Here is a 287,215-nt window from a genome sequence, read left to right on the forward strand (position 1 = left end):
TAAATAGCCCCAAACAAGTGATAATAGAAAAGCCTTTTATATTTAGCTTTAGGATATTGTAAGTGATTTTTGGCAGCATATTTCTCTTCCTAAATAGAGTTGGATTGGGCTAATTAAAATTAACTTTATGAGATGCAGAATAGGAGAGTGGTTAAGAGCCTTTATAGACCAGCGGTATGGGCGCTCAGCCACACAGTCTGGTTTTCAGTCCAGTCACCACCATTTGCTAGCTGTTTATCTCCCTGAGTTTCTTCATCTGCAAAACACAGGTATAGCCAGAATACCTTTCTCATTGGGTATTTGTGAGGATTGCATGAAGACTAATACATGTAACACAGCCTGATGTCTGGCCCCTGGAAGCATTCAATAAAGGGTGGCAGTCATAGTTATCATGACATTATTTCCCTAGCAGACCCACTGGGCTTTGGATAAAGGAAGTCTAAAGGTAGCCTGGGGGAGGGGTATATGAGGGAAAATCAGGCCAGGATTAAAAACTGTCAGCATAGGCCCGGCATGGTAGCTCTCATCTGTAATCGTACCACTTTGGGAGGCGGAGGCAGGTGGATCACTTGAGGTCAGGAGTTTGAGACTAGCCTGGCCAACATGGCAAAACCGTCTCTACTAAAAAATACACAAATTAGCCGAATGTCCTGGCAGGTGCCTGTAGTCCCAGTTACTTGGGAGGCTGAGGCAGAAGAACTGTTTGAACCTGGGAGGCAAAGGTTGCCATGAGCCAAGATCGTGCCTGGGTGACAGAATGAGACTGTCTAGCAATAAATAAATAAATACATAATAATAAAAAATTGTCAGCCTATAATCCAGAAAAAAACAATCCACCTGTGGATAATTGAGTTATCCACTTGTTATTCTTTTTTTGAAACAGGGTCTCACTGTTGCCCAGGCTAGAGTGCAGTGGTGTGATCAGAGCTCACTGCAGTCTCAAACTCCTGGCCTCAAGTGATCCTTCTGCCTCAGTTTCCCAAAGTGTTGGGATTCCAGGAATGAGCCACCACTCAACGGCCAGAACATGATTTCTTGACCCTTTTTCTCAGGATTTTGCTAGCTCCTCAGCAGGTTTAGGCTAGAGTGAGCAGGTGGCATTGCCCCAAGACCAGTTGGATGCAGAGTCTGTCAGGAATCACTTATCTATGCAAGGGAGTAGGTCTGGCTAGGCACAGGTATGTGCTTGCGAGGTAAATAGTTGTTACTGACACAGTCACCTTTGTCTATGAGGGGAGGAGGAGGCCAATGCCTATGGAAGGACAAAACTCCTTCTGCCTTAGGCAGGTCTTACCTGCCTCTGCATTCTTGTCAGGTTATATATTGCTTTTGTGATGTGTTTGGAAAAAGACAAGAAACCACACCTTTTTTTCTTTTTTTTTTTCTTCTAGCCATCACCTCTGGCTAGAGGTAGAGGGACTTCTTAGAAGTCACTATCATGGCTGAAGCCTCAATTCTGTCCTAAGCCAGGAAGCCAAATTGGTAAATTCAGTCTTTTTTTTTTTTTTTTTTTTTTGACAGGGTGTTACTCCTTTCTCCCAGGCTGGAGTGCAGTGGCACAATCTCAGCTCACTGCAGCCTCAATAGCCCAGGCTCAAGTGATCCTCCCACCTCAGCCCCTCAAGTAGCTGGAATTACAGGCATGAGCTACCACGGCCAGCTAATTTTTGTATTTTTAGTAGAGACAGGGTTTCTCCATGTTGGCCAGGCTGGTCTCGAACTCCTGACCTCAGGCGATCTGCCAGCCTCGGCCTCCAAAGTGCTGGGATTACAGGCGTGAGCCATCATGCCTGGACTAGTAAATTCAGTCTTTATGTCATGGTTCCTCCATTGTTGTCAATAACTCTAGCACTGTAAACGTGCTTTTGTGAGCTGATGCTATTTACTTCTCTATTTACACATTTATGTATTTGTGTCTCCCTAATATCACATTTATCTTTTGAATGGGTAATATATTGGTAATATATCCTCAGATACCAAATTGACAAGGTATAAAGCGTTTACAGTAACAAGTTAGTTTCCCTCCCAACCCTGTTCCCTCGACACCCACAGGTAATCTCCATGACTACATTCTGGTGTTCCCTTCCAGAGATAAGCTATGCCTATCCAGGCATCTATTATTTTAGGTGGTAGCATTCTTACTCATATTTGTATCCCAGTGCCTAGAGGAGTGCCAAACAAAAGTGTGCTGTCAAAAAAAGCTTGTTGGTTGCATGTTTGTTGCTCCAGATTTGTTGCCCTCATCCCAGCCATGGGTGCCTGAACTCTCTAGTTGAAATTTCCACGAGCTTATCAAAATTTTACCTGGGGCCAAGCACGGTGGCTCACGCCTCTAATCCCAGCACTTTGGGAGGCCGAGGCAGGTGGATCACGAGGTCAGGAGTTCGAGACCAGCCTGGCCAACATGGTGAAACCTCGTCTCTACTAAAATTACAAAAAAAATTAGCTGGGTGTCGTGGCGGGTGCCTGTAATCCCAGCTACTTGAGAGGCTGAGGCAAGGAGAATCGCTTGAACCTGGGAGGCAGAGGTTGCAGTGAGCTGAGATTGCGCCATTGCACTCCAGCCCAGGCAAGAGTGTGAGACTCCATCTCAAAAAAAAAAAAAAATTTTTTTTTTTTTTTTTTTTTTTTTTTTTTTTTTTTTACCTGTTTGGACTTGCAGCTCTGGCTTTATTTTCTCCAGACTGAAATTTACAAAGAGGCTACTGGGGCCCTGCTTAATAAAAACAAGTTATTCTCTTTCACAATAGAATTCTAAAGAGCACCCTGATGCATGAATTTTCTTCCCTGCTCTGCTCAGTGTAAAACAGAAGCTTAGCCCCAGCTCCACTTTGTTAGGTGACTGTTCCCTGAGGCAAGGGTTAAAGAGACTTTGCTGCTGCTCATCTTAGGGGAGTCTCTAAGCATACTCATCTCAGAATTCTGGCTGAGGAAATAAAATGCAGGAGTTTCCACTGCAGTATTCCTCAGTCCTTGACAGAGCTGGGTTTTCCAGAAGCATCCAGACAGCAGTGCCACCTTCATATTCTCTCATATTCTCTCTCTCTCTCTCTCTCTTTCTCTCCCTCTCTCTCTCTCACACACACACACACACACACACACATTTTTTTTCTCCCTGATGTGGCTAGGGGACAGGCTGGACTCCTGCACTTGATCCATATAAAAGAATCTAAGGAAGAAAGAAAAAGGGAGGAGTAAGAGGGCCACTCCCTGTCCTGTTCTATGATCACGAGGCTTGTAAACTCAAGAAGGCAGCAGGGCAGAGTGCCGAAGCAAACAGAGGCTGCCTGAGCTGGAATCCTGGCTCTGCCATTTATCACCTGTGTGACTTTGAAACCACCTTTGCAAAATTGTAACTGAGGAAGTTACGATAGTGAAAGAAATCAGACCTAACCGATACCATCTTGCTTTTAACCTTTAAGCTGTCCTTGTTCATTCCTGGGCATAGACCGAACTCTCCATTGCAATTCCCTTGTCTTGATAAATCGTCTCTGTCTAGGCAGTGAGCAAGGTGAACCCACTGGGCGGTTACAACTTTGGACAAGTTATTTAACCTCTCTCTGCTTCCATTTCTTCCACCGTAAAATGGGGATGATAATTTTACCTACTTTAAAAGACTTATTCTAAGGATTCAGTTAGTTAGGCCGGGCGCAGTGGCTCACGCCTATAATCCCAGAACTTTGGGAGGCCGAGGCGGGCGGATCACAAGGTCAGGAGATCGAGACCATCCTGGCTAACACGGTGAAACCCCGTCTCTACTAAAAATACAAAAAATTAGCCAGGCGTGGTGGCGGGCGCCTGTAGTCCCCCGGCTATTCGGGAGGCTGAGGCAGGAGAATGGCGTGAACCCAGGAGGCGGAGTTTGCAGTGAGCCGAGGTGACAGTGTGAGACTCCGTCTCAAAAAATAAATAAATAAATAAATAAATAAATAAAAGGATTCAGTGAGTTAACAGATTGCAATGCATTTAGAACGGTGCCTGGGCATGTGGTAAGTGCAATATACATGCTATTTATTTATTTATTATTTTATTTTATTTTATTTTATTTTTGAGACAGAGTCTCACTCTGTCACCCAGGGTGGAGTGCAATGGCGCGATCTCGGCTCACTGCAACCTCCACCTCCTGGGTTCAAGCAATTCTCCTGCCTCGGCGTCCCAAGTAGCTGGGGCTACAGGTGCCCACCACCATGCCCGGCTAATTTTTGCATTTTTAGCAGGGACAGGGTTTCACCATGTTGGCCACGCTGACCTCAAACTCCTGACCTTAGGTGATCTACCTGCCTCGGCCTCCTAAAGTGCTGGGATTACAGGTGTGAGCCACTGCACCCAGCCTATACATGCTTTTTAAACAAAAAGAAAAATGTCCATGTCAGTGGTTCCTGTGTTCGACGCATGTCCCTCTATTCCCTGGCTATAAGTTTCAAGGTTTTCACTTACTGATCTTGGGCCCTTTGGTGTCTTTTTTTTCCTATTGGGAAAAAGCTAAATGTTGTGTTGTATGGTGCGTTTCTTACACAGAAAGGAAAAACTAAAAAATAGCCTGTATCTAGGCTAAAATTCCTATATAAAGGCAAGATTGTGTCATCTGAAGTTCTTACTACACTGACTTTTTCCTGGTGCTGTTCTTGGGGCCCCCACTCTGCCTCTAGAGGGCTGGTAAGAGTCCACAGGAGAACTTCCCAAGCCAGTGGCTTCTAGGAAGAGTTGCTGTGGCTACTGAGCTGATCAAAGATCTCAGCCTCTGCAAAGAAGCATGTGCTGCAGTGGCAATGGGCCTGAGGGTACGGGGGCCCCAGGGTTGCAGAGCAAGACAACAATCCGGAATCCAGCTATTGTCTCGGGCATCATCTGAGGTCATCCTGCCAGATTGGCAGGCTGTGCCCTAGACCACAGAGGTGGCCTCTGCTCTTCAAAGGGCTGGATTGTCAGCCCAGCCCCTCCTAGGCCTTCTCTTCAGGCTTCTTCTTTCTACATTATCCCAACACAAACAGCTTGACTTCCAAGTGACATTGCACTAGAAAGACTTCCAAAGTCAGCTCACCTAGCCTAGGGATCTAGCTCGGCCAGGGGCTCCTATGAGGGATTCCATAGGAGGAGTCAGAGACTGTCATCTAGGAAGGCTTCAGAGCTTCAGGATAGGTCCTGGGCAACCATTGATCGCCCTCAGAGACTCACTCAGGTTTTGGCGTCCCTCAGTTACGGAAACCCTCATGACCCTAATCACATTGCAACTGCGTTTCCTTCCTGTGCCTCGGGCTCAGTCAGGGTTGGGCCCAGGTGTGCCAGAACGGCAGGTGTTCAAAGAGCACATCGCCTGCTTCTCAGATCTTGCTCACAAACAGTTTAGTGCAGTTCTATGGAAAGGAAAAAAAAAAAGTGTACCCTTAACAACCAATATACACATACAGACCCATTCAGTAAACATTTGTTGAGTGCCTGTTATGAACAAGGTCCTGTACCAAGTACCAAGGGGAGGGGAAGAGGATGCAAAGTTGACTTAAGCATAGTCCTTTCCCTTAAGGACTTTGTCCTCTGCCAGAGAAGCCAGTCACACATATATAAATGGAATTAGTTTATTAGTTTAATAAAATGGAATTAAAACGAGCTGTAATATAAGACCAAACTATTTATTGACTTGACATTTGTGGAACAGATATTGTGGGCCAGGCACTGTACTAGGAGCAAGGGATACACAGCAGAGAAGAAGAGAGAAAAAATCCTACCCTTATGGAGCTTATATCCCAGTGAAGGAGGCAGAGAAGTAAGAATTACAATATAGTGTGACAAGGGGTCAGCAGACTGAGATTTGGGAGCAAAGAAGGAAGAATGTTTAACTAACTGACATTTGGGGAATCTGGAAACACTTCTGAGAGGAAGCTCCATCTCGGCCGGGTGCGGTGGCTCACACCTGTAATCCCAGCACTTTGGGAAGCTGAAGTGGGCAGATCACTTGAGGCCAGGAGTTTGAGACCAGCCTGGGCAACATGGCAAAACCCTGTCTTTACTAAAAATACAGAAATTAGCTGGGTGTGGTGGCACACACCTGTAATCCCAGCTACTCGGGAGGCTGAGGCAGAAGAATTCCTTGAACCTGGGAAGCGGGGGTGGCAGTGAGTCAAGATCTCACTACTGCACTCCAGCCTGGTTGACAGAGCAAGATTGTGTCTCAAGAAAAAAAGGAAGTGCCATCTCAACCACAGCTGCCACGTGGCATGGCTACAATGTGAATGTTGTGCATTACCAATTGTAACAGCCCAGGCTGAAGGATAAATAGGAGTTAGCCAATAGTACTTAGCAGGTGTGGAGAACCAAAAGTGGTTCAAAATGGCTAGAGTGCAAGGGCCAACTGGCAAATGTGGATGGAGGGAGCATGAGAGTTGGAAACACATCATTTTGCAAATATCATTATAAAGATTGGATGGGCCAGATGTGGTGGCTCACGCCTGTAATCCCAACACTTTAGGAAGCTTAGGTGGGAGGATCACTTGAGGCCAGGGGTTCAAGACCAGCCTGGGCAACACAGTGAGACCCTGTCTCTACAAAAAATTAAAAAGATAAGCTGGGCATGGTGGTGCAAGCCTATAGTGTTAGCTACTCAGGAGGCTGAGGTGGGAAGATTACTTGAGACCAGGAGTTTGAAGCTCCAGTGAGCTATGATCGTGCCACTGCACTCCATCCTGGGGGACAGAATGAGACCCTGTCTCAAAAAGAAAAAAATATCTGATGAAACACAACATGCCAAAATCTGTGGGATACAGTAAGAGCAGTACTAAGAGGAAAGTTTATACCAATAAGCAACTATATCAAGAAAGTATAATGATTTCAAATAAACAACCTAACAATGCACCTCAAAAAACTAGAAAAGTGGCTGGGCGTGGTGGCTCACATCTGTAATCCCAGCACTTTGGGAGGCTGAGACGGGCGGATCAGAAGGTCAGGAGATTAAGACCATCCTGGCTAACACGGTGAAACCCCGTCTCTACTAAAAAAAATGAAAAAATTAGCCGGACGTGGTGGTGGGCGCCTGTAGTCCCAGCTACTAGGGAGGCTGAGGCAGGAGAATGGCGTGAACCCAGGAGGTGGAGCTTGCAGTGAGCGGAGATCGCGCCACTGCACTCCAGCCTCGGCGACAGAGCGAGACTCTGTCTCAAAAAACAAAACAAAACAAAACAAAACAAAAACTAGAAAAGCAAGAACAAACCAAACCCAAAATTAGTAGAAGGAAAGAAATAATAAAGGCCAGAGCAGAAATAAATACAATTGAGACTTAAAAAAATATACAAGATCAATGAAATGAAAAGTCAGTTTTTCACTAAAGAACTTATCCATGTAACCAAAAAACAACCTGTACCCCAGAAAACTACTGAAGTTTTTTTTAAGTTGGTTTTTGAAAAGATTTAAAGAAACAACAGGCCGGGGCATGGTGGCTCATGCTTGTAATCCAAGCACTGTGGGAGGCCGAGGTGGGCAGATCACCTGAGGTCAGGAGTTCGAGACCAGTCTGACCTACATGGTGAAACCCCATCTCTACTAAAAAAAAAAAAAAAAATTAGCCGGGCGGTAGTGGTGCACGCCTGTAATCCCAGCTCCACTCGGGAGGCTGAGGCAGGAGAATTGCTTGAGCCCAGGAGGTGGAGGTTGCAGTGAGCCAAGATCATGCCATCTGAAAAAAATGCTGTGGGAATGTTCTTTAGAACATTTTTTTCCTCTCAAGTACAGGAGCTACTCTAGGGTCAGGTATTGCATTTAGCTTTTTTTAAAATCTGGAACAGGATATCTCTATTCTTAGGAAATATACACTGAAGTGTAGTGGTAAAGGACCATGATACATACAACTTATTCTCAAATGGTTCAGAAAGTGTGTGTGTTTATAGTATGCATATAAAATGTATATACATAATGTGTATATATTATGTGTGTATGTGTGTATGTGTATATATAGTGTGTATATAAAAAAATGTATATACATAATGTGTGTGTGTATCTGTATGGAGAGAGAAAGAGCAAGAAAGAGAGAGAGAACACAAATGATAAAGGAAATGAGATAAAATGTTAAAAGCAGATGAATCTGGGTAAAGATTATACAAGTGTTCCTCGTGCTCTTTTTATTTTTGCACATTTTGTAAATTTGAATTTTTTTATTTTTATTTTTTTGACGGAGTTTCACTCTGTTGCCCAGGCTGGAGTGCAGAAGTGCAATCTTAGCTCACTGCAACCTCCACCACTCAGGTTCAAGTGATCCTCCTGCCGCTCCTTTTTTTTTTTTTTTTTTTTTTTGGCATTTTTGGTAGAGATGGGGTTTTGCCATGTCGGCCAGGCTGGCCTTGAACTACTGAGCTCAGGCAATCCACCCACCTCGGCCTCCCAAAGTACTGGGATTACAGACGTGAACCACCACGCCCAGCCTGAAATTACTTCCAAATAAAGTTTTTTAAGTATGGGACAGGAGCGGTGGCTCATGCCTGTAGTCCCAGCACTTTGGGAGGGATCATAAGGGTGATCACAGGTCAGGGGCAGGGGGATCACAAGGTCAAGAGATCGAGACCATCCTGGCCAACATGGTGAAACCCCGTCTCTACTAAAAATGCAAAAATTAGCTGGGCATGGTGGCGCACACCTGTAGTCTCAGCTACTCGGGAGGCTGAGGCAGGAGAATCACATGAACCTGGGAGGCAGAGGTTGAAGTGAACCGAGATCGTGCCACTGCACTCCAGTCTGGCGATAGGGTGAGACTCTGTCCCAAAATAAATAAAAATAAATAAATAAAATAAAGTATGGCAAGACACAGAGTACCAAGGATTGGGGAGGGAGTGGTGAGAAATGAAAGCAGCAGCTAGTTCTTGAAGAGACCTGCTCACCATGGTCAGAATCTGGACTTCAGGGCAGTAAAAGGTATATTCTCAAAGGAGTGAAAGGAGCCAGGCATGGGGGCTCATGCCTGTAATCCCAGCATTTTGGGAGGCCGAGGTAGGAAGATCTCTTGAGGCCAGAAGTTCAAGACCAGCCTGGGCAACATAGAGAGACCCCGTCTCTACAAAAAAATACAAAAATTAGCCAGGTGTGGTGGCACACACCTGTAGTCCCAGCTACCCTGGAGGCTGAGGTGAGAGGATCAGTTGAGCCCAGGAGGTCAAGTTTCAGTGAGCCATGATCACGCCACTGCACTCCAGCCTGGGCAACAGAGCAAGACCCTGTCTCCAAAAAGCAAACACAAGACAAAAAATAAAAAGGGTGTAGGGGAAGGAGTTGACCTTGGAGGAAGTACCAGGATGGAGAAAAGATGGGCAAAATTTGCAGGCTGAGTAGAAGGATGCATGGTGGTCATCTTCTTAGCTCTGGTTATGTTTGAGCGACACATCATAGTACAGACACAAAGATGAATGAGGCACGGTGGGCTCTTCCCAAGAAGTCTGGTGGTGTCACATCCTGGAGGACTGATTGCGGCAGTGTCCTGGAGATGTCAGAGGTGGCCACAGAAGGGCATGGGCTTCAATGTCACCTTGCAGGACTGGAGAGGGGTTGGTGCAAGCTATATCTTATAGGGGGCTGTCTCTCTAGCTGGCCTAGAGGATGGGGGTTAAGAAGAGACTTGAGTTTTATAAGAGAAAAAGCCTCCCTCAGACTCTGAAGAGGATCAGGATCTGCCCACCCAGAGGAAGAAATGTGTGGCTCTGTCAACTTTTCAGGTCATAGGTCTTGAGTGGGAGAATGGGAGCCCTTCTTCAACCCCACCCCCAAATTTCCTCTTGCCAGTTTCTTTCTCCCTCCTGGAAGGAAGCCTGGACACCACATTCTGGGAGATCATAACTCTCCCCCTGAGAGCTATTTGCTGGCTCTCCCCACAGAAAGACCTTGGGAGGGAAGCACAGTCACCTGTCGTGGCAGGAGCTGGCAAGCTGAGACCTCTCCCTTCCACTGGCCTTGCCTTCTTCCGGGCTGGGCTTCCTCATGGGCTGTCCCTTCAGAACCCAGCCCACACCTTTTCAGGAAGCCACTCCCCACAAATCCCCTCTGGTCCTATGGACATGCGCATTACTCTTCTCTGGGCCTTCCCCTGACTTCCTCATTGGTGTCAAAACTTTTTTTTTCTTTTGAGACGGAGTCTTTTTTTTTTTTTTTTTTTGAGACAGAGTGTTGCTCTTGTTGCCCAGCCTGGAGTGCAGTGGTGCAATCTCGGCTCACTGCAACCTTCACCTCCCGGATTCAAGCAATTCTCCTGCCTCAGCCTCCTGAGTAGCTGGGATTACAGGCATGTGCCACAATGCCCGGCTAATTTTGTATTTTTAGTAGAGACGGGGTTTCACCATGTTGGTCAGGCTGGTCTCAAACTCCTGACCTCAGGTATTCCGCCCACTTTGGCCTCCCAAAGTGCTGGGATTACAGGCATGAGCCACTGCGCCCAGCCTCAAAACTTTCTTCTCAGTTTACATTCCTTCCTTTCTGCCAATGCCGGTAGGGTAAATCAGATAACCTAGAGTGGTAAGCTAGCTAATATGGCAGTGCTGTCCCCAGAAACTACTGGAATAAGGGGGAACATCAGGCACCTACAACCTGGAGAAAAAGACTTTTCGGGCAGGTCTGCTTCCTGCTGCCTTGGGCACTTCCTTCGGGACTGGTTTGTTGAGAGGGTTGAGAATGGATTGGAGGGTGGGGTGGGGATAGTGGGGGAACTAGAGGCAGGAAAGCTCATCAGGAGGCGTTGCTGCACTTCCACATAGATGGGGGCCTAACCTGAAGTAGTGACCGTGCATGGAGAGTGAGGTTGTTGAAGTGAAAACGTGAAGGCTAGAACAGGCCTGACTTGATGACTAGGCCTATGGGAGTGTGAGACGAGGGTGTGCCCAGATTTCCTGCTAGGCCAGGTAGGTGAGTGGCAGTGCCACTTATTGAGAAAGGGATCATCAGGCAGGACAAACTGTGAGTTTGAGGGGGAAGGAAAGGATGACAAGTTGTGCTGGGTAGATTCAATTTGAGTTGCCTATAGGACATGTAAGTGGGGCTGTCCAGGAGGCACCTGGATGGGAGTGTGTGTGTTTCGAGCACAGAAGCAAAGTCTGGTCTGGAAACAAGAGTATTAATTTTCTCTCTCTCTCACTATCTCTCTCTCCTTCAGACACACACACACACATGCACACACACACACATGCACACACACACACACACACACACGCATGCACACACACACACACACACATGCAAACACCAGAACTTTCAAAGCTGGGTGCACTCACAGGGTCATTAAGCCCAGGACATTTGACAAGGGTGTGGAGGTGTCATCCTCGGGGACATGCAGGGAGTGTTCTTGGACAGTGGTTTTTACATCACTTCCTTAATTGTCCATAGCCATAACCATGATCCATAGCCATAAGGACAATAGGAATTGTGGTCCCCCAGAGATTTTTTTCCTACTGAAACTCCATAGTCACACCTCTTTGCAGACTTTATGGCAGGCCTTCCCTTTTTTCCAACCCCCTGTGAATAGCGTCAGACAGCATCTGCGGGAGGACGTGTGTGAATGCTGGGATGCAGGGGGCATGGCAGGGAGTGGAGCACTTGTAATTCTGTTGAGGTTGGAGTCCTCCCCTTTCAGGGTGCATTGAGTCCTTAGTATGTGCACCCTCACCCCGATCAATTCCCAATCCCTGTGTTGCAGGGAGGGCAGCACCACCCTCTCAGCCTCACAGGATGTTCTCAGGCTGATGCCAAGAGCAAATCGCTCCCAGCCAGCACACTTCTGCCAGCCTTGGTAGGCACAGCGTGTAGCAGTGCGCATGTGGGTGGGGACAAAGGTGACTTTTCTCATAGATTGGGAGAAAAAAAATGGCATCTGAACTTCCTGGTTACAGAACATCCGGCTAGTAGAAACCTTTGTGTGTTTGTACGTGTCGGGCAGTGGGGGATTAGTGAGGTTCCCCACCCCTCAAGTGTTAGCAATAATGAAGGACACTCTTTGTACAAGACGTCAAGATGAGAGCTTCCACACAGGACTCCACACTGTGCTTCTGTTTCACCAGGAAGAAATCTTGAATGTCAGCCAGGCTTGTACTCATCAATTCATTCAGCCAGTCTCTGTGGGCTGGTCCTTCTACTGAGTGCTGGCTAGGGTGGGGCTGAGGACTGTGCCCCTGGAGGGCTGCCAGCCTAGGTGCAAACACAGAACCTTCATTCATGCAACGACATCAGAGCAGCCCATCACAACACTGCCCCAACTGCATCAGAGCAGTTGCACCTGATCAGTTTCCCAAGGGTTACCTGAGGAGCAAAGCCAAGTGGGTGTGGCCCGAAGGAGACAGCATATAGGGCCTGCACGCTGAGGACCGCCCCAAATGCTGGCCCAGCTTTCTCCACCAGGGAGGGTCAGATTCCAAAGCCGACTAAGCCAGTCAGCATGAGGCCCAGACCCAAATCCCACTGCCAGCCACTTCTGCTGCTGAAAAGGAAATAGGGCCGAAAATGTAGACTTCAAGGGCAAACACTGGATCACCCTTGGGAGTAGCTTCCAGAGCTCTGGGTAACATCCTGGAGGCAGAAGAGAAAGGTTTGCCCTGCTCCCCAGTCCACAGTCTCCAGCATCACCAGCCTTTCTGGAAAGCCTTCCGAAATCAATTTCAGCCCAGCCAGGAGCAGGGCCAAGTTGACAGAGGGCTGAGCCAGAGCTCCCCTGCACTCACACCTCGATCTTTCTCTTCCTCTTAGACTTGTGTGCTTGCCAGGTGTGCATTCCAGAGTCCATGCAAGTGTCCCTGGCTCTCTTCCACCCCTTCCCAGGCAAAAAGAGGCCACCCACCCATGGAAAAGCCACTGTTGTCAATCTGTCCCTAGAACTCTCACTCAAGGTGGCAGTGAGGCTTTGGTGCCAGCTAGGGTTTGCTTTGGAATCCAGGAGCTCCTATCAAAGGCGGTGGGCTATGGGGTCCTGAATGAATGGCAAAGGGGCATGGGAGTAGGGATGAGGGTCATTCAGGACTTGGAAATATAGTTGGCCCCGGGTATGTGCTGGAGCTGGCTCCCTCTGGCCCATGAGAGCCAGATGTTATATTTTCAGAAGTTTTGTGGGTCAGTCATTAAGCATAGCACTTATTTTAAAATATATAAAATTACAATTAAATAAATTATATTAAAAACTAAGGTAATCAATGTCCCAAAACTCATCATATCCTAATCATTTATTTTTTTTTTTTTTTTTGAGATGGAGTTTTGCTCTTGTTGCCAGGCTGGAGTGCAATGGCACGATCTCAGCTCACCGCAACCTCTGCCTCCTGGGTTCAAGCGATTCTCCTGCCTCAGCTTCCCAAGTAGCTGGGATTACAGGAATGTGCCACCACGCCCAGCTAATTTTTTGTATTTTTAGTAGAGACGGGGTTTCTCCATGTTGGTCTGGCTGATCTCGAACTCCCAACCTCAGGTGATCCGCCTGCCTCAGACTCCCAAAGTGCTGAGATTACAGGCGTGAGCCACCATGCCCGGCCTTCATTTTACTATTACCTGTGCTCTTCAGATGATTTATGTCTACAGTATCTGTAGAGTTGAAATACTGTATAATAGTGTGCAATTGCGTCTCTTCCCAACATCACATTGAAGTTAACTGCTTGAAATCAGCCATAGTGGGAACACTTACAACTCAGAAATCAGCAAATGCTATAAATCAGGCTTGATCTATTCTTTTGTTGTCTATCTAGAGGAAAGAAAGCAATAGAAACAATGTTAATAATGCAGATAAAACTCAAAGGTGTGCCATATCTATAGCTGTTAGATTGTGAATAATACCAAAAAATGAGAAAATAGTCTTCCAGAGTTTGAAAACCACTAACCTATTCAGCAAGGAAATCAGCCAGGCACGGTGGCTCACACCTGTAATCCCAGCACTTTGGGAGGCCGAGGCTGGCGGATCACTTGAGGCCAGGAGTTCAAGACCAGTCTGGCCAACATGGCCAAACCCTGTCTCTACTAAAAATACAAAAATTAGCCAGGCATGGTGCCATGCATCTGTAATCCCAGCTACTCAGGACGCTGAGGCACGAGAATCACCTGAACCCGGGAGGCGGAGGTTGCAGTGAGCCAAGATCACACTGCTGCACTCCAGCCTGGGCAAAGAGAGTGAGACTCCATTTAAAAAAAAAAAATAGAAATCACTCACATTGTGGACAGATGAATGCAGTTCTGACATCATTGTTTCTCACTTAAATGAATATATCAACCAACATTCATGTCAGAACTACATTTGTTCGGCTGGGCGCAGTGGCTCATGCTTGTAATCCCAGCACTTTGGGAGGCCGAGGCGGGTGGATCATTTGAGGTCAGGAGTCGAGACTGGGCTGGCCAACATGGTGAAACTTTGTCTCTACTAAACATACAAAAAATTAGCCGGGCATGGTGGCGCACCCCTGTAATCCCAGCTACTCGGGAGGCTGAGGCACGAGAATTGCTTGAACCTGGAAGGCAGAGGTTGCAGTGAGCTGAGATCATGCTACTGCACTCCAGCCTGGGCGACAGAGTGAGACTCTGTCTCAAAATAATAATAATAATAATAGTAAAGTTCTGGGTAACAGTAGATTAAATGTTTATTTAATCCATTCAACCAACTAATATTTATTGAGCATCTACTATGTTTACTGAGTGTTGATTAGGTGCCAACCTGTAATATCAGCTACTCGGGAGGCTGAGGCAGGAGAATTACTTGAATCCAGGAGGCGGAGGTTGCAGTGAGCCAAGATCATGCCACTGCATTCCAGTCTGGGCAACAAGAGTAAAACTCTGTCTCAGAAAAAAAAAAAGAACTACATTTGTTCATCAAGTGCAACCACAGATACAAGAGTTGGGCAACAATCGATGAAAGCATTCTGTGAGAATCACTTGGCTGTATTGAATTTACAATAAATAATATTGTATATTTTATTGTTATGGATAATCCATGTACTATATATCCTTTACATCAGTAAAATTTATAATTAATTAGCTTATGTACATAAACACACACAAATATACACATACCTTACCCCACCCTGAGAGCTGGTTGTTAAACATTTACAAACACACCACTGGTTAAGCCCAAGGTTCACAACTACTTTGACACCAGAAATACAAGGTTCAAAGGTCCCAGAGGTACTCCAACCCTGACCAGAACATGATGGAGGACAGACAACATGGCTAGAAAACATCTATGTGTTAAAAAAGCAAAGGAAACAAAAACTTTTTTTTTTTGCTCTCACTAGGCCATAAACTCCATGAAGGTAGGAACTTCATTTCTGTCATTCATAGTGGTATCCTTGGCACCTAGTCAGCTCAATCAGTTGGTTTTTTTTTTTTTTTGGTGTGTTTTGTTTTGTTTTGTTTGAGATGGAGTCTCCCTCTGTTGCCCAGGCTGGAGTACAGTGGCCTCATCTCAGCTCACCACAACCTCTGCCTCCCGGGTTGAAGCGATTCTCCTGCCTCAGCCTCCCGAGTAGCTGGGGTTACAGGCATGCGCCACCATGCCCAGCTAACTTTTGTATTTTTTAGTAGAGACAGGGGTTTCACTATGTTGGCCAGGCTGGTCTCGAACTCCTGACCTCGTGATCCACCTTCCTCGGCCTCCCAAAGTGCTGGGATTACAGGTGTGAGGCACTGCACCCAGCCAAAAGCCCATTACTGTTTTGTTTTTTTTTTTTTGAAACAGTCTCACTCTGTTGCCCAGGCTGGAGTGCAGTGACGCCATCTTGGCTCACTGCAACCTCTGTCTCCCAGGTTCAATCGATTCTCCGGCCTCAGCCTCCTGAGTAACTGGGATTACAGGCATGCACCACCACACCAAGCTAATTATTTTGTATTTTTGATAGAGATGGGGTTTCGCCATGTTGGCCAGGCTGGTCTCCAACTCCTGGGCTCATGTGATCCGCCCACCTCAGCCTCCCAAAGTGCTGGTATTACAAGCGTGAGCCACCGTGGCAGGACAGATTTTGTTTTTGTTGTTGAGTCAGACTCCCACTCTGTCACCCAGGCTGGAGTGCAGTGGTGCGATCTCAGCTCACTGCAACCTCTGCCTCCCAGGCTCCAACAATCCTCCTGCCTCAGCCTCTTGAGTAGCTGGGACTACAGGTGCTCACCACCACACCCGGCTAATTTTTGTATTTTTGGTAGAGACGGGGTTTCACCATGTTGGCCAGGCTAGTCTCAAACTCCTGACTGCAAGTGATCCACCCGCCTCAGCCTCCTGAAGTGCTGGGATTACAGGCGTGAGCCACCGCACTCGGCCTCAATCAGTTTTTCTTGAAAAAAATGAATGGCTCTTCTATGTCAGCTAACTTTGGTCTGACTTCTAACATCACCCGGGGATGGCCTTGAGTGGAGAGCCAGGCCTGCACTCCTCAGTCTAGCAACGGCCCTCTCAACGGGTTCCTTGCTTCCCTCTCAGTCCAGCTCGGCAAGGACTCCTCTAGTTCCAGCATGCCTCCTTGATGCCTGCCAGGAAGAGCCACTGCTTTACTTCCTGAACAGTGGCATTGAATTAAAACCTAGCTGGTTCCCCAGAAGGTGGCCCAGGCTAGCTAGATGCCTCTGCCCCTTGTTCCTGGATCTGACAAACCAAACCACTTTGGTCTAGCTGCCAACTGTGGCTGTGTGGACAGAATTAAAAGAGGTCATGGGAGGATGTAAGGAGAGTTAAAGCAACGAGGGAAGTCTAGAAAAATAAATCCAAAATGGGAAGTCATTTGGTTTGGGGAGAAAAGCATAGACCTGTCTCCCTGACTAGAAACCTAGGAGGCTTTCCAGTTCTATCAACCACTTAGTAGCTGTAGATCTCGGACGAGTCACTTTAACTTTCTGATCCTCAATCTGCTTACGTAGAAAAAGACATAAAAAAGGCTATTCCAGAAAATCTGAGTTCCCTCACCCTCCAGTTTTGCTGGTCTTGAGGGCAACTGCTAACAGACTCCTGGAAGGAATCCTTTTTTTTTTTTTTTCTGAGTCACAGTCTCACTATGTTCCCCAGGCCGGAGTGCAGTGGCAAGATCTCAGCTCACTGCAACCTCCACCTCCCAGGTTCAAGCGATTCTCATGCCTCAGCCTCCAGAGTAGCTGCGACTACAGGCGTGTGCCATCACACCCGGCTAATTCTTGTATTTTTTTTAGTAGAGACGGAGTTTCACCATGTTGGCCAGGCTGGTCTCCAACTCCTGGGCTCACGTGATCCGCCCACCTCAGCCTCCCAGAGTGTTGAGATTTACAGGCGTGAGCCACCACGCCTGGCCAGGAATTCTTATATACCAGAAGAAGCGCATCACTTCTTCTGGTATATATACTTTCTTTGGGAAAGGTGTGTTTTGTGGCAAGTGGGGAAGGGGTTGTTTGTTGATTGGTTTATTTTTTAGAGATGGGGTCTCGCTATGTCACCCAGGTTGACCTCGAACTTCTGGGCTCAAATAATCCTCTGCCCTCAGCCTTCTGAGTATCTACGACTATAGGCATGCACCACCACACCTAGCTTGGACAGGTGTGTTTTTATTTTCATTTTTTTCCACTTTTTTATTGTTTTAATTTTTTTATTTCAATGGCTTTTGGCGTACAAGTGGTTTTTGGTTACATGGATGGATTATATAGTGGTGAATTCTGAGATTTTAGTGCACCCATCACCCAAGTAGTGTACATTGTATCCATTTTACAGTTTTTTTATCCTTCACCCACTCCCACCCTCCCCTTTCTGAGTCTCTAGTGTCCATCATACCACTCCATATGCCTTTGTGTACTGATAGCTTAGCTCTCACTTCTGAGTGAGAACATACAGTATTTGGTTTTCCATTCCTGAGTTACTTCACTTAGAATAACAGCCTCCAGCTCCATCCAAGTTGCTGCAAAAGACATTATTTCATTCTTTTTCTTTTTTTTTTTCTTTTTTTGTTTGGAGATGGAGTTTTGCTCTTGTCGCCCAGGTTGGAGTGCAATGGCTCGATCTCAGCTCACTGCAACCTCCGCCTCCCAGGTTCAAGTGATTCTCCTGCCTCAGCCTCCCAAGTAGCTGGGATTACAGGTGCTTGCCACCACGCCTGGCTAATTTTTGTATTATTAGTAGAGACAGGGTTTCACCACGTTGGCCAGGCTGGTCTTGTACTCCTGACCTCAGGTGATCCGCACACCTCAGCCTCAGGAGAATCGCTTGAACCCGGGAGGCAGAGGTTGCAGTGAGCCGAGATCATGCCACTGCACTCCAGCCTGGAGGGCAAGAGCAAAACTCTGTCTCAATAATAATAATAATAATAATAATAATAATGGCCATTCTGGCTGTGGTAAGGTGGTATCTCATTATGGTTTTAATTTGCATTTCCCTGATGATTAGTGATGTTGAGCATTGTTTATGTGTGTGTTGGCCATTTGTATATCTTCTTTTGAGAAATGTCTCTTCATGTCATTTGCCCCCTTTCTAATGGGATTATTTGTTTGTTTCTTGCTGATTTGTTTGAGTTCCTTGTAGATTCTGGATATTACTCCTTTGTTGGATGCATAGTTTGCAAATATTTTCTTCCATTCTGTGGGTTCTGTTTACTCTGATGATTTTTTCTTTTGCTGTACAAGACGCTTTTTAGTTTAATTAGGTCCCATTTATTTTTGTTTTTGTGGCATTTGCTTTTGGGGTCTTAGTCATAAATTCTTTGCCTGCCTAGGCAAAGAATGTCCAGAAGAGTTTTTCCTAGGTTTTCTTCTAGAATTTTTATGATTTCAGGTCTTAGATTTAAGACTTTGATCCATCTCAAGTTGATTTTTGCATAAGCTGAGAGATAGGGATACAGTTTCATTCTTCTACATGGGGCTAGCCAGTTTGCCCAGCACCATTTATTGAATAGGGTATCCTTTCCCCAACTTATGTTTTTGTATGCTTTGTCAAATATCAGTTGGTTATAAGTATTTGGCTTTATTTCTGGGTTCTCTATTCTGTTCCATTGGTCTAATATAACTACTTTTATTTTATTTTATTTTATTTTTATTATTTGAGACAGAGTCTCTCCCTGTCGCCCAGGCTGGAGTGCAGTGGCGTGATCTTGACCTACCACAATCTCCACCTCCCAGGCTCAAGTGATTCTCCTGCCTCAGCCTCCTGAGTAGCTGGGATTACAGGCACGCACCACCACGCCTGGCTAATTTTTATATTTTCAGTAGAGATGAGGTTTCACCATGTTGGCCAGCCTAGTCTTGAACTCCTGACCTCAGGTGATCCACAAACCTCGGCCTCCCAAAGTGCTGGGATTACAGATGTGAGCCACCGTGACCGGTTAATGTAACTACTTTATATCAGTACTATTTTGTTTTGGTAACTATAGTCTTGTAGTATAATTTGAAGTCCAGTAATGTGATACCTCCAGATTTGTTCTTTTTGCTTAGGATTGCTTTGGCTATTCTGGCTCTTTTTTAGTTCCATATGAATTTCAGGATTTTTTCTGATTCTGTGAAAAATGATGTTGGTATTTTGATACAAATTGCATTGAATCTGTAGATTGCTTTGGGCAGTATGGTCATTTTCACAATATTGATTCTACCTATCCATGAGCATAGAATGTGTTTCCATTTGTTTGTGTCATCTATGATTTCTTTCAGCAGCGTTTTGTAGTTCTCCTTGTAGAGCTCTTCCAGAGAGGTATGTTTTTAATAAAATAACTTATCTTTAAATGGAAGCAAAAACGTGTGGAAAACATCCCAATTGGTGAGGCAGGCTGAAAAGAAATACTGCAATTTCTGAAAGCTTTGGATAAACTCACACCTGATAGTTTACCAAAGGACTCAAAGATGACATTTGGGTCTTCATGTTCCATGATGACCTTGTCTGAGTCAGAGGAATCCATGGCTCAGCCACAGGGTGGCATTTTATGTTCTTGTGTTCTCACATCCTTCAAACATCCTCACTGCTGCATATGCACGCCCACACCTTCTTCCCACATCCTGAAACCACTGCCTGAAGACAGGCCAGGTGATGGGCAAAATGAAGCCCCTCAGCTTCCAGTGAGCAGACAGAAGGCTTCTTCTCAGCCCTTCCTTCCCCTTGCTACTTCCCAGGGGAGAGGCAGACTATGGCCCTATGATTTTAGGAGCAGTCCCTGTCCCCAGTTGCAATATGGGTTCAACTCCCGACGATTTATTAGTCTTAGGCCTCTTGCTCTGCCTCTATTTTATGATGTTCAGAACAATTCTATGAAAATGATAAGGCTGGCATTTTTCAATCCTGCCTCTACACTGCAGGTAGGGGTGAAGCCTCTTCAATAGTGTTTTCCTGCTGGGCATGGTGACTCACGCCTGTAATCCCAGCACTTTGGAAGGCTGAGGCAGGAGCACTGCTTGAACCCAAGAGGTAGAAGCTGCAATGAGCCATGATTGTGCTATTGCACTCAGCCTGGGCAACAGTGAGACCCTGCCTGAAAAAGAAAAAAAAAAGTAGTGTTTTTTTCTTACTACTTCTCTTTTCAGAATGCTTTCAACTGCCTGCTGTTTTGAGTCCAAATTCGTGGCATGACCTTCAAAAATAAGTTATCATTAATTCAGCACTTACTACGTGCCAGACGTTGAATCTCTTTTATCCCCTGAACCTAGTAACAACTGTAGGACAGGCATGCCGCTATCTTTCAAATGAGTGAATAAATCCTCAGAACAGCCAGAAAAGCAGGTATTATTATTCCCCATTCTATTAATGAGGAGACTGAGGCCTAGAGAAGTTAAGCCACTTGCCTGAGGTCACAGTTAATAAGAAGAAAAATCAAGATTCAAACCCAGGTCTGTCTGATTCTAAATCTTGGGGATGCTATATATATATATATATATATGTATGTATCTTTTTATTTTATTTTATTTTGAGATGAAGTCTTGCTCTGTCACCCAGGCTGAAGTGCAGTGGCACGATCTCTGCTCACTGCAACCTCTGCCTCCCGGGTTCAAGTGATTTTTGTGCCTCAGCCTCCCCAGTAGCTGGAACTACAGGCGTGCATCACCACACACAGCTAATTTTTGTCTTTTTTGGTAGAGACAGGGTTCCACCATGTTGCCTAGGCTGGTCTCAAACTCCTGGCCTCAAGTGATCCACCCACTTCGGCCTCCCAAAGTGCTGGGATTACAGGCGTGAGCCACAGTGCCCGGCCATATATGGCTTTTTAAGTCTCCCCCACCCTCAGCCTCCAGAGAGCAGACAGACAGGAACGTTCTGGCCTAGCAGACACAGCCCTGTGATATTTTTGGTTCCAGTTATTACTGTGGAGATGGTTGCAGCTTTCCAGGCAGACGGAAGCACGCCAGCTGCCCCATCTACAGACACCGCCCTCCACAAATAGCTTCTCATACCCTGAGGATTGCAATATAATAAAACGGCTGCCCCTGGGAACTCCCACAGCCTTCCCAGGATACACACCGTTGGCCAGCCCCAACCGCCGGTCCACCCCTGGAAGAAGGACTTCTCGGAGAGCCTGGTGGTAGAAGGATTTCCTTCTAGGTAGCTGCTGTGCAGCCAGTAACCAGGGCTGCTCTCAGGGAGGATGGCTCCACCTTTCATTGTGCGGGCCGTAGCCAGCTCTGCTCCTGTGGAACCTACTGACCTCTTGTGGGCAGAGTGTAAATGTACTGCAGCTGGACAGCCTCAGAGGGTGCGGGCTTCAGCCAGCTCCTCAGTTTGATTTGTCTCTGACAGTGCTGGAGTGTGCTGGTCTCTTGACCTCGCTGCGCCTTGGTTTCCTCACCTGTACAATGGGGAATAAACAAAGATCCCTGTCCTACTTGAAAACATGAGAAAATACCTTTTTTTTTTTGAGACAGAGTCTCGCTCTGTCATCCAGGCTGGAGTGCAGTGGCACGATCTTGGCTCACCGCAACCTCCGCCTCCCAGGTTCAAGCGATTCTCCTGCCTCAGCCTCCTGAGTAGCTGGGATTACAGGCACATGCCACTACGCCTGGCTAATTTTTGTATTTTTAGTGGAGACGGGGATTCACCATGTTGGTCAGGCTGGTTTCAAACTCCTGACTTCGTGATCCACCCGCCTCGGCCTCCCAAAGTGCTGGGATTACAGGTGTGAGCCACCGTGCCCGGCCGAGAAAAGGCTTTAATTGCGGGGAAATATATGGGTAAATTCAAGATGCCAAGGTCCCAGGTGGGCACTCACAAAATTGCAGTACCTGACCAGAATGATTAGATATTATCCAACAGTGCTCATTAACCTTTTTAAGTCTGCAGCACACACAGAAAATGGTATTTGTCTTGCACAAAGAACGAGGCCTCTTGTGGCTAGAGCTGCCCCAGGCCCAGCCCAGCTACCCCAAAGGCTGAGAGCAGCAACATCTCAGGATTCCTGGAATCTTTTTGCAGCACGTGGGGTTGACAGATGTGACTGTATTATACAAGCAGTTGCAGAAGCAGTGAGCATTGTCAGGATTCTCATTGTCAGGATTCTCCTGTTTCCATATAAGTCAGTTAGCAAAACGTTTGGGTGGGTGGCCCTGCCTCTTAGACACCCACAGAGTCCATAGACACAGGTAGGAACCGTCATTGCACAGTTGGGCAAGGGTCTTATATGCCTGGCCCAGGCACAAGGCAGGGTTCCATAGGCTCTGGATCCTTTGTGCTTCTTTCGTAATGCAGAGAAATTAAGAAATCACAGCAGATTGCATTTTGGGATAATCTGGGTCTGTCAGATACCAAGGAGCCTCCTGTCTCCCCTCAAACCTTGTTTCCTTTTCTCCTGCTGTCTACTTGCACTTCATTGACTCATTCGTCCAACAAGCACTTAATGAGCGGCAACCAAGCGCCAAACCCCATGCCAGGTCGTGGGATTACAGGATGAAACTGTTGCCTTCAAGGAACTCAGTCTCATAGAAAGAAAGACACAGAAAGAGAGGCACTGGATAGGCTGCAAGAGGTCCAGTGGATGTCTGTAAACAGGAGAGGAAGTGCGAGGGCCTAAGTCAACCTCAGAGAGTCGGGGACACTTGTAAAGACACTGGAAGATTAAATAAGGGGTGGGGGAGGGAAGAGTAACCAGGGAGGAACAAGGCAGCTTTGCAGAGAGAAGAACATGTGCAAAGGAGGCCCCAAGACATGACAGAATGAAGCATGTTCAAAGCACTTCAAGTAGCCCAGTTGTGCTAGAATATAAAGTGCTAGATGGGGCAGGGACGATGGAACCAGACAGGCAAGGGCCACATGAGAGGGGTTTTTATTCAATACTTCATCATTTATTAAATCGTTCAGCCACAGGCACGGTGGCTTACGCCTGTAAGCCCAGCACTTTGGGAGGCTGAGGTGAGTGGATCGTCTGAGGCCAGGAGTTTGAGAGCAGCCTGGCCAACACGGCGAAACGCCTCTCTACAAAAATTAGCCAGGCGTGGTGGTAGGCTCCTGTCGTCCCAGCTCCTCAGGTGGCTGAGGCATGTGAATCGCTTGAACCCAGGAGACAGAGGTTGCAGTGAGCCGAGATCGCACCACTGCACTCCAGCCTGGGCAACACAGTGAGACTCTGTCTCAAAAATAATAAATAGATAGATAAATAAATAAAGGCAATAGGGGGCCACTGGGGCATCTTAAACAGACGAGTGCCATGATCCAAATTACATTTTTTTTTTGAAATGGAATCTTGCTATGTTGCTCAGGTCAGCCTTGGCCTCCTGGGCTCAAGAGATCCTCCTGCCTCAGCCTCCTGAGTAGCTGGAACTACAGGCACGTGCCACCAAATTACTTTGGTTGTTGGGAAGTAAGTAATAAGGGAGAGAGATTGTGCTGAGAGAAATCTGTTTTCTCGCTTGAGTAACCAGATACATAGTAGCATTCACTGAATCCGGGAACACAGGGAGGACCCAGTGTGAAGCAGGGAGTGGACACAACAGCCATTGTGAATACACTGGGTTTGAGATACCTGTAAGACATGAACGTAGGGGTGTCTAATAGTCACTTGGATATAAAAGTGTTTCATGGGTAGGCACAGTGGCTCACACCTGTAATCCCAGTGCATTGGGAGGCAGAGCGGGGAGGATTGCTTGAAGCCAGCAATTTGAGGCTGTAGTGGGCAATGATCACACCATTACACTCCAGCCTCTGCGCTCCAACCTGGGAGACAGAGCAAGACCCTGTCTCAAATAAATAAATAAATAAATAAATAAATAAATAAATAAATAAAGTAAAATAAAAAAATAAAGTGGGAGAGGGCCAGATGCAGTGGCTCACGCCTGTAATCCCAGCACTTGGGGAGGCCCAGGCGGGTGGATCACCTGAGGTCAGGAGTTCGAGACCAGCCTGGCCAACATGGTGAAACCCCATCTCTACCAAAAAATACAAAAATTAGCCAGGTGTGGTGATGGACACCTGTAGTCCCAGCTACTCAGGGGGCTGAGGCAGGAGAAGCACTTGAACCCTGGAGGCGGAAGCTGCAATGAGCCAAGATCGCGCCACTGCACTCCAGCCAGGACAATAGAGTGAGAGGAAAGGAAAGGAAGAAAGAAAGAAGGAAAGAAGAAAGAAGAAAGAAAGAAAGAAAGAAAGAAAGAAAGAAAGAAAGAAAGAAAGAAAGAAAGAGGAAAGAGAGGGAGGGAGGGAGGAAGGGAGGAAGGCAGGAAGGAAGGAAGGAAGGAAGGAAGGAAGGAAGGAAGGAAGGGAGGAAGGAAGGAAAGAAGGAAGGAAGGAAGGAAGGAAGGAAGGAAGGAAGGAAAAGAAAGAAAAGAAAGTGAGAGAGGGCCAAGTGTCCTAGAAATGAAGGGAAGAGCGGATGGCCATTGGAGCCACACTCACATAGAAGTCAAATAAGACAGGGCTGAAAAAGGAGAACCATTTCAGCAGTGATGGAAACCGAAGCAAGACCACAGTGGGCTTCTTCAAGAAGCTTAGACTGTGAAGGGGAGGAAAGAATGAAAGCTAGAAGTAGGCTCTGTGTCAAAGGAGGTTTTTGTTGAAGGCATTAGTTCAAATTTGCATGCTGAGGAGGAGAGATGGAGAAAGAGGGAAAGGTTGACGCTGCAGGAAAGAGAGAAGGTAAGTAATAGAGCAAAGTCCAAGGGGAAGTGAGGAGGACTGAAATGAACACATGGGGGAGGTGGGTGTCAGCCTGGGGCAGGAGGAGGGAGTTAGGGGAGGGGGGAGGGTGGTGCAGGTTGGATTTGCTGAGCAGACTCTGAGATGGAGATTAGCATGCAGGAGGTTTCTTAGGGAGTGCTCTTGGGAGCACCACGCGTGGAAAGGAAGGAATGGAAGCAGGATTGGAGAAAGGAGACATTGGGCTGCAGTGCAGATTCAACAAAGGCCTCAGCCAGACCTATGGGAAGCTCTGAAGCTAAGAGTGGAGACAAGGGGGCCAGGCCTTTATATCCCCACATCAGTCATTCATTGGACACAGGCTGCCCTGGGAAGGAGGCATGCCCTTGGGCAAAGTGGGTCTCTTCAGCTGAGGCTGTCCCCAAAGGGGTCCACCAGCTGAGGGCTGTCTACTGTTATGCACCGAGTCTTTCTGTTGTGAAGATCAGGGAAGCACATTGCAGTGTCTCCTATAGAGAGGAAGGGGGCGCTATTGCATTTGAGTTGAATCTGCGGCCCAGTTGGTATGAGGCTGAAGTTCACGCTGTTGGCTTGAATTTTGCTCGGTGAAAATGGAAACCAATCTTTCTGATGAAAAGGGGGCTAGCTGGGGCTGGGGGCTACAGGAGAGTGAAATGATGATGAAATGGCTGCTTCAGGACACTGAAGATGCGCTGACCAGGGACATACAATAGGATTGCCAAGCGATGTTAGGCTCTTAGTTGAAACTAAAAAAATCATTTTAGCAGGCCCAAACAGTGCCGCGATTTCAAGGCTCCGTCATTCTTGGTCACTTGGATATCTGTCCCTCCTCTTATGGATTTTGTTAGCTTTTATGAGGAAATGTCTATATTATTTAGAGAGGAATATTTTGTGAGACCGTGTTCCTAAATTCTGCAACTTTTTACCTAAACTACTTCTTGAACCAGGCCTAAATTCAAGGCCTTCAGTATATAATTATAATTTTCGCTACAACAATCGTTGCTGATGCTAATGATGACAGTCTTGCTAGTGGCAAACAAAACTGTGTGGATATTAAAATATTATAGAAAACGACTTCAGGCCTGACAATAAAGAAGATAAACACTTGTCTACAAGTAGATGAATAAAAATCAGGATTAAATCTAATTAGCAGGCAAATACAAAATGTAGAAAATCACAAAGGAAAACGAAATTTGAAGCTTCAAGGAAAAAAAACACGAAATACAGAACAGGTGGTTCATCAGGTACTGGAGTGACAACAGACAAGTACACCGTCCAATTAAACAGTCGGCTTTTAAAATCCATACAGGAATTATGTGGATGATCATTCAAAAACAATGTCTCACTGTTCTGTGAAGAAAGGGTCCCCCACATGAGGGGGAGCAGTTATAATGACAATTCACTAGACCTAAAGTGTAGGCTAGGTAACCAACTGTGCCTTGCTCACGAAACCAGCTTGTTATTCCAGAGTAACTATGAGCAAGCAACAACCATGTTCATAGTAGCAGTAGCAATATGGTTCTTTCGTTTTGTTTTTTTGAGACGGAGTTTCACTCTTGCCACCCAGGCTAGAGTGCAATGGTGCGATCTCGGCTCACTGCAACCTCCACCTCCTGGGTTCAAGTGATTCTTGTGCCTCAGCCTTCCGAGAAGCCGGGATTACAGGCGCCTGCCACCACACCCAGCTACTTTTTGTATTTTTAGTAGAGACGGGGTTTCACCATGTTGGCCGGGCTGGTCACGAACTCCTCAGGTGATCTGCCTGCCTCAGCCTCCCAAAGTGCTGGGATTACAGGCATAAGCCACCATGCCCGGCCAGCAATACAGTTCTTAGGGAAAAAAAAATGCAATGTCCAGTTCAAGAATAAAATCGACATTCATGATGGGGCCTCACTCGGCCTCCCTGCACAGATTTGTCACCGAACTTACATTTCAACAAAGGCTTTGGTGCCCAAGAGACTCCAATTGTAGAAATTTTAGGACATAAAGGATGGAAGACCTATAGGGAAACTCTTTAGGAGAAATTAACCAGATGTACCTTAAAATCACTCTAGGGCCGGGTGCGGTGGCTCACGCCTTAATTCCAGCACTTTGGGAGGCCGACATGGGTGGATCACTTGAGGCCAGGAGTTCGAGACCAGCCTGGACAACATGGCGAAACTCCATCTCTACTAAAAATACAAAAATTAGCCAGGCGTGGTGGTGCACCCCTGTAATCCCAGCTACTCGGGAGGCTGAGGCGGGAGAATCGCTTGAACCCAGGAGGCAGAGGTTGCAGTGAGTCAAAATCATGCTACTCATTAGGAGATATACCTAATGTAAATGACGAGTTAATGGGTGCAGCACACCAACATGGCACATGTATACATATGTAACAAACCTGCATGCTGTGCACATGTACCCTAGAACTTAAAGTATAATAATAAAAAAAAATCATGCTACTGCACTCCAGCCTGGACTACAGAGTGAGACTCTGTCTCAAAAAAAAAAAAAAATCACTGTAGATATGAGGGGAGTCAGTACTCTTTCCGGCCCAACTTTAGAAAAGAGCTGGAGATACCCACAGCCTCCAAGGGTGGAACACTCCCAGCAAGTATAATCTTACAGCTCTTTTCTACCAGCCTGCCTGACCACTAGGCACTAATCCCAGGAGCTCCAACTACTGTTCCCCAATCCTATACCCCCTAATCTCAGAAAGACACACACGCACTGTCAACTTAAATAACAGAAAGAGACTCTCTAATAGAAAATGACATTTATTTGGGAATAAGGCATTGCAATGGGAATAATAATGCCATAGTAAACTATGTGCATATTCAGGGAGGTAAAAGAAGACAAAGGCTTTTAAATGAAAAATGGGCTAGGCATGATGGCTCACGCCTGTAATCCCAACACTTTGGGAGGCCGAGGTGGGCAGATCACGTGAGGTCAGGAGTTCGAGACCAGCCTGACCAACATGGAGAAACCCTGTCTCTACTAAAAATACAAAATTAGCCGGGCATGGTGGTGCACGCCTGTAATCTCAGCTACTCGAGCGGCTGAGGCAGGAGAATCGCTTGAACCTGGGAGGCAGAGGTTGCAGTGAGCTGAGGTCACGCCATTGCACTCCAGCCTGGGCAACAAGAGCGAAACTCCATCTCAAAAAAAAAAAAAAAAAAAAAAAGGAAAAATGAGGATTATATAATTGTTTTTGAAATGATTATCCTTGGCTACAAAGATCAATAACAAGGGTGATGCCAGTCTGAGGCTGGACAGGCAGTTGCTGGGCAGATGTCCTTGCAGAAGTTTTTTTTTTTTTTTTTGCTATTTTGTGTGTGCGTGTCTGTGTGTGGTTTTTTTGTTTTTTTGAGATGGAGTTTTGCTCTTGTTGCCCAGGCTGGAGTGCAATGGCATGATCTCGGCTCGCTGCAACCTCCACCTCCCGGTTCAAGTGACTCTCCTGCCTCGGCCTCCCGAGTAGCTGGGATTACAGCCGCCCACCACCACGCCTGGCTAATTTTGTATTTTTAGTAGAGACGGGGTTTCTCCATGTTGGTCAGGCTGGTCTTGAACTCCCGACCTCAGATGATCCACCTGCCTAGCCCTCCCAAAATGCTGGAATTACAGGCGTGAGCCACTGAGCCCGGCCAGAAGTATTTTTTGTGTAAGGTTGCAATGGCCATTGTGCAAGGTTGTGGTTTTTGTGGAGTTTTTGTGATAGTCTTGTTATCATACAAGTGTGAGAATCCTCTCTTCATAGCCTTGCCTAGCTCTGTGTGTCAGGGCTTTTTAAAAAATATAAAAGTGACTCCATTTTGATTCTGACAACTTTCACAGTACACATGCACAGAAAAAGTACTGATGATCTTGGTGATCTTCTGAATCTCCAAGGATACCTACCTTACCATGTTCCAGATAATCTACTAAGGGCTTTGTGCTCATATTACCCCTTTCTTCCTCTCAAGAACTCTATAAAGCAGGTACTTCTATTATCCCCATTTTATAGATGAGGACATGGATGCACAAAGAGGTAACATGACTTACTTAAGATCACAGCCAGTAAGTGACAGAGCCAGGACACAAACCTAGGCAATCCGATAGTAAGGCTGTACATTTCCCATAATGCTATGATGCCTCCCACATTTTGAGGACTAGACCAGTGATTTCTAACCATTCTTTTTTCATTGGTCCCTCTGAAAATTGGGTGAAATCAATGAATCCTCTCCCCAGAAAAATGCCCATCTGTTCACAAGCACAGAGAACATATTTAATTCCAAGGAGCTTGGGGACTCCCTGAAGCTCACCCCTGAAGCCCATGGAGCCCAGGTTAAGAGCTTCTATTGTGTAGGCTAGTCCGCTCCCGGGAAGCAACTTGGCCTAGACCCCACCCAACTCATCATACCCCTTGCTTCCCCTGGGAGAGCTCACCCCCTGTGCTTTAGGCTACTCTCATAGCTGAAGTTCAGAATGCTTTAGGGCTTTGTAACCTGGCTCTGTAACCTGACACTTGTGACCTCACATTTGCCCCAACATACTATGTCCATGCCATCTCCTGCTGCACCAGGATGAGGTCTCTACTGGGCTAGCCCGGCCCTGGTCCAGAGAAGATAAGCTCAAAGATTGTTCACAAAGAGAGGAGGGCATAGTGCTTCAACTCCAGAAACAGACAGGGAGGGAAATCAAGTTCCCTGGCAGAGCAAATAAAAACTGGTGATGCCCAATAGCCAAGATTTGGAAGCAACCTAAGTGTCTATCAACAGGCAAATGGATAAAGAAAATGTGGTACATATACACAATGGAGTACTATTTAGCCATGAAAGAGTGAGATCCTGTCATTTCAATAACATGACGGAACTGGAGGGCATTATGTTAAGTGACATAAGCCAGGCACAGAAAGACAAACTTCACATGTTCTCACTTATTTGTGGGAGCTAAAAATGAATTCGTAGAGAGAGAAAGAGCAGCAGGATAGTTACCAGAGGCTGGGAATGGTAGTGGGGAGTTGTGGGGGGGAAGTGTGGATGGTTAATGGGTACAAAAAAATAGAATAAGATCTAGTATTTGATAGCACAACAGTGTGACCATAGCCAATCATTTAATTTTTAATTCTTTTATTTTTATTTATTAATTTTAAATTAGTTATTTTGAAATAACTAAGAGTGTCATTAGATTGTTTGTAATACAAAGGATAAACGTTTGAGGTGATGGATACCCCATTTACCCTGATGTGACTTTTACACATTGTATACCTATATCAAAATATGCCATATGCCCCATAAATATATACACCTACTATATACCCACAAAAATAAAAAGAAAACTGGTGATGCCAAGGGCTCCCCAAACAATGGCCAGCACTGGAAGTACAGTCAGGAAAGGATACAAGTGGACACAGGTGGAAACCTGCTCTGGGGGCATCTAGGGTGGGTGCTGTGGTTTGGCCTCCCCAACCAGACATTCAGATTTGAGCTGCTCCAGAGCGCTCAGCAGGAAAGACATGTGAGATTCACATTTGAACTCAGAACAGGTCGGGGGCAACCACATTTGCGGTTCATTCATTCTGTCAACAGATGGTATTTAGCATTTGTTTTTTGTTGCTATTTTTTTTGTTTTGTTTTTTTGAGACGGAGTCTTGCTCTGTTGCACAGGCTGGAGTGGAGTGGCATGATCTCGGCTTACCACAACCTCCACCTCCCAGATTCAAGCGATTCTCCTGCCTCAGCCTCCCGAGTAGCTGGGACTACAGACGTGCGCCACCATGCCTGGCTAATTTTTGTATTTTTAGTAGAGATGAGGTTTCACTATGTTGGCCAGGCTGGTCTGGAACTCCTGACCTCGTGATCCGCCTGCCTCGGCCTCCCAAAGTGCTGGGATTACAGCCGTGAGCCACCGCGCCCGGCCTGTTTTTTGTTGTTGTTGTTTTTGAGACCAAGTCTCATTCTGTTGCCCAGGCTGGAGTGCAGAGGTATGATCTTGTCTCACTGCAACCTCTGCCTCCCGGGTTCAAGAGATTCTCGTGCCTCAGCCTCCCGAGTAGCTGGGATTACAGGCACCCGCCACCACACCCGGCTAATTTTTGTATTTTTAGTAGAGACGGGGTTTCACCATGTTGACCAGGCTAGTCTCCAACTCCTGACCTGAGGTGATCCACCCACCTTGGCCTCCCAAAGTGCTGGGATTACAGGCGTGAGCCACCACACCCGGACGGTATTTAGCATTTGTTTCCTTACCAAGCAGTTATCTGCCAGGCACTGTACTAAGTTAGCACTTTACAAATATCAACTCACTTAATTTTCATAAAACCACAATGAGATGAGTACTACTATTGTCCCCATTTTAGACACAGGGAACCTGAAGCACAAGAGAGATTAAGCGACTTGGCCAGAGTTACACAGCTAGTAAGTGACAGAGCCAGGACACAAATCTAGGCGATCTGATAGTAAGGATGTACATTTCCCATAATGCTATGATGCCTGCCACATTTTCAGGACCAGATCTGTGATTCCTAACCATTCTTTTTTCATCGGCAGAGCTGGGACTCAAACTCAGGCAGTCAGGCCTGCAGCACCCATGCTCTGAACCACCGTCCTCCGCAGCTAGTGTGATCCAGAGACTTGGCTAGTTACCGGCAATAGAGCAGTGAACAGGCCACACATGGTCTCTGCCTTCAAGGTGTTTACATTCTAGAGTGGCCCCTGAGTAGTCAACAGGCAGTTCCATCAAGTTATGACGAGTTCCATGATGGGGGTCCGGGAGGCTGTGAGTGGGCTCCATATTGGGCTGGGTTCTGGGCTCCAGAGCAGAAGCCAACAGGGACACCTTTCTTGGGTTCAGGATCAAAGAGGCCAAACAGGCGTAGGGGAGCCATTTCTGATTGTGGGGCCTGCCTTTCAGCTCCCATTCTGAAGCTGGGAAACCAAACAGCTGTGAGTGAGTCTCACATCAGGAACAGAAGCAGCACAGGAACCAAACAAGCGTGGTCACTCCCGCCAGGGGTATCAGAACAGCAGATCCTACAGACCTGTTTCCTCATCAATCTCTCCTTGCAGAGACTACAAGCTCCCTGAGGGTAAGACCTAGGCCTGCCTTTCTCCATCATTCTCTCAGTGCCCAGCAAAAGGTTGGCACCTAATCAACACTCAGTAAACACAGTAGACGCTCAGTAAATATTAGTTGGATGAATGGATTAAATAAACATTTAATCTACTGTTACCCAGAACTTTACTATTATTATTTTTATTTATTTATTTATTTATTTATTTATTTTGTTTTTTGTTTTTTTTTTATTATAATTTAGGTTTTAGGGTACATGTGCACAATGTGCAGGTTTGTTACATATGTATCCATGTGCCATGTTGATTTCCTGTACCCATCAACTTGTCATTTAGCATTAGGTATATCTCCTAATGCTATCCCTCCCCCCTCCCCCCACCCCACAACAGTCACCGGAGTGTGATGTTCCCCTTCCTGTGTCCATGAGTTCTCATTGTTCAATTCCCACCTATGAGTGAGAACATACGGTGTTTGGTTTTTTGTCCTTGCGATAGTTTACTGAGAATGATTGTTTCCAGTTTCATCCATGTCCCTACAAAGGACAAGAACTCATCATTTTTTTATGGCTGCATAGTATTCCATGGTGTATATGTGCCACATTTTCTTAATCCAGTCTATCATTGTTGGACATTTGGGTTGGTTCCAACTCTTTGCTATTGTGAATAGTGCCGCAATAAACATACGTGTGCATGTGTCTTTATAGCAGCATGATTTATAGTCCTTTGGGTATATGCCCAGGAATGGGATGGCTGGGTCAAATGGTATTTCTAGTTCTAGATCCCTGAGGAATCGCCACACTGACTTCCACAATGGTTGAACTAGTTTACAGTCCCACCAACAGTGTAAAAGTGTTCCTATTTCTCCACATCCTCTCCAGCACCTGTTGTTTCCTGCTTTTTTAATGATGGCCATTCTAACTGGTGTGAGATGGTATCTCACTGTGGTTTTGATTTGCATTTCTCTGATGGCCAGTGATGGTGAGCATTTCTTCATGTGTTTTTTGGCTGCATAAATGTCTTCTTTTGAGAAATGTCTGTTCAGAAATGATGCCGCATATCTACAACTATCTAATCTTTGACAAACCTGACAAAAACAAGAAATGGGGAAAGGATTCCCTATTTAATAAATGGTGCTGGGGAAACTGGCTAGCCATATGTAGAAAGCTGAAACTGGATCCCTTCCTTACACCTTATACAAAAATTAATTCAAGATGGATTAAAGACTTAAATGTTAGACCTAAAACCATTAAAATCATACAAGAAAACCTAGGCAATACCATTCAGGACATAGGCGTGGGCAAGGACTTCATGTCTAAAACACCAAAAGCAATGGCAACAAAAGCCAAAATTGACAAATGGGATCTCATTAAACTAAAGAGCTTCTGCACAGCAAAAGAAACTACCATCAGAGTGAACAGGCAACCTACAGAATGGGAGAAAATTTTTGCAACCTACTCATCTGACAAAGGGCTAATATCCAGAATCTACAATGAACTCAAACAAATTTACAAGAAAAAAACAAACAAGCCCATCAAAAAGTGGGCAAAGGACATATTTATTTATTTTTTGAGACAGAATCTCGTTCTGTCGCCCAGGCTGGAGTGCAGTAGCATCATCTTGGCTCACTGCAACCTCTGCCTCCCAGGTTCAAGTGATTATCGTGCCTCAGCCTCCTGAGTAGCTGGGACTACATGCATGTACCACCACACCTGGCTAATTTTTTGTATGTTTAGTAGAGATGGGGTTTCACCATGTTGGCCAGGCTGGTCTCGAACTGCTGACCTCAAGTGATCCACCCGCCTCGGCCTCCCAAAGTGCTGGGATTACAAGCGTGAGCCACAACGCCCAGCCCAGAACTCTGCTACACTCTGGGGTATAGCAGTGAACAACAACAGAAAAAATCCCTGTCCCCACTAAACTTTTAGTTTATAGTGGGAGCACCAGACAATGAGCAAAATGAGCAAATATTTATATAGGGTTTTAGTGGAAAACTATAGAAGGAGAGGGGGATAGGAAGTATGAGGAGGTGATGAAATTTTAGATACAACGGTCAGCAAAATGCTCTGAGAAAATGACAAAATCAAGACCTGAAGGATGTGAAAGGGCGGGCCGTTTGCAGATACCTGAGGAAAAAATGTCAAGGCAGGAATGTGCCTGGCATGTCTGAGGGCCAGGGAGGAGACCGCTGTGGCTGGAGCAGAGTGAGCTGATAGGGACTGGAGTAGGAGTTGAGGTCAGAATGAATGAACAAGTGGAGATTGGGAATGGTACCAAGAAGCAGGGGAACCAAACCAGTTCCACAGCCAGAAGCCCTCCAAGTCCTGACTGGTCCCACCGGGAAAGGGAGAGGGGAGCCCCCACAAGAGTGCCTATTAACACACTCCTCCAGCTCCATTCCAAAGGCATGACTTGAGCCCCTACCCGATGCCCAGCCCTGAAACTCCTGGAAAAAAGGCAGGGTATTCCTGGAAACCTCCTTTTTCTCCTCAATTGGGAATAAGGGCTGAGCTGGCAGGAACAAGCTGAGATTGAGAATTGACTTGTAGAGCTAACACAGTCCACCCTTCCTCCAGAATATTCCATTTGTCCTTGGAGACAGGATGACGGAGGCCATGATGGGCTCTGGCCATCTGTTCCCTCTGGTCCTTCTGAAAGAAAACACTTTCAGATCAGGCACCGTGGCTCATGCCTGTAATCCTAGCACTTTGGGAGGCTGAGGAGGGAGAATCATTTGAGGCCTGGACTTTAAGACCAGCATGGGCAACATGGAGAAACGCTGTCACTACAAAAAAAAAAAAAAAAAAATATATATATATATATATATATATAATCTATACAGAGAATATATAGTATATATATATATATAATCTATATAGAGAATATATAGTATATATATACACATATATATAATCTATATAGAGAATATAGTGTATATATATATACTATATATATATATACAATCTATATAGAGAATATATAGTAAGGTTGGTGCAAAAGTAATTGCGGTTTTTGTAACGTGATGGCAAAAGCCACAATTACTTTTGCACCAACTTAATATAAATATAGTTATATATATAATGTTTATACTTAAATATATAAAAGCCAGACGTGGTGGCATATGCCTGTTGTCCCAGCTACTTGGGAGGCTGAAGTTGGAAGGATCACAAGCCCAGGAGGTGGAAGCTGCCATAAGCCAGCATCACGCCACCGTACCCTAGCGTGGGCAACAGAGTGAGACCTTGTCTCAAAAACAAAAAACACTTCCAATTAGAGTCTTTAGACAGCACATTTCTTTGAAAGTTCCACTTTTCCACCTTCCTCCCTCACTCTGGCCCCACCACCAGAGGCAAAAAGAGTCACTGGCACTGCCCTCCTTTTGGGATCCCTGTGGCCAAGGACGTGGGCCTGCACTGTCCCCAAAGAGTTCCAAGGTCAAACCCTCCATTATCTAAAAGATGGTTTGGGCCGAGCACAGTGGCTCATGCCTGTAATCCCAGCACTTTGGGAGGCCGAGGTGGGCAGATTGCCTGAGGTCAGGAATTCAAGACCAGCCTGGCCAACATGGTAAAATTCCGTCTCTACTAAAAATACATCATTAGCCAGGCATGGTGGTGGGCATCTGTAGTCCCAGCTACTCGGGAGGCTGAGGCAGGAGAATCGCTTGAATCCGGGCGGCAGAGGCTGCAGTGAGCTGAGATCACGCCACTGCACTCCAGCCTGGGCGACAGAGCGAGACTCCATCTCAATTTAAAAAAGAAAAAAAAGAATGGTTAGAAGGAACTCTTTAGACACTTTGGACACAAGCCCTTCACGATTTTTGTCTTACAAGTATCTTCATCTTCTCTGTAGCTTTTCTACCCTCGATAGCATCTTTTGATGAGCAGGTGCTTTTTTTTTTTTTTTTTTTTTTTTTGAGAGGCAGTCTCGCTCTGTAGCCCAGGCTGGAGTGCAGTGGCACGATCTTGGCTCACTGCAATCTCCACCTCCTGGGTTCAAGCGATTCTCTGCCTCAGCCTCTCGAGTAGCTGGGACTACAGGCGCCCGCCACCACGCCCGGCTAATTTTTGTTTTTGTTTTTTTTAGTACAGATGGTGTTTCACCATCTTGGCCAGGCTGGTCTTGAACTCCTGACCTCATGATCCACCCGCCTCAGCCTCCCAAAGTGCAGGGATTACAGACGTGAGCCACCGTGCCTAGCCTGAGCAGGTGCTCTTACATTGAATGCGGTATCAATCTTTTCTTTCATGGTTAGTGGTTTTGTCTTAAGAGGTCTTTCATTTCCCAGAGATAATGAAAATATTTTTATTATTTTCTAGAAGTTTTACCACTTTGCTTTTTACATTTAGATCTCATTTACCTGGAATTGACTTTTGTGGATGATGTGAGGTAGGGGGTCAAGTTTTCTTTTTGCCATGGGAATAGACAATTGTCTTAGCAAAATTTATTACAAAAAAATTCTTTCCAGCCAGGCGTGGTGGCTCACACCTATAATCCCAGCACTTTGAAGGCTGAAGCGGGTGTATCACCTGAGGTCAGGAGTTCGAGACCAGCCTGACCAACATGGTGAAACCCTGTCTCTACTAAAAATACAAAAATTAGCCAGGTGTGGTAGTGCGCGCCTGTAATCCCAGCTACTCAGGAGACTGAGGCACGAGAATCGCTTGAACCCGGGAGGCAGAGATTGCAGTGAGCCAAGACCACGCCATTGCACTCCAGCCTGAGTGACAAGAGCAAAACTCCATCTCAAAAAAAAAAAAAGAAAAAAGAAAAGAAAAAAATTATTTCCTCACTGAATAGCAGGGGCGCCTTTGCTGTACATCTGGTGACTGCACATGTGGGCCTGTTTCTGGACTCTCTATTGTTTCATAGATCTATTGTCCATCACTGGGCCAATACCATACTGTTTAAATTACTTTCAATATATAATAAAATAATATCTAGTAGAACAAGTCCTATCACCTTGTTCTTCAAGAGTGATATTGGACCTTTTCATTCTGTATAAATTTTATTCCTATTCTTGGACCTTCTCCTTGCTTTATAAATTTAAATTAGCTTGTCAAGTCTCCCCTGCCCCCTGCCCAGCACCACGTGGACACATGCACATGTGGACACACACACACAATTGTTGAGATTTTGATTGTAGTCTCACTGAATCTATAAATCAGTTTGTGGAGAACTCACACTTTAAAGCTATTGAGTCTTCCACATGAACACAGTGTATCATTCCATTTACTCAGGTTTTAATTTTTCTCAATGATATTTTATAGTCTTCTATGTAAAGGCCTGCATAATACTTTCTTAGATTTATCCTTAGGTATTTTTATGCTATTTTAATGATTTAATATGTCTAATTTTAAATGTTAAGTTTCCAACTGCTGGTTACTTAGATACAGAATACAATTGGTTTTCTATATTAACTGCATGTCCAGCAACTTCTTTTTTTTTTTGAGATGGAGTCTTGCTCTGTCACCCAGGCTGGAGTGCAGTGGTACAATCTCGGCTCACTGCAACCTCCGCCTCCTGGGTTCAAGCGATTCTCCTGCCTCAGCCTTCCGAGTAGCTGGGACTACAGACGCGCACTACCACGCCCGGCTAATTCTTGTATTTTTAGTAGAGACGGGGTTTAGTAGTGGCCAGGCTGGTCTCGAACTCCTGACCTCGTGATCCACCCACCTCGGCTTCCCAACTGCTGGGATTATAGGCGTGAGCCACCGCAACTGGCCAACTTTTCTAAATTCATTTATCAATTCAAATATTTATTCTTCAGTTATTTTGGATATTCTATATACACAATCATGTTTTCTACAAATAATGATGTTGTTATTTCTTCCAAGTCTTTAAACGTTTTGTTTCCTTTTCTTCTCATTGCACTGGCTAGGATTCCCAGTACCATGGTAATAAAGGGAATCTTTGTCTCATTTCCAACTTCAGGAGGCAAGCTTTTAAGTATGCTTGCTGTAGGATTTTTTAATAGATGTCATTAATCGTAATTTAAAAGTTTTCTTCTATTCCTAGTTCATTTCCATGTATATCCTTACAATTAATCCCTCTCATTTTCTAACATTCAAAAGAGCCTAATTACAACAATGATAAATGTGTCACTTTCTTTTAAATATTAATACCTCATATATTTTTCTTAAAAAAAAAAACTTTTTAAAAATAGAGACAGGGTCTCACCATGTTGCCTAGGCTGGTCTCAAACTCCTGGACTCTAGTGATCCTCCTGCCTTGGCCTCCCAAAGTGCTAGGATTACAGGTATGAACCACCCTGCCTGGCTCCCACATTTTTCTTAATTTTTAATTGACACATAATAACTGTACATATTATGGGATACAAAGTGATGTTCCGATACATGTATACAATGTGAAATGATCAAATCAGGGTAATTAACATATCCATCACCTTAAATATTTATCATTTGTATGTGATAACACTCAAAATCCTTTCTTCTAGCTATTTTGAAATATACATTATTGTTAACAATAATCATCCCACTGTGTAATAGAACATCAGAACTTATTCCTCCTAATTGTAACTTTGTACCTATTGACCGATCTCTGCCATCCCTCCTTCCCCCTCCCCAGGCTATAGTAACCACTGTTCTATCCTCTACTTCTATAAAATCAACTTTTTTTACATTCAACATATGAGTGAGATTATGGGGTATTTCCCTTCCTGCATCTGGCTAATTTCACTTAACATAATGTCCTCTATGTTCATCCACGTTGTTACAAATGATGGGATTTCATTTCTTTTTATGGCTGAATAATATTTCATTGTGTATATCTATGTGCGTGTGTGTGTATGTATGTGTATATATACACACACATATATATATATGAACTGGGATTGCTGTATCATATGGCAGTTCTATTTTTAATTTTCTGAGGAACAGCCCATACTGTGTTCCATAATGGCTGTAGTAATTTACATTTCCACCAGCAGTGTGTAAGGGTTCCCTTTTCTCCACATCCTCGCCAACCCTTACCTTTTGTCTTTTTGATAATAGCCATTCTAACTAAAGTGAGGTGATATCTCCCTCACATCACCTCACTTTGATTTGCATTTTCCTGATTAGTGATGTTCAGCATTTTTTCATATACCTGTTGGCCATTCTGTATGCCTTCTTTTCAGAAATGTCTATAAAGGTATTTTGCCCGTTTAAAAATCAGATTGAGGCCAGGTGCGGTGGCTCACACCTATAATCCCAGCATTTTGGGAGGCTGAGGTGGATGGATCGTTTGAGGTCAGGAGTTCAAGACCATCCTGGCCAACATACCCCATCTCTACTAAAAATACAAAAATTAGCCGGGCAGTGGTGGTACGCACCTGTAATCCCAGCTACTTGGGAGGCTGAGGCCTGAGAATCACTTGAGCCTGGGTGGTGCAGGTTGTGGTGAGCTGAGATCACACCACTGCACTCCAGTCTGGGTGACAGAGTGAGACCCTGTCTCAAAAAAAAAAAAAAAAAAAAAAATCAGATTAAGGCCGGGCACCGTGGTTCACGCCTGTAATCCCAGCACTTTAGAAGGCCAAGGCAGGTGGATCACCTGAGCTCAGGAGTTCAAGACCAGCCTGGCCAACATGGTGAAACTCCGTCTCTACTAAAAATACAAAAATTAGCTAGGCGTGGTGGCGGGCGCCTGTAATCCCAGCTACTCGGGAGGCTGAGGCAGGAGAATCGCTTGAACCTGGGAGGGTGAGGTTGCAGTGAGCCAAGACCATGCCATTGCACTCCAGCCTGGGCAACAAGTGTAAAACTCCATCTCAAAAAAAAAAAAAATCAGATTGAGTTTTTGCTATTGAGTTTGAATTCCTTATGCAGTCTGGATATTAACCCCTTGTCAGTTGTAGAATTTGCAAATATTTTCTCCCATTATGTAGGTTATATCTTCACTCTGTGGACTGTTTCCTTTGGTGGACAGCTTTTTAGTTTGATGTAATCCTACTTGTCTATTTTTGCTTTCGTTGCCTGTGCTTTTGAGTTCATATGAAAAAAAACAAAAAAACAAAAAACCTTGCCCAGCCCAATGTCATAAAGCATTTCCCTTTTCTTCTAGTTGTTTCAGTTTCAGATCCTACATTTAAGCCTTTAATCCATTGGGTTTTTGTATACGGTGAGAGAGAGGGGTCTGGTTTTATTCTTCTGCATATAGATATGCAGTTTTCCCAGCATCATTCATTGAAGAGACTGTCCTTTCCCTAATGTGTGTTATTTGCATTTTTATTGAAAATCTGTTGGCTATAGATGCATGGATTTATTTCTGGGCTCACTATTGTTTCATTGATCGATGCATCCCAGCTACTCGGGAGGCTGAAACATGAGAGTTTCTTCAGCCTGGGAGGCAGAGGTTACAGTGAGCTGAGATCACGCCAATGCACTCCAGCGTGGGAGACAGAGTGAAACTGTCTCAAAAAAAAAAGCACCAATTCCATCTGGTTGTTTTCAAAAGGAAAAATTAATTGTATTTCTCCGAAAATGAAAATGACTGTTTGGGGAAACTCTAAGTTTACCATCCCTGGAGACTTTAAAGCAAAGGCTGGACCAATATGTGTCTAGGAGGCTACACAGGAAATGCCTGCACACAGGAGGAGGTTAGAGGGTATGACATTTAAGGTCTTTTCTAAACTTCAGTGATGAAGATCCTGTGACTCTGAGTTTCTATAAATCCTATCATTGGGCCGAGCGAAGTGGCTCATGCCTGTAATCCCAGAACTTTAGGAGGCCGAGGCAGGCAAATCACCCGAGGTCAGGAGTTTGAGACCAGCTAGGCCAACATGGTGAAACCCCATCTCTACTAAAAATACAAAAATTAGCCTGGGGTGGTGGCACACACCTGTAATCCCAGTTACTCGGGAGGGTGAGGTAGGAAAATCACTTGTACTCAGGAGGCGGAAGTTGCGGTGAGCCGAGATCACGCCACCGCACTCCAGCCTGGGTGACAGAGTGAGACTCCGTCTCAAAAATAAATAAATAAATAATAAATAAATAAATAAACCCTATTATTGTACTGCTTCTGCACCAGATCCCATTCCCTCCTGCCTACTCAAGAATATTGCTTCAGTTTTTTTTCTCTCTCCTGCATTATCAGTTTTTACTTCTCTCTTGGATTTTTCCTTATCAGCATTCAAATATGCTGTTATTTCTCCCATCTTGAAAATACTGTTAATCTTAATCTTACTTCCCCCTCCAAATACCACCCCCTTTCTCTTCTTCCCTTTCATAGTGAAACTCAAAAAAAAAAAAAAGTACCTATATTCACTACCTCCAATTCCTCTTCTTCGATTGTCTCTTGAATTGAGTCCTGCTAGGCTTTCGCTTATGCCACTCCATTCAAACAGCTTGTAAAAGTCACCAATGACCTCCCCATTGCTAAATGCAGTGGTCATTTCCAAGTCCTCATCTTGTCTGTGGCATTTGGCGGATGATCATTTCCTCCTCCTTTAAACACAGGCTGGTCATTTGTCTATTTGCTCTCAGACTCATTCTCCGCTTCTCAAACTCCTGACCTCAAGTGATCCACTTGCCTCGGCCTCCCAAAGTTGCTGGGATTACAGGCGTGAGCCACAGTGCCTGGCCCCATTCCACTCTTCCCCTGCTATGCTATGTGCAGCAGACAACATTTCCCAGGCTCCTTTCCCTCCTGACTTCTGGAGAGGTTTGGCCTATGGATGGGAATCTTTGGCAGAACATTGGAAAGCAAGAGAAGGGAAGAAGCCAGGGTATTTCCTCCCTTTCTCTCTGTTATGAGGTCATCTCCAGCACAGACTGTTATCTCTTCTGTGGCTCCCACTGGAGTCACTCCCTCCATGGACCAAGCTCCTGCTGGGCTGGCGTTCCTGCTTCTGCTGGGTGGTCCTCGATCCTGGACTTGGGTAATACCACCTTCTGCTTTTGTCCCTTCAGCCCTAGAGGTGGAGTAGCTTCCTGCTGTTGCTAAATCTCTGAATCAATTTATCATCCCTTCCTGGGATTCTAAGGTCTTCTATCCCCTGAGTACCAGTTCCTCATGTCAAATTCGGTTTACAATTCTGAATATGTTTTGTTTTCTTTTTTTCTTTTTTAAAACGGTTGTTCGCTCTTGTTGTCCAGGCTGGAATGCAATGGCATGATCTCAGCTCACCACAACCTCCGCCTCCCGGGTTCAAGCGATTCTCCTGCCTCATCCTCCCGAGCAGCTGGGATCACAGGCATGTGCCACCACGCCTGGCTAATTTTGTATTTTTAGTAGAGACAGGGTTTCTCCATGTTGGTTAGGCTGGTCTCGAACTCCCGACCTCAGGTGATCCACCAGCCTCGGCCTCCCAAAGTTGTTTTCTGTTTTCTTAACTGGACCTCGAGTCATGTAAAACACTTGCTTCTCTTCGCTGTCAGTTTTACTCCGTCTTCATCCAGCCTTAGTAGCTATTCCTTTGCAGTCTTTTTTGCTGATTTCTCCTCCTCTCTTGACCATTAAATGATGCCCCAGGACTCAATCCTTGGACTTATTCCCTTTGCTATCTGTATTTAGATCTTTGGCAATTTCATCCTGTCTCATGGCTTTAAGTAACATCTGTATACTGACAACTCCCCAATTTATATTTCTAGCTAGACCTTCCCAGTTGAGCTGACTACATATCCAACTGCCTACCTGACAACTCCACTTAGTCAATAGACATTTCAAACATAACATGTTCAAAATGGTGCTTAGCTTTCCCTTGAAAGCTGTTCTTCCCCATCTCAGTAAATGACACTTCAATTTGCCCAGTTATTCTAGCCACAATTGAGGAGTTATCCTTGATTCCTCTCTTCCCCTCACTTCCCACACCAAATCTATCACCCAGTCCTGACAAGAAAACCTCCAAAACACATCTCAAATCCATTCACTTTCTCCAATTCTTCTTTTACTACCCTGGTCCAACCATTCTCACCTCTCACCTGGACTACTACCATGGTCTCCTAATTGGTCTCTCTGCTTCCATTCTGCCTCCCAAAAAGCCACTCTCCAAGTAGCAGCTAGAATGGCTTTTTTTTTTTTTTTTGAGACAGAACCTTGCTCTGTTGCCCAGGCTGGAGTGCAGTGGCACAATGTCGGCTCACTGCAGCCTCTGCCTCCCGGGTTCAAGTGATTCTCATGCCTCAGCCCCAGAGTAGGTGGAACTACATACAGGTGTGTGCCACCACACCCGGCTAATTTTTGTATTTTTACCATGTTGCCCAGGCTGGTCTTGAACTCCTGACCTCAAGTGATCTGCCTGCCTCAACCTCCCAAAGTGCTGGGATTACAAGCGTGAGCCACCGCACCCAGCCTAGAATGACTTTAAAACAAATTGGCTGGGCACGGTGGCATATGTCTGTAATCCAGCACTTTGAGAGGGCAAGGCAGGAGGATCACTTGAGCCCAGGAGTTCAAGACCAGCCAGGGCAACCTAGTGAGAAAAAAAGGACAGGACAGGACAAGACACAACAGGAAAAAGGGAAGGACAGGAAAAAGAAAAAGGAAAGGAAAGGAGGAATTTCTTTCTACAAAAAATAGAAAAAATTAGCCAGGCGTGGAAGCACATGCCTGTACTCCCAGCTACCACTTGGGAGGCTGAGGTAGGAGGATTGCTTGAGCCCAGGAAGTTGGGGCTACAGTGAGCTATGATGGTGCCACTGCACTCCAGCCTGGGCAACAGAGACCTTATCTCAAAAAAAAAAAAAAGAAACCATAAATCATATCATGTTACTCCTCTGCTTAAAAGACTTCAATCAGTAACTTCTCATTGTATTTTTAAGAACCAAAATCCTTATTCAGGCCTGCAAGGCCCTACATGGCCTGGTTTCTGCTCACTCCTCTGACCTCGCCTCCTTCCACTTGCTTGCTTTCTCTTACTTACTACAACCTAGTCACACTGGCCTTATTTCTGTTCCTCCAACATGTAAACTTATTCCCTTTGTAGGGCCTTTGTCCTTTCTAATGCCATCATCACCTGGAATGCTTTCCCCTGATCCTTATATGGCTGGCTCATTCAGATCCTTCAGGTCTTATGTGGCTCATGTGTCCCCTCCTCAGAGCCTATCCTTGATTACTCATCACTTGCTATCATATCACACTATTTTCATGGATAATTTTCTTGTTCACTTGTTCATCTGTCACCCTGCCCTCAGAATGTGAGCTGCTTTGTTCTCTACTATGCCCCCAGCTCCTAGTGCAATATCTGGCATATAATAGATACTCAATGTATACTAGTTGAATGACTAAAAGGTAGTAGATTAGCCTTAAGTAGGAAGAGGGGGATCTCTTCCTCTGAGATTTGAAAGAGAAAAAGATGGAGGCAGACACAACTAAGTGTGCCCTTAAGTTGTTGGTGCTTTGGAGATCCCTCTCTGGTCATCTACCAAGAGAGAGAGGTTGCAGGGAGAGGCTTGAAGAAAGCAGCTGTAAACTGTTCCTTAGGAAAACAGGAGAGTTGCTGATCCAAAACATACAGAAGGATTGACTAGCTGTGGTGAGAACCCATCTGACATTGGAACCATAAATTCACAGTGCCAAATATCCACTCATTGACAAGACATGAACACTCAACTATTTGGGTAAGAGATCAGACAAAACATATTGTAGGACTGATTCTAAATTGAGAGTTTGTAGGACAGATGTTATAGTTTTAAAAGAAGGTAAGATTTACAACAGCACCAGAAAAATGAAGTACTTAGGTATAAATTTAAACAAAATATCTGCAGGACCTATACATGAAAAAAAAAAAAAACACTGATGAAAGAAATCAAAGATCTAAACAAATGGAAAGTGGAAAGATACACTTTGCTCATGGGTTGGAAGATGTAATATTATTAAGATGTCAATTCTCCCCAACGTGATTTTTAGATTTTACACAATCCCAATCAAAATCCCAGAAAGAATACTAGAGATACCAACAAGCCAATTCTAAAATTTATACTGGAGGCCAGGAGCAGTGGCTCACACCTGTAATCCCAGCACTTTGGGAGGCTGAGGTGGGTGGACCACTTGAGGTCAATTTGAGACCAGCCTGGCCAACATGGTGAAACTCCATCTCTACTAAAAATACAAAAATTAGCCAGGCGTGGTAGCATACACCTGTAGTCCCAGCTACTCAGGAGGCTGAGGCAGGAGAATCGCTTGAACCTGGCAGGTAGAGGTTGCAGTGAGCCGAGATCATACCACTGCACTCCAGCCTGGATGACAGAGCGAGACTCTGTCTCAAAAAAAAAAAAAAAAAAAATTAACCACCACACAAAAAATCAAATAATCCAATTTTAAAATGATCAAAAGAACTTGAATAGACATTTCTCTAAAGATGATATACAAATGGCCAACAAGCATATGAAAAAACGCTCAACAGCACTAATCATTAGAGAAATGAAAAAAAAAAGAACCTACAATGAGATACCACCTCACACCCACTAGGATGATTACTATTAAAAAAATAAAAATAAAAAAATAACAAGTGTTGGTGAGGATGTGGAGAAATTAGAGCCTTGGTGTATTGTTGATAACATTGTAAAATGTGGCCGGGTGCAGTGGCTCACGCCTGTAATCCCAGCATTCTGGGAGGCTGAGGCGGGCAGATCACTTGAGGTCAGGAGTTTGAGACCAGCCTGGCCGACATGGTGAAACTCCATCTCTACTAAAAATACAAAAATGAGCTGGGCATGGTGGCACACACCTGTAATCCCAGCTACTTGGGAGGCTGAGGTGAGAGAATCACCTGAGCCCAGGAGGCAGAGGTTGCAGTGAGCTGAGACTGCACCACTGCACTCCAGCTTGGGTGATAGAGTGAGACTCTGTCTCGAAAACAAACAAAAAAAGATTGTAAAATGGTACAAGTGCTGTGGAAAACAGTACGTATGGAGATGCCTCAAAAAATTAAAAATAGAACTACCAGCAATTTCACTTTTGGGTATGTATCAGAATTGAAAGCAGGGTCTCAGAGATATTTGCACACTCATGTTCATTGTGCTACTATTCCACAATAGCAAGGGGTGGAAGCAACCCAAATGTCCATTGACGGATGAATGGATAAACAAAATGTGGTATACACATACAAGGGAACATTATTCAGCCTTAGAAAGGAAGGCGTTCTTGTTACATACAACATGATTTAACATTGAGGACATTATGCTAAGTGAAATAAGCCAGTCACAAAAAGATAAATGTTACATGATTCCACTTACATGAGATATCTAAAGTAGTCAAATTCATAAAAACACAAAGTAGAATGGTGGTTACCAGGTGTTGTGGGGAGAGAGAGAAAGGGAGAGTTGTTCCTTAATAGGTATAGAGTTTCAGATTTACAACATGAAAAAGTTCTGGAAATCTGTATCACAACAATTCAAATATACTTAACACTACTGAACTGCACAATTAAAAATGGTTAAGATGGGCCGGGCACAGTGGCTCACGCCTGTAATCCCAGCACTTTGGGAGGCCGAGGTGGGCAGATCACAAGGTCAGGAGTTCGAGACCAGCCTGGCCAACATGGAGAAACCCCATCTCTACTAAAAATACAAAAACTAGCCAGGCATAGTGGCAGGAGCCTGTAATCCCAGCTACTTGGGAGGCTGAGGCAGGAGAATCACTTGAACCTGGGAGGCAGAGGTTGCAGTGAGCCGAGATCACACCATTGCACTCCAGCCTGGGCTACGAGACCAAAACTCCGTCTCAAAAAAAAAAAGGTTAAGATGGTAAACTTTATGTGTTTTTTTACCACAGTTTAAAAAAAAAAAAAAAGGAAAACAGTATGTTCAACACCATCTGCCATTAGGGAAATGCAAATTAAAATTACAAGATACCATGAAGAAACTGTTGCAAATTAGAGATCAAGGAGACATGGGCAGAGTGACACAGAACCTAAAATGGCCCAGGCAACCTAGTTTTTTAAAAAGCTTTTCAATTTACCTTAAAAAATAAAGTGACATTTCTAAATGTCACTAATTAATAGAGAACATTTTGCAACATTTTAATGTTTTGTCCTACTTGATAATTTGCAAAAACGAAAACAAAAATAGAATAAGACTCTCCAAAATGTCAACATGGCTCTTCATACCAACAGCAAAACGCTCTATTTCCTGTTAAAATACAAGTTAATAAAGAAAATAGAGAAACTAAATACTAACATGTTATTTTAATAACTATTTAAATATGAAAGAGTAAAACATAATGAAGAGCATATGCTTGCTTGGCGCTAATGACGTTTTACAGTCCTATAGATGAAGCAACATGCATTAATTTCAACCAAATGTTGAAATGGTTTAGGATTAGTATCTCAAGACAAGTATTTCAGAAAATATGTAGAAAGGTAACCACACACTTGCTACAGGGGGTCCTCTATACAACTGTCTTGACTTTGCACTTTATTTTTCAAAATGAAATTATAATCTGTTCTGAATAATGTATGTTTTAAATTCATAGAGTGAGTTCAGCATAGTTAAGAGCTCAGGTTTGCCGGGCGTGGTGGCTCACGCTTCTAATCCCAGCACTTTGGGAGGCCGAGGCGGGCGGATCACGAGGTCAGGAGATCGAGACCACGGTGAAATCCCGTCTCTACTAAAAATACAAAAAAAAAATTAGCCAGGCGTGGTGGCGGGCGCCTGTAGTCCCAGCTACTCGGAGAGGCTGAGGCAGGAGAATGGCGTGAACCTGGGAGGCGGAGCTTGCAGTGAGCCGAGATTGCGCCACTGCACTCCAGCCTGGGCGACAGAGCGAGACTCCATTTCAAAAAAAAAAAAGAGCTCAGGTTTTAGCATCAGATTTTTGGCTTTATTGCTTACTGGCTAGAGAAACTTAAACTCTCTGAGCCTCGGAGTACTCATTTCTAAAACAAGGATGGTAACAGTTAATCCTGTCCCGTAGGATGTCGTGTTGTTTAGATTAAGATAATACCTGTAAAGTGCTTTCCATGGCATCCAACACATAGTTAAGTGCTCAATAAAAGGTAGCTGGTATTATTGTTGCTATTCTTACTACTATTTTTTCATTATTACTGTTAATAAAATAATCACCCTTCAAATCTAAAAACAAAATAAAATAGGTTTAGAGGAAGTGAGCACCTGAGAGTAGCAAGGATAGGTTGTGGTCAGAGAGCAGAGTACTGGATTTCAGAGGCGGAGTGGATGACATCCAGGCTGTGGTATGGGAGTTTGTGGCTAAAGTGCAGGAAAGGTAAGGGTCACTGTCTGGAGTTGAGGTTAAGGAACTGTAAGGAGGTTATGGTTTGTCATCCACATGACGGTTAATTATCTCTCAGAATGTGGATGGGAAACAAGGTGGAGAGGAAGAATTGGTTGCAAAGACTTCATTGGATACAGGAAAATAACCGGGAAGATGGTAACATAGCCCCATCCTGGGCCTTCCTGGGACCCCCACCCCTCTTTTCCCCAGTTCTTGCTAGCTCACATCTAACCTACTTTGCCTTGCAAATAAGGAGATCAGAAAAAAAGCAAAACAAACAAACAAAAAAAAAACCTGCCCTACTATCCTACTATCATCTCCCGGTAGCACCTCATGAACCTGCCTTGGGCACCTACTAAGTGCAACTTTTTGTAGATAATACAAGAAGGTTAACACAACTCCTGTCCCAACACCTTTTAATACAGTTGAATGGATAAAAACATGGATACAAACACATGGATATAGGTATCACTGAAGCAGTGTGACATAAAATAACATCTATATTTACAACACTCCTCTGCAAATAGCAAATGTAAAGTAAAAGATATCCAACAGATCATTTTGTTTGTCTTGCTATTATTTCTTAATCTATAACGTCTCCCTCCCATGTATCCATGCAAGGAAGCAGTATTAGCTGCCCGACTAGAGGGTAGCTCTCTCCCTTGGGCGACTTTTTTTTTTTTTTTTTTGTAGAGACAGAGTCTCACTCTGTCGCCCAGGCTGGAGTGCTGGAGTACAGTGGTGCAATCTCAGCTCACTGCAACCTCCACCTCCCGAGTTCAAGCAATTCTCCTGCCTCAGCCTCCCAAGTAGCCGTGACTACAGGTGCACGCTGCCACACCTGGCTAATTTCTTTAGTATTTTAGTAGAGACAGGGTTTCACCATGTTGCCCTGGCTGGTCTTGAACTCCTGAGCTCAGGCAATCTGCCTGCCTCGGCCTCCCAAAGTGCTAGGATTGCAGGCGTGAGCCACCGCACCCAGCCACCCTTCGGTTACTTGAGACCCTACTTTCATTCGGATCTGAGCTGTCCTACCCGCTCACTGCAATCTGGCTTTTCCTTCTTTGAGTATAAAGTCGATACGGGATGGCTCGCCTACAGCTTCAGTGTTTGAAGTAAAGAAAGCTTTATGCAGATTCTGGCTTTTAATGGGTCTCCTCTGACAGTAGAAAGATTCAAACCACAGCCAATTCCAAGAATCCTTCTAAGAACAGAGACAGAGTCACTTCAAAGGATCTGACTTGCTATACCTAAATATAATTCATGGTGCTTTTTCTATGACACACCATAATATTTTGTCCAAAAATCTTGAAACATGTTATTAACTTTGAAGAAAGAGTAAAAGCAGCCACTTTAGAGACTGGAGACACTCAAGCACTGATCTATTCATAAAGTTTCTACACAGCTGAAGAAGTTTGCATCAAGTGGACAAAAAATAGTACAGAAAACCTAAATACAGAAAAATTCAAAAAACTCCATCTCCTAGAAAGCAGGGCAAGGCTGGGCATGGTGGCTCACTTCTGTAATCCCAGCACTTTGGGAGGCCAAGGTGGGTGGATCATTTGAGGTCAGGAGTTCGAGACCAGCCTGGCCAACATGGTGAAACCCGTCTCTACTAAAAATACAAAAATTAGCCAGGCGTGGTGGCACACGCCTGTAATCCCAGCTACTCAGGAGGCTGAGGCAGGAGAACTGCTTGAACCTGGGAGGCGGAGGTTGCAGTGAGCCGAGATCACGCCACTGCACTCCATCCTGGGCAAAAGAGCAAGACTCAGTCTCCAAGAAAAAAAAAAGAAAACAAGTTAAATGGACTCAGTTAAAGACCTCACTGAATGTAGGAGAATCAATGGGAAACAACGTAAAGCCTTCTGCTAAGACATAAATAGGAGTCCATCTATGTAATCAAGAAATTACTTTGCCTCCTGATCTAAATGCTTGCCTCTAGTCTAGGGCTCAGAAAAAGGCCTGGTTATTTGAACTGGTTGTCAATCAAGGTCCCCTTCATTTTTGCTTTCTTGGCTTCCAATTCAGCCTAGAAAGAAAAAAAAAGCATATGTCTTGATACATGACACGAAATTATTTTCCTTCCTTATTCTAACCAACCCAAACACTCTCCCTTAATGTTCATTTAGTGTACAAACTAGAATCATGGTTCCCAAATCATTATAAACCTCTAACATCTACTTTCCAACCTTTCTGATGTTATAGCACATACACAAAAAATGCTATTTGTAGGCAAAATGGGCAAAAAGACAAGGCTGTGGCCATAGGAAATCAGCACAGGGATCCCAGCAGCCCCAGCGTCCCCCACGGGCTGAGGGAACCAATACTGTGGCATACCAGGCATACTGGGCAGAACAGGAAGAACATCACCCTAGAACAGTGCTACTTAAAAGTTATATGGTCTATGAACTATTTGTTATTGGTCCACACAAAATAGGTACAAAAACTGATAGTAAGCATTTAGAAGCTTCTATAGCAATTTGACACAATAATAATTTTTAAAATCCGATAAAAATTGAGACAATTCATTTTTATTGTATTTTATAAATTACAAATATGTTCATGACAAATTGGAAATTTGAAAAAAGGAAAGCACTGGTCTTTCTACCTTTGAAAGGTTGAGAAGCACTGTTCTAAACGACTATGGCAAGGTAAAGCAGCTCCCAGGACCCACCACTTCTGTCACCAAAAACTCACTACAGACACGATGAGACACCAACGTAGTGATATCTGATTTTGATGATATATTTTAAGTAATTGTCAAAAAAATATATATATAGGCACCATCATACACAGATCCATATGCTCTAAAGATGAGCCCATGAATAGTGCAGAAAACCACCAGTGCTTTAAGAAGCAATGACCAGCCCCAACCCCGGTACTACCAAGGTAGCCCTATCATGTGCCATTACATCCTGGGACAACGTCCAGAAACCCTGACCTTTAACTCCTGACCTTAAACCACAAGAAGCAGATTAAAATATCATCCTGGCCTGGCGTGGTGGCTCACGCCTGAAATCCCAGCGCTTTGGAAGCCCGAGGCGGGTGGATCACCTGAGGTCAGGAGTTCGAGACCAGCCTGGCCAACATGGTGAAACCCCATCTCTACTAAAAATACAAAAATTAGCCAGGCGTGGTGGCACATGCCTGTAGTCCCCGCTACTTGGGACCTGAGGCAGGAGAATCCCTTGAACCCGGGAGGCGGAGGTTGCAGTGAACTGAGACCATGCCACGGCACTCCAGCCTGGGCGACAAAGTGAGATTCCAGCTCCAAAATAAATAAATAAATAAAATAAAAATAAAATACAGAAAATAACATATCATCCTAGTTAGGACTATAACAAGTATCATGATTTAGGGCCTAGATCCTGGGGTCACTACTACAGAGTAGGGTATACTGGCAGTCACAGACCAGGGTTATAAAACTGGCAGCCAACCACTCTAAAAACTCCCAACAGATTTCCTAAAAGATTTCCCTGCCTGCTGGAAGGTCTTTCACACCAAATGATAGGGCCCCAGCACCTTGCTACCCTACCCCTTGCTACTCACCAGCTCTTGCAGTCGCCTCTTGCTCATGCCTTTGCGCTCCAGCTGTTTTTCAATCACTTTGGCATTCTGTGCATATGAGTCAGCAACTTCCCTCTGAAGGAAAAAAGGAGCATCCTTAAACCGGAGGTCTCACCAAGGAATAACAACAAAGACATTAAGTCCTAATGTATACTACTCAAATCATGAAATCATGACTAAAATGGCAGGACTCTGTTCCTTTTCCACTCTCCATCTTTTCAGTAATCCAGGAGCATTTAGGGTATTTTTTTTTTTTTTTTTTGAGACAGAGACTGACTCTGTTGCCCAGGCTGGAGTGCAGTGGCGCAATCTCAGCTCACTGAAGCCTCCACCTCCCAGGTTCAAGCGATTCTCATGCCTCAGCCTCCCGAGTAGCTGGGATTACAGGCGCGCACCAACATGCTCGGCTAATTTTTTGTATTTTTAGTAGAAACGGGGTTTCACCACGTTGGCCAGGCTGGTCTTGATCTCCTGACCTTATGATCTGCCCATCTTAGTCTCCCAAACTGCTGGGATTACAGGCGTGAGCCACCACGCCCGGCCCATAGTTTCTTATCAGCAGAACAGGGTCTAAAAGTGAAGTCTCTAATATTTCCACTACTCCAAGGCTCCCGCTCTAGAGTCCCCTTTCCTCATACCCTTCTCCCCAAATTCCAGTTTCCTTAAGACCAGAGACACTTACAGCCTCAATCTCCTCTTCCTCTTCATCAATGGTAGACACAGTGACAGAACTGAACTTGCCCATGTCTTTGGTCCGTTTGGTCATCATCACCTGGAGTGGCAGGCAAGAAGAAGTCAGTCCGGTTCACCAAAACAGGATCCATGAGCCGTGAGTGTGTGCACACACGCCTGTGTGAGGGGCTGTGGGTATTGGGGGAAACACTACCTCTTTGGGACAGGCTGACCTATTTAAAAGTGCCAATGTTTTTATTTACATATTTTTCTAACATTTGCCATCAAAGGCTCTTATTTTTTTTTTATTTATTTTTTTGAAATAGGGTCTCACTCTGTTGCCCAGGCTGGAATACAGTGGCACAATCATAGCTCACTGCAACCTCAAACTCCTGGGCTCAAGTGATCTTCCTGCCTCAACCTCCCACGTAGCTAGGATTATAGGCATATGCCACCACGCCTGGCTAATTTTACATTTTTTGTAGAGACTGGGTCTCGCAAAAAAACAAACAAACAAACAAAAAAAAACAGAAGGACGGAAGGTATAAAAAAGCATCCTTAACGCTTAATGTCTCAGGTTTGTATCCAACTACTGGCCTCAGGCAATCCTCCTGCCTCGGCCTCCCCAAAGTGCTAGGATTACAGGCGAGAGACACTATGCATGGTCCATCATGGGTTCTTAAAATTTATTTTTAATTACTTTTTTTTTTTTGAGATGGAGTCTCACTCTTGTTGCCCAGCCTGAAGTGCAATGGTGCGATCTCGGCTCCGTAACCTCTGTTTCCTGGGTTCAAGCGTTTCTCCTGCCTCAGCCTCCTGAGTAGCTGGGATTACAGGCATGCACCACCACGCCCAGCTAATTTTGTATTTTTAGTAGAGACGGGGTTTCTCCATGTTGGTCAGGCCGGTCTCAAACTCCTGACCTCAGGTGATCCGCCCACCTCAGCCTCCCAGAGTGCTGAGATTACAGGCGTGAGCCACTGCACCCGGCCAATTAATTTTTTTTAAGAGACAGGGTCTTACTGTCACCCAGGCTGAAGTGCAGTGGCACAATCACAGCTGACTGTAACCTCAAACTCCTGGGCTAAAGATCCTCCCGCCTCAGTCTCCTGAGTAGCTAGAACTATAGGTGAATACCATCACACCCAGCCAATTTACTTTTTATTTTTTGTAGAGATAGGGTCTTGCCATGCTGCCCAGGCTGGTCTCAAACTCCTGGTCTCAAGTGATCCTCCCACTTCTGCCTCCCAAAGTGCTCGGATTACAGGCATGAGCCACCATGCCCAGCTTGGAATGTATTTTTTAATTAGCCCAATTAGTTGTTTTTAATTGTTCAAAAAAACCATTTGTAAAATATCACATGACATCTCTCCATAAAAAGAGGAAAATTTGAAGGAAATTAATGTGAGTAAAAACCATACAATTTCTAACCTTACTCATGAGGCAACTGTAGGAAAGAGAAAACACATAACAGGTGTTACAATTATGTAGCATCTGTTTATACACAAAAATGGCACCCGATTAATAAAGAATACATCCATATACATGCTCGAGGGGATGAATACCCCATTTTCCATAATGTGATTACACACTGCATACCTGTATAAAAATATCTCATGTACCCCATAAATATGCGCATCTATATGCCCCCCAAATTGTTTTTAACTTTTAAAAAATAAAAATAAAAGAATATATCCATAAAGAAAAAAGAAAAAGAAATAAAAATAAGAAAAAGACAAAAAAGAAAAAGAAATAAAAAGAATACATCCATAAAGAGCAGTTTCTCATCACTATAATCTTATTTCAAAACATGAGCTAAATCTAGAGCTATATTAAGCAGTCTCTCCTTCAGTGGTAATTACCTTCTTAGGAGGCTCTTGTTTCTGAGTATATATGTTCGTTTTCCCAAACCCCTGGCCAAACTTGACTACTGCTCCATCCACAATGAAGGTAACAGGAGCATTCTTCGGCTGGGATTGGTAGAAGAGCGGCAGTCCACACCTGCAATGACACAGTGAATTTCTGTGAGGTCTCATAATCCAAATTCCCAAAACAGCAATTTGCAAAGTGTGCTTAGACTCTGGGAATATTTCTGTTTGTGGCATAAACTAATGACTGGCTCTTCTCAGTGTTTCCCAAAACTACCTCTACCTGATAAGAATCACTTAGGCCGGGCATGGTGGCTCACGCCTGTAATCTCAGCACTTTGGGAGGCCGAGGTAGGTGGATCACCTGAGATCAGGAGTTCGAGACCAGCCTGGCCAACACGGCAAAACCCCATCTCTACTCAAAATACAAAAATTAGCCAGGCATGGTGGCAGGTGCCTGTAATCCCAGCTACTCGGGAGGCTGACACAGGAGAATTGCTTGAACCCGGGAGGTGGAGGTTGCAGTGAGTGGAGATCACACCACTGCACTCCAGCCTGGGCAACAAGAGCAAGACTCTGTCTCAAAAAAAAAAATTCATTTTTCTGGCCAGCTGGTCAAAGATACAACTTTGACTAGCCTCTTTGGGGAACATATTGGTATTTGTGCATAGTTGAAGTCTGAAGGCAGTTGAGATTATAAGGATAAAGACATAATGGGGGTCGGGCGAGGTGGCTCAGGCCTGTAATCCCAGAAGTTTTGGAGGCTGAGGTGGACAGATGAACTCAGGTCAGGAGTTCGAGACCAGCCTGACCAACATGTCGAAACCCTGTCTCTACTAAAAATACAAAAATTAGCCAGGCATGGTGGCATGTGCCTATAATCCCAGCTACTAGAGAGGCTGAGGCAGGAGAATCGCTTAAACCCAGGAGGCAGAGGTTGCGGTGACCTGAGATCGCACCACTGCACTCCAGTCTGGGCGACAGAGCAAGACTCTGTCTCAAAAAAAAAAAAAAAGACATAATGGAGAGTTGTATCCAAATAATTATTTTCCTAACACATTATGCCTCTACTTGCCTATGCTTAGAGAAACCCACATTGTTAATACTTACTTTGCACATTTCTTCCTGTACTGTCGTTCAATGCCTTCAGGTCTGCACAGAAAATGGAAGTTAAAAAATAAAAAGATATGAACAAATCTCATTATGTATCAACCTTACTATCCCATTTCTTCAAATGCTAAGAGGGCCTTTCAAAAGTTTTCATTTGGGGGCCAGGTGCGGTGGTTCATGCCTGTAATCCCAGCACTTTGGGAGGCTGAGGCGGGCGGATCACCTGAGGTCAGGAGTTTGAGACCAACCTCAACATGGGGAAACCCCGTCTCTACTAAAAATACAAAATTAGCCGGGCATAGTAGTGCATGCCTGTAATCTCAGCTACTCGGGAGGCTGAGGCAGGAGAACTGCTTGAACCTGAGAGGTGGAGGTTGCGGTGAGCCAAGATCGAGCCATTGCATTCCAGCCTGGGCAACAAGAGCGAAACTCCGTCTCAAAAACAAAAAAAAGTTTTCGTTTCATAGGTCAACTCATTGGTTCAACATTCCTCCCTTCCTGCAACAAACATTTATGGAGCTCCTGATACAGGTCAGGTATCTCCCTGACAAAGGAAGAGCAAGAGGAGGAGCAGTGTAGTCATAATCATAGGTAGCAATAGTAGTTGTAGTAATAACAACAACAATAATAGCGGCAACCACTTATAAACCCTTTACTACGTGCCAAGAGCTATTCTAAAGTATACTTGTATTAACTCGGCTGGGCACGGTGGCTCACTCCTGCAATCCTAGCACTTTGGGAGACCCAGGTGGGTGGATCATTTGAGGTAAGGAGTTCGAGACTATCCTGGCCAACATGGGGAAACCCTATCTCTACTAAAAATATAAAAATTAGTCGGGCGTGGTGGCGGGTGCCTGTAATCCCAGCTACTCAGGAGGCTGAGGCAGGACAATCACCTGAACCTGGAAGGCAGAGGCTGTAGTGAGCCGAGTTCACGCCACTGCACTCCAGCCTAGGTGATGGAACGAGACTCCATCTCAAAAAAAAAAAAAAAAAGTATACATGTATTAACTCATTTAATCCTTACAACAACTCTGTGAGGTGTGTCATATTATTATTCCCACTTTACAAATGAGGAACCTAGGCCCACAGAGTATTACATGGCTTGCCCAAAGTCATGGAGCTAGGAAGCAGAGGTTGAATTTAAGCCTAGGCAGTCAAGCTCAAGAGCCCACACAATACCACCTTAGACAACAAGTCATATACACAAGGACTCAGTTCCACCCACACGGCTGTTTAACAGAAACCTGGGACTCATCCTTGATTCTTCTCTTCCCCTCACCTCCCATACCTACTTCATCAGCAAATTCTATGGATTTTTATCTCCAAGAAAAGACCTTGAATCTGTCTGCTTGTCTCCACGTTCCTGCCACTATCTTAGCCTACACCACCATTATCAACTCCCTGGACAACTGTAACAGCTGGTCCTGACTGGTCTCCTCACTTCCCCTCCCCTTGTTTCAACTTTGTAATAGGCAATATATGCATATGGTATACATAAGAGTATAAAACAAAAAATATCTTCCCCACTCATCCTCCGCCCACCCAGTTCCCTTCCCCAGAGGCAAATACTGTTTCTGTTTTCTTCTGTTCATCCTAGAGATAGCTGATGCATATATAAGCAAAGAATTCTGACTGGTACATAAAGAAAATATTTTTTTCCTTTTTTTAGACAAATGTACGCTGTTCTCTACTTTTGTTCACTTAAAAATATAACTTGGGGCCGGGCGCGGTGGCTCACGCTTGTAATCCCAGCACTTTGGGAGGCCGAGGCGGGCGGATCAGGAGGTCAGGAGATCGAGACCACGGTGAAACCCCGTCTCTACTAAAAATACAAAAAAAATTAGCCGGGCGTGGTAGCGGGCGCCTGTAGTCCCAGCTACTCGGAGAGGCTGAGGCAGGAGAATGGCGTGAACCCAGGAGGCGGAGCTTGCAGTGAGCCGAGATCGCGCCACTGCACTCCAGCCTGGGCGACAGAGCGAGACTCCGTCTCAAAAAAAAAAAAAAAAAAAAAAAAAAAAAAATATAACTTGGTTAAATATATATATATATATATTCCATATCAATAGATAAAGAGTTACTTCATTCTTTACAAGGACTGCATTGTATTCCTTTGTATAGATGAACCAAAATGTCTTTTACGTGTTGGACAAACTCCTAGAAGTGTGTACATTTTAAATTCTGGTAGATGCTGCCAAATTTCTCTCTATAGAAGTTGAACCAATTTAGACTCACACTACCAATATACTGAGAGTTCCTGTTTCCCTACAGTCTCACCAACACTGGATGCCATTAAATTGCATCACTGCCATTCTCACATGTGAAAAATGGAATCTTTTAATTTGTATTTCTTTTTTTAGGAGTAAAGTTACACATCTTTTCATATATTTAATAGTCATTTGCATTTTCTTTGTTTTGAACTGTTAGTTCATGTCCTTTGTTTATTCAGTTACCTTTTAATTTTATATTAAGGAAACTTGCAATAATTAAGGGGCCTTGTTTATTCTCTAGTTTGTCATTTGTCTTTGACTTTTTCCACCATGTGGAAATTTTAGGTTTTTCTGTGGTCAAACCAATCTTCTTTTCTCACATAATAATTCATACAATTCAATAGCAAATAAATAAATAACCTGATTTTTTAAATGGGCAATGGACCTGAACAGACATTTCTCTAAGACATACAAATGGCCAACAGGTATATGAAAAGACTAATCATCAGGGAAATGCAAATCAATACCATAATGAGGACCAGACGTGGTGGCTCACACCTCTAATGCCAGCACTTTGGGAGGCCGAGGCGGGCAGATCACTTGAGGCCAGGAGTTCAAGACCAGCCTGGCCAACATGGTAAAACCCCATCTCTACTAAAAATACAAAAATTAGCTGGGTGTTGTGGCACACGCCTGTGATCCCAGCTACTAGGGAGGCTGACACAGGAGAATCACTTGAACCTGGGAGGCAGAGGTTGCAGTGAGCCAAGATTGCGTCACTGCACTCCAGCCTGGGCAACAGAGCAAGACCGTGTCTGAAACAAACAAACAAAAAAACCATAATGAGATATCCTCTCATTCTAGTTAGAATGGCTATTATCAAAAAGACAAGGCTGGGTGCAGTGGCTCACGCCTGTAATCCCAGCACTGTGGGAGGCCGAGGCAGGTGGATCACAAGTTCAGGAGATCAAGACCATCCTGGCCAACATGGTGAAACCCCGTCTCTACTAAGATACAAAAAATTAGCCAGGCATGGTGGCATGCACCTGTAGTCCCAGCTACTAGGGAGGATGAGGCAGGGGAATCACTTGAACCCCGGAGGTGGAGGTTGCAGTGAGCCGAGATTGCACCACTGCACTCCAGCCTGGTGACAGAGTCAGACTCTGTCTCAAAAAAAAAAAGACAAAAATTAAGTGTTAGGGAGGATGGAGAAAAGAGAACCCTTACACACTGCTAGTGAAAATGTAAATTAGTACAGCCATTATGGAACACAGTATGGGAGATTCCTCAGAAAATTATAGAACTACCCTATGATCCAGCAATCCCACTTCTTGGTATATATCCAAAGGAAATGAGTTCAGTATCTCAAAGAGATACGTGCACTCTCATGCTCATTGCAGCATTATTCACAACAGCCAAGATACGGAAGCCACCTAAATGTCTATCAATGGCTAAATGGATAAAGAAAAGGTGGCACGCATGCACGCATGCACACACAACAGAACATTATTCAGCCTTACAAAAAGAAGGAAGTCCTGCCATTTGTGATAATATGGATGGACTTGGAGGACATTATGCTAAGTGAAATAAGCCAAATATAGAAAGACAAATACTGCATGATCTCACTTGTTTGTGGAATCCAAAATAGTCAAACTCATAGAAGCAGAGAGTAGAATGGTGATTGCCAGGGGCTGGAGGTGGAGGAAATGGAAGGTTGTTGTCCAATGGGTATAAAGTTTCTGTTACGCAAGATGAGTAAGTTTTGGAGATCTAATGTACAGCATCATAACTATAGTTAACAATATTGTATTGTACATTCTAAATTTTTTAAGTATTCTCGCTACCTACACACACAAAGAAAATGGTAACTGTGAGGTGACAGATACATTAATGAGCTTAATTGTGGTGATCATTTCACAGTGTATATGTATATCAAAATATCAAGCTGTATCCCTTAAACTACACAATTTTTGTCAATTATACCTCAATAAAGCTAAAAAAATTAACACATCATATTGATAGAATGAAAGAGAAAAACATAATCATTTCAATAGACACATAGAAAAAGCACTTGACAAAATTCAAAACCCCTTCAATATACTAAGAATAGAAGGGAACTTCCTCTACCTAATAAAGGGCATCTCTGAAAAACCCCCATCTGTTTACCCACATCTTAGTGCATTTTCTGTTGCTGTAACATAATACCACAGACTGGATAATTTATAAATAAAAGAGATTGATTTCTCACAGTTCTGAAAGCTGGGAAGCATAAGAGCATGGCTCCGGCATTGGGCAAGGGCCTTCGTGCTGCATCATAACATGGCAGAAGGGCAAGTAAGTATGAGAAAGCTCGGTTTTAAAACAAAGCCGCTCCTGCAATAACAGACCTACTCACATGACAGCAACGTTAATCCATGCATAAGAGCAGAGCCTCATTAATCCATTCATAGGGCAGACAGATTAAGTTTCCAACACATGAACTTTTGGGGAACACATTCGAATCATAGCACCACATAAACTAACATCATACTTAATGGTGAAAGACTGAAAGCTTTCCCCCTAAAACCAGGAACAAGATAAAGATGCCACTCTCACTACTTCTATTCAACACCTAGAATAAATTTAACAAAAGAAGTGCAAGAAATGTACACTGAAAACTAAAAAGTATTACCAAAAGAAATTAAAGACCTAAATAAATGTAAACACATTTTGATGTTCACAGATTGGAAGACTTAATATTGTTAAGGTGGCAATACTCCTCGAATGAATTTCCAGATTCAACACAATCCCTTTCAAAATTCCAGCTGGCTTTTTCACAGAAATTTAAGCTGATCCTAAAATTAATATGCAATTGGAAGAAATCCAGTACAGCCAAAGCAATCTTGAAAAAACAAGAACAAAGTTGGAGAACTCACACTTCCCAATTTCACAACTGACTAAAAAGCTACAGTAATAAAGACAGGGTGGTACTGGCATAAGGACAGACATACGGGTCAATGGAATAGAACTGAGAGTCTAAAATAAACCCATACATATATGGTTAACTGATTTTCAACAAGGGTACCAAGACAATTAAGAGGGAAAAACCCAGTCTTTTTAACAAAAGGTCCTGGGAAAACTAGATAGCCACATGCAAAAGGATGAATTTAGCCCCCTACCTCATGCTATATAAAAAAACTAACTCAAAATGAATGAAAGATCTAAATGTAAGAAGTAAAATTATAAAACTCCTGGAAGAAAACATAGCTGCAAATCTTCATATGCTTGGATTAGGCAAACATTTTTTCTTTTATTTTTGAAACAGATTCGGGCTGTGTCACCCAGTCTGGAGTACAGTGGCACGATCTTGGCTGGCTCACTACAACCTCCATCTACTGGGTTCAAGCGATTCTCTCCTACCTCAGCCCCGAGCAGCTGAGACTACAGGTGTGCACCACTACATATGGTTAATTTTTGTATTTTTAGTAGACATGGGGTTTCACCATGTTGGCCAGGCTAGTGTCAAACTTCTGGCCTCAAATGATTCACCCACCTCGGCCTCCCAAAGTGCTGGGATTACAAGCATGAGCCACCACGCCTGGCCACTTCTTAGATGTGACGCCTAAAGCACAAGCAATGGAAGAAAAAAATCAGATAAATGGGATGATAAAAATTTAAAACTTGTGTGCTTCAAAGAATATCATCAAAAAAGTGAGAAAACAATTCACAGGGTGAAAGAAAATATTTGCAAATCATATATATGATAAGGGACTAGTATGCATAATATAGAATTCTTACAACTCAACAACAGAAAGACAAATACACCAATTTAAAAATGGGGGCCAGGTGCAGCGGCTCACACCTGTAATCCCAGCACTTTGGGAGGCCAAGGCGGGTGGATCACCTGAGGTCAGGGGCTGAAGACCAGCCTGACCAACATGGTAAAACCCCATCTCTACTAAATACAAAAAATTAGCCGGGCATGGTGGTACGTGCCTGTAATCCCAGCTACTTGGGAGGCTGAGGCAGGAGAATCGCTTGAACCCAGGAGGCAGAGATTGCAGTGAGCCAAGATTGCAACGCTGCATTCCAGCCTGGGCAACAAGAGCAAAACTCCGTCTCAAAAAAAAAAAAAAAAAAAAAAAGAATTTCTACTTCCTCTGTTTCCCCTGTCCTTCCTAAGGTTCCCCTCCAACTTGACTGGCCAGGGCAGAGATGAGGGAGGAACAAGGAAGCGGGCAGGCAGGCAGTACAACTGAGGCAGATGGTCTATTGGTGAATGCCAGCTGTTTAGGAAAAACTCTGCCAACCTGGGTTTTTCCTCTGATCACACCACAACAACAACCCTCAACACAGAAGAAGACTCCCATGACCAAATGTGTGTGGGGTTTTCCCCACACTCCAATAAATGGATGCCAGCTAGGTGTCCTCCAATTCAGTTCTGACACTGTCTACTCGGACACAGCGTCAGATACCACAGGTTGAGGGCTTGGTCCCCAAGACCGGCCACCAACCAGATACCAGTTGCAAGTCCAGGCTTCCAAAACTTTTTTTTTTTTTTTTTTTAAGACTGAGTCTCGCTGTGTGACCCAGGTTGGAGTGCAGTGGCACATCTCGGCTCATTGCAACCTCTGCCTCCCAGATTCAAGCAATTCTCCTGCCTCAGCCTCCTGAGTAGCTGGGACTACAGGTGAGTGCCACCACGCCCAGCTAATTTTTTTGTATTTTTAGTACAGATGGGGTTTCACCGTGTTAGGATGGTCTTGATCTCCAGACCTCATGATCCACTTGCCTCAGGCTCCCAAAGTGCTGGGATTACAGGCATAAGCCACCGCACCCGGCCACCTGGCTAATTTTTGTGAGTTTTTTGTAGAGACAGGGTTTCGCCATGTTGGTCAGGCTGGTCTCGAACCCCTGACCTCAAATGATCTGCCCGCTTCGGCCTCCCAAATTGCTAGGATTACAGGCGTGAGCCACCATGCCTAGCCAGGCCTCCAGAACTTCCAACCAACTAGCTTCAAGCTGAGGTTCCCACGACCCCCTCTTTGGGTTCGATTAATTTGCTAGTGCAGTTCACAGAACTCAGGGAAATAGTTAATGTTTACCAGTTAACTACAGAGGATATCACAAAGGATACAGAGAAGAGATGCACAGGGTGAAGTAAGGGGCAAGGGGCATGGAGCTTCCATGCCCTCCCTGGGCACGCCACCCTTCAGGAACCTCCACATATTCAGCCATCCAGAAGCTTCCCAAACCCTGTCCTCCTGGGTTTTTATGGAAGCTTTGTTACAGAGGCATGATTGACAACCATGTAGAAATGTGATTGGACAAAAAGCACGTGACCTAAACCCAGCAAGGCCTGTCTGTTCAGACTTTTCTTGGCCTCTGTGCAGCATTCCTTTCTCTAGGGCGGAGGTGTCCAATCTTTTGCACAATCTTGCAAACATACTAAAACCACTGAATCATACACTTTAAAATGGTGACTTTTATGGTATGTAGATTATAACTCAATTTAAAAGAAACTAAATATCGGCTGGGTATGGTGGCTCATGCCTGTAATCCCAGCACTTTGGGAGGCTGAGGTGGGCAGATCACCTGAGGTCAGGAGTTCAAGACCAGCCTGGCCAACATGGTGAAACCCTGTCTCTACAAAAATTACCCAGGTATGATGGTGGGTGCCTGTAATCCCAGATACTCAGGAGGCTGAGGTTGAAGAATTGCTTGAACCTGGGAGGCGGAGGTTGCAATGAACAGAGATCGTGCAATTGCACTCCAGCCTGTGTAACAGAGTGAGACTCTGTCTCAAAAAAATGGAAAACAGAAACGAAATCTCTGAGGGTAAAGCTGGGGCATTCAAATTAAAAAAAAAACAAAAACAAAAACAAAAAAAAACTCCTCCAGATGATTCCGGCACACAGCAAAGGTTGAGAATCACTTTGCTAAGGTGTACATGAAAAGTAGAATTTCTAAGGCATACATTATATGCATCTTTAGCTATACTGGATGTTGCCAAAGTGCTTTCCAAAGTCATTATAACTATTTATGTCTTTCTGGTACTGTAGGAGACTTCCAGTTGCTCTTTGACAACACATGGGTATTATTTTCCCAATTGAAGGATAAGGAAATTGGGGGCCTAAAAGATTACTCGCCCAAAGTCACAAAGTGGTACTGCTTGGGATATACAAGACTGTATAAACTATACAGACTGTGCTGACCATCATCTTTAACGTTCTGCCTCTCCATTTACAAGTATTACTTATGTCAAAGGTGCTCCAATTCATTGACATCACTGGACCAGGGCACTAATAATATTTTTGGTTCTATATACCCTCTCTGGTCCCACTGGGACTAAATTCAACCCCATATTGAAGAGAGAGATTCACTATACAGAGAATGAACTTCTCCTAGAATCCTGAAGTCGGCCAATCCCGTAAGTTCAAGCTTTCAAAACACATAGAAATATCAAATAAATGGGGCTGCATATTTCTCAATGAGTTAATCTTCAAGTACCAACGACAAACTGGATTTTGTCAAGTTTTTAAAAATGTATCTATTTCTAACTATGTGCCAAGAAGCAGGCAAGATGTCTGTCCTAAGGGTTTCAGAAAAATAAGGCAGGGTTCCTGCTCTCAAAAAGTCCATCTTATTGAAATAGTGAGACTTTAATGTAAATGAGGTAAGAATTTCAAGTGGTATGACTATAAAGAAATGATTAATATGAGATAGATGTTTGGGATAATTGACCTTGATTTTCTTTCCTATCCTGAATCTCAAGGAATATATGAGACAGGGAAGACTCTGTGACCAAAAACAAAACAAAACATTCTCGGCCGGTTGTGGTGGCTCATGCCTGTAATCCCAGCACTTTGGGAGGCCAAGGCGGGTGGATCATTTGAGGTCAGGAGTTCGAGACCAGCCTGGCCAACATGGTGAAACCCCATCTCTACTAAAAATACAAAAATTAGCCAGGCATGGTGGTGCATGCCTGTAATCCCAGCTCCTTGGGAAGCTGAGGCAGGAGAATCACTTGAACCCAGGAGGTGGAGGTTGCAGTGAGCCAAGATTGTGCCACTGCACTCCAGCCTGGGCAACAGAGTGAGACTTCGTCTCAAGAAAAAAAAAAAAAAATTCTCCATTCTGGCTGTGGTAGCTAGCCTCTAAGGTGGCCCCCAGTGATCCTTGTCCCTGGTACTAACACCCTTGTATAGTCACCTCCCACAATGAATAGCACTGACTTGTGACACCAAAAGGACATCACAGAAACAACTGTGTGTGCCTTCTGAGTCATAGCCATAAAACGCATTGCGGCTTTTGCCTTGCTCTCCTGAATTACTTACATTGTGGGAAGCCAGCTGCCATGTCATGAGGATACTCACACAGCCTTATGGAAAGATCCCTGTGGTGAGAAACTGAGGCTTCTTGTCAACAGTTAGCACTCAACTGCCTACCATATGAGACACCCTGGAAGAGGAATCTCCAGCCCTAATCAAGATTTCAGGCCAGGCATGGTGGCTCACACCCGTAATCCCAGCATTTTGGGAGGACAAGGCAGGGGGATTGCTTGAGCCTAGGAGTTCAAGAACAGCCTGGGCAACATAGGAAGACCCTGTCTTTACAAAAAAAATTAAAAATTAGCCAGGCATGGTGGCACATGCCTATGGTCCCAGCTACTTAGGAGGCTGAGGTGGGAGGATCTCACTTGAGCCCAGGAGATCGAGACTGCAGTGAGCTGTGATTGTGCCACTGCACTCTAGCCTGGGTGACAGAGTGAGACCTTGTCTCAAAAAAAAAAAAAAAGACTTCAGATGACTGTTTACATAGTCATCTTCTTAATCGCAGCTTCATGAGAGACCAGAACCACCTAGCTAAGCTTGCTCTTGAATTCCTGACCCACAGAAAATACATAAAATGATGTGTGTTCTTTAAAAAAAAAAATCAAGAGAGTACCAGAAGATGAAGATGGACAGATCATAGAGTGCATTCAGGCTTATATTTTTATCCAGCCAACTAGGAGTGTTTTCCTTGTACTCCACAATGATCCCTAAATGAAATCAGATGGGGAGTAGGGAGGAGTCCTTAATGGATTGGGCTAGACTCCTCCCCACTCAGAGCAGCTTTCTGCTTATCAGTCTTATTTATTTATACTTCTGGGTAAGAATTTAATTAAAGAAAGGATTTTTCATCTAAAAATGTTTGAAAGGCATTGCTATAAGTGATGAAGGGTCACTAACAGATTTGAAGCAGGTGACTGACATAATGTGTATTTCAGATAATTCAAGCAGTAGAGGATAGACTGGAGGAGAGCAAAACTAGAGACCAAAAGACCAGGTAAGAGGCCACTTCAGTAGTCTAAGTAAGTGATTTTGGGTACTGAAATAACGGCAGTGCAGCAGGGCTGAACAGGAGGCGGCAGCCACAAAAGAGATTAGAAGGCAGAATCGACAGTACATGGTGAGTGACTAGATGTATGCAGGGGAGGGTAGGATGGTGGGGACAGATGAGACAAAGAGAGACTGACTCCTAGATTTCTGGCTGGGGCCACTGCACGAATCCTGGTGTCATCATAGGAAGAAGGAAAAGAAGGACTAGCATTTGGCTAATAGTAATAGAGACCTGACTGCAATGGCTTCAACAAAAGAGCTTGTTCTCTCATGTAAAAGACATCAGGAGGAAGGCAGTTCTGAGCACTGGTTGAGACCCAAGGATAGCAAGGCAAAGGCTCTGCAATTCTTGTGGCCTCTCCTTCCCAGTTCCAGGCTGGCTGCTAGTGCTCCAATTATCATGTCCATTTCCCAAGAAGCAGGATGGAATAAGGATAAAGGATAAAAAAGGCTTGAAGTCACCCATCAGCTGACATCTACTTCCATCTCTTTTGCTTGGCCAAAGCTAAGTCATTTTCAGAATCTTAGTTGTTGGGGGGAAGGGGACTGGAATATGCACCCTAACTTTACAGACACTCGTGTATAGGAGGGTGTAGCAGAAGAGTGTCAGAGTACACCTGTAATCCCAGCACTTTGGGAGGCCGAAGCGGGCGGATCACGAGGTCAGGAGATTGAGACAGTACCGGCTAACACAGTGAAACCCCGTCTCTACTAAAAATACAAAAAATTAGCAGGGCGTGGTGGCGGGCGCCTGTAGTCCCAGCTACTTGGGAGGCTGAGGCAGGAGAATGGCCTGAACCTAGGAGGCGGAGCTTGCAGTGAGCTGAGATCGCGCCACTGCACTCCAGCCTGGGCGACAGAGCGAGACTCCGTCTCAAAAAAAAAAAAAAAAAAAAAAGAGTGTCAGAGTGGTGCTGAGTAAATCAATCTGTGGTATTGTCCACAGTAGAGAAATGATGAGTTTGGCCTTCATCATGTTGGATCTGAAAGGTAGGACATCAGGGACATCAGGTGAAGAGGCAGAGTAGGCAACTGGCTATACAGTTCTGGGACACAGGAAGGCACAGTAGGCAGATTTAGATTTTATCATCAGCATAAAAGTATAACTAATGCCATGTAAGGTGACAAGAATGCCCAAGGAAGGCATAAAGAGAGTGGAGACAAAAGCAAGGTCAGAACCGCATGGAATACCAATACTTGAGGGGCAGGCAGAAGAAAAAGAATCCAAAGGATTGAGAAAGCCAAAGAAGGAGAAGGAGGCTCACAAGAGCAGCTTCACGTGGTGAAACCCTGTCTCTACTAAAAATACAAAAATTAGCCAGGCGTAGTGGTGCACAACCGTAATCCCAGCTACATGGGAGGCTGAGGCAGATAGATCACTTGAACCCGGGTGGCAGAGGTTGCAGTGAGCTGAGATCGCATCACTGCACTCCAGCTTGGGCGACAGATCGAGACTCCATCTCAAAAAAAAAAAAAAAAAAAAAAGAAAGAAAGAAAACACGTAGCTAGATGTCAGCCTATAGCTTTTTCTGGTTCAACACTAAAGTTTCATAAGGGCAGGATTCTTTGCTGTTTACTGGTTATACTGGGTTAGATAGTGACCCTTAAAAATTCACATTCTGGCCAGGCACAGTGGCTCATGCCTGTGATCCCAGCACTTTGGGAGGCCGAGGTGGGAGGATCACTTGAGTCCAAGAGTTTGAGACCAGCCTGGCCAACATGGTGAAACCCTGTCTCTACTAAAAATACAAAAACTAGCCAGGCATGGTAGCACGCACCATCTCAAAAAAAAAAAAAAAAAAAAAGAAACAAAGAAAAAAGAGAAAAAAATCCACATCCATCCAGGAACCTCAGAATGTGACCTTATTTGGAAATAGTGATGTTGCAGATACAATTAGTTAAGTTGGAGGAGGATGGGCCCTTATCTAATATGATTGGTGCCCTTGTAAGAAAAGAACAGGCAAAGGGAGAATGCCATGTGACGATACAAGCACTGACTGGAGTGATGCATTTACAATACGAGCCAAGGAATGCCAAGGATTGCTGGTAAATGTCAAAAACCAGGAATGAGGCAAGGAAGGATTCTCCCCTACAATCTTGAGAGAGAGCATGGACTAACACCTTGATTTCAGACTTCTAGCCTCCACAACTATTAAACAATTTCTATTGTTTTAGGCCACCCAGTTTGTAGTACTTTTTTTTTTTTTTTTCTTATTTTTTGAGACAGAGTCTCACTCTGTTGCCCAGGCTGGAGTACAGTGGCACAATCTCAGCTCACTGTAACCTCTGCCTCCCCATACAAGCAATTCTCCTATCCCAGCCTCCCGAGTAGCTGGGATTACAGGCACACGCGCCACCATGCCCAACTAATTTTTGTATTTTTAGTAGAGATGGGGGTTTCACTACGTTGGCCAGCCTGGTCTTGAACTCCTGGTCTCAAGTGATCCACCCACCTCAGCCTCTCAAAGTGTTGGGATTACAGGCATAAGCCACCACACCCAGGCTGTAGTACTTTATTATGGCACCTCCAGAAAACTAACACACTGGCAGCAGGGCGCGGTGGCTCAGGCCTGTAATCCCAACACTTTGGGAGGCCAAGGCAGGCGGACCACAAGGTCAGGAGATCAAGACCATCCTGGCTAACACGGTGAAACCCTGTCTCTACTAAAAATACAAAAAAAAGTTAGCCGGGCATGGTGGCGGGCGCCTGTAGTCCCAGCTACTCAGGAGGCTGAGGCAGGAGAATGGCGTGAACCCGGGAGGCAGAGCTTGCAGTGAGCCAATATCGCACCACTGTACTCCAGCCTGGGCGACAGAGCGAGACTCTGTCTCAAAAAAAAAAAAAAAAAAAAAGAAAAAAGAAAACTAATACACTGGTATATATTCCAGACTTCTAGGATAGTATCTGGAACGTAGCAGGAGCTCGGTAAATGAAATATTTGTTGCATGAATGGATGGATTTTTTAATTCCCTAGGACTGACCTTTCCATGACTTCTAGCACCTGCTGCTGACCGTCCCCTAGCCACACCCCCACACACTTCTTGATACTCTCTCCTCTGTTTTCTGCATCACCAGGTTCTTCTGGTTCTGTTCCAATTCTTCTGTCTGCCTTTTAAATATTCAGTCCTATCTGCTTGCTCCACACTCTGTAATTTTATCCCTTCCCAGGTTTCAATTTCCCATATATCCCAAACTCCCAAATCTAAAACATAGCTAACCACATCACACCCCTGCTTAAAAAACAGAGATAGGCCGGGCGTAGTGGCTCACCCCTCTAATCCCAGCACTTTGGGAGGCAGAGGCAGGTGGTTCGCCTGAGGCCAGAAGTTCGAGACCAGCCTGGCCAACATAGTGAAACCCCATCTCTACTAAAAATACAAAAAATTAGCCAGGCGTGGTGGCAGGTGCCTGAAATCCCAGCTACTCAAGAGGCTGAGGCAGGAGAATCGCTTGAACCTGGGAGGCAGAGGTTGCAGTGAGCCAAGATCACACCATTGCACTCCAGCCTGGGCAACAAGAGCGAAACTCCATCCAAAAAAAAAAAAAAAAAACGGAGATGGCTCTTCATTGCCTACAGATTAAGGCCAAACTTGTCCACTTCAGCACTTTACTCTGTCCTCACCCTAGTATGCATGAACCCCTTCCTGTAAAGTAACCTGTGCTCCAGTCACAAAGGACAATTCAGGTTTCTAAAGCACACCATGTTTGATGTTTTTAATGCTTCCATATTCCTTCCACCTGGAATGCTCTTCATTCCCTTCATCTACTTGGTGAAATCTTAGTTCAGGCTAAACACAAATGCCATCATCTTTTGAAGCCTTTCCTGGCCACCATTGAGGACAAATGACCCACTCCCACCTGTTTTTCCTTTCGTTGAGAAGACCAGTATTTTTTCCTATCACAATAGGAGTCATTCCCTTAAAGTCATGAGCTCTTTAATGGTAAAAATTATACCTTATTCATCTTCACAGATCCAGTACCTAGCTCAGTGCCTGGCACATGGCATGCTCCACAAGATTACAGGTTGAATGAACTCATTCAAACCTGTAAATTGTAAACAAACTACAGCTATCAAATGGCAATGGAGGGGCCGGGCACAGTGGCTTATGCCTGTAATCCTAGCACTTTGGGAGGCCAAGGAGGGAGGATCACTTGAGGCCAGGAGCTCAAGACCAGCCTGGCCAACATGGTGAAACCTCGTCTCTACTAAAAATACATAAATTAGCTGGGCGTGGTGGTGCACGCCTGTCATCCCAGCTACTGGGGAGGCTGAGGCAAGAGAGTTGCTTGAATCTGGGAGGTGGAGGTTGCGGTAAGCCGAGGTCACACCACTGCACTTCAGCCTGAGCAACAGAGTGAGTGAGACTCCATCTCAATTAAAAAAAAAAAAGCAATGGAATCACATCTGAGCACCATTTCAACAAAGCACAATAAAGATATTACTACATTAACAGAAGTTAGAAAACCACCATAGGGCTGGACATGGTGGCTCACGCCTGTAGTCCCAGCACTCTGGGAGGCCGAGGCGGGTTGATCACTTGAGGCTAGGAGTTCGAGACCAGCCTGGCCAACATGGCGAAACATATGAAAAATACAACAAACCAACCAACCAACCCAGCAACAACAAAACAGGTCTACCCTGGAGTCATACTCTAATTTTTTCTATTTTCCTCCCTTTCTAATCCTTTATCCCACTTTCTTTTTCTTCCTCTTCCTTCTCCTTCTTCTTTGTCAAATAGAGGATTGAGTTATTATCATTGATCCATACAAAGTCCCTCTCTCATTTATTTTCTTTAATTCCCACCCCCCATTTCTATTCCCCGTCTTCCCATGTGCAACCTTCCTAATATGTTTGATATGCATCTTTTTGTTTGTATGTATTTTTAGAAAATGTTTATTGTTTTGTGTGCAAAAGAAAAAAATTAATAATAAAAAAACATAAAAAAATAAGAAAGAAAACCACCACAAGTGTCAAAGTATTGGGACCAACTGACCTGTTCAACAATAGATGTGATATTGCCGGGCGCGGTGGCTCACGCTTGTAATCCCAGCACTTTGGGAGGCCGAGGCGGGCGGATCACGAGGTCAGGAGATCGAGACCACGGTGAAACCCCGTCTCTACTAAAAAAATACAAAAAATTAGCCGGGCGTGGTGGCGGGCGCCTGTAGTCCCAGCTACTTGGAGAGGCTGAGGCAGGAGAATGGCGTGAACCCAGGAGGCGGAGCTTGCAGTGAGCCGAGATCGCGCCACTGCACTCCAGCCTGGGTGACAGAGCAAGACTCCGTCTCAAAAAAAAAAAAAACAATAGATGTGATATTTATATTATTCAGAAACAGACTCCAACACAATAGGGAAATCCTAAACAGGAAGCATCAACCTCTTACCTCCGCAGATACATAGTCTCCTCGTCTTCTGTGTTACAAAACTTATGGGCATGTTTGGCAGCATCAATCACACGGGACCGGTCCCGGGGCCTCATGGGCAATTTCTCTAACTGGCAGTCTGAAGGAATGGAGAGATCTGGTCACTAGAGTCACGGCAAAATATAGCAAATGAGTCACTGCAAAATATCCTGAGAAGTTTTGAGTGGGGTCCCTAGCACTAGAATTTTCTACTACAATTACTATGCTTATTGAAGCCTATTATTGAATGTTCCAACTAAAAATGACTTGCTGTCAGGAGACCTTGGCATTTGGTCCCAACTCTCTTACTACCCTGGTGATCTTTGGCAAATCACTTCCTCCTTTGGAGACTTTTGCCTCATTTGAAAGATGAGTTAGATGATATCTCAGAAGTCCTTCCCAGTACTGCAATTCAGGTTTCTATGAGTATTTCTGTGATCACAGTACACTTGGTTTGTGTTATAATGCATTAGAATCAGGAGACACAATCAAGCATACTGGAATGCCTACGAGGAAGCACTGGGAAAAGTGGGTATGTGCTAAGAAAAGGAGAGAGGCTGGGCGTGGTGGCATGCACCTATAGTCCCAGCTACTCAGAAGAATGAGGCAGGGCGATTGCTTGAGACCAGGAGTGCAATGCTGTAGTGTTCCATGTTTGTGCCTGTGAATAGCCACTGTACTCCTGCCTGGGCAACACAGCAAGACCCTGTCTCTGTTAAAAAAAAAAAAAAAAAAAAAAGAGGTGGCTCATGCCTGTAATCTAAGCACTTTGGGAGGCCAAGACGGGCAGATCACCTGAGGTCAGTAGTTCAAGACCAGCCTGGCCCAGCTACTTGGGAGACTGAGGCGAGAGAATCGCTTGAACCCAGGAGGTGCAGGTTGCAGCAAGCCGGTAACGCACCATTGCACTCCAGCCTGGGCAACAGAGCGAGACTCTGTCAAAAAAAAAAAAAAAGAAGAGAGAGGGTGATTATATAGTATACAAATGATCCATCCTAGTTGGAGGAATTTTAATCTGAAAACAATGAAAACACAGTAAACAAATTAGGTACAGTTGTAAAGCAGATTGAAAATTGATATAATGGGCCGGGTGTGGTGGCTCACGCTTGTAATCCAGCACTTTGGGAGGCTGAGGTGGCAGGTGGATCACCTGAGGTCAGAAGTTCGAGACCAGCCTGGCCAACATATAGCGAAACCATCTCTACTAAAACATACAAAAATTAGCAGGGCGTGGTGGCACACACCTGTAGTCCCAGCTAGTTGGGAAGCTGAGGCAGGAGAATCGCTTGAACCTGGCAGGCAGAGGGTTGCAGTGAGCTGGGATCACACCACTGCACTCCTGCCTGAGCAACAGGGCAAAACTCCGTTTCTCAAAAGAAAAGAAAAGAAAATTTATATAATGCAAATTAAGTACCTAAAGGATCACAGAGAAAGTCAAGTGGTCAGAGTAATTCAAGATGAATAGAGGAGGTGAAGAGAGGAGTTAGAGAACACTAGGCAGTTTACATGTCAGCTCATTTACTCTTCACAATGAATGGTTAAAGTAGAGATTTGTTGTTCCTGTTTTAAAGACGAAGGAACTGAGGTTAAAAAGGGTAAGAGATATACCATGCATCTAATAAGAAGCAGAACAAGAATTCAGACCCAACTCTAAGTGATTCGAAAGCACATGCTGCTTCCACCACACCTCCTTACCAAGAATTAATTTCTTCAATAAATACGTGAGGGCCCTCTAGGTAGCAGGCACTGTTCTAACACTGTGCTGAAGATTCAGCAAACAACAAAGCAGATAAAGTCTCCGCCCTGGCCGGGCATGGTGGCTCACGCCTGTAATCCCAGCACTTTGGGAAGCCAAGACAGGTGGATCACCTGAGGTCAGGAGTTTGAGACCAGCCTGGCCAACATGGTAAAACCCCGTCTCTACTAAAAATACAAAAATTAGCCGGGTGCGGTTGCTCACGTCTGTAATCCCAGCACTTTGGGAGGCCGAGGCCAGCGGATCACCTGAGGTCGGGAGTTCGAGACCGGCCTGACCAACATGGAGAAACCCTGTCTCTACTAAAAAAATACAAAATTAGCTGGGCATGGTGGTGCACGCCTCCCAGCTACTCGGGAGGCTGAGGCAGGAGAATCGCTTGAACCCGGGAGACGGAGGTTGCAGTGAGCCCAGATGGTGCCATTACACTCCGGCCTGGACAACAAGAGTGAAACTCCCTCTCCAAAAAAAAAAAAAAAAAACAAAATTAGCCGGGCATGGTGGCAGGCGCCTGTAATCCCAGCTACTCGGGAGGCTGACGCAGAAGAATCACTTGAACCTGGGAGGCAGAGGTTGCAGTGAGGTGAGATCGCACCATTGCACTCCAGCCTGGGCTACAAGAGCTAGACACTGTTTCAAAAAAAAAAAAGTCCCGGCCCTGATGAAGCTTACATTCTAGTGGAAGAGGCAACATATTTTAAAATAATTATAATATGATCTTGGGTAATGGTAAGTGCTAAACATTAAGCAGGGTAAGAGGACAAAGTGACAGGGATGCTGTTTTAGATAAGGTAATCAGGGAAAGGTTCTCTAAGGAAATGACATTTTAGCAGAGACCTGAATGAAGTAAGGAGGGACTGAGGGAAAAGTTTTTGGGGCAGAAGAAATACCAATTCCAAAGGCACTGGGGGGCAGGAACACTTTGGACATGATGGAGAAAAAGCAAAAAGGCCACTGTGGCTGAAGTGCAATGAGCAAGGGGAAGACTGTTAGGGGATGAAGCCTGAGAGGTAGCCACAGGCCTGTTCAAGGGTCTTGGGATGGATGGACTTTGGTTTTATTCTCAGTGTTATATGAAACCATTGGTTTTGAACAGGACTCTGGCTACTATGTGGAAAAGAGTGGAAGCAACGAGAGCAAGAGACTATTGTGCCAATCCAGGTGAAAGATGGTAGTAGCTTGGACTACAGTGTTAGAAGTGGAGGTGGTAGGCCGGCCGCGGTGGCTCATGCCAGTAATCCCAGCACTTTGGGAGGCCTAGGTGGGTGGATCACTTGAGGTCAGGAGTTCAAGACCAGCCTGGCCAACATGGTGAAACCCCGTCTCTACTACAAATACACAATTAGCCGGGTGTGGTGGCACATGCCTGTAATCCCAGCTACTAGGGAGGCTGAGGCAGGAGAATCGCTTGAACCTGGGAGGCGGAAGTTGCAGTGAGCCGAGATCACGCCACTGCATTCCAGCCTGGGCAAGAAGAGCGAAACTCCGTCTCAAAAAAAAAAGAAAAAAATTAGCCGGGCCTGGTGACGCACACTACTTGGGAGGCTGAGGCAGGAGAATCGCTTGAACCTAGGAGGCGGAGGTTGCAGTGAGCTGAGACCGTGCCACAGCACTCCAGTCTGGGTGACAGAGTGAGACTCCCCCTGTCTCAAAAAGAAAAAGAAATGGAGGTGGTAAGAAGCAGTCAGATCCTGCATACATTTTCACGAAAGCACCTGCAGGATTTCCTGATGGACTGGACAGATGTAAGGTATGTGACAGAGAGAAGTCAAGACTGATTCCAGGATTTGGTCTGAGATACTGGATGAATAGTTGCACTACTGACTGCAATAGGGATGACTATAAGAGGAGCAATTGGAGAGCGGGTGTAGAGGGTCATGAATTCAATTTTCAGCACGATATGTTTGAGAGGCCCATTAGACATTCAAGTGGAGATGTTGAATAGGTAATTGGAGTCTCAGGAGAGGTGCAGGTTAAAGATGAACATCTGGGAGTTACCAGCATGTCGGTTGTATTTAAAGCTTGGGAATGAATGAGATCACCTAGGGGGTGGGTACAGAGTGAGAATAGGTGAGAGTACTGAGCTATACATAAGGCGTTGGAATGCCTAAAAGTCTGAGAGAGAAAAGGGAGCCAGACAAGAAAGGGAAAAATCTAAGGCTGGGCGCGGTGGCTCACGCCTGTAATCCCAGCCCCTTGGGAGGCCGAGGCGGGTGGATCACGAGGTCACGAGTTCGAGACTAGCCTGGCCAAAGTAGTGAAACCCCCATCTCTACTAAAAACACAAAAATTAGCCGGGCGTGGTGGTGGGCGCCTGTAATCCCAGCTACTCGGGAGGCTGAGGCAGGAGAATCACTTGAATCCGGGAAGCAGAGCTTGCAGTGAGCCGAGATTGCACCACTGCACTCCAGCCTGGGCAGCAGAGTGAGACTCCATCTCAAAAAAAAAAGGGGGTGGAAATCTGAGGTAGGAGGAAAATCAGGTGAGTATGGAGTCTTGGAAGCAAATAAAAAACATGTTGCAAAAGGAATGAAATGATTACCTCTGTCAAATGCCACTGAGAGAAGAATTAAAATGAACATTGATAATTGACCACTAGAACTGTTAACATGGAGCCAAATACGGGATGATGAGGTGGGAAGGAGAGCCTACCTGAAGTGAGGTCAGGAGAGAATGAGAAGTCAGGATGCAGAGACAGCCAATATAGGCAACTCTTTTGAGAAGCTTTGCTATAAAAGAAGCAACGAAATGGGGTTATAGCTGGAGGGGAATACAGGATCAAGGGAGGGTTTTATTTTCGTTTGCTGTGAGGTAAGAGCAACTGCAGCATCTTGGTAACCAGCAGAAACGTTATAAAGCTTCTAGAGGCAGTAGTTTTTGAAGACAGTGGATTAAGAGGGAAATACAATATGTTTGTGTTTCTATTTTTGTTCTCCTGAAGGAGTTTAGTTTTGAGGAAGGTCTGGATACAGAGTCACAAGGCTAAACAAAAAGCAGGAAAAAAAATGCCCTGGAGTGCGGCGGGGATGCGTAGGGAGGATTTAGTCGGAGAGAGAAAACCCACCAATCTTCGTTGAGAAGTGGCTCCCAGATCACAGCCAGAGAAAATTCGCCTTCAAGAACCCGAAGTCTGGCTCCTTGCAGACGCCCCCGCAGTTCCCGGCTACTCACCCAGCACTAGGACCATCTGGCCGCACAAACAGTAGTAAACATGGAGGGGCTTCTCGCCGTCGTCATATTCCTCCCGGTCCCGAGTGTCAGAGCAGACTACTGACCGAGACACTACTTTCGGCATGGTTCCCAAGAGCAATCTGAAAACTCTACGCCAAGAAGAGGGTCGCGCCGAAATGACGTCACGAATGAGCCTTGCACCGTTTCCTTGTGGCTACGCTGGTCACGTGTTAGCAGAAGTCTTATAAACTTCCGGGCTGTCCTATCAGGCTAAGATGTACGGGGGTGCGCCTGGAGCCTCCCAGAACCTACTTTGTCTTGGCCAAGTTAGCTGGGACTCCTGTGATCTGAGAGTCACTTCTCAATGAAGATTGGTGGGCTTTCTCACAACACCCTTAATATTATATAAATTCTTTACATTTCTATAACGCATGCATTTATATGTATATATACACATATGTATGTATAAGACCAGCTAAATAAAGGACTATGCATTATATAGTTTATATTTTATATATATATATATGATACTGATTTGGGTGTGTTTCTGAATATGATTTTGATTTTAATGACTATTCCAGATGAGTACCTAATTTTTTAGGTATCTTATTTTTTAGTTGATATAAGTCACGTAACATAAAATTCACCCTTTTAAAATGTGTAATTGGGTGGTTTTTAGTGTATTCACAAAGTTGTGTAACCATCACCACTAATTCCAGAACATTTCCATCTTCTCAAAAAGAAATCTTATACCCATTAGTAGTCACCACCACCCACACACCCCTCACCTTCCCAGCCCACGGCAACCACTAATCTACTTTTTATCTCTGTGGATTTGCCTATTCTGGACATTTCATATAAATGGAATCCTACAATATGTGGCCATTTGTCTGGCTTCTTTCATTTACCATAATGTTTTCAAGGTTCATCCATGTTACAGTACTTCTTTCCTTTTTATGGCTGAATAATATTTCATCATATGGATATACCACATTTTGTTCATTCATCAATTGGCAGACAACGGGGATGTTTTCACTTTTTGGTTATCATATAGATAATGCTGCTATGAACATTCATGTACAAGAATACTTCCACCACAAATTTGTGTGGGAATATAAATCTGGATTTTTAACTTTTGACAGCACGAGAAGTGATTAAAGCACCTTGACATTGTTTGTGATTCAAACAATGTAGGATGTCATTGAATGACTTTACTGTGGTACAAGTTTCAGGTATAAACACTGTTTTGCCTTATAATTTTAGGTTAAATTCATTAAGGAACATTACTAAGTCTATGGCAAAAGCCATTTTTAAAAACTATTCGTGTTCAATAATAGTGGTCAAGGGTGGAGTTCTTCTCATTTAGAAAATTTTCTAAAATTTTGAATTCAAATTCAAATTTTCTAAAATCTTGAACTCCTGACCTCGTGATCCACCCATCTTGGTCTCCCAAAGTGCTGGGATTACAGGCGTGAGCCACCGCACTCAGCTGAACTTCACTGTTGACACTACTGTCAAGAATAACACAAGATAGATTCAAGTTTGTTTATTTGTTTGTTTTTTGCAAAGTACCTGCTGTTTAATAATACAATTAATAACTACAGGATTTTAAACAACTTACATTTTGACAAGTATTGTACATTTGTCTAAACCTTTTCTGCTCCATACATATTTGTAATACATCTTAGCAGATTCTGCTTTAGACTGAATTGAATTAGTGTTTTCTTGACTTCTTTGAAAATACTCTCATCTGCAGTTGTTCCACACAGACCATATACACAGGCCAATTTTTTTTTTTTTTTTGAGACAGAGTCTGGCTCTGTCACCCAGGCTGGAGTGCAGTGGCACAATCTTGGCTCACTGCAACCTCCACCTCCCAGGTTCAATCGACTCTCCTGCCTCAGCCTCCTGAGTAGCTGGGATTACAGGCACATGCCACCATGCCTGGCTAATTTTTTTTTTTTTTTTTTTGTATTTTTAGTAGAGGCAGGTTTTCACCATGTTGCCCACGCTGATCTCAAACTCCTGACCTCAAGTGATCTGCCCACGTCGGCCTCCCAAAGTGCTGAGATTACAGGCGTGAGCCACCGTGCCCAGTCCAATTCTTCAGTCACTTTAAACTCAACATTGACTCCTTGAGTAAAAAACAACTGAGGAATATTGGTAAACATTCAATTCATCAGGAGCCAAGGAAAACCACTTGAAATCATTTGCATTGTTTTTGTTTTTGTTTTTGAGACAGGGTCTTGCTCTGTCACTCAGCCTGGAGTGCAGTGGCATGATCACAGCTCACTGCAGCCTCAAACTCCTGGGCTCAAGTGATCCTCCCAGCTTAGCCTCCCTAGTAGCTAGGACCACAGGTACACACCACCACATCAGCTATTTTTTTTTTTTTTTTTTTTTTTTGTAGAGACAAGGTCTTGCTATGTTGCCCAGGCTGGTCTTGAACTGTTGGGCTTCATCCTTCTGCTGCAGGCTTTCAAAGTGCTGAGATTACAGGTGTGAGCCACCATGCCTTGCCCTTTTTTGTTTGTTTTTGTTTTGATGTTGCTTTCAATGTCCTCAACTCTTAGCGCCACTGTTCTTGCTGAAAGGTGAATGGTCTTCAACAAGTTTTATTTTTCTTGAGCCTATTTCTTTGACTTCTGCAACCAAACACAATTTAGCTCAATATCAGTAAATGACTTTCCTTGGTTGGCTAACAAAGGAGCCACTCAGAAACTTACTTTGACTACAGGCTTATTTTTATTTTTTACTTTTTTTGCCGGGGGGATGGAGTCTCGCTCTGTCGCCCAGGCTGGAGGGCAATGGCGTGATCTCGGCTCACTGCAACCTCCACCTCCCAGGTTCAAGCAATTCTCCTGTCTCAGCCTCCTGAGTAGCTGGGATTACAGGCATGTGCCACCACACTCGGCTACTTTTTGTATTTTTAGTAGAGATTTGGTTTTACCATGTTGGCCAAGCTGGCCTCAAACTCCTGACCTCGTGATTCGCACACCTCAGCCTCCGAAAGTGCTGGGATTACAGGCATGATGAGCCAATGCGCCTGGCCTATTTTTTAGTTTTATTATGAATTTTGCCATAATAAGATATTCTACTTAAAATTTTAAATTTTACTAGCCATTGCTCTCCTCTGAGTTGGGAATATTGTGATGAATGCTTTGTCTGGTAACGTTGATGTACATTATAATCTTGTAGCAATGTGATGGTGTCATTGTGTAATAAACACAATGCTCCCACATCTAATTTGGTAACTAAGTAATCCACACTCCATTGTACCTTAAAAGCAAGACCATCAAAGTCCACTTTCTTTACTTTTGACACAATAGGTATACACTTATAACTTTTTTTAATGCCATGGTAGATACATGTGGTATTCAATACACTGTGGAGTTATGCTGCATTCCTGCAATTTGTAGTACTTGGAGCAGCAGTATGAAGTGATGAGAGCACCACACACAGTCTCTGTCACTCAACTTTGCCATTGTAGCACAGATGCAGCCACGGCCAATACAGTAGGCCCTCTGCATCCGTGGATGCAGGACCCACAGATACGGAGGGCCGAATGGGGGACTTTAGCATCTGTGGATTTTGGTATCTGAGAGGGACCCTGGAACCAATCCCCTGAGGATACCAAGGGATGACTGTGCATAAATGAAAGAGCATGGCTGTGTCCCAGTGAAACTTTATTTATGGGCATTGAAATTTGAATTTCATGTAATTTTCATGTGTTACAAAATATTATTAAATTTTTTTACTTTTTTCAACCGTTTAAGAATATAGAAAGCCATTCTTAGTTTGTAGGCCATAGACAAATAATGGCAGGTTAGATTTGGCTGTAGTTTGCTGAGCCCTGGTCTGGTGGATGTGGCTGGTTTGATTGAATTCCCATGTACAACATGGTAGACATGTGTATTAGTTTCATATTACTGCTGTAACAAGTTACCACAAACTTGGTGGCTTAAGACAACACAAATTTATTATCTTAGAGTTTTGGACATCAGAAGTCCAAAACCAATATCAGCGGTCTAAAGTCAAGGTGTCAGCAGGTCTGATTGCTTCTGGGGCTTCAGGCTTCCATCTTTTGCCCCTTCCAACTCCTACTGCAGACATACTTTGGCTCCTTCGCTGGTGGCCACATCACTCCAGTCTCTGCTTCAGCCATCACATGGCCTCCTCTTTGACTCCTACTTCATCTTTTGTATAAGGACTGGTGTGATTGCCTCAGGCCCACCCCTTTAATTCAGGATAATATCCCCATGTCAAGATTCTTAATTTAATCACATCTGCAAAGTCCCTTTTGCCATGTAAGGTAACATATTCACCAGTTACAGAGATAAAGGAAATGGAGATCTGGGTGGGGGGGGCGGAGGGGCAGGGTTGTGCATTATTCAGCATACCACACCATGCCTTTGTTTTCTTTGATTCAGTAATTTAGCAGGTAGTGAAATCCTTTTTTTTTTTTTTGAGACAGAGTCTGGCTCTGTCACCCAGTCTGGAGTGTAGTGGCGTGATCTCGGCTCACTGCAGCCTCTGCCTCCCAGGTTCCAGTGATTCTTCTGCCTCAGCCTTCCAGGTAGCTGGGATTACAGGCACGCACCACCAAGCTTAGCTAATTTTTTGTATTTCTAGTAGAGACAGGATTTCGCCATGTTGGCCAGGCTGGTCTCAAACGCCTGACCTCAGGTGATCCGCTCGCCTCGGCCTCCCAAAGTGCTCGGATTACAGGCGTGAGCCACTGTGCCCGGCCTGAAATCCCATTTTCAAGGCCTTAATTTCCCCATTTCCCTCAGCTTTGAAATTCCCCTCCCTCCATCCCAATCTCTTTGTCTCTCTCTCTCTCTCTCTCTCTCTCTTCACCCCCCAACTTATGTCCTAGAGGCTGAAGATGAACAACATACTACAAGTTGTCAAGAGCAAGAGCACACACTTTGCTAACTGTTGCTTCCTAAAAGTGATTCTCTTGAAATATTTTCTGAGATTATTTGAGTCAAGAAATACCTTTCGATTTTATTTTCTGTTGGTGCTTTGTTGCTGTTTGTACTAAATTTTATCAACAGAGGTGAAAACCGTAGGAAAATAAAAGTCCTTTGCCTTCACTGGATAACAGAAATACAAACTTACAGCCTGATAAGGCAAGAAATGGTCTTTAATTTCGTCTCTTCTCCTAACCCAAAATACTTCAGGAAAATAAAAACCTATTTTTCATGTTGAAATCTTCATGAATGAAATCTCACAATTTTTTTGGTTTTTTTGAGACAAGTCTTGCAGTTTTGCCGGGACTGATCTCAAACTCCTCACTTCAAGTGATCCTCCCACCTCCACCTCCCAAAATGCTGGGATTACAGGCATGAGCCACTGTGCCCAGCCCACTTTTCTTTAAATTGAGAAGACTTGTCCTTTCTGGACCCCTGCTCTTGGGTAGGGGTGGTGCTTGGCTGTGAAGAGGGTATTTCTTCAAGATGTCAAGGTGATAAAAGGGTAGAAAGAATGCTTGGCCAAACTGTGCTATAGTTAGTATGTTCTAGCCTGATAATCATCATGCTGGAAAACAATCTTCTGTATCGCTGCTTGCTATGACAACCCTGCTTCTGCTGAGGAATGTGGGGGCACGGTGTTCCTGCAATGCAGTTTCATTCCTTAGTCAGAGAATGCTACTCCCATGCAGGTGCCAGGGGGCTTCCAACCGTTTGGGTCATGCTCCTGAGTTTTTTTTTGTTTGTTTGTGTTTTGTTTTCTGAGACGGAGTTTCGCTCTTGTTGCCCAGGCTGGAGTGCAATGGTGCAATCTTGGCTCCCTGTAACCTCCGCCTCCCGGGTTCAAGCAATTCTCCTGCCTCAGCCTCCGGAATAGCTGGGATTATAGGCATGCACCACCATGCCCGGCTAATTTTGTATTTTTAGTAGAGATGGGGTTTCTCCATGTTGGTCAGGCTGCTGTCAAACTCCTGACCTCAGGTGATCCACTTGGCCTCCCCAAGTGCTGGGATTGCAGGCTTGAGCCACTGAGCCCAGCCCTTAGTTTTCTTGATTATGTAGTCCAAGAAAAGAAGAGAAAGGGGGTTTCAAAAAACAGACAAGCTTGCAACAAACTTACATACATCTATATCCTTCAATAAATTTCAGACATGTATATCCAGTAGCAGGAGCTTCTCAGTCCCTTTCATACTTTCCAGTACGGTACATGCCGATTCTTAATAGGATATTTTCTTTTTCTTTTGCTTTTTTTTTTTTTTGTCTGGTTCTAACGCCTAGGCTGGAGTGTAGTGGCATGATCTCCGCTCACTGCAACCTCCGCCTCCTGGGTTCCAGCGATTCTTCTGTCTCAGCCTCCCGAGTAGCTCGGACTACAGGTCCTCGCCACCACGCCCAGCTAATTTTTTTGTATTTTTAGTTAGAGATGGGGTTTCCCCATGTTGGCCAGGTTAGTCTTGAACTCCTGAACTCAGGTGATCTACCTGCCTCAGCCTCCCAAGTGCTGGGATTATAGGCGTGAGCCACCATGCCTGGCCTCAAAAGGATATTTTCTTTTTTTTTTTTTTTTTTTGAGACAGAGTCTCACTCTGTCGCCCAGGCTGGAGTGCAGTGGCGCGATCTCGGCTCACTGCAAGCTCTGCCTCCGGGGCTCACGCCATTCTCCTGCCTCAGCCTCCGGAGTAGGTGGGACTACAGGCGCCCTCCACGATGCCCGGATAATTTTTTGCATTTTTAGTGGAGACGGGGTTTCACCGTGTTAGCCAGGATGGTCTCGATCTCCTGACCTCGTGATCTGCCTGCCTCGGCCTCCTAAAGTGCTGGGATTACAGGCGTGAGCCACCGCGCCCAGCCAGGATATTTTCAATACATCTCTCTCATGCTCAAACACCTATAAAAGCTGACTAAATTCCCCATTCTCGCATTTGAGGGCATTTATTCAACTTCTGTCACCCTCACTTTTCCTAGCTGAGGTCTCACCATTCCCCAGCCAAGAACCTGTCCATTAGCCAAGCTCATCTGCCCACGGGTTTAGCTCCATGCCCTCGTCTGTGCCATTGCCCCCATATAAACTGCTTAAGTTCTTCGTTCTCAATCTCCACTTTCATCTCTTTTGAAACAAAATTGAAATACACCCATTTCAGGAAGCTTGTCCTGATCCCACCAGAATGACGATTCCTCTGCTGTGCAATCTCTCAGCATCTGTGGTTTCATATACTTCTACAAGTTGAGGATCTCAAATCTGAAAATCCAAAATCCCAAATGCTCCAAAACCTGAAACTTTTATAATGCAAATAATTCCAAAATCTGAAAAAAAAAAAAAAAAGAAATGTGAAACCGTTCTGGTTCTGCTGTTGCTGTCGTAGGCAGACTTCTAAGATGCTACCCTCCCCTAAGATTCTTGGTCCTTGGTATATACACACACTTTCTCCCAGTTATTAAATGAAATACTAATCTAGGTTCTGCAGTGACAAAATTTAGCAGACGTAGTAAAGGTCCCAAATTAGATGTTTTTAAGATAGGGAGATCATCCATGGGGTGGGCCTGACATAATCTGATAAGCCTTTAAAGTAGACTGTGCTCTTCCTGAAAACAAGATTCAAAGAGTGAGAGGGATGTGGTGGGAGAGAAATCCTCTGTTGATGACTTCGAAGATGGAGTAGGCCACTTGGCAAGGAATGCAGGCGGCCTCTAGGAGCTGAGAGTAGTTCCCAGGTGGCAGCTAGTAAGGAAATAGGGACCAAAGTCTTACAACTGCAATGAACTGGGCTTGGCCAACAACTTATAATTTGTTAAGCAGTGATGAAAATGAATATACTTGCTTTTGTAGATCTTGCTTTTGTTGATTTCATATGTGTGTATGTGTGTGTTAGTAGACTGCACGTTCCTAGATGAGAGGAAAAAAGTTTTTTTTTTAATTTTTGTACCCCCTTCCTACTACAGCCATAATGTGATGCTATTAGGGAGACTTGCCTTAACTGATATGTTGGAGTTAATGGGAGATAGAAATCCTTGACCATGAAAGTACCTGTTGTTAAGCAGCAGCTAGAATCACTACCATTGTCAAGTGCCTCCTGCTTCTCATGTTAGAAACAAATTCCTGCACATCTGATATCTTCTGGACATCTTCACGGGGATGTCTCACCAGTCCCATGAACTCAGTAAGTCCCACCCAAAATTTCCTCTCCCAAACTTGTCCCCCTCTCTCTATTCTGTAATTCTGTTAATAGCACCTTCAAATCCCCAGTTATCTTGGGGCTTAGAGTTTCAGCCACTGTTGACTCCTTCCTCTCTCTTGCCTCCATATTCAACCTGTTGCCAAGTCCTCCCCATTCATTCATATCCCACTCGCCTTTATTGTCACTGCCTGGTTCAGTATCTCGCACCTAGATACTGCAAGAGTCTCCTGCCTGCTCTCTTGAGACCAATCTCTGATAAGCACAGCTCTAACGATGTCACTTCCCTGCTCAATGGACTTCCAAGGAATCCATTAGCTTGGCATTCAAAACTCTTGATGACTTAACCCAAACCTACCTTTCTCCTATTTTCAATAATTTTTAATGTGTATTATGCCTATCTTCTAAGTTATTTTGGGTTGACCTTTAAAAATTATCCTTTAAAACTGTTATTGCTTTTGCAGGTCCACGGACTGTGACTCTTCCTGCAACCTGCAGCTTTTCCACGTTCCTTTTACTTCAGACCCACTGTCCTTGCAACTCCCTGCAGTCGGATAGTCTCATACCTTGGACTCATCTGAACATAAATAGCCGCTTGGCTTGCTGAACTACCAAGGGGAAATGTGGTTCCAGAGCCAAATTGTGAGTGCCCAAAACAAAACAAAACAAAAAAAGCAAAACCCTACTCTGCCTGCCTTAAGCTCCCATTCCCTCCCACAGGACAGACAACACCATTTCATTCTGCCCTGGGGTGATCATTGGCCTAAACGTTGAGCGCGCAATCCTGCATTCAATCCCACAGCCCCGCCCCGCCCCCCCGTCGTAGTCAAGGCCGATTTATTCTTTTGATTTTCCGTGATTTTAACCAATCACCCCGCTCCCCAACCCTCCAACCCCAGTCTCCGGTGTCCGCAGGGGTTGCGCACCCTAGAGTTGCTGGTTTTTGAGAACCAGTTTTACCTCCGCCCACTCCTTCGTCCTCTAGTTTGGGACTTCCAAACTTCTCCCCTCTCCTCCCTGGGCATAGTGCGCGCTTTCATGAATGATCTGGTCACAAAACAAACAAAAAAGAATAGAAAAAGAAAAAAAAGAAGAAAAAAAGAGAAAAAGAAAAAAAGCCGAAAACTTCCCAGGGTTTGCCTTAGAATTAGCAGGTGGGGATGGACCCCGTTCCACTACGAGCTCCTCCAGCGCCCGGGGCTCCGGCGTACCCTACGCCTCTGCGCTCGCGGCCCCGCCCCCGGCCTCCCGCGGGGCTTTAATGACATAAGCAACTTTCCTCGCGCACCCCCCGCCCCGTCTTGGTACGGCCTGTCCGGCGCTCGACGTTCCACCCCCCTCTCTCTGCTCTCAGGTTGGTTCAGCCCCCGTCTACACTGGGGTGGTGCTTAGCCGGCGCCAGACCGACCCTCGACTTCGGAGAGGCAGCGCGGTTCCTCTGGGTGCTTCCGCCTCCCCTTCTCCGGCTTCTCCAGCCTCCTCGGCCTCGTTGCCCGCCGCGGGAACCCGAGACCCCAGTGTATGCCCCACCCCTGACCCCGCTCGCGACATGTCCACCCCGGCTCGGCGGCGCCTCATGCGGGACTTCAAGAGGTAAACCGAGGGGACGGCCGAGGCCGGGGGTTGCGAGCCGTAGCACAGGGCGGGTCCCGAGGCGCGCCGGGCGGGGAGGGCTGGGGAGCGGCCGGGAGCGGGCGCCAGTGCCGGCCTAGGGGGACCCCTGTCTGTCTTCCCGAAGGTTGCAGGAGGATCCTCCAGCCGGAGTCAGCGGGGCTCCGTCCGAGAACAACATAATGGTGTGGAACGCGGTCATTTTCGGGTGAGTCTGCGTTCGTGGCGGTGGCGAGAGAACTGGGGACGCGAGCTGCCTCGGTCTGCGCTCCGGGGCGGGCCCCCCGCGGAGGCCGACGGGGTAGGGGAAAATGTTTGGGTCTGGCTGGGCCTAGGCGCCTCCCCGGAGCCTGTGCCTCGATTAGCTCAGTTCCCGCTGCCAGGGGGAACCGCTTGGGGTTCTAGGGGGGCGGGGCGGGGAGTGGTGGCGGTTACGCGCGGCGGTTTGCCCTGTGTCTGTGAGCCCGGGACATCCATTTGTAGTGGCTTCCGACCCCGGCAGCAGTGCTGGAGATAGCAGAGCTCGGGATAGGCATCTCAGATGAAGCAGGGAGAAGGGGGCCCCTTAAGTGGAACTGACCATTTTTCTCTGTGTTGCAGGCCTGAAGGGACCCCGTTTGAGGATGGTAAGAGAGAGTTTCTTTACCCACTTTTCAGGAGCCTGGTCATCTGGGGAAAGGGTTCCCAGTCATCCTGGAAGTGTCTCCTGCTTAGGAACCTGCCTCTGCCTAGTCTCTGTCTGCTAAAGGCTTGAGTGGAATGCAGTGTGTGGCTGGTTGTTCTGGATATTGTATGCTTGACTAGAACTGCACCTTTCTTCTTGCTTTCTTAAAAAAAAATCTGGGTAAGGCAGTCACTTTTTAAAAGGAGCAATCATAGCACTGGTATTAAGGATTTTTGAGGCTTGGGCTATGATTCTGCTAAATTCAGCCCTCCATCACTGAATTAGTATAAACCCAACCAGTTGCTGATAGTCAGCAGAGACCCCAGAGACCATCTGGTTCAGAATTCTACCCCAAGGGCAGGAATTGTGTTCAGCAGGTGCTTGGTAGATGTGTGTTGGATGTTGAGTGGATGCGAGAATCCCTTGCATACAACTGTCTGGTTTCTACAATCTGACATTGAATGCCTGTCAGCCTCACTGCTCTAAGATGGTCTTAAATGCCTCATTTGAGTACAGTATTCTTTCTTATTTTTAAGTGAATTTGCAGTGTGTGCTTTCATCAAGACGTTATGATCAGTAATTTCAAAGCAGCTTCACAATTGAAGTTAGCCTTAATGTACCCTTTTGATCAGTGTCCTGCCTACTTGAAAGTACTACATGTACCAGTAGGTACATAATTTTTAATTGATTTAGGTTTAACTTTTAAAAACGTGTAAATTGCTTTTTAAAAACTTTCTGATTTTAGATAATTATAGATTCATATGCAGTTGCAAGAAATAATAGAGACACCCTTTATACCCTTAACCCAGTCCTCTCCCCAAACCCTCCCGTTTGGTTACATCTTGAATGACTAGACCCTATCACAACCAGAAAAATGACATTGATAGTTCTACACTCAGTTGTGTGTGTGTATGGTTGTTTTTTGAAAGTTTAATACATTTAAAGGATGATTAAAGTATTTGAACTCATGAAATTCTTTAATATTTGAGGTTTTTTAAAAAAAGGAAAAGGATCTTTCTGTTATTTTTTTTCCTCAATGATTTCCTTCGGTCACATAGCATTTATACACACACACACTTCAGTTTGAAGGTGGGAACAAAAACGTTTTTGCAAACTACTTAATACATACTTATGTTGCTGAGCCGGATTGCTTTTTGATGCTACCAGTCCACAAAATGTTGTGAGGTAAGTCAATATCAACTAAGTCTGTAATTCATCTCAAGTACTTAGATTTCCCCAGGAAACTGTGGACAGTTACCTGAATATTTTTAGCTTCCTCTTTACCTTTACCCCCTAGGTAAATATCATTACTCTTCAGGGCTGCAAAGGAAAGAAATGACAGCAAGAGACAGTGATTGTAAGGGCATACTACTGTGGCGCGGTTAATCATTTGAACTGTAGCAAGAAACTATAGCTAGATTTAATTTTCCTCTACCAGATTGGCACTAGTTTTTTTTGTTTGTTTTTTGTTTTTTGTTTTTTTTTTGAGACGGAGTTGCGCCCTGTCACCCAGGCTGGAGTGCGATGGCGTGATCTCGGCTCACTGCAACCTTCACCTCCTAGGTTCAAGCGATTCTCCTGCCTCAGCCTCCTGAGTAGCTGGGATTACAGGTGCGCGACACCGCGCCTGGCTAATTTTTTGTATCTTTAGTAGAGATGGGGTTTCACCACGTTGGCCAGGCTGGTCTCAAACTCCTGACCTTGGGATCCACCCGCCTTGGCCTCCCAAAGTGCTGGGACTACAGGCTTGAGCCACCGCACCCGGCCAGCACTAGTTCTTTATACCTGAGCTTTAAATGTACAGATTAACTGTGTATTTGCTTTAGCCCTAGTAGGCTTTGTTTTCATTGGCTTCTTTTTTCCTTGTCTTACTCTGTTTTATGATGGGCACAGCTTTATTAATAGTACATCACTTTGCTGGGGATTGGCTACCTAAATATTTCAAGGGTGCTTCTCTTAAGTGGTATGAATTGAAAAGGTACTTATGGAGTCCATTATCTACCAGGACTGTCACCTTTGACATTACTGGTTCTATTTTTGATGATGTGTATCTCCATCCTAGCATTACTGAAAGGAATTACTCAGGCTGATTTGTTCTGTTGAACAGTCTGCTACCCATGGATGCTTCCTCAGGTGTCTGGAACACTGTGGCCTGTGGTTCCCCCCCGAAAAAATTTAGCCTTTTTTTTTTTTGAGACGGAGTTTTGCTCTTGTCGCCCAGGCTGGAGTGCAGTGGCACGAGCTCAGCTCACTGCAACCTCTGCCTCCCAGGTTCAAGCAATTCTTCTGCCTCAGCCTCCCGAGTAGCTGGGATTACAGGCACCTACCACCATGCCCAGCTAATTTTTGTATTTTTAGTAGAGAGGGGGGTTTCACTATGTTGGCCAGGCTGGTCTCGAACTCCTGACCTGAGGTGATCCACCCACCTCGGCCTCCCAAAGTGCTGTGATTACAGGCATGAGCTGCCGTGCCCAGCCTTAACCATTTTTTGAATATCCTTTATTTATAGTTGGGGAATTTACAGTTAGAGAAAAGACTGATTAGGGATAAGTAGCATAGTTAATTTTGCTGTTTCCAATGTATTATGTTATTAATTAAGAACCTCAAAACTACTTTTGCTTCTTCGTTGTAAACTGTTCGTTATGGAAGTTTCTGGAACAACCAGGTCCTAGTTAGAGTGATGAAATCTTAAGAAAAGCAACACTTAAGGGTATTTTGGTTTAACTTCACACACTCGAAGTAAGAGGAATATATTCTGAAGAGCTTACACTACCAAAACATTGGGGAGAAATGCTTCCTCATCAGAATATCTTGGTATACATGCTAAATACAAAGGTTATGGAATATAATCTTCATCACATAATCTAAAAATTGTTAATAGACATGGTAAGGTACTGGTATTTGCTTTTCATAATAGATGTGTTCTTTAGAATTGGGGTATAAATCTTTTTTATTTTTTTTAATTTTTGGAAATGTTTCTGAGTCATAAAAATCTTTTTCAAAATGAATCTCTAAAGTCCACTAAGAGTGTTTTAAAGATAAATAAATCCTATGATGAAGAGTTTTGGATATTACTTGAAAAATCGATTTTCAGTCATCAAAAATAATTTTGAAGTTACATGTATTTTGCTTTCTTCTCAGGGGTCACAAACTGGTGGCCAAATGGCAGAAAACACCTGCAGGTGTGTTTTCTTTGGCCAATATAGTATTTTCCAAAACTTGACTTTGTGAATGTCTTTAGGCAGAACATATACCCCTTCTAGTCCAACCATATCACTCCTTATTGCCATACACCAGTCACATAACACGTTTATGTAATTTTGGTGGTCTCCCTGTATAGATGGATTAATTGATACTTTCCTTACGATGTCTTAGCCTCCTCGGGAAGATGAACAAAATTAGTATACATTATGTACAACAATGGTGAGGCTTAAGTTTTCAGTTATTTTAAAGCCTAGCCTTCTAAATATTCAGAGGGTAAGCTGTAGTCTCAGACTGCATAATACTAATTCTGGGATTTTAAATTCCCTTAACATTTGTTTTAGAGCTTAGAAATTACATTGAAGGTTATACTAAACAGGTTCTGATTAATGTGACTAAAAGTGTGAAGTTTTTACCCTCTTTTTAATGTGTACCTTGAATAAGATTTGGGTTAAGTCTTAATTTATATTCAAGTAGACATAAATAGGTTGCTTCACTTCTCAAGATTTTAAGTGAACTGTTTTAAAAGACTTGCGATTAACTTCTTTGGTAGCTAGGTAATCACCTAGTTGAACTTCTGGGCAAGTGTATGCAGAAAGCTCAAGTCAAGGAACTTGTAAGCCACCAATATAGGTACTCAACTTGCTTTGAACTGTGAGTGTTTGATGTAGACCTAAAAGTACTGTTTAATATCTGAATGCCTTAATTGTATATTTCTTACTGATAGTTCTGATTTTTGAGTTTTACCTCCTTCAGCTGAGTCTAGAGATGTGAAACTTTAGAATTACTATAGCAAAAATAGTTGCTCATGGTTTTGGAGCACTTAACTTTGTGGCACTATGCATATTTCTCTCATTTAAACCTCACAACAATGCTGTATGGTGGGTACTATTATTAATCTCATTTTACAAATGAGGAACTTAAGGTTTAGTCAAGGAGAACACCTTCCCCAAAGTCTCACAGCTAGTAAGTACCAAAGCAAGGACTTGGGCCCAGACCTGTCTGACTGCAGAGCTCATGCTCTTAGCCAGTATGTTTTTACTGTTTTTGCTTATGGCTTCCCTATGTCTTGCTTTACTACCTTTAGATACCATATTTAGTAATGGTTTTAAAGTAGCTGGGATCTCCATGTGCTATTACATCTGCCCAGTTTTAGAGCAGTGTCTCTTACCCATAATTTAGTCAGATTGCAACATTGATCCAAGTGTGTTTACACTTGAGATCATAATACATAAGGAGACTCAAAGTTTTGAACTCAAACACATTCCCACTTTTTCTTGCATATTATAATGTCAATAAATACTGAAAAGGAAGAACTGTGCTTTCTTCCTGAGAAAGAGGAAGACTTATGACCAGGTGGTGATAAAGGTGAAGTATGTTCTGATGGACATACTTCCGTACTTCTAATGGGCATATGTTTGTCCATTCCATAAGATTTTACTTTCTTTCCTTAGTTATAATACATAGTATCTTCAGGTCTGGCTTTGAAAAGAAAATAGGGAGTAACAATAGTTTGAGGAATATGTCTCTGTATGTTGCATTTTATATTATTATTATTATTTTTTTTTTTTTTTTTTTTTTTTTTGAGACAGAGTCTTTCTCTGTCCCCCAGGCTGGAGTGCAGTGGCGCGATCTCGGCCCACTGCAAGCTCCGCCTCCCGGGTTCACGCCATTCTCCTGCCTCAGCCTCTCCGAGTAGCTGGGACTACAGGCGCCCGCCAACACGCCCGGCTAATTTTTTTGTATTTTTAGTAGAGACGGGGTTTCACCGTGTTAGCCAGGATGGTCTCGATCTCCTGACCTCGTGATCCGCCCACCTCGGCCTCCCAAAGTGCTGGGATTACAGGCTTGAGCCACCGCGCCCGGTGCATTTTATATTATTATGAAGCTTTGAGACACTTGTTGATACTAAGGGCAGCTTTGTTAGCAAATTGTTTCCAATGAGCTTGCTAAAAACAAACTTTTTGATATTGTTTGGTCAGATCTAGTCCTAGAATGATTATAGTCTTCTCTCTTTTTCTTAAGCAGTGATAAACCTTTTAATGAGAACAAAAAGGAAATAAATTGCTAACTCTGAAGGAACCAGTAAGAAATACACTGAAGTACGGTCTGTTGTTTTAGAATAATTTGTTAAATGGACCAGAATAATACAGTGGAACACGCATCACCTTATACCATATAGTAACTGATTCTTTTAAGTTTACTTGAACAGATTTCAGTCAGGAAAAAACATTGCTCAATTGTTTTCTTGAATTTATTCAACAAACAATTGAAAATAATATTTTAAAGGGCATAATCTCTTCAGATCACATCTTACAATTCTTGAATGAGATCCAGTTTATCCATGCCTTGTAAGTAAGTTTATAACCTACTATGCTTTAGGGCCTCCTGCTACCTTAGGTTGACATATATTTAAGAAAAATAATTTCATTTCAATAGTAGCATAAACATTAGAAAAATAAATTTGCTGGAAACATGAATGCAATCTAAACCAAATGTGATTTTTAAATTATTTCTGCCATTAATTCCCTCCATATGTGTGAATAATTGAGTTGATTTTATAGTGAAGTACCTTATGAGCCATACTTAAGGGTTTCTGAGAGGGACTATGAAGTTTTTCCTGGCTTAAATTCAATTAAGTTTTCATTATAGGGTCACTATGACATGAAAAGGAACCAGTATGAACACTTTTATACTTATTCCCTTCTATTTTAAAAACAACTTGATTATGGATTTGTATTCTGGCATTGGTTTTTGAACCCTCGTGCTTTCGTTCTTTCTAGTCTGTTTAAAAATCACTGGAGAGTTTAAGATGGCAGCTGACTAAAATAGGCCTTTGAGGTCTTTTGGTCTTCTAAAGGAAGAAGGCCAAATTTTGGGCCCAGTTTCTTATTTTAAGGATGTTTTCAAAATGTACAGTGGCTAAAGTCTTGTAAGCAGTAATTTGGTGTTTATGATGGCTGTCTTCATGTCTGGGGGAAAATAATGGCAAAACAAAAAATCACATTTGAGTAGTTCTTAGAGCAATTCCTAGAGATGTATTTCTTACCTGGCCTCTCCTCTCTACCCTGTATCTTTGCTTTATTTAATACTTGGAAAAACCCACATAGCATTAAAAACAAAGTACTACTGAACAAAGTGATAAATACATTTTCTTAAATCTTTCTTTTCTAACCACAGGAACATTTAAACTTACAATAGAATTCACTGAAGAATATCCAAATAAACCACCTACAGTTAGATTTGTCTCTAAGATGTTCCATCCAAATGGCAAGTATCACTTTTAGTACAGTGTTTTAAACTACTATAGTGTTTATTATGGAGTATTCCACATTTCCTGTGTATTTTGTGGTGCCTGAGTATTTGTTTAGGCAGCTTGCTGCTTCCTGAAAGCTGAACTTGTTCTTGGTTGTCTGTGGCTGTCTTGTCCTAGAACTGAAGCAGTGGAGGTATTTTCCCTTTGCTTGGAGTCTGGGAGCCTCCTGATTTTGATGATCTTTGTCATTTACTTATTAAACAAAACGAAGGATGCTTTTGAGGTTTCCTTTTAATGCTAGGCCAGATTGGGATAGTCTTGTGTTGTAATTATTTTCACTAGCGTTTAGAAAATTAGTTTTCATTGGATGCATATCAGAATTACTGTGGAACATTTTAAAAATACAGATGCCTTCGCCCCACTCCAAACCTACTGAATAGGATTCTGTTGTTGAGGGCCAGGCATATGGTATGTCAGAAAAGCACCACAGGTGATTCTAACTTACCACTTTGCACTTTTTAAAATAGTAGTAAGCCTAGAACAGCTTGCCTTTTATTTAGGTTAATGAAGTATTTTTCAGGGTATCAGATATTTTTATCTTTATGCCAAAATGAAATCTTGTGAACTCTGAGTGATCTTTTGTTATTTCAGATAGGGGATACAGCCTACAAATTTGGTGGAATGAATTTCCCACATCTGTGGATAGCTAGGGACCCTGTTCAAAAATGTTTCTGATTTCCTGGATAATAGGGCAGCCTTTCCCAAAGGATGAACACTAAGTATCTTCCAGTTTTATACTGATCACATCTGACATTCTCTGATCATCCTGATTATTTCACTAGTGGTGGCTATGACTCATCTTTTCAGGCAGTTAACTGGGAAGCAACATAGGAATCTTTTTAAACTTCAAAAGCAAAGTATTCTTGACTATTTTTGTTTTGTCTATAATGTTAAAACCTTAGTGGTCTTGTTACGTTTAATGTACCTACTTCTTTGTTCTTAGTCTATGCAGATGGTAGTATATGTCTGGACATACTTCAGAACCGTTGGAGTCCAACCTATGATGTGTCTTCCATTCTAACATCCATACAGGTGAATTTTTCCTTAATGTGACGAACTATAACTTTTAATATGTTTATATTAGCAATTGAATTGTTTTGGAAAGTCATAATGTAATAGATCTTTTTATTTTTGGTCAAAGCTTGTTTGTTTTATAGATGAAAAGTAGACCATTAAGACCCAAGTCAGCTGGGCGCAGTCGCTCACACCTGTAACCTCAGCACTTTGGCAGGTCAAGGTGGGAGGACTGCTTGAGTTCAGGAGTTTGAGACCAGCCCGGGCAACATAGTGAGACTCCATCTCCTTTAAAAAAAAAAAAAAAAAAAAGCCACATATATTTTCCTAGCTACTAGCAGATTCATATAATTCTGGGTTTGTATGCTAAAGACAAGAAATGTAGCTGTACTTAGGACAATTCAATTGAGTGTCACTACCTTATAAAATAGTTGTTTTGCATTAAGGAACTGACATTTAAAAAATTGTCTCTTTAGTCTCTATTGGATGAACCCAATCCCAATAGTCCAGCAAACAGCCAGGCTGCTCAGCTGTACCAGGAGAACAAACGGGAATATGAAAAGCGTGTTTCTGCAATAGTAGAACAAAGCTGGCGCGATTGTTGACCCCGGGTACGGTTTAAAGAAGCTGGCCATAAGAAAAATATATATTGATGTGTTTGTCACCTCCCTACTCCTGTCATTACATTTACTTTATTAAAAGCAAAATAGCTGTTGTGCTGTTTCCATCTTCCTTGCCAAGTTTTCCTACCCCTTCTACCCTCTCCTTAAACATCAGAAAACACCCTCTATGAAATCAAATGTACTGTACCTGGGTTACTTGCAAAAATTACTAATGCTTCAGTTTTTCTGTTGTATTTCATTCCCAGTTTTCAGGCAGTTATTTTTATTATTGTACTTTAAGCTTTTAAGATGAATTGTTATACAAGAGGTGCTTATGCTTAGCTTGATGACCAGGATGTTATTTTTAACAAAATGATTGCTGAAGTGTTTCATCCTGGCCGGTCCTTCACTTGTGTTGGATTTAGAAGTGAATGTGTTTGGAATATGGCCTACAGAGAATAGAAACAAATCCATGTAAACAATTTTGAAGGAAGAATGGGAGCTAAAAATCCTGTGATACTAAGATCTGAGTCATATGAATTACAAGATAGTATTTACTGGCAAGAAGGAGAAAGCTGAAGGACTCAGCTAAAGGAGTACAGCAATTGTAGTAACTGACACATCCTCTCTTTGCAAGCTGCTGACTGGGCACACTCATGCTAAGTTTCAGAATTATTGGTCTTCTGGGTTTTTGCTTTTTAAAAGAGGTGTGGGAGCAGAGGAGTGGAAACAATCATGAGTTTGTGAGCTAGGGAAAGTTGGAGATCCTTTAATCTTTTTAAAGGATCAGTGCTGCCCTAGGTGAATAAACTCAATTGTCCATCTTTATTTTAGAGTTTTAATGAATTCAAGGAAGGGAGCATAGCATATCTGTGGCAAACTATTTTCCACTCAAATCCTGAGTTATTACTGCATGCTTTAATTTCTTCCCTTTCAGCATCTGAGAACCTTAAAGCCAACGTCTGCGATCTTTTTTTGGATATTTATACTTCTAGATATATAGTACCTTTAAGTAGCAGTATGGGACAAGGCTTGTAAATGTTTTGTCTAATGTTCTATTGTCACCTTTTATGCATTTATCACTTCCAAATCTAACTTTGCACAAGTAACCCATGTAAAAAAAAATGTACATTTTTCAAAAGTTGTAAATAAAAATAACCTTAAAATTTCATAGTCAAGGTATCATTTTTTTTTTTTTAGCTCAGTATAAACTTTTTGTATTGGTTTCTTATTGGGATCTCATATCTACTCATTTCCTCCCTCAAACATTAAGGTAAAAGCAAAAATACTCATTCTGGGAATGGAAAAGACAAGACAGATACTTCTGGAGAGAACCTTTGTTTTCTTTCCAGTCATAAGTGGTAATGCTTTTTAAATATATTAACAGAATATGTTGCCGGGCACAGTGGTTCACGCCTGTAATCTCAGCACTTTGGGAGGCCGAGGCGGGCAGATCATGAGGTCAGAAGATCGACCATCCTGGCTAACACGGTGAAACCCTGTCTCTACTAAAAATAGAAAGAAATTAGCAGGCGTGGTGGCATGCCCCTGTAGTCCCAGCTGCTTGGGAGGCTGAGGCAGGAGAATTGCTTGAACCCAGGAGGCAGAGGTTGCAGTGAGCCAAGATCACGCTACTGCACTCCAGCCTGGTGACTGAGACTTCCTCTCAAAAAAAAAAATTTAACAGAATGTAAAATTATTAAATAAAGTTACCTCAGTATACATTATAATCAATCAAGGGAATGAAGTTATGGGGGGTGGGAGCAGGGATAAACCAACCTAGGTATTTATCAGCACCCTCAGAGACCAAGATCTAACTTGTTGATCCTGACACACCACCTCTTTAAAAGCCCTAGCTCAAAAACAAACAGTACCAAACTATTAATTAGATTTTTTTTTTTTTTTTTTTCTGAGATGGAGTCTAGCTCTGTCACCCAGACTGGAGTGCAGTGGTGCAATTTTGGCTCACTGCCACCTCTGCCTCCTGGGTTCAAACGATTCTCCTGCCTCAGCCTCCCAAGTAGCTGGGATTACAGGCACTCGCCACCATGCCCAGCTAATTTTTGTATTTTTAGTAGAGACGGGGTTTCACTGTGTTGGCCAGGCTGGTCTTAAACTCCTGACTTCATGATCCATCCGCCTTGGCCTCCCAAAGTGCTGGGATTACAAGCCTGAGCCACCGTGCCCGGCCTAGATGGTATTTTAAATCCTATGTAGTTTGGGAGTACAGGTATCCTCAATCACTTTGATTAAACAAAACTGCTTTCTTGTGAGGAGCAACCCATCTCATCTGAAAGAGGTAAGGACAATGACTTTGTAAAAACTACCACCTCTTGGTACTTTTTTTTTGTTTTTTTTTTTTTTTTTTGAGATGGAGTCTCGCTCTGTCACCCAGGCTGGAGTGCAGTGGCGCAATCTCGGCTGACTGCAAGCTCCGCCTCCCGGGTTCACGCCATTCTCCTGCCTCAGCCTCTCCGGGTAGCTGGGACTACAGGTGCCCGCCACCACGCCCGGCTAATTTTTTGTATTTTTAGTAGAGACGGGGTTTCACCGTGGTCTCGATCTCCTGACCTCGTGATCCACCCGCCTCGGCCTCCCAAACTGCTGGGATTACAAGCGTGAGCCACCGCGTCCGGCCTCTTGGTACTTGTTTGGTTGGGTGGATGGGGCTAAATGAAGTTAAGTCCTTATGACACATGTATCTCACTCATCTTTTAAGACATGGTACTTGAAGCCTCAGTATGGAAGAGTACAATCTGCACTAATTACATTACTTGGATTGTTTCACCTAGGAGCAATGTCCTTAAATTTGCTTAATATTTTCCCTCAAGTCCATTTCTGCTTCAAAGTAGAACCACATTAAATTTTTCTATTTGGTGGATTAGTTTTACATTAACTTTTTCATCCTGCTATGTGGCTGAGTGCTTTAAATATTGACACCGTTAATCATACCTGAAAAAATGTAAGGCGAGACTCAGAATGGTCAGGTTTAATACCTTTTTTCTTTGGTACACCTCCTGAGAAACACGATACCCAATCTCTTTCATAGGATAATCCGTTTAAAACCTTACAACAGAGCCAACAAGCTGACCTCCCAAAACAACATATGCATGGTCAAAGGCACCACAAACCATTCTTTGAACATTTCATGCTAATTGCCTGTTTCTCCCTTTAAAATTTTTAACACCACAGGCTACATGTATTGGTAACAAAGTTAACGAAAACAAATTTGCAAGTTCCCTTTTTCAAATGGCAGTCAGGTTTGAACTTTCCAATTCTGCACGTGCTGATGTGGGGAAGGAGGTATGATGAAGAACCAAAACTGCAATTAGAATCCTTTATTTAGGACCCATCTCCAGCTTCAGGGGTTACTCATAGCAAAGAGAATGCATTGTATGCTACTAAAAAAGAATCCCAACAAAGTGCATGATATTGCCATTCATTTTGCAATCAAAGGGGAGGAAAAAAGTCCAAAAAGTAGATCTGTGAGACTAAAAGCTAGATATAAAATGAACAGTTCCTCAGTGTAAAAAACACTTAATCCAAATAAAATTTGAAATTGCTCATGTACCTGTACAGATTTTATAGGAAGGTTACTGGGTTAAGAATGACTACATTTCGGCAGGGTGCGGTGGCTCACGCCTGTAATCCTAGCACTTTGGGAGGCCGAGGCAGGCGGATCACGAGGTCAGGAGATCGAGACCATCCTGGCTAACACGGTGAAACCCCGTCTCTACTAAAAATACAAAAAAATTAGCCGGGTGTGGTGGCAGGCACCTGTAGTCCCAGCTACTCGGAGAGGCTGAGGCAGGAGAATGGCGTGAACCCGGGAGGCAGAGCTTGCAGTGAGCCGAGATTGCGCCTCTGCACTCCAGTCTGGGCGACAGAGCGAGACTCTGTCTCAAAAAAAAAAAAAAAAAAAATATATATATATATATATATATATAATTTCAAAGAAAGGGAAAATAGAGTAACCAACTGAAAGGGGACAAAATGGAACAACAGCAAGCTTGTCAGCAGCTCATTCATGCCAACGCCATTCTCAACATTTTATCCTCAAGCAAGTTAGGTGATTTTGCTCGAATTCTGTATCAGTATCACAGATCCTAAGAAGTTAGGCAATCTGGCCCCTCAAATCTGGTAACCAAATTTGTATCTACTTGGCGGAATTATTTGGGAGCCCTCCTAACTGTAACTACCTTAATATTCTGTTCTGTTGGACTCACCTAGACAAACCAGATTATATTTAACAACCCCCTACCTTTCCCTGCCTCAAAATCATTTGGGGGAAGAAAGAAATGTAAAGAGAGTAATCAGTCAAGTTTTCATATCCCTTAATCCCAAAGCCACTCTTTTTTTTTTTTTTTTTTTTTGAGACAGAGTCTTGCTCTGTCGCCCAGACTGGAGTGCAGAGGCGCAATCTCGGCTCACTGCAAGCTCTGCCTCCCGGGTTCACGCCATTCTCCTGCCTCAGCCTCTCCGAGTAGCTGGGACTACAGGCGCCCGCCACCATGCCCGGCTAATTTTTTTGTATTTTTAATAGAGACGAGGTTTCACCGTGGTCTTGATCTCCTGACCTCGTGATCCGCCCGCCTCGGCCTCCCAAAGTGCTGGGATTACAAGCGTGAGCTACCGCGCCCGGCTCCCAAAGCCACTTTTACTCAGAGAAGACAGGTTTTTTCTAACTCACAAATTCAACCATAGCTTCTGAAGGTTGGCATGAACCTTGTAAATTAAAAACAAAACAAACAAAATTGTAGCCCAGGTGTAGTGGCTCATGCCTGTAATCCCAGCACTTTGGGAGGCTGAGAAGGGTGGACTGTGTAACTCCAGGAGCTTGAGACCAAGCTGGTCTCTTTGGCAGAGACCAGAATCCCATCTCTACTAAAAATACAAAAAAATTAGCCAGGCCAGGTGGTGCGCACCTGTAGTCCCAGCTACTCGGGAGGTGAAGGTTGCAGTGAGCCAAGACTGCGCCACTGCACTCCAGACTGGGTAACCGGAGTGGGACCCTGTCTCAAAAAAAAAAATTGTAATCCTATAAAAATCTATAAATATTTTGCTTAGTTCTTTTTGCCTATGTTAATATGAAGTGCCAAAATAAAATGTACACCTCATTTCTCTTCCTACCAACATTAAGAAAGGCTATGCACTGTAGGAAGACGGTTTATGGAAAACAATTATCACACTGTTTAGTTACTGTAGATGATTACCAGTTACAGAGATCCAGGTGTAAAGGCTAATCCCTTTATATTTTTTAAGCATTAACTACAGTGGGCAGCTGCTTAATGTAAAATATAAAAAACAGGGCCAGGCGCGATGGCTCAAGCCTGTAATCCCAGCACTTTGGGAAGCCAAGGTGGGGAGATCACCTGAGGTCAGAACTTCAAGACCAGCCTGGCCAACATGGTGAAATCCTGTCTCTACTAAAAATACAAAAATTAGCCAGGCGTGGTGGCAGGTGCCTGTAATCCCAGCTACTTGGGAGGATGACACAGGAGAATCGTTTGAACCCAGGAGGTGGAGGTTGCAGTGAGTCGAGACTGCGCCATTGCACTCCAGCCTGGGCAAGAAGAGCGAAACTCCATCTCAAAAACAAACAAACAAACAAAAAACAGGGGAAAGGAAATTACGATTTCTTGTTGGCCAATTACATGTCAAGCACGGTGCTAAATGTTTTCAAGCACTGTAAAGCACCTAATTGTTCTGAACATCATTTCATTAGAGGTGTCTAATGATCAATGGTAAATTCACCTGTGCTATTATGAGGTTATACTTGATTTATCTGAGATACAAAAATAAAATCACATAAAAGGGGGCAGCCTAAGATTTGGTTGAAGCCAGCATGTTGGTCCATAGGAAAAAAGTGATAGTTGACTGATTCCTATCTGTTAAATCTGGACATTCATCCACATGTGCTCTGGGTGCTGAACTATTCTGTGCAAACACCACTTCCCTTCTCCAAAGACCCAGTGTTGCTACAAGGCTGCTGCCCGGAAATGAGCACGCCACCATTCTGATCAACTTTGGCTCCTTTTTATTCAGGAAGCATACACTAATTCTTTTTATACATTTTTTTTTTTTTTACATTCCAGAAATAAGCGAAAATAGCAGTTTTAAATATGTTACAAAGTTGGCTTTTCAGGCTTAATAAGCTTTTTGAGAGAGGGACCAGCCAACTGACCTTTTCATCAAAGCACCAATGTATCTTCAGTCTTTTACCAAGCTCTACCACAGCTATGGTTGCCTTGGATGTGCTGCACATCCAAACCGTGTGAAAGCTATAATGGAGAGTTGCTGTGAGTCTCTCTGCAAGGCACCAAGAACAAACAGTTCAAGCTTCCTTTCTTCAGATTGAACCAAAGTTTTTGAAACTTTCAACTGCTCTCTCAAGTAGTGCTCTCTCAGCGTGAAGACTAGAATTTGTTAAAACCCATATATCACAAGATACAGTAAATCACTTCCAATATTGTGGAAATCACATGGTAGAAGTTATAAATAAATGAACACTAAAATTACTTTAAGAAAGTTTTACATCATTTAGTTGGTAAGGACATTTACGTGTACAGCACAATTTATTGTTAAACATTCTATAACTGGCTTCACACAAAGATGAAAATAGATTAATACAAAATGATCTGACATTTTCAGTAAATCTGGAATTAAGACTGGATTTTTATTGTAGTCAATATCAACTTTACATATTGTTGCAGATTGCTGTGCTATGCCCTTTAAAATGATAATTTCTCAGGGTAAAATTCCATTTGGATATGTGTTCTTGCTTGTCAAACTACTAAAACCCGAGGAACACAGCAATATCAAAGACACAAACAGTAACTGCACAATATCATCTGCTGGATTAAGCTAATACAAGTGGACAGAATTCTTTAGGTTCCAATATCTAATAAACCACTATGTGAAATGAACAAGGTGAGACATCTGAATATACTCTGCAACCGGAACATGTAGCATTTCTTTAATTCAAAAATCTGCCTCATTAGGCATTTACAAAATAAATTAGTAAGATCTCAATTTGCTTGAGGCATAACAAGCTCGTAATGGCCCACTTGGCCTTCCTGTTTGAGCTGATCTAGTAGGTCTTCCTTCCGTCTTTTTCTACCTACCACTAGGTACCTATCATGGCCCACCCCATGAGACTTACTCTTAAGACCATACTTCTGGGCAATCTGATGTATTTGCTTCCGTTCGTCATTAGTCAGCTCTCTAGAGAAAGTCAAATCTGTGTGGCTCTCAGAGCGGGCGTAGTTTCTGATGATCTGTTCAATATCTCTCTTGGCAATTTTATTCACCCTCTCTACATCCAGACCAAGCCCTTCCCGCTTATGCTGCTCTTTGACTGAGATAGGCTCCCGTATGCCCTCACCAGATTTACCTAAACCACCACCAGTCCAACCCATCTTTCTCAGCAGCTGATTTCCAATATTATCTTCTTTGATTTGCTGTTTGTAAGCCTCCTCTGCTGAGCGGCCCTGAATTTCATTTCTTGAAATTACATCTTCAACAGCTCCTTTCTTCAAGTTGTTAATGACAGTTGGCTGGGTCTTTTTGAGGGTTTTCACAGCTTCCCCAGCAGCTTCATATTTGACAGTTTTCTTCACCCCAACTGCTTCTGCAATTACTTCACTCTCTAGAATCACTTTGCATTTCCAGCGGAGGCCTGTCATCCTTTCATAGACATACTCAACTGTCATTCGGTTAAACTGAGCTGTGTCGTTCAGCGTGCACACGGGATTTGAAGAATTCTCATAAACTACAAGATCCTTTATATCTTTCTTCTTTCCAGATCCTCTGGGTGAAGAGCCTGTATGGCATTGTGAACTTTTGACAGATGGATAAGTGGGCTGTGTTTTTTGAAGAATTTTCAAAGCCTCGTCAGCAGCTGCATGTTTACTTGTTTTCTTGGTTCCATAACCTTCAGCTAAGCAGTGATCTTGTAAAAACACTCGACAACGCCATGTGCGATTTGGCATCATCTCATATTTGTATTCAATTGACATCTTGTTGAATGAGGCAGAATTGTTAAGGATACCAATTGCATCATTTGCATTTTCTGTAATGACAAAATTGGTCCAGTGTTTGGCGGAAGCATTAAAAATTGGCTGCCCAGAAGCATCTTTACCCAGCACCACCAGGTCTTCTGGTGGTTTCAGAGCTGGAGGAAATTCATAGGAGGACATGCCAATCTGACACACCACGAGGTCCTCTCCAAACGTATGCTTGAATTTCCGCCGGACAACTCTAACTTCAATACGTTTCTGTAAGAGTTTTACAGCTAGCTCTGTAGCTCGATCCCTGGACCCATTCTTGCTGCCAGCATAACCTGTAGTTAAGTAGATATTTTGGCATCTAACTTCACAAGCATAGCCATCAGTTAGAAGTTTTTTATTTTTGGGGATGTCGGCAGGAGGAATTTCCTTTAAAGGAGCATATATATATTCAGGATTTGTCTTACATGCCTGAATACAACGAGTTAACATATATGTATAATTAATTTTATCAGATCCAGAAGTCATCTCTGGATTAGAAAGGTTCTTCCAGATTGTCGCCGTTAATTTTTCAATAAAATACTGCTTCTCAGCTACCACAGACTCGGGAAATGTCTGTGATGGTGAAGGCTCAGGAGTTGACTGAGAGTTTGCCTGCTGTGATGTGGTGCCTGGGGCAGGGTTCCCACTGTCAAAATACATGTTGGCTGTTACAGGCTGGTCTTTTGTGAGAATGAATCCTGATGAATCACAATACTGAGAATTCCCATCTTGTATACTGAAAGAATCTTGAGTGTAATCTTGGTAGATGTCTCTTGGCATGCTGGCAAAATGTGTTTGTTCATTTACCTCTTTTGTTTGAGGGCCATAAGGATCTTCCTGTCTTTCATCTTTTGAACTACTAGCTACAAAATGTACAGGCTCAAAACGAGGTCTCGCATGGAATTTGGAACCGGCTTGCTTTTTAGGAGGATTTTGACCTATAGAATGAGTGAAATTTACAATTCATTAAAATGGGAATATTTCAAAAGAACCAAGCAGGAAAATAGTACCAACCATATTATTTGCAAGCTGCATTGTTGGTACGAGATACTTCCATCACAAAAACTTCACGCCATTTGGGTGAAGGGATTCAATTATCAATGTAAGATTCCAGCATAAGGAGGGATGCTCCCTGTCTTCCCACATGTAAGGGAAGACCCTTGATAGAAAATATACCATTGAGTCAAGTATGCAGGTCACCACCACACATGACTGGTAGCTGCTTTTGCATCAAATGAGCTAAAGCACAGGTGAAGTGTACTCTTCACTTGTGCTGGAAGGTGAAGTGGACTGGAAGATTGTTCCAGTACAATCTCATACCACCCATGCTGAAAAGCTCACTTAAGGACTGAAAATGGAACAGATGGCTCTAATGCAAGACAGATGATGAGCAGAGGCAGTTACAAAGCCTTTCTCTTTTGTATCAGAGGTGAGTGACTCTGTGATGGTGCTTTACATAGTTGTGACTAAAAAATCAAAGAAAAAGAATTATCAAAAGATTCCAAAAGTTTTCAACTTCAAAACCTCAGCTCTGACCCATTCATCACAAAAGGGTGTTTGCTCTATTTTCTTTCTAGAACAAACAACAGCTGGAAACTAATGATTTATGTGAGATGCCAAATTTAAAGCTATGGAAGAACTCTGATGAAGCTATACTAGACACTAGAGCTTCTTCCCTTTAACACTGCTCAGTAGAAAGCTTGTCCATCCTGGACCCATCCAAGAGGATTTAGTGACTTAGATGCTCAAGTGATCACAGTATAAGATTTTATTTAGAGGGCGGTTCCATGGCATAAATTTCAAGGACTGCATAATAACGTGATTTCAATATTCTTAGTTTTCAATTCTATTTAGCATCCTCAAAAAATTGTATATAATTAAAAGCTAAAACTCTTTTACCCATAAGAACTGTTACCAATGTTATTTGAAATCATATACCACACTTATATCATTTTTTTAAAGCCATGTTGTTTCTTCAAATCCCACCTTTCAGAAACAAGTATACTCACCATCACATGTTGAGAGGTGGCGTTTTTGACCTTTGGAAGGCTTGGACAGCACCAGATCATATGAAGGCATCTCCCCGATATCAATACCTTCAGCCATTTGGAGAATTTTTTCCATCAAGCGTGGGCTGTACCTATTTAAGTTAATATAATCTACAGTTAAAACAGGTAAGGATGTCTTTTTTAAAAAGCTTCAAAATAAGCCAGTCTTATAATTGCTCCCACAAGACTTTATCAACAGGGTATCTTGGCTATAAAAACCAAAGAATCGGCCCTAAAATATTTACCCACCAAATGAATAATTATGTTACTAATTAGGAATCAAGATTTTTCAGCATAAGACATACAAATATAAACTCAAAAAATTTTAGCGAAGACCTTATCTTTAATTTGAATTGAAAATATCAGTATAAATTCATGATTTGTTTTGATTGTGGTCTCTATCATTTCTCATGAAATGGAATCAGGGTCATTAGAGAAATGGCTGATTCTAAGTCCACGGCAGGAAATGTCTAAGGTGAGCCTGAGAAATCTTCTAGCACCTAAAACCAAGGAAACTGTCAAAGATCAAAGGCGTTGTGTCAAATGGACTCAGAAGCCAATTTGAATAGACTCTTACTGGCAAAGTGAGCCAACTCAAATATCGATAAGAACGATGATGGCAATGGATTGAAATACATCAAATATGTTGAAAATCCATTAGTTCATAATGATACTTACAAACTATTATTGGTCACCTTTGGAGGATGGAAGGAACTATGTCATTATTCTGCAAACAGGTAAATATGAAAGGAAGAAAGCAAACATTTATCCTGTATTTTCCTGTATAAATTGTACTTAGAGCAACCAAAGAGATGATGAGGAAAATGTCTTTTAGAGAAGCATTCCAGCTAATAAATGAAGGAATAGACTACTACCATTTTGTAACCTAAAATAAAAAATGATCATCAGGCGGGCATGGTGGCTCACACCTGTAATCTCAGCACTTTGGAAGGCCTAAGCGGGTGGATCACTTGAGGTCAGGAGTTCGCGAACAGCCTGGCCAACATGGTGAAACTCCATCTCTACTAAAAATACAAAAATTACCCGGGCATGGTGGTGGACACCTGTAATACCAGCTACTCAGGAGGCTAAGGCAGGAAAACTGCTTGAACCTGGGAGGCAGAGACTGCAGCGAGCCAAGATCACGCTACTGCATTCCAGGCTGGGCGACAGAGCTAGACTCCATCTCAAAAAAAAAAAAAAAAAAAAAAAAAAAAAATCAATGGCTGCTAAACCTATTAGGTGAAAAGCTAATGGGGGAAGAACTCACAGTCAGACCCAAGCAAATATTCTCAACTGATTATTGACAAAGGTGCCAAGGCAATTCAATGGAGGAAGGATAGCCTTCTCAACAAATGGTGCCAGAACAAGTGGGCATCCATAGGCAAAAAAAAAAAAAAAAAAAAAAAAACCAATTCTACAATCTAAACCTCACACCTTACACAAAACTAACTCAAAATACATCATAAACCTAAATGTAAAACTATGAAACTTTTATTGAAAAAAAACACAGGGCCGGGCGCGGTGGCTCACACCTGTAATCCCAGCACTTTGGGAGGCTGAGGCGGGCGGATCACGAGGTCAGGAGATCGAGACCACCCTGGCTAACACGGTGAAACCCCGTCTCTACTAAAAATACAAAAAATTAGCCAGGCGAGGTGGTGGGCACCTGTAGTCCCAGCTACTCAGGAGGCTGAGGCAGGAGAATGGTGTGAACCCCCGGGGGGCGGAGCCTGCAGTGAGCCGAGATCGCGCCACTGCACTCCAGCCTGGGCGACAGCAAGACTCCATCTCAAAAAAAAAAAAAAAAAAAGAAAAAAAACACAGGAGAAAATCCGTGGGATCTAGGGCTAGGCAAACAGTTCTTAGGCTTGATACCAAGCATGATCCATAAAGAAACTGGTGATAAAATGCACCTCATTGAAATTAAAAAGTTTTGGCTGGGTGTGGTGGCTCACTCCTGTAATCCCAGCACTTTGGGAGGCCGAGGTGGGCGGATCACTTGAGGTCAGGAGTTCAAGACCAGCCTGGCCAACATGGCAAACCCCCATCTCTACAAAAATAGAAAAAAAAAAATAGCTGGTCATGGTGGTACACACCTGTAGTCCAAGCTACTTGTAAGACTGAAGCAGAAGAATCACTCAAACCCAGGAGATGGAGGTTGCAGCGAGCCGAGATCGCGCCACTACACTCCAGTCTGGGTCTGGGTGACAGAGCGAGACTCTGTCTCAAAAAAAAAAAAAAAAAAAAAAAGAGTAAAAAGTTTTGCTTTTGAAAGACTGTGAAGAGGATGAAAAGTCAAGCTGCAGACTGGGAGAAAATATTTCTAAACCACGCACTTGACAGAATAGTAGTACCTAAAACTCAATAGAAAAAAAAAATCAAATTAAAAAATGAACAAAAGACATAAACAAAATATTTCACCAAAGAGGATAGACAGATTGCAAATAAGCACATGAAAAGATGTTCATCACTAGCCACCAGGGAAATGCAATTTAAAATCACAATGAGGTATCACTATACACTTATTAGAATGGACAAAATAAAAAAGTGACAACGGCTGGGCATGGTAGCTCACGCCTGTAATCCCAGCACTTTGGGAGGCCGAGGCGGGTAGATCATGAGGTCAGGAGTTCAAGACCAGCCTGACCAACATGGTGAAACCCCGTCTCTACTAAAAATATAAAAATTAGCCTGGCGTGGTGGTGTGTACCTGTAATCCCAGAATCGCTTGAACCTGGGAGGATCGCTTGAACCTGGGAGGCAGAGGTTGCAGTGAGCTGAGATTGTGCCACTGCACTCCAGCCTGAGTGACAGAGCAAGACTCCATCTCAAAAAAAAAAAAAAAAAGTGATAATACCAAATGCTGGCAAAAATGAGGAGAAACTGGATCACTCAGACATTGCTGCTGGGAATGTAAAATGATACAGTCACTCTGGAAAACAGTTTGGTAGTTTCTTATAAAACCAAACATCAGGCCAGGTGCGGTGGCTCATGCTTGTAATCCCAGCACTTTGGGAGGCCAAGGTGGGCGGATCACCTGAGGTCGGGAGTTCGAGACCAGCCTGACCAACATGGAGAAACCCCGTCTCTACTAAAAAGACAAAATTAGCCGGGCGTGATGGTGCATGCCTGTAATCCCAGCTACTCAGGAGGCTGAGGCAGGAGAATCGCTTGAACCCAGGAGGCAGACGTTGCAATGAGCCAAAATCGCACCATTGCACTCCAGCCTGGGCAACAAGAATGAAACGCCGCCTCCAAAAAAAAAAAAAAAAAAATCAGTTACCACTTGTTCCAGCGATTGCAATTATACTCTTGGACATTTATTCCAGAGAAATGAGAACTTACGTTCACACAAAAACCTGTACATGAATGTTCATAGCAGCTTTATTTGTAACAGCCCAAAACTACAATCAGCCCAGATGTCCTTCAACAGGTGAATAGTTAGATTCTGGTACACACATACTATGGAACACTACTTGGGACAAAAAGGAACTTTTTTTTTTTTTTTGAAACAGAGTCTCGCTCTGTCACCCATGCTGGAATGCAATGGCGCGATCTCGGCTCACAGCAACCTCCGCCTCCTGGATTCAAGTGATTCTCCTGCCTCAGTCTCCCAAGTAGCTGGGACTATAAGCATGCACCACCATGCGGGGCTAATTTTTGTATTTTTAGTAAGACAAGGGTCTCATCATGTTGGCCAGGCTGTTGTCAAACTCCTGACCTCTCTGCCAGCCTCAGCCTTCCAAAGTGCTGGGATTACAGGCATGAGCCACCGCACCCGGCCATCTCTTTGTATTATTTCTTACAGTTGCATGTCAATCTATAATTATCTCAAGAAAAATTTCAGTTTAAAAAGCTGATCGGGGACTTTATCACCTTAATATCACTAAAAGTGGGACAACCAAACATGTACCCCACGATGTGATACACTAGGATATCACGGCACTATCTAGAAAACATTATGGTTCTCCAGAGAATTGAACCTGAACCTCATCAAGTTCCTGACTCCCAGAAACATGTGAAACACCACAAGAATGGAACTATCCAACTCCAGAATGAGGGAACAGTATGTGACAGCCCAGTTTCCTCATCAAATAAATACTGTAGAATGAAAACAAAAGGAAGAGGGAGTGGTTATAGGTTAAGGGAGATGGATCAATCAAATACATTGTATAGACTTCGTATCATGAATGAATCAAACAAGCTGTAAAAAGACATTTGAGACAAATGAAGAAAACTGAACATGTAATAGGCATTGGGTGATTTTTAAGAAATTACTGTTAATTTTGTTGAATATGAATAATGGTATGGTGACTATTTTTAAAAATTCTTATCTGATACAGATGTGTACTGAAGAATGTACAGGTGAAATGATGTCAGGATTTTAAAAAATATACTCCAGACTATTGCCCACAAAAACCTAGGGCAGAATAGATGAAGAAGGGTAGTATGGCAGACTGCTGATGATTGCTGAGTGATGGGTACATGGGATTCATTAAACTCTTTTCTACTTTTGTGTGTTTGAAATTTTAAGACGAAGCTTTAAAATATACAATTTAAAAAATGGCTCCTGGCTGAGCACAGTGGTTCATGCCTGTAATCCCAGCAGGGATTTGTAATTGAGAGGTGGAGGTGGGCAGATCACTTGAAGCCAGGAATTCAAGACCAGCCTGGGCAACATGGCGAAACACCATCATTACAAAAAATAAAAATAACAACAAAAAATGTAGCCAGGCATGGTGACCCATGCCTGTAGTCCCAGCTACTTGGGAAGCTGAGGTGGGAGGATCACTTGAGCTGGGAAGGTCAAGGCTGCAGTGAGCTGTGATCGCACCACTGCACTCCAGCCTGGGTGACAGAGTGAGACCCTGTTTCTTTTTTTTTTTTTGAGAGGGAGTCTTGCTCTGTCTCCCAGGCTGGAGTGCAGTGGCACAATATTAGCTCACTGCAACCTCCACCTCCTGGGTTCAAGCACTTCTCCTGCCTCAGCCTCCCAAGTAGCTGGGATTACAGGCATGCGCCACCATGCCTGGCTAATTTTTGTATTTTTTAGTAGAGACGGGGTTTTGCCATGTTGGCCAGGCTGACCTTGAACTCCTGACTTCAGGTAATCCACCTGCCTCAGCCTCCCAAAGTGCTAGGATTACAGGTGAGCAACTGCACCTGGCTGAGACGGTCTCTTTTAAAAAAAAAAAAAAAAAAAAAAAGGCTCCTTATGAAGATTGGCTGCTTGATAGAATAACATTTTACTACAGAGAAACAGACACAGGAGCTCAAGTGAAGTGTTTGTTATCACGGTTACCTGCTCTCCCTTCCTACCTTCAGAGCCTTCCCCAGCCTAGGACCAAAAAAGAGATTCCTGGTAGCATTTGGGAAGAAAGTTCTGAAAATGAGTAACTATCACACCTTTACATGAATCGGTTCTGAACCAGGAGGGTAACATTTTCCATTTTCAGTAGAACAGGTTGTACACCCATCACGTATCATTCCACGCAAAGCAGAAGTTAAGGCACGGTGGCCTCCCCAACAGATTGCTGGAAGCTAGCTCAGTTGTAACCCGTACTTCCCACTGACAACTGTTGCTGCTAAAGCTAGCACGAGTATTTAAATACCAAGAGCAATTTTATTTTCATTGACTCTTATCTGCACATCAGAAAGCACAGTCTAAAACACAATATGGCTGGGCGTGGTGGCTCACACCTGTAATCCCAACACTTTGGGAGGCTGAGGTGGGCAGATCACCTGAGGTCAGGAGTTCAAGACCAGCTTGCCCAACATGGTGAAACCCCGTCTCTACTAAAAATACAAAAATCAGCTGGGCGTGGTAGCAGGCGCCTGTAATCCTAGCTACTCAAGAGGCTGAGGCAGGAGAATCGCTTGAACCCGGGAGGCAGAGGTTGCAGTGAACTGAGATTGCACCATTACACTCCAGCCTGGACGACAAGAGCGAGACTCTGTCTCAAAAATAATAATAAAATAAAATAAACACAATACATTCTACATATCACTTCTATTCAAATTTGGGAGTACAATTTCCAAAGTATGAGATAAAAACAAAACCCGGGCACGTGTGGCTCATGCCTGTAATCCCAACATTTTGGGAGGCCAAGGCAGGCGGATCACCTGAGGTCGGGAATTCGAGACCAGCCTGACCAACATAGAGAAACCCTGTCTCTACTAAAAATACAAAAATTAGCAGGGTGTGATGGCGCATGCCTGTAATCCCAGCTAGCTGGGAGGCTGAGACAGGAGAATCGCTTGAGCCCGGGAGGCAGAGGTTGCAGTGAGCCGAGATCGCGCCATTGCACTCCAGCCTGGCAACAAGAGTGAAACTCCGTCTCAAAAAAAAACAAAAAAGTCTATGAAAATGAGATGAGTCTATAAATCTTAAACTACTAATCCCATGCCTGTTATCAAGTGGCCCTACAACCAGGCAACTTACCTTGAATTCCAGTCAATATTCTCCAGACCTTCAGTTAGAGCCTGATTCCAAGTACAGTATACAACTGCAAATGGCATATATGTCTTACGGTCGGTGTGATGCACTTAGGGCTTACTCATTCATGCTCACTTTTCTCAGGTTTCTTCCAGCATTAGTAATTATTCTACCTACCTACTATACCCTATTCATTACATCTGCCACAAAACTCAACTTCACCCATAGGCCATAAAAATAAGTCTTTGCATAGGTTGCTGATACAGTTCTCTGTCCTTTGCTATGAAGTCATAATACTGAAGAAGCCCAGCCAGCTTGAACAATAATGAAAAAGATCGTATAGTACCTAACAAACACTTCACTATTCAAAGAACAATGTAAATACGAATCTAGAGTGTTTAGTAAGACCACGAGGCTTCTACAATCCAGAGTAGCTATCCAAAGATAAAGAAGTGGTGCCACATATTTAAAGTAAGCCAAGGCAGTAAAGCTTTTATTATTCACTTTCTCCAGAGTCTATTTTTTAATAGTGTGTTTTAAAGTAACACCTTTAACACCAGGCATTTTAGAAAATCCACCAAGAAAAGCACCTACATTCCCAACCACTGGCCGGGAGCGGTGGCTCACACCTGTAATCCTAACACTCTGGGAGACCAAGGCAAGAGGATCACTTAAGCCCAGGAGTTCAAGATCAGCGTGGGCAACATGGCAAGACCCTGTCTCTACAAAGAAAAAAAAAAAAAAAAGCTGGGCGTGGTGGCATACACCTGTAATCCCAGCTACTCAAATCACTTGAGCCTAGGAAGTTGAGGCTACAGTGAGCCGTGATCACACCACTGTACTCCAGCCTGGGTGACAGAGTAAGAACCTGTCTCAAAAAGTTATAATAACCCCAACCACTGATAACTTCATCAACATGTTGGGTTTTTTTTTTAATTAATTTTTTTTTTGAGACTGAGTCTCACTCTATTGCCCAGGCTGGAGTGCAATGGCGCGACCTTGGCTCACTGCAGCCTCTGCCTCCTCAGTTCAAGTGATTCTCCTGCCTCAGCCTCCCGAGTAGCTGGGATTACAGGAGCGCACCATCATGCCCGGCTAATTTTTGTATTTTTAGTAGAGACAGGGTTTCACCATGTTGGCCTCGAACTCCTGACCTCGTGATCTGCCTGCCTCAGCCCCCCAAAGTGCTGAGATTACAGGCGTGAGCCACCGTGTCCGGCCATGTTGGAGTTTATTTTTTAATGCTTTTTCTGTGTTTTCCATAACTCCCCGTCACTATCAAGTCATCTATGTTGATTTGAAATCTGGTGGGGTTTTTTGTTTTTAATTTAATTTATCATAAGCCTTTTCTCCACATCATTACCACATGAGTTTTAATGGCTATACAGTATTTATATTATTGAATAAAATGTAAGATATCATTAAGGCAAGTCTAATATAGTAATTTTTTAAGATGCACGCATACTGTATTTTTAAGTCTGCTAAGTTACCCTTTAGATTATAAATGCTTAAAAAAGAAAACCAGGCCGGGCATGGTGGCTCATGCCTGTAATCCCAGCACTTTGGGAGGCCGAGGCAGGCGGATCACTTGAGGCTAGGAGTTCAAGACCAGCCTGGACAACATGGTGAAACCCTGTCTCTATTAAAAATACAAAAATTGGCCGGGCGCGGTGGCTCACGCTTGTAATCCCAGCACTTTGGGAGGCCGAGGCGGGCGGATCACGAGGTCAGGAGATCGAGACCATCCTGGCTAACATGGTGAAACCCCGTCTCTACTAAAAATACAAAAAAAATTAGCCGGGCGTGGTGGCGGTCGCCTGTAGTCCCAGCTACTCGGAGAGGCTGAGGCAGGAGAATGGCGTGAACCCGGGAGGCGGAGCTTGCAGTGAGCCGAGATCGCGCCACTGCACTCCAGCCTGGGCGACAGAGCGAGACTCCGTCTCAAAAAAAAAAAAAAAAAAAAAAAATACAAAAATTAGCCAGTTGTGGTGGCATGCACCTGTAGACCCAGCTACTCGGGAGGCTGAGGCAGGAGAATCGCTTGAACCCGGGAGGCGGAGGTTGCAGTGAACCGAGATCACAGGCTGCACTCCAGCCTTGGCGACAGAGCAAGACTGTCTCAAAAGAGAAAGAAAAAAAAGAACCCCAAAATTCTGAGGTTTTATGGTTCTCAAAAGTAGCTGATATTATACCAAGCTTTTGGAAACCAGGATGTGACTCAACTATCCCACCATATCTAGCACATAAAAAGATGATTTCTAATGAACAAAAACATCTGTCTTCATAAGTTTTACATCTCTGGACACAAGACAGGTGCATATATATGCATACTTATGAATAACGTAAACCACTATAATATACAATGGCAGCTGAAATTTAATAAATATTCAGTAATAGATGCTTACAAAACTTTTTTTTTTTTTTTGAGATGGACTCTCACTCTGGCGCCCAAGCTGAAGTGCAATGACGCGATCTCGGCTCACTGCAACCCCTGCTTCCCAGGTTCAAGCAATTCTCCCACCTCAACCTCCCGAGTAGCTGGGACTACAAGCACCCGTCACCACGCCCGAGTTTTACCATGTTGGCCATGCTGGTCTCAAACTCCTGACCTCACGTGATCTGCCCGCCTCGGGCTCCCAAAGTGCTGGGATTAACAGGCATGGGCCACCGGGCACGGCCTTTTTACAAAACTTTAAAAAAGTATATTAAACTGTTCTACTAAATTCAAATAAAAAAGCTGAGATTTGAAAATTAAGCAAAGATTAAAGTTTCCAAGTATAAAATTGTTTATTCAAAACTATTCATAAGGAAAACTAATTAAAAAAAAAACAACTTTTCATAAGACTTGGGCCAGAGCCTGGCGAAATGGCTGACGCCTATAATCCCAGCACCTTGGGAGGCCCAGGTGGGCGGCTCACCTGAGGTCAGGACCAGCCTGGCAAACGTGGTGAAACCCCATCTCTACTGAAAATACAAACAAAATTAGCTGGGAGTGGTGGTGCATGCCTGTAATCCCAGCTACTCGGAAAGTGGAGGCAGGAGAATCGCTTGAACTCGGGAGGTGGAGGCTGCACTGAGCTGAGACCACACCATTGCACTTCAGCCTGGGTGACAGAGCAAGTTTCTCTCAAAAAAAAAAAAAAGAAGAAGAAGAAGAAGAAAAAAAAAGCTGGGAGCAGTGGCTCATGCCTGTAATCTCAGCACTTTGGGAGGCCGAGGAGGGCAGATCATCTGAGGTCGGGAGTTCGAGACCAGCCTGACCAACATGGAGAAACCCTGCCTCGGCTAAAAATACAAAATTACTCGGGCGTGGTGGTTGCAAGCCTGTAATCCCAGCTACTAGAGAGGTTGAGGCAGGAGAATCGCTTGAACCCGGGAGGCAGAGGTTGCGGTGAGCCGAGATTGCGCCACTGCACTCCAGCCTGGGAAACAAGAGCGAAACATTGTCACAAAAAAAAAAAAAAAAAAAAAAGAAAAGAAAAAAGAAAAAGAAAAAAAGACTCGGGCCAGGCGCAGTGGCTCACCCTTGTAATCCCAGCACTTTGGGAGGCCAAGGCGAGTGGATCACTTGAGCTCAGGAGTTCAAGATCAGCCTGAGCCACACAGGGAAACCCCATCTCTATTAAAACAACAACAACAACAACAATTGATAAGACTCCTCATATCGTAAGTTAATAACATACACCCAGATTATTGATAATCTTTCAAAAGCTCCCACACCCATTTCATTAGCTAGTGATTTATGCACTCTCCCTACTATGTGCACAGTTTTGCAACATGAGCCCAGACAGCATCTACCTTCCAAACACCAGTCTTGTATCAACCAGGTAAAGACAAATAAGGGAGCAAAGCTGGTTTCATTTTAAGGTATATTTTATCTATTAATTAATGTCTCATCAAAGGTAAATACTAGGCCAGGATTCTCCTTCTAATCTTACTGATCAACAATGACTGGAAAACTAAATGCCCCAGTTAATCAAACTGCTTTATTAAATATAAAGACACTATCTACAATTTTAAGTAAAAATCACACAGTTCTTTAGGCATTCATATGTACAATTATTTAAGTGCTGTAGATGTAGTTGGTCAGAAAACTGAACTAATTTTTCACTAGCCACAAGACATATCTTAGAAATTGCTTGCAGAAAAAAATTACTGGTTGTTTACTTGGACGAAACAGACAAATGAAAAAATGAAGTGAAACAATTTTAGCCATTTGAGCTTTCTGGTTGCCTGGACAATGAGGGAGAAAATGATTAAAAAAGAATAGAAACATTTTTATTTTATCCTACAAAGCAGTGGTTCTGAGAGCGCTGATCTCTGGATCAGCAACATCGGCATCACCTGGGAACTTGTCAACAATACAAATTCTGAGGCCCCACCTCAGACCTATGGAGTCAGACACCCTGGGGCTGGGACCCAGCAATCTGTTTTAACAAGCCTAACAGGTGATTTTGATGTGTACTTAAGTTTGAAATCCCCAGTTACAGAGTCAAGAAGATATTCAAATTTGTTCTGTGGAAATTGCCACCATCACCGAAAGGAATGAAATATGGTCTGTTTCCCTGCACATTTGAGTTCCTCCTGGCTCGGTCTTATGATGAAGGAATTTTCAAAGATTTCTTTGACCTAGAAGTTTATTTCAGCTCCAAGTAAAATGGAATACAAAACATTTTGCCAGAGGGAAAAAAGAGCAAGGAAATTCCTTTGTGCTATTCTTCACAGCCTGTTCCAGAAGTCAAGTGATAAACCTTGAGCAACAAATCAACAATTTAGGGCCAGGTGCAGTGACTCACTCCTGTAATCCCAGCACTTTGGGAAGCCGAGGCTGGCGGATCACTTGAGCCCAGGAGTTCGAGACCAGCCTGGCCAAAATGGCGAAACCCCGTCTCTACCAAAAATACAAAAATGAGCCGGGTGTGGTGGTGCATGCCTGCAATCCCAGCTACTTGGGAGGCTGAGACATGAGAACTGCTTGAACCCAGGAGGTGGAGGTTGTAGTGAGCCAAGATCGTGCCACCACACTCCTGCCTGGGCGATAGAGCAAGACTCTGTCTCAAAAAAAAAAAAAAAAAAAATTAACAATTTAAGTTTAGAAAGAGCTATTTCACCATGTATTCTGCAATTCACTTGAGAGAAGAGTATTCTGCCACAGAAAACAAGAACTCTGCCAAAATCTACATTAACATCAACAAGTATTGGAACACAAGTTTTACCCACCTGAAGATGAGAGGTAACATAAAGCCCATCTAAAGACTGCACTTGGTCCCTAGCTTCCAAGATTCTTCATTGGCCCTTCCCTTTCTTCTATATGGAAGCTATCAGATATAATGCAAATATTACTTTTCAGTTAAGCTATTTGATAATGTAATGGCAATTCTTGTATTAACTAAACTGACTTAGCTACAATGTAACATGGTGACTATAGCATACATAGTATCCACAGATGCACCTGTGTGCACACACAACAGCCTGCAATGCTTGAGCCTTTAACACCAACTACCATTGGTCTATTTTGTGTTTTTAATGCCCTGGTTATGTACAAGGGTGTTGTTCTTGGAATTAAATCCTGAGATACAATGATGTGGCTTATGTCAGTTACTTGCTTTCACTCATGATCCATCCTTCCCAAATATGGCAGCTGTGGCTCAGTGGAAAGAGCATCAGTCTGGGCATCAGAAGACCTGGGTCCTAGCCCCAGCTGTAAGACCTTGGAAATGTCACTTAACTTCTTGGCCTCCACTGATTTAGCAGTAAAAATGAGATGCCACCTAATCCCCAAGGTTGTAGGAAATGAAATAATAAATATTTAAAATGTGTTGTACATCATAAAGCTGTATACATCCACTCACTCCACACACATTTATTGAGCAGCTATTATTTAGCAGGCAATCTTCTAGACACTGAGGATAAAGGTGTAAACAAGAAAGCAAAATCCCTATCCCTAAGGGAGCTTCCATTCTAGTGGGAAGGTAAGATTTATTATTAACAAAAAGGATGGTTATCCTCATTTAAGTTTTTGTTTTTATTTTAAGGATTCAGATTTCCAACAGCCTTCTGTGATATTATGGAGACTTATGATTATAGGATAAAGGTAACTTTTGAACTCAAGAACAACACTGTTAGACAAAGGTCAAGTAGATTTATCTGACTTGTTTAATAACTAAGGCTTCTTCAGTTGTAACCAGTTCCTCCTAATCATTATCTCTGGAGGTAGAAATTATGCTAACCTAGAGAAGACAGAAAAATAATGTCTGTGATGAGAACAAAGTATATCACACTGAATGCCATGTTCAATAATTAAGGGCAGGAGTAGACAATACTATTTTTCTGCATCTGTTACAGTCACTCCTGGAACTGAACTGGCCAAAATTGACATGATCATATTCCAGAATCTCTCACCCTTCCTGATTAAAAAAAAAAAAAAAAAAAAAAACTATGATTGCAGGAATGTCAAAAGAAGTCGTCTCCCAGTCTATCAAAGAATGACTAGTCTAGTATAGGGCCGATTTAGGGGTTCTGAAGGACAGAGGTCCAAGTAGCTTGTTCAAAAAAAAAAAAAAAAACAAAAAAACACACTGCGTTGGAACCATACTGCAGTCTCCATTGAATGCAAAGAGCTTTCAAAGAGGCCTGTTCAAAACGTCACCAGGTTCTAGGAAAGGGGGGAAAAACAAACACACACACACCCCCACCCCCACCACAGACACACACACCTAAAACCTCACTCAGAGCCAAATGTTAATCCTTCTGATCCCATTTAGGGTAAAAAGAGGGCAATCCATTTGTACAGTAGATATATCCATTTCTTTGTTTGAGTCCAGACACATTATGCGCAAATCTACAAGCAAGGCTGACGCTGCTGCGGCTCAGAGAGCTGATACGTACCGCCTCCCCAGGAGAAGACAGTAAGACCCTGCTAGGGGGCTGCAAGTAGAGGGGGGTATTTAAGAGGAATGGAAAAAGAGTGGTCAGGAGGAGACTAGAACAGTGGGGTCCCCTCGCCCTTCCCCCACAACCCCAACTGTCGAATATATTCTCTGCGGATACTGCATCCTTGGAAGGCCCTACGCAGGTCCGAGATGCTGCTATTCATCATTTCCCACGTCCTCTAATACCGCCACCAACTTACAATGACCACTTCTCAATAATCCTCTTCTAGGCGCTGCTTCATCTCCATCCCTGGTCCTGGAGAGGCCGCTTCCGCGATCTCTGCACCCTCCTAGCTGTTATGTCATGCCCAGCCACCACAGTCGGCCACCCCACCCCCAGGCCAATAGTGATCCCTCTAGTGCCCTCCAGCACCTCCAAATCTCCAGCCTCCAAACTATCCTCCGCATCCCGCCCCCGTCCCTATCCCAACCACCATCATCGATCCCTCCAGCGCCGTCCCTAACCCGATCCCCCATCACCGATCTCTCACCCCCGTCCCTAACCCGACACCCACACCTTCCTCACCTGCAGCCCAGGAAGACGTGGTTGGTCCAGGCGGCGGAGAGCGCGAGGAGCTGGTCGAGGGCAGCCCCAGGATAGCTGTGCAGGTGCCGACAGATGAAGCTGCGCCGCAGAGCCCACTGCCAGTCACTTTCGTGGCTATAGCGCCACTGCTCCAGCACTGGCTCGGGCGGGGGCGGCGGGAGGGGCGGCAGCGGCGGCGGCGGGAGGGGGGGCAGCGGCGGCGGCGACAGGAAGTCGCCCCCCAACAGCAGACGTCCTCCAGCCATCTTCTCCGCCCCCAAGCAGGGACCCCAGGGACGAAGCCGACTACGGACCGCAAGCTAGGCAGCTAGCAAGCGGGCGGAAACGGGGGACCGGTGGGAGGGGCCGGGTAAGGAGGGGCGCGCTGAGGGGCGAAGATCAACTCTCGGGGGGACTGGAGTATGTGCGTAGGGGCCACCGTTAGGAGGAAAAGAGGAGCACGAGCTCGCGTCCCGACACCGGGGTGCACGTCCCCTGCACTCCTCTAACTCGTGGAAGAGCAGAAGGGCTTCCGCCGCACTCACGCGCGAGCCGGGGAGGCCGAGTCACGCTCCGCACCTCCACGGATCCGCAGACCCACGCACTGCGCGGAGAGCGATAAAAGACCCCAGCACGCTCTGCTCCCCTCCTCTAGGTTCTAGCCTACCTACCCGCGTGCCGTCCGGGGTTGTGAGGCCAGTGCGCTTGCGCCGCGGCTGTTCCCTAACTTCCAAATCCCGTCGCATAATCTCGCGCGACGTACTTTTTTCCCTCCAGTGACGACTACGGGCCTTTGACGCACTACGGTGACAAGCGGAGGGCGGGGACTCCAGAAAGGGAATTTAGGAAGGTTCTCTGAGGTTCGAGAATATGGTTAGAAGGTGCCCTCAGATGAATGTTGGTAGCCCACGGCTCGTCTGACGCTTTTCCCTGGATTTTTAAGTGGCGCGACAGTGAGACCATGTTCCTTGTAAGGGATTTAGGTCTGCAATGGACTTTACATTAAAACAAAACAAAACAGTCAGCTCCCCGAGGTGCCTTTTCTTCAGAGAGTAGCTTGAAATGCTCTGTGCATCGTGCATCATTAGCTTTGTGTAATAGCTTACTGCGAAAACGTAGTAAAAAATGAAACACTTGCCAAGAAAATCATCCACAGCGCCGCTTCTCAAGTTAGCCAGTTTCAAGTCCATACTGTATCCCAATTACGAACACAGACACTGTTTACACAGTTCCGATCACGATTGCAAGTAAGTCTGCATTTCACGTATCAACTTAAGTGAAAAAGATTACAAGATACAAAAGGGGCCCAGAGAAGAGGGTACTGCAAGGTAGCAAGCCGCTCAATCACTGTAGCCAAATGTATCACTCCACCCCGAGTCAGCTTCACTCAATAACTTCAGTCCCTATCTGCCAACCTGTGTCACGAAATCAGTTAATCAATGAGTGTATGTCGGCGGGAATTTACACAGCACCTACTGTGTGCTCAATACAGCAAGAGTACAAAAAAGAAAGAAAGTGGATTTTCTCTGTTGTCCTGGAATTGACTACAATCTTGGTGGGGAGAAATAGCCCTGCATAAAACTAAATATTCCACGAGGAGCCGGACCATTGGATGAGGTGGCTTTGACACACTACCATCTTTAACTCTCTAATGACGTATTTCTAATTGTATGACACTTTATGTGTAGGGGTGTATTTGACTGAGAGGAGCAGAAGATAACAGCACTTTACACACTTTCATAATTTATTTCCACGTCTGCCTTTCTCCGTGGTGGGCATTCAAGTTTACTGGGGTAACAATCGAACTGTTTTTAAAAAGTTCCCAAGATGATACATGCTGTGAAGAAAATAAAACAGGCCGGGTGCGGTGGCTCACGCCTGTCATCCCAGCACTTTGGGAGGCCGAGGCAGGAGGATTACTTGAGGTCAGGAGTTCGAGACCAGCCTGGCCAACATGGTGAAACCCCCGTCTCCACTAAAAATACAAAAATTAGCTGGGCGTGGTGGCAGGCGCCTGTAATCCCAGCTACTCGTGAGGCTGAGGCAGGAGAATCGCTTGAACCCGGGAGGCAGAGGTTGCAGTGAGCCAATATCACGCCACTACACTCCAGCCTGCGCAATAGAGTGAGACTCCGTTTCAAAAAAAGAAAAAAAAGAAAGAAAGAAAAGAAAGAAAACAGAGCAGGGCAAAGGCAAATGACTGGGGGAACACTAGATGAGGAGTCAGGTGACCTAAATTCTCATCTCATCATTGCCAACAACTATCTCTACAGCCTTCGGCAAGACACTTCACCTCTGTGGCCTTATTTTTCTCACTCATACAATCATTACTTGAATTTATTATCTCTAACCTTCCTTCGTAGTACTATATTCTTTGATTTGATGGTTCAGAGACTAACATTACCTCAATAAACATGAATGCCCACCATAGAGAAAGACAGACATGGAAATACAGAATTCTGAAGCTGAAAAGTGCTGTTCTCTTCTCAGTCCAATACACCCCTATGCATAAGGTGTCATATAGTTAGAAATATGTCATTAGAGGGTTAAAGAGGGCACTGAGTCAAAGCCACCTCATCCAGTGGTCCTACTGCTGGTGGCACATTTAGTTTTATATAGGGCTATTTCTCCCCACCCAGCTTGTAATCAATTTCAGGACAACAGAGAAAAACCACTTGCTTTCCTTTTTGTATTCTTGCTGTATTCCACTGGAATGTCAGTTACATGAAAGCATGGAACTCGTCTGTTTTGCTCGTAGCACCTACACCTTGATCCTGCAGGCACTCCAGAGATATTTGTTGAATTAAATGCATAAATGAATGAAGCTCTTCCTTTTGTCCCAACCCAGTGAAAATCATTTCCTTGGAGCCTACATTTTAAGCTGATTTGTTATTTTATAATTAGATTAATTTCAGCCTGCTATTGTTTGAGTGTGTCCCCTTCAAAATTTAAGTGTTGAAACTTAATGACTGATGTGATGGTATTAAAAAGTGGGGCCTTTAAGAGGTCATTAAGCCATGAGAGCTCCTCCCTCAGGAATGGGATTAAGGCCCTAATGAAAGAGGCTTTAATCAGTGTTTGGTCACTTGCCCTTTGCCTTCTGCCTTGTGAGGATATAACACTCCTCTCCCCTTGTTGCAGGAGGATGCAGCAACAAGGCACCATCTTAAAAGCAGAGAGCAGAGAGCTGCCCCAACCAGACAACTGAAACTTCTGGTGCCTTAATCTTGGATTTCCCAGGCTCTGGAACTCTGAGAAATGAATGTATATTCTTTGTAAGTCTCAGGTTTCAGTATCTTGTTATAGCAGCATAAATGGACTAAGACATAGCCTAAGTTGCCAACTTTCACCAAAATCAGCATTGTAATAAATATACATCTTTCCTAGAAAACAATCTGTGAAAAGATAAACTACTTCCTCTCAGCCTGGATTAAAACTTTTCCGTTATATAGAAACAAATAATTGTAATCTGACTTTTGAAATTAGATTACAAAATAAAAGATGTTGAAACTGACGTAAGAGGCCATCTGCTCTGGAACAACCATAACAGGATTCCATTTGTAAATCCCACTAAGGAATAAGCAGTTTCATCCATAGAACACAAATTTCCAGGATTCTCCATGTCCTTCTCTCCCTGGTATCCTTCTGATTACAAAAAATCCATCAGCCAATCTATTTTAGCCCATTCTTTTCTCACAGCCACAGATGGTTTCTCAGTGAGCAGGAGTTAAAACCCCTGAGCAGAAATACATTAGTCAAAGAGAGGTGTAGGTGTAGATAATAAAGGTCGCCATTACAATCCTAAACAATCCAGAAGGCTGGGCGCGGTGGCTCACACCTGTAATCCCAGCAGTTTGGGAGGCCAAGGCGGGCGGGTCATTTGAGGTCAGGAGTTTGAGACCAGCCTGGCCAACATGGTGAAACCCCATCTGTACTAAAAATACAAAAATTAGCCGTGCATGGTGGCATACACCTGTAGTCTCAGCTACTCAGGAGGCTGAGGCAGGAGAATTGCTTGAACCTGGGAGGTGGAGGTTGCAGTGAGCTGAGATCGCGCCACTACACCCCAGCCTGGGCAACAGAGCAAGACTCCGTCTCAAAAAAGAAAAAAAAAAACAAAAATAAAAACAATCCGGACACCACCTGTAAGCCTCCATCCTCCTCCCCTCTATTGCAGGGGTCTGTCACTGTCCTTTTTTTTTTTTTTTTGAGACGGAGTCTCGTTCTAATCCACTGTCGCCCAGGCTGGAGTGCAGTGGCACGATCTCAGCTCACTGCAACCTCTGCCTCCATGGTTCAAGCAATTCTCTGCCTCAGCCTCCTAAGTAGCTGGGATTACAGGCGCTGGTCACCACGCCTTGCTAATTTTTGTATTTTTAGTAGAGACGGGGTTTCACCATCTTGGCCAAGCTGGTCTTGAACTCCTGACCTCGTGATCGACTCACCTCAGCCTCCTAAAGTACTGGGATTACAGACGTGAACCACCGTGCCCGGCCCTGTCACTGTCTTAAGACATTTAAACCCACGTTTTGACTGCTTTGAGCTTCCTTTCCTGCTTTTGCCTATAGGGGGAGTCAGTACGTAATGAAAAGACAGAAACTTGGAACCTGTCTTTTAACTATCCCATAAACTATCCCAAAAATCAGATCACTAAAAGTTCTTGACCCGAAAATTCTGCACCACCATGTGCTCTTGAGGAATGTTTACTAACAGATTGAAAGCATAACTAGGAGTTCTCACTGGCCAATTCTGAGTAATGTGAGCACCAATATTATTAAAGACAGTAATGAATTATAAACCATTGAAAACTAGGGAGCCATAAGTCCACAGTGATACCAAATAGATAAATAAATGAGAGAGAAGGGAGGGCCTTTGCAGGGAGGGGCTTTGCTTTCAGTCGAATACCATGTGCTGACTGGTAAATATGGAGGGAGTGCTGGAGTTGGAAAATCATCATTTCATACAGATTGGTCCAGGCAAACATTATCAATAGATGCTCAATCCAAGGAGAAATTTTTGATGAGTAAGATATTTCCAGGAACAACAGTTTCTCTCCACAGATTGTTTATTAGTAGCAATAAAGAAAAAAAAAACAGTAATTATATCCTGGAGAAACTGGGCAACACCTTGACCCAAAATGAGAACATCCTATTTTTAAAATAGGACTTCAAAAATATCAATGTCATGAAAGACAAAGAAGGGCTATTCCAAACGAAAGGGGAGTAAAAAGACAGGGCACAATGCATAAACATAGACTAGATCCTGTACTGCAAGAAAAAAAAATGCTATAAAGGATATTAGTTGATAGATTAGTGTTAGAATGTGAAATTGACCAAAGTTGATAACTGTCTGCAGTTACGTAAGAAAATATTATCTGTATATATGGGGCACATACATATATATGGGGCACAAAAATGATAAAGCAATAGGGCAAAATGTTATCAACTGGTGAATTTGGATCAAGAGTATGTGAGTATACGTTGCACTATTCTTTTTTTTTTTTTTTTGAGACGGAGTTTCACTCTTGGTGTCCAGGCTAGAGTGCAATGGCGTGATCTCAGCCCACCGCAATCTCTGCCTCCTGGGTTCAAGCGATTCTTCTGCCTCAGCCTCCTGAGTAGCTGAGATTATAGGCCTGTGCCACCACGCCTGGCTAATTTTGTATTTTCAGTAGAGATGGGGTTTCTCCATGTTGGTCAGGCTGATCTCGAACTCCTGACCTCAGGTGATCTGCCTGCCTCAGCCTCCCAAAGTGCTGGGATTACAGGTGTGAGCCACCGTGCCCAGCCACGTTGTACTATTCTTGTAACTTAATTTCAAAATGTAGTTTGAAAAGTGCAATAGTGGGCCAGGCGCAGTGGTTCACGCCTGTAATCCCAGCATTTTGGGAGGCCAAGGTGGGCAGATCACGAGGTCAAGAGACCAAGACCATCCTGGCCAACATGGTGAAACCCGTCTCTACTAAAAATACAAAAATTAGCCGGGCGTGTTGGTGCTTGCCTGTAGTCCTGGCTACTTGAGAGGCTGAGGCAGAAGAATCGCTTGAACCTGAGAGGCAGAGGCTGCAGTGAGAGATCGTGCCACTGCACTCCATCCTGGGCGACACAGCGTGACTCCATCTCAAAAAAAAAAAAAAAAGTGCAATAGCTCCTGACATTGGTGAAGAATATAAATCTAGTGCAGTGGCACAATCTCAACTCACTTGCAGCCTCCGCCTCCCGGGTTCAAGCGATTCTCCTACCTCAGCCTCCCAAGTAACAGGGACTACAGGCGTGTGCCACCACACCCAGCTGATTTTTTGTGTTTTTAGTAGAGACGGGTTTTCACCGTGTTGGCCAGACTGGTCTTAAACTTGTGACCTCAAGTGATCCGCCCACCTCAGCCTCCCAAAGTGCTGGGATTACAGGTGTGAGCCACCACGCCCAGCCTCTAGCTACCTCTTAATCACTTATCTTGAGGTCGCACTTTACTGGGACCTCTGGAGAGCTTATAAATGATGCCCCTACTCTTATGAAGCTTAACATCTCTTGAAGAGGGAAGTCCCCCAAATAAGAAGCAGAGAAGATTATATAAATTCAACTAGGGCCGGACTCAGTGGCTCACCCCTATAATCTCAGCATTTTGGGAGGCCGAGGTTGGCGGATCTCGAGCTCAGGAGTTGGAGACCAGCCTGGCAATATGGTGAAATCTCGTCTCTACAAAAAAATACAAAATGTAGCTGAGTGTGGTGGTGTGTGCCTGTAGTCTCAGCTACTCGGGAGGCTGAGGTGGGACGATCGCTTGAGCCCAGGAGGTAGTGGTTGCAGTGAGCCGTGATCGTGCCACTGCATTCCAGCCTGGGCGATGGGGTCAGACAGTGTTAAAAAAAAAAAAAAAGAAAAAAGAAAAGTTCAACTAGGGAGTTTGAAAATGGAGAAGAGATCAGGGATCAGGATAGGTGGATGAGATCAAGAAAGTCTTCAAAGTAGGACCTGAGCCTTGAAGGTAGGATTTAAATCAGTAGATGATATTTCAGACAGAGTCAACGAACAGTTTGTGTAACTCAGGGAGAGGTTTGTGCAGAGACAGAATAGACTGGACAGAGAACAAATATTGGGAAGTGTTTGAAAACGTGGTTGAGTAGATACAAGGGGCCAGTCTGCAAGTTCCCCAAGGGCAGCATCTAACTAGATCTCATGCAAAAGATTTAATTAAGCCCGGGCGTAGTGGCTCACCCCTGTAATCCCAGCACTTTGGGAGGCCGAGGCGGGAGGATCACTTGAGGTCAGGGGTTAGAGCCTAGCTTGGCCAACATGGCAAAATCTGTCTTTACTAATAATACAAAAGTTAGCTGGGCGTGGTGTCGGGCCAGGGACTACAGGCCCACGATACCAGGCTAGTTTTGGTTACGTTTCTTAATGGCTGGGAAAAAATTGCTGGGTGCAGTGGCTCACGACCGTAATCCCAGCACTTTGGGCGGCCAAGGTGGGTGGATCGCTTGAGCTCAAAAGTTCGAGACCAGCCTGGGCAACATGAGGAAACCTGTGTCTACAAAAGATACAAGAATTAGCGGGGCGTCGGGGTGCGCTCTTGTAGTCCCAGCTACTTGAGAGGCTGAGGCAAGAGAATTGCTTGGGCCCAGGAGCTCAAGGCTGCAGTGAGCTATGACTATGCCACTGCACTCCAGCCTGGACGAAGAGTGAGATCCTATATCAAAAAAATAATAATAATAATTCAGGATATGTGAAATTCAAATCATGTGTCCATAAGTGAAGTTTTATTGAGCACAGCCATGCTCAACCTCTTACATATTATCTATGGCTGCTTTTGTGCTATAGTAACAGTTGAATAGTTGCAGAGATCATATGCAAAGCCTAAAATATTTATCAGCTGGCGCTTTACAGAAAAAGTTTGCAGCTGGGTGCGGTGGCTCACGCCTATAATCCCAGCTCTTTGGGAGGCCGAGGTGGAAGGATCGCTTGAGCCCAGGAGTTTAAGACCACACTGAGCAACAGCCAGACCCCAGTCTCTACCCCCCACAAAAAAAATTAAAAATAATCTGGGCATGGTGGCACAAGCCTATAGTCCCAGATACTCAGGAGGCTGAGGTGGGAAGATCGCCTGAGCCTAGGATTTCGAGGCTGCAGTGAGCTGTGATGGCACCACTGCGCTCCACCCTGAGCAACACAGTGAGATCCAGTCTCAAGAAAAAAAAAAAAAAAGTTTGCTCACTCCTGACCTAAAGCAATGGTTGTCCACATGGGGCAACTGTGCACAGGGAACATTTTGGCAATGCCTGGAAACATTTCTGGTTGTCACAACTGTGGAGGGTAGGGAGGGCATCCTACTGATATCTAGTTAGTAGAGGCCAGGGATGGTGCTAAATATTCTTTAATGCACATGACAGCCCTCCAGATGTCTGGTCCCAAATGTCCATAGTACTGTGGTTGAGAAACTCTGGATTATAGGACTCTAAGGTGAGTACTTTCTTTTTTTTTCTTTTTGAGACAGAGTTTTGCTCTGTGGCCCAGGTTGGAGTGCAATGGCGCGATCTCAGCTCACTGAAACCTTTGCCTTCCAGGTTCAAGCAATTCTCCTGCCTCAGCTTCCCCAGTATTTGGGATTACAGGTATGTGCCACCACGCCTGGCTAATTTTTGTATTTTTAGTAGAGACGGGGTTTCATCATGTTGGCCAGGCTGGTCTTGAATTCCTGGTCTCAAGTGATCCGCCCACCTCGGCCTTCCAAAGTGCTGGGATTACAGGCGTAAGCCACTGCGCCTGGCCAGGTGAGTACTTTCTAGTACAGGGAAAACTGTCTTTAACAAGGGAGCCCACTGACTGAACGCCCAGGTCTTAAACTTACATTAGCTCAGGTAGCCTTCACAATGACGATGGCAAGGCAATCACTGATGTCCTCCTTTTCTGGAGACGTTTTATTAAATTTTTATTTTATTTATTTTTGAGATGGAGTCTCACTCTGTCGCCCAGGCTGGAGTGCAATGGCGCGATCTCGGCTCATGGCAACCTCTGCCTCCCGGGTTCAAGCGATTCTCCTGCCTCAGCCTCCTAAGTAGCTGAGATTACAGGCATACACCACCACACCCGGCTAATTTTGTATTTTTAGTGGAGATGGGGTTTCTCCATGTTGGTCAGGCTGGTCTCGAACTCCCGACCCCAGGTGATCTGCCCGCCTTGCCTACAGCTCACAAGTCTGTAGGGCTCCAGGGCTTGTAGTTTTCCATAACACCTCAGTGCCTGCCTCTGCTCAGTAACGTCACAGACGTATTGTCTCACTCAGCTGTCCCCTAGTGTGTGAGCTGTGCAGAGCCAGGCCTATATACGTGGATATCTTCTGAAGCCTCCAGGCCTCTGTAAGGAAAGGATGCATGCCCTGATGTCTGCACCCTGGCCCTTAGGAAGACAAAGTTGAAGAAAATTCGTTTTCCTAAGGGCCACCAGTTCTTTAAAGTGACGACTCTCTCTCTTGCCTACTTTAATGCTTGGGAGGGTGGGAGGCTCCGCTCTGTAGTAGACCCAGGACACAAAATACTCCTTAGTATCTATAGAATGTTTTTTGAGTCATAAAGAATAGTCATATCCATGAATTTTGGGGGATGCTCACATCACAGGATTAAATGAGAGAAGACACGTGGCACAGAGTTCTTTTCCTGCCAGAATTAAAACTCACCTGAATCTTGTTCCGTAGGCTGTGGCACTCCATGTTCTCTCTCTAATATACTAGATGATAATCAGCTCAAGTTAGTTGAATCCATGCTAATAAAGAAAAAGTAGAGGACTTCTGGCCCACCTCTACCCCAGGTGTTGGGAATTTCAGGCCCAGAGGGAATAAAGTTGGAGGGGGCGGGCACGGGGGGATGGCAACCCATCTAGGAAGATTTCATAGGCTGGTGGTGCCTCCCTGAGCCCTTCAAATCACCCGCTCAGAAGGCAGCCACCCACTTCTCAGGCAAACCGTGGTGGGCCGCATCACCCAGTGACTTAAGATCAGATCACACAGCCATTTAGCATTTCTTTGAATTTTATTGAAAATTGACATGGACATTAGAAAGGTATCAAGCTAAACAGTGCTGGTTCTGGGATGTTTCTCCTGGAGAATGAAAGCCCCAGAGGGGCAATGACTGGTCACACCTTTGAGCAAAAAGAACAAAGGAGAAGAAAGGAAAAACACACACAGATTCTGGAAAACATGCGAAGAGGCTCTCTCAAGAGACATTGAACAGCAGAATGGTGGTGATGGTGGGAGGGATATATGAGAATGAGCACACTCACATGGTATTTTGATGCAAGTTAAACCAATGAATTCAAGGCAGATTTACCAACATCAAAGCTCTCCCTCCAGATCCCAGGTTGAGCAGAAACCTCTCTCAAAACCCCAACTGGTCTCGGAAGGTGGAATGGAGTAATTTTGCCCTCACTAAGCTTAAACCCCCTCCCTTCTCTCCCTTCTCCACCTAAGTGTTGGAGAGTGGATACATTTTTCCCCTTTGCTGGAATCTACAGAAGGTCTATGAATGCTGAAGATACAAATGTCACTTGACTTTCTCTTGCATATTCAGAAATGTTTAACAGTGGCCGTAGACAGTCAACCCATCGAACCAGAGAAATGTTTAAAAGAAAAACATAAAACTCAAACAAAACTTTGTGAACAGAACAGTACTTCCATACCCACAGCTGAGGTGTCCTGCCCCAGTCACTTACACTTGGGTGAGTGGTCCTGTAGTTGTTTCTCTGAGGTTACATTTGGTCCATTTTCCAGCTCTGACGGTTCTTTTCCTGCCTTGTTAGTTAGGACAAGACACTTCCATTTAAAATACCATGTGAGTCAGGAAGAGAGCTTCTTGCCTGGACACAGGGACACATGAACACTTGTTGAGTGGTGTGGTGTATGTGTGTGTGCTTGCAGTTTGAGGGGAGAGGAAATTGGTTGATTTCTGATTTGAGACAATATGGAACCCTAACTCTTCTATAATGGCAGTCTTCTCCTTTAGACTTAGTGCAGCTGCTGAAGACAAGATTAAAAAAAGCTGGAGAGGAAGAGAGAAAGAGAAAGAAAACATGAAATTAGCCAAAGAAAGAGGACATTCAAAGTAAGACAGGGGGAGGGGAATGGGCAGTATTGAGGTAGCACAGATTATAGTTTGAGAAGACAGGTTAGAAATGGGGGTCATTGCTGGGCCATCACCACGGGGAAATCTGCTGAGAAGGTTTTAAGAACACCACACACCAGTTTAAAGCTTCTTGTTTTAATTAAAAACAAGCACATATTAACAGCCACATGTGAATGCCAAATGATTAAAACAAAAAAACAAAAACAAGAGCCATCTACACTGCAGCTAGGGAAAGCAAACTTCTTGCCTTAAGAGAAGTGAGGGATGTGTGTACGTGTGCGTGTGTGTTTCAGAAAAGCCACTCCAGTCTGGGAAAATAAAAGCACAGACCATTTCTAATGACTGGTTTTGTTTCACCAGAAGTAAACAGAGTACTTAGGGTATTTTTTTAAAAATAGTAACAGTTGTACTAATTAAAAAGCCTTTTCATTGAAGAAGGAAAAAATCTGTCTACGGTGAGAAAAGCTACCCAATGAAATACCCATTTTAATAGGCTTGATAACTTTTTAATTTATGTTCAGTCATGGGTTCGATTTTTGTTTACCAAACTTCCCTGATTATAAGGGTCACCTAGGGCACCTGTTACACACGGTCTCCTGGGCCCCGTGCCAGCCTTGCAGCACCACTGGGTCATTGGGTTAAGAAGCTGGCCCGGCATGCCTTCGTTTTGCCAGCCCTCACCCAATCCATCTTCAGACGTTTTTCTGTGGGAAAAAACCTCGAGGGTTTTCTAATACTAACTAGTCAGTTACTCTGAACATCAAAAAACCTCGTATCCAGGAACGTAACGTATATAAACAGATTGAATCCCTTTGTGAAATGGATTGGGAGTCAGGAGGCATGAAAATCAGTCTGGCTTCTGCCTCAAAACAGAAGTGAGACCTCGGTCAAGTCCCTTCCCTTCTCTGGGCCTTCATTTCTCCTTTCGGAGTAAGTAGGTTATATCGTCTTACTGACTAAAATGTCTCCCTTAATATAAAACTCCTCCTTAGTTTCTGAAGGTCTCTCCAAGGCTGTGTGGGTCTTATACTTTTGAAGTATTCAGAGCTTCTCAAGTCTTAAGTAGTTCATCTGTACACAAATGCAAATGAGGGCGCCTCCGGTTTGTAATGCAAATAATTACCGGGCGGCGGTGTGGGGAGGTGGTGGTTACCAGTTGGTTGTTTAAGCATGAATTTCTGGGAAAGCAGCTCTGAAGCTGGACATAGAATCATCAAAGTTGCAAATATGAATCCTTTCCCAAGGAGACCTGACAGGCCTAACTCAGCATCTCTCTGAGCTACTGGCTGGGTAGCTGAGCAGATTTTTTTTTTTTTTTTTGGTTGTTGGTTTGTTTCTACCTCCAAGCATATGGTCTTCAAAAAAATACTCCACTGTAACTTGAATTTTCCCAAGAAACTGGCTTGTGTTTTGGCAGCATCACCTTCATACTTGCTCTGGTCACTCACCAATCAGTAGAGCACCAAACCTACACAGCAAACCTACACTCTTGCTTTGCCAATAAGAAAAGTACGTGCATATGTTTGCTTTTCATTTTTTTCTTTTTGCTTCCTATTATGATCTATAATTAATTGAAGTGAGAAATCCCCTTCCCCTTCTCAATACTTCAAAAAGGCCTGGAAATTTGGCATAACCTTGTTTGACTGTGTGCTTTGAACGTAAGTGATCAAAAAAAGAAACTCAAAAAAAAAATAGAAGTAGGTGGTCATGGTCAGTGCCAGTGGGGCTGGGAGGCAGGAGCAAGTTGCGGAACTCAAAAAGAAGAAGTGAGCTTGAAGTACATGGCAGGGTAGGGGTGGGGGGTCTGGCTGCCTGGCACCCCAAAGGAAAGCTGTCAGTTAAAATAAGAACCTCGGCTTAAAAGGCTAAATGGAGTCCAGTCCAGCTGTAGCGGGGAATACTATTCAGTACACAGCCATGGATTACTGCAAAGGAAGGGCAGAGAGACGGCATGTTAGCCACAGATCATTGCCAGGTCAACTCCATCTCTCACACTGTCACTGGCCAAACACCAAAGGCCACTGTGCCTCATAACCCTGACAAGAGAGGGCTCTCTACTTCACAGAGGTTCCCAAAGCCACTATCAGATGGGACCCATGATAAAAACTTAGGGCTGGAATATTTTTAAACTCTCAACTCCTTAAATTGAAAGAAAGTTAAGGGCCTTCCAAGGTGTAACACCTCTTTTCTTCTCTCCAGCCGAGTCTCATCTCTTCTTATTGGGGGATGCATGCAAAATGCATGTTAAAAATCATCATGGCGTTCACTAAATGAACTAGAAGACTCATCAGAGCAAACCTCCAAACACTTGATTCTTTGACAGCTCAGTTTTCCAGCCTACAAAGTGGGATTTATTATTCCTGCTACTGGCCTCACCTTATTGGGACAGTATGGAGCCCTTCCGGAAATTACCCCCCGAGATGCTGAAATACCTCACAAGAAGAATTCGGTAAGGCTATCATTCAAGACTCTAGGCTGGTAATAATATTCAGGTTTATTCTCCCTTTTGCATCTGTGGGATACCCAGAGTTAGAAAGAGGGGAAACGTCTGCTATTTTCTTCAGCAGTTGTGTTTTATGGGAAGGGCTTGGTGTAAATAAATGCGTTGCTGATTTTGAGCACAGCTTGAGTGCAGTTACTTCGAGTGAATGAAAACTGGAAAGGGCTGGACTCAAAGGTTAGAAGGAAAAGGCGCCAAAGGCTGTCCTTTTGAAACCCTCTAAGAAATGGCTGTGGCTCCTGAGGATGAGGGTAGGGTGGGGTGGGCCAAGGGGACAGCTGTGCTGATCGGTGCTTACCCAGCCATGGTGGTTGCAAATACCTCAGGGAATCTAACAGCAACCAGAACTGGAACAGGGGAGCTGGTGGGGAAGAGTAGCAGATGGGCCCCCTGACCATGTCACACCTCTGGCAAAGATGTGGGGGAAGACAGGGGGGATGGCTGGGGGTGCTGGGAGGGGGACTGGGATGCAGGATGCATCTGCGAGCCACATGACTGTTGGCTTCTTGACCAGCGGCCAGACATCACCCTCAGATTCTCAGGTTTCTATAAACCTTGGCAGGAAGAGAGGAGAGGGCGCGGGTTGGATTGTATGCCCCCCAGGCATGTTAAGGGGGAAATTAGAGAAAGGGAGGCCCAGCTCTGTTGCGCAGGAAAAGGGTGTCTACAGGAAGCCCAAACTGAAAATGAAAAGAGAAGCTGAGTTAATGAACGGATAGATTAATGTACTACAAAAAAAAAAAGTCAGAAGAAAATTAAGTCATGAGGACTAATGGCTAAATTAGAATATAGCTATGTTAGATGGTCTTAAGGTCTTATTGCATTGGCTCCGGGAAACATGCTTTCTCTCTCATACACTCCACACACACTCCCACATGATGGCAGCAGTGGCATTAGGCAGCAAAATAATGATCAACAACCACAAAAATACATTTTATCTTTTTTTTTTTTTTGAGACAGAGTCTTGCTCTGTCACCCAGGCTGGAGTGCAGTGGTGTGATCTCGGCTCACTGCAAGCTCTGCCTCCCGGGTTCATGCCATTCTCCTGCCGCAGCCTCCCCAGCAGCTGGGACTACAGGAGCCCGCCGCCACGCCCGGATAATTTTTTTGTATTTTTAGTAGAGACGGGGGTTTCACCATGTTGGCCAGACTGGTCTCGAACTCCTGACCTCAAGTGATCCGCCCGCCTCAGCCTCCCAAAGTGCTGGGATTACTGGCGTGAGGCACTGAGCCCGGCCTATCTCTTCTTAATGACTAGGTCCTGACTAGTGTCCCCCCCGCCCCCCACCCGCCCCCAGCACCACCACCGAATACCTTGTACAGGAGTACCTTCTGTAAATCTCTAAGTGGCCTCAGGCCACTGGATAGAGCCCCAGGCTCTAGCCACTGCATTTCCTGTCCCATTGGGAAAGTAGAGGAGGCTGAGGTTTCACCCCAGGAGATCCTTAGAGCTGTCCTAGTCAGCTAACTGGCACTCTGGGGCAAGACCCGTTTGCAGAGCATATGGGTATGGTTGCAGAACTGTGTTCTAGGGTCCAGACCACAGTTACCTGAAAACGTGAACTATGGAAACCCATCATTGGTTTGTGCTGAAATAATACTTTGACCTCTCTTCCATGTAAATTTCATTCCTATGACATAAATACAGCAAGTAGGACTGATCCCCGTTTCATGAGTAGACCGAGAAACACAGAGAAGTCAACAGACTTGCCTGTGGCTGCAAAGAAAGAGTCACAGCTGGGCCCAGAGCTGTTTGTGTGTGTGTGTGTGTGTGTGTGTGTGTATTTTTATTTCTTTTGAGATGGAGTCTTGCTCTGTCACCCAGGCTGGAGTGCAATGCTGCGATCTCGGCTCACTGCAACCTCCGCCTCCGGGATTCAAGCAATTCTCCTGCCTCAGCCTCCCAAGTAGCTGGGATTATAGGCGCCTGCCACCATGCCCAGCTAATTTTTGTATTTTTAGTAGAGACAGGGTTTCACCATGTTGGCCAGGCTGGTCTTGAACTCCTGACCTCAGGTGATCCGCCCGCCTCGGCCTTCCAAAGTGCTAGGACTACAGGCATGAACCACCACGCCCAGCCCCAGAGCTGTTTATTTAAGACTCTCACATGCAATGTCCCTGAGAATTCCTTGGCTATGGATCTAAGCCCCTATTTATTACCCAAAGAATAAATTTATCCCATTAAATAAAGACTATTAGATATCTGGCAGGGATAAAAGTATGGGCATAAAGGAGTATGTTTTACAGTCACTTCCTCAAAGGGAATATACTCCCATACATACACTTTGAAGGTATACACACACTGAGGTGAATGGTAATTTATAATAGAAATTAGGAGTTCTGCCATCAACTCACTGTGTGGTCCTTGGTAAATTCCTTAAATTCTCTGCTCCTCCATTTACTCTTTACTCTCTCTTTCTCTCTCTCTCTCTCTCTTTTTTTTTTTTTTTTTTTGAGATGGAGTCTTGCTCTGTTGCCCAGACTGGAGTGCAATGGTGTGGTCTCAGCTCACTGCAACCTCCACCTCCCAGGTTCAATCGATTCTCCTGCCTCAGCCACTAGAGTGGCTGGGATTACAGGCGCCCGCCACCATGCCCAGCTAATTTTTATATTTTTAGTAGAGACGGGGTTTCACCATGTTGGCCGGGCTGGTCTCAAACTCCTGACCTCAGGTGATCTGCCCGCTTGGCCTCCCAAAGTGCTGGGATTACAGGCATGAGCCACCATGCCCGGCCAACTCTCTTAAAAAAAAAAAAAAAATAGAGACAGGGTTTCACCATGCTGCCCAGGCTGGTCTCCAACTCCTGGGCTCAAGTGATCCTCCCACCTCAGCCTCCCAAAGCACTAAGATTACAGAAGTGAGCCACCTCGCCCAGCCTCCATTTACTCATCTTGCAAACTGGGGATTATTCCTTCTCTACCTCACAGACCTGCTGTAAGTATAAAATGAGATACTATACAAAAAACAAAACAAAACAGAAACAACAACAAAAAACACTTTGGAAAGTAATAAAAGCTATACAAATGCTCATATCTTATTTTTATTCTTTGTCTACTTCCTAGGGGAAGAGTAATCTAATAAACACTGCAATGGCCTATGTACTAGGTTTCATGGGAAGGCTGATATATTTTGATGTGTGTATACTATCCATATACTGTGCACTCCTAAGGACCAATAATGATTGAGGTAGAGTATCTGCAACGACATAGGGGGTCACAAAGGAATCGCTTTTACAAATGCAGAGAGCTATAAGTAGTGCCTCAAGCAATTTCAAAATGTGGAGGCACAGTCAGCCTCACTCTGCCTGCATTCTAGGTGGTCTTCGTGATCCACCCCTTGAATGAGGGCTTTGAGGAGGGGGCGGGTTGCCTTTGCTGCTTTCAGATCCTGGGGAGCCAAAGCCTCCCCTGACTCGTCGTTCTGAAACTGCTTTCGTGGTCTGCCAGGGAGAAGCCTGCCAGGAAGAGCCAACCTACTTGGGGTTGGGGTTGGCTGTTCCAGCTGTTTACCAATTGCCTCTCACTTGTAAAGTGTAGCTTTAATTATAGTTTTGCCAGAATTCATTTTAGGAATGGCCACTAACAATGATTTACTTGGGGAAACCTCTAAGCAATTGTGTCAAGCCACGTGCAGTGAAACCTGAATTAACTGAAATCTCATTAACTAGAATACATATTTCCTGCTCACCTTGTTAAAAATTGGGGAACAAAGAACGTAACACATGAACTGAGTTCCTATTACATGTCAGATACTTTGCTAGGCACTGGAACTACATACAATGCAAAGAATGGACAGACATTCTAGGAACTGTCTTCCTAAATGGAAATCTGCTGTTTAATTCCAGTCAACTAGCAGGGGCTTCAAGACTTACTCGCTGTTAAGCCAGACAGTAAATCAAGTCATTGTTCTTTTAAGATTGTTTCCTTTGGCCCGGTTTCATGGGCCTTATGTTGCAGAAACCTCTATGGACTTCCTCTTCAGGATTTGCTTCCAAGCAGGATGTTTTGCCAGCTGCCCCGAGTCCCCAGTGCAATAGCTGCGGCAATCAGTTTGGTGACTAACAGCAGGCTCTCTATTTAAATCATAAACTACATGGGTGAGTGGGGAAAAGTCTTCTCTATATTTTATATTCCCCGATCCAAACCAAATGTAAAAGGGCATTTATGAGACAACCGGGATGTTTCAAACACTGACTAGACATTTCATGTTAATGAATTATTGTTCATTTTGTAGGTGTGATAATGGTGGGGTTGTGGTTATGTTTTTTTAAAGAATCGTTATCTCTTGGAAATATATACTAAAGTATTTACAGATAAAATGATATAGTTTTGCTTTGTAATAATTCAGCAGGTCTGTGGTAATTGATGAAACAAGATTAGGCATATGTTTATGGTTGTCTGGGGGCTGGGCTGTGGGCTGAACTATATTATCCTCTTATTTTGCTCATGTTTGAAAGCTTCCATGGTAAAGTTTTAAAAAAAGTAATAACCCTTCATCGGGCGCGGTGGCTCACACCTGTAATCTCAGCACTTTGGGAGGTCAAGGTAGGCGGATTACCTGAGGTCGGGAACTTGAGACCAGCCTGGCCAACGTGGTGAAACCCGGTCTCTGCTAAAAATACAAAAATTAGCCAGGAATGGTGACACATGCCTATAATCCCAGCTACTTGGGAGGCTGAGGCATGAGAATTGCTTGAACCCAGGAGGCGGAGGTTGCAGGGAGCCAAGATTGTGCCACTGCACTCCAGCCTCGGCGACAGAGTGAGACTCCGTCTCAAAAAAAGAAACAAACAAAAAAAACCCTAATTATGTTAAATTAAAAATGTTTGTATTTCCTTTCCATCCACTACCTGAGTCTAGCAGAGGAGATAGAAGGTCCTTAATCCCTGCTTTCAGTCTCCCTATAAACTGTGAAACTTTATAAACTTCTATTAACACAACATCTAGCACTCAGGAATCCTTACCTGCTGATCTCCTTATACGAGGTTTTCATGAGGCCAGTACTTGTAGGATTAAATGTAAGGAATTCTCTACAATTTCTAAGATCTCTTCATTTTCCTCCACTTTTATTATAGGTTTTTTTGTTTTGTTTTGTTTTGTTTTGTTTTTTTGAGATGGAGTTTCGCTCTTGTTGCCCAGGCTGGAGTGCAAAGGTGCGATCTCGGCTCACTGCAACCTCCGCCTCCCGGGTTCAAGCAATTCTCCTGCCTCAGCCTCCCGAGTAGCTGGGATTACAGGCATGCACCACCACGCCCGGCTAATTTTGTATTTTTAATAGAGACAGGGTTTCTCCATGTTGGTCAGGCTGGTCTCGAACTCTCGACCTCAGGTGATCCACCCGCCTCGGCCTCCCAAAGTGCTGGGATTACAGGCGTGGGCCACCACTCTCAGCCTTATTATCGTTTTGAGGGGTACAGTCAAAGGAAATTTGAGAACTTGAACTCCTCAGATACGAAACTGCCACCAGCGGGAAACAGAGAAGTGAGTTTCCATTGACCCTGGACATTCTCAAACCTGATGCAGGGGGATAGGAGAGGGTTGATGCTGACTGTGACATTGCAGGACGGGGCTTGTGAAACCCAGTTTCTCTCATCACCATGGTTTCATTAATTTTGAAAATAATGGTTATAGCTCCTTCTGTTTTTGAGATGGAGTTTCGCTCTTGTTGCCCAGGCTGGAGTACAATGGCACAATCTCAGCTCACTGCAACCTCCGCCTCCCAGGTTCAAGCGATTCTCCTGCGTCAGCCTCCAGAGTAGCTGGGATTACAGGCCTGTGCCACCACGTCCGGCTAATTTTTTGTATTTTTAGTAGAGATGGAGCTTCACCGTGTTAGCCAGGATGGTCTCAATCTTCTAACCTCAGGTGATCTGCCCTCCTTGGCATCCCAAAGTGCTGGGATTACAGGGCTGTGAGCCACCGCGTCCGGCCCGATTATGGCTCTTTAAGAAAAAAACTGCCCACACTGAAACCTCAAATACTGATCACAGGATCCACCTGTGTTACCCAGCTGTTCTAGCAGCAAAAGTCTGAAAACGACCCCTCACTTTAATCAGGCAGGCAGGCATTCCACATGTACACTTGAAACCACACCAGACTATTTCTGCATATTATAAGTCACGAGAGAAAACCAGCTAGACCAATGAAGCAGCTTCTTCTATGATTAGATACTTGTGTTGGGGGTGCGGGATTAGGGGAGATATGTTCTAGAAGCCACTGCCAGTTCTATTTAGAGTTAATCAAGCTTACCAGGACCCTGGGTCTCATGCAGCATGCAGCAAACAGCAGAGTTAACTGTAAAACAGTAAGAGCTGATGAAGATGGAGTGAGCATGAAGGGAAATCAAATATTATGACTTGACACAAACAATGAAGGGTTAGAGGTCAAAGGTGATTAGGAGTAGCAGGAAGGAGAAGTGGGAAGGGTGGACTGGTAGGAACCCCTGAAACACTGATACTCTTTTTTTTTTTTTTTTTTTTTTTTTTTTTTGAGTCAGGGTCTCTCTCTGTTGCCCAGACTGGAGTGCAGTGGTATAATCCTCACTGCAGCCTCACCCTCCCGGGTTCAAGCAATTCTCCCACCTCAGTCTCCTGAGTAGCTGGGACTATAGGCAAGTGCCACCAGGCCCAGCTAATGTTTAATTTTTTTTTTGTAGAGACAAAGGTCTCACTATGTTGCCCAGGCTGATCTCAAACTCCTGGACTCAAGCAATCCTTTGCCTTGGCCTCCCAAAGTATTGGGATTACAAGCGTGAGCCACCACGGCTGGCCAGTACTTTCTCAATCTCTTTAGGGGCAGCTAAAGGAAATTCTGAATATGTGACTCAGATGCAACCACCATCTCTCAAGAAGAAATATTACTACCACCATTTCTGCCCTCAAAACTCACTACCATGACTGTGGGAGGAGAGTAGCACAGGTCTAACAGTGGCTCTTCCAGAAGTTAACCAATTGCTCGTGAAATTACATAAGAAGCCAAGACTCAGGGCCACTTCTGCATCTGGAAGTACAGAAGAAGACAGGTCATTCTGTTAGGCCCTTATTGCTAATATAAGGTGCCACATGCCAGCAGGGTTTCACCCATTTCAGAATTGGAAAGGGGCACTGTCACCAATCCCAAATATTCCTGGAGAGTAGAGAGGGGTATCTCCCTGTTGGGGTCTCCTGCCTGGGGTGGGAGAAGTCAGTCAGTATGAGGCAACAAGGGGAAAGCTTGATGTGAGAAGAACTTTTACTGAACATCTGAATAGGGAATATTTATAGTTTCAATGTAGCCTGAACAAACCAATTCCTAACTCCCACAAGCAGGCTATGAAACTGCCCCAGGTACTGAGTTAACAAATACCACAGGACTATGAAGGCAGCAGGTTATAGCTGGATGACAAATTTAGATTTTTCTGATCTTAAAAATAGGAATTCATTCCTGCTGGTGCAATAATACACCATGACAGATAAGTTAATACAGTACAGGGTGTGTCTAAAGAGACTTTTTTCTGGCTAGTTGAGCTTTATCCATCAGGTAATACTAAAAAATTTCATTCATCAGTGAATTTGACATACAGTATTAAGATTCAGTAAGAAAAATTTCTGGACTAATTGGTGAAGATGTTCTTTTTTTCTTTTTTTTTTTTTTTAGACAAAGTCTCACTCTGTCACCCAGGCTGAAGCGCAGTGGCATGATCTTGGCTCTGCAACCTCCACCTCCCAGGCTCAAGTGATTCTCCTGCCTTAGCCTCCTGAGTAGCTGGGACTACAGGTGTGGGCCACCATGCCCAGCTAATTTTTGTATTTTTAGTAGAGACGGGGTTTCGCCATGTTGTCCTGACCTCAGGTGATCTGCCTGCCTCAGCTTCCCAAAGTGCTGGGATTACAGGCGTGAGCCACTGTACCCGGCCAAGATGTTTAAATTACACATTTGAATAAAGAGTAATTGGATTGCAAAGCTGAGTGCCTTCAAATATAACATATTACTGTTATGCACAAGTTACCATGTTATTCCTAAGTGATAAGCCAGAGGAAAGGAAGGTGTTTCTTCCTTCTGGCAAAAATATCCCATAGTTAAGTCCAGGAACAAATGGCTGAAAACAGAAGGCAATGACCATGGACACCTTTTGGATCCTCAGTATCCTTTAGTAAAGACACTGCTAAACAGTCCACCTGGGAACTCCTCAAGCCACACTGCACAAACAACTGCAGGGCACAAGGGCACCACAGGAGTTTTTCTAGATCCCGTTGAAATATTTTTCTCTGGTTCTGGGATGAGGAATGGGTAACTTCAGCAAGCAGAGACTGGGGTTGGGTGAGGATTATTGACCCACATGGTATCCAGGAGCCACTGTCCTAATACCAGGGGAGATCAGAAGTCTTAAAATCATTCCACAGATTGAGGATGGGGCACATGCAGCATACACTGGCATCTGAGGGCTCCCCCGTAAGTTCTCAGCACCTCGGGCTGGGCAGAACTAAGCCAGCAGGGAGGGATCACAAAGAGGTGGGAAATCAGGGCTGGGCTGCAGCCTTCAGTGGCAGCAGTTAAATTCTGTTGGCTGCAGAGAGTAAGAACTGAGGCAGGGTGAGGGTGGGACTACGGCCATGGAGAGGTGAGCAACCTCAGATATAGGGCAGGGGTGGGGAGAGGGTGCACCGACTTTCTGCTAAAGGCTCTCTCTTTCTTCCACTACCCTGTATCTGCACTTCTTTTTTTTTTTGGAGACAGACTCTCAATCTGTCACTCAGGCTGGAGTGCAATGGTGCTATCTTAGCTCACTGCAACCTCTGCCTCCTCAGTTCAGGCAATTCTTCTGCTCAGCCTCCCAAGTAGCTGGGATTACAGGTGCACGCCACCACGCCTGGCTACTTTTTTGTATTGTTAGTGGAGACAAGGTTTCATCATGTAGGCCAGGCTGGTCTCGAACTCCTGAACTCAAGTGATCCACCCGTCTTGGCCTCCCAAAGTCCTGGGATTACACCACGCCCGGCCCATAGCTGCAGTTCTTTTTGTTCCTCTCTTTCTTTTCTATTTTTTTTTTTTTCAGATGGAGTCTCACTCCGTTGCCCAGGCTGGAGTGCAGTGGTGTGATCTCGGCTTACTGTAACCTACTTACTGTAACCGGGTTCAAGTGATTCTCCTGCCTCAGCCTCCTGAGTAGTTGGGACTACAGGCAGCTAATTTCTGTATATATATATTTTTTTAAGATGGAGTCTTGCTCTGTCGCCCAAGCTGGAGGGCAGTGGTGCGATCTCAACTCACTGCAACCTCTGCTTCCCGGGTTCAAGCAATTCTCCTGCCTCAGCCTCCTGAGTAGCTGGGATTACAAGCGCGCGCCACCACGCCTGGCTAATTTTTGTATTTTTACTAGAGACAGGGTTTCACCATGTTGGTCAGGCTGGTCTCGAACTGTTTTTTTTTTTTTTTTGAGACAGAGTCTCGCTCTGTAGTCCAGGCTGGAGTGCAGTGGCACGATCTCAGCTCACTGCAAGCTCCACCTCCCAGGTTCACGCCATTCTCCTGCCTCAGCCTCCCGAGTAGCTGGGACTACAGGCACCCACCACCACACCCAGCTAATTTTTTTGTATTTTTAGTAGAGACGGGGTTTCACCATGTTAACCAGGATGGTCTCGATCTCCTGACCTCGTGATGTGCCCGCCTCAGCCTCCCAAAGTGCTGGGATTACAGGCGTGAGCCACTGCACCCGGCCTTTTTTTTTTTTTTTTTTTTTTTTTTAAGTAGAGACGGGGTTTCGCCATATAGGCCAGGCTGGTCTTGAACTCCTGACCTCAAGTGTTCCTCCTGCCTTGGCTTCCCAAAGTGCTGGGATTATAGGCGTGAGCCACCGTGCCCGGCCTTGTTCCTCTCTTATATTGCTGCACCTCTAGTTTTTTTCTTCCCTTCTGCTCTCTCACTCTCCTTTGCTTTTCCTCTTTTCCCTTCCTCTCCTATGGACCTTGAGTTTGCAGGGCTTTCCTGAGCAAGCTGGACAGATGGGCTGGGCCTCTGGGACCACACTCCTCCCCTACTCTCAACTCCCCAAGCTCAGGGAATCCCAAGGTCCCACAGGGACGCTGGGACCAGTTATGGGTACCTCAACCAGTCTGACAGCCCACAGCTCACCTCTGGTCACCAGTCCTCAGCCCCTTCTGGTGCCACGTCCTGCCCTGGGAGGATGAGCAGGAGGAAAGAGAAGGCACCACCCCAGAGCAGCCTGCTACTTACTTTTTCTTCTCTTTGTCTCTCTTCAGAGTCTGTGAGCCTCCAGCCTGGGAGCCCTGGGACTGGAGCAGCTCGGCTGCCGTCTTTCTTTGCTTGAAAGCATTCACTTCATCATCCAGGGATTTCTTCTTATCCTCCAGTTTCTTCTTCTCATCCTGGTGCAGTTTCTTCAGACGGTCAAACTTCTCATGCAGCTGGCAGGGAAGCACAGGGAGATTGGAGAGAGTTCCCTGTGAGCAGTCCCCAGCCTGGCCAAGCCCAGGTGGGTGGGGACCAGTAGGGCTGCGACCCTGCAGGACCCTGGAACCTCAGGGGGCATTTCTGTCAGGGATTGCCATGATAGCACCAAAGGCACCATGCTCTGGATCGTTCTCTCCTCCTGCCATTTTATCTCCAAGTCTCTGCTCCTGAATATGGTAAAGGAACACTGCATTGTGTTTAGTCAGACATTTTGTTAAAAAGAGTCCCCGTAGTTACCACACATGGTCAATAATAACATCAATTATAATAATATAACATTTACTGAGTGCTGGCCGGGCTCAGGCCTGTAATCCTAGCACTCTGGGAGGCCGAGGTGGGCAGATTACTTGAGGTCAGGTGTTCGACACCAGCCTGGCCAACATGGTGAAACCCCGTCTCTACTAAAAATACAAAAATTAGCCAGGCATTGTGGCATGTGCCTGTAATCCCAGCTACTCAGCAGGCTGAGGCAGAAGAATCACCTGAACCTGGGAGGCGGAGCTTGCAGTGAGCCGAGATTGTGCCACTGGACTCCAGCCTGGGCAACAGAGCAAGACTCCGTCTCAAAAATAAAAAAAAAAGAAAATTACCGAGTAATTACAGGCTAAGCACTGACTTTTATAAGTCCTTTATATATATTAATTTATTTAATTGTTACCACATTCCTATGAGGTAGGTTTTGTTATTATCTCCATTTTATGAGGAAACAGAAGGTCTGAGAAGTAAGGAATTTGACTATGGTCAACCAAGTATTTAGAGCATTATATAATGGGACCTCTTATGTGTAAGGAACCCCTGTCTTGTCTTAACCCCTGCAATCAGGAAGGATCACCATGGATCGCACAGAAAACTTCAGTAATGGGAAAGCCAGTCAATGGAAATACTTGGCTTTGGACATGGAAGGAAATAAAAAGGATTTTATGACATGGAATGAGTACAGACACCTCAGCCTTAACTAAAGGGAGGCTTAATTAGTCCTGAATAGAACCAGAAACCCAAAGAAGAACAACAAGAATATTCTGGGTCAGGCACAGTGGCTCACGCCTGTAATACCAGCACTTTGGGAGTACTGTAATCCCAGTAGTCGGCTCAATCCCAGCACTTTGGGAGGCCAAGGTGGGTGGCATGAGGTCAGGAGTTCTAGACCAGCCTGGCTAACATGGTGAAACCCCGTCTCTACTAAAAAGACAAAAATCAGCTGGGTGTGGTGACGCATGCCTATAATCCCAGCTACTTGGGAGGCTGAGGCAGGAGAATCACTTGAACCCAGGAGGCGGAGCTTTCAGTGAGCCGAGATCGCACCACTGCACTCCAGCCTGGGCAACAGAGCGAGACTCTGTCTCGGAAAAAAAAAAAGAATATTCTGGCATGCCATTGTGGTAAGTGGATCAGAGAACAAGAGGCACAGACAGTCACAAACTAGAATGCAATAAACTACCCTGAATAGTAAGAGCAGAGCAAGCCGAATTTCACTTTCTTTCATGGATTCAGGAGAGAGTTTAGGATTCTGTAGCACTTGCAGCATACCATGAAGAAGGTTAGTTCTCCAGGTCCTGGGGGTATTTGGCACTGTCACTTAGGTAGGTGAGTGACAGACTTGCTGTATAAACCAGATCTTTTCTTTTTTCTTTTTTTTTGAGACAGAGTCTCGCTCTGTTGCCCAAGCTGGAGTGCAGTGGCACAATCTCAGCTCACTGCAACCTCCGCCTCCCGGGTTCAAGTGATTCTCCTGCCTCAGCCTCCCAAGTAGCTGGGACTACAGGCGCGTGCTACCATTCCTGGCTAATTTTTTGTATTTTTAGTAGGGACGGGGTTTCACCGAGTTAGCCAGGATGGTCTCCATCTCCTGACCTTGTCATCCGCCCACCTCGGCCTCCCAAAGTGCTGGGATTACAGGCGCGAGCCACCATGCCTGGCCTAAAGCAGCTGTTACTAGTCACTAGGGCTGCCTATCAGTTGCCTTAACCTGGCTTTTGTTTGTTGTACTTTTATTCATTTGTCTTTGAGATCCCCTCACTTCTCCTCCTAAAAGTGCTGGGTGACATTTTTCTTTTTTTTATTGAGACAGAGTCTCACTCTGTCACACAGGCTGGAGTGCAGTGGCCTCGATCTCTTGGCTCAAGCGTTCCTCCCACCTCAGCCTCCTGGGTAGCTGGGACTACAGGCACGTGCCACCATGCCTGGCTAATTTTTTGTATTTGTAATTTTTTTTTTTTTTGAGACGGAGTCTCGCTCTGTTGCCCAGGCTGGAGTCCAGTGGGACAATCTCGGCTCACTGCAACCTCCGTCTCCTGGGTTCAAGCAATTCTTCTGCCTCAGTCTCCCAAGCAGCTGGGACTACAGGTGCGTACCACCACACCTGGCTAATTTTTTGTATTTTTAGTAGAGACGGGGTTTCACCATATTAGCCAGGCTGGCCTCGAACTCCTGAACTCGTGATCCGCCCACCTCGGCCTCCCAAAGTGCTGGGATTACAGGTGTGAGCAACTGCGCCCAGCCAATTTTTTGTATTTTTAATAGAAACGGGGTCTCAGTATGTTGCCCAGGCTGGTCTTGAACTCCTGGGCTCAAGCAATCCCCCCGCTTTAGCCTCCCGAAGTGCTGGGATTACAGACCTGAGCCAAGGCACCTGTGTGACTTTTTTTTTTTTTTTTTTGAGACAGAGTCTCGCTCTGTCGCCCAGGCTGGAGTACAGTGGCGCGATCTCGGCTCACTGCAAGCTCCGCCTCCCGGGTTCACGCCATTCTCCTGCCTTCGCCTTGAGTAGCTGGGACTATAGGAGCCCGCCACGACGCCCAGCTAATTTTTTTGTATTTGTAGTAGAGACGGGGTTTCACCGTGTTAGGCAGGATGGTCTTGAACTCCTGACCTTGTGATCTGCCCGCCTCTGCCTCCACCTCCCAAAGTGCTGGGATTATAGGCATGAGCCACCGCACCCAGCCGACATTTTTTTTTTTAAGTGAAACTAAAAAAAAAAAATCAATACCCTTGTCATGGGCTTTGGTGAGAAGAACCCTTGAGAGTGCGACAGGTTAAATGTGGAAGAGACTCATGAAGTAATTGTTTCCTTTTTTTTCTTTTTGAGATGGAGTCTTGCTCTGTCAGCCAGGCTGGAGTGCAGTGGCACGATCTCAGCTCACTGTAACCTCCACCTCCCAGATTCAAGAGATTCTCCTGCCTCAGCCTCCCAAGTAGCTGGGACTATAGGCATGTGCCACCACACTCCACTAATCATTGTATTTTTAGTAGAGACAGGGTTTCACCATGTTGGCCAGGCTGGTCTCGAACTCCTGACTTCAGGTGATCCAACCACCTCGGCCTCCCAAAGTGTTGGGATTACAGGCGTGAGCCACAGTGCCTGGCCCAATGTTTGGATTTCTGTTCCTGTGTTAGTTTGCTGAGGATAATGGCTCCCAGCTCCACTCACGTCCTTCTAAAGAATATCCTCTGATTCCTTTTTATGGCTGCATAGTATTCCATGGTGTATATGTACCACATTTTCTTTATCCAACCTATCATTGATGGGCATTTGGGTTGATTCTATGTCTTTTCTATTGTGAATAGTGTTGCAGTAAACATATGTGTGCGTGTATCTTTATAATAAAATGATCTATAGGATTGCTGGGTCGAATGGCATTTCTGATTCTAGGTCTTTGAGGAATCACCACACTGTCTTCCACGATGGTTGAAGTAATTTACATTCACACCAACGTGTAAAAGCGTTCCTATTTTTCCAGTCTCACCAGCAGCTGTTGTTTCTTGACATTTTAATAATCACCAGGCTCACATTTACCTCTTTCTCTGCCTCTTTGAGCTCCGCTTCTTTCTCTTTGACTCGCTGGACGAACATCTGTCTCATCTCCTCTTCTTTTTTCTGGAGTTCCCCTAGGAACTCGTTCCTTTTGGCCTCATATGTCTCCTGTAAACTGCGAACATGGTCAGGTTAATTCTTCTTCCTTTGGAATGACTCCTATTTGATAAAACTGGCCCCAAAGATCCTCACTGGGTTCCTCTGTCCTCCCTTCCCCAGTTGTGAGCCAGGTACAAAAATAGAACCACAAAGCTGTGGGCACCTGGCTTGGCCCATGACAGCATGCCCACAGGGATTCTGGAGGGGGATGGGGCAACCCTAGTGAACTGGAGAGACTTAGAATATCTGGTTCTATACTCTTGTTCTACGGATGAGAAAACTGAGGCCCAGAGAGGTGAGGTGTCTTGCTCAAGGCCCCACGGCTAGTTAGAGGGAGACCTTTGACCAGAAGCTGAGTCTCCTGTCTCTTCATCTGGGTTTTCCCACTGCCCAATGCTGCCAGGCCCTGGCTCTGAAACTGACCACATTAATGAACTATTTCAACAAACGCTTGAGGAGACTCCGTATGTGCTAGACTCAGCACTAATTGACATGATGCTAGTCACTCAGCCTCTAGAGCCAACAGCCATCATACCTGCCATCAAGGAACTCATGGTCTAGTGGGAGATGCCCCTGGCCTAAGCTTATTTTTAAAGAAATAGGAGATAGGCCGGGTGCGGTGGCTCATGCCTGTAATTCCAGCACTCTGGGAGGCCGAGGCGGGTGGATCACCTGAGGTCAGGAGTTCGAGACCAGCCTGGCCAACATGGTGAAACCCCATCTCTACTAAAAAATACAAAAAATTAGCCAGGCGTCGTGGTGGGCGCCTGTAATCCCAGCTACTCGGGAGGCTGAGGCAGGAGAATCGCTTGAACCTGCTAGGCGAAGGTTGAAGTGAGCCAAGATCGCGCCACTGCACTCCAGCCTGTGTGACAGAGTGAGACTCCATCTCAAAAAAAAAAAAAGCAATAGCCTGGTGAAGAAGAGGTGGAACTGTGATTCAAAGAGGGCAGCATGTAAGAAGGCACGTGTGAAGAGAGAATGACATTCTTGGGGAGCCAGGTATGGTTCAACATGGCCAGAGAGCACCATGGCAGTGGTGGAGTAGAGGCAGACGAAGTTCCTGAGCCTGGAAGAAGAGAACAGGCTTTGAATGCCATATTTAAAAATTGGACATGTACACACTGCATGGTTTTAAAGCAGGAAGTAGTACTAGATCCAATATGAAAATGAGAAGGACCATTCTGGCTGTGCTGTGGGAAGGATAGACTTTCCATCAATCCAAGTAAGAAGTGACAGGATCTTGGCCAGGTGTGGTGGCTCATGCCTGTAATCTCAGCACTTTGGGAGGCCAAGGTGGGTGGATCACTTGAGGTCAGGAGTTCAAGACCAGCCTGGCCAATATGGTGAAACCCCGTCTCTAATAAAAATACAAAAATTAGCTGGGCGAGGTGGTGGGTACCTGTAATCCCAGCTACTGGGGAGGCTGAGGCAGGAGAATCGCTTGAACCCGGGAAGCCAAGGTTGCAGTGAGCCGAGATTGTGCCATTGTACTCTGGCCTGGGCGATAGAGCAAGACGCTGTCTCAAAAAAAAAAAAAAAAAGGAAAGAAAAGAAGTGATAGGATCTTAATGTTAAGGGCTGGGAGGGAATGGAGGGAGCAGTAAGGGAAGCAGAACTCCCAGGACTTGGGAGGAGCCAAAGGTAATTCTGATTATCCTTGGGCAACCAGGTGGATGATGGTATCATGAATGGCAACAGGGAATGTTGGAGACACATGCTTAAGAGGGAAGTAGATGAATTTGTACAGAGCTTGATTTTCGGGGAGGTCCTCTATGGGATGTCTGGGTGGACATCCAGTATGCAGTTAGATTAATGGGTTTAGACCTCAGAAGTAAGACTAGCTTGGGAGCCATCTACTTCTAGGTGGTAATTAGGGCTGTGAGAGTAGAAAGAACCAGCTGCAAAGAGAACAGAAAGTGAAAGGAGCAGAGGCTCTAGGAAAGAATCCCGGGGGGTATACCAACATTTAAAGGAGTAAGGTGAAGAAAATGAGCCTGCAAAGGAGGCTGAGAAGAAATAGTAGGAGAGATAGGAATAGAATCAGCCAGGCCAGGGCTAGAAAAGCCAAAGGTAGAGGGCATTTCAAGGGGGCAGTGGGGAATGGCATAAAGTGCTGCGTTGATATCAAATAAGATGGAACCCAAAGGCCACATTGAACTTGGCCACAAGTCTGCGATTCCTGGCCTTGGAGAGAGGCATTTGAGTGGTTATGCTGGGGACAGAAGACAGACTGCAGTGGGTCGAGGAATGAATGAGAGATGGGGAAGAGGAACCAGTAAATATAGAACAACTCTTTCTCCTTCTCATCCTGTCAAGGAATTCTTGACAGGGCAGAGGCTGGTAAAAAAGAGCAGGGTTAAGGGAGAGTTTCTTCAGCACAAGATGCTTACATGCAGCATGGGAAGGAGCTGGCAGAGAAGGAGTGAAGAAGGCGAAGACACAGGAAACAGAGGTATTCAGGATGGAGTGAAGGAGGAGGGAAGGAGACAAAATGACCAGGTGGAGGCACACCTACTCCTCTACAAATGCAGATGAAAGCTGCGGGTGGGGAAGACAGCCAGGGAGCTCCCACCAGAAAGAGACAAGCATGGCTTCCCCCAGCCCCACGTGCTCCAGTGGCCCCTGGCCCCACCTGTCAGTATATAGGGCATGAGCCTGTCCCTCCTGAAGCAAATATCCCCAAGGGACTGGTTAGGCTCTGACTCCAGGCCAGCTTTAGGCTGTGCACAGGTAGAGTAAGATCTCAGAGGCTCTTTGAAAGCCTTTTTAACTGGTAGACATCTCCCTCACTTGCTTATTAATGCCTGACCACCACAAAGGGCACCACGTGGTAATTTCAACTGTGGGGCTTATTTCACACATCACACATATAGATCAGACACTTCTACTTGGCGCATCACTCCTCTCTGCATAATAACCTGCTTTCAAAAACATCCCCCTTCTCTAAAAGCATTCTGATTGAAGAAATATGCCAGTGATGATCAACATCCTGCGGTCAAAACAGAACTTGCACTTGAATGCAGACACTAAGGACAGCAATTGAATAGCCTGCAGTTCACCGATGCATGGCAAGGGATTGCTACCTGGTCCTATCTGGGTTTGAGAATGGGGAAATGGGTAAAGAACAGACTAGAAACCTGTCTGAGCGCCAGGAGCCTGATGAAGAAAAAGGGGCAGAGGACAGTTACCAACTGCCACCTCGTGGAACAGGGCCCCAGCTTGGGGATCCCCTCCAGTGCAGCTGCTTGGAGCTGTCATGGATGCGTGCATGTGTGTGTGGTGATCAGCCTTGCTGGTCCTCTGGGCATCCTCCCTTCCCTTGCCCTTAAAAGCAAGGCGGCAGTACTTCCCAAGCCTGCGCCCCACAGCTCTCCTGGCAGGTGTGCAGAGGCAAAGGGTGAACAGGCAAGCAAAACTGGCAAGTGAGTCGCCCCTGCTCCTCGAGGTCTTAGCACCCGTGTCTCGCCTCCCCTGTGAATTCTCCAAGGGAAGGCTTCCACACCACCTGGGTGGGCTGAGCTGAGCTGGGCTGGGCTGGGCTGGCAGGAGCGGTACCTGAAGGGTTTGCTGTCAGGGTCGGTGTCCTTGAAGCCCATCTCCTCCAGCTTACAGCGGCGATACAGCTCATAGTGCCGGGTGTGGGTCTGCTCCCGCAGATCCTCCATGTTGACCCGAATCAGCATCTCCCGCAGCTTCACAAAGTCGCAGTGGGCCTCGTTTTCAACTGCATAGCAGGGTTTGGGGTATTGAAAGTATGTTGAAAGGAAGGCCAGCAGAAGCAGAAATGGATGAAACGAGAGGCAAAATGTCTAACAGTGACATTGCCTTGCAATCTGTGTATTTAGATCCTGCAAATTTACCTCCTCTCTTTTCTACTGAAAACGTAAATGAAAAGTTACAAAAATGCCAGTAATGAAAAACTGTGATACCATAAAAATACTTATTAATACAGTCAGTAGCACCACAATCTAAATTCAGCAGTCAGAACCCTCTAAAGAATGTTTGGTCTGCACCACTTGTAGGACAACAGCACGTATGCATCTGTCCATCCATCCATCCATCCATCTATCCATCCATCCACTCATCCATCCATCCATCCATCCATCCATCTATCCATCTATCCACTCATCCATCCATCCATCCATCCATCTATCCATCCAGTCAATATTTGTGGAATCTCTGTTCCCAGTATTGTGTGAGGCACTGGGAATTCAGAAACGAAGTGATGGAATCTTGCTCTCAGGAGCTTATAGTTTAGAGGAGGAATAGATGTAAACAGACGAATACAATTCAGTGCAAAACTACAAAAACAGAGGGATAGCCAAGTTGCAATAAAGCTCAGAAGAGGGGGACCTAAGAACTCCTGGGAAAGTGAAGACTTCACCGAAGAGAAAATCCCTAAGATGACTCTGGAAGGAAGAATAGCAATTTATCAGCCAGAGAAGTGAATGGTGTTTGCAAGGTGTCAATGAGGCTAGGCAAGGTTATATAGCTAGTAAGTTGCAGAGTTAGGGTTCAAACCCAGGCAAGGTAGGGGAAGTGACAAAGTCTCCAAAGAATAAGAGGAAAGAACTAGGATATTGACAGATGACAGTGACAAGGAGGGGTGTGGACCACAGGCATGGCCCACCTGGATGGTAGAAGCTTCCAAGGAGGTGGTTTCTTTAGAGGGTAGATAATGGCCTGACAGTAGCAGTGGTGACTAGGAGCAAGGGGACCCCATTTTCTGGCCTGTGTGAAAAAGTCCCCTCCTCAAAAGAGTGCAAGCAAAGACCTGCAATTTGGGGCAGTGGCCAAGAATGACTGATGTGGACCAAGTCATAGCAAAATTGATTTCTGGCTGGACCAGGTCACGAGGAGCACTTTGTCAAGGTGGCTACAGGTATGGCTTCACTGTGTCGGATGGTGGTATTTGGCCTGAACAAGTAGGAAAAATGGTGTCTGAAGTGATGAACAGGCAATCACCCCAGATTCTGTCTTGCAGGGTCTGGAAGAGGGTAGTGGGGGCAGAGAAGGGTCTGGGATAAGTGGGTCAGCCATAGTTGAAGCTGACTGCCTTGTGGTCATTAATCTTTCCAAAGCCCGAATCAGCTCACATAATCCCTCTGCTTAAGACCCACTGAATTAGGAATAAAGCCCCCTGCTGTCATAGAACACAGGCTAATATTAAAGATGACATCAGTAAGACAACTTCTCAGGACTATGCTATATGCCATTTCCTCCTCCATCTCTGGACAGTGATCTCTAATGGTGAGTCAGAAGGAGTGCCTCCAAGGCCCCTGCAGGCTGCCTAAGCAATATACAACTTCTTCCTCATTCAAGCAGAACAGTCAACTTAGACTTACAAGAAAAACTTTCAAAACCCCCTTTTTTGTTTAGATTCAGAGTAGTCCACGTCAGATGAAATAAGTCACTGGAACCATGTCTACTGGCTTCTCCTCGTCTCACTTCAGGTTCCTGTTTCTCAGACCACAAGTCCATTCCCAGGGTGGGACTGTGGGTCAGAAACCATTTGCAAACGTTCCTAGTGGAGCATCCCCAGCTCCGAACAGCAGAGAAGACCAGAACTTAGCACAGCTCTGATAACCAGTCTTGTCCCACCTATGGAAAATCCAGCTCTTGCCAGTGGGTCTGTGGGGTGTCCTAAAACATGCCAGCCTTCGTATGTGATGTGGACAACTCGCCACCCACTTTCAGGTGTTTCCCCAGTGGTAGGGATGAGTTTACAGAGAACCAGCCCCTCTTTCACACGATGCCCCTATCAGCCACGGCCCAGTTTCTAGCTGTAGACTCTGAGGACCAGAGACCTCTTCTACCCACAGCGCTGTCCTTGGCCTTGTCTTATGCACTGAACTGACTAGCCCTGAGGGTAAGTTAACACATGTCAGGCAGATCACAGAAGGAACTTTCCTGAGTGTAATACAATATGTCTGATTGCTTTTCAATTGTGAAATAATCATACATACAAAAGAGAGCATGAAATGTGTATGTACAATTTAAAGAATTTTTGAAAAATTAACACCAATGTCTCCACAACTCAGGTTAAACATTACCAGTACCTTGGAAGCCCCTGAGTGCCCTTTCCCAATCTCATCCCCTTCTATCCCCCTACTCCCCTGGCAGAGACTTAATCCCTCTCCTGACTTTGAGGATTATCATTCCTTTGTTTTTCTTTATAGTTTTACCTCTTATGTATGCATTCCTAAGAATATATATCTTGTTTAGTTTTGCCTCCTTTTGGAATTCATACAAAGGGAATCCAATGGTATGTTTCTTTCTTTCTTTCTTTTTTTGAATCTCACTCTGTTGCCCAGGATGGAATGCAGTGGCGAAATCTCAGCTCACTGCAATCTCTACCTCCCAGGTTCAAGCGATTCTCCTGCCTCAGCCTCCTGAGTAGCTGGGACTACAGGCACACGCCACCATACCTGACTAATTTTTTTTTTTTTTTGTATTTTTAGTAGAAACGGGGTTTCACCATGTTGGCCAGGCTGGTCTCGAACTCCTGACCTCAGGTGATCCACCCTCTTTGGCCTCCCAGAGTGCTAGAATTACAGGAGTGAGCCACCGCGTCCAGCCCCAACATGTAGTTTTTTAAAATCCCTTATCCCCCTCCCACCCTTCCACTATCTAGTCTTTTTTTGTGTGTGTATTTTTAGTAGAGATGGGGTTTCACCATGTTGGCCAGGATGGTCTCGATCTCCTGATCTCGTGATCCGCCCACCTCGGCCTCCCAAAGTGCTGGGATTACAGGCGTGAGCCACTGCGCCCGGCCTATCTAGTCTATTTTAATGAATATCTGGATTGTTTGTAATTATTTGTCATTACAAACAACACTACTGTGAACATTCTTCAGGTGCACTTGGGCAAGAACACATGCTTTCTCGCACTCCTTCCTACCTTGCAAGTCCTTGTGTTTTAGGAATACTTTTCCCATTAGAAACAGAGGGAGCTTGCTCCCATCAGAGCATCCCAGCATGGAGCCAGAGTTAGCTTGCTAGTGACTCCTATGGCTATTTGGGACCCATGCCGAATGAACAGAGACTTGGGACAATTTAGACACTTGTCATATAGTGGCTGGGGACAAACAAAGAGACAGATAAAAGGGGCTTCCTGTGTGTAGCCCCTCCCGGAGACTCACTCACCCTGCACAGTGCCCCAAGGATACTGCCGTGCCCTCATCATCTTGTTGCCTATCTTCAGTTCTTCTGTGCTGCCGATGACAGCAAATGGCAGGTGGGCCTGAAACCGAAGGCAAACAAAAGCTGAGAACTGCAGAGGAAAGGCACTGAGTGTTACACAACCCAACTGCTGTTCGTCTCTGGGGCCCCAGGCCCTCACCCTGCAATGTCCCTCACTGTCATCATCACCAACAAGCATTTATTAAGTTCCCAAACTATGTGAGGATAAGAGGCCTAGTCCAAGCCTCTGCTGTTCAGAAATTCACAATAGAGGGTAACAATGACATGGCTGAATGCATAGGGAACAAAGAGAGAAAATAAGCAGAATAATAAGCAGACACACAGATTACCAAGCTATTCACTATTCATAGATACTGCTGAGGGGAAGAGCCTTTGGAAGAAGGAGAAGTGGAATGAGGGGGGTTCTGTGTGGATAGAGAGGATAAAGGAGTACCAAAGGGTCCCCAGACTGGCCCTTCTCCCTCCCTGGCATGCAAGAGCCCCAAGACTAGGTCCGTACTGAGACTACACAGCCAACCGAGCTGTACTCTCCTTGTTCTCATCCTTCCCCGGAGAAAGAGCTCACATTGAACTTGAGAGCCTAGAAGGATTTACTCACATGACCGTGCTGGGTTCTTCTGTAGGTGCTACAAGGCAGACAGAAGCAGCAGAAGACACGCTCCCTCGCCCTCTAGGAGTTTACAGCCTTGTTGAGGAAGCCCAAAGTACATAACTCAAGTCATATAAGATAGTATGTGATCAAGGGCTCAAGTATACGGTCTGGTACCCTGTACCTAGTAGGTGCTTAATAAATACTTCCTGAATGGCAGTGGTAGGGCTAGGGAAAGAGGAAAGAAAGGCAAAGGGCAAATACGTTTATGCGCTTGGTGCTCACAGGGGAAATGAGGAGCTTGGCCTGGCTTTATGGATCAGAGAGAGCTGCCCCGACTTGGTAGTATGGGGCCTGGGAAACACTCACAGAGCCGTAATCCACGAGGAGCTGGCCAGCTTGTAAGTGCTGAGTCACCACAGCCAAATGGAACCACGGAATCAACGTTTACCGACCAGGTGAGCCCAGGTGGGGCTTTGCTCAAAAGGCCTTTACAGCAACAGGTAAAGAGCCTATGGGGAAAGTTGCTTAGCCTGCTTGCAGAAACAGGCCATGACCTCAGATACTTTGACCCACTTGCCCATTCATCCATTCTACAAATATTTACTGAGCTCCTGTGATATATGCTAGGCATTCAGAATGACGTAATAGCAAAAAAGCACAGAGCCTGGCCCCAGAGAATGCGCAGTGTGCCAAGGGAGAAAGCTATCTCAACAACGATCATACAGCAAGATCAGGGTTGTACCAGAAGTGGAGGTTGCAGCGAGCCGACATTGCACCACTGCACTCCAGCCTGGGTGACAGAGCAAGACCCTGTCTCAAAAAAAAAAAAAAAGATCAAGGTTGTAAACAGAGGCTAAAGGGCTGGAGTAACACAGAGGAGGGAGTAATTCTTGGGAAGTTGTTTCAGAGTAGGTAGTGGCAATCATACTAACAGCATTAGCATTAGCAATAATTTGTTAAGCCCTATGCACTGGGTACCAGCTGCTTTACATAGCATTGTCTCACTGAATCTCTACAACAACACTATATGGTAAGTTGCCTTATTAGTCTCCTCTTTAGATGGGGAAACTGAGGTCCGCAAGGGCTAAGGGACTTGCCAGCAGGCACACAATAGTAAGGAACAGGATGACTTCAAAGCCCACCCCTTGCTGGTTTGCTACTTCCATTTAGGGGGTTCAAACAGTAGATGAGGTGCGTACTCTAAACCCTGGGGGGTAACTAGTTGTGCAAGACCAGATTATCAGAGGCAATTCAATTCAGGGAAACCCACAGCAAATCTGTCGCTTGTTTGTTTAATCCACAGGCTGATCTCACAGCCAATTCTTCCTCTCCATTCTCCTCTATCTCTGGGCCCCGAAAATGTCCTTCAGAGCAGAAGAACACAGGATTTCATCAGGAGCTCAGCTCCAGGACCTCCACCAGTCCCTCGAATTGCTTGGCCGCCAGCTGAAGCTGCTCTTCTTTCACCCTCTCCCCTCTCAGCTGCTATCAGATGATCATCTCAGCCACTCTCCGACCCCTCCCCACTCCACTGACTGTCCCTTAAATCTGGACGTGGGAAAGAGGAGGTTATGGATTATGGAAGGTGGGTGTGGGGTGGAGGTGGGAAATGTTTCATCAGTCCTGGGAGGGGAATGACCAAAAGAGTAACTGGGCAAGTGACACACAGGGCATTTGGGAAGCACTGAATTCCTGAAAATGCTGCCCAAGGGCCTAAGCATCTCCAATCTTTGCCAGGAGGGTTGATCTGGGCACAATTCATTCCTACTCAGGTACCTAGGACATATCGGGAGCCTCGAATCCACTCCTAAACACTTTCTGGGAGAACATTTCCCCTGGAGAGACCCCACAGCTTCAGCCACATGACACAGAAGAGCCAAGGGGCGGCGAATGCAGAGAGCTAGACTGAGGGAGGAGGTGATAAAGAAAAACCACGTTGTCGCACGCCCTCATCCTGGGCTCTCAGCTGTAAGTGATGGAGGAGGAAGGCATGTGAATTGGGAGGTGATTCTCTGAGCTCGAGAAAAAAAAAACCAAGAAGAAAACAAAGGCATACAAAAATGTCAGTATTCCCTCGGGCCTGTTCCATTTTTGTCATCAAGAGACACTGTCAGAATGATAGGGTGACTTGCTTCCCCCTCTTTCTCAAACTGCTGTCATTTTATTCTTCTAGCTCAAAAACATAGCCCCAGCCCTCCCACGGCACGCTCCTTTGCAGCTGGCCTCAGTCTGCTTTGATAAGTATATGCAAGGTAGGCATTTCCCAGCGCTCTCCTTTCGTTTGATTTTCACAACATCCATCTATGGCAATGATTAAAAGATCCATTCGTGAGTTGGGGGAACTGGGATACAGGGAGGTTAAACGAGTTGCCTAGGTCCCTAACCCCCATGCCCAGATCCTCTGAAGCAGCAGCGAGGCCACCGAGCTTTGGCTGCCAACCTCTCCCAGCCACCTAAGGTGGCCCGCACTCTGCCTCCTGGCTACGTGGCATCTGCTAGAAGGAAGCAAACCATGACAAGCAGGAAATCATGGGGACCAGGCTCTGGCCCTCTGTTGCACTCCTTTTGAGAGACAGATGGCTTTGACAACCAGAACGGAGTCGAGCAGAGAGCAGATACCCACCCTACCCCCGCACCACCACGGACCATACTCCTAGGTCCTACCAGTGGGATCCAAATCTGAGGCCAGGCTTTCTGCTATTTTTCCCAGGTCTCTGCAGGAAACTGACAGACAGGGGTGACATTTTCTATGTGTGGACCCAGGGAAGAGACTCTGATAGATGCAGGGCAGTGTTGCTGCTGAAACACAAACAGGCCTCTCAGGGGAGTCTGTGTGACTCCCTCACTCAGACTTTCAACGAGGCGCCCTCTGATGTCAGATTTCCCAGTGTCAGAAAACTCCAAGAGATAGTCTCAAGCCTCCCTTGGGAGTCCATTCCTAGATTCACTATCTGTCTTAGTGCATTTTGTCTTGCTACAATAAACTACCTGAGACTGAGTAATTTATCAACAATAGAAATTTATTCCTCATCGTTCTGGAGGCTGGGAGGTCCAAGATCAAGGCACTAGCATTCTGGTCTGGTGAGGACCTTCTTGCCACATCCTCACACAGCAGAAGGACAAGCTAGCCCAACGCTGCATGATGTCTCTTTAAAAAGGGTCTTCGGCCAGGTGTGATGGCTCACGCCTGTAATCCTAGCACTTTGGGAGTCCAAGGCCGGTGGATCACGAGGTCAGGAGTTCAAGACCAGCCTGGCCAAGATGGTGAAACCCCATCTCTACTAAAAATACAAAAATTAGCCAGGCGTGGTGGCGGGCGCCTGTAATCCCAGCTACTCGGGAGGCTGAGGCAGAGAATTGCTTGAACCTGGGAGGCGGAGTTTGTGGTGAGCCGAGCCAAGATTGTGCCACTGCACTGCAACCTGGCTGACAGAGCGAGACTCCATCTCAAAAAAAAAGGGCCTTCATCCCATTAACAAGGGAGGAGCCCTCATGGCCCAATCACATTTTTTTTTCTTAAGACGGAGTTTCACTCTTGTTGCCCAGGCTGGAGTGCAATGGCATGATCTCGGCTCACTGCAACCTCCGCCTCCCGGGTTCAAGCGATTCTCCTACCTCAGCCTCCCGAGTAGCTGGGATTACAGGCGCCCACCACACCCAGCTAATGTTTGTACTTTTAGTAGAGACAGGATCTCGCCACGTTGGCCAGCCTGGTCTTGAATTCCTGACCTTGGGTGATCCACCTGCCTTGGCCTCCCAAAGTGCTGGGATTACAGGTGTGAGCCACCGTGCCCGGCTAGGCCCAATCACTTCTTAAAGGCCCTACCTTTTTTTTTTTGAGACGGAGTCTCACTCTGTCGCCACGCTGGAGTGCAGTGATGTGATCTCAGCTCACTGCAACCTCCGCCTCCCGGGTTCAAGTGATCCTCCTGCCTCAGCCTCCCGAGTAGCTGAGGCTACAGGTGTGTGGCACCATGCCCAGCTATTTTTTTTTTGAGATGGAATTTCGCTCTTGGTGCCCAGGCTGGAGTGCAATGGCATGATCTCAGCTCACCACAACCTCCGCCTCCTGGGTTCAAGCGATTCTTCTGCCTCAGCCTCCTGAGTAGCTGGGATTTTTTTTTTTTTTTTTTTTTTTGAGACAGTCTTGCTCTGTCGCCCAGGATGGAGTGCAGTGGCGCAATCTCGGCTCACTGCAAGCTCCGCCTCCCGGGTTCACGCCATTCTCCTGCCTCAGCCTCCCGAGTAGCTGGGACTACAGGCGCCCACCACCACGCCCGGCTAATTTTTTTTTTTGTATTTTTAGTAGAGACGAGGTTTCACTGTGTTAGCCAGGATGGTCTCGATCTCCTGACCTCGTGATCCGCCCGCCTCGGCCTCCCAAAGTGCTGGGATTACAGGCGTGAGCCACCGTGCCCAGCCAGTAGCTGGGATTATAGGCATGTGCCACCATGCCCGGCTAATTTTGCATTTTTAGTAGAGACGGGGTTTCTCCATGTTGGTTAGGCTGGTCCCGAACTCCCCACCTCAGGTGATCCGCCCACCTCGGCCTCCCAAGTAGCTGGGATTACAGGCATGAGCCACTGTGCCTGGTAATTTTTTGTATTTTTAGTAGAGATGGGGTTTCACCATGTTGGCCAGGATGGTCTCGATCTCTTGACCTCGTGATTCGCCCACCTTGGCCTCCCAAGGTGCTGGGATTACAGGTGTGAGCCACTGCACCCAGCCCCCACCTCTTAATACTATCATACTGGCCACACCTGAATTTTGGAGGGGACACAATCAAACCATAGCACCACCTTTACTGACTTGTGTCTAACTTAAATTCTTCTTGGTACATTGTAAAGTACTTAATAATCCAATTGGCGTGAGTTACTTTATTCTTATTTCACTGCATCCACTATACTTGGGAGGCTAGGTGACTGCTTAGCCCAGTGAAATAGACACTGTCAGAGCTCTTTATTCCTGGTCTAATGATAACATTCTGATTGGGCTTGGTTTCCTCCCAGGGTGGACAGTGTTTCCCAGTTATGTTAGTTCCCATTTCAGGCTCCTGCTGGTGACTGAACAAGACCATTGGCTGATTTGCTCTCAAGTCAACCACTGGTGATTCCTGCAAAAGTACATGGAAACAACGGAAATACCATTGCTGTCTCAGAGGAAGGGATGGACTTGTGCCTGTGGGTCTCCCTGTGACCCTACTGTTCAGCCATGTGTTCTCACTGGGCCCAAATGTCAATTGCCTTTGTGGGAACCAAACCCCAGACCTCACAAATGGACAACTAATGGAGCTTAGTCAATTAAGTAACTGGGCCTTTTTGCTGGTCCTGGCCATGGTTTCAGCCATTCAAAGAACATCATTAAATTTAAAATAACATAGCAATTCTTAGTATTACAGTCTACAACCTTGAGAGATATCAGAGCATGGGTTGAAAATAGCATGCAACAAGACCTCGCTCTCCCTTCTCTTCCCCCTCAATCTAAAATAAGGTTTTCTGGAGCCACCCGTAATCCAAGGTGGTGGCTGGGACCTCATTACTCTCATTTCCTGCCATAAAAATCCCTCATGGTGAGAGACAGGACATTGTACAGTCTTCTCCACTCAGGCAACAGATTTCTTCCACTTCTTCCAATCCAGCTCCTATGACAATTGGCTGGGGTGGCTGAGGCTGTGGGGCTGGAGTCAAATCCAAAATGAAAGACCAGCACCAATTCCTCCTACCACCCAAGCCCAGGTCCTGAGGATGCAGCTTCATACACCACGGCTTGTGTGAAGACTCTGGGGACTTTTGACATAGCTTGTTCGGTGGCAGGCAGGCTAAGCAATCCTCTGTGTATATTTGATAGCACCCTCTTTCCCATCACAGTGCATGTAACACAAAGCACTCACATGCAAGCTTCTCTCACAGGCATGCCACATCAGGCACACTAGCTGTGAGGCCACTCCTCTCTTTCCCACTCAAAAAAACCCACAGTGGATTAGCCGGGCATGGTGGTGCATGTGTGTGGTCCCAGCTACTCGGGAGGCTGAAGCAGGAGGATTACTTGAACCCAGGAGGTGGAGGCTACAGTGAGCTGAGATTGATTGCATCACTGCACTCCAGCCTGGGCGACAGAGTGAGAGCCTGTCTCAAAAAAAAAAAAAAAAAAAGCACAGTGGAATGCAAGGGAGTAAGTGGTGAGTGATTTATGATAGGGATAATCCTGAATCCACTGGAATTCTCTGCTCCTCTCCTCTCCTCTCCTCTCCTCCCCTCCCCTCCCCCTGCCCTCCCCTCCCCTCCCTTCCTCCCTTCCTTCCTTCCTTCCACTGGAATTCCCTCCCTCCCTCCTCCCTCCCTTCCTTCCTTCCTTTTACTTTCTTTCTCTTTACTTTCTTTTTCTTTCCTTTCTCTCTCTCTCTCTCTTTTTTTTTTTTTTTGTGAGACAGGGTGTCGCTCTGTCACCCAGCCTGCAGTAGCACAGTGGCACAGTCAGGGTTCACCGCAGCCTCAACTTCCCAGGCTCAAGTAATCCTCCCACTTTAGGCCACCCACCGACCAAGTAGCTGAGACTACAGGTGTGCGCCACAGCACCAGTTAATTTTTTTTATTTTTTTGAGATGGAGTTTTGCTCTTGTTGCCCAGGCTGGAGTGCAAAGGCGCGATCTCGGCTCACTGCAACCTCCGCCTCCTGGGTTCAAGCGATTCTCCTGCCTCAGCCTCCTGAGTAGCTGGGATTACAGGCATGCGCCACCATGCCCGGCTAATTTTGTCTTTTTACTAGAGACGGGGTTTCTCCATGTTGGTCAGGCTGGTCTCGAACTCTTGACCTCAGGTGATCCACCCGCCTCGGTCTCCTAAAGTGCTGGAATTACAGGCGTTAGCTACCGCACCCGGCCACTGGTTAATTTTTTTTTTTTAATTTCAGTAGAGATGAGATCTCGCTATGTTGTTCAGCCTCGAATTTTGTTTTTCAAAGTGAAACACAATTATGAGTAATAAAGGACCCAGAATCCCTTCACGGCCATAACAGCATGCTTGACAACTGCTGCTGCCTAGCTTGGGGGTTTCCAGCCTTGAGGTTGAGCCTACCCTAGGCTCAGCAGGAGGCCAGAGCTGAGCTGAGAACAGAGCCCAGGATGATTGTCACTCCTAATCCACGAGGTACCAAGATGTGGTTCTGTGTGACACCTTGAGATGGCTGAGAACTCTCAGTCCCTATTTATTCTTAGGAAAGCAAACCACAAGCCTGCAAGCTGCTTGGTGACTTAGGGCATCAGTGTTCGGAAGGTCTCTATGGGGACTGATGTCCTGAGGTGACTAGATGCTTCCAGACATCAGTGCCCGTGGCACCCAGACGACACTTCTCGCGAGGCTCCCGTTTTTCTGTAGACTAGGCTGTCTCTTCATAACAGAGCCTAGTTTCCATCAAAATGCCCTGACTTCTCGAGAGGACAAGCGCTAATCTTTTTTATTTTTTCCATGCCCACGGCCGGTCAGAGAAGACCTATCTCTACCTACCATGCTCCAGATAGCTTTACCCTTGAGCCAGATTTGTCTAAGATGGTGATGGTGATAACAAATACATCTCGGGTGTACTGATGGACAGGAAGTCAGGTGAGACAATGACTTGCTGCCCTGCTATGCTAATTTGTTGGCCAATTCATAGGAGGTGGCAGCTGAAGTTGGAATGATAACTTAGAGGGCAGTGGCAGCAGGAAAGTTTTCTAAAAATGGCTTTTATTACAAGGCTTTCCTGAGTTTGGCTATAGCCAGGCATTATGTCATTAGGAAAAACTGATGATACTCAATAGAGAAAAAGAAATCTGTTCTCAAAGCAGAGGCTTTCTGAAAGCTATTAGCTGTCTCCTTGAAATCACAACATTGAAGATTTCACAGCAACAGCAACACATTGTAAGGAAGCATTAGGAGATGTTTGCCTCTCTGCCTTCTTTATTACTCATTCCTCTAGTAGGGGAAAGTGGGGGAGGAGAGGAAAGATGGCAAGGTTTTTTTTTTTTTTTTATTCATTCACACTTAATAAAGCAAAGCATAACACTGATTTTTTTTTTTTTTTTTTTGAGATGGAGTCTCACTCTGTCGCCCAGGCTGGAGTGCAATGGCATATCTTGGCTCACTGCAACCTCTGCCTTAGCCTCCAGAGTAGCTGGGATTATAGGCGCACACCACCATGCCTGGCTAATTTTTGCATTTTTTAGTAGAGATAGGGTTTTGCCATGTTGGCCAGGTTGGTCTCAAACTCCTGACCTAAGGTGATCTACCCGCCTCAGCCTCCCAAAGTGCTGGGATTACAGGCGTGAGCCACTATGCCCAGCCAACTCTGATACTTAAAAATAACATCTCTTGGTTGCAGTGAGCCGAGATTGTGCCACTGTACTCCAGCCTGGGCAATGGAATGAGATCCTGTCTCAAAAAAAAAAAAAAAAAAAAAAAAAGTAGAAGAAAGAAAAGAGTTGACTACGCTAAGATGGATGGTGAAGATGTTTTGCTGCTATTTGGTAAAATAATAATAATAATAAAGGGGTCAGCGTGGTGGCTCACACTTGTAATCCCAGTACTTTGGGAGGCTGAGGCAGGAGGATCGCTTGAGCCCAGGGGTTCAAGACCAGCCTGAGCAACATAGCAAGACCCCGTCTCTACAAAACATTAAAACATTAGCCAGGTGTGGTGAGTGCACCTGTAATCTCAGCTACTTGGGAGGCTGAGGCGGGAGGATCCCTTGAGCACAGGAGTTCACGGCTACAATGAGTTGTGATCACACCACTGCACTCCAGCCTGGGCAACAGAGCAAGACCCTGTCTCTAAAGCACATTAAAATAATGATAATCATCATAAAAAGCAAATGGTCAGGAAATTGCTCCCACTCACGTTCATGGTTCCATTGATCTCTGCCACTGACTCATCATCTGTAGGAAACTGATAGATCTGGACTCCGTTGCTGACAAGCTCACTGGTGATTTTGATTTTGAACTTTGTTAGCTCACTCTTCGAAATGGCATCTGCTTTGGCAATGATGGGGATGATGTTCACCTAGGGAGAGGAGGGGCAAAGTGGGGTCATTGTTGGTAACCTGCAACTGATAGCAGCATGACCTAGGACTTCCACCAGCTGCCAGAGGGAGCCGCTCAGCCCAGTGGTCAAGGACTGGCCGCTTCTGTAGCCAAATGACAATACAATAAATGACAAGTACTAACTATGTGCTGGGCAATGAACTAAGTGCTTTACATGAATTAGCACAATTAATCCTGACAATAACCCTTCCAGGGGGTATTATTACTACTATTTTGCCAATGAGAAATTAAGGCATAGGGAGGTTAAGTAACTTGTCCAAGGCCATGGAGCAGGTAAGTAGGAGAACTGGGATTCAAATCCAAACTCAGCCTTATTCCTAAGTCCATAGTCTTAAGCATGAGCTGTCTACCAGTTCAGATCCAAGTTGATGAGCTGCATGATATCTTGGTATCAAGGTTACTGCTTGGGAGATTTGAAGCAGAAAGGTGATAGCCGGGAATCTGTGGCTGACAGGGGAGAGGTGGCCTCTTCTTGCTAACAGTAAATTGTTCCAACCCATCGGGTCCGGGCTAGCCCGAGCCAGGTGTGATAGGGACCCACATGAGAGATGGCAGGGAAAGGAGGCAGGGACAGTGCTCAGCGAGGACGCACACCTGGCTCTCTTTCTGGCAGGAGACACTGAATACAACTCAGTTAGGTGAGGAAGAACCTATAGTTACAATTTGATCTGAGACTTATGCAAAAAGAATTATACTGCCTGAGTCTCATGATTAATTTCTGAGTAATAAAAGCAAGTATAAATGCCCAATTTCAGGCATCAGGAGAAAGGCCTAATGCCAACCAAAAGTTCAATCCACCTGAACCCTAATCCTTGAAATTCCTCCAAGAAGGGACAAGGTTTTTACTGTCAGAAGGTAAAGAAACTTGAAATGCACATGAGTTTGTGAGACAGAGCACACTAAGTTCAGGTTGACATGGAGAGCATAATCATTCCTGCCAGTAGTGGTGGGGGAGGGGCATAGGTGGCACTCAGGCCCCGGGCTCTAAAAGAGGAGTCTGGGAGCTCCAGACGTGGAAGATAAATCCTGCTTCCTCTGCACTTTGGCTTAGGAGTGCCTCTGAAGGCTGATATCACACAGCTGCTGGGTCAAAGAAAGACTGAACCTTGGAGGCACCTCCCTTGAAGTCTTTCGGGGGCAGAGGGGTCAAAGCCCTTCCCAAGATGAAACAGCAGGCAGAGCCTATTCTCCTTGGCACTTTCGCCAAGTCCCCATTGACACACTATAAACATATATCAGGCCAGGGGCAGTGGCTCATGCTGGTAATCCAAGCACTTTGGGAGGCCGAGGCGGGCGGATCACCTGAGGTTGCGAGTTCGAGACCAGCTTGGCCAACATGGTGAAACCCCGTCTCTACTAAAAATAAAAAGTATCCAGGCGTGATAGCGCATGCCTATAATCCCAGCTACTCAGGAGGCTGAGGCAGGAGAATTGCTTGAACCCAGGAGGCGGAGGTTGTGGTGAGCCAAGATCATGCCATTGCACTCCAGTCTGGGCAACAAGAGCAGAACTCCGTCTCAAAAAAAAAAAAAAAAAATATATATATATATATATATATATCTCAATATATATCTCAAAGGCTTAACTCAGCCCATCCACCAGGCCTGCAGCCATGTGGCTCACCAATGCCCCTATACAGGACATGCAGGGCATGGCCAGATTTCAAGAGCAGCCTTTTATGCATGGGCCATAAGCCCACTGCTGCAAAAAATGAAAAACTGCTCCTATTCTGATGAGAGTTGAAATTCAGTTTTAGAGTGGATGTGCTACTAAATGGCTGCATGTGAATTCGACTATTTTTTTGATACGGAGTCTTGCTGTGTTGCCCAGGCTGGAGTGCAGTGGCATGATTCTGGCTCACTGCAACCTCCGCTTCCAAGTTTAAGCAATTCTCCTGCCTGAGCCTCCCCAGTAGCTGGGATTATAGGTGCGCACCACCATGCCCAGCTAATTTTTGTATTTTTAGTAGAGACGGGATTTCGCCACGTTGGCCAGGCTGGTCTCGAACTCCTGACCTCAGATGATCCGCCTATCTTGGCCTCCCGAAGTGCTGGGATTACAGGTGTGAGCCACCGTGCCCAGCCAAGTTTTTCTTAAAGCAAGACAATGCCTGATTCCCACAGCCATCTTTCTCGGGCATGGAAGCATTATAACATGGGGTCACAGATCTAAGTGTCACAGAATCTGCACTCTACCAGTAGCTAGCAATATGACAATGAGCAAGTCACTTAACCTCTCAGAGCCTCAGTTTTCTCTTCTGTAAAATGAGGATAACAATAATGTGTACTTCACGAGGCTGGCATATAATGAGGTTTTTAATGTTAACTGCAATCATAAAAGTACTGATAGCAAGAATGATAACTTTCAAAGTCAAGTATGCATGTTTGATTCTAGCCAGTTAACATTGGGACAAAGAAAAAACAGCTTTCCATTGCCAAAGCCTTTGCCCCTAGACCCAGGGAGCCATCTTGCTAGTCCCCAAGAGGGATCAGGGCAGAAAGACAGCTCAGGGCAAGCCCATCCCTAGTGCTGGGAAAACAGATCACAAAGCATATGATGCTGGTGCTGGATCCGTAACACCATCTTTATGGAGGGACAGGGAATGAGGGAGAGGATGAGGATGCCACAAATCTCTCCCCGAATCCCACATCTACTTTGCACAAGAGATCAGTAAGAGTGAGCCCCCAGCGCCCCGCCCCTGCCTCCTATACCTTACTGTCCAGCTTCTTCATAGTCACTAGGTCCAGAGACTTCAGGGAATGACCCGTAGGGGCAATGAAATACAAGCAGACATGGATTCGGGAGTCATGGTAGGTGTGTAGCACTCTTCGGATCTTCAGCTCTTCCTGCAGGTAGGCCTCGAATTGTGCGTCGATGAATTCCACGATGGGCTTGTAGCTAAAAGGGAGAGCAGGGACAGAGGCGGACCCCATCAAAAACTTGGATTTTGACACTGTCCTTTTTGGAAGTTTCAAATGCCTTCTGTAATCTTGACTCTCTCCCATCCAACTGCATTTCTCCATCTCCCTTCAGTGGGCCTCCAATCTTGTCAGCCTGGCCACCTTCTTGGTCCCTACATGAGCCAAACTTATGCCCATCTGTGCGCCTTCACTAGAATGCCCCTTTGTCTCTCCTCATCCCAATTCTGCCCTCCCAGACCTCAGGGCTCAGCTCAATGCCCTCCTCCTTCCTACGGCCTTCTCCACTTATGCCAGAAATCCCTTCTGCGAGTCAGGGGCATAATAAGAAATGGCATTCAATTACTTATTGTTGCTTCACAAGGATTCTCTCAAATAGATTGTGTCTTCCTAAAGGGCAGGGCCTGTGAAGGGCACTTCTCTGTCCCTCAGGGGGCCCCAACACAGCATGGAGCTCACTGGCTGTATCTGTAGAGGGACTGATTTTCCTCCAAGCTGGGCTCATGTCTTTGCTTCCTTTATCTTGCCCTACAGTGCCTAGATGAGAGCTGGGTACACAGTGGGTAACAAGACCTCTCTTTGGCCCACTGCTGGGCAATCTTGTGAGAACATTCAGGGCTTTTGCTCATTCTCGCTAGGTTTAGTGGAGCTCCGCACTTGGCTCCCCCAAGGTCAAGATATTTTTCTGATTCTCATTTCTGCCAAGGTGGTGACTTTAAGATCTAAGTATTCAGGCCAGGCACAGTGGATCATGGCTGTAATCCCAGCACTTTGGGAGGCTGAGGCGGGCGGATCTTCTGAGCTCAGGATTTCGAGGCCAGCCTGGGCAACATGGTAAAACTTCGTCTCTACTAAAAATACAAAAATTAGCTAAGTGTGGTGGCTCGTGCCTGTAATCCTAGCTACTCAGGAGGCTGAGGCAGGAGAATCGCTTGAACCCAGGAGGCAGGGGTTGCAGTGAGTGGAGACCATGCCACTGCACTCCAGCCTGGGCAACAGAGTGAGACCCCATCTCCAAAAACAAACAAACAAACAAAGTATTCAGGCAAAATCTGGTAAAGCTACTCCTCCCCGCACAGCCTGCACACATGGACACAGGCCCGCCAGCTCACTGAGTCTCCACACACGGCTCCTCTAGGTGGCCCCCAAGACTTGCCAAGGCTTCTTAAACAACAGTCAGCCCTCTATGTCTCTCTTTCCTGGGCCTCCCTGGGAAACTTCCCTCTCCCTCTGTCCCAGTCCCCTCCCACGTCATCCCCGTCACCCCTACAGCCTCTTTCTGCTTTAACTAGGTCAGCTTAGCTCAGCTCTGCCTCTTGTTCTCATCTCCCCTGTCTGTCTGCTGCCTCTCTGGCTGAGGGGCTGCCTCCCTTCAGGCTAGAAGAGGCTTGTCATGTGGGCCCAGGGCAGGGAGTTTTCAGATACCGCTGCCAGAAGAGAACATGATGATCAAAGGGGGAGCTGGGCCCAGCCAATGCCTCCCACCTGCAGCAGCTCCCAGGCTGAGCCTTTTTGAAAGATCCCCCTAGTAGAGAAGGGGAAAATAGCCTTTTAAAAAAGAATCACAGGATCCTAGATTCTGAGAGCTGCAGCCAGAGCTGAGATCCAGTTGCAGGCTATCTCTGGAGCCCCAGAGAAAAATCTTTTTTTTTTTTAAGATGGAGTTTCACTCTGTTGCCCGGGCAGGAGTGCAGTGGCGCGATCTCCACTCACTGCAACCTCCGCCTCCCAAGCCCCAGAGAAAACTCTAAAAACATAGTCCTTTCTTTATTCCTTTGATCCCTCTGAGCCACTGTTCGGAAGGGTAATAGCATCAAAGAATCTCTTGGTTGCAAAGATCCTTAGAAGGTTCCTGACGAATTTGGAGTGAGGGTGGGGGATGTATCCCCTAGGCTTATTTAATTAATTTTTGGATGTTTTGCTGATTTGAAATAGTTGATGATGGCACTGCTTCATTTTTTTTCTCAATTACGTAACTTTTTTTTAACTTCATTTTTTGCTTTGCAGAAGGAATCAAAGGAGGAAAGAAAATAAAGCTAAAAAGTACATTTTTTAGCTCCCCCGCAACACCCCGAAATCTGTAGTGATACCCTGTGCCTGTCTGACTGCAATTGCCTCTGGCTCTCGGAAGCTCTCAAAATGTACATGGATCAGACCAGCCAAACCTGCCAATCAGCCACCAGCATTTGGTGTAGACGAATCCTAAATGGGTGGCTTATCTTCGTCTTATTCATCTCTGTATCCTCCACGTCTAGCCTGCTGTCTGGAACATAGTAAAGTTTCCGCTACTGCTCTGCATTCCCTCCACCCCCGGGCCCCAGTGACTCATCTTCCCATGGTGGCCACCTCTCTCCCACACTCTGTTGTGCTGCTCACTGGACTCCAGTGGGTGGTAAACAAAATCCTTTACTCTTATAGGCTACCTGCTCCCAAACTGCTTCCTTCCTCTAAGTGACACCTGACTATCCTTCAGAGATGCTGCTTTTCTCATATCCTTCTCAACTGGAAATTTCTTCATCTCCACACCCAAGTCCCATGGAAGGGCAGAGAGGGCAGCTTTCTTCTAGCTCTTGATTCCCTCGCTCACTGTGATCTCCTCATCTCCTCCATTTTGACCAAAACCAGCTCCAGCGGACTCCATCCCTCCCCATCACTACTGATAATCTTTGACATTTCAAGACAGCCGTTCTTAACACAGGGTTCATGGACCGCCTAGGTTCTGTGAATAGAATTCAGAGGATCTGTGAACTTAGATACGAAAAAAATACATCTTTTTCACTAATCTCTAACTGAAGTTTAGCAGTTTCTTCAGCTACAGACATAGGTAACAATCTATAGTAATGTTAGCAGTACCTGTGATTTCATAACCAATAGAAATCACTGATATCGTCATTTCCCATTCCAATCGTTGTAAATAGCTCAAAATAGCATTTATACTCATTATGACATTCAAATTCTGGTAATTATTAAGCCTGCATATAGATATTATTACTTCCGGAATTGATAGAGAAGCACATGGATTACTAAGTCACAATTTTTAAATATTTTAGTAACTGTATTTTTAGTATACTTGGTATATTTTAGGCATTTAAAAACATTATTTTGAGAATAAGCCCATAGGCCTCACTAGATTGCTAACGGGGCCAATGACACAAAATAACCCCTGGTCTAGACAATAATACTTATTCATTTCGGATAATGATACGTACTATGAAGATACTCCAACAGGATAATGGGATATACATGTGATTGAGGGTTCAACTACTTTAAATACAGTGATCAGGGAAGGCTTCTCTAAGGGTGTGACATTTGAGCCGCAAGGATGAGGATGACAGAGCCATGGAGAGATCTGGGCGAAGAGCATTCCAGGCAGTGGGAAGAATAAATGTGAGGATGGTCCTGAGGCAGAAACCAGTCTGACAGGTTTGAGCAATGGGAAGAAGGCCAGGGAGGTGGGACTTGGTGAACCCAGCTTGAGTAAATTATTCACAGTAGCCCAAAGGTGGAAACAACCCAAATGTCCATCAACTGATGACCGGATAAAGAAAATGTGGAGGCCGGGCGCAGTGGCTCACGCCTGTAATCCCAGCACTTTGGGAGACCAAGGTAGGCAGATCACGAGGTCAGGAGTTCGAGACCGGCCTGATCAACAGGGTGAAACCCCGTCTCTACTAAAAATACAATAATTAGCTGGGTGTGGTGGTGCGCACCTGTAATCCCAGCTACTCAGAAGGCTGAGGCAGGAGAATTGCATGAACCGAGGAGGCGGAGGTTGCGGTGAGCAGAGATTGAGGCACTGCACTCCAGCCTGGGCGACAGAGTGAGACTCCATCTCAAAAAATAAATAAATAAAATAAAGAAAATGTGAAAATGTGGAGGCCGGGTGCGGTGGCTCACACCCATAATCTCAGCACTTTGGGAGGCCGAGGCAGGCGGATTACCTGAGGTCAGGAGTTCAAGACCAGCCCTGCCAACACGGTGAAACCCTGTCTCTACTAAAAATACAAAAATTAGCCAGGCATGGTGGTAGACGCCTGTAGTCCCAGCTACTCGGGAGGCTGAGGCAGGAGAATTGCTTGAACCTGGGAGGCGGAGGTTGCAGTGAGCCAAGATCGCACCACTGCACTCCAGCCTGGGCAACAGAGTGAGATTCCGTCTCAAAAAAAAAAAAAAATGACTGTGCCTTATTTCTTAGTATCTCTGACACTTCACACTGTACTTGTCACATAGTAGACATCTACGTTTATAAAGTGGACTAGGTTTCCACAGCAATTTGGTTCTCAGTCTTGTCAGTTCTCTCAAATCTGCCCCTCCTCTCTATCCTCAAAGCTTCTCTTCCTGTTCAAGCCCTCATCATCTCTCCCATCCTCAAGAGTTGCCCCTGACCTCCTTGTCCCCCTCTAGACATGGCCTTGTGTATTTCTCCCAGCTCAGACAAGCTTTCTTTTTTATTTATTTTTTAGAGACGAGGCCTCGCTCTGTTGCCCATAGCTCACTGTGACCTCGAACTCATGAGCTCAAGTGATTCTCCTGCCTCAGCCTTCTGAGTATCTGGGACTACAGGCACACACCACCACACCTGGCTAATTTTTTATTTTTTTGTAGAGACGGGGTCTCTTTATGTTATCCAGGCTGGTCCTGAACGTTTGGGCTCAAGTGATCCTTCCACCTTGGCCCCACAAAGTGTTGGGATTAGAGGTAAGAGCCACCGAGCTTGACCTAAATTTATTTATGCAAGAACACCTATTCTCAGCCGGGTGCGGTGGCTCACGCCTGTAATCCCAGCACTTTGGGAGGCCGAGGCAGGCGGATCATGAGGTCAGGAGATCGAGACCATCCTGGCTAACACGGTGAAACCCCGTCTCTACTAAAAATACAAAAAAAATTAGCCGGGCGTGGTGGCGGGCGGCTGAGGCAGGAGAATGGCGTGAACCTGGGAGGCGGAGCTTCCAGTGAGCCGAGATCGCACCACTGCACTCCAGTCTGGGCAACAGTGCAAGAGTCCGTCTCAAAAAAAAGAATACCGATTCTTCCTTCCTCACAGATAACCTCCATTTTCAGTTTGCTGATTATCTTTCCAGACCTTTTTCTATGCATGTAGACACATAAATAGAGAGAAATATTGGAGGAAGGGGGGCAGATTTACACACACCGCATCGTGATCATTCTGCAACTTCTTTTTTTCACTTAACAACATATCCTGAGATCTAGCCATGTGAGTATGTATCGATCTACCTCATTCTATTAAACTGCCAAACACAATTCCATGGTATGGTAATTCCACAGTTTATTTAATTGCTCTGTTGGTAGAAATTTAGACTGTTTAAATTGTTTTTCATTCAATAACCAAAGCTACAGTGAACATGCTTTCTCTGTGCTTCTCAGGAGCATGTGCAACTGTTTCTCTAGACTGTATACTTAAAAGTGGAACTGCTGGGTCATAAATTACTCACATTTAAAATTTTAATAGATACTACCAAATTTGCCCTCCAAAAAGTCTATATCAATTTACAGTCCCATCAACGTCAATGAAATTACCTCATGTTAGTGGATATTATGCCATCTTTTTGTTTTTGCAGATCTGATGGATAAAAAATATTTGTTTCATTTTGCATTTCTCTAACTACTGGGGAAGTTGAATGACCATCATTTCATATGTTGATTATACATAAGTATTTCCCCTTCTGTAAATTATCTGTTTATTTCTCATTGAATTGTAGAAGCTCTTTTTCCATTTTAGAAGAATCCTTTGTCTGTTATTTAGGCTGCAAATATCTTCTCCCCATCTGTAGCTTGTTTGTACTTTTGTTTATGGTATCTTTCAATATAAAAGGGTTTTTTATTTTAATGAATTTAAATCCATCAGTCTTTTCTTCTATGACTTTTGAATTTTGTGTCATGATTGGAAAAGGCTTCTCTACCCCCAAAGTTATAAAAATATTCTCTGATGTTTTCTCCTTATATTTTTAGAAATCTGTTTTTAGTCCAATGGGAATCTATTTTTGTGAATGGTGTTTGTGTGAGAGGGTCTCGTTTTATTTTTTTCCTAAATAGATGGCCTATTTTCCCAGCATCATCTCCTGAATAGTCCATTCTTCCCCTGCTGACTTACATATGCTATATTTCCATATGAGCAGGAGTCTGGTCTTAGACTGACTTTTCTGTTCTATTGCTCTTTTTGCTATTCTGATGCCTTTACATCCTTACTTTCCATTCACTCAGCAATCATGGTAATCTGGCTTCTACCCACAGTTCCCCTCGAATTATTATTCTGAAATGTATTACTGACCTTCATATCACCAAACCCAATGAATATTTTGCAGTTCTCATCTTCCTGGATACCATGTATCATTCCTTCCCATATACTACATGATTTAGCTGTCCCTTGATTCTTCTATCAATAAAAATCATGATTATAATATCTTCAGTTTATGAGGCAGTTACTCTGTGCCAGGTGTTTAAGCATTTCATATTCCACACATGTCAAATGTGCTTCACCACAACTCTGTAAGGTAGGTATAATTATTATTATCATCATTATCATCCCCATTTTACAGATGAGAAAACTGAGGCATAGAAAATTTAAGTACCTTGTTCAAGATCCCTGGGCTAAAAAGACAGCAAGATGAAATTTGAACCCAGGTCTGAGACCAAACCCTAGGTTCCTAAGCACTCCCCTCTCCAGCCTGTCCTTCTCAGTCTCTCCCTTAAATCCCCTTTTCTCCTGCATCCTTTTGTATTTTTATTTTTTGAGATGGAATCTCACTCTGTTGTCTAGGCTGGAGTGCCATGGCACAATCTCAGCTCACTGCAACCACCACCTTCCGGGTTCAAGCAATTCTTGTGCCTCAGCCTCCCGAGTAGCTGGGATTACAGGCACACACCACCATGCCCGGCTAATTTTTTGTACTTTTAGTAGAGACGGGGGTTTCACCATGTTGGCCAGGCTGGTCTTGAACTCCTGGCCTCAAGTGATCCGCCCACCTTGGCCTTCCAAAGTGCTGGAATTACAGGCTTCAGCCACTGTGCCCTACCTCCAGCATTGTTTAAATGGTAGCTTTCCGCAGTATCCAGCCTTAGTCATTCCTCTTCCCAGTTTATGCATGTGCCCCTGTAAAGCGGGATATTCTAATGCCCTGTTTCAATGATGTTTCACTGACATATCTATGCTAACATGGCCCTAACAGCATGAAGAAAGCACTGCTTTTTATTACAGATCCCTGGAGCTTACTCCACCCCTGCTCCTCAGTGCAATTTCAAGGAGGCTTTTCATTTCTACTTATTTGATTTATTATAAATATGTATCACATTTATAATCAGGAAGAAACAATAGGGATATCTTAAAACTATAACGGAAGTAGATTTGCCTCTGAGGGGCAGTATCTGTTCAGTCCTCCCAAGCCATTATTATCAAGTCATTGTCCAATGTTAGATATGTTGAATGTATATAACTGAAAGAACTGTAAGAAATGTAATTGAAGTTTCTGAGCAATCTGCAGCTGAGATTAAGCACTCACATTGTGGCCCAAATATCCTTTCTCCAAAGTTTAATTTATTCTCAACCAAACAAGATTAGCACAATAAGCATGCCTATAAAAGCAGAGGTGGCCAGGCACAGTGGCTCATGCCTGTAATCCCAGCAATTTAGGAAGCCAAGGTCGGAGGGGATCACTTGAGGTCAGGAGTTCGAGACCAGCCTGGCCAACATGGTGAAACCCCATCTCTACTAAAAATACAGAAAAATTAGCAGGGTGTGGTGGTGCGCGACTAATTCCAGCCACTCTCGGGAGGCTGAGGCAGGAGAATCACTTGAACCCAGGAGGCGGAGGTTGTAGTGAACTGAGATTGTGCCACTGCACTTCCGCCTGGGTGACAGAGACGTCTTTTTTCTAGAATTTCAAATGCAAAACAGAACTCAGTTCCATTATTAAGAAGCTACATATATTTGGCCGGGTGTGGTAGCTCACACCTGTAATCCTAGCCCTTTGGGAGGTCAAGGCGGGTGGATCATGAGGTCAGGAGATCCAGATCATCCTGGCTAACACGGTGAAACCCCGTCCCTACTAAAAATAAAAAAATAAAAAAAAATTAGCTGGGTGTGGTGGCACGAGCCTGTAGTCCCAGCTACTCAGGAGGCTGAGGCAGGAGAATGGCATGAACCCAGGAGACGGAGCTTGCAGTGAGCTGAGATCACACCACTGCACTCCAGCCTGGGCGACAGAGCGAGACTCCGTCTCAAAGAAAATAAAAATAAAAATAAAAAGAAGCTACATATATTTATTCATTATAAGGAAGTGAGTGTGGCTGTTGTAGCTTTAAGGGGGAAATAAAAGAATTTGACATAAAGTTCATCTAAGAAGCAAGAGAATCCTGAAAGGATGAGAAGACCCTCTGCTTAAAATGATGAATGGCCCTTTCTGAGATGAGCACATGTGATAACCATGTGACTTCTGGTTAAATGCAGACGGTACCTGACCCCACTCCTCATCACGTCCCCATCTCTGAGCCTCACCTAGACTTCACTCACACACATTCTCAACCCCCTACATCTTTCTGTTTTGAGTCAGAATCTTGCTCTGCCGCCCAGGCTGGAGTACAGTGGTACAATCTCAGCTCACTGCAACCCTGCCTCCCGGGTTCAAGTGATTCTCCCACCTCAGCCACCCGAGTAGCTGGAATTACAGGCACCCGCCATCACACCCCGCTAATTTTTGTATTTTTAGTAGAGACGGGGTTTCATGATGTTGGCCAGGCTGGTCTCGAACTCCTGACTTCAAGTGATCCACCCGCCTCAGCCTCCCAAGTGCTGGGATTACAGGCGTGAGCCACCTTGCCTGACCCCCCAACATCTTTCTTGTCCCCCCTCCTACCTGTCTGCTTATTCCTGTTCAGTCCCTTTTTAGGATGTCTTTTCCTCCATCTTTTGACTTAGCATCCTGAGGTTTTTGTCTTTAGCCCAGTGTTCTTCTTCCTCTACTCTGATCCCTGGGTGATTTTACATGTGTCCATGGTTGGAACATATCACCTCTACCTTGATAACCCAATCTATATTTCTAGCCTCTTCTGATCTCCAACTCTGTGTGTTCAACTGCCTACTGCTGAAGGTCATCACGTATCTCAGTATTCCTCAGACAGATCAAACTCGACATGTCCAAAACAGAGCTGATTATTTTGAACCCTGGCTCTCTTATGGAACGCCATCACCATGTGTCCACTCTCCAAAGCTGGAAATTTGGGCCTCATTCTAGATTTTTCTTTTGCCTTCACAACCCCACACCAAGTGTCTACCAAGTCCTGTTGATATTTACCTACTCAGTATTTAGCAAATCTGTCTCCTCTTCCCTATCTCAGCACCTATTTTACCTCTTGCCTCGATCATAAATCCTTCTGTGATCTGGCACCTGCTTACCTCTTCAGCCTTATCTCCCCGTTTTTTCCCCAAGCTTACTCCAAGTGCTAGCCCAGGGGCAGAACCAGGTTTTTCCAGCCCTTATGCTTATGCAATTTGAAAGACTCTCTGAGGAAAATAATACAACGTTGTGATTGAACATTAGTTACAGAACTTTGGAAGGGGCCTGTGCAATTTTCATTAGCTTCACAGTGACTCTGCCTCTGTCTAGCCAAAGAGAGCAAGCTGCACTTCCCTAGAACATACCAGAATCCTGCACATCACTTTGCCTTTATACAGGCAGTTACTTCTGCCTGAGATGCCCCTCTCTCCCTTCCCTTGTCTGTCTGGCAAAACAGTTCGTCCTTCAAGAGTCAGCTCAGGAGGCACATCCTTTGTGAAGGCTTCCCTGACCTCCCTACGTGGAATTGACGGTTCTCGCCTTTGTGTTCTCACTGTAACTTGTCCTTTATCTCTTTGTACCCTGTCCTTTACAGAACATCTTATACTCTGTGGAAATGATTTGCTTAAAACTGGTTTTGCCTATGAGTGCCTCAAGGGCAGAGACTAAGCCATTCCTTTTTAGATGGTCAGAGCTCGACAGTACCTGGCACAAGGTAGGAGCTCAATAAATGTTTGCTGCATGGAATTGAGACCTGACCCATGTATACTAGAAGGACACCCTTCTTTTGGCAAAGTGAGTGGAGTGGAACAGTTGCTGTAGACAGGGACACCAGACAGGGCCGATGCTTGGGAGGTACCTGCTGCTGCCCACACCTTTCTGGGAGGACAGGCTTGGGCCCGGTATCTGTGCTGTCTTCAAGATCTCCGTGGTGAGCTCCTCTCTGCGGTCCTCTACCAACCTCCCCACCCTACCCCACCCCACCGCCTTCCTTACCTGTCCTCTTTGTTGATCTGGTCCCCAAAGCCAACTGTGCTAACGATCGTGAGCTTTAGCCTCACGTTGCTCTCTTGGAGGTCATAGGTATTAGACTGGAGCTGGACACCCGGCTGTGTGTGGGTGGCTGGCTCCCCTTCGAACTTGGTGTTGAACAGGGTGTCCATGAGGGTGGACTTGCCCAAACCTGTCTCTCCTGAAAAGCAAAAGGATAAATTATGGTCTGTTCACATAGTGACTATTCAGCCCTTACACATCATGTTTCATATATACATTTGTTGACATGGGAAAATGAACATGATAAAACATAAAGCAAAAAGCAGATAGAAGCAGATGAACTATATGATTTCAGTTAAATGAAAGAGACTGAAAGGAACTATACAGACGGATCAGTAGTAGTCATCTCAGATAGTAGAACTGAGGTAATTTTCATTTTATTCTTCCAATTTTTTTCTGTCATTTGGAAATTTTACCTTGAGTATACATTGTTTTTTGTTTGTTTGTTTGTTTGTTTGTTTGAGACGGAGTCTTGCTCTGTCACCCAGGCTAGAGTGCAGTGGCGCGATCTCGGCTCACTGCAACTTCCACCTCCCGGGTTCAAACGATTCTCCTGCCTCAGCCTCCCGAGTAGGTGGGATTACAGGCACCTGCCACCGTGCCCAGCTAATTTTTGTATTTTTAGTAGAGACGGGGTTTCACCATCTTGGCCAGGCTGGTCTCAAACTCCTGACCTCGTGATCCACCCGCCTTGGCCTCCCAAAGTGCTGGGATTACAGGCATTAGCCACCGCACCTGGCCAAGTATATGTTGCTTTTTTTTTTTTTTTTTTTTTTTTTTTTTTTTTTTTTTTTTTTGAGACGGAGTCTCGCTGTCGCCCAGGCTGGAGTGCAATGGCGCGATCTCGGCTCACTGCAGGCTCCGCCCCCTGGGGTTCACGCCATTCTCCTGCCTCAGCCTCCCGAGTAGCTGGGACTACAGGCGCCCGCCACCTCGCCCGGCTAATTTTTTGTATTTTTAGTAGAGACGGGGTTTCACTGTGTTAGCCAAGATGGTCTCGATCTCCTGACCTCGTGATCCGCCCGCCTCGGCCTCCGAAAGTGCTGGGATTACAGGCGTGAGCCACCGCGCCCGGCCATATGTTGCTTTTATAGCCAGAAAAAGAAATTATGTTATAGGCAGTGATGGAGAGATATAGTTATGCCTAGAAAAAAAAAGACTGGAAGGAAATACAATATACTCTTACCAATGGCTATCTCTGAGTGGTGATCTTATGTGTCGTTTTCATCCCTTTCTTTATGCTTTTCTATATTTCCCAAGTTTTCTAAGTGGAATATGTATAGTTTTTGTCATAAAAATTAAAGGACTATTTTAAATTAAAAAAAAAAAATGACAGCGGTGGCCAGGCGTGGTGGCTCACGCCTGTAATCCTAGCACTTTGGGAGGCTGAAGCAGGCAGATCACTTGAGGTCAGGCGTTCAAGACCAGCCTGGCCAACACTGTGAAACCCTGTCTCTACCAAAAAAATATATATACATACACAATTTAGCCAGGCATGGTGGCAGGCGCCTGTAATCCCAGCTACTGAAAGGCTGAGGCAGGAGAATTACTTGAACCAGGGGAGGCGGAAGTTGCAGTGAGCTGAGATCGTGCCACTGCACTCCAGCCTGGGCAAGAGAGTGAGACTCCATCTCAAAAAAAAAAAAAAAAAAAGACAGCGGTCCCTTGTCAAACAAATATCCTTTCATCCCAGTCCCCACCTCTCCTCCCTGCCAGGCCTAAACAGCCCTCTGGGGATGGCCCAGATGTGCCTCCCTGTGGTGAAAACCGTGCAGGCTCCTGGCTTATCCTCCCAGCCTGGTTGAACAGTTGAACTTTCAGTAAGACCGTTTTTAACTAAGAGGGGCGGGGTGGGGAGACCCAGCAGGCCACAAAAATTCTTTTTTTTTTTTTTTTTTTGATACAGCGTCTCACTCTGTCGCTCAGGCTGGAGTGCAGTGGCGCAATCTCAGCTCACTGCAGCCTCTGCCTCCTGGGTTCAAGTGATTCTCCTGCCTCAGTCTCCCAAGTAGCTGGGATTACAGGTGGCTGCCACCATGCCGGCTAATTTTTGTATTTCTAGTAGAGATGGGGTTTCACCATGTTGGCTAGGCTAGTCTCAAACTCCTGACCTCTGGTGATCCACCCACCTCGGCCTCCCAAAGTGCTGGGATTACAGGCATGAGCCACCGCACCCGGCCCTTATCCTTAAATTTTAAACAAACTAGCCATTTATTTGTTTAACTACTAGGCTGCGAGATACTAATAAGTCAAACCATTGGAATTTTAAAAGTCTTGAACTTCATACTAGGGAAACGAGTAGGGGAAGGGCTGTGGCAGACTGGTGAAGGTTTTGGGAGCTTATTCCTGGGAGATCAAGGGATACCCAGCCACTGTCAGGAGCCAACGAGACTTCAGGGAATGGGACATCACAAGAAGTCAGGAGTTGGTGACAAGGGGGCTAAACAGGAATCTGATATGAGGCCACAAACTGGGCTGGGCACTAAAACTGCTTATAATCTCTACAGATCCAGGCTGTATTTGACCCCTCAGCCCACCCCAACTGACTCAGGAATACCAGGAATTAAAGAGTCAGTAGAGAGGGCCGGGCGCGGTGGCTCACGCCTGTAATCCCAGCACTTTGGGAGGTCGAGGTGGGCGGATCACCAGGTCAGGACATCAAGACCATCCTGGCTAACACGGTGAAACCCCGTCTCTACTAAAAAAGTACAAAAAATTAGCCGGGCATGGTGGTGGGTGCCTGTAGTCCCAGCTACTTGGGAGGCTGAGGAAGGAGAATGGCGTGAACCCAGGAGATGGAGCTTGCAGTGAGCCGAGATCATGCCACTGCACTCCAGCCTGGGCGACAGAGCGAGACTCAATCTCAAAAAAAAAAAAAAAAAAGACTCAGTAGAGAGGCAGGCACTTCAAAGAGAGGATATCGTTAATTACTCTGGCCTGCCGTTTGAAGACAAAGACTACCCTCCCATTTATTCTGCTATCATCATCCCTGTTTTTCCCTCTCCTCTCCCCAACCCAGGGGGGATGTGAGCCTCGATTTCTCTTCACAGTCGGGACTGGATTTGCATTGGGCAAATTGTGGCCTGCCAAACCCCGCCTTGGGACCAAAAGCACACATCTGCAGGGTGGTTCAGGGCTAGGGTTAGAGCTACATGATGCAGAACTGAAAATGCTCCATCTCCCCTCCCCCCTCTGGGTGTGTCTAGCCTGCTTCTTTTGTCCTGAATAATGAGCTACGAATGCAGGAGGTGCCTTTTAAAATATCTGTGTATGATGAGAGTTTTCTGTGTGTGGACAGAGAGAAGGGAGAGAGAGAGAAGAGATAAGAGAGAGGAGGGAGACAGGGAGAGGGAGGGAGAACAAGGAGAACATTCAATTCAGTCTGGCTACCCGGCCCCCCAGCCCAATTTCATAGCCAGGTCTGACTAACTTGGTAAATTGCCAGAGTGTGGGGAAATGGTTCCTCACACAGATCATGTTTCAAGCCAGGGTCTGCTATATCCATTAGCAGCAAAGACTCTTGAAGAAGAGGCCCCCTTTTTCCTCCCCGAAAGGAACAGGAAGTATTTGGGTCCCAAGAAGAATTTTATGAGGTGGGGCCTTTGCCATGGGAGGTGGCAGACTTGGCCCAGCAGTGGAATGTATCACACCCCACCTCACCCAAAGTTGGGGTGCACCTTAACTGCAAACGGGGCCAGCACCTTGGAGGTGGGGACACAGTGTGGCTCCCACATCCTAGCTCACCTCCCCTCTCGAGGGCACTGAGGTTTGAGCTACAGTTTAGCTCATCTTCCTATGTGCCTGATGAATTTTCCATGTACATCCTTAGCCCCAACTCCCTCCCATGGAACAGAACCATCTTTACCCCCAACTCCCAAAACCCTTCTGTTCCATGAGCTCCCTACCGAATGCCCTGTAGCTCCTAGGGAGCGGGGGGTCCTGTTTCCCCAGCACCCAGAGTGGGCACCCTGGCTCCCCGATCCTAAGAATTCTCAGAGAGCAGGAGATGGGGCATCTTCCAGTACCCCCGAGAGTGCCTAACCCAAGGTTCACACAGAAGGCCTCAGGGGCAGCACCGCAGCGTGAGGGACCCACCCTGTTTGCACAGCTGGAGGAATGGGGGCCGGGCAGGGCAGGACAGGGAGCTGGGAGGAACAGCAGGAGAAATGACCACCCAAATGCCTGCTGGCACAAAAGGGCTGTGGAAATTAGATGCCAAATAACGAACGTCTGGAAGAAAAGAACACCCGGGTGTCTAGGGAGTTGAGATAAATGCAATAGTAGAGAGGGCAGAAAATCAAGCGAGCTCGTCCTATGGCTATCGAGAGCTCCTGTTCCAGTTTTCCATCAGTGTGGAGCTTGGGGGTCGGGGAGGCTTTCTCTCAATGACTGGCACAGACCCAGCCTGAGCCTAGGATGCTGCCCCTCCCACGGCTGCCCTGGGCCCAGTACTGAGTGTAAGTGTGTTGTGAGGGGGAGGCACACGTGACCTAACTGGGATCAGGTCAGCAGATTCCACGCCCCTGCAGGAAGGTGGGGACTTGGCAATTCCAGCAGGAAACCTGAGGAGTCCCGAGGGGTCAATTTCTCACTCCTCCTCCCCTAGCCCTCCCCGAGCTCCTCCAAGTGGATAGTAAGGTTTTTAACGCATGCTCCACCAGCCAAGAGGATTTCATCTCACTTTGCTTAATGTAGATAGTATTCTGGAAACAACGGTTTTTAAAAAATTTAAAACATATATGAGTACTATGAAATACGTTTTTTTCAAACCATGCTCTTGCCGGGCACGGTGGCTCAGGCCTGTAATCCCAGCACTTTGGGAGGTCGAGGCGGGTAGATCACCTGAGGTCAGGAGTTGGAGACCAGCCTGGCTAACATGGTGAAACCCTGTCTCTACTAAAAATACAAAAATTAGCCGGGCATGGTGGCAGGCTCCTGTAATCCCAGCTACTCAGGAGGCTGAGGGTGGAGAATCGTTTGAACCTGGGAGGCGGAGTTTGCAGTGAGCAGAGATCTCACCACCACGCTCCAGCCTGGGTGACAGAGCGAGACCCTGTCTAAGAAAGAAAGGAAAGACAGAGAGAGAGATAGAGAGAGAGAGAGAGAGAGAGACAGAGAAAGAAAAAGAAAAGACTTCTAGCCAGGTTATCACTAAGTTACTTTGTGACATGAACTGAGCTCTTTTCCCCTCTCTGGGTCCCAGTCTCTTTTTCTATAAAATGAGACGGTTGGTAATAACAGCTATTGTTTACAGACACTGCTCTAAGTTTTTTACATATATTTTCTTATTTATTCCTCACAGCAAGCCCATGAGGTAGACGTTACTATTTGTCCTCAATTTATAGATGGGTTAACCAAGCCACCTACTAGCTGTGTAAATTTGCACCAGTTCCTCAGCATCTCTGCACCTTACTTTCCTCATCTATAAAATATGGAGGGGCCGGGCGCGGTGGCTCACGCCTGTAATTCCAGCACTTTGGGAGGTTGAAGTAGGAGGATCAGTTGAGGCCAGAAGTTCGAGACCAGCTTGACCAACATAGACCCCGTGTCTGTTTTATTTTTTATTTCCATAGGTTTTGGGGGACAGGTGGTGTTTCGTAACATAAGTTCTTTAGTGGTGATCTGTGAGATTTTGGTGCACCCATCTCCTGAGCAGTATACACTGAACCCAATTTGTAGTCTTTTATTCCTCACCCCCTTCCCACCCTTTCCCCCTGAGTCTCCAAAGTCCATTGTGTTATTCTTATGCCTTTGCATCCTTATAGCTTAGCTCCCACTTATAAGTGAGAACATACAATGTTTGGTTTTCCATTCCTGAGTTACTTCACTTAGAATAATAGGTCTATTTTAAAAACTAGTAATAATAAAATAAAATGTGGAAGAAGTAACTAGTCCAAGGTCACAAACTAGAAGTGGCAGAGCCAGCATTTGAATCCAGGCCGGCCAACGCTGGAGTCCATGCTTTTAACCAATGTGCTCTAGCGAGACGCATAGGTGTGATATGTTTGTTCATTCAGTCATTCAACGAGTATTTAAAAGCCTCTAATAGGAGCCAGGCACAGTTACAGGAGCTGCAGATACAGCAATGAACAAGGCAGCCACAATCCCTGTTCTTGTGGATCTAAAGTCTCTTCCAGTTCTGAATGTTGAACCCAGAGAAACATCTCTGAGTTCAACAGGGAGGTGCCCAAAAGGAAACACTCCAGGAACTCCGGTTGGCTAAGGAAGCCTATGGAAAGGGACAAGGTCATGCCTGGCTCTGTGACCTTGTCCTTTCTCCTTCCTGATCTTGCAGAGGCCTGGCAGGCAGTGGTGTGCTGGAGCCGGCTCGTCCGCTTCCTGCATCTCTTCCCAAGCCCACGTGCAGTGATGTCATGTTGGTAGCTTAACAGCAGCCATGGCAGGAGTAATGACACCAACGAAATCAGCAGTTGCTTCAAACCACAACAGTTTTTCTCCTGAGATGGGCTGTGACGTTGACCAGCACACCACTGCTGGCAGCCTGTTTTAGACAAATGAGCAGCTGCCTTTCCCAGATATGAAGGGATGAAACAATTGATCCTTGGCTTTGATAGAATGCTAGCTGCCGTTTCCCTCCTCCTGCAGCAAGCCTCAATCCAAGCTTCTCTTGTGTGACTGTTTTTTTCCATGTTCAACAGAGCCCAATTGAGCCTGGAATCCTGAGCAGCTTCAAAGTAAATATTATCATTATGACCCTCTGTGCTCTTCACAGCCATGACTGCTACTGTAGCGTTTAGATGGATGAGTCTCTTTGGGGCTTGTTCCCAGGAGTGCAAAGCAACGGGCTCCAGAATATTTGTACTGTTGGCTCTGGTGGTTCCTCTGAGGCGTTCTGTACTGTATCTAGGATCAAGGGATCCTTGAAATTTCCAAAGCTAAGGGACTAGTATATGTGTTTTTATGGGAAGAAAGAGGAACCTCACCTCTTCGGTAATTATGGTCAACCCTAGAGAATATATTGGAGAGGAGTCATAATATGTTCACACTCATGTGCCTAGTCCTCTAAAAAGAATAATAGGCCAGGTGTGGTGGCTCATGCCAATAATCCCAGCACTTTGGGAGGTCGAGGTGGGCGGATCACTTGAGGTCAAGAGTTCGAGACCAGCCTGGCCAATATGGTGAGACCCTGTCTCTACTAAAAATACAAAATAAATTAGCTGGGCATGGTGGTGCACACCGGTGATCCCAAGTACTAGGGAGGGAGGCTGAGGCATGAGAATCACTTGAACCTGGGAGATGGAGGTTGCAGTTAGCAGAGATAGTGCCACTCCACTCCAGCCTGGGTGACAGAGTGAGACTCTGTCTCAAAAAAAAAAAAAGAAGAAGAAGAAGAAGAATTGCCGGTGCCATTTATTGGTATCCTTACTGTAAATTAGGTTCTGGATTATTAAAAATTCTCGGCCGGGTGCAGTGGCTCACACCTATAATCCCAGCATTTTGGGAGGCCGAGACAGGCAGATCACCTGAGGTTGGGAGTTTGAGACCGGCCTGACCAACATGGAGAAACCCCGTCTCTACTAAAAATACAAAATTAGCTGGGCGTGGTGGTGCACGCCCATAATCCCAGCTACTCAGGAGGCTGAGGCAGGAGAACTGCTTGAACCCGGGAGATGGAGGTTGCGGTGCACCAATATCGTGCCATTGCACTCCAGCCTGGGTGACAAGAGCGAAACTCCATCTCAAAAAAAAAAAATTCTCTCTCTCGGTTGCAACACACATATGTGCACAGATGTACACACATGCGCACATGCATGTAGGATACTTTGCTGGATGTAGGCTGATGATCAGCAGCCCAGCACCAAGATAAACAATAGTGTAAAAAAAATCCTAGGTCTCTGTTAATAATTGAAACTAGTGCTACTGTAATTTTACACCAAAAATGCCCTATCAAGAAAAAGAAACGTCTGGGTATGGTGGCTCATGCCCGTAATTCCAGGAATTTGGGAGGCCAAGTAGGGAGGATTGCTTGAGCCCAGGAGTTAGGGACCAGCCTGGGCAACATAGTGAGACCTCATCTCTACACAATAAGTTTTTTTTTTTTTTCAGGCGGAGTCTCACTCTGTCACCCAGGCTGGAGTGCAGTGACGTGACCTCCGTTCACTGTAAGCTCCACCTCCTGGGTTCACGCCATTCTCCTGCCTCAGCCTCCCGAGTAGCTGGGACTACAGGCACCCGCCACCATGCCTGGCTAATTTTTTTGTATTTTTAGTAGAGACGGGGTTTCACTGTGTTAGCCAGGATGGTCTCGATCTCCTGACCTCGTGATCCGCCCACCTCGGCCTCCCAAAGTGCTGGAATTACAGGTGTGAGCCACTGCGCCTGGCCCTCTACACAATAATTTTAATTAAAAAAAAAAACTAGCCAGGCATGGTGGCGTGTGCCTGTAGTCCCAGCTACTCAGGAGGCTGAGGTGGGAGGATTGCTTGAGCCTGGGAGGTTGAGGTTGATCACAGTAAGCTGTGATCACGCCACAGCACTCCAGCCTGGGCAATAGAGCAAGACTGTGTCTCAAAAGAAAAGAAAAGAAAATACTTTGGGGAAATATATTCTTTGCCCAAACAGCATCTTTTTATAACAGTCATTAGGGAGTAAATGTACACATGCAGTAGGCATGAACTATTGTCACAAAAAGCTCTGCAAGATAAAAGATCACCTTCAGCAGCTAAGCTATGGACCCTTTGCGAAGTCAGCGACTGGATCCAGCCTCATGGCTGGGCTGACATTGCAGCTTCAGAGCTACTCTAAGCTACTCATGACCTTGACCCAAATTGTGGGTTCTCTGAGCAAGGACAGGGTGGTGAGCACAGCAAGAGGGCAGGATGCGTGCATTGCAGGGTTTTTTGGAACAGGGATGAAATTAACCCAGTCGGGGCTGGCCTAGCCAATGGTTGCACCTGTGGGTCTAAGACAGGAGCTACAGAGGCAGCCATTTCCTGAAACTTGACAAGTGGGGAGCAAAAGAGAGTCTGTGACTCCTTGAGGATGAGAGCATCTCCTTCCTACTACTCCCCTCTTGGAGGGTCTGTGCTGGGCACTTGAGCAATTCCATCCCAGCAGGTGCAAGTGGAAGCAGTTATAGCTGTACAATGTCTAGGTGGAAACCAGAGGATGGGGGATTACTATTTTTCCCACCCACTTTGCCTTGAGCTTGGCTGCCTCTGGGCCCTAGGGGAGCCTGTGCTCCACATATCAAATTACCCTACACTTCTACCCTCAGAGATCCATTTCAATTCACATGGCCTCCCTCCTAAAGCTTTACTAGCCCACCCAGTCGCACTGGTTGAAAGGTTGCTTAGGGTGGATCTGTCCTTTTTCTTCTCATCTCAACTTCAGTACAGGTCATATGGAGTTCTGGGAAGAATGCCAAGGGACTCTGATATGTTTGTGCTTAAATATTGTGGTAATCAAATATTATGTGAAATAAGTTGGCCATCAGCCAAAGATTGGAGCTCTTGTTAGTTAAACAGAGATTTGGCAGTGCTAACATTGGATGTGATAGTCTTTGCACTTGATGTCAATTACTATGACTTCTAGTTATTTTACATTTTTCTCCAAATAGCACCTAGTCATAACCATTAGTTAGACTTTCAGCATTTGAAGAATTAACAGCCTAGATCTGGACTCTAAGGCCCTCGATGTGTAATTCTGTGAAGCACATATTTTCTTTTTTTTTTAAATGTACTGTTTTATTCACTAATGCCTCCAGGTATATTTCTCTCCCTGTGAACAAGGACACACATAGTAGAAGTCACATCTTAAAAATAAGTTTGAGTATAGATCTGTGGATTGAAACTGAAGCACATATTTTCATCTGATAGCTTCCAAAGTTGATGTGGGCCAGGCACGGTGGCTCACGCCTGTAATCTCAGCACTTTGGTAGGCTGAGGCAAGTGGATCGCTTGAGCTTAGGAGTTCGAGAACAGCCTGGGCAACACAGTGAGACCTCACCTCATCTCTACGAAAAAAATGAGCCCGGTCGCATGCCTGTAATCCCAGCTACTTTGGAGGCTGAAGTGGGAGGAATGCTTGAGCCTGGGAGGTTGAGGCTGCAGTGAGCCTCTGCACTCCAGCCTGGGTGACACAGGGACACTTTGTCTCAAACAACAACGACAACAAAACCAAAGTTGGTGTGTGGGAGTGAGCCATTTAGCTAGGGAGTGAGCCTAGCTTGTGGGAACAACTGCCCGTCATCTGTTGTTCGTTCTCTACTTGTCCTTGAATGTGTAGCAATTCTCTTACAAAAAGTGACCTGGAAAAGAATGCTGGGGATAGAGGAAAAAAAAAAGATAAAGAGCCCAAGAAAATGAATGACCTTAGTGAGAAAACAGAATTTCTAGGCCGGGCACGGTGGCTCATGCCTGTAATCCCAGAAGTTTGGGAGGCCGAGGTGGGCGGATCACTTGAGGTCAGGAATTTGAGACCATCCTGGCCAACATGGTGAAACTCCATCTCTACTAAAAATACAGAAATTAGCTGGGTGTGGTGGCACGCACCTGTAGTCCCAGCTACTCAGGAGGCTGAGGCAGGAGAATCACTTGAACCCAGAAGGTGGAGGTTGCAGTGAGCTGATATCACGCCACTGCACTCCAGTCTGGGTGACAGCGCAAGACTCTGTCTCAAAAAAAAAGGAAAGAAAGAAAAGAAAAGAAAGAAAAAACATAATTTCTGAATACATTAAAGAGTAAAATATCCAATTTAGTAGTAGTTCAGATCTACCACATGAACAAGTTCCCCATACACTCTATACAAAAATAAAAGGCAATTAGCAAAAGTGTTTGAGTGTTTCAGCCAGTACAAAAACAGACTTTATTCTGGTATTTATATAATCGTTAAGGTTCAGAAGGTCACTGAAAATATGCAGGTATGATTTCCCATGCTATAGGGTGAAAATTACATGCTATGATCATGTTTGCAAATTTGAGATATTTAAGATCTAAGAAGATTTTTTTTTTTTTTTTGAGACAGGGTCTCACTCTGTCACCCAGGCTGGAGTGCAGTGGCGCAATCTCGGCTCACTGCAAGCTCTGCCTCCCGGGTTCACGCCATTCTCCTGCCTCAGCCTCCCAAGTAGCTGGGACTACAGGCGACCGCCACCGTGCCCAGCTAATTTTGTTTTTGTATTTTTAGTAGAGACGGGGTTTCACCGTGTTAGCCAGGATGGTCTCGATCTCCTGACCTCGTGATCCACTGGCCTCGGCCTCCCAAAGTGCTGGGATTACAGGCGTGAGCCACCGTGCCCAGCCGAAGATATTCTTGAAGAAGGAACCGTTATCCCTCATATTTGTTTGATTGGTGCTCAGTGGTTTCCAAAGTGCTTTCATGTGCTCAGGAGATGTTGCTGGCAGCAGTTAGAGAAGCAGGGGGAGGAACAAGGGGTCAACCAGGCCTGAGTCCTCATTATGGTGCCACTTCTTCTGTGTTGCCTCAGGTAAGTCCCTTATCCTCCCCAAGACTCTGTGTCTCCACCTGTTTCATGAGGATACAAATGCTACTTGCTCTGCTCACTTCGCAGAGTCCTGGTAATGTCCAAAAGAGCTAATGTGAGAAAGTGAAAAGTATAATGAATGGTTCCTGTGGCATTCACCCATTCATTCATTTCACAGATATTACCACACTCTACTTGTGCTGTGATTAGCAAATAGAGGGGGCTAAGATGCAGTTGCCACTGTTGAGATTAAATGTCTAGGTAGAGGCTGGGCACAGTGGCTCACACCTGTAATCCTAGCACTTTGGGAGGCCAAGATGGGTGGATTGCTTGAGCTCAGGAGTTCAAGACCAGCCTGGGCAACACAGTGAGACCCCATCTCAAAAAAAAAAAAAAAGTCTAGGTAGAGAGATAGGTAAAGGGAATAAAAGAATGTTGCATACAGCTGTGTGGTGCCTGCACTTGAGCTCACACTAAACCAAGCACAACAAAACTACAGAGGAAACAGACCCAACCCACTGCCCACAGCTGGTGGGCAGGCGTTTTTCGTCAGCTATCCCCTCCCTCCCAATTCTGCCCTGGCTCCTGTCTTCTGTAGTCAAAATGAATTCGACAGCCATACTGAGCCAGCCAGCTCCCTTACAGAATTTCCACTGGGTCTCACATAGCTCAGTTTCCCCCCAAGATATGGCCCTATACTCTGGTCTGGCCAGGGGAAAAAAGTAATTACAGCCAGCTGCTTACAAAAAACAGGCAGAGAGATAAAAGAAGAGGGGAGAGACACTCTCGCAACTAAATCAGAATGACACACTATTTAACCTAATTACCTGCAAAGCCGTATCCAGCCATTAAGGATCCATATTCTGTAATAGAATTTCCTGCTATGGAAATACTCACCCACGCACAGGATGTTGAAGCAGAAGCCCTGGCTGACGGACTTATTCACCAGCTGGTCAGGCAAGCTGTCAAACCCCACATGTCCAGCCAGGGGGACAGTTCGGCAACCTTCACCCTAATTTGGAAGGAGTAAGGGAGAAAATGAAAATGTGCTTAAAAGCAGTCTGGGTCTCACTTCTCCATCCAAATGTTCGCTGTGCAAGGAAGTCACACCCGCCCAGGCCCAGTGTGTCATCTCCTCCCTCAGCTACTCCCTGCTCCAAAGCAAAATGGCCCGTCAGCTTGGAAATCACAGATTCTTGGAGACAGGCATCCTCTAGGCTCAAAAGTGAGTGTTGCCACAGCTCCAGAGAAAAATTACAGAGGAGCTTATTAGGGGCAGGAGAGTGGAGTCAGGGGAGGAGAATGCTGGCACCGAGGTTCACAGACTCGGGTTAAATCTCCACTCAGTCATTTACAAGCTGAGTAACTTGCTGAGACTGTTTCCTTCAACATCTGCCATATGAGATAATATGCCATATCTTAGAGGTGACTGGGAGCCTCAGAAGCGCTAATACATGTAACGAGCTTAGTACATGCAGAAGTATTCAGTAAGTATTACGAAAAGGGTTTAAAAAGCAATTATTGGGCCGGGTTCGATGGCTCACACCTGTAATCCCAGCACTTTGGGAGGCCGAGGCGGGGGGATCACTTGAGGTCAGGAGTTCAACACCAGCCTGGCCAACATGGCGAAACCCTGTCTCTACCAAAAAACAAAAATTAGCCAGGCATGGTGGTGGGTGCCTATAATCCCAGCTACTTGAGAGACTGAGGCAGGAGAATTGCTCCACCAGGAGGTGGAGGCTGCAGTGAGCCGAGATCACGCCACTGCACTCCAGCCTGGGCAACAAGAGCGAAACTCTGTCTCAAAAAAAAAAAAAAAATCAATTATTGGCTGGCAAAATGTCTCACATCTGTAATCCCAACACTTTGGGAGGCCAAGGTGGGTGGATCACTTGAGGTCAAGAGTTTGAGATCAGCCTGGGCAACACAGTGAGACAACATCTCTACAAAAAATCGAAAATTAGCTGGGCATGGTGGCATGTGCCTGTGTAGTCCCAGCTACTTGGGAGGCTGAGGCGGGAGGATTGCTTGTGTCCAGGAGGTAGAGGCTGCAGTGCACTATGATGGCACCACTGTACTCCCGCCCAGGTGACAGAGCAAGATCTTGTCTTAAAAAAAAGCAATTGTTCCTCTCTCTCTAGGGCATTTTGAGGATCTACAAAGGCAGCGTAGTGTAGAGGTTAAGAGCAGAGGCTTTGAAATCTGGCAGGTGTTAGTTACAGCCCCATCTCCACCACCTCCTGCTGTGTCACCCTCAGACAAGTTACATAAACTTCTCAAGTTTTCCCCATCCATAAAATCGGAAACTACTGAGTAGGAGTGTGAGGATTATACAGGATCATGCTCCTCAAGCCCTTAGCGTAGTGCCTAGCATGTGGTGAGCATTCAATCAGCAGTAGCTGCTGTTGTTATTCACTGTGGGGTTATCCTTACACCCCAGAAGGGTACTGCATGAAACACTGCGGCTCCCTATGGATACAAGAAGCTGCCTCTGTGCTTCCTCTGGGTCCCTTGACTCCCTAAGGGTCAGCCAAGCCACTCCCAGCCCTGGAAAGCAGAGGGCCTTTGCTTCGCCTGCAAGGCCCAAAGCTGCTTATAGTTAATGATTTTACAAAACAGGAGGAGACTCAAACTGGGACAGGATTCCAAGGAGCCAGGGGGAAGCATAAAAGGGGCCTGCGTGGACTCAAGAAATGTGCCAACTACCAACCAACGGCCACAGGGGAGGGAAGGGGACAGGGGAGAAGGGAGCTTGAGACAGCTGAGCTAGACAAGAAGGGAGTACTATGTAAGGAGTCAGTTTCTGTTGGGTGGGGCTGCACCAAGCTTTCCATAACTAGAAAGATGCCAAGAGCAGTCCAAGAAGGGTACGGTTAGTGCCAGGAGGCCCAGCCCAGCATCACAGGCTGCACTAAGCAGGCAGCTCTTCTGTTGGGCTGGACCAGCTTTTAGACTAGGTCCATAAGGGCACATTTTCACACTGAAAGACGTGGGCTGTGAGGGTGGTGGAGCCTCTCAGCAGCCAACTTTGTCAGAACCGGCTCCCAGATAGCCCCTTCACACAGCTTTAGATCTCACTCCCATCGGTGTCACTGGATCCTCTGAGGGCAAGCGACAGGGCTAGTCCTGGTGAATGCCATGTGGCAAGTTCATTACCCTCACACATCTCACCCCACACACTCCCAGTGGAGAACTCTTAACAGACAACCATATGCCATCATTCAGTGAGAGCTGGCATATTCTCTGCCCCAGGGGGCCCCCTGAAGACACCTGAGGCTGGGTGCAGTGGCTCACACCTGCAATCGCCGCACTTTGGGAGGCCGAAGTGGGCGGATCTCTTGAGCCCAGGAGTTTGAGACCAGACTGAGCAACATGGCAAAACCCCATCTCAACAACAAGAAAAATACAAAAATGAGCCGGGCATGGTGGCGTGAGCCTGTGGTCTCAGCTACTCAGCAGGGTGAGGTGGGAGGATCACCTGAGCCCAGGAGGTCGAGGCTGCAGTGAGCCATGATCTCGCCATTGCACTCCAGCCTGGGTAACAGAGCAAGACACTGTCTCGGCCGGGTGTGGTGGCTCACGCCTGTAATCCCAGCACTTTGGGAGGCTGAGGCGGGCGGATCACGAGGTCAGGAGATGGAGACCATCCTGGCTAACATGGTGAAACCCCGTCTCTACTAAAAATACAAAAAATTAGCAGGGCGTGGTGGCGGGCGCCTGTTGTCCCAGCTACTCCGGAGGCTGAGGCAGGAGAATGGCGTGAACCCGGGAGGCGGAGCTTGCAGTGAGCCGAGATCGCGCCACTGCACCCAGCCTGGGCGACAGAGCGAGACTCTGTCTCAAAAAAAATAAATAAATAAAGACAGCTGAGCCTCATGAGTGGTTCACATCACTCAAGGCTTTGTTCTACGTTCACCCCTTTCTGCTTCTCCTTCTCATTTCCCCTTCTCTTTATTAAAGCAAACAAAGTAAGATGCAAGATTCCCACTGCTAGTTCTTGGTCCACAACGCTGCAGGGGAGTCAGGGACATGAGAACTGATATGCTTTCTTTACGGAGCCTCCGACGTAGCAGGCATCGGAAATTGAGGTGGACTCAGAGTTGAGGTTTCCTGAGCCATTTGTTATCACCCCTGGCTGCCTCTTCCGTCCTCCAACAAATTCAGCACCATGAGGCTTCAAGTGCTCCAAAGCCAAAAGGAGAGGAAATGAATTTTCAAACTGAAAACAGTGCTGTAAAGAGCCCTAAACGGCAGAAGAAAGAATTTTATTTTCTTTTCTTTCTTTTCTTTTTTTTTTTTTTTTTGATAAGGAGTCTCTCTCTGTCTCCCAGGCTGGAGTGCAGTGGCGCGATCTCAGCTCACTGCAATTTCCGCCTCCCGGGTTCAAGCGATTCTCCTGTCTCAGCCTCCGGAGTAGCTGGGTGCCCACCACCACACCCGGCTAATTTTTTGTATATTTTAGTAGAGATGGGGTTTCGCCATGTTGCCCAGGCTGGTCTTGAACTACTGACCTCGTGATCCACACGCCTTGGCCTCCCAAAGTGCTGGGATTACAGGCATGAGCCACCATACCTTGCCCAAAAGAAATAATTTTCTAAGCCCGAAAAAGCAGAAATATGGACTTCATTTCCTAAGCAATGGGATTTGGGGGATTTTGAGTGGTTTGAGCAGGGAGGGCCATGATACAGGGAGTGTTTTTAAAAGATCACTCCAGCTGCAGGGTGTTTGCTTGATTGGATGGACAGAGAGACTAGGAGCAGGAAGACATAGGAGGAGATGACTCCAATAACGTTGAGCCAGCAGAGTGACATCCAGGCACTGTGACAATAAATGCTGGTTGGTGTGAACTGACCTGACTTGGGACTCAAAGAGAAGGAACAAATTTGAGAGATGTCTCAAAGAAGGGATGAGCCTCTGCTGGAAGCAGTGGCTCACGCCTGTAATCCCAGCACTTTGGGAGGCTGAGGCGGGCGGATCACGAGGTCAGGAGTTCAAAACCAGCCTGGCCAACATGGTGAAACCCCGTCTCTACTAAAAATACAAAAATTAGCCGGGCACAGTGGCGGGAGCCTGTAGTCCAGCTACTCGGGAGGCTGAGTTAGGAGAATCACTTGAACCCGGGAGGCAGAGGTTGCATTGAGCCGAGATCACGCCACTGCACTCCAGGCTGGGCGACAGAGTGAGACTCTGTCTCAAAAAAAAAAAAATGTATTTGTATAGTTCCTACTTTAGGAAATCCTGTCTGGCAAACACTATGCACCCTTGCTTTGATGAATCTTATAAGATGTCAAGGTCATCATTATGAGTATCAGTCCGCATTGTTCAGAGTTAAATACGCAAAGGTAGGAAGGACAGAAGGACACGACATTGAACTGAATGTACACTGACCCCAGCACAGCCCCTGGAAGTTTCTCCCCTCCTCTCTCACTAAATCTCTGATATTTTATCTCTTTCCTCTTTCTCCGTAAGGTGGCCTGATTAATTGAGGGCCTGATTACTTTGATTGCAGTTAATTGAATGTTCCTTGACTACAATGTGCACGAGAGGAGATGGAACCGGCAACTTGGCCCAGCATGTCTGACACTAAATCTCAAGTTTTCATCTTTAGTAGCAAGTGGTGCCATATTACCATACTGAAGGCCTGAACTGAGATGCTGGAATGGCCAAAGTCACCATTTTAAATTGCACTTCTCTCATAACCCTGCAACCTCCTCTCAGAATCTGTACAAAGATCTATTACAAGGAAATTTATTACAGCACAGTTTATAATGCTGAAAAAAAAAACCAACCTAAATGTCCAACAATAGGAAAATATTTAACCAAATTATGACACATGCATATTCTGGAATATTCTACATCAATTAAGAAGCATGTGGGTAGTTCTGTATGTACTGATGTGAGTATCTCCAAGACATAGTATAAAACAGAAAACAGAAGTTATAGGGCGACTGTAATAAAATAGAAGAAAATGGAAGTTATTACATGACTGTAATCCCAGCATTTTGGGAGGTCGAGGCAGGTGGCTCGCTTGAGCCCAGGAGTTTGAGACCAGCCTGGGCAACACAGCAGAATCCCGTCTCTACAAAAAATACAAAAATTAGCCAGGTGTGTTAGCACACACCTGTAGTCCCAGCTACCCAGGAGGCTCATGTGGGAGGATTGCTTGAGCCCGGCAGGTCGAGGATGTAGTGGGCCAAGATTGTGCCACTGCACTCCAGCCTGTCTCAAAAAAAAGAAAGAAAGAAAAAAAAAGAAAATAGAAGTTGTAAACTATAAGCACAATACGAGCCCATATATGCCCCAGAAGCCCTGTATATGTGTATTTGCACGTAAATGTATGTGGATGCATAGAAAGAGGACTGAAAATACAGCCACCAAACCCACAATCGTGGCTACCTCAGGGGAAGGGGATGGAAATAGGGGCTCAGTCAAGGGAGTAGTCAGTATGCTTCCCTATTGTTTGACTCTTTTATAGCATGAACGTATTTGCATGTTACCCATGTAATATTAAAACATTTTTAATATAAGGAAGAAGAGTTCTCACTCAGCTTTGCAGCAGGGGTAATTAGGATGCAGAGAGTCTGAGAGGAGCTAAAAGGAAGGCAAAATGAAAGAGTGCTCCTGAGAACTGGGAGAGCGCCCCACTCCCCTCCCCAATTACATTTCCTGTTTTCTCCTCATCTGCAGTCACCTGTGGTTTTTAAATACGTTATACCACATTTCATATCATAGGCAGAAACACCTCTCTCTTCCTCTTCCGCCTCCTCTCCTGAGGACACACCAATTTCGTTTTTTAATTGAATATTGGTAAGGTTCATATTATCAAGAACAAGTCATGGCGGTTCCAGCTGCGCATCTTTCTCTCATTGCTGTTACTGAAAATACAGAGTCCCTTAAGCACCCAAGTAGGCCACCTCTGTCCCCCACTCCCCTTGGCCCCTCTTCCAACCCCTGTGATAGTAAGCAAGCCATATTTGAGGCCTCTGGGAACTAAGGGTGAATCTGTGTCAATGGAGAATTTCCCGCCTCTGTTTCAGACCAGGGTGGCTAAGTTAGTAGCTGTCATTCTAAAGAATAAAAGCAAAAAGTGCCGGGCGCGGTAGCTCACACTTGTAATCCCAGCACTTTGGGAGGCCGAGGCGGGCGGATCACGAGGTCAGGAGATCGAGACCACGGTGAAACCCCGTCTCTACTAAAAAAATACAAAAAATTAGCCGGGCGTGGTGGCGGGCCCCTGTAGTCCCAGCTACTCGGAGAGGCTGAGGCAGGAGAATGGCGTGAACCCGGGAGGCGGAGTTTGCAGTGAGCCGAGATTGCGCCACCGCACTCCAGCCTGGGCGACAGAGCGAGACTCCGTCTCAAAAAAAAAAAAAAAAAAGCAAAAAGTTTGAAACTCATTGCTGATGACTAGGCTGTCCCTAAACTTTTCCTCTGGCCATTCCCATCCAAATGCTAGGAAAGTGGCCAGGTGCGGTGGCTCATGCCTGTAATCCCAGCACTTTGGGAGACCAAGGCGGGCAGATTACTTGGGGCCAGGAGTTCAAAACCAGCCCGGCCAACATTGGGAAAACCCGTCTCTACTAAAAATACAAAAATTAGCCGGGCTTGGTGGCTCATGCCTGTAGTCCCAGCCAGTTGGGAGGCTGAGGCAGGAGAATCGCTTGAACCCGGGAGGCGGAGGTTGCAATGAGCTGAGATCACACCACTGCACTCCAATCTGGGCAACAGAGGGAGACTCTGTCTCAAAACAAACAAACAAACAAACAACAACAAAAATGCGAGGAAAGAAAAGAAACACTGAAACCGGACTCTCTTCAGTCACCTACTGGTGGGCCCAAGCTCTCATACCTCCCTTTTCTCCATTTTCACTCTCAGCCCTGAACACTGATCTCTGAAAGACTGTGCAAATCTCCAAGGCTATGAATCATTGGTTCAGTGATACATGATGGAATATTAAGCAGCTGAGAAAAATGTTTTCTAAGAATATTTAATGATGGGCCGGGCACGGTGGCTCACGCTTGTAATCCCAGCACTTTGGGAGGCCGAGGCGGGCAGATCACGAGGTCAGGAGATCGAGGCCATCCTGGCTAACATGGTGAAACCCTGTCTCTACTAAAAAATACAAAAAATTAGCCGGGCGTGGTGGCGGGCGCCTGTAGTCCCGGCTACTTGGGCGGCTGAGGCAGGAGAATGGTGTGAACCCAGGAGGCGGAGCTTGCAGTGAGCCGAGATTGCGCCACTGCACTCCAGCCTGGGTGACAGAGAGAGACTCCGTCTCAAAAAAAAAAAAAAAAAAAAAAAGAGGAAAAAAAAGAATATTTAATGACAAAAGGAAATGCTCACCAAAGGCAAACAACAACAGGAAAACCAACCTGTATACACAGGGTCATCCCAATGATGGGGGAAAAGTACACATTTTTTAAAAGATTAGAAGAACACACGCCAAAATAATGTCAGTGATTTCTTTTGGGTAGAGAGGTTGTAGGTGATGTTGCTTTTCTGGGTTTTCCAAATGTTCTACAATAGGCATATTTTACTTTTATAAACAGGGAAAATGTTACTTTTTTAAAAAAGATGCTATGATGATACTTTCCTGGGTAGGAAAGTGGCCTCAGATATTTTAGAAAAATATTGAACTACAACCAAAAAGGTGCTTGACAATTTGGGTCATCAGAGAATTTAGCTTTCAGGCAGTTTTATTGTATATAAAACATTTATTTTACCAGCAATACAATAAAACCCTATAAGTCTCCTTATTATAACTTCTTTTTTTTTTTTTTTTTTTTTGAGACAGTGTCTCACTCTGTCAACCAGGTTGCAGTGCAGTGGTGCGATCTCGGCTCACTGCAACCTCCCCCTCCGGGTTTCAAGTGATTCTCCTGCCTCAGCTTCCTGAGTAGCTGGGATTACAGGTGTGCACCACCACACCCAGCTAATTTTTGTATTTTTAGTTTAGTAGAGACGGGGTTTCACCATGTTGGCCAGGCTGGTCTAGAACTCCTGACTTCAGGTGATCCACCCGCCTTGGCCTCCCAAAGTTCTGGGATTATAGGCGTGAGCCACTGTGCCCAGCCCCCTTATTATAACTTATTATTACATATTATATATATAACTTATTGTCATACAGTATAATTTCTTATTATAATGATTCATGTGAAGCAGAAGTCAAATCATATATCCTGAAACATGTAGCAAAAAGTCTTGATGAAACAATCAGGTAGCTGATAGCTTCCTCTGCTGCCTCCAATGCTGCCAAGGATGCCGCTGTATTATGTCATAAGAACCACAAAAGCACTGATAAGTTCCCAGAGTTTTTTTTTTTCTGAGATGGAGTCTCACTCTGTCTCTCAGGCTGGAGTGCAGTGGCACGATCTCAGCTCATTGCAACCTCCATCTCCAGGGTTCAAGTGATTCTCCTACCTCAGCCTCCTGAGTAGCTGGGATTACAGGCGCCCGCCACCACATCCAGCTAATGTTTGTATTTTTAGTAGAGACAGGGTTTTTCCATGTTGGCCAGGCTGGTCTCGAACTCCTGACCTCAGATGATCCGCCCGCCTCAGCCTCCTGAAGTGCTGGGATTACAGGCGTGAGCCACCGCACGTGGCCAAGTTCCCACAGGTTTTAAAAACAATTCTCAAATGCATCCAACACATCAAATATCAGAATGTCCCTCATGCTAATTAAGCCAGGCTAAGAGGAAACTGAGTAGTAGCGATGCCCTATCCTGGGAAAGAGAAATGTGGGGGCTGTTCTAAGGAGAAATAAGGCCTGCAAAAGCTGACAGCACCCCCAAGGGGCCTCAGAAATGCCCTTCAGTTGGGGAGCAGTTGTGCTGAAGAAGCACAAGACAGACTATCCTTACCAGACAGAGGAGGAGGCCCATTTTTGGCAAATCCAGTAGATGAAACTGATTTTAATACACAAGATAAATTCCAGAGTGGCTTTTCATTCTATAAAAGGATTCACAGCAGGATTCTATTAAGTAGCCGGCTCTCCTACTGCATTGAAAGCAGGATTCAATAGACAAACATTCAGCTGTCATGTACCTTTATAGGAAGACAATAGCTATCTACACCTACATGGACAGGCAATATCTGAAGGGTTGTTTCCGTTCCACTCACCGAGAGCCTGCTGAGCTAAAAGCATAGATCGACCTCCCCTACAACTCTCTCCCCACCCAGCTCAAGGGGTCAAAGCAGGGAAGGGGTGGGGTTCAATTCTGCCACCTCATTCGGAAGCAGACGCAGGCAAGGACCTAAAAGAAATGAGGCTGGAGAAATGAGGCTGGAGAAAAAGGAAACATAAGCACCATACAATGTTAGAGCTGGAAACGCCCTTAAAGATCACCTAATCCAGCCCTTTCGTTTCACAAAAGGGGAAACAGAGACTCACAGAGAGGAAGTGACTTGGCCCACGTCACAGACTGATTTAGTGACAGAGAATAGTGCTAGGATCCAGGCCCCTGTCGAGCCAACGGCCACTCTCAAATGGAAAAGCTGACTCAAGTGGCACATGTGTTTCTTTATACTGGTAAAATTCCGGGCCATTGAGCTTCTGGCTTGATGCTGGTCAGGGGCAGAAGGTCTGGTCTGGCTTGATGCTGGTCAAGGAACCGAATCTGGAAACCCGTGAGCTCCCCAAGGTGGTTCTGGCCCACAGAAGGCAACTGAAGTAGTCAGTGCGGTGGAAGGCACTCATTGTGTATTCCTGCTCTCTACTCACTTCCCCAGTTTTTCCTCCTGTTTCTCTCTTTTGACTGCGGCCTAAGCCTCAGCCTGGCCAGCTGCCCAGTTCTGCTGAAGAACCCTAAGGCTAACACAAGCCTAAGTCTAGGTCAAATATCCCCACCTCAGGCCAGGGGTGACCCCTGCTCAGGGTGAGTGAAACTTTCCCACAAAAGCCAGCCAGATTCCCTGGAAGCCAGGCAATTGAAAGAGAGTTTTCTAGGTGTTCTGGCTATTGTTACCTCCAATCTGCTAAAAAAGAAAAGGTTTACCCACAGGCCTCTGGGTGAGTGCCCAACTGCCCTCTGGGGAGCCTGAATTTGCCTCTGCCTCCATCTGGTCTTGTTTAATGGGGATCTGAAAAAACCCAGTTCCTGCCTCAGCGCCAGTGTTCAGAGCTGGGGGCCTCCAATGTGAAAGGAAACTGAACACAACCTCACACCTCATCAGGGCCAGGAAAACAGAGTTCTGCCCCTGTTACCCCAGGGCCTTCATTCCGGGTCAGAGATGGCCATGGCAGGGGAAACCTGAGCCCTGAGGCCTCTCGCTGAGAAGGCCTGCAGATCTTTTCCCTGGTCACCTTTAAGTGAGTGGAAGGGGCGGCTGAGAGCGCGCTGCATAATTCAGCAGATGGCTGCCTCTAATGAGAAGACGCTGAAGAAGAGGATAACATTATTTCTCACACTCCTGAGCATGTGGCCTCCTTCCTCTTTGCAGGCAGCAGAGAAACCCACGGTTTCAAATCCCAGCAGCAGAAGCCTCCTCCTGCCAAACCGAGGAGGAAGGGTCTGTGTTTCTAATTTATTCTGTGCTCCCCCTCCAGTTGTTACTTAAAATAATCCATCATTACATGGCTGGTGGCTCCAAGATTTTTATTTAAAGCAATATGGAGAAGAAAAAATAAAAAAGAAAACCCACACAACCCGTGACTGTGCTATATTGGATTTAAGCTGAGAATCTTTTTAATATCAGAGAGTCTCCGAATCACCCTAGTATACTCTTCCCTGGGCCCTATGGGGGTGCTGAGGGAGTGTAGTGAAAAGAGGGGGAAGAGAGGTCATGGCAGGATTTTGATTTCTTAGAAACATCATGAAAAGACGAGTGTTTTTAAACAAGGAATCTGTGTCATCTGGTGGGTGTTTAATTGTATTACCCACTGACCAGCAATAGCACTTCAGACTAAGTAACTTGGTGTCCCTACACCTATTAAATAAAGAGAATAGTAATACTTGTCCAGGAAGCCACTGGGGAAAATGAAATCATACAGATGGAAGCATTTTGAGATAGTTGAAAGAAACATGTTACATATATCCATGGCTTTCCTTCTTTCCTTCTTTTTCTTTCTTTCTTTCACCTGTCTTTTTTTTTTCTTTTTTCTTTTTTGAGACAGAGTCTTCCTCTGTCGCCCAGGCTGGAGTGCAGTGGTGCAATCTTGGCTCACTGCAACCTCCGCCTCCCGGGTTCACGCCATTCTCCTGTCTCAGCCTCCCAAGTAGCTGGGACTACAGGCGCCCACCACCACGCCCGGCTAATTTTTTGATTTTTAGTAGAGACGGGGCTTCACCGTGTTAGCCAGGATGGTCTCGATCTCCTGACCTCATGATCTGCCCGCCTTGGCCTCCCAAAGTGCTGGGATTACAGACATGAGCCACCTCTGTGACGTGAGCACCCGGCCTCATCTGTCTTGAATGTAGTTTTAATGTACATGCAACTAAAAGCCCTTCTCAATTGTTCATGCTAATATTAAACCATGGCTCTGATCATCCAAAAACCCAGGCAAGTCCAGAAATCAGCCCTACTTAGTTTGGGAATATCTTTTTCCAGAGGACTTATCTTCCTAATTAGTTTTGCTCAGGCTAATGCAATAGGTTTGCTCCCTTATAGCACACAAAGACAGGGGCCATGCTTGGTAACAAAGCCAGCAATTAACAGAAAATTTACAGCAGAGACTCCACAAAGTAAATGCTATGCACATGACTGCAGATCAAAATCTCATTAGACGATACAGACAAATCACTCTGCTGTCATGTAGTTTTGTATTAAGAACACCGCTAACACTCACATTTCCAGGATTTAGGATGTAAAAAGGAAACAGGGCTTATTCCTGCCTTTCATCTGGAAGCTCTGAGAGGACAGAGTTCCTGCGTGCCTTGGCCACCACTATATCCCCAGCACCTGGCACAGGGCCTGGCCGATCAGTGCCCAGTGAGTATGTGCTGAAGGAACGAATGAAAATAAAAGTGGGTGAATTGGCAAATGAAATGTTCCCAACCCAGTAGCAGATGTGAGATCTCACCCACCTTCACACCTACCCGTTTCCTATTTGAAGCCCTCAGGAAGCCCTTCCTGTCATCTCTGCCTCCATTCACTGCTGAGTTAGGTTCCCTTAGTAATGAAATCTCATGGCAGGCAGTCACTCTCCTGTGTAGCACTTATCACAAAGATAATTAGATAGTGATTTGTGTCTGCCTCCACCAGTTCCTTGAAAGAAGGGACCTTGTGCATTTGGGGGACATTGTCATTCTGCCCGCTTTTTATTTTAAAAAATCCCAGGCCGGGCGCTGTGGCTCACACCTGTAATCCCAGGACTTTGAGAGGCCAAGGCGGGCAGATCACGAGGTCAGGAGATCGAGACCAGCTGGCCAACATGGTGAAACCCTGTTTCTACTAAAAACACAAAAATTAGCCGGGCATGGTGGTGCACACCGGTAATCCCAGTTACTCGGGAGGCTGAGGCAGGATAATTGCTTGAACCCAGGAGGCGGAGGTTGCAGTGAGCTGAGATCACGCCACTGCGTTCCAGCCTGGGAGAGAGAGCAAGACTCCATCTCGGAAAAAAAAAAAAAAAAAGGGAAAAGAAGAAAAGAAACATCCCAAACACACAGAAAAGTTAGAAAATAATGTAATGACTGTCCAAAAAACCCTCAAATTTAGAATCAAAATTTTTAAATATTTGGGGCCATGTAAACTTTCTTCCGTGTTGTATCACCAATAGAGCTAGGTAATAGGGTTTTGTTTTCTGTGTTTGAGGTATGATACTACCTTTAGTGGGTGGTGGTAGGAACGCCTGAAGCAGAGACCTCAAAGGGAATCAAAGGGTAACTGCCACGTGATGATAGCAAAACCACAGTGCAGCAGCAATCTTTTCCCCACCTGAAGACAGTTGCTCTGAGACAGTTGACCCAGACCAACCCCCGCTAACTTTGTAGGGCAAAGTTAGCCCCTGCAAGTTCATTTGGGAGAACCACCACTACTTAGATTGCCACTGGAGAAAGCTTCATTGTTCACATTGTGGGACTAGTTCAAGCCAGAATCATCCAGATGCTCTTTGTATGGGCCAGCATTTACAGTCTACATCCCAGAATGCAACATTGAAAGGAACAGCTCATTAAAAGAGCCAGCACATGCAGCTTTTGGGGCCTGCCCTGTGCCTTGGTTACCTTGGACAAGTCATGGAACCTCTCGAAGTATATATTAATAGCAGCCCAAGCCACCTCATAGGCAGGGGGTGAGGTGGGGCATCCCAAGGATCTTCTATAGTTCTTTAATTATTTCACAGTGTCCACAATTTGTTATTCCAACTAGACTATAAGCTTAAAAGCCACGAACTTTTTTTTGTTTTGTTTTTTGAGACGGATTCTCGCTCTGTTGCCCAGGCTGGAGTGTAGTGGCACGATCTTGGCTCACTGCAAGTGCCGCCTCCGAGGTTCACGCCCTCAGCCTCCAGAGTAGCTGGGACTATAGGTGCCCGCCACCACACCCGGATAATTTTTTGTATTTTTAGTAGAGATGAGGTTTAACCGTGTTAGCCAGGCTGGTCTCGATCTCCTGACCTCGTGATCCACCCTCCTCGGCCTCTTTTTTTTTTTCTTTTTTGAGACGGAGTCTCGCTCTGTTGCCCAGGCTGGAGTGCAGTGGCGCGATTTTGGCTCACTGCAACCTCTGCCTCTGGGGTTCAAGCGGTTCTTCTGCCTCAGCCTCCTGAGTAGCTGTGATTACAGGCACGCACCACCACGCCCGGCTAATTTTTGTATTTTTAGTAGATACGGGGTTTCACCATGTTGGCCAGGCTGGTCTCGAACTCCTGACCTCATGATCCGCCCACCTCAGCCTCCCAAAGTGCTGGGATTACAGGCATGAGCCACCAAGCCCAGTCCGATCACGAATGTTTTTTAAAGCCTGCTACCTTTTTTTGTCCAGTTGACAAGGGCTAACCATAGTGCTAGCCACATATCAGTCAATCAAATAAATATGGACACAGTGGAGAAATGGTGTTGTCACACCAAACCATTCGTGGTGTTCATTCAAATGGATGGACTTGTATTATGTGTACCAGAATTGAACTTCCAAGTTGGCTGCGTGCAATATAAGCCCTATCCAACAATTTGAAGGCTTGTTTTAGTCACTAAGGATGTTTACCCACAGTAACTCTCAACTGATTCTAGAAAGAACACACCCCCCACATACACACACACACACACACACACACACACACACTAGGGCACTTACTCGCAATGGTACCACGTCTCAGAACTCATTAAAAAGAATTCCTGGCCGGGAGCAGTGGCTCACGCCTGTAATCCCAACACTTTGGGAGGCTGAGGCGGGCAGATCACAAGGTCAGGAGTTCGAAACCAGCCTGGCCAACATGGTGAAAACTCGTCTCTACTAAAAATACCAAAACTAGCCAGGCGTGGTGGCGGGTGCCTGTAATCCCAGCTACTCGGGAGGCTGAGGCAGGAGAATCACTTGAACCCGGGAGGCTGAGGTTGCAGTGAGCCGAGATCATGCCACTTGCACTCCAGCCTGGGCAACAGAGCAAGACTCCGTCTCGAAAAAAAAAAAAGAATTCCTAAGCTAGCCACACTTAGGTTTATTCTCTAGTCTTCTGTTCCCAAACCCTGAATACATGTTCCTTGGAGGAAACAAGCAGCAACCAGATGTCCAAGGTCTCCTGAGTTAATTCCGTCTTCCCTGGTGAATTACAACTTCTTGCAGACACAAAGGAGAACAGAGAGACAAATGACACATAAACAGGAGCTTCACTGGCTGGGGGAGGGGGCATGGAGAGTGACGTCAGTTTTCCCAGAAACCCATTTATCACGATAACAAGGTCTCGAGTGCTTAGGCTGCTCTTTCAGCTTCAGAATCTGACGTACAATTATGTTCTTCATCATACAGTATGGCAAGGCCAGCCAGAGCAAACTGGAGCCATGCAAAGCAAACCAAGTGGCCCTAAACCACCCCCTCACCCCCATCTGCAGAACAAAGGGCATCTCTAGGTTGCCTGAGTTGTGCCTGAGGTGAAACACACACAACCTTCTGGAATGTTCCCCATTGCAACATCTGCCCTGCAATCCTAATCCAGGCAAGAGAAACTGGTGAGAGTATGCAAATTCATCAGCTGACATGAAAAATCATTAGCGTCATTTTTGGATGGAGCTAGTGTAATCCCAGAGATTAATTCCTCTACTTCAGCTATATCATCTCTGAAATGCAGGTAACCAGGAGCAGGAAAGCCACAGCAGAAAAGAGGGAGCCCTCAAAACACTAAAGCAATACACAACGAGAGTGCCAATCTTGGGGGAAGAAAATTCTCTCAAATTCCGTCATCACAGAGAATGTCTCCTGTCTACTCCTGGTCCTTCCACATCATGACTGCATAAAGTGCTGTGTGCTAGGGTGTGCAGGGGGTGGAGGAGGTTCCGAAGAAATGACCCTGCCCTTCCAAACAGACATTAATACATACTCTGTAGAGAAAATACTATCAGATTCTGGCTTCAGATTTTGAAAAATCAATTTCAATTACACCAAATATCTAGAGGCTTTTTTTTTGTATTGTAATTGCATTGCTTGAACTATTTTCCTAAATAAGTATGCTACAAGGGTGAAAAACATTTTTATGTGGTTCAGAGATTTTCGTCAAGTAGTATTTGGTGTCATGGGATTTGACCTACCTCTGTCTCCCACTCCTTCCTCACCTCGGGGTGCTGGTGGGCTTGTTAAAGTCCCAGATGCCCATGGATGAATAGAATAGCTAGGGTGTCCCCCCCAAATGGAATTCATCGCCCTTTGCAACCAAACTTCTGGTTTAAAAAACAAACATGGAGCCTCAGGTCACTTCAACATGGTTTCTCTGCACATCCCAGGCTGGAAAACTTCAGTTCTTTAAATGAAGATTTTTTTTTTTTTCCCAGAGTCGGTCGCCAACAAAAAAAGAGACGGCACCGCTTTTGCGAGTCTCACACTTATTTTCCTGAGTCTCCATAGAAAGAAGCCAGCTCCACAGGTTTTGGCACACAAGCCCAGTTACACTGAACATGCACCCGAGACAGATCCTCAGAGGCCCGCTCCAAAACATGCCAAAATACGCAGCCAGCCACCTACAGGCCAGCCATCTGCACCCCACACTGACGCACAAATGAGACCCAGAGGCACACAGCACAAGCAGACAGAGAGGCGTTCGGACACACACCACAGAGGTGAGCACACTCAGAGAAACAGGCGGACTTCTTTGGGTCACAGACAGAACCCCAGCGCCGCCGCCGCCCGCCCGGGAAGACACGAGCGCGCGCGCGTGCACACATACGCGCACACCGATACACACACAGACGCAGTCACATATGTAATGCATATAGAGAAACCCTATCCCAGCCAGTCACCTCCCCGCCCCCCTCGCCACTCACCGCCTTCTGCCCCAGGCTAACCCCAGCCCCGCGCCTCTTTGCCTGTGCGGTCCCGGGTCACAACGGGAAGCCGTGCGCAGGGGCGCGGCAAGACCAGGGTGCCAGGGACCCGGAGGGCTCGGCGGCTCCTACGGCCATTCATTCGGCAACGCCCCAGCCGTGGGGCCGCAGCTGCAGCGAGGGAGGCGGCGGCGCTCACTGCGGCTCTTGGGCAATGCAAGTTCAGCCGCCGGCCCGCAGGCTTTCCCAGCCCCCCTGCCGCCCCCCGCCCCCCGCGCGCCACCACCGTTTTCCGGGACAGGCTGGGGGACTGAGCTGCTGACCCCGGGAGCAGAAGTCCCACCGTGCCCTCGGCTCCTGGATGCTGCCCACTGCCCTCCTCGCGATGCGGCTGGCGGCGGCGGCCAGGTCTCCTTGACCCTCCCCAGGCCCTCGGCCCTGGCCCTGGCACCCAAGCTCTGCACTTACCACCTGGCGAGCTATATCGGTCGCTGCCATCGCTCCTGCGTCCGCCAGGGCTGCCACGGGTGCCGCCGCAACGGGAGCTACTGCACAGGAAACAGAGGAGCTCCTCCGACAAAGAGAAAGTGTTACACTTCGGGCGCGACCAAGTCCGGTGGGGGAGGTGCAAGGGAGGGGCCCCTTCGCCGCTGCTCCAACCCCCCCTCTACCGCCCACCCCTTGAAAGTAGGGTATGGAGAGGGGGCGGATTTAACGCGCCGCTTCCCCCTATGGCCAGCCCAGTTCCAGTTCTTCCTGCAACCCCAGCCGTAGGCTTCTGCGAAGGGGGGCGGGGGCTCCCCTCGGTGACCACGTCTTCTGCCCCCCCCGCCACTTGGCTCCGTGGTACGTCCCGACCTCTGCTGAATTGTCACACCCCCCTGCTCTCCTTTACATCCCTAAGTCCCCAGACCCCGAAGGCTGGAAGGGAGCCCCCGCCCCTCCCCCCTCCCATACTCTGCTCAGCGGCCGAGCTCTGCAGTTCTCCTCCCGGCCCCCGTTACCCCCCTTCCTTTCCACCGAGATCCCAAGGTGCTTAGATGGGTGCGCCTTGGCCGCTGGAGTCTCGATGCCCCGCTGTCGTGTCTCCCTACCCTCATGGCCCTGGAGCGCAGCTGCGGCCGAGGTACTGGGGTGGCCTGCGGCACCTGCCGCTCCACAGTAGAGCTTAGAAAGGGGGCCCGTTGGGGGAGCCACACTGCAGCCCGGCAACTGAGCTGAGCTGTGGCATGTGGGGTCCGAGGCTAGAGGTCTTGAGAAGCGGCTTCTGCCCTGGGGTTTCCAAGCCTTGGGTGCTGTGGGCTGTAATTTCGTGGAGCCAAGCTCACCACCTTTGGGTACCTACTACAGACGGAACCCACGCCTCCTCTCTCCGACCCAGCCCTAGACGCTCAGCAAGACTAGAGACTCAGACCACCCACCCCTTCTAGTACCAGAGGAGGGGCTGGGGATGAAGGTTCTCAGCTCTATGGAGCGAAATGGAGGGGCGGGTGACGGGGAGCGGCCTCCAGTCACTCTGTCCCGCCCCCTGATTTCTCCTTGACCCTCATTCAGCCCGGGACAAGGCGGCCAATAGGGCGCAGAGGAGAGAACTTCCGAAGGCAGGGGTGTGCCCGCCCGCCCTCCTTATCCCCCTGGCCCACCTCCGCGGGTCCTCTCTCGTGGGCACCTCTCCACTTCTCCGGCCCTGGCGCCCTCCCCTCTCTCCTGGGACTGGCCTTTTGCTAGCTCCCTGTCACTGGAGCACGCTGGCAGATTTGGCATGCCCGAGGCCCCAGCGGGAGGGACAGTACATTCCACTCCTCAAAAGGGCAGGTTCCCTGGTGTGGGAGAGAGACCTGGGCCTGCCAGAGGGACCCCAGATGGGGGGGGGATGACAAGCCTATGGAGGAAAACCGGGCCCAAGAGGGGGCCCCAGTGGAGCATGGAAGATGAACCCGTAGAGGCCCAAGCCTGGAGCAGCTGAGGAGGAGGCAGGAGAGAGGGAAAAAGAAAACAACGAACCAGGGAGAGAGAGGAAGAAGGGACTCAACCCAGAGGCCCTGGTCTCGGAGAAGTCAGGGAAAACAAGAAAATGGAGTGGCCAAAGAAGAGCATGCCTGGCAGTTGGTTCCACCTGCTGGATGGAGCTTCTCACACTCTCTCGGGAAGCCCTTTATGTTATGTACCCTGTGCGCCTGGAGAACAAGGAGTCAGCAAACGCATCCTAGGGCCGAGTGTAGGGCCTCGCAGCCAGGAGGCGCTCCATTAAGCTGAGGGCAGAGAACTCGGATGCGTGTGTGGGGGGCGGGGAGAAGAAAGAAGAGACACTGTGAGGGAATAGCAGTAAGGACAGTCATGAAGAGCCAAGTATTCAGGGAGCGCCACTGTGCGCCTTCATTGTGCTGGAGACCCAGGAGCGGCCTAAAGAGAAGAGCCTGGCACAATCGGGGATCAGCACAGGGGAGCTCCCCGAGACAGAAGGCGCAGGCCACAGGGCGGATGGCGGTGGCAAGGAAGAGGGGCAACTGGAGTCTTTCAGACTCTCTGGAGCTTTGGGGCAGGGCCTGAGCCCTGGATTGGGTTGGCAGTGACACGGGCGACCAGGGCTATATCTGAGGAACCACGGTGAGGCTTGGGCCCCAACCGCATGGGGGTGGGGAGTCAGAGGTGACTGGCGGCTTCCAGGCTGAGTGTCTGGGACAGGGCTCTTCCCTGGCAAAGGCTAGGGCAAGGTGGACTGAAAGGGCCCGAGGTCACTAGCCCCAATCTGGACTTGGGGTTTGGGTGGTGGTGGGACAAAAGGGGAGAATTTGGAAGCCAGAGCAGAAAGCTGCTGCCGGAACGGGAGGGGACTGGCGGGCTGCGGGTCTCCCGGGGGAATCCCGCACGCACTGCCCCGCCCGCCTTAGCACTCCTTGCGGACTGAAGCTCCGAACTTACCGGCCCAGCGCTGGGGACACCTGAGCACGGAATCCTTGGTGTCTCATCCATATGCCCCATTCGGCCCTCCTGTCCCTAGAGACTACCAGAACCTCACTGCGGCCTCCTCTTCCAAAACGCTGAACCTCGAAGACCGGAACTAAGTGCTTAATTCGAGCCTCCTGGGACCCTTTGGTTCCTCCAATACCTGCCCCCCTGCGGCTACAAGTCCCTCATGGGGCCTGGGCCTCCAGCCTCCTTCGGTGGGGTGTGGGTCAGTGTGTGTGTTGGTCTTGATGTGTGAGTAGATGTGTCGGTGTGTTCGTGTGTATTGTTAGTGTGTGTTAGCTGTGTGTCGGTACGTCTGTGTGTCAATGTGTGTGTTGGCGTGGGTTTACTTGTGTTTGTATTTGTGGTTGTGTCTGCTGGTGTGTGTCAGTATGTGTCCATGTGTGCACGTTGGTGTGTTCTGCGGTGTGTATTTCAGTGTGTCAGTGTGTGTTTTGTCATGTGTTGGTGTGTCAGTGTATTTCAATGCATGGTGAGTGTATGTGTGTCAATATGTAGAGAGGTGTTAGCTCACTAGCTTTACATAATACCTTATCTTACTCAGTGCAGTGGGCCAACGACTGAGACGTGTGAATCAGAGCACTCATTTCAATAAAGAGGTTTGGGGCCGGGCACAGTGGCTCAAGCCTGTAATCCCAGCACTTTGGGAGGCCGAGGCGGGCGGATCACAAGGTCAGGAGATCGAGACCACCCTGGCTAACACGGTGAAACCCTGTCTCTACTAAAAATACAAAAAATTAGCCAGGCGTGGTGGCGGGTGCCTGCAGTCCCAGCTGCTCGGGAGGCTGAGGCAGGAGAATGGCGTGAACCTGGGAGGCAGAGCTTGCAGTGAGCTGAGATCGCGCCACTGCACTCCAGCCTGGGCGACAGAGCAAGACTCCGTCTCAAAAAAAAGAGGTTTGGAAACTCTCTGGGATCATGCCTTTCTTTTCCTTTTTTTTTTTTTTTTTTGAGACAGAGTCTTGCTCTGTCATCCAGGCTGCAGTGCAGTGGCGCGATCTCTACTCACTGCAACCTCTGCCTCCTGGGTTCAAGCAATTCTCTGTTGCAGCTGGGACTACAGGCGCCCACCACCACAGGCGCCCAGCTATTTTTTTTTTTTTTTTTTTGTATTTGCAGTAGAGACAGGGTTTCACCATCTTGGCCAGGCTGGTCTTGAACTCCTGACCTCGTGATCCACCCGCCTCGGCCTTGCAAAGTGCTGGGATTACAGGTGTGAGCCACCGCGCCCGGCCTGAGATCATGCCTTTCAGTCTTTGTCCCCGGGTCACCTTCCCAGGAACAGGGGAGATGGAAGGGCTGAGGAGGCAAGAGGGCTCATGAGTGGTCAGTTCGTGAGTTTTCTTCCTTGAATGTCTGTCCTCGTTGATGAGTGAGGCCAAGAGATTCTCCTTTATGAAGAGTCATTTGGGACTCCCGGGCACTGCCATGAACATGTATGTGCTCATGTTTGATGTGTCCTTGTGGGGTCCCTTGGGCCCAGCATGGTGTCTGGCAGGTGTTCAATCAATGTTTGTTGAGTAAAGGAATGAATAGAAGCATGTAAATGAGGTGGCTTCAGTATTTCCATGTCCTTAAAGAAGCTGGAACAAGCAGAGACTTCCCAGGGGCAAGCAGGTGGCTGTCATTAGCATGCCAATGTTTGTGGAGCCAGACTCTACTGCCTGGGAGCAGAAATGGCTACCCCTGCTAGATAGGAGTGGGCCCTAATTGGAGCCCAGCTTTCCACAGGTCACTGCTGGAGTTGGGGGTGCTAATACTGGATAGAGGAGCAGCAGGCAACGCAGGGGCACGGAGGGAGAAGAGGGCACTGAAATGGAGCTAAGAGATCAGGAAAGGGCTTTGTCCTGAAACTGTGGCTTTGTGATAGGAGAATGAGAAAGATGGTAGAGTCAGTCTCAAGCAGAGAAGCCCTGAGAATCATCTGAAAAATAAGATCAGAAAGCTGGAGGAGGGGCCGGGCGCGGCGGCTCATGCCTGTAATCCCAACATTTTGGGAGGCTGAGGCAGGTGGATCACCTGAGGTCAGGAGTTCAAGACCAGCCTAGCCAACATGGTGAAACCCCGTCTCTACTAAAAATACAAAAATTAGGTGGGTGTGGTGGCGCATGCCTGTAGTCCTACCTACTTGAGGCGGGAGAATTGCTTGAACCTGGGAGGTGAAGGTTGCAGTGAGCCGAGATTGTGCCACTGTACTCTAGCCTGGGTGACAGTGCGAGACTCCGTCAAAAGAAAGAAAGAGAGAGAGAGAGGAGAGAGAGAGAGAAAGAAAGGAAAAGAAAGAAAAAAGAAAAGAAAAGAAAAGAAAAAGAAAGTTGGAGGAGGAAGACAAGGTGAAGCAGGGAAAATGATCCGGGATTCACCAAATCCAGACAGTGCCAATTAAATCAGAAACTCTGTGAAGGGGCTGAGTCAAAATGAACTAAGGATCCCTTTCATCAATTCAGCATTATCACCTGCTGCCCCTGGTTTTGCTTTAGTTTCTTTCCAGTGTTTCTTAAAATGTGGCCTTTGAAGCATCAGCAGTATATGGGAAGTTATAAAAAATGCAAATTATCGGGCCCCACCCTAGACCTACTGAATCAGAACTTCTAGGATGGGACCCAGGAATCTGTGTTTTAACAAGTGATCCAGTGGATTCTGATTTATGCTGAAGTTTGAAGACCACTGGTTTATCTTGAAAATCTAGCCCTGATGGGATGGGATACAGGACTGGTAAGGTTTGGTAGAATATTGAAGGAGAAGTTTGAAGCCTGGGCCATTGCCAATAATTGGAGATCCTGTTGGATTTCTATGGTGGGAGGAGTGAGGGTATGGGAAAGGGGGTGCCAAAAAAGTAATAGAAGGGAACCCAGCAGGAGCTAGCTCACTAGAAGAGTTAGATAAACTCTGCCTCCTGATATGGTTAGGCTTTGTGTCCCCACCCAAATCTCATCTTGAATTGTAATCCCCATAATCCCTTTGTGTCAAGGGAGGGACCAGGTGGAGGTAGGGAAAGACCAGGTGGCGATAATTGAATCATGAGGTGGTTTCCCCCATGCTGTTATCATGATAGTGAGTGAGTTCTCACAAGATCTGATGGTTTTTTTTTTTTTTTGAGATGGAGTCTCACCCTGTCTCCCAGGGTGGAGTGCAGTGGCACAATCTTGGCTCACTGCAACCTCCGCCTCCCGGGTTCAAGTAATTCTCATGCTTCAGCCTCCCGAGTAGCTGGGATTACAGACGAGCGTCACCACGCCCAGCTAATTTTTGTATTTTTAGTAGAAAGAGTGTTTCACCATGTTGACCAGCCTGGTCTCGAACTCCTGACCTCAAGTGATCCGCCCACCTCAGCTTCCCAAAGTGCTGGGATTATAGGTGTAAGCCACTGTGCCTAGCCAGACCTCATGGTTTTATAAGGGACTCTTCCCCCTTCACCTGGCCCTTCTCCTTCCTGATGCCTTGTAAAGAATGTGCCTTGCTTCCCATTCACTTCTGGCCATGATTGTAAGTTTCCTGAGGCTTCCCCAGCCATGCTGAACTGCATTAAACCTCTTTCCTGTATAAATTACCCAGTCTCAGGCAGTTCTTTATAGCAGTATGAAAATGACTAATACACCTTCTTTGCAATTTTCATTCATTCCACAAATACTCACTGAATCTCAACTGCCAATTGCTAAGTGCCAGAAGACTCAAGAAAGAATGGGTGACAAGAACTCCTACCTTCACCTTAAGGCACTCCCAGGACAGTTGCCAGATAGCTCTACAAACAACCAGTAATGTGATAAGTGATATAATTGGTCAGGAGCAACACCCTGGGGAGGAAGACACCCAGAGTGGTGAGGGAAGGTATCTCAAAGAAGAGCCATTTGGATTGAATCTTGAAGAATGAGTGGTGGTTTATCTGGCAGTCAAGGGGGGACAGCAGAGAGAATAACATGAGTAAAACCAGAAAGAAAGGGCAGAGAGCATTTCAGGAATTTTAAGTCTTGGCCAGAGGGAGTGGTAGGAGGAAGGGACAGTGGCTATAAATGAGACTGGAAGATAAGATGGGGCTGGATCTGGAAGGATCAGGTTGGTCATACCAAGTTGCTTATGCTTTTTGCTCCAGAATAGGGGTTCTCAAGCTCTGCTCTCCAGACAATGCCTGGAACTACGCCCAATGTCAATGGGATGCTCATAGTGAAAAAAAAAAATCAGTTAATGGGTAGAAATTTCTCTATTTTAACTTTTTTTAACCATAAATTTTCCTAAATCTTTGACAGATGCTCCTGCTTATCTGCTAGCAAGTAACAAAACGAATGAACAAGTTGCCAACGAATATAAAACAGACAAATGCAGTACTAATCATGCTTAATTCAACAGTTTATTTTTTCATGGACATCTGTACTTGTGGCTATGATTTTATATTGCACACACAAAATGTGGACATATTTTTAGCTAGCAGAAGTGTTCTTTTGAAAAGCGTTTTATTTCATATGGCATGATTTAATATATCAATTATTTCATGACATTCTGGAGAGAGCACCACCACATCCAGATGCTGTGCCACCTGAACCAGTTGGAGAAACTATCCCTTAAATAGTGAGGAGTCGCTGAAGAGTTTTGAGCAGGAGAGTGACTTGAACATATTTGCAATTATTTATTTTTTTTTTTGAGATGGAGTCTCGCTCTCTCACCCAGGCTGGAGTGCAGTTGCATGATCTCTACTCATTGTAACTTCCGCCTCCTGGGTTCAAGCAATTCTCCTGCCTCAGCCTCCCAAGTAGCTGGGACTACAGGCTCGTGTCATCAGGTCCAGCTAATTTTTGTATTTTTAGTAGAGACAATGTTTCACCAAGTTGGTCAGGCTGGTCTCAAACTCCTGACCTCAGATGATCCACATGCCTTGGCCTCCCAAAGTGCTGGGATTACAGGTGTGAGCCACCATGCCTAGCCCATATTTGCAATTTTGAAAGGTCACTCTGGCTCCAGCTTGGGGAAAAGATTGGAGCAGAAGGTGATTAAAGCAGTTAGGGGCCAGGTGCAGAGGCTCATGCCTATAATCGCAGCACTTTGGGAGGCTGAGGCAGGAGGATCACTTGAGCTCAGACGTTCAAGGCTGCAGTGAGCTATGATTGCACCACTGCACTGCCTGGGTAACAGAGTGAGACCTCAACTCTAAAAAAGAAAAACATGCAAGACTTGGGAGTGAGGACACTGCTGTAGCAGTTCAAGCAAGAAGTGCTGGTGACAGCGACATGAGAGTGGAGTGGTATGGAAGGAATAGACTCAGCATTACAAGGGATCACTCATTAAAGGTCTTGTGTGCCGTTCTAAGGATGCTGAAGTTTCAACGTGTAGGGAATAAAAGAGCCTTTGAATCCCTGTTTCTTAATGGGTGGTACCAAACCAGCTGCATCAGAATCATCTATAGTGTTCCTAACAGATGCAGGGGCCTAGAGCCCGCCTCAGATCTGCTTAATCAGAATCTCTGTATGAGAGAAAGAATGTGGATTTGTACCAAGCGCTCCAGGCGGCTCTGAGGCACATCAAAGTTGGAGAACTACTGCGTGAATGGTTATTGAGCAGTGGCATGACAGAGTGAGATCTATGTTTATGTGGATCACTTGAGTCACCACACGAAGAACTGATTGAATGAAGGTAAGACTGGAGGCAGGAGGCCGGGCGTGGTGGCTCATGCCTATAATCCCAGCACTTTGGGAGGCCAAGGCGGGTGGATCATAAGGTCAGGAGATCGAGACCATCCTGGCTAACACAGTGAAACCCCGTCTCTATTAAAAATACAAAAAAATTAGCCAGGCATGGTGGCACGTGCTAGTAATCCCAGCTACTTGGGAGGCTGAGGCAGGAGATTCGCTTGAACCCGGGAGTTGGAGGTTGCAGTGAGCCAAGATCGCACCACTGCACTCCACCCTGGGTGACAGAGCAAGACTCCATCTCAAAAAAAAAAAAAAAAAAAAAGACTAGAGGGAGACTAGTTAGCAGGGTACTGCAATAGTCCTTGGCTAGGCAAGACCTGGAACTCAAGAGAAGGCTGGGCTTCTCACCCACATCATGACATACTAGTTATCATTATACCCTGGTTTATACACACTGATTTAGACAAACGATATAATTTTGTATTCCCCCAAACAACTCGTTTGCTCAGCAGTATTCCCAGAGCCATAGAGTACGATCTTGTAGAAAGTATTGAGCACCTGCCATATCTAGGACCCTGCACTAGGCACTATAGTATGTATAAAGAAATATAAAGTCTTGGCCAGTGTGGTGGTTCACGCCTGTAATCCCAGCACTTTGGGAGGCTGAGGTGGGCGGATCACATGAGGTCAGGAGTTTGAGACCAGCCTGGCCAACATGGTGAAACCCTGTCTCTACTAAAAATACAAAAATTACCTGGGCATGGTGGTGCATGCCTATAATCTCAGCTACTCGGGAGGCTGAGGCAGGAGAATCACTTGAACCTGGCAGGGACAGAGGTTGCAGTGAGCCAAGATGGTGCCACTGCACTCCAGCCTGGGAGACAGAGCGAGGCTCCATCTCAAAAAAAAAAAAAAAAAAAAAAAAAATATAAAGTCTAGTTTCTCATTCAACACTCCCATGTAACAAACCTACACATGTACCCCAAAACCTAAAAAAGGAATGGTGGGATATATCCAGAAAAAATACAGTTTTGTTCTGAAAGAGCTTGGTGTCTAACTGGGGAGACTACACACACACACACACACACACACACACACACACAAAGTCAAATAGCAAATACCAAATACGTCACAAGGCTGTATCCAAGGTATAGTACAGACAATAAATACCAATGTTCTACTTCCCGGTGGTCTTTACATGGGTGTTTGCTTTATCAATATTGATTCTGCTGTATCTTTATGTTTTAGGAACTCTTCTGGATGTATGTTATATTTCACAACAAAAAAAAGTTTACAAAGACACCGAGTTCTGCAAGTTGAGTGATACTGATCAACAACCCATAGATATGGTAGAGAATTGAGAGAAACAAGGTCTCTACCCAGTGGCCTCACAGTTCTCCACAGACAAGTCACAAAGACCGTGAGAGGATTGAAATAAGACACAGATAGAAAAAGATGGTAATGAACCAGGCGTGGTGGCTCACGCCTGTAATCCCAGCACTTTGGGAGGCCAAAGCGGGTGGATCATGAGGTCAGGAGATTGAGATCATCCTGGCTAACATGGTGAAACCCCATCTCTACTAAAAATACAAAAAATTAGCCGGGCATAGTGGCACGTGCCTGTAGTCCCAGCTACTCGGGAAGCTGAGGCAGGAGAATTGCTTGAACCCAGGAGGCAGAGGTTGCAGTGAGCCGAGATCACACCATTGCACTCCAGCCTGGGAGACAGAGCAAGAATCTGTCAAAAACAAAAAAAAAAACAAAAAAGGCCGGGCACAGTGGCTCACGCCTGTAATTCCAGCACTTTGGGAGGCCGAGGCGGGCGGATCACTAGGTCAAGAGATTAAGATCATTCTGGCCAACATGGTGAAACCCTGTCTCTACTAAAAGTACAAAAATTAGCTGGGCGTGGTGGCGCTCGCCTGTAGTCCCAGCTACCCGGGAGGCTGAGGCAGGAGAGTTGCTTGAACCTGGGAGGCGGAGGTTGCAGTGAGCCGAGATCACACAACTGCACTCCAGCCTGGTGACAGAGCAAGACTCCGTCTCAAAAAAAAAGGAAAAGAAAAAGATGATAATGACACCTTGGTGAGATACTGGCTTCACCATCACCACCATTACTCATTGATCAAGACGAGATATCCATTTTATATCAAGCTCTCAATACTTTGCACTTATGTACTGTGTGCACATAGATACATGTGCACACCCATGCACACACACAGGCACACAGCCATCTCATTCCAAAACAGATTTTATGGGTACATCAGGATCAAAGCAGAGAATTCAAATATGCCATTTCTAGTGGGTTGATATAATTGCAATGATTCAGCTTTGTATTACACTGGAGTCTCCAGAGAAACTGAATATATGTATATTAACTTTATATACTTATTATATTAACATATATGATATTTATTATAAAGAATTGGCCCACGTGATTATGGAGTCTGAGAAGCCCGACGATTTACCATCTGCAACCTGGAGACCAGGAAAGTCAGGAGCACAAAATTCCAGTTCTAATCTAAAGGCCTGAGAACCAGGGGATCTGATGGTGTAAGTGCCAGTCCAAGAGTCCAAGGAGGCCAGGCATGGTGGCTCACGCCTGTAATCCCAGCACTTTGGGAGTCCGAGGCGGGTGGATCACATGAGGCCAGGAGTTTGAGACCAGCCTTGCCAACATGGTGAAACCCCATCTCTACTAAAAATACAAAAATTAGCCGGGCATGATGGCAGGTGTCTGTAATCCCAGCTACTCGGGAGGCTGAGGCAGGAGAATCACTTGAACCCAGGAGGCAGAGGTTGCAGTGAGCTGAGATCATGCCACTGCACTCCAGCCTGGGCCACAGAGCGAGATTCTGTCTTTAAAAAAACAAAAAAGAATCCAAGGACAGGAGAAGAGAAATGCCTCAGATCAACAGTCAGGGAAAGAAAGGCAACTCAATCTTCCACTGCATTTTTTTAAGAGATGGGATCTTACTCTGTCCCCAAGGCTGGAGTGCAGTGGCACAATCATAGCTCACTGACTGCAGCCTCAAAATCCTGGGCTCATAAGCTCAAGAACTCCTTCTGCCTCAGGCTCCCAAGTAGCTGGAACTACAGGCACTTGCCACCATGCCCGGCTAATTTTTTTATTTTTAGTAGCGACAGGGTCTCGCTTTGTTGTGAGGCTGATCTTGAACCCCTGGTCTGAAACAGTCCTCCTGCTTCAGTCTCCCAAAGCACTGGGATTACAGGCATAAGTCACTGGGCCCAGCTTCATCTGTTTTTTCCTTCTATTCTGGCCCTCAACAGATTCGATGATGCCCACATTGGGCAAGGCCATCTGCTTTACTCAATCTACCAGTTCAAATGCTAATCTCTTCCAGGAACATGTTCACAGACACATCCTATTTCTGGGAATCCCTTGGCCCAGTCAAGTTGACATATAAAATTAACCATTGCAAGCTTTAAATATGTTTTTTAGTTTTCTGGAAGGCATAGCAAAAGGAAAAATACTAGCTTGCACAGTTTTATGTATTTCCTATACACAAAGGTCACTATGTCATTCATTAATCCCACAAATATTTATTGAGTACCTACCATGTGTCAAGTCCTAGACTAAGTGCTGGAGATTAACAGTGAGCAAAAGCAGACTTGGTCCCTGACTTCATGCAGCTTACAGTCTAATAGGGAAGACAGATAGCAAACAATATCACACACATTAATGAAAAAATAAAACTGCAATAAGAGCACCTAGGAGATACTCATGGTGCCCTGAGAGCCTGTAATGGTGGTGGGGTGGGATGGGGACAGATTTGACTTAGTCTAGGGTCTAGTGTGTCCATCTATGAGGCTTCGTGGAGGAAGTGATGTTTGGATTCAGATCAGAAGATTAAATGGGAATGAGCAAGGTAAAGGGAGGATGGGAGTAGGAAGAGCATTCCAGGCAAAGGAAAGAGCATGTATGAAGACTCTATGCAAGAAACAGAGGCTGGGAGTGGTGACGCACACCTGTAATCCTAGCACTTTGGGAGGCAAAGGCAGGAGGATTGCTTGGGGCCAGGAATTTGAGACCAACCTGAGCAACATAGTGAGACCTCATCTCTACAAAAAAAAAAAAAAAAAAAAAGGTTAAAAAATTAGCCAGGCATAGTGGCACATACCTGTAGTCCCAGCTACTTGGGAGGCTGAAGTGGCAGGATTGCTTGAGTCTGGAGGTGGAGGCTGCAGTGAGCTGTGATTGCACCATTGCATTCTGGCCTGGGCGACAGAGTGAAACCCTATCTCAAAAAAAAAAAAAAAAAAAAAAAGAAAGAGAAAGAAACAAAAAGAAAGGTGATGTGGCTGAAGCGCACAGGGACCAGAGCGGGATGAAATGAGACTGAAGAGGTGAGCATAGAGCAAGATCACACAGGGCCCTAGACCAACATTAAGGGGGATATTTTTATCCAACAATATAAAAAGCAAACGAGAAGCAACAGGAAGCCGCTGAGAATCTTAAGACAGGAGTGTGACATAATCAGATCCATGTTCTGAAAAGTTCCCTTGTCTTCAGTGTGGACAGTGTATTGAAAGGCAAAAAGAATGGAGGCAGGAAGGTCAGTTAGGAGGCTATTGCAGTGGTCCAGCTGAGAGATCATGCGGGCTTGTACTAGGGTGTTGGAAGTAGAGATGGAGAGAAGAGAACTTCTTTGGGAGATATTTAGGAGGGAAAGACAACCCAGACTTGGTGATGGGAGGTGGAGGATGAGGAAGACAGAGATGCCAAGGACAACTTTGAGGTTTCTGGCTTATGTGGTGGTACATTTTGTTGAGATGGGGAGCACTGGAGAACCTCTGATTTGGGGAGGAAGGAGAAAGTCTTTGGCACCAGTTTGGGACATGTTGAGTTTGAGAAGCTTTTGAGGCATTGAAGGGGAAGATGTCAAGTAGGCAACTGCAGCTCAGAGGAGAGATAAAAATATAGGAGTCATTGGTTTGCAGGTGGTATTTAAACCCATGGGAATAGATGAAATGACCTAGAGGACTCAAGACTAATCCCTGGAAAACCTCAACATTAAGAGATGGAAAATAGGAGGAAGAACCTGAAAAGGAGAAGCCAGAGAGGTTGGAGGAAAACGCAGACCACCATGTGCCACTGAAACCCAAGGACAAGAGGATTTCAAGAAGGTAATGGTCAACAGAACTGAATCCTGGCTGGGCACATTGGCTCATGCCTGTGATCCCAGCACTTTGGGAGGCCAAGGCAGGAGGATCACCTGAGCCCAGGAGTTTGAAACTGGCCTGGGCAACATAGAAAGACTCCATCTCTTAAAAAAAAAAAGCTGAATATTGCCAACTGCCAAGAGGTCAAGGGAGATAAGGGAAAACTGTCCATAGAATTTAGGGTTCATGGAGCTCATTGAGCTAATCAAGAGCTGTTTTGGGAGTGTGATGATGGCAAAAAAAAAGAAAGACTTAAGTATGCTGAAGAATGATTGGGAAACGAGAAAATGGATTCAGCAAGTACTATATAGCCAATTTGAAAAAACAACATGGCTGTAAAGGAAAACAGATATGGTATGGTAGCTGGAGAAGGATGTAGAGGTCAGAATTTCTTTAAAGATGGCAGGCTGGGGGTGGTGGCTTATGCCTGTAATCCCAGCACATTGAGAGGCCAAGGCAGGCAGATCACTTGAGGTCAGAAGTTCGAGACCAGCCTAGCCAACCTGGTGAAACCCCATCTCTACTAAAACCACAAAAAATAGCCAGGCGTGGTTGTGGGCACCTGTAATCCCAGCTACTTGGGAGGCTGAGGCAGGAGAATTGCTTGAAACCGGGAGGCAGAGGTTGCAGTGATCCAAGATCACGCCATAGCACTCCAGCCTGAGTGACAGAGTGAGACTCTGTTTCAAAAAATAAACAATAATAGTAATAAAAGAAAGATGGCAGAGAAGACATGAGAATGTTAAATGTTGTTGGAAAGGATTCCGGTGAAAGGTAGTGATTGAATACACAGAGTACTGGGCTGGTAAATGTTTAGTAACTGGCTTTCCAAGAAAAAAACAAACAACAACCATGCTGTGCATCATTTGCCAATTTCCACGGTGTAAATACTCTCACTATGACTGATTTCAAGCTATCTATGTGACGTTTCAAGCCCCGCAAGCAGGCTGTAGCACACTGCTGACAGGAGAAAGAAGAATTGAAATTCGTAGTTATCAGCCAATTGTATGTTCTCTTTTATAAATTTCCTGTACATGTCCTTAGCCCACTTTTGTATTGAAACACTTATCTTTCTCTTGGGAATTCACATGAGGTCTTTATGTACATATGAATATTAATCCTTTCTCATTTATTTATGGTGGATTTTTGTACAAGAGTTTTAAAATATTTATGCAGTCAAATTTATCAATATTTCCCTTTATGATATTTGCCCTTAGTGTTCTGCATTTTATTGTAAATTACTAAATTGTCACTCTGCTTTAATTAAGTGAATTTGGCTAGCATGAATTATCTTTCGGAAGCTGAGGTGTTTTAAATTGCAAAGATGAGGAACAAACTGTAGATCTTAGTATATTCACGAAGGTATTAGCATCCTGTGTGGTCTTTCGATGGCCAGGTAACACTCCTAATTTCATCTTTTTTTTGAGATGGAATCTCACTCTGTCTCCCAGGCTGGAGTGCAGTAGCACAATCTCGGCTCAGTGCAACCTCTGCCTCCCAGGTTCAAGTGATTCTCCTGCCTCAGCCTCCTGATCAGCTGGAATTACAGGCGAGTGCCACCATGCCCGGCTAATTTTTGTATTTTTAGTAGAGACAGGGTTTCACCATGTTGGCCAGGCTGGTCTCGTACTCCTGACCTCGTGATCTGACTGCCTCAGCCTCCCAAAGTGCTGGGATTACAGGCATGAGCCACCGCGCCCAGCCAATTTCATCTTTTCAACTAAGTATTTAAAGTAGCATAATAGGACAGAAAACACTTGCAAAGGGCCTGCTCCCTTCTTTTTACATTTCTTTTATTTTCTTTTCACATTTCTTTTATTTTCTTTTCACATTTCTTTTATTTTCTTTTCTTTTGGAGGCGAGCTGGAGTGCAGTGGCTCAATCATGGCTCACTGCAGCCTCAATTTCCTGGGCTCAGCTGGTCCTCCCACCTCAGCCTCCCAAGTAGCGGGGACCACAGGCATACGCCACCATGCCTGGCTATGTTTTTTTGTTTATTTTTTGTAAAGACAGTCTCTCTCTGTTGCCCAGGCTGGTCTCGAACTCCTGGCCTCAAGTGATCCACCCACCTCCACCTCCCAAAGTGCTGGGATTACAGGTGTGAGACACTGCACCCAGCACCTCCCTTTTCTTTTTTTTTTTTTTTTTGAGACAGGATCTTGCTCTGTCACCCAGGCTGTAGTGCAATGGAGCAATGATCACAGCTCACTGTAGCCTTGACCTCCTGGGTCAAATGATCCTCCCACTTCAGCCTCTCCAGTATCTGAGACTACAGGCTCACACCACTATGCCCAGCTAGTTTTTTGTATAGACAGGGGTTTCCCTATGTTGCCCAGTCTGGTGTCTAACTCCTGGCCTCAAGCAATCCTCTCACCTTGGCCTCCCAAAGTGCTGGGATTTCAGGCATGAGCCACCACTCCCCGCCCTTCTTTTTAAATTTCTACTCCAGTGATTTGAATGTGTGTTTCAATCACCTGGACAGATATTTTCCCTGCCATAGCAAATACACATTCAGGGACCTTTAGGAAGCTGGTGACAAGGTTTTATCATTACCTGCCAAGAGAGACCTCAAAAGATAATCAGTCATGGTATTTTACTCCTGTTAGAAGTAATCAAGATAAAATTGTAACCCTTGACTTTGGCATATATTTTCTGTAACTCAATTGGTCAATATTAAATAACTTTAAAAAATAGATTCAGTCACCTGAAGGCATATTGACTTGCAGCTGATTCAACGAAGCAGACTCATGGAGAAGTCATGTTACTTAAAATCAGACATTCCACAGTGTCAGCCTTCAGCTGAGAGACCAAGTCAAGGATACAGTCAGGGTTTAAAGGGGTGAATAAACTGGTGGAATACGTTCATTCATTCATTTATTCAATAGAGATTTATAGAACATTTTGTGTGTGCTGAGACCTGTACATGACATTGGGAAACAGTGGTGAACAAGTGCATTATGGAATTTACAGTCTGGGTGGGAGTTGGGGGATGAAAAGTCACATAGGTTATTATAATACAGAGTGGTGAAGAAAAGAATGGGGTCTTGAGGATAGGTACCTAATTGAGACTCAGGTAATTAAGGAAGGCTTTCCAGATGCGTTGATACCTAAGTTGATGCCTGAATGGCAGTAGGAGGTGGCTGGGTAAAATAGGCAAAGGAAATTATCAAATTATCAGAATGAGGTCTAAGAATAAAACACTGGTAACCAGAAATGGGTTAGGAAATGCCAGATGTCAACAAAAGCACGGGGTGGATTCCAATAGTGTGAATCTATTATCTTGAACTGGAGTCAAAACTGAGGGTGAGTAGGGATGTGTATGTGGGCGAGGAAGGGGTAGGTTTCAAAACTAAGAAACTTTAGTTCTTTCTGCGGAGACATGGGGCATGGGGGTTTTGAAGACATCTCTAAAGCAAGGCAGAAATTTCTTGGCTTAAGTGTGGATGGGATCTTGTCAGAAAGGATAAAACACCCTTCATCTAAGCTTGCTTTTTTTTTTTTTTTTTGGAGGCAAAATCTCGCTCTGTTGCCCAGGCTGGAGTGCAATGGTGTGATCTCGGCTCACTGCAACCTCCGTCTCCCCAATTCAAGCAATTCTCCTGCCTCAGCCTCCTGAGTAGCTGGGATTACAGGCGCACACCACCACGCCTGGCTAATTTTTGTATTTTTAGTAGAGACAGGGTTTCACCATGTTGGTCAGGCTGGTCTTGAACTCCTGACCTCGTGATCTGCCAGCCTCAGCCTCCCAAAGTGCTGGGATTACAGGCGTGAGCCACCATGCCTGGCCTAAGCTTGCTTTTGAATGATAAGCACCACCCCAACTTCTCGAAGGGGTCCTTCATCTGGCCTTTGCAGTGCTGCAATAGTATTGAGGTTTTTCTATGACCATGGAAAGTGACTGATTAATGCTCTGCTCTGTATTGTGGAACATGGGGACTCAATGAAGCATTTTTTGACATGTTGGCAAAGGACCAAAACTGTTTCCTGAGAAAGATCTGGGCTTCGCTGCAAGTAGCTTCATGGCCTACCTCCATGAGAGCGCCTACCACCTCCCATTCAGGCAAGACCAGAGGTCAAGCTTCTCAACTTTTGTAATAGAATATCTACAAAGCACCTCTGCTATTGGTTTCCAAAATATATGCATTAGCCCTCAATAAACATTTTTAGAGATAAAATACTAGCTCTCTAAGCCCTTGTCAGAGATTACAGGTTTAAATAACCTACCGTGGAGTTCTGATCACAAATCTAGCCATGAGACCTGAAATTTTAGAGAAGGTTGTTTAAGGCAATGTTTCTCCATTGTAGATTACATAATAAAAGGTGTAGATACGTACAGGCCACATAAATGAATAATAATGGTGAAATATGGCTTGTTGTTTATTTAACAATATGTATTGTGGAGACAGTAATACAAAAGCATCCCCAAAAGTTGTATCAATTGTATTCACTCAAAAGTGCATATTTATAGGCCTACTGTTGGTCATTGGTCAAGTCTGACTGATCCAATAATAAGAATAGAACATTGGTATTTAACAAAATAAACTGGAACAGTGGGAGCTATTCAGCCTGGGCCTATCTCATGCTGGCTCAGGAGACAGACTCCTGATGGAAGCTTCATTCTGGAAGTTGTCAGAAAGAGAATGCACGTTCAGCTGCATCACGAAGACCCTAATCTCTTCTAGAGTTTGGCCATCTAGCCTGAGCAATTGGGATAAAGGTCACCTGCAAAACCTGGGGGATGGTGGCCGGGCGCGGTGGCTCAGGCCTGTAATCCCAGCACTTTGGGAGGCTGAGGCGGGCGGATCACGAGGTCAGGAGATAGAGACCATTCTGGCCGACATGGTGAAACCCCGTCCCTGCTAAAAATGCAAAAAATTAGCTGGGTGTGGCGGCACATGCCTGTAGTCCCAGCTACTCGGGAGGCTGAGGCAGGAGAATGGCTTGAACCCGGGAGGCAGAGCTTGCAGTGAGCGGAGATCGAGCCACTGCACTCTAGCCTGGGCCACACAGCGAGAGTCCATCTCAAAAAAGAAAAAAAAAACAACCCTGGGGGATGGTGTATTCTTGGTTGCTCCAGTTCACTGAGCTGAATGTTGACACACTCTAGTAGTGGGTTTGATAATTTAGTTGCAGGCAGGGTATAAATAAATAAAAGGGCCAGGCGCAGTGGCTCACACCTGTAATCTCAGCACTTTGGGAGGCCGAGGTGGGCAGATCACAAGACCAAGTACAAAAATTAGCTGGGCATGGTGGCACACACCTGTGGTCCCAGCTACTCAGGAGGCTGAGGCAGGAGAATCGCTTGAACCTGGGAGGTGGAGGTTGCAGTGAGCAGAGATTGTACCACTGCACTCCAGCCTTGGCAACAGAGCAAGACTCCCTCTGAAAACAAACAAACAAACAAACAAAGGTCTGTACTTCCAAGTCAATGATAAAAATGTCTTTAAAATTACATTCTTTTGTTTATGAAAACAAAGCATTGTTTATACTCATCAAAACCTATGAATGAGGTGAATTTAGTGGTATGTGGATTATAACTCAATAAGGTGTTATATAAAAAGAAAAAAAACCATCTGAGTGCAGTGGTTCACGCCTGTAATCCTAGCATTTTGGGAGGCTGAGGAGGGCATATCACAAGGTCAGGAGTTCAACACCAGCCTGGCCAACATAGTGAAACCCTGTCTCCACTAAAAATACAAAAATTAGCTGAGTGTGGTGGCATGTGCCTGTAATCCCAGCTACTCGGGAGGCTGAGGCAGGAGAATTGCTTGAACCTGGCAGGCAGAGGTTGCAATGAGCTGAGACTGCGTTGTTGCACTCTAGCCAGGGCAACAGAGCAAGACTCTGTCTCAAAAAGAAAGAAAGAAGGAAAGAAGAAAAGAAGAAAGAGGCCGGGCGCGGTGGCTCACGCTTGTAATCCCAGCACTTTGGGAGGCCGAGGCAGGCGGATCACGAGGTCAGGAGATCGAGACCACGGTGAAACCCCGTCTCTACTAAAAATACAAAAAGTTAGCCGGGCGTGGTGGCAGGCGCCTGTAGTCCCAGCTACTCGGAGAGGCTGAGGCAGGAGAATGGCGTGAACCCAGGAGGCGGAGCTTGCAGTGAGCCGAGATTGCGCCACTGCACTCCAGCCTGGGCGACAGAGCGAGACTCCGTCTCAAAAAAAAAAAAAAAAAAAAAAAGAAGAAAGAAAGGAAGGCAGATAACTTACAATCAATTCTTTTTTTTTTTTTTTTTTTGAGACGGAGTCTCGCTCTCTCCCCCAGGCTGGAGTGCAGTGGCACGATCTCGGCTCACTGCAAGCTCCGCCTCCCGAGTTCACGCCATTCTCCTGCCTCAGCCTCCCTAGTAGATGGGACTACAGGTGCCGCCACCACGCCTGGCTAATTTTTTGTATTTTTAGTAGAGACGGAGTTTCACCATGTCAGCCAGGATGGTCTCCATCTTCTGACCTCATGATCTGCCCACCTCAGCCTCCCAAAGTGCTGGGATTACAGGCGTGAGCCACCATGCCAGGCCTCTTTTTTCTTCTTTTTCTTTTCTTTTTTTTTTTTTTTTTGAGACAGAGTCTTGCTCTATCGCCCAGCGTGGAGTGCAGTGGCTCAATCTCGGCTCACTGCAAGCTCCGCCTCCTGAGTTCACGCCATTCTCCTGCCTCAGCCTCCCTAGTAGATGGGACTACAGGTGCCACCACCACACCTGGCTAATTTTTTGTATTTTTAGTAGAGACGGAGTTTCACCATGTCAGCCAGGATGGTCTCCATCTCCTGACCTCATGATCTGCCCGCCTCAGCCTCCCAAAGTGCTGGGATTACAGGCGTGAGCCACCATGCCAGGCCTCTTTTTTCTTCTTTTTCTTTTCTTTTTTTTTTTTTTTTTGAGACAGAGTCTTGCTCTATCGCCCAGCGTGGAGTGCAGTGGCTCAATCTCGGCTCACTGCAAGCTCCGCCTCCTGAGTTCACGCCATTCTCCTGCCTCAGCCTCCCTAGTAGATGGGACTACAGGTGCCACCACCACACCTGGCTAATTTTTTGTATTTTTAGTAGAGACGGAGTTTCACCATGTCAGCCAGGATGGTCTCCATCTCCTGACCTCATGATCTGCCCGCCTCAGCCTCCCAAAGTGCTGGGATTACAGGCGTGAGCCACCATGCCAGGCCTCTTTTTTCTTCTTTTTCTTTTCTTTTTTTTTTTTTTTTTGAGACAGAGTCTTGCTCTATCGCCCAGCGTGGAGTGCAGTGGCTCAATCTCGGCTCACTGCAAGCTCCGCCTCCTGAGTTCACGCCATTCTCCTGCCTCAGCCTCCCTAGTAGATGGGACTACAGGTGCCACCACCACACCTGGCTAATTTTTTGTATTTTTAGTAGAGACGGAGTTTCACCATGTCAGCCAGGATGGTCTCCATCTCCTGACCTTATGATCTGCCCGCCTCAGCCTCCCAAAGTGCTGGGATTACAGGCATGAGCCACCATGCCAGGCCTCTTTTTTCTTCTTTTTCTTTTCTTTTTTTTTTTTTTGAGACAGAGTCTTGCTCTATCGCCCAACGTGGAGTGCAGTGGCTCAATCTCGGCTCACTGCAAGCTCCGCCTCCTGAGTTCACGCCATTCTCCTGCCTCAGCCTCCCTAGTAGATGGGACTACAGGTGCCACCACCACACCTGGCTAATTTTTTGTATTTTTAGTAGAGACGGAGTTTCACCATGTCAGCCAGGATGGTCTGCATCTCCTGACCTCATGATCTGCCCGCCTCGGCCTCCCAAAGTGCTGGGATTACAGGCGTGAGCCACCACGCCAGGCCTCTTTTTTCTTCTTTTTCTTTTCTTTTTTTTTTTTGAGACAGAGTCTTGCTCTATCGCCCAGCGTGGAGTGCAGTGGCTCAATCTCGGCTCACTGCAAGCTCCGCCTCCCAGGTTCACGCCATTCTCCTGCCTCAGCCTCCTGAGTAGCTGGGACTACAGGCGCCCGCCAATACGCCCGGCTAATTTTTTTGTGTGTATTTTTAGTAGAGACGGGGTTTCATCATGCTAACCAGGATGGTCTCCATCTCCTGACCTCATAATCCACCCGCCTCAGCCTCCCAAAGTGCTGGGATTACAGGCATGAGCCACAGAGCCCGGCCTTTTTTGTTGTTGTTGTTTTTGTTTTTGAGACGAAATCTCGCTCTGTCGCCAGACTGGAGTGCAGTGGCCTGATCTCGGCTCACTGCAACCTCTGCCTCCTGGGTTCAAGCAATTCCCCTGTCTCAACCTCCCTAGTAGCTGGGACTATAGGCGTGCACCACCACGCCCAGCTAATTTTTTTGTATTTTAGTAGAGACGAGGTTTCACCATGTTGGCCAGGATGGTCTCGATCTCCTGACCTCATGATCCGCCTGCCTCAGCCTCCCAAACTGCTGGGATTACAAGCATGAGCCACCACGCCCAGCTGACAGATACCTTTTTTTTTTCTTTTTTCTTTTTCTTTCTTTCTTTGTTTTTTTTTGAGACAAAGTCTCCCGCTGTCACCTGGGCTGGAGTGCAATGTTGCAATCTCGGCTCACTGCAATCTCCACCTCCCAGGTTCAAGCAATTCTCCTTGCCTCAGTCTCCCAAGTAGCTGGGATTACAGGTGCCCGCCACCGCCACCATGCCTGGCTAATTTTTTTGTATTTTTAGTAGAGATGGGGTTTCACCAGATTGGCCAGGCTGGTCTCAAACTTCTGATCTTGTGATCCGCCCGCCTCAACAGATACATTTTCTTTTCTGTTTTTCTTTTTCTCTTTTTTTTTTTTTTTTTTGAGATGGAGTCTCACTCTCTCACCCAGGCCAGACAGATCTGCAGTGGTGTTATCTTGGCTCACTGCAACCTCCGCCTCCCTGGTACAAGCAATTCTCTGCCTCAGCCTCCCGAGTAGCTGGGATTACAGGCACCCACCACCATGCCTGGCTAATTTTTGTATTTTTAGTAAAGACGGGGTTTCACCATTTTGGCCAGGCTGGTCTTGAACTCCTGACCTCGTGATCCACCCGCCTCCGAAAGTGCTGGGATTACAGGCATGAGCCACCACGCCCGGCTGACAGATATATTTTCAATTCCTTTTTTTTAAGGCAGGGTTTCATTCTTTCACCCAGACTGGAGTGTAGCTGCAGAATCACAGCTCACTGCAGCCTGGACCTCCCAGGCTTAAGCGATCCTCCTGCCTCAGGCTCCAGAGTAGCTGGGACCACAGGGGCATGCTGCCATTCCCGGCTATTTTTTTTTTTTTTTTTCTGTAGAGATAGGGGGTCTCACTATGTTGCCCAGGCTGATCTTGAACTCCTGGCCTCAAGTGATCCTTCCACCTCAACCTCCCAAAGTGCTGGGATTACAGGTGTGAGCCACGGTGCCCTACTCCAGTTCCTTTTAAGGGGAGAAGTACTATGCAGTAAGCCCAGGGTACTGAGAGACCACAGAACAGCAAGTTAACCAGATGTGGGTTTGGAAAGACTTCCTAGGCCTTGAAGGATGAGTGAGAGTTAGCTGGGATAGGGGGAGCCGAGATTAGATACAGTCTAGGCAAAAGGAATAGTATGTACAAAGACAAGAAGGAAGAAAGAACATGGTATGTTCAAGGAACTCTAAGATATTGTGTGACTGGAAGTCAGAGTTTGAAGATACTGGAAATTACCAGTAGCCATACCATTGCCTTGGGTGCCATATTGAGAGCTTTCTCCATACTGTGGTGAATGAGAATTCAAAATATTCAAACAGAGGATAAACACAGTCAGATATGAATGTTAAAAGGATATCTGTGTGTACCTAACAGAAAACCCCCAAGGGTTAGAATGAATAGGAAAAAGACATTTAAAAGGAAATATAAGATTTGAACAGCATTATAAACTAACTAGGCCTAAAGACATCTATAGAACACCCTACCCAACAGTAACAGAATGCATATTCTTCTCAAGTGCCCATGGATCATTCTACAGGATAGGCCACATGCCAGGCCATAAAAGAAGCCTTAATAAATTTAAAAGCATTGAAATCATACAAAGTATGTTCTCCAACCACAATGGAGTGAAATTAGAGATAAGTTAGGCAAAATTTTGGGAAGTTTGCAAATATGTAGAAATTAGACATGGAGTTGGCTATCCTATAGGAAAAAAAAAGAAATTAAGCATACTCATATATAACCAATGAGTCAAAGAAGAAATCATAAATTAGAAAACTCTTTGAGATGAATGCAAATTATGACACAATATACCAAAATATGCCAATATGCTAATATACCCTAGTTTATGGGATGAAACTAGGCTGGGTGCGGTGCCTCACACCTGTAATCTCAGCAATTTGGGAGGCTGAGGCAGCAGGATTGCTTGAGCCCAGGAGTCTGAGACCAGCCTGGGCAGCATAGTGAGACCCTGTCTTTAAAAAAAAATTTTTAAGTAAATAAAAATAAAATAGAAACTAAAGCAGTGCTTTGAAGGAAACATATAGCTGTAGACCTCTAAAAAATAAAAGAAAAGAAAATTAAACCCAAAGCCATCAAAGGAAGGATTAACAAAGATTAGAGCAAAAATTAATGAAGTGGGGAACAGAAAAACAATAGAAAAAATCAATGAAACCAAAAGTTGGTTCTTTGAAAAAAAAAATCACCAAAATTGATGAACATTTACCTAAATGGACTAAGAAAAAAGAGAACGCACTCAAATTACTAAAATCAAAAATGAAAGAAGGGAAATAAGGACTGACTTTACAGAAATAAAAAGGATTATAAGAGAATACAATGAAAAACTGCATATCAACAAATTAGATAATTTGGATGAAATGGAAAAAAATTTTTTTTTTTTTTTTGAGATGGAATCTCGTTCTGTCACCCAAGCTGGAGTGCAGTGGCATGATCTCGGCTCACTGCAACCTCTGCCTCCCGGATTCAAGCAATTCTTCTGCCTCAGCCTCCCAAGTAGTTGGGATTACAGGCATGTGCCACCACACTTGGCTAATTTTTGTATTTTTAGTAGAGACGGGGTTTTACCATATTGGCCAGGCTGGTCTCGAACTCCTGACCTTGTGATCCACCCACCTCGACCTCCCAAAGTGCTGGGATTACAGGCATGAGCCACCGCGCCCGGCTGGAAAAATTCTTAGAAAGGCACAAACTATAGGAATTGACTCAAGAAGAAATAGGAACCCTGAAGAGACATGTAACAAATAGTTTGTGCCAGTAGTCAATAACTTCCAACTAAGAAAAGCCCAGTACTAGATGGTATCACTGGTGAATTATACCAACATTTAAAGAGGAATTAACACCAATCCTTCTCAAATTCTTCCAAAAAATAGAAGAGGATATAACACTTCCAAACTTATTCTGTGAGGCGAGCATTACCCTAATACTAAAGCCAGACAAAGATACTACAAGGAAAGAAAAGTACAGCCCAATATTCCTTACGCATATTGATGCAAAAATCTTCAACAAAATACCAGCAGCTGAATTCAACGGCATATTAAAAGGATTATACACCATGACCAAGTGATTTATTCCTGGAATGCAAGGATGATTCAACACATGAAAATCAATCAATTTAATGCATCACGTTAACAAAGTATTTGATAATAAAACCAGATGAAGATATAAAAAAGAAAACCAGTCGGGCGCAGTGGCTCATGCCTGTAATCCCAGCACTTTGGGAGGCAGAGGCGGGAGAACTGTTTCAACCTGAAAGTTCGTGACCAGCCTGGGCAACATAGCAAGACCTCGTCTCTACAAAAAGAAAAAGAAAAAGAAAATCATAACTTTTATGAACTTAAGGGTAAAAATCCTCAACAAAATACTAGCAAACTGAATCTGGCAGTATATAAAAAGATTATTCCCCATTACAAAGTGGAATTTACCCAGGGATGCAAGGTTGGCTTAACATCTGGAAAATCAATAATGCGATACACTATATCAATAGAATAAAAAACAAAAAGCAAAACAATCATTTCAACAGATGCAGAAAAAAGCATTTGACAAAATTCAACACCTCTTCATGATAAAATAAATAAATAAACTTAGAAATAGAAGGAAACATTCTCATCCTGACAAGGAGTGTCTATGAAAAAATCCACAGCTAACATCATACTTAATAGTGAAAAACTGAATGCTTTTCTCTTAAGATCAGGAAAAAGGCAAAAGTGTCCACTCTCAACACTTCTCTTCAACATTGTACTGGAAGTTCTAGCCAGGGCAAGTAAGCAAGGAAATGAAATAAAACACATACAGATTGGAAAAGAAAAAGAACTATATTTGCAGGTGACATAATTTCATACACAGAAAATCCTAAGGAATTTACTAAAAACTATTAGAACTGATAAATGAGGCTGGGCACAGTGGCCCATGCCTGTAATCTCAGCACTTTGGGAGGCCAACATGTGTGGATCACTTGAGGTCAGCAGTTCGAGACAAGCCTGGCCAACGTGGTGAAACCCCATCTCTACTGAAAATGCAAAAATTAGCTGGGCATGGTGGCACAAACCTGTAATACCAGCTACTCAGGAGGCTGAGGCAGGAGAATTGTTTGAACCTGGAAGGCGAAGGTTGCAGTGAGCCAAGATCGCACCACTGCAATCTGGCCTGAGCAGCAGAGCAAGACACTGTCTCAAAAAAAAAAAAAAAAAATATATATATATATATATATATATATATTTAGAAATAAACTTAACAAAAGGAGTGTAAGATTTATACACTAAAAACAAAACATTATTGAAAGAAGCATGGGAAAGACATTCTGTGTTCATGAATTGGAAGACTAATACTGTTAAAATGACAATAATCTCCAAACTAGATAAGATAGATGCAATCTCTATCAAAATCCAAGGTACCTTTTCTTTCCAGAAATTGACAAGCTGATCCTAAAATTAATATGGAAATTCAAATGACCCAGAATAGTCTTGAAAAACAAAGTTGGAGGACTCACAGTTCCCCATTTCAAAACTTACTACAAAGCTACAGTAATCAAGACAGTGTGGTCCTAGCATAAGGATAGACATAAATCAATGGAATCGATTTAACAGTCCAGAAATAAACCTTGTAGTTTACAGTCAATCAATTTTCAACAAGAGTGTTGTCTTACTCCATTCAGGCTGCTATAACAAAATGCCATAAACTGGGTAGCTTATAAACAACAAAAATTTATTTCTCACAGTTCTAAAGGCTAGGAAGTCCACAGTGAAGGTGCTGGTAGATTTGTCAGAACCCACTTTCTGGTTCACAAATGGTGCTTTCTCACTATGTTCTCACGTGGAAGGGTCTAGCTACCTCTCTGGGGTCTCTTTTATAAGAGCACTAAACTCCCAAAGGTCCTACCTCCTAATACCATCACTTTGTTAGGATTTCAACATATGGCTTGGGGACGAAGGAGACACGAATATTCAGACCATAGCAGGTATCAAGACAATTCAATGGGGAAAGAATAGTCTTTTCAACAAATGATGCTGGGACAACTGGATATTCACATGCAAAAGAATGAAACTGGACCCCTACTACATACCATATATAAAAATCAAAATGGGCCAGGCACGGTGGGTGACTCATGCCTGTAATCCCAGTGCTTTGAGAGGCCAAGGTGGAAGGATGGCTTGGGCCCAGGAGTTCAGGACCAGTCTGCACAACATAGCTAGACCCTATCTCTACAAAAAATGATAATAAAAATTAGCCAGGTGTGGTGGCACACACTTGTAGTCCTAGTCTTAGCTACTCAGGAGGGTGAGGTGGGAGGATTGCTTGAGCCCAGGAGTTAGAGGCCGCAGTGAGCTTTGGTCATGCCACTACACTCTAGCCTGGGCAGCAGAGTGAGAGAACTCATCCCCCACCACCTCCAAAATAAAAATTAATAAAAATTTCAATGGACGGGCTTGATGGTTCATGCCTGTAATCCCAGAACTTTGGGAGGCCAAGGCAGGAGAATTGCTTGAGCTCAGGAGTTCAAGACCAGCCTAGGCAACATATTGAGACCTTGTCTCTACAAAAAATTGTACAAATTAGCCAGGTATGGTGGTGCACACCTGTAGTCCCAGCTGTTTGGGAGGGTGAGGTGAGAGGATCACTTGAGCCCAGGAGGTTGAGGCTGCTGTAAGCCGTGATCACACCGCTGCACTCCAGCCTAGGTGACAGAGTGAGACCCTGTCTCTCAAAAAAAAAAAAAAATTAAAATGAATGAAAGACCTTAATGTAAGAACTAAAATTTGAAAACTCTTAGAAGAATACAAGAGTAAACCTTCATGGCCATGTATTAATTATTAGATGTGACACCAAAGGCACAAGCAAGAAAAGAAAAAAAAGATAAATTGGACTTCATTAGAATTTTTGTTCCTTATAGGATACCAGCAATAAAGTGAGAAGACATCCCACAGAGTCGGGGAGAAATATTTACAAATCATATATCTAATAAGAGACTTATCAATGAAAATATATGAAAAACTCTTACAACTCAAAAATAAAAAGCAGGCCGGGTGTGGTGGCTCAAGCCTGTAATCCCAGCACTTTGGGAGGCCGAGGCAGGCGGATCACAAGGTCAGGAGATCGAGACCATCCTGGCTAACACGGTGAAACCCCGTCTCTACTAAAAATAAAAAAAAAAATTAGCTGGGCGTGGTGGCAGGCGCCTGTAGTCCCAGCTACTCGGGAGGCTGAAGCAGGAGAATGGCGTGAACCCGGGAGGCAGAACTTGCAGTGAGCCGAGATCACGCCACTGCACTCCAGCCTGGACGACAGAGCAAGACTCAGTCTCAAAAAATAAAAAATAAAAAGCAAAATAACTCAATTTTTAAAACGGGCAAAAGATCTGAATAGACATTTCTCCAAGGAAGATAGACAAGTGGCCAATAAGCTTATGAAAAGATGCTCAATACCATTGGGCCATCAGGGAAATGCAAATCAAAACTACAGTGAGATACCACTTTATATCCACTAGAATGGCTATAATAAAAAAAAGTAATATAATAACAAGAGTTGGCAAGAATGTAGAGGCATTAGAACACTTGTTCACAATTGCTGGTAATGTAAAATGGTGCAACCATTTAGGAAAATAGTTTGGCAGTTCCCCAAATGTTAAAAACAGCTACCATATGACCCAGCAATTCCACCTCTCTCAAACTAGGTACCTACCCAAGAGAAATGAAAGTATATATCCACAGAAAACCTTGTACATGAATGCTCACAGCAGCACTAATCATAATAGTCAAAGAGTAGAAATACCCAAATACCCATCAATGGATAAATGAATAAATAAAATGTAGTATATCCATACAAGGGAATATTATTCTGCAATATAAAGGAATGAAAGGCCGGGCGCAGTGGCTCACGCCTGTAATCTTAGCACTTTGGGAGGCTGAGGTATGTGGATCACCTGAGGTCAGGAGTTCGAGACCAGCCTGGCCAACATGTTGAATCCCTGTCTCTACTAAAAATACAAAAATTAGCCAGGCATGGTGGCATGTGTCCGTAATCCCAGCTACTCAGAAGACTGAGAGAAGAGAATCTCTTGAATCCGGGAAGCAGAGGTTGCAGTGAGCTGAGATTGCACCACTGCATTCCAGCCTGGGCGACAGAGCAAGACTCCATCTTAAAAAGTAAAAAATAAAAATAAAGGAATGAAGTTCTGATACATGCTACAACATGGATTAACCTTGAAAACATGATACTAAGTGAAAGAAGCCAGTCACAAAAAAACACATATCGTATGATTCTAATTTTATGAAATGTTCAGAATAGAGAAATCTATAGAGACAGAAAGTAGATTTAGTACTGTCCTAGGGCTGGAAGAATTAGGAAGGAAATGAAACGTAATCACTACTGGGTATGGAGTTTCTTTCTGAGGCAGTGAAAATGTTCTAAAATTAGATAGTTGTGATAGTTGCACATACCTGTGAAATACTGAAAGCCATTGAATTGTACATTTTTAAAATGTCAATTGTGGCCCGGCGCAGTGGCTCACACCTGTAATCCCAGCATTTTGGGAGGCCGAGGTGGGAGGATCACCTGAGGTTAGGAGTTTGAGACCAGCCTGACCAACGTGGAGAAACCCCGTCTCTACTAAAAATACAAAAGTAGCCGGGCGTGGTGGTGCACTCCTGTAATCCCAGCTACTTGGGAGCCTGAGGCAGGAGAATCGCTTGAACCCGGGAGGTAGAGGTTGCAGTGAGCGAGATCACGCCACTGCACGCCAGCCTGGGCAACAAGAGTGAAACTCCGTCTCAAAAAAAAAAAAAAAAGTCAATTGAAAGATATGTGAATTATATGTCAATAAAGCTGTTTTTTAAATAAATCTTTGTGGTGGCTGGTATGGAAAAGAAACTGGAGGAGGTGAACCAGGAGGCCACAGAAGTGACTGGTGCATGGTCCAAGCAGGAGAAGATGAGGCCTGAGCTGGAATAGGGTTTGTGGACTGGATTCAAGAGAGATTCAGGATAGAGGTAGGCCAAGACTTGGTGTCAATTCATTTTTGGCATGATTCCTGGTTCCCTAGTGTCTTGATCCATTTTGAGTTGCTATCAAGAAATACCTGGCTGGGAGCAGTGGCTCACACCTGTAATCCCAGCACTTCGGGAGGCCAGACATTCAAGACCAACCTGACTAACATGGCAAAACCACACCTCTACTAAAAAAAAATACAAAAAATTAGCTGGGCGTGGTTTTATGCAGTTGTAATCCCAGGTAAACGGGAGGCTGAGGCAGGAGAATTGCTTGAACCCCGGAGGTGGAGGTTGCAGTGGGCTGAGATCGCACCACTGCACTCCAGCCTGGGCGACAGAGCAAGACTCTGTCTCAAAAAAAAAAGTACCTGAGCCTGGGTAATTTATAAAGAAATAATGTTTATTTAGCTCATGGCTCTGCAGGCTGGGAAATATGAGAAGCATGGTATCAGCATCTGCTGGGTTTCTGGTGAGGGCCTTGTGCTAGGTCAAAACGTGGCAGAGAAGGTCAAAGGGGAAGCAGATGTGGGGAAAGAGAGAAACCTGAGGGGCATCCTGGCTTTATAACAAGCCACTTGTGTGGGAACTAATCCTGTCTTGCCAGAGTGAGAACTCACTATCCTGAAAATGGCACCAAGCCATTCATGAGCAATCTGCCCCCATGACTCAAACACCTCCCACGAGGCCCCACCTCCCAACACCACCACTTTGGGAATCAACTTTCAATGTGAGTTTTGGTGGGGACAAACAAACCATAAAAACCACAGCACACAGTGGCTGTCCTGACACTACCAGAGTCTGTATCCATGCACTGCTCTCCATCTCCACAACTATTGCACTAATCCAAGCCATTGTCATCACTCATGTCAACTACTGCCCTTTTGGATGATCTACCTGCATCGACTCATGTTCCCTGCCAATCTATTCTCTACACTGGAGCCACAGTGGTCTTTCCACACTGTAAGTCTGATCATGTCCTTCCCGTGCTTTAAACTCTTCAATGATTTCCCTTTGCACCTAGAATAAAGACCAAAATTCTTGACCCACTTAACTGTCCCTGAATATCCTGGCCCCTGCCTACCTCTCTTACCTCTCCCTTACTCTCTGTACTCTAAGTACACTGCACTGCTTTCAAATGCCTCACCTACCACAGGATCTTTTCACATGCTGTCCTTGCTATGGAATGCTTCCATCTCTGCTTCACCTGTTGACTCCAACTCTTCTTTCAGTCATCACCTCAATCATCATTTCTTCCTGGAAGCCTTCCCTGATGGCTCCAATTCCCCTACTTTTTTTTTTTTTTTTTTTTTTGATACAGGCTCTTGCTGTGTTGCCCAGGCCGGAGTGCAGTGACACAATCTCAGCTCACTGCAACCTCTGCTTCCTGAGTTCAAGCGATTCTCCTGCCTTAGTCTCCAAAGTAGCTGGGATTACAAGCGCCCACCATCATGCCCGGCTAATTTTTGTATTTTTAGTAGAGATGGGGTTTCATCATGTTGGCCAGGTTGGTCTTGAACTCCTGACCTCAGGTGATCCACCCGCCTCAGCCTCCCAAAGTGCTGGGATTACAGGCATGAGCCACCGCACCCCACGGCCCCTATTTTATGCTCTCAGAGCTCTTTCTACTTTTCCTTCACGGCCCTTATCACAGTTGCAGTTTCACCTTTATTTATCGTATCGTTTGATTATTGTCTGTCTCTCTCCTTAGGTCGTAAGCCCCATAAGAACAGTATCTGTGGCCATTTTGTTGAACGTTGTATCTCTGATGCCTAAGACACCATTTGGCACATAGCAGATCTTGAATTATATTTGTTAAGGAAATATATTAACCTCAGGGACAGTTTTAAATGCTAATTAAAGCAACAATGATCTATCCTATTGTGCTCATAGATTGGCAAAGATTAAAAAGATTGAAAATACCTAGCGTGGGCAAGGGTTGAAGAAAACGAGCACTCCCATACGCTGTGTGGTGGGTGTGTAGGCCAATTGGACCTTCATGTGTTCACACTGTTTGACCCTGCAATTCTACCTATGAGACTTTATTCCAAGAAAATGATCACTCGTGCATAATGATATACACAGGAAGATGTTTAGTGAAGCACCATCTGTAATAAGAGAAAGTTGGAAACAACCTAAATCTTCAACAATAGGATATGGCCTGGCATAGTGGCTCACACTTGTAATCCCAGCAGTTTGGGAGGCTGAGGTAGGAGGATCCCATGAGGCCAGGAGTTTGAGACCAGCCTGGCCAACACAGCGAGACTCCATCTCTACAAAATAATTTTTTTTTTTTTTTTTGAGATGGAGTCTCCTCTGTCTCCTCCCAGGCTGGAGTGCAGTGGCGCAATCTTGGCTCACTGCAACCTCTGCCTCCCAAGTTCAAGTGATTCTGTTGCCTCAGCCTCCAGAGTAGCTGGGACTACAGGCATGTGCCACTACGCCTGGGTAAGTTTTATATTTTTAGTAGAGAAGAGGTTTCACCGCAGTGGTCAGGCTGCTCTCGAACTCCTGACCTTGTGGTCTGCCTGCCTCGGCCTTCCAAAGTGCTGAGATTATAGGCGTGAGCCACTGTGCCTGGCCAGAAGAATTTATTTTTATTTACTTATTTATTTATTTTTTTTTGTGGAGATGAGGCCTCACTATGTTGCCCAGGCTGGTCTCAAACTCTCTTAAGCTCAAGTGATCTCATGCCTCAGCCTTCCAAAGTGCTGGGATTACAGGTGTGAGCCACTGTGCCTGGCCTACACTTTTTTTTTTTTTAATTAGCTGGGGCTGAGCTCAGTGGCTCAGGACTGTAATCCCAGCACTTTGGGAGGCCGAGAGGATCATCTAAAGTCAGAAGTTCAAGACCAGCCTGGCCAACATGGTGAAACCCTGTCTCTACTAAAACTACAAAAATGAGCCGGACATGCTGGTGGGTGCCTGTAATCCCAGCTACTCAGGAGGCTGAGGCAGGAGAATCACTTGAATTCAGGAGGCAGAGGTTGCAGTGAGCCTAGATAAGGCCACTGCACTTCAGCCTAGGAGACAGATTGAAACACTGTGTCAAAAAAAAAAAAAAAATTAGCTGGACATGGTGGCATGTGCCGGTAGTTGTAGCTCCTCAGGAGGCTGAAGCAGGAGGATCGCTTGAGCCCAGGAGTTCAAGGCTGCAGTGAGAGCCATGATTGTGCCACTGCACTCCAGCCTGAGTGGCAGAACAAGACCTCATCTCAAAAAATAAAAATAAAAAAATAAAAAATTAGGATATTAGTTGTATTAGGCCATTCTTGTGTTGCTATAAAGAAATACCTGAAACTGGGTAATTTATATATAAAAAAAGAGGTCTTACTGGCTCACAGTTCTGCAGGCTATACAGGAAGTGTGGCACTGGCATCTGCCAGGCTTTGGGAAAGCTTTAGGGGCATTTTAACTCATGGAAGAAGGCAAAGTGTGAGCAGGTGTCTCACATGGCGGGAGCAGGAGTGAGGAAATAGAAAGGGCAGGGGGAGGTGCCACACTTTACAACAACCAGATCTTGTGAGAACTCACTATCGCGAGGACAGCACCAAGCCATGAAGGATCCACCCCATAACCCAAACACCCCACCAGGCCCCACCTCCAACACTGGGGATTAAAATTCAACATAAGATTTGGGTGGGGACAAATTTCCAAACTATATCATTAATTAAATAAATCAGGGTAGGGCATGGTGGCTCATGCCTGTAATCCCAGCACTTTGGGAGGCTGAGGCGGGCGGATCATGAGGTCTGGAGTTCAAGACCATCCTGGCCAACATGGTGAAACCCTGTCTCTACTAAAAATACAAAAAATGAGCTGGACATGGTGGCATGCGCCTGTAGTGCCAGCTACTCGGGAGGCTAAGGCAGGAGAATCGCTTGAAACTTGGAGGCGGAGGTTGTTGCTGTGAGCTGAGATCATGCCACTGCACTCCAGCCTGGTGACAGCGCGAGACTCCATCTCAAAAAAATAAATAAATAAATAAATCATGGTGCATTCATACAATAGAATACTGTGTGGCCTTTAAAAATGATAATGTAAATTGTATTTATTGATGTGATTAGATGTTCATGATAGAATCTTTAGTAAAAATAGGCAGTCACTAAAAAGTATGATGGGGCCAGGCGCAGTGGCTCACACCAGTAATCCCAGCATTTTCGGAGGCCAAGGTGGGCAGATCACCTGAGGTCAAGAGTTCGAAACCAGCCTGGCCAACATGGTGAAACCCTGTCTGTAATAAAAATACAAAAATTAGCCAGGTGTGATGGTGGGTGCCTGTAATCCCAGTTATTCAGGAGGCTGAGGCAGGAGAATCGCTTGAACCCAGGAGGGGGAGGTTGCAGTGAGCCAAGATCGCACCACTACACTCCAGCCTGGCAACAGAGCGAGACTCCATCTCAAAAAAAACAAAAACAAAAACAAAATTTTTTTTTAAAGTGTGATGGTAAGATACTAGGTCTTCTATTTTAATAGCATGTAATATTGATATATAAATGCATAAAAAAACTGCAAGGATAAATACAAAGCTATTTACTATGAGTTGTTTTGGAGGTCCTTAATATTTTACTCTACATAATTCTATATCATCTTAAAATTTGTGCCAGGCCACGGTGATATACACCTGTAATCCCAGCTGCTTGGGAAGCTATGGTGGGAGGATCGCTTGAGCCCAGGAGTTCAAAACCAGTCTGGGCAACAATAGCAAGACCCACTCCCCTCTTAATTAAAATATTTTTAAAAGTATTTTATGAAAATGTACTCATAAGCTGGGCTCAGTGGCTCACGCCTGGAATCCCAGCAGTATGGGAGGCTGAGGCGGGCAGATCACCTGAGGTCAGAAGTTCGAGACCAGCCTGACCAACATGGAGAAACCCTGTCTCTACTAAAAATACAAAAAATTAGCCTGGTGTGGTGGAGCATGCCTGTAATCCTAGCTACTCAGGAGGCTGAGGCAGGAGAATCCCTTGAACCCAGGAGGCGGGGGTTGTGGTGAGCCAAGATCGTGCCATTGCACTCCAGCCTGGGCAACAAGAGCGAAACTCTGTCTCAAAAAAAAAAAAGAAAGAAAGAAAGAAAGAAAATGTACTCAGGTATCATTGCATAATTGAAGAAGTTTTAAATCAAAAAAAGGAAAAGATAGAATACCAAAAGTAGGGCCGGGCACGGTGGCTCACGCCTGTAATCCCAGCACTTTAGGAGGCCGAGGTGGGCGGATCACAAGGTCAGGAGATCGAGACCATCCTGGCTAACATGGTGAAACCCTGTCTCTACTAAAAATACTAAAAATTAGCCGGGCATGGTGGCGGGCGCCTGTAGTCCCAGCTACTCGGGAGGCTGAGGCAGGAGAATGGCGTGAACCCGGGAGACGGAGCTTGCAGTGAGCCCAGATCGCGCCACTGCACTCCAGCCTGGGCAACAGAGCGAGACTCGGTCTTAAAAAAAAAAAAAAAAGGCCGAGCGCGGTGGCTCAAGCTTGTAATCCCAGCACTTTGGGAGGCCGAGGCGGGCGGATCACGAGGTCAGGAGATCGAGACCACGGTGAAACCCCGTCTCTACTAAAAAAATACAAAACAATTAGCCGGGCCTGGTGGCGGGCGCCTGTAGTCCCAGCTACTTGGAGAGGCTGAGGCAGGAGAATGGCGTGAACCCAGGAGGCGGAGCTTGCAGTGAGCCGAGATTGCGCCACTGCACTCCAGCCTGGGCGACAGAGCAAGACTCCGTCTCAAAAAAAAAAAAAAAAAAAGAATACCAAAAGTAAATATGTGTATATGACCATATGTATATGTTCCATAGGTAAATATACATATAAGAAGGATTGGCCAGGCACGGTGGCTCACACCTGTAATCCCAGCACTTTGGGAGGCCAAGGCAGGTGGATCATCTGAGGTCAGGAGTTCGAGACCAGCCTGGCCAACATGGTGAAACCCCATCTCTACTAAAAATACAAAAAATAGCCAGGTGTGGTGACACATGCCTGCAATCCCAGCTACTAGGGGGTGCTGAGGCAGGATAATTGCTTGAACCCGGGAGGCAGAGGTTGCAGTGAGCTGAGATCACGCCACTGCACTCCAGCCTGGGCGACAGAGCGAGACTTGTCTCAAAAAAAAAAAAAAAAAAAAGCATCTGGCCAGGAGCAGTGGCTCACACCTGTAATCCCAGCACTTTGAGATGCCGAGGCAGGCGGATCACTTGAGGCCAGGAGTTGAAGACCAGCCTGGCCAACATGGTGAGACTTTGTGTCTACTAAAAATACAAAAGAAATTAGCCAAGCATGGTGGTACGTGCCTGTAGTCTCAGCTACTCTGGAGGCTGAGGCAGGAGAATCACTTGAACCCGGGAAGCACAGGTTGCAGTTACCTGAGATCACAACACTGCATGCCAGCCTGGGTGACAGCAAGATCTTGTCTCAAAACAAAACAAAACAAAACAAAACAAAAAAACAACTAATATGAAGCTCTTAACAGTAGTTGTTCTGGATTGGAAGATTATGGATGATCTTTATGCTCCCTTTTTGCCTGTCTATATTTTCTATAATTAGCATATATTTACTTTTGTAATAAGAGAATGTAATCAAGTATATTTCATTTTGAGAAAACATTACAGTGAGAAATAAAGGCCAGGAGAGAAGGACTACTCGCTTTCTTTCTTTCTTTCTTTCTTTTCTTTCTTTCCTTCCCTCTCTGGCGCAGCTACAATCTACTCGGCTTGCTGCTGCCCGCGCCGCGGACTGCCTGGGACTGCCGGCGCGCGCCACCGCTGCCTGCCTTTTCTCCTTTGGATGCAGGCACGCGTTCGCCATCTTGGCCACGCTGGTCGCCAGCTCCTGATGCCGAGTGCTCTGCCCGCCTCAGCCTCCCGAGGTACTGGGACTACAGACAGAGTCTCGCTCACCCAGTGCTCGGTGTTGCCCGGGCTGGAGTGCGGTGGCGTGGTCTGGCCTCGCGGCAGCCTCTACCCCCCGGCCGCCTGCCTTGGCCTGCCAGGGTGCTGGGATTGCAGCCCCTGCCCGGCCGCCGCCCCATCTGGAAGGTGGGGAGCGCCTCTGCCCGGCCGCCCCGTCTGGGAAGTGAGGAGCGCCTCTGCCCGGCCACCCACCGTCTGGGAAGTGAGGAGCGCCTCTGCCCGGCCACCCACCGTCTGGGAAGTGAGGAGCGCCTCTGCCCGGCCACCCACCGTCTGGGAAGTGAGGAGCGCCTCTGCCCGGCCGCCCTGTCTGGGAAGTGAGGAGCGCCTCTGCCCGGCCACCCATCGTCTGGGAAGTGAGGAGCGCCTCTGCCCGGCCTCCCATCGTCTGGGAGGTGAGGAGCGCCTCTGCCCGGCCGCCCCGTCCGGGAGGAAGTGAGGAGCGCCTCTGCCCGGCCGCCCCGTCCGGGAGGAAGTGAGGAGCGCCTCTGCCCGGCCGCCCCGTCCGGGAGGAAGTGAGGAGCGCCTCTGCCCGGCCGCCCCGTCCGGGAGGAAGTGAGGAGCGCCTCTGCCCGGCCGCCCCGTCCGGGAAGAAGTGAGGAGCGCCTCTGCCCGGCCGCCCCGTCTGGAAGTGAGGAGCGCCTCTGCCCGGCCGCCCCGTCCGGGAAGAAATGAGGAGCGCCTCTGCCCGGGCGCCCCGTCCAGGAAGAAGTGAGGAGCGCCTCTGCCCGGCCGCCCCGTCGGGAAGAAGTGAGGAGCGCCTCTGCCCGGCCGCCCCGTCTGGGAGGTGAGGAGCGCCTATGCCCGGCCACCCATCGTCTGGGAGGTGAGGAGCGCCTCTGCCCGGCCACCCATCGTCTGGAAAGTGAGGAGCGCCTCTGCCCGGCTGCCCCCTCTGGGAAGTGAGGAGTGCCTCTGCCCGGCCACCCATCGTCTGGGAGGTGAGGAGCGCCTCTGCCCGGCCACCCATCGTCTGGGAAGTGGGGAGTGCCTCTGCCCGGCCACCCATCGTCTGGGAAGTGAGGAGCGCCTCTGCCCGGCCACCTATCGTCTGGGAAGAAGTGAGGAGCGTCTCTGCCTGGCCGCCCCGTCTGGGAAGTGAGGAGCCCCTCTGCCCGCCCGCCCCGTGTCTGGGTAGAAGTGAGGAGCTCCTCTGCCTGGCCGCTTCGTCTGGGAGGTCTACCACGGAGGCCAGAAGCAATGTGGGGGCTGGACGTGGTGGCTCACGCCTGTGGTCCCGGCACTCTGGGGGGCGAGGCGGGTTGATCACTTCGGGCTAGGAGTTTGAGACCAGTCTGGCCAACTTGGCGAAACATGAAGAATACAACAGACAAACCAACCAACCAACTCAATGACAACAAAACAGGTCTACCCTGGAGTCATACTCTAATTTTTTCTATTTTCCTCCCTTTCTGATCCTTTATCCCACTTTCTTTTTCTTCCTCTTCCTTCTCCCTCTTCTTTGTCAAATAGAGGATTGAGTTATTATCACTGATCCATATAAAGTCCCTCTCTCATTTATTTTAACTCCCACCCCCATTTCTATTCCCCGACTTCCCATGTGCAACCTTCCTAATGTTTGATACGCATCTTTTTGTTTGTATGTATTTTTAGAAAATGTTTATTGTTTTTTTTTTTGTATGCAAAAAAAATTAATAAAAAAAAAAAAAGAATTCTCAGAGAAGGACTACTCATGCTGGCTAGCCAGCCCATTATCTCTCAGTAAAACACATCTACGTGGGAGGCCACATTTTAATCAAGAAGTTGCTTAGTGACCACAGAACCAGAGCAAAGTGCCTAGCTGGATGGCTCTAATGTCGAAAGACAGCAAGCAATGATAGCCTGATGTATCATCTCCACTGCAGTGCTAAACTGCCTGCCCTGAATGCAGATTTTAAAACACCCCAACACACCTAAAGCTCCAAGAACCTGCCCTAAGATTGTTTGATCGCATTGCCCTGGACCTTCCTTGCTTGTGTATGACTTAGATTCGCCTGACTGTGTCTCTGGCTGACAATAAACTCTCAGCTTCATAGCCCAGCTTTGCATCCATTTGTGGTCTGGTGTCTGACTCTCTGTTTTAGCATTTGCCCTTGGTCTCCTTTAGGCTTAATTTGCAGTTTCTCTCTAATGAATTTCAGTTTGGACTTGCTCCTTGACTCATCCTGCTAAGCTCCTCTAGTTGCAGGAGCCCAGGTAGGGGCCCTGCCTCTCCTTGTTCCACTGCTGGGCAGGGGTAGGACGTGGAGATTCAGACTTACACCTGAGAAGGCTAACTTCAGACACATTTTTTCTTTAGCTTATAACTTGCAGATAACTTACAATCAATTCTTTTTTTTTTTTTTTTGAGACGGAGTCTTGTTCTGTCACCCAGGCTGGAGTGCAGTGGCGCAATCTCAGCTCACTGCAAGCTCCGCCTCCTGGGCTCACGCCATTCTCCTGCCTCAGCCTCTCCCAGTAGCTGGGACTACAGGTGCCCGCCACCACGCCCGGCTAATTTTTTTTTTTTTTTTTTTTGTATTTTTAGTAGAGACGGGGTTTCACCGTGGTCTCGATCTCCTGACCTCGTGATGTGCCCGCCTCAGCCTCCCAAAGTGCTGGGATTACAGGCATGAGCCACCGCGCCCGGCCTTCTTTTTTTTTTTTTTTTTTTTTGAGACAGTCTTGCTCTGTTGCCCAGGCTGAGTGCAGTGGCGCAATCTTGGCTCACTGCAACCTCCGCCTCCCGGGTTCAAGCAATTCTCCTGCCTCAGCCTCCCAAGTAAGCTGGGACTACAGGCACACACCACCACACCCAGCTAATTTTTGTATTTTTAGTAGAGACAGGTTTCACCATATTGGCCAGGCTGGTCATGAACTGACCTCGAGATCTGCCCACCTCGGCCTCCCAAAGTGCCTTGCCTGGCCTTACAATCAATTTCTTATTCTTGGCTGGGCACAGTGGCCCACATCTCTAATCCCAGCACTTTGGGAAGCCAAGGAGAGCAGATCACCTGAGGTCAGGAGTTTGAGACCAGCCTGGCCAACATGGCAAAAATCTGTCTTTACTAAAAATACAAAAATTAGCTGGGCGTGTTGGCACTCGCCTGTAATCCCAGCTACTTGGGAGGCTGAGACACGAGAATCACTTGAACCCAGGAGGCAGAGATTGCAGTGAGCCACGTAGAAAGTACAGTTATGATGGGGAAGAGGGAGAAACCAGTGGCTGAAGAGGGGCGTAGTGGGGTTGAGATGGAGGGGTGTTGGTTTTGTTTTTCAACAGTCTGGAGCAGGCTTTGAGGCAAGCTAGTTTCAAAGCAGCCTAGGGTGGTGGAAAGGGCTTGAGTTTTTCCTCATCTTGACCACGACAAGCTTTTCCTCAGCTTGATCTCATCTTCGCCAGGTGGCAGGGCAGCGAGAGCCCTGGCTCGGGAGCCAGACTGCCTCCGCTCTTAGCCCAGCTCCACACTCCAAAGTGTGACTTTAGCCCAGTTATTTGTGCCTCAGTCTTCTTTCAAATGGGCATAATAACAGTACCTACTCCATAGGATTGTCGACCTAAAAAGAAGCAGCTTGGGCAAAATTAATATAAGTAGAGAGTTTATGTGGGCCAAGCTTGAAGATTGCAACCTGAGAGCAGAAAGTTTCCCTGAATGTACACTTCAATTACTAGCAGTTACAGATGGAGTTTTGAAGGCAAAAGTAGGGGACAGGGAGTGGACTGATGCGAAGTTGTTTGTCAGGAATTCTCATTGGTTTACAGAAATAACATTGTTTTTTTTTTTTTTTTTTTTTTTGAGACGGAGTCTCTGTCCCCCAGGCTGGAGTGCAGTGGCGCAATCTCGGCTCACTGCAAGCTCCGCCTCCCGGGTTCACGCCATTCTCCTGCCTCAGCCTCTCCGAGTAGCTGGGACTACAGGCGCCCGCCACCACGCCCGGCTAATTTTTTTTTTTTGTATTTTTAGTAGAGACGGGGTTTCACCGTGGTCTCGATCTCCTGACCTCGTGATCCGCCCGCCTTAGCCTCCCAAAGTGCTGGGATTACAAGCGTGAGCCACCGCGCCCGGCCAGAAATAACATTGTTAAGCTACAGACTGTGGGTTGTAGTGTCTGGTGTGGCATTATTGGGTTAATTTATAGCTATTTATGGCAATAGCAAGCAATTTCAAGAGATGAATACACAGTTCAAAGTGGGGAGTAGGGCCTGATTTCAGTCTCATTTTAATGTCTCTCCCAGCCTGACTTGCATTCCTCAGATAAAAATTCTTTTCTCAGGATCATTGTAAGAAGGGAGATACCTCCCAGCCTGGGCAACATGGCGAAACGCCGTCTCTACAAAAAAATACTAAAAAATGAGCCAGGCATAGTGGCAAGTGTCTGTGGTCCCAGCTACTCGGGAGGCTGAGGTGGGAGGATTACTTGAGTCCAGGAGGCAGAGGTTGCAGTGATCTGAGATCGCACCCCTGCACGCCAGCCTGGGAGACACAGTGAGACCCTGTCTCAAAAAAAAAAAAAATTGCTCATGCAAAGATGCAAAGTACTTAGAACTGTGACTGCCTGGCATGGCACATAGTAAGTACCTGCTAGGTGTGAACCGCTATTGTTGTTGCTAGCTATGTGGCCTTGGGCATGTCACTTAACCTCTCACTTTGTCATTCAACCTCTCATTTAACTTCTCATCATTCATCACTTGATTAAGGATTCAAAGTGCCTTTGCCCATACTAGGTATTCAGCAACACTCAGTTCCCTTGGTTCTTTATATGGTAATAATAGTATTTTACATATGAACACTTACTACACTCCAGGCAGCTCATCTATTACCTTCATCATCCTAGTTAATTATCAAGACAACCATATGAGGAAGTGACATTCGGAAGCAGGTATCCCTAGTTTACAGATGAGGAAACCAGGGTCGAACAGATTGCGACTGGCCCAAGGGCATATACAAAATGGCTGAGCTGAGATTTTATAATCCTATTTCTTTTTCAAATACTGACACTGGAGTGGGTGATGACTAGTTGTTACTAAATCCAGTGGCTAATCCTTTATTGCTACATGGTTTAAAACCGATTGTTGCTGCTAGCTGATGATGAAAGGCTTTGTAGCCTTCCTCCGAGTGGGAACACTTTGCTGCCCCCTTGTGATTCACCAAGTTTCTGCCTCCAGGTTCCACGTTATTTGAAAAAATAAACAAATAAATAAAAGGCCTGGTGCTGTGACACACGCCTGTAATCCCAGCACTTTCAGAGGCTGAGGCGGGCGGATCAGGAGCTCGAGACCAGCCTGGCCAACATAGTGAAACCCTGTCTCTAATAAAAATACAAAAATTAGCTGGGCGTGGTGGCACGCACCTATAGTCCCAGCTACTTGAGAGGCTGAGGCAGAAGAATCGCTTGAACCCGGGAGGTGGAGGGTGCAGTGAGCTGAGATTGCACCACTGCACTCCAGCCTAGCAACACAGCGAGACTCTGTCTCAAAAAAAAACTTTTTTTTAAATTAACTGTCTTTTCTGGTACAGTAATTTCCCTCCAGAAAAGGTGTTGAGGTGTCGCCTGGGAGCGGCAAGGGGAAAATGATTGGAGTTGAATTTTTTTGTTGTTGTTGTTGTTTTTTAACATAGAGGAGAGAAAATATAGGTGTCTCTCTTTTTTATTCTTTCTTTTTTTTTTTTTTTTTTTTTTTGAGAAGGAGTTTTGCTCTTGTTGCCCAGGCTGGAGTGCAATGGTGCGATCTTGTCTCACTGCAACCTCCACCTCCTGGGTTCAAGCGATTCTCCTGCCTCAGCCTCCTGAGTAGCTGGGATTATAGGCACGTACCACTCTGCCCGGCTAATTTTTTATATTTAGTAGAGATGGGGTTTTACTATGTTGGTCAGGCTGGTCTCAAACTCCCAACCTCAGGTGATCCGCCCGCCTCAGCCTCCCAAAGTGCTGGGATTACAGGCATGAGCCACCGTGCCCGGCCTAAATATAGGTGTCTCTTACAGCAACTAGGGGCTTCACAAAGGTGGCGACAGTGGGCTCTGGTCTTGAGGGATGACTAAAAGTTTTCCAGGCAGGCTAGGAGGGGGAAGGGCATTCTGAGCAGAGGGAACAGCATGGACAAAAGCACGGAGATGTGATGGAGCATCTCAGGATTTTAAGCGAGAAGAGCAACATGCTTAGATTCATTCATTCTCTGATTCAACACATATGTGTCACATACTGTGCTGGGTGGTGACAATGACGGTAGTGAAAAACACCAAGTCCCTAAAATTATGGAGCTTACTTTCTAGTTGGGGAGGTAGATTTGAAGCAAATGCAAGTATGAGATGCCTCTGGATAAAAACAAAGCAGGGGATGGGAACAGAGAGGGACCAGAGGGTGTTATTTTCAACAGGGTGGTCAGGGAGGCCTTCCCTGAGCAGGTGACATTGGAGCAGGACTGAATGAAGTGGGGGAGCCTGCTTCATGAATGAATTGGGAAAGATCACATGAGGCAGAGGCAACTACAGGTGCAAAGGCCCTGAGGTGGGAGAGTGTTTGGTGTGATCAAGGAGGCAGAGGCGGGGTGGTGGAGGACTGGAGCATCCTCAGTGCAGGTCGGGGTGGGGATGAAGTTGGTAGGAGATGGAGGAGGTGAGGTAGCAGAAGACTCAGTCATGTTTGCATGGAGGACCTTGTGGGCCATGGCAAGGAGTGGGGATCTCATTCTAAGAAGGGCAGGAGGTGTTTGCTGAGACTGTGTTGAGATGTGAGAGGAAAGAGAGGAATTTAGATGGCTGGCAGATTTTCACCCAAGCAACTAGGAAGACTTCACTGTGGATGGGCTAAGTTTGAGAAGCTTATTAGAGCTCCAAGGGGAGCTGTCAGCAGGCTGCTGGACAGCAGCTGGATCCGTGTGTCTGGAATTCAGAGGAGGGATCAGAGCAGCAGGCATCTGTGCAGAGGGGTCATTGAAAGACCTGGATGAGATGAGATTCTCAAGGGAGCGAGTACATAGAGACAAGTGGACGAGGTCCAAGCCCCGTGGCTCCCCAGCCTCCAGACTCTAGAGGATGGAGCCAGCAGGACCAGCAGAAGGCAGGCACTGAGGAATGACTGACTGGCTAGGGAGCTCAAAGGAAAACTAGGAGAGCTGGGTGTCCCAGAAGCCAAGGGAAGCAGGAGTTGCAAGGAGGATGGGGTGATCGACAATGTCCAATGCTGCTGAGAGGGTCCAGTAAGGTGAGGACTCAGACCCAACTGCTGGATTTGACAGCAGAAAGGGAGGGTATGGATGACCTCAGTACACTCTAGCTTCACGGGCATGTGACCTGTGTAGTGGGACAGGGCCCCACTCTTAGCAGGGTCCTGCAATTGGTCTAATGCACTTCTGAGACCCTGTTGAATTTTTTTTTTTTTTTAAGACAGAGTCTTACTCTGTCGCCCAGGCCGGAGTGCAGTGGCGCAATCTCAGCTCACTGCAACCTCCGCCTCCCAGGTTCAAGGGATTCTCCTGCCTCAGCCTCCCGAGTAGCTGGGATTGCAGGCATGCGCCACCAGACCCGGCTAATTTTTGTATTTTTAGTAGAGACAGGATTTCACCATCTTGGCCAGACTGATCTTGAACTCTTGACCTCATGATCCACTTGCCTCGGCCTCCCAAAGTGCTGGGATTACAGGAGTGAGCCACCACTCCCGGCCCTGTTGAAATTCTTAATACCTTTCTGCAGTGAGTTGAATATGGAACCTCTCTCAAAACATATATCCATCCAGAATGTGACCTTATTTGGAAAAGGGGTCTTTGCAGATGTAATTAAGGTAAAAATCTTATGACGAGATTGTATTGGATTAGGGCGAGGTGTCCTAATAAGGGAAGATAGGTGTCCTAATAAGGGAAGAGAAGAGGAAAAGACACAGAGAGGTGACATAAAGACATAGGCAGAGGCCGGGCACCGTGGCTCACGCCTGTATTCCCACCACTTTGGGAGACTGATGTGGGCAGATCTGAGGTCAGGAGTTCTAAAACTGCTGGGCCAACATAGCGAAACCCCGTCTCTACTAAAAATACAAAAATTAGCCAGGCGTGGTGGTGGGTGCCTGTAGTCCCAGCTACCAGGAGGCTGAGGCAGGAGAATGAAATGAACCTGGGAGGCGGAGCTTGCTGTGAGCCGAGATCGTGCCACTGCACTATAGCCTGGGTGACTCCATCTCAAAAACAAAAACAAACAAACAAAAAAAACCAAAAACAAAACAAACAAAAAAAATTAGCTGGGCATGGTGGCACACGCCTGTAATAACAGCTACTCGGGGGGCTGAGACAGGAGAATCACTTGAACCCTGGAGGCCAAGGTTGCAGTGAACTGAGATTGCGCCACTGCACTCCAGCCTGGGCGACACAGTGAGACATCTAAAAAAAAAAAAAAAAAAAGACAGAGGCAGAGATTGGAGTGATGCATCTACAAGCCAAGGAGCATGAAGGATTGTTTGCAGCCATCAGACGCTTGAAAGGAGGCCAGGTGCGGTGGCTCACGCCTGTAATCCCAGCACTTTGAGAGGCCAAGGCGGGTGGATCACTTGAGGTCAAGAGTTCGAGGCCAGTCTGGCCAATATGGTGAAACCCTGTCTTTACTAAAAATACAAAAATTAGCTGGGCATGATGGCGCATGCCTGTAATCCCAGCTATTTGGGACGCTGAGGCAGGAGAATCGCTTGAAGCTGGGAGGCGGAGACTGCAGTGAGCCGAGATCCTGCCATTGCACTCCAGCCTGGGTGAGAGAGGGAGAGTTTGTCTCAAAAAAAAAAAAAAAAGAGGCTGGATGCAGTGGCTCACGCCTGTTCCCAGCACTTTGGGAGGTCGAGGAGGGCAGATCACGAGGTCAGGAGATCGAGACCATTCTGGCTAACACGGTGAAACCCCGTCTCTACTAAAAATACAAAAAAAAAATAGCCAGGAGTGGTGGCGGGTGCCTGTAGTCCCAGCTACTCGGGAGGCTGAGGCAGAAGAATGGCGTGAACTGGGGAGGTGGAGCTTGCAGTGAGCCGAGATCGCACCCGCGCCACTGCACTCCAGCCTGGGTGACAGAGCGAGACTACGTCTTAAAAAAAAAAGGTGTTCACATCCAAGATCTCATTTGATCCTCACAAAAGGCCTATGAGGTAATAAAGTAATTCCTTTCATGTCCATTTTTCAGATGACAAAATGGAGGTTCAGAGAGGTTAAGTAATCACTCAATGTCACACAGCCAGTGACCAGCAGACCTAGAACTCCGATCACAATAAGGTCTTTAGCCCTCTTCGTGGCTGCCCATTTTAGCCAGCTTTTTTTTTTTTTTTAGATAGAGTCTCACTCTGTAGCCCAGGCAGGAGTGCAGTGGCATAACCTCAGCTCACTGCAACCTCCACCTCCCGGGTTCAAGCAATTCTCGTGCCTCAGCCTCCCTAGTAGCTGGGATTACAGGCACACACCATCACGCCCAGCTAATTTTTGTATTTTTAGTACAGACTGGGTTTCGCTATGTTGGCCAGGCTGGAACTTTTGGCCTCAAGTGATCTGCTTGCCTTGGCCTCCAAAAGTGCTGGGATTACAGGTGTGAGCCACCTCACCCAGGCTTTAGCCAGCTTTTGACACGCAACGAGTGGGGGTAGCAAATTCTTGGGCATGTCCACTTACGAATGTGGAACCCAATGTTTCTATGGGGGTTGGTGATGGGGAGGTGGCTGTTCCTCTAGCAACAGTGATCCAGGCCAGCCCTTGGCAGGACTCCCTCCCCAGAGTTGGCTGCAAAGCCAGCCAGCTGGCAGCCGGCCAGGCTCATAGAGTGAGCCCACTTGGAGCCGAGAGCCACACAGAGGCACAGCAGGGGCATGAGGTCCAACAAACTCAGGCTGTGTGTGCTTCTGCCCCAGAGAAGACAACGGCGCTGGGAGAGACAGCAGCCACAACTTCCCGAGAAGCACTGGAATCCTAGGAGCAGCTGCCGGGCAGGGGCAGGCAAGGCAGACAGATGGAAGAGTGCCCAGGCTGCATAAGGGTGGCAGTTTGAGGTTCTGTTGAAGGAGGGAAGTGACAAGCTGGGCTGAGTGACAGGCATGGATGAGAAGGCAGACCAGGCTCTGGAGAAAACAGCACATGAACCCATCCTTAGTGACAGTGAATTGAGCAGAGAAATGTCACTTTCAGGCCTGGAAATGGCCAGGAAGGCATAATAGTGACTCCTGCAGGGGGCTTCTCCTCAACCAGGAGCTGGGCGTCCAGGGCAAGGTGGCCAGACTTGTGCCATCTCAACTACTTGGGAACAAATAGACTTGGCACTCGATGTTTAGCCACCAAAGTCAAGACCAGGAGCCCCGAAGTCCCATCTCCCAAGGAGCTGAGGAGCCCAGATGCTAGAAAGGGGGCCACAGGATGGGCAGGGCCAGCAGCTGCCCAGCAGGACATCTGTCACAGCCCATTGGGCAGCAACCAAGAGGAGTGCGGAGGCTACGCGGCCCCATTTGCCGAAGGGGAGGGCTGCAGACTGCTCATCTGGGAGAGGGACAGATGAACCCAGCGCCAGCCAAGGAGGTCACAGCCCAGTCGGATCACAAAACAAAACAAAGCAAACCCAGCTCTCATTAACTGAAGCTTGGCACATGCTGGGCATTGTGTGATGTGCTGTCTTTGGAAGAGCTGCCTTAATTCATAGGATAGCTAAAGTGTAATTATTATATGATTACACCTTATTATGTAATTATTAGACAGAACCCACTTGGAGCTGAGAGCCCCACAGAGGGCACAGCAGGGGCGTGAGGTCCAACAAGCTCAGGCTGTGTGTGCTTCTGGCCCAGAGAAGACGACAGCGCTGGGAGAGACAGCAGCCACAGCTTCTCTAGAAGCACTAGAATCCTAGGAGCAGCTGCTGGGCAGGGGCAGATGAGGGGGCAAGTGTCATTATCATGACCTCCACTTTATAGATGGAGAAGCTCAGGTACAAAGAAGTAAAGTGCCTTATATAAGTCATGTAGTTAAGTCTTCAAGGTGAGATTCAAACCAGGTCTGTCTAACTTTAAAGCCTGTTTTGTTCACTCTCCCTGGCAGGGCTATTATAACCATTACATGAAATAAAATATGATATTAGTAATAGTGAAGGCAGCCAGGCACGGTGGCTCACGCCTGTAATCCCAGCACTTTGGGAGGCCGAGATGGGCGGATCACGAGGTCAGGAGATCCAGACCATCCTGGCTAACATGGTGAAACCCCATCCCTACTAACATACAAAAAAAAAAAGTTAGCCAGGCATGGTGGCACAATCCTGTAGTCCCAGCCACTCAGGAGGCTGAGTGAGGCAGGGGAATCGCTTGAACCCGGGAGGCAGAGGTTGCAGTGAGCCAATATCGCACCATTGCATTCCAGGCTGGCGACAGAGCAAGACTCTGTCTCAAATAAATAAATAATAGTGAAGGCCAGGTGCGGTGCCTCACGAGTATAATCCCAGCACTTTGGGAGGCTGAGGCAGGCGGATCATTTGAGGTCAGGAGTTCGAGAGCAGCCTGGCCAACATGGCGAAATCCCATCTCTACTAAAAATACATAACTTAGCCGGACCCCAGGAAGTGGAGGTTGCAGTGGGCCGAGATCGCGCCACTGCACTCCAGCCTGAGCGACAGAGTGAGACTCCATCTCAAAAAAAAAAAGAAAGAAAGAAAGAAATGGGGCAGGTGCAGTGGCTCACATCTGTAATCCCAGCACTTTGGGAGGCTGAGGTGGGTAGATCACTTGAGGCCAGGAGTTCAAGACCAGCCTGGGCAACATGGTGAAACCCCATCTCTACTAAAAATATAAAAATTCACTGGGTGTGGTCGCGGGTGCCTGTAATCTCAGCTACTCGGGAGGCTGAGGCAGGAGAATCCCTTGAACCCAGTTGGTGGAGGCTGTAGTGAGCTGAGATTGTGCCACTCCACTGCACTCTAGCCTGGGTGACAGAGTGATACCCCATCTTAAAAAAAAAAAAGACAGGGCGCGGTGGCTCATGCCTGTAATCCCAGCACTTTGGGAGGCCGAGGCGGGCAGATTACCTGAGGTCGGGAGTTCAAGACAAGCCTGACCAACATGGAGAAACCCTGTCTCTACTAAAATATAAAAATTAGCCGGGCGTGGTGGCACATGCCTGTAATCCCAGCTACTCGGCTACTCAGGAGGCCGAGGCAGGAGAATCACTTGAATCTGGGAGGTGGAGGTTGCAGTGAGCCAAGATTGCACCATTACACTCCAGCCTGAGCAACAAGATCAACACTCCGTCTCAAAAAAAAAAAAAAAATCTTCTAACCTAAAAGTTGGAAAAGCCCCTAGAAGTGATGTACTCCAACCCTCTTTTGTATGCAGGAATTCCTCCATGCCGCCTCCAAGAAAATACTGATCCAGTCTCTGCTTAAGTATCTCCAGGGATGAGGAATTTACTATTTCCCAAAGCAGTCATTTACATTTTAAGACTCCTATCATGGTTAGATAGCTCTTAATGGAACTGCGCCAAAACCTGCTTCTTTGTCAATTTCACCCAGGGGACCAGGCTCTGTGCTGTGGGACCACAGAGACTCACAGTAATATCAATTGTCAAGTACTTTGAAGATTTCAAGCACTCTCTTTTTTTTTTTTTTTTTTTGAGACGGAGTCTCTCTCTGTCGCCCCAGGCTGGAGTGCAGTGGCGCCATCTCCGCTCACTGCAAGCTCCGCCCCCCGGGTTCGCGCCTTTCTCCGGCCTCGGCCTCCCAAGTAGCTGGGACTACAGGTGCCCACAACCGCGCCCAGCTAATTTTTTTTGTATTTTTAGTAGAGACGGGGCTTCACCGTGGTCTCGATCTCCTGACCTTGTGATCTGCCCACCTCGGCCTCCCAAAGTGCTGGGATTACAGGCGTGAGCCACTGCGCCCGGCCTCAAGCACTCTTTTACAGACCACCCCCCACCACCACTGACCTCACAACACACAGTGAGGAAGTTATTGTCCTCCCCATTGCACCAATGAAGAAATTGAGGCTCAGGGAGATGAGATGACTTACCAAAGGGAGCAGGCCTAGTAAGGTGCAGAACTGTGAATTCAGCTGAGGGTTCCTGAGTCCAAAGCCCACACTCTTTCTACACCTCCTCTCTTCCTTGAGTCCCCTCCCTCTCTCCCGTGGGCCAGCTCTTCAGTTTTTTAAAGGCAGCTCTCATGTTCCTCATGAGTCTTCTCCTCAGCTAAACATTCCCAGGGCTTTCAACCATTTCTTTTTTTTTTTTTTTCTCAGTTATGTTAACTTTGTTAATAGGCTGCATTCTCAAAAATCTTTCTCTTCATCATCAGATGTTTGCAAAAGTTTTGGCCTTTGAGTGTGAACCTGGAGCTTTACTCCATCTATAATATGATTTTCCTGTTGTAGTACATTCCGAAGTTCTTCCGAAGAAAACTGAACCCAACCCAAACCTCTGTGAAAGCCAGTCGTCTTGTCAAAATGCAGAATGCACCTTCTGACATGGCCGAACTGTGCAAAGTGTTCTTTCAGCTGACTCGACGCCGCAGTCCAAGGAATTCTTCTCACAAAAACAACAGGCCGATTGATATTTCTACGCAGCGCCACAACACCTCTCGCTGCTGAGGCCGCCATCTTTAGACTCGACTTTCAACCATTTCTTATCAGGAGTCCCATCACTCCAAAAGCTGGATGGGCTCCAGAAACTGAGCACAATATTCCAGGTGGAGTCTGGCCGAACCCGTGCAGAGCAGGCCTCTTGTGCCCTCTCCCCTTTGCTCTGGACAATGTACTGCCATTCCTGCAGCCTGTGTTGGTAGGAATCAAATTCCTGTGTTGGTAGGAATCAAATTCCTGTGTTGGTAGGAATCAAATTCCTGTGTTGGTAACAAAGTCTCATCAATCTGTTGACTTATTTTTCACTCATAAATATGAATAATTTGCATGTAAGTTTGGTCTCTTGTTCCTTTGCAAAATCTTCAGTCCCCAGGAGCCCTGAGAAACAAGTGTTATATGAGCACAGAAGGAGATGCATGAGGCAGCCCGGACACTTAATTATACTTTGAAATGTGTGGAGAAGTGTGAAACCTACCCAGCTTGCTAGATCAGGCATGTGGGCCCTATCTGTCTTTGGAAGGAGTGCATCCTCCCTCTGGCTCTCGATGAATGAAACCAAGTTGAGTTATTGTATCTGCGTGGATTTCCAGCAGCTCTGAGCGTCTGGCAGACAGGAAACAAATCAAGTGACTCTTCTTCCCAGACCGCTCTTGCCAAACTGGCTGTCAGGGGCCCTAGGAACAGAACTCCTCATGATGCCAGCTGGCCAAGTGAATCAGTGGCCAGGGGTAGATTCTTCCCTGCACCTTAAGGGAGATGCCAAACTTCCAAAAAAAATGGGAACCACCTTGTGATAGGCACTGCTGAGTGGCAGGTTTCAGGGTCTTAGTATACCCAGTAGGCAGCTCAACTGTCCTGGTGAGGCCAGGCAGGGCTCTCATGCAGAGATGGTGTGCAAATCCATTAGCAATGGCACCAGGACCAGCTGCAATGCTCTCTCTCCCTGCTGTTTGTGGGCACCATTGGCCACCCACTGAATGAGCTGACCCATGGATAGTGTCTTCTTTTTTTGAGACAGAGTTTCAATCTTGTCTCCCAGGTTGGAGTGCAATGGCGCGATCTCGGCCCACTGCAACCTCTGCCTCCCAGGTTCACGCGATTCTCCCGTCTCAGACTCCCGAGTAGCTGGGATTACAGGCACATGCCACCATACCCGGCTACTTTTTGTATTTTTGGTAGAGACGGGGTTTCATCATATTGGTCAGGCTGGTCTCAAAATCCTGACCTCAGGTGATCCACCTGCCTTGGCCTTCCAAAGTGCTGGGATTACAGGCATGAGCCACCACACCTGGCCTGGATAGTGTCTTCTCTTGAGAGCCCGTGCTCAGCTTGAAGTCTCCCTTGTGCCCTCTACCAACCTGCACAAAACCCCCAGCACATCAAAGGGACCACACTCTTAGCAAACTAATTGTGAGAGACTGCCCACACCTGCCTTGATAAGTGGAAACAGAAACAGGATTTGGCCACAGAATGCACAGGTGACAATGAAAGACTCAGTGCCAGAAAAGGCTCAGGCCCTTTTTCTTGATTTCCAGATGACGACAAAGTACAATACAAAAATACAACCGACGGCCAGGCACGGTGGCTCACGCCTGTAATCCCAGCACTTCGGGAGGCCGAGGCGGGTGGATCACGAGGTCAGGAGATCAAGACCATCCTGGCTAACACGGTGAAACCCCATCTCTACTAAAAATACAAAAAATTAAGGCCGGGCGCAGTGGCTCACGCCTGTAATCCCAGCACTTTGGGAGGTCGAGGTGGGCGGATCACCTGAGGTTGGGAGTTCGAGACCAGCCTGACTAACATGGAGAAACCTCATCTCTACTAAAAAAAAATACAAAATTAGCCGGGCTTGGTGGTGCGTGCCTGTAATCCCAGCTTCTCGGGGGGCTGAGGCAGGAGAATCACTTGAACCCGGGGGGGTGGAGGTTGTGGTGAGCCGAGATCGTGCCATTGTACTCCAGCCTGGGCAACAAGAGCAAAACTCCGTCTCAAAAAAAAAAAAAAAAAAAAAAAATACAAAAAATTAGCTGGGCGTGGCAGCATGCACCTGTAGTCCCAGCTACTCAAGGCTGAGGCAGGAGAATGGCATGAACCCGGGAGGTGGAGGTTGCAGTGAGCCGAGATAGCACCACTACACTCCAGCCTGGGCGACAGAGCAAGACTCTGCCTCAAAAAAAAAAAGCAACTGACAATGTTTCACATTGAAATCTCTCCAGACTCTGCCCATTTTAAGTGTGAACAATGTTCTCATGAACCCAGCCCATATAAGAGCCGCTCAAATATGGAGGCTGACAATTGACAGCACAAACCTGGAGGCTTCAGGTAATTTAGAGAGATGCCACAAGCCCAGTTAGAAGGCTATTTTCCTGGCCGGGTGCAGTGGCTCACGCCTGTAATCCCAGCACTTTGGGAGGCCGAGGTAGGCGGATCACCTGAGGTCATGAGTTTGAGACCAGCCTGGTCAACATGGTGAAACCCCAACTCTATTAGAAAAACAATTAAAAAAACAAAAAATTAGCCGGGCGTGATGGCAGGTGCCTGTAGTCACAGCTATTTGGGAGGCTGAGGCAGGAGAATCACTTGAATCCGGGAGGTGGTGGTTGCAGTGAGCAGAGATCACACCACTGCACTCCAGCCTGGGTGGCAGAGTGAAACTCCATCTCAAAAAATAAAAATAAAAAAAAGCCCAGTGTGGTGGCTCACACCTGTAATCTCAGCACTTTGAGAGGCCAAGGTGGGCGGATCATGAGGTCAGGAGTTTGAGACCAGCCTGGCCAACATAGTGTAACTCCGTCTCTACTAAAAAGTGTAAAAATTAGCCTGGCATGGTGGTGCATACGTGTAGTCCCAGCTACTAGGGAGGCTGAGGCAGGAGAATCGTTTGAACCTGGGAGGCGGAGGTTGTGGTGAGCTGAGATCACGTCACTGCACTCCAGCCTGGGCAACAGAGCAAGACTCCGTCTCAAAAAAAAGACTATTTTCCCTTGTTTATTTCACACAAGAGGGGCCACCATGAAACGTAAGGCTCAGATGGCAGAGTTGAGTGTGCCACCAGGAAAGGTCTCCAAGATAAGAATCCTCACTACTATCAGGCTCCCTCATGTCTGAGATCCCTACCATTAGAACCACTCCTTTGGGTTAAGGCATTGAAGGCCCCAGTCACAAGACATATTTTTCAGTGTATGAGCTATTGGCTCAACATGTGACTCTTGAGCCACGCTGCCTGGGGTTGAATCCCAACTCTACCAGATACTAGTTGTGCAATCTTGAGCAAGTCACTTAACCTCTCAAATTCTTTGAGCCTTAATTTTCTCATCTGTAAAATAGAGGTAATAAGGGAACCTACCCATAGGGCTATTTTGAGGAGTGATATTATTTGGCTGTGTCCCCACCCAAATCTCATCTTGAATTGTACCTCCCACAATTCCCATGTGTCGTGGGAAGAACCTGGTGGGAGGTGATTGAATCATAGGGGCAGGTGTTTCCTGTGCTGTTCTCATAATAGTGAATAAGTCTCATGAGATCTGATGGTTTTAAAAGCTCTCTTCTCCTGTCTGCTGCCATGTGAGACATGCCTTTCACCTTCCACCATGATTGTGAGGCCTCCCCAGCCATGTGGAACTGTAGGTCCATTAAACCTCTTTTTTCTTTTCCTTTTTTTTTTTTTTTTAGATGGAGTCTCACTCTGTCACCCAGGCTGGAGTGCAGTGGCGTGATCCTGGCTCACTACAACCTCCACCTCCCAGGTTCAAGCAATTCTCCTGCCTCAGCCTCCCGAGTAGCTGGGATCACAGGCATGTACCACCACACCCTACTAATTTTTGTATTTTTAGTAGAGATGAGGTTTTGCCATGTTGGCCAGGGTGGCCTCAAACTCCTGATCTCAGGTAATCCTTCCACCTCGGCCTCTCAAAGTGCTGGGATTACAGGTGTGAGCTACCACGCCTGGCCTAAACATCTTTTTCTTCTCAGTCTCAAGTATGTCTTTATCAAGCAGCATGAAAATGGACTAATAAAAGGAATTAATGAGTTAATACATATAAGTACAAATGAGTTAATGAATTAATACATATAATACATATAAACTTGGAGCAGTAGCTGGCACATAGAAAGCTGTTATCAGGCCGGGCACAGTGGCTCACGCCTGTAATCTCAGCACTTTGGGAGGCTGAGGCAGGCAGATCACGAGGTCAAGAGATGGAGACCATCTTGGCCAACATGGGGAAACCTCCTCTTTACTAAAAATACAAAAATTAGCTGGGCGTAGTGGCACACGCCTGTAATCCCAGTTACTCAGGAGACTGAGGCATGATAATTGCTTGAACCTGGGAAGTGGAGGTTGCAGTGAGTCAAGACAGTGCCAGTGCACTACAGCCTGGGTGACAGAGCGAAACCCTGTCTCAAAAAAAAAAAAAAAAGAAAAAGACGGCCAGGCACGGTGGCTCACGCTTGTAATCCCAGCACTTTGGGAGGCTGAGGCAGGCGGATCACGAGGTCAGCAGATCGAGACCATCCTGGCTAACATGGTGAAACCCCGTCTTTACTACAAATACAAAAATTTAGCTGGGCGGGCACCTGTAGTCCCAGCTACTCCGGAGGCTGAGGCAGGAGAATGGCGTGAACCCGGGAGGTGGACCTTGCAGTGAGCCAAGATCGTGCCACTGTACTCCAGCCTGGGCGACAGAGCGAGACTCCATCTCAAAAAAAAAAAAAAAAAAAAAAAAAAAGAAAAGAAAAAAGAGAAAAGAAAAAAAGAAAAAGAAATCAGGCCGGGTGCAGTGGCTCATGCCTGTAATCTTAGCACTTTGGGAGACCAAGGCAGGAGGATCCCTTGAACCCAGGAGTTTAAGACAACCCTGGGTGACATAGTGAGAGACCCTTGTCTCTACAAAACAATTTAAATTTAGCCGGGACTGGTAGCTCAAGCCTACAGACCCAGCTACTCGGGAGGCTGAGATTTGAGGATTGCTTGAGCCCAGGAGGTTGAGGCTGCAGTGAGCCATGATGTGTCACTGCACTCCAGCCTGGGTGACAGAGAAAGACCCTGTCTCAAAAAAAGAAAAAAGAAATCAGCACCCCCCCACCAAAAAAAAAAAAAAGAAAGCAAATACCACAAAGGCCTACTTAAGGTACGATTCCCATTCACTATTTTGTTTATTTGTTTGTTTGTTTTTTGTTTTTTGTTTTTTTTTTTGAAACAGAGTCTTGCTCTGTCGCCCAGGCTGGAGTGCAGTGGCCCGATCTTGGCTCACTGCAAGCTCTGCCTCCCGGGTTCACGCCGTTCTCCTGCCTCAGCCTCCCGAGTAGCTGAGACTAGAGGCACCCGCCACCACGCCTGACTTTTTTTTTTTTTTTTTTTTTTTTTTGTATTTTTAGCAGAGACAGGGTTTCACCGTGTTAGCCAGGATGGTCTCGTTCTCCTGACCTCGTGATCCGCCCGCCTCCCAAAGTGATGGGATTACAGGAGTGAGCCGCCGCGCCTGGCCCCATTCACTATTGTTAATAATAAATGCACTTTAAGTGGATAATTTGCCTTGAGAGATTAGCTAATAATAGTACGAAGCCATTAGGATTAGTGAGAGCTTTAAAATCTAAGCCTCCACAAGGTGGATGCATTACTAATCTATAGTGGGACACGTCCAGATGATGGCTGCTTTACGTGGCAGTTTGGAAGCATATCCACAAATTATTTGACACTCCTCCTTTTGAGAGGAGGAATCTATGTGCCATTCCCTTGAATCTGAGCAGCCAACAGAGTATGGTAGAGGAGATGCTGCCTAACTTCCAAAGCTATGTCATAAACGGCGGTCAGCGGCTGCCTCAAGTGTCCTGGCCAGCAGCCCTCAGCTGAGGTCCCAGCCAGCAGCCAGCAGCAAATGACAGACATGTGAGGAAATACACCTCCAGAGGATCCCACCTCAACCAGTGTCAAGTCACCCCCACCTCTCACGTCTTCCCAATGTGCCAGACATCATGGAGCAGATGCTAGTCATCCCCTTGTGCCCTGTCTGAATTCTTGACCTCCAGAATCCATGAGCATAAGAAAATAGTTATTTTTCACCACTAAGTTTTGGGATGAGGCTGGGCGCAGTGGCTCATGGCTATAATCCTATAATCCCAGCACTTTGGGAGGCCGAGGCATGTGGATCACCTGAAGTCAGGAGTTCGACACCAGCTTTTGCAACATGGTAAAATCTCGTCTCTACTAAAAATACAGAAAATTAGCTGGGTGTTGTGGCATGCACCTGTGGTCCCAGTTACTTGCAGGGCTGAGGTGGGGAGGATCACTTGAGCCGGGGAAGTGAAGGCTGCAGTGAGCTGAGATTTTGCCACTGCACTCCATCCTGGGCAACAGAGCAAGATTCTGTCTCAAAAAAAAAAAAAGTTTTAGGATGATTTGTTACACAGCAGTAGGAACTAGAAGGGTAATGGCAGAGAGGGGCCACAAAAGAGGCTTCTGGGTGCTGTGATATTCTATTTCTTGATCTGGGTGCTAGTTACACAAGTGTGTTCAATTTGTAACGACCAGCCTGGCCAACATGGTAAAACCTCTCTACTAAAAATACAAAAATTAGCTGGGCGTGGTAGCGGGTGCCTGTGATCCCAGCTACTCGGAAGGCTGAGGCAGGAGAATCGCTTGAACCCAGGAGGCAGAGGTTGCAGTAAGCCGAGACTGCACCATTGCACTCCAGCCTGGATGACAAGAGCAAAACTCTGTCTCAAAACAAAGCAAAACAAAAAACCGTGTCAAGCTACACACTTATTTGTGCATTTTTTTTGTATGCATGTCACCATATTTTAAAACTTTACATTAACAAACCCTGGATATACAGAACATAAAGACACGTTTCTGTTGTTTTTTCAGCAATGCCAAAAGTCATGTGATTTTCAAAACAGTACTTTATTACATTTCACTGAATGGAAAGATACATATTTAGAAGCTTCATTCGAAGTTTGTTACTAATAACAAAAAACAAAAGTTCATAGATCCCCTTGAGGAAGCAGTTGTTTTTCTTTTTTTTTTTTTTTTTTTGAGACGGAGTCTTGCTCTGTCGCCCAGGCTGGAGTGCAGTGGCGCAGTCTCAGCTCACTGCAAGCTCCGCCTCCCGGGTTCACGCCATTCTCCTGCCTCAGCCTCTCTGAGTAGCTGGGACTACAGGCGCCCGCCACCACGCCCGGCTAATTTTTTTGTATTTTTAGTAGAGACGGGGTTTCACCGTGGTCTCGATCTCCTGACCTCGTGATCCGCCCGCCTCGGCCTCCCAAAGTGCTGGGATTACAAGCGTGAGCCACCGCGCCCGACCTATGAAGCAGTTGTTTTTCCTATCCTAGTAAACATGGTCAAAATAGTTCATTTGAAACAAAGTGGTAACAAACTAAAACACATTTATTTGTCAGTAAATACCATTGGAAGGCATCTAGGTAACTGCTGAAGATTTGAACAAACAGTATGAGTAAATGATACAGTGTAGGAAGTTTTCTGTACAGTTGGACAAAACTTTTGCAGCATTTTCAGCTTTGTATTTGCTAAATACTGTTTCTTTTTTTTTTTTTTTTTGAGACAGAGTCTCGCCGGCCGTCGCCCATGCTGGAGTGCAATGGTGCGATCTCGGCTCACTGCAGGCTCTGCCCCCGGGGGTTCACACCATTCTCCTGCCTCAGCCTCCCCAGTAGCTGGGACAACAGGCGCCTGCCACTTCGCCCGGCTAATTTTTTGTATTTTTAGTAGAGACGGGGTTTCACTGTGTTAGCCAGGATGGTCTCGATCTCCTGACCTCGTGAATCGCCCGCCTCGGCCTCCCAAAGTGCTGGGATTACAGGCGTGAGCCACCGTGCCCGGCCGATACGGTTTCAATAATAAAATCCACAAAGAATTTATTTATTTATTTTGAGATAAGAGTCTCCCTCTGTCACCCAGGCTGGAGTATAGTGGCAGCACTGTAGCTCACTGCAGCCTTTAACTCCTGGGCTCAGGTGATCCTCCCACCTGAGCCTTCTGAGTAGCTGGGACCACAGGCGCATGCCACCACTCCAGGCTATTTTTATTTTTTAATTTTTTGTAGTGACAGGGTCTCGTTTTGTTGCCCAGGCTTGTCTCAAACTCCTGGCCGCAAGCGATACTCCCACCCCAGCCTCCCAAAGTGTTCAGATTACAGGTGTGAGTCACCATGCCCAGCCAAAAAACTACTTTTTTGTGTGTGGTCTACCAAAGGAAAAATGTAAAGGAGAAGATATATTATGAACACAAAGTGACTTGTTTACTTTTGTAACATCTTATAGGAAAACTGGAAATAAAGATTTTTATACTGATGAAGTGCTACTCTGACAGGAAACTTTCCAAAAGTGGGAGTGGATTTCAAGGTAACTTTACTGTGAAAGTTGACGAGCTATCACAGCAAAGATATTGAAGCCTGAAATGTACAAAGTGCTATAGGATTCATTAATCTGGTTAATGGTATAAAAATAAGACTGTTGGCCGGGCGCGGTGGCTCACGCTTGTAATCCCAGCACTTTGGGAGGCCGAGGCGGGCGGATCACGAGGTCAGGAGATCGAGACCACGGTGAAACCCCGTCTCTACTAAAAATACAAAAAAATTAGCCGGGCGTGGTGGCGGGCGCCTGTAGTCCCAGCTACTCGGAGAGGCTGAGGCAGGAGAATGGCGTGAACCCAGGAGGCGGAGCTTGCAGTGAGCCGAGATTGCGCCACTGCACTCCAGCCTGGGGGACAGAACAAGACTCCATCTCAAAAAAAAAAAAAGAAAGACTGTTTTTTTTTTTTGGAAAGAGGGTCTCACTCTGTTGCCAAGGCTGGAGTACAGTAGCACAATATCGGGTCACTGCAACCCCTGCCTCTGGGTTCAAGTGATTTTCCTGCCTCAGCCTACCAAGTAGCTGAAATTACAGGCACGTGCCACCACGCCCAGCTAATTTTTGTATTTTTAGTTGAGACAGGGTTTCACCTTGTTGGCCAGGCTGGTCTCAAACTCCCGACCTCAAATGATCTACCCTCATCGGCCTCCCAAAGTGCTGGGGTTGCAGGCATGAGCCACCGTGCCTGGCAAAATAAGACTTGAAATACAGTAAATTTTTTTTTTTTTAGACAGTCCCACTCTTTCGCCCAGGCTAGAGTTCAGTGGTGTGATTTCAGCTCGCTGCAACCTCCACCTCCCAGGCTCATGTGATTCTCCTGCCTCAGTCTCCCAAGTAGCTGGGACTATAGGTGCGTGTCACCAGGCCCAGCTGGCCTGGTGGTCACCATGTTGGCCAGGCTGGTCTCGAACTCCTGACCTCAGGTAATCCTCCCTCCTCGGCTCACACAGGTGTGAGTCACCGTGCCCAGCTAATATACCGGTAAAATCTTTACAGAATTCTATTATGTAAGTCCTTAAAAGAGTTTTCAAACTAAAAGATGCACTTTTTTTTCCACATACATATATGCATTTCAAATTTACTGACATTTTCAGGGGTGTCTTAGAGCAGTCAGAAGACTTTTTTTTTTTTGCGATGGAGTTTTGCTCTTGTTGTCCAGGCTGGAGTGCAATGGCGCGATCTCGGCTCAATGCAACTTCCGCCTCCCAGGTTCAAGCGATTCTCCTGCCTCAGCCTCCTGAGTAGCTGGGATTACAGGCACCTGCCACTATGCCCAGCTAATTTTTTTGTATTTTTAGTAGAGACAGGGTTTTGCCATGTTGGCCAGACTGGTCTCAAACTCCTGGTCTCAGGTGATCCGCCAGCCTCGGCCTCCCAAAGTGCTGGGATTACAGGTGTGAGCCACCGCGCCCGGCCAGGAGACTTTAAAAAAAAATCATAAGAAACACACCCCATCCAGTTCTTCAGGATAAAGTTGATATTTTAACAATGAGTGAGAAAGTAACTGCTTTGGAAGGAAATTCAGAACAGGCAGAGAACATTTGGAAAATGGATGTTTGTGTTTTCATTGTTATGTAATTTCGTGGCCAAAAATGATGTAAGTAGCATACCTAGAAAACCTATCATATCTGCACGTTTTAAAACTTCGGAATAAAAATTCCTAACCTGTTTTTTAAACATATTTCAAATGTAGAGTTTTTGTGGGTTTTCGACATATTTGTTAAAAACACAAAGGTGCAACAAGTACTTACCGTTTTGCAAGAACAAATGATTGCCATCAGCAAAAATGACCATTTACCAGCTGAATTTCATCAGAAATCTTTGCATAATTGGTGGGTGGAATTGAAAAACAAGAATTATGATGTACTAAGCCCAGCCAATTAAATTTTTCTTCCATTTGGAGCTGTGTATCTTTGTGAGACATCTTGCTTATGTGTGACATCCACTAAAACCGAGTGCTGCAATAAAGTAAGATCCGCACCTTCAAAGAGCTGCATTATAGTGTTAACCCAAGAACGGTCATAGTAGCCTAGCACTTTTTTTTTTTTTGAGACGGAGTCTTGCTCTGTTGCCCAGGCTAGAGGGCAGGGGCGAGATCTCGGCTCACTACACCTCCACCTCCTGAGTTCAAGTGATCCTCCTGCTTCAGCCTCCCGAGTAGCTGGGACAACAGGTGTGTGCCACCACACCCAGCTAATTTTTTATTTTTAGTAGAGATGGTTTTTCAACATGTTGGCCAGGCTGGTCTGAAACTTCTGACATCAGGTGATTCACCTGCCTTGGCCTCCCAAAGTGCTGGGATTACAGGCGTGAGCCACCACACCCAGCCAGCGCTTTCTAATAACAATGATGTTAGATTTTTAAAAAATAGCTAAGTAAAGTGGCTCACCCCTGTAATTCCAGTACTTTGGGAGGCCAAGGCAAGTAGATTGCTTGAGCCCAGGAGTTTGAGACCAGCCTGGGCAACATGGTGAAACTCATCTCTACAAAAAATACAAAAATTAGCCTGGCATGGTGACACACGCCTGTAGTCCCAGATACTTGGGGGGATGGGGGGAGGATCACTTGAGCCCAGGAGGTGGTTGAGGTTGTAGTGAGCTGTATTCTTTTTTTTTTTTTTTTTTTTGAGAAGGAGTCTTTCTCTGTCCCCCAGGCTGGAGTGCAGTGGCGCGATCTCGGCTCACCGCAACCTCCGCCTCCCGGGTTCACGCCATTCTCCTGCCTCAGCCTCCCGAGTAGCTGGGACTACAGGCACCCGCCAACACGCCCGGCTAATTTTTTTGTATTTTTAGTAGAGACAGGGTTTCACCGTGTTAGCCAGGATGATCTCGATCTCCTGACCTCGTGATCCGCCTGCCTCGGCCTCCCAAAGTGCTGGGATTACAGGCTTGAGCCACCGAGCCCGGCATGAGCTGTATTCTTAACACTGCACTCCAGCCTGGGCGACAGAGTGAGACTCCGTCTCAAAAAAAAAAAAAAAAAGATGTTTTAAAAATGAAGGATATGCAATCACATTCTCTTGTGAAAAAATTAATAATAAAATTTTAATGAATATCCAAATAGTTTTGTACTAGAAGCATTATAAAATTGTAAATTATTTTAAACTATATTTTATTTTATCTGTCTCATCCTTTTAAAATTTCCTTTTTGTGTATGCTTTATAATATACATATTTAGTAGAGTAATACACATACGTCATTTTGAAATTACAAAATATTCACAAATGTTGAGAATATCTGCTCAAAATATTTTTATTATAGGGGCGTGCAATTTAAAACGTTGGGACACCAGCCTTGGCAACATGGTGCAATCCCATCTCTAAAATAATTTTTTAAAAATTAGCTGGGACTGGGTGCAGTGGCTCACACCTGTAATCCCAGCACTTTGGGAGGCCAAGGCAGGCGAATCATCTGAGGTCAGGAGTTTGAGACCAGCCTGCCCAACATGGCGAAACCCTGTCTCTACTAAAAATCAAAAAAATTTGCTGGGTGTGGTGGCGGGCACCTGTTATCCCAGCTACTCGGGAGGCTGAAGCAGGAGAATCGATTGAACCCAGAAGGCGGAGGTTGCAGTGAGCCAAGATGGCGTCATGGCACTCCAGCCTGGGCAACAAGAGCGAAACTCTGTCTCAACAAACAAACAAACAAACAAACAATTAGCTGAGCATGGTGGCACAGGCCTGTAGTCCCAGCTACTCAGGAGGCTGAGGTGGGAGGATGGCTTGAGCCCAGGAGTTAGAAGCTGCAGTGAGCTATGATGGTGCCACTGTACTCCAGCCTGGGTGACATAGCCAGATTCCCATCTCAAAAAAAAAAAAAAAAAAATTGCGGATTACTGCTTTAACAATATCTACCATAATGTTAAGCATCATGAATGTGATGTGATTAGCATAGTGTTTGGCACATATTTTTTTTTTTTTTTTGAGACTGAGTCTCGCTCTGTCACCCAGGCTGGAGTGTAGTGGCGCGATCTCGGCTCACTGCAAGCTCCGCCTCCTGAGTTCATGCCATTCTCCTGCCTCAGCCTCTCCGAGTAGCTGGGACTACAGGCGCCCGCCACCACGCCCGGCTAATTTTTTGTATTTTTAGTAGAGACGGGGTTTCACCGTGGTCTCGATCTCCTGACCTCGTGATCCGCCCACCTCGGCCTCCCAAAGTGCTGGGGTTACAAGCGTGAGCCACCGCGCCCGACCGTGTTTGGCACATATTAAGCCCTCAGTGAGTGTTGGCTTTTACAACATCCTCTATGTAAATGAGGGATGCATTAGACCCAGTGTAACGTGATGGTTAAAAGTATGAGCCTTGGAATCAGTTGAAGCTGGATGGGTTTCCTGCCAATTACTAGCTGTGTGAACGTGGTCAATTAACTTCATTGGGCCTCAGTTTCTCATTAGTCTCTTAGAGTTGTTGTAAAGATTAAGGGAGATAATGCACTTTTTGGCAACAGCTTTACTGAGATATAATTCACATACCATATAATTCACCTTTTTTTTTTGAGACGAAGTTTCGCTCTCGTTGCCCAGGCTGGAGTGCAATGGTGTGATCAGGGCTCACTGTAACTTCCACCTCCCAGGTTCAAGCGGTTCTCCTGCCTCAGCCTCCCGAGTAGCTGGGATTACAGGCATGCACCACCAAGCCCGGCTAATTTTGTATTTTTAGTAGAGACGGGGTTTTATCATGTTGGCCAGGCTGGTCTTGAACTCCTGACCTCAGGTGATCTGCCCACCTCGGCCTTCCAATGTGCTGGGATTACAGTCATGAGCCACTGCGCCTGGCAATTCACCATTTTAAAGTGTACATTTCAGTGGTTTTTAGTATATTCACAAGGCTGTGCAACCATCACCACTATCTAATTCCAGAATATTTTCAACACCCCCAAAGAAACCCATACCCATTAGCAATCACTCTCTATTCTCCCTCTCCCCTCATGCCTGCCTTGACAACCACTGACCTACTTTCTGTTTGTATGGATTTGCCTCGTCTGGATATCTCTTGTAGGAATCAGAAGAGTCTTTTGTGTCTGGTTCTTTCTCTTTCACTTAGCATAGTATTTTCCACATTCCTCCATGTTGTAGCATGTGTCAGTTATTTCGTTCCTTATTATTATTTTTTTTTGAGACGGAGTCTCGCTCTGTCGCCCAGGCTGGAGTGCAGTGGCGCCATCTCGGCTCACTGCAAGCTCTGTCTCCCGGGTTCACGCCATTCTCCTGCCTCAGCCTCCGGAATAGCTGGGACTACAGGTGCCCGCCACTACGCCCGGCTAACTTTTTGTATTTTTAGTAGAGACGGGGTTTTACCGTGTTAGCCAGGATGGTCTTGATCTCCTGACCTCGTGATCCGCCTGCCTTGGCCTCCCAAAGTGCTGGGATTACAGGCGTGAGCCACCGCACCCGGCCTTTTTTTTTTTTTCCGAGACTGAGTCTCGCTTTATCGCCCAGGCTGGAGGGCAGTGGTGCAATCTTGGCTCACTGCAACTTCCGCCTCCAGGGTTCAAGAGATTCTCGTGACTCAGCCTCCCAAGTAAGTGGGATTACAGGCGCCCACCACCAGGCCCAGCTAATTTTGGGGGTTTGTCGTTGTTGTTGTTTTTGAGACGGAGTCTCGTTCTGTCGCCCAGGCTGGAGTGCAGTGGCACAATCTCGGCTCACTGCAACCTTCGCCTCCCAGGTTCAAGCAATTCTCCTGTCTCAGCCTCCGGAGTAGCTGGGACTACAGGCACACACCACCACGCCCAGCTAGTTTTTGTAGTTTTGGTAGAGACGATGTTTTACCATATTGGTCAGGCTGGTCTCAAAGTCCTGACCTCAGGTGATCCACCCACCTCGGCCTCCCAAAGTGCTGGGATTACCGGTGTGAGCCACCGCATCTGGCAATTTTTGTATTTTTTTTTTTTTAGTAAAGACAGGGTTTCACCATGTTGGCCAGGCTGGTCTCGAACTCCTGATCTTAGGTGATCTACCCGACTCAGCCTCCCAAAGTGCTGGAATTACAGGCGTGAGCCACCATGCCTGGCCTATTTCATTCCTTTGTGTGGCCAAATAACATTCCATGGTATGGATATACTATGGACATCGGGATTGTTTCCACCTTTTGGCTATTGTAAATAGTTCTGATGTGACCATTCATGTATGAAAATGCATATTTAATGCTTGGCACAGGACCTAAGTCACCAGCCACCTAAGTGCTTAATGAACAGTAGGCAGCTGTAATCACTGTTATTACAGAGTGCTACGTTAGGTGATCTGGGGTACAGGATGCCTGGATGTCAGAAATGGATGGCTGAAGGCACCAAGGACAACATTTACCCACTGCACAATTTTATTAAGAGCTGTTTCTGTCCACTGTACCCAAATGTAGAGTATGGCAGCATGAAACAGAGGCATGAGCACAGACCCTGCTCTACCACTTTTGAGCTGCGTGACCCTGGGCAGGCCACTTAACCTCCCTCAGCCTTGTGTGTGAATTGCATATAAATACTGTCTTCTTTACATATCTCACAAGCTTGCTGTCTGGGTCAAAGAGATAATTAAAAATATGAAAGCACTCTGAAAACTAAGAGTTTATTATTCCAAGCCTTACATATGACAGAAGCCAACTGATAAAGTAAGGAAGGAACCACTTTGTACTGCTCACTGGCCTCCCTCTCTCCTGATGGTTCACATTCCTTTCAAGATGAGGCCAGCCCCCTCACCCCTAGGGCTAGTACCTTCTTCCCAGCAACTACTTAAGGGCCAAGGGCCTGCTCCAGGGTAGAAGCCTTAATTCATATAAACAAAGGGCTTATTGCTGGGCGCAGTAGCTCACGCCTGTAACCCCAGCACTTTGGGAGGCAGAGGCGGGTGGATCACTTGAGGCCAGGAGTTCAAGACCAGCCTGGCCAACACAGGGGAATGCCATCTCTACTAAAAATACAAAAATTAGCTGGGTGTGGTGGTACACACCTGTAATCCCAGCTACTCGGGCAGGGAGGCAGAGGTTGCAGTGAGCTGAGATCTTGCCACTGCATTCCAGCCTGGGTGACAGAGTGAAACTGTCTCAAAACAAAACAAAACAAAAAGGCCTGTTGCTGGGCGCAGTAGCTCACGCCTATAACCCCAGCACTTTGGGAGGCAGAGGCGGGTGGATCACTTGAGGCCAGGAGTTCAAGACCAGCCTGGCCAACACAGGGGAATGCCATCTCTACTAAAAATACAAAAATTAGCTGGGTGTGGTGGTACACACCTGTAATCCCAGCTACTCAGGCAAGGAGGCAGAGGTTGCAGTGAGCTGAGATCTTGCCACTGCATTCCAGCCTGGGTAACAGAGTGAGACTGTCTCAAAACAAAACAAAACAAAACAAAACAAAACAAAAGAGCCTGTTGCTGGGCGTGGTAGCTCACACCTGTAATCCCAGCACTTTGGGAGGCTGAGGTGGGAGGATCGCTTGACCCTAGGAGTTCAAGACCAGCCTGGGCAACATAGCGAGACTCTGTCCTAAAAAAAAAAAAAAAATTAAACAAAGGGCCTGCCATGCCTCTTTCGTTGCCTACAGGTTGAAACAGACACAGCCTTTCTACTTTTCTCAGTTGCTAGTTGGTCAGAGCGCCCTCATGTGTCTCTATATGGTAATACCTTAAGTCTTTTACAGGATGTGGCATTCTTTTAATCTCAGTATCAATAAAATGTGTAATGGAAATTTTTTTCTCGTCACACTTCAAAGCCCATGCTTGACTCTCAGGCTCCAATTAAGCCATTCCAGCTTGAGTTTAGGCAGGTTTCCTGCTTCCACTCAGGCCTGCAGATTTCTTCCTGCTCCCTGCCTACCCCCTTTCTCCTTAGTCATTTTTAGAAGCCCTGGTCTCATGGTTGACACACGTGTCAACTTGGTTCTACCACTTTCCACTCTTCCAAGCTCAGTAAGCTCTCAAAATAAGATTGTAAGTTTTTTTTTAACTGGATACATCAGGTCTTACTGCAGGATTTGCGGGGGAGGGGGGTGGGAAGGTGGGGGTAATTCCAAAGTACTAGGAAATAATTTTTAAAGTGTTTACCAAATATGACTCGTTCCATAGTCTAAGGAAAAGGGATTCAAAATGAGATCTCGTGTAAAGGTCTGACATTTGGGAAGGGGAAAGTGATGTTTGGCAGTGTACATACACACAGACACATACACGTGATACACACAACCAGACAGTGATGTCTGGTACACATACACGTGATACACACAACCAGACAGTGATGTCTGGTACACATACATACCACTCAAACATCCATTCTTGCACACACATTCACATGCAAACATAGAGAAAAGATCTCTCTCATGGCTTTCTCATTGAGAATCATGATTATATCAGCACAGGTCTTTGGAGGAAAGGAAATTTACATTCTACATCTGGAACCTCAAGAATGTTCCAGCCGGGTGTGGTGGCTCACACCACCGGGTGTGGTGGGAGGCCAAGGCGGTTGGATCACTTGGGGCCAGGAGTTCGAGACCAGCCTGGCCAACATGGTAAAACCCCGTCTCTACTAAAAATACAAAATTTAGCTGAGCATGGTGGTGCACGTCTGTAATCCCAGCTACTCAGGAGGCTGAGGCATGGGAATCGCTTGAACCGGAGAGGTGGAGGTTGCAGTGAGCCAAGATCACACCACACTGCACTTCAGCCTAGGCAACAGATGGAGACTCCGTCTCAAAAAAAAAAAAAAAAAAAAAAAAACAACGTTCCCCATTCCCTCCATGACCAAGGGTTATGGACGCCTGAGGAACTTTACTTCCCATATTCCACACATCTGCCTCTCAACTGTTTTGCACTCATGGATTTTTCTGAATCCATAAGCCCCCGGGGCAAACTCCATTGAGAGCCCAAGGATACACCAGCCTTTGGCTTCGCCCAAGGGGCATGTTTCTGAGAAGTTTCATGTAAATTAAATTTTTGCAGATCAACTATGATTTCCTACTGACATCCACTAAGATTTCTGAGCTGCTCTCTCATCAAGATAGATTTTCAATGTACGCCTAACACATCAGCTTCTCTGTTCCTCTGCCTTCTGTCATGCTCCCTGAGTTAGTTAAACCTCATCTAGAAAATAAAGGAGCCGGGCGCGGTGGCTCACGCTTGTAATCCCAGCACTTTGGGAGGCCGAGGTGGGCGGATCACGAGGTCAGGAGATCGAGACCACGGTGAAACCCCGTCTCTACTAAAAATACAAAAAATTAGCCGGGCGTGGTGGCGGGCGCCTGTAGTCCCAGCTACTCGGAGAGGCTGAGGCAGGAGAATGGCGTGAACCCGGGAGGCGGAGCTTGCACTGAGCCGAGATTGCGCCACTGTACTCCAGCCTGGGCGACAGAGCGAGACTCCGTCTCAAAAAGAAAAAAAAAAAAAGAAAATAAAGGCCAATGAAACATTAAGATCTCTTCTAGTTCTTTTTTTTTTTTTTTTTTTTTTTGAGATGGAGTCTCGTTCTGTCACCCACACTGGAGTGCATTGGCGCGATCTCAGCTCACTGCAAGCTCCGCCTCCCGGGTTCACGCCATTCTCCTGCCTCAGCCTCCCGAGTAGCTGGGACCACCCGCCACCACGCCTGGCTAAATTTTTGTATTTTTTAGTAGAAATGGGGTTTCACCGTGTTAGCCAGGATGGTCTCGATCTCCTGACCTCGTGATCCTCCTGCCTCGGCCTCCCAAAGTGCTGGGATTACAGGCATGAGCCACCGCGCCCAGCCGATCTCTTCTAGTTCTAATAGTCCAAGATCTAGTAAATAAACCCACAAATATATTAGAGAGGCTGCTATTTGGAAAAGACATCAGTATTATTACAATTTGCAATGCAAATATCTACTCTACCTCCAGCTTTTTGGGAAGTCATTTCCCAGGGCTTGAGGGGTTTTTGCCGCACTCCCCTTGGAGGGGTAGCAGATGTTTCAGATAACTGGCATGTTAATTTTAGGTGGGTGTGTACTATCGCTTCTGTTTTCCACTCCCTCTGCCTTACTCCCTGCTATCGAATTCCTGAGACCCTCTCTACTAAAACAGAGATGGGTGTTGTGGTTCTGGGGAGTGGTGTGTGCAGCTGGTGAACTAGGGTAGAAAGCACTTGCTAATTAAAGATGAAACAAGTTGCTAGGGAGGCACCGTGGCTTTGGTCTCTAGCAGCAGAGTTAAGCAAGGGCACATGTATCATGGGTCTGTGGCACTGGTCAGGCGGCTGCCTTTGCAATCTTTGAACTGGAAACAGAGATATTATTCATGCTGATAGGGAAGAGAGTTGCCTGCTTAGTGGTGACGAAAATTAATAGTCCAAGCCTTCTTCCATCCTGCATTCTCCATGCTGGCATTTTGACTTAAAAAAAAAATTGCTGCAGCTGTTTGCATATTCTGGAAGTGTGTGTGCATGTGTGTGGTTTGGTGTTTACAGATCTGGGGTTGCGGAGAGGAGTCTCCAGAGCAACGGAAGTAGCTGCTTGTCAGTCAGGATTCATTTTGAAAATAAAAGCCTGAAAGCTTGGGGCCCATTCTGGGCCTAGGCCTGGTCTCTGAGAAGTCAGCGAAGGCCAGGAGGTGGCTTTGGCCAGTCAACTCAGTGAATAAACCACTGAATCCCTTTTAAAGAAAAATGAATTGACCAAATCTATGAGTTGCTTTTGATGTCCTGCAGATTGGAGTCTGGAGCAAGGATGTGGGAGCAGGCATTGAGGTGCTGGTTGTGGATACATGTCCCCGCCCCCAACATACACACACACAATCACATTTTCCCAGGCTGCCAAACCAGAACAAGGTAACAAATATTTCTTGGATAACTACTAGGTGCACAAGGACAGTATGACATAGCTGTCCAAGAGTTTATAGCTTAATTGGCATGTGAGAGCAAGGGGAGAGAGATGTAACACAAGGCAGTCTTGGGGCCAAAGAAGTAGCAGAAACACAACGCTGGGGAAAGAGAGGGATCACTTTGGGCTGGGATAATCAGAGGAGGCTTGCTAGAGGTGGAAACTAAGCACAACCTTGAAAGAAAAGAACTTCACTACACAGAAGCTCTTCCAGGCAGAGGAGTGTAAGTTATAGATACGCTCACGTTACAAGTCTATCCTTTTGGCTGGAATTTGGGGCTTGTATGTGATTTGCAGTTGATAAGTCGGGCTTGAATGCCAGTTCCTGTGTACCAGAACAAAGGCTATGGTGTCGCACAGACCTGCTCTGCCACTTCCTGCTGGGTGACCTTGAGCAAGTAGCCTAACTTCTCTGCAAACTGGGGACAGTAATGATTCCCAGCGCTTGAGGTCATTGGGAGGATTAAAAGAGTTAACATATATAACGCAACGAGCACAGTGCCTGGCACATAGTAAATGTTCAAAACCAAATTACAAATGCATAAGCTGTTCTGAAGGAAAGCTCTAGATATTTAGGACTTGTTCCAAATACGTGAGGGCCAAGGAAGAAAAGCTTCTGACACCTTCTATCACTGCTGCCACAGGTGGCCCCGGGGGAGTGGGCTGATTTGGCCCGAGCCTCCATCCCCCTTGGCCTAGACTGCTGGAACAGTCTTCCAACTTCCTGCCTCTGCACCTCCCAAATCACCTTTTTAACACAACCTCCATCATGGCTGTGTCTCTCCCCGGCTCAACAATCTTCTATGGCTCCCCGTTGCTCACTGACTGAGCTCGTTAACATGGTGGGGGTGTGGAGGCAAGAACTACCATTTACTAAGGGAAGGGAAGAGCAAAGAGTACGCTGGTATTAGGAGTAAAAAAGAAAAAATATCCTTTTTTTAAAAAGCCCCTAAGCTTTGAATTTGTAGAAAGCGGGGCCCTGGGGAGAGAGCAGGGATGCATCTCTAAAGAGAACAGGGCGCTCCCGCGGCGCTGGCTCAGATTCACCTGTAGCTGCTTCTCCAAGCCAACCTGGGAAAATTGACGGGAGGGAAGAGGGTGGAGAGCAGGACAGAGAGGGCGGTGCAGAAGGGGAATATCCCTCCTGAGTTCCCTGGAAGAGCGTCAGCCTGGACCCTGGTCTTGGGCTTCTCTGCTGGAATCCTGGGCAGCCCCGGGTGCTGCGGGGAGGGTCAAGGCCACACAAAGGGCAAGGCAGGCAGACGAGCCAGTCACATGGGGCAGTCGAGCTGCCTGCGTGAATGCTAGGCGCGGGACAAAGGCAACTCCGGGACAAAGTGCAGGGAGACTCCTGAAGAGATAAGAGGGAAGGGCGAAGGAAGGGGGCGGGGAGCCAGAGCCTCGGAGCTCCAGGACCGCGCTTTGGGAGGCCGTGGCTGGAAGCCGAGCTCGGCCCGCTGCGGAAGGGGCGCCCTCGAGCCTCTACACTCTAGCAGAGTCTGGGATGCTGAGAACCCGGGCTTCCAGGGCCGCAGGCGAGCTCCCAGCCAGTCTCCGCGCCCGCCCTTCGGTGCTGGAGGCGGGGCTGCCGAGCTCACCTGGCCGTTTGGGGTGGGACCGCCCGCGACCCGGGGGAGCTGCAGAGGCGGCGGTACCCAGGGAAGTGGAGCTGGGCTTGCCCTGAGGACTTGACTGGAGCTCACACCCCTCCACGCCCCCCAAGGCCTGCGCGGGGGCCCTCCCCTAGCTCCCTCCCTCCTCCTCCTCCTCCTCCTCTCCTTTGCTCCCTCCCTCCGAACCCAGTTGCTCAAGCCGCTTCCTTCCCCAACGCCAGCGCTAGTTCCTCTCCCGTTGGGGCCCGGGAAGGGCAGCTAACGCTGGACACTGGGACGGCCGCGGCGGCAGCTGCAAGACCATGGCCCAGCCCGGAGGGGCCGCGAACCGGGCGCCCACGGCCTCTCTCGCGCCGACCTCGCAGAGCCTGCGGTGCGCCCCGCAGCCCCGCCCCTCGAGAGCGGACACTGGTAGCCTGGGCAGGTACTGGGGCAAAGCCGCAGCCGCCGCCTCCCGGGAGCCTCCCTTCCCAGGCACGCTGATGCACTCTGCAGCGGGCTCGGGGCGCCGGCGGGGAGCGCTGCGGGAACTGCTGGGGCTGCAGCGGGCGGCTCCTGCCGGGTGGCTGTCGGAGGAGCGCGCCGAGGAGCTGGGCGGGCCCAGCGGGCCGGGCAGCAGCAGGCTGTGCCTGGAACCGCGGGAGCACGCGTGGATTCTGGCAGCCGCCGAGGGCCGCTATGAGGTGCTGCGGGAGCTGCTGGAGGCTGAGCCGGAGCTGCTGCTGCGGGGCGACCCGATCACCGGCTACTCGGTTCTGCACTGGCTGGCCAAGCACGGGCGCCACGAGGAGCTCATTCTGGTACACGACTTCGCCCTACGCCGGGGGCTGCAGCTCGACGTGAGCGCCCCAGGCAGCGGCGGCCTCACGCCCCTCCACCTGGCGGCCCTTCAGGGCCACGACATGGTCATCAAGGTGCTGGTGGGCGCCCTGGGTGCTGACGCTACGCGCCGCGACCACAGCGGCCACCGGGCCTGCCACTACCTGCGGCCCGACGCACCTTGGAGGTTGCGGGAGCTGTCGGGAGCCGAGGAATGGGAGATGGAGAGCGGCAGCGGGTGCACCAACCTGAACAACAACAGCAGCGGCACCACTGCGTGGAGGGCCGCGAGCGCAGTGGGCGCGACGGCTGTGGAGACAAGCAGGAGAGCGGCGGCGTCGCGGACCAAGGCGAAGGACGCCGTGGGCAGCCGGGTGGCGCAAATGCATAGCCTTTTCCGCCATCTGTTCCCCTCATTCCAGGACCGTTGACGGGGACAGAGACTGGAGAGCTAGGAGGGGCCGCGACGCTGTGGCGATGGCTAGGTCCTGGGTTGTCCCGCGTTCCACCGAAGGAGAGGCGCCTTGGACGCTGCTTGGGCCTGCAAGGAACAGAACACGTCGGGGTCCGACTCAGGTACTTGTCTCAGGTCTCCTGTAACCACCGGCCTGGAGGACCCGGGGACTCGGGCACCACCTCACCAAGAGAGAGTGAAGGACCAAGCTGGCCTGGCTCCGAGTTCCAAAGCTACAGGACTAAGGAGTTGGGAGCAGGGAGCGTGGTCCTGCTTGGGAGAGGGCAAGTTAAGCTTCCAGGGGCCATTTCTGGGCAGGCCGACGCGCTGGGTTTATTAGGAAACATTCACTAGAAGAATGAGTTAAGATTGTAAACCACCAATGCAGAGAAAACGCCTAACTCTGCCGGCCTCGCTCGGCCATTAATGGGTCTTGGGGTGCGCGTAGAGTCAGCCTCTGACAACCTCCTCCTGAGACGACCAGGCCTTACTGGTACTTTTTCTCATGTATCACAAGTTACTTCTGATGTATATTAAAGTGGAATATGTGTTCTTTTCACATGACAAGGCTGTCCTTTCAGTGTTTTCCCCCACCTCCCTTACTAACCACAAAGGAAGAAGCTGCCTATGTTTGCAGGGTAGAGGTCACCCAACCATGGCCGTGATGTTGTGCACCCAGGGCAGGCTCTGGGCCTCCTTCTCAGAACAAATGGCCAGAGCTGTGCACGGAAGAAGCTACTTCCACCTTGGATCTGAGGAGAAACATACAGTTCACCTCTGTCCTGAGCTCTTTGATGGTCTGGCCTCAGGCACCAGCCTCATCCTAGAAGAGATGTCATATAGGGGCCTTGGGTTGGGGGGTAAAAGGCAAAAGTTTCCAAATTTACATTTCTGATATTTCCATGGTCAGTCATGTAATTTACCTTGATTTGTGGCCTCTAATGAGACACACCCACGGGCACTTTTTTTTTCCAAGACGGGGCTTTCCTCAGCAGCATTTATTTATTTATTTATTTATTTTCGAAATGGAGTCTCTCTGTCACCCAGATTGGAGTGCAGTGGCGCAATCTTGACTCATTGCAACCTCTGCCTCCCGGGTTCAAGCAATTTCCTGCCTCAGCCTCCCAAATAGCTACAGGCGCCCGTCACCACGCCCAGCTGATTTTTGTTGTTGTTGTTTTTTTAGTAGAGACGGGGTTTCACTGTGTTGGCTGGGTTGGTCTCGAACTCCTGACCTAGTGATCCGCCCGCCTAAACCTCCCAAAGTGCTGGGATTACAGGCATGAGCCACCATGCCCAGCCAGCAGCATTTATTTATTGTTATTATTACTGTTTTTTGAGACAGAGTCTCACTCTGTCGCCCAGGCTGGAGTGCAATGGTGTGATCTAGGCTCACTGCAACCTCTGCCTCCTGGGTTCAAGCGATTCTCCTGCCTCAGCCTCCCAAGTAGCTGGGATTACAGATGTGCACCATCACGCCTGGCTAATTTTTGTATTTGTAGTAGTGACAGGGTTTCGCCATGTTGGTCAGGCTGGTCTCGAACTCCTAACCTCAAGTGTTCCCCTGCTTCAGCCTCCCAAAGTGCTGGGATTACAGACATGAGCCACCACACCTACTCAGCAGCATTTAAAAAATTAAGTTTAGGGCTGGGTGCGGTGGCTCACGCCTGTAATCCCAGCACTTTGGGAGGTCGAGGCAAGAGGATCCCTTGGGCCCAGGAGTTCTAGACCAGCCTGGGCAATATAGGGAGACCCCGTCTCTACAAAAATATACAAAAATTAGCCAGGTGTACTGGTGCAGGCCTGTAGTCCCAGCTACTAGGGAAGCTGAGGTGGGAGGATTGCTTGAGCCTGGGAGGTGGAGGCTGCAGTGAGTAAAGCATTCCACTGCACTCCAGCCTGGGTAACAGAGTGGGACCCTATCTCAATAAATATATATATTTCACTTACGTAAAATTCTTTTTAAAAAGTTAAGTTTAATGCATAAATTGTAGCTTGCAAAATTGCTTCCATTCAGAAATGGCATGAATTAAATAGACTACAGGAGGGTTGACTCAGCCTGAAAGGCCAGGAAAGCAGTTGCTGGCTACAGACCTATGCTGCCTTGGAGAACAGTGCATTTTAAAAATAGCACTGTATCCCTGAAGGCTTGGGTAGCCCTTGCAATGGACTGTCGCGTTCCCCAGCCCTCTCATCCCAGTCCGTGAACACCAGACAGAAACAGTCACCACTAACGAACAGCCCAGAAACGCCACCCTGAGCCCATCCATCCAGGTTTCCATCTCTGCCTGGTGGGCCTGTTTGCTTCTGTGCTCAAAACTTTCCAACTTTCCTTTATTTTTTATTTTTGAGATGGCGTCTCACTCTTACCCAGTCTGGAGTACAGTGGCAACGATCATAGCTCATTGCAGCCTCAAACACCTGGGCTCCGGTGAACCTCCTGCCTCAGCCTCCCAAGTAGCTGGGACTACAGGCACATGTTGCCATGCTCAGCTATTTTTTTTTTTTTTTTTTTTGTCTGTACAGACAGGGTCTCGCTATGTTGCTTAAGCTGGTCTCAAACTTCTGGGTTCAAGTCATCCTCCCACCTCAGCCTCCCAAAGTGCTGGGATTACAGATATGAGACTCTGCCTAGCCCACACTGCCTTCCTTTAGTAACCCATGAGGGTCTTCTCAACCATGAAATGATCCAAACCCCCTTGCTGTTTTCAGCCTGTCCCATGTCTCCAGGAGCTACACCTTAAACACACTTACACAGTGTAATAGAGCATTTCCTTTGTCTTTTCTTTCTTTTTTTTTTTTTTTTTTTGAGATGGAGTCTTGCTCTGTTGCCCAGGCTGGAGTGCAATGGTGTGATCTCAGCTCACTGCAACCTCCGCTTCCAGGGTTCAAGTGATTCTCCTGCCTCAGCCTCCTGAGTAGCTGGGATTACAGGCGCCCACCACCACGCCCAGCTAATTTTTGTATTTTTGGTACAGATGGGATTTCACCATGTTGGCCAGGCTGGTCTCGAACTCCTGACCTCAGGTGATCCGCCCACCTTGGCCTCCTAAAGTGCTGGGATTACAGGCATGAGCCACCGTGCCTGGCCTTCCTTTGTCTTTTCTAAATGAACTTCTTTTCTTTAGTAATTGAAGGAGGGAGGGCTAACAGTTCCTAGAGTCTGGCAGTTGGCATTGGCATCTGGCATTAACCCCCTCCACTCCGTGCCCATTTTATAGATGCGAACAGGCCAACTGATGCAGGACTGTGGTTTCTGTTCCACAACCTCCCCCTTGACAGCTGCCAACGTGGGTTGGGCTTGGTGCAGGCTGTCAGGGCAGGGCCTTCCTGCCACTTGGCTGAGTCTGCAGGCTCCTGGCTTGAAGGGAAGATTGGCGTGTGCTGAGCATTCAAAGGACACTTATAACAGTAGTCCCCTCTTTATAGGAAACGTTTGAACCTAAGCATCCTAACTGTTAGCAGATCTAGGGGCCTGAGACAAGCGTTCACCCTACTCTTTCCAAAACGAAAACCAAGTTAGCTGGAAGATTTGAAAACGGTTTTCTGTAGTTTTCCTGTAGTCAGCCACTCTTCCTCACAGATTTTTCTCATCATGGGATACTGCCTAGCCTACCTCCTCCATGTAAATTGAGGTTTGGCTGCAGGGGACAAACTCCCATGCTGAAAACTCTCCGTGCCTCGCATCAAGCCGTTGGCATTTCTGGTATGCTTTTTGAGGCAAGACTGGTATGCTTACCCCAAGAGAAAGAGCAAATTCCCCGAGAAACCTCTTTCCAGGGGAGCAAAGTGGAGTTAAGCAGATGATGCAAGACTTCATTCTAGCAGGGGAGCCGAGCAAGAAGAGGAGACAGAAGCAGGGCTGTGATGGATCAGGGTGAGGGGGTGCTGAGGGAGCACAGGAGGCAGGGCCGGATCCAGGTCGAGAGGAATAGAAAAGGCTTTTGGGGAGGAAGGTGGTGCCTGATCTGAGGCTCGAGGGGTGAGTGGGAGTTGACCGTTGAGTGTGGCAAGTACCATGCACTATAAAGGCAGAGGGTTTGGCAGGAGGGTGGAAGCTGGGGAGTGGTTAATGGCAAGGCTGGAGAAGTGGAAGGGGGTCCAGATCACCTAAAAGAGGTTCATGAAGTTTAGCCAAAAGGTAGGTGGGAGTCATGGAGGGTTTCTAAGCAGAGGAGTAGCATGATGAGATTTTGGAAGATCACTCTAGCAGTCACCTGGAGGATGAATGTGCCAGGGGAGAAAACTGGGAGCAAATGCATCGCAAAAGCAAAACACTTCTAGAGCAATGCTTTCAGAAAAGTCATACTAGCAAGGCTGTATGCCTGTAGTTGCTGTTTGCCTGTAGTCCCAGCTACTTGGGAGGCTGAGGTGGGAGGGTCACCTGAGCCCAGGAAGTAGAGGCTGCAGTGAACCATGATCGTGCCATGGCACTCCAGCCTGGGCAACAGAGCAAGACCCTGTCTCTAAAAAAATTAGTCATTCTTCACCCCAAGAAGTTCAAAGACCCCTGTGAGGGCAGTGACTTTCAAACTTCTCTTTTTTTTCTCCTCCAAAGTCTTTGTTCTAATGAAGCTTACCTAGAATCCCCATGTGTAAATCTCCCCACCCCCTGCCTCTATTCTAGACAGACAGTCCTACACGGTGGCCCCTGGAGTAAAATTCAAAACCACTGGTGTGGTGGAAAGCTCTCAGCCTTGCCTGGGTTCAAATCCTAGCTCCCGATTCATGACCTTGAGCTACTTGCTGGCCTCTCTGAGTGGCAATTTCCTCATCTGTGAAATGGGACCAATAGAATATTTTTTGCAGGTTTGTTCTGATCATTCAAGATAATGTATGTGCAACATCTGGCACACTGGGTGACACATAGGGAATAGGAAATAACAGCTGTTTGAAAGAATCCTAAGGGGCTCAGCAGGTTCTTGTGGCAAAACTACATTATCTGCTAGGGTGGTCCAGGAGGGATCTTGTGGTTTACCTGCATTATGTCAGCTTTAAAATGAGTTTGCATTTATTGCAAGTTATTTTCCATCTGTGCCAGAGGAGTGACTGTTCCTCAAAGGAGATGTTGGCTCCTCTGCTGATGTTCTTCACAAGCTATATATTTTTACTTTTGACATAACAACCACTTGCTGAAGTGCTTAGTATGGCTAAAAAGGATCCAGATGCTAATAGTCAACAAGATGGGAAAAGGCCCTGAAGGCATTTTAGAATTCACTAAGGGCAGGCTGGCACAGTGGCTCACGCCTGTAATCCCTTCACTCTGGGAGGCTGAGGTGGGCAGATCATCTGAGGTCAGGGGTTCAAGACCAGCCTGGCCAACATGGTGAAACCCTGTCGCTACTAAAAATGCAAATAGTAGTTGGGCATGGTGACGGGTGCCTGTAATCTCAGCTACTCAGGAGGCTTAGGCAGGAGAATCGCTTGAACCCAGGAGGCAGAGGTTGCAGTGAGCTGAGATCGTACCACTGCACTCCAGCCTGGGTGACAGAGCAAGACTCTGTCTCAAAAGGTGGATCACCTGAGGTCAGGAGTTTGAGACCAGCCTGGCCAACATGGTGAAACCCCGTCTCTACTAAAAATATGAAAAAAATCAGGCGCGGTGGTGTGTGCCTGTAGTCTCAGCTACTTGAGAGGCTCTGCGGCACGAGAATCGCTTGAACCTGGGAGGCAGACGTTGCAGTGAGCCGAGATGGTACCACTGCACTCCAGCCTGGGCGACAGAGCAAGACTCCATCTCAAAAAAAAAAAAAAAAAATGCACTAAGGCCACAGGACTAGGAGGACAGAATGGGTTTTTTGGGGGGGTGGAAGGGAAGGAAAGAGGGTGCCAGGCCTGGGGTACCACTGACCTGCATCCTTACTGCTCTAGCTCCAGCCCAGTCTCAAAGGGCCTCAGGTACTGCTCTGGCTGCTGCTCCCAAAGCCATAAGCCTTGGGGCTTCCACATGGTGCTAAGTCTGCAGACTTGCAGAATTTAAGAGTGACTGAAGGCTTGGCAACTTCCATCTAGATTTCAGAGGAAGTATGGGAAAGCCTAGATGCTCAGGCAGAAGTCTGCTGCAGGGGTGGTGCCCTGCAAGAATCCCTAGCAGGGGCTAGTTGAGCTGTGGAAGCAGGGACACCACCCTCGAGACCATAGAATAGTGCAGCCACCAGCAGCATGCATCCTCAGCCTCGAAAAGCCTGTGGCAATGGACTCTAATCCATGAAAGCAGCCACGTGGGCTGCGCTCAGCATAGCCATGGGGATGGGGCTGCTCAAGGCCTTGGCGGCTCACCCCTTGCACCAGTGTGCCCAGGATGATGGGACATGGAGTCAAGGGAGATCGTTTTGGAACTTTAAGACTTAATGGCTGGCCAAGGCAGGACGGTTGCTGGAGCCCAGGAGTTTGGGAGCAGCCTGGGCAACATAGTGAGACCTCGTCTCTACACAAAATTAGAAAATTAGCCTGGCATGGTGGTGCAAGACTGTAGTCTCATCTACTCAGGAGGTGAGGCGGGAGGATTGCTTGAGCCCAGGAGGTCGAGACTGCACTACTGCACTCCAGCCTGGGTGACAGAGCAAGACTCTGTCTCAAAAAAAAAAAAAAAAGATTTAATGTCTGCCCTACTGTGTTTTGAACTTGTGTGGGGCCTGTTACCCCTTGCTTTTGGGGATATTTCCCTTTTGGAATGGGAGTGTTTACCCAATGTCTGTTCTACCACTGTCTCAGAAGTAAATACCTTGATTTTGATTTTTTTTTTTGAGACGGAGTCTCGCTCTGTGGCCCAGGCTGGAGTGCAGTGGCGCGATCTCAGCTCACTGCAAGCTCCGCCTCCCGGGTTCACGCCATTCTCCTGCCTCAACCTCCGAGTAGCTGGGACTACAGGCGTCCACCACCACGCCCGGCTAATTTTTTGTATTTTTAGTAGAGACAGGGTTTCACCATGTTAGCCAGGATGGTCTCGATCTCCTGACCTCGTGATCTGCCCACTTTGGCCTCCCACAGTGCTGGGATTACAGGCGTGAGCTACCGCGCCCGGCTTGATTTTTTTTTTTTCTTTTTTTTTTTTGAGATGGAGTCTCACTCTGTCGCCCAGGCTGGAGTGCAGTGGCGTGATCTCAGCTCACTGCAACCTCCATCCCCCCGGTTCAAACGATTCTCCCGGCTCTGCATCCCCAGTGGCTGGGATAACAGGCACGTGCTGTCACGCCCAGCTAATTTTTGTATTTTTAGTAGAGACAGAGTTTCACCATGTTGGCCAGGCTGGTCTCAAACACCCGACCTCAGGTGATCCACCCGCCTCGGACTCCCAAAGTGCTGACATTACAGGCATGAGCCACTGCGCCCAGCCTGATTTTGATTTTACAGGCTCGCAGCAGGAAGGAACTTGTCCTGAGTCTCAGATGAGACTTTGGACTTTTGGAGTTAATGCTGGACAAGTTAAGACTTGGGGACTATTTGGGGGGATGATTGTATTTTGCATGAGAGAAGGACATAAGATTTGGGGGGCCAGGAGCAGAATGATATAGTTTGAATATTTGTCCCCTCTAAACCTCATGTTGAAATTTGACTCACGGGCCGGGTGCGGTGGCTCACACCTGTAATCCCAGCACTTTGGGAGGCCGAGGCGGGCGGATCACGAGGTCAAGAGATCGAGACCATCCTGGCCAGCATGGTGAAACCCCGTCTCTACTAAAAATACAAAAAAATTAGCCAGGCGTGGCAGCATGCGCCTGTAGTCCCAGCTACTCGGGAGGCTGAGGCAGGAGAATGGCGTGAACCCGGGAGGCAGAGGTTGCAGTGAGCCGAGACTGCGCCACTGCACTCCAGCCTGGGCGACTGAGTGAGATTCCGTCTCAAAAAAACAAGAAATTTGACACACAATGTTGGAGGTTGGGCCTAAAAGAAGGTGTTTGGGTCATTGGGGTGGACCCCACACCAAGGGCTTGGTGCCATCTTTACAGTAAAGGGTGAGCTCTCACTCTATTAGACCCTGTGATAACTGATTTTTCTTTTGGTTTGTTTTTTTTTTTCGTTTTTTTTTTTTTGAGACGGAGTCTCACTCTGTCACCCAGGCTGGAGGGCAGTGGCACAATCTCGGCTCACTGCAACCTCTGCCTCCCGGATTCAAGCGATTCTCCTGCCTCAGCCCCCTGAGTAGCTGGGATTACAGGCGCCCATCACCACGCCTGGCTAATTTTTGTATTTTCAGTAGAGACAGGGTTTCACCATGTTGGCCAGGCTGGTCTCAAACTCCTGACCTCAGGTGATCCACCCACTTCAGTCTCCCTACGTGCTGGGATTACAAGCGTGAGCCACTGTGGCCGGCTGAGAACTGATTGTTGAAAAAAACCTGACAGCTCCCTCCTTTCTGTCTTCCTTCCTCTATCACCATGTGATGCCTGCTCCCCTTTGCCTTCCATTATTACTGGAAGCAGCCTGAGGCCTTCACCAGAAGCAGATGCTGGTGCCATGCTTCTTGTACAGCCTGCAGAACCATGAGCTAAATAAGCCTCTTTCCTTTGTAAGTTATCCAGCCTCATGTATTTCTTTCCTTCTCCCCCAAGTATTTCTTTCTTTTTTTTTTAATGTGGCCCAAGATGAGATATTTCTTTTTTAAAACAAAAAATTTATAAAAAAAAATGTCTCCGTATATTGCCCAGCCTGGTCACGAACTCCTGGGCTCAAGCAATTCTCTTCCCTTGGCCTCCCAAAGTGTTGGGATTGCAGG

General features: G+C 46.2%; 6 protein-coding genes across 15 annotated transcripts; 2 read left to right on the forward strand and 4 right to left on the reverse strand.

The window, feature by feature from the left end:
• Positions 1–48,579: 48,579 nt before the first annotated feature.
• On the reverse strand, positions 48,580–76,479 carry STEEP1 (STING1 ER exit protein 1). 2 transcript variants are annotated; one of them, XM_055267698.2, is made up of 7 exons: positions 76,302–76,479; positions 71,357–71,474; positions 55,401–55,442; positions 54,285–54,423; positions 52,433–52,522; positions 51,733–51,825; positions 48,580–50,212 (listed from the first exon to the last, which is right to left on the reverse strand). In XM_055267698.2, the coding sequence occupies exons 1-7, from the start codon at positions 76,423–76,425 to the stop codon at positions 50,150–50,152; spliced, it is 669 nt and encodes a 222-aa protein (XP_055123673.1). In that variant the 5' UTR covers positions 76,426–76,479; the 3' UTR covers positions 48,580–50,149. The 2 variants fall into 2 exon arrangements, with proteins under 2 accessions (XP_055123673.1, XP_055123674.1); XM_055267699.2 differs by lacking the exon at positions 55,401–55,442.
• An 8,956-nt stretch (positions 76,480–85,435) lies between these two features.
• UBE2A (ubiquitin conjugating enzyme E2 A) lies at positions 85,436–96,029 on the forward strand. Of its 2 annotated transcripts, XM_055267704.2 has the most exons (6): positions 85,436–86,043; positions 86,189–86,269; positions 86,662–86,687; positions 93,107–93,196; positions 94,186–94,274; positions 94,733–96,029. In XM_055267704.2, exons 1-6 carry the CDS (start codon positions 86,000–86,002, stop codon positions 94,859–94,861), a joined length of 459 nt encoding a protein of 152 aa, XP_055123679.1. In that variant the 5' UTR covers positions 85,436–85,999; the 3' UTR covers positions 94,862–96,029. The 2 variants fall into 2 exon arrangements, with proteins under 2 accessions (XP_055123679.1, XP_055123680.1); XM_055267705.2 differs by lacking the exon at positions 93,107–93,196 and having other exon boundaries at positions 85,739–86,043.
• A 4,843-nt stretch (positions 96,030–100,872) lies between these two features.
• NKRF (NFKB repressing factor) lies at positions 100,873–120,181 on the reverse strand. Of its 2 annotated transcripts, none has more exons than XM_055267679.2 (3): positions 118,852–120,181; positions 104,916–105,046; positions 100,873–103,844 (listed from the first exon to the last, which is right to left on the reverse strand). In XM_055267679.2, the coding sequence occupies exons 1-3, from the start codon at positions 119,115–119,117 to the stop codon at positions 101,887–101,889; spliced, it is 2,355 nt and encodes a 784-aa protein (XP_055123654.1). In that variant the 5' UTR covers positions 119,118–120,181; the 3' UTR covers positions 100,873–101,886. The 2 variants fall into 2 exon arrangements, with proteins under 2 accessions (XP_055123654.1, XP_055123655.1); XM_055267680.2 differs by lacking the exon at positions 118,852–120,181 and adding an exon at positions 116,614–116,707.
• Positions 120,182–128,853: 8,672 nt separating this feature from the next.
• Positions 128,854–206,427, reverse strand: SEPTIN6 (septin 6). Of its 7 annotated transcripts, none has more exons than XM_063634859.1 (11): positions 206,276–206,425; positions 189,295–189,409; positions 176,895–177,090; positions 166,402–166,588; positions 163,488–163,649; positions 153,969–154,065; positions 150,379–150,547; positions 146,704–146,836; positions 142,674–142,864; positions 138,711–138,772; positions 130,081–131,886 (listed from the first exon to the last, which is right to left on the reverse strand). In XM_063634859.1, exons 1-11 carry the CDS (start codon positions 206,303–206,305, stop codon positions 131,819–131,821), a joined length of 1,410 nt encoding a protein of 469 aa, XP_063490929.1. In that variant the 5' UTR covers positions 206,306–206,425; the 3' UTR covers positions 130,081–131,818. The 7 variants fall into 7 exon arrangements, with proteins under 7 accessions (XP_055123660.1, XP_063490929.1, XP_055123661.1 ...); XM_055267686.2 differs by having other exon boundaries at positions 138,711–138,755; positions 206,276–206,421; XM_055267683.2 differs by lacking the exon at positions 130,081–131,886 and adding an exon at positions 132,438–133,141 and having other exon boundaries at positions 206,276–206,423.
• A 49,645-nt stretch (positions 206,428–256,072) lies between these two features.
• Positions 256,073–256,456, reverse strand: LOC129475566 (SRA stem-loop-interacting RNA-binding protein, mitochondrial-like). The gene has a single exon (XM_055267706.2). The coding sequence runs from the start codon at positions 256,451–256,453 to the stop codon at positions 256,127–256,129; it is 327 nt and encodes a 108-aa protein (XP_055123681.1). The 5' UTR covers positions 256,454–256,456; the 3' UTR covers positions 256,073–256,126.
• Positions 256,457–277,167: 20,711 nt separating this feature from the next.
• Positions 277,168–279,066, forward strand: SOWAHD (sosondowah ankyrin repeat domain family member D). The gene has a single exon (XM_055267695.2). The coding sequence runs from the start codon at positions 277,529–277,531 to the stop codon at positions 278,474–278,476; it is 948 nt and encodes a 315-aa protein (XP_055123670.1). The 5' UTR covers positions 277,168–277,528; the 3' UTR covers positions 278,477–279,066.
• Positions 279,067–287,215: the final 8,149 nt, after the last annotated feature.

This window comes from Symphalangus syndactylus, chromosome X (assembly GCF_028878055.3).
Source record: "Symphalangus syndactylus isolate Jambi chromosome X, NHGRI_mSymSyn1-v2.1_pri, whole genome shotgun sequence".
NCBI classification, from domain to species: Eukaryota; Metazoa; Chordata; class Mammalia; order Primates; family Hylobatidae; genus Symphalangus; species Symphalangus syndactylus.

Coding starts and splice junctions, on each gene's coding strand:
- STEEP1 (XM_055267698.2), bottom strand. CDS start 76,425: ATGCCGAAAGTAGTGTCTCGGTCAGTAGTCTGCTCTGACACTCGGGAC. Junction 55,443..71,356: donor GAGACTATGTATCTGCGGAG/GTAAGAGGTTGA, acceptor TTTTCTGTGCAG/ACCTGAAGGCATTGAACGAC. Junction 54,424..55,400: donor TACAGGAAGAAATGTGCAAA/GTAAGTATTAAC, acceptor GTGTCATTGCAG/GTGTGGACTGCCGCTCTTCT.
- UBE2A (XM_055267704.2), top strand. CDS start 86,000: ATGTCCACCCCGGCTCGGCGGCGCCTCATGCGGGACTTCAAGAG. Junction 86,270..86,661: donor TGGAACGCGGTCATTTTCGG/GTGAGTCTGCGT, acceptor TCTGTGTTGCAG/GCCTGAAGGGACCCCGTTTG. Junction 93,197..94,185: donor TAAGATGTTCCATCCAAATG/GCAAGTATCACT, acceptor CTTTGTTCTTAG/TCTATGCAGATGGTAGTATA.
- NKRF (XM_055267679.2), bottom strand. CDS start 119,117: ATGGCTGGAGGACGTCTGCTGTTGGGGGGCGACTTCCTGTCGCCGCCG. Junction 105,047..118,851: donor CACGTCTTCCTGGGCTGCAG/GTGAGGAAGGTG, acceptor TAACTTAAATAG/GTACAGCCCACGCTTGATGG. Junction 103,845..104,915: donor CCACCTCTCAACATGTGATG/GTGAGTATACTT, acceptor CTCATTCTATAG/GTCAAAATCCTCCTAAAAAG.
- SEPTIN6 (XM_055267683.2), bottom strand. CDS start 206,305: ATGGCAGCGACCGATATAGCTCGCCAGGTG. Junction 189,410..206,275: donor CCGATATAGCTCGCCAGGTG/GTAAGTGCAGAG, acceptor CTTCCAAATTAG/GGTGAAGGTTGCCGAACTGT. Junction 142,865..146,703: donor TCAAAGAGGCAGAGAAAGAG/GTAAATGTGAGC, acceptor CTTCCCTGCCAG/CTGCATGAGAAGTTTGACCG.
- LOC129475566 (XM_055267706.2), bottom strand. CDS start 256,453: ATGGCGGCCTCAGCAGCGAGAGGTGTTGTGGCGCTGCGTAGAAATATC.
- SOWAHD (XM_055267695.2), top strand. CDS start 277,529: ATGGCCCAGCCCGGAGGGGCCGCGAACCGGGCGCCCACGGCCTCTCTC.